The 288,358-nt window shown below is 42.0% G+C and overlaps 1 protein-coding gene and 8 pseudogenes across 9 annotated transcripts; all 9 read left to right on the top strand.

The window, feature by feature from the left end:
- Positions 1 to 63,718: 63,718 nt before the first annotated feature.
- Positions 63,719 to 85,947, top strand: LOC308299964 (methionine-R-sulfoxide reductase B3, mitochondrial-like; annotated as a pseudogene). The gene is made up of 7 exons: positions 63,719 to 63,773; positions 64,005 to 64,147; positions 65,347 to 65,479; positions 67,939 to 68,004; positions 69,428 to 69,526; positions 73,133 to 73,293; positions 85,939 to 85,947. The product of its transcript is annotated as a methionine-R-sulfoxide reductase B3, mitochondrial-like (transcript).
- Positions 85,948 to 86,028: 81 nt separating this feature from the next.
- LOC308299963 (methionine-R-sulfoxide reductase B3, mitochondrial-like) lies at positions 86,029 to 108,411 on the top strand (annotated as a pseudogene). Its single transcript has 7 exons — positions 86,029 to 86,083; positions 86,315 to 86,457; positions 87,657 to 87,789; positions 90,217 to 90,282; positions 91,706 to 91,804; positions 95,411 to 95,571; positions 108,403 to 108,411. The product of its transcript is annotated as a methionine-R-sulfoxide reductase B3, mitochondrial-like (transcript).
- An 81-nt stretch (positions 108,412 to 108,492) lies between these two features.
- On the top strand, positions 108,493 to 148,958 carry LOC308299962 (methionine-R-sulfoxide reductase B1-A-like; annotated as a pseudogene). Its single transcript has 6 exons — positions 108,493 to 108,547; positions 108,779 to 108,921; positions 110,121 to 110,253; positions 112,701 to 112,766; positions 114,190 to 114,288; positions 148,939 to 148,958. The product of its transcript is annotated as a methionine-R-sulfoxide reductase B1-A-like (transcript).
- A 70-nt stretch (positions 148,959 to 149,028) lies between these two features.
- Positions 149,029 to 166,397, top strand: LOC308299961 (methionine-R-sulfoxide reductase B1-A-like; annotated as a pseudogene). The gene is made up of 4 exons: positions 149,029 to 149,083; positions 149,315 to 149,457; positions 150,656 to 150,788; positions 166,378 to 166,397. The product of its transcript is annotated as a methionine-R-sulfoxide reductase B1-A-like (transcript).
- A 70-nt stretch (positions 166,398 to 166,467) lies between these two features.
- LOC308299960 (methionine-R-sulfoxide reductase B1-A-like) lies at positions 166,468 to 189,683 on the top strand (annotated as a pseudogene). Its single transcript has 5 exons — positions 166,468 to 166,522; positions 167,794 to 167,936; positions 169,134 to 169,266; positions 172,902 to 173,062; positions 189,675 to 189,683. The product of its transcript is annotated as a methionine-R-sulfoxide reductase B1-A-like (transcript).
- Positions 189,684 to 189,764: 81 nt separating this feature from the next.
- LOC308299959 (methionine-R-sulfoxide reductase B1-A-like) lies at positions 189,765 to 213,467 on the top strand (annotated as a pseudogene). The gene is made up of 5 exons: positions 189,765 to 189,819; positions 190,051 to 190,127; positions 190,756 to 190,848; positions 192,047 to 192,179; positions 213,448 to 213,467. The product of its transcript is annotated as a methionine-R-sulfoxide reductase B1-A-like (transcript).
- A 70-nt stretch (positions 213,468 to 213,537) lies between these two features.
- On the top strand, positions 213,538 to 233,218 carry LOC308299958 (methionine-R-sulfoxide reductase B1-A-like; annotated as a pseudogene). Its single transcript has 4 exons — positions 213,538 to 213,592; positions 213,824 to 213,966; positions 215,152 to 215,284; positions 233,199 to 233,218. The product of its transcript is annotated as a methionine-R-sulfoxide reductase B1-A-like (transcript).
- A 70-nt stretch (positions 233,219 to 233,288) lies between these two features.
- On the top strand, positions 233,289 to 238,905 carry LOC308299957 (methionine-R-sulfoxide reductase B1-A-like; annotated as a pseudogene). The gene is made up of 4 exons: positions 233,289 to 233,343; positions 233,575 to 233,717; positions 234,915 to 235,045; positions 238,755 to 238,905. The product of its transcript is annotated as a methionine-R-sulfoxide reductase B1-A-like (transcript).
- A 34,384-nt stretch (positions 238,906 to 273,289) lies between these two features.
- LOC308299956 (dynein axonemal heavy chain 12-like) lies at positions 273,290 to 284,872 on the top strand (the record flags this gene model as incomplete). The annotated part of the gene is made up of 1 exon (XM_080743732.1): positions 273,290 to 284,872. One exon carries the CDS (start codon positions 273,290 to 273,292, stop codon positions 284,870 to 284,872), a length of 11,583 nt encoding a protein of 3,860 aa, XP_080599858.1.
- Positions 284,873 to 288,358: the final 3,486 nt, after the last annotated feature.

The following is a 288,358-nucleotide window of genomic DNA, read 5'->3' as shown; positions in this document are numbered from 1 at the left end:
AATATGTATAAATGTATGTATTCATTCCATTTACCAAAAGACCTGGGCCACTAGATGGGGATGCCAGTATTTCAGCTGTTGGTACTGCATACATACATACACACACATAGAGACATGGGGAAATGACTACACACTAAGTCAAATGTGGGAAGCGGTTTGCACCGCTCCGAATATATTTAAAAACAAGAAGGTTAGGAAAACCAAAATCTGTATTCAATTTTAATTTTGATGAGGTTGATAATTAAATGTAATGTTGGTATGGCACACAGACACAGAAGAATATTAAAAAAAAACATGGCACTTGCCAAAAAGGTTGCCGACCCCTGGTGTAGAGCAGTGGTTCTCAAACATTTACATTTCAAGCTCTCCTCTTTACCCTGACAGTAAATGGAACCAATTTGGTTCCATTTGTCAGAGTCACATACTTGTATGGGTCAATTTAGACCCCGAGGGCTCTATTTTGATTGTCTTGAGTACCAGCTCTAATGCCTTAACTTCAAGGCCTGTCCACACTGTCTCCTACCACCAAACCTTCCGTCTGGTTCAACTCCAACATGACGTCACTCTTCGTCAATCTTCTGGAAAGCATTACCCCGAATTAGAGTTCGGAAAGCTGCTCGTCGGAAAGTAAGAACTCTCTGATGAAAAGTTTGGTGGTCGCAGACAGTATGGACAGGCCTTTAAGTTAAGGCATAAGAGCTGGTACTTAAGACAATCAAAATACAGCCCCCATAAAGGAACCAATAGACAGTCCCTGAAATCCACTTTGAGAACCACTGGTGTAGAGTCCATTATTATTAGGGCTGGGCAATATATCGATATATCAATATTGTGATATGAGACTCGATATCATCTTGCATAGTCAAGTCTTTTTCTGGTTTTAATCACTTGAGCCTTATTTTGTAGTTCTACTTAAAGGTATATTCAGTGATTGTATTTCATTCTAATAAAAATATAATTGGTACATTTTCCATTCATTCTCCTCACTAGAATGTGTGCTGACCTTATAAGGACTTCCACCATGGCCCGTGTTACGAGCATTGCTAGATTCGGTTTTCAGAGGTGGCCAGCCAGTCCTCGACCAATCAGGGTAGCGTACGGCCGTAGTTATGTTAGGATGTTTAGTTATGACGGAAAAAATAAAAGTTTTGAGAACCACTGTCGCTCTGAATTAAGAACGTCTGCTAAATGCCTAGATTGTAAACTACTGAACTCATAATGCCACAGTCTCGTAGTAAATCAGTATCATACATATCCTGAAGCTGGAGACGTAGGCCTACCGATATAAAGTGATTGGGTCTAATGATCAAAACGAAAACATTATAATGGTGTAAAAAATCTATAAAAAACTTAACATTTCCACGCTGTAAGGCCAGTAGGGACAAGATGGCCCCCGGCCACTTTCATTATCACTGAATAATACACCCCTAAAACAGTGTGAAATGTTATCAAAACGTGTTGTAGTGTGATGCGTTGTGAGCCCTCAAGATCATCTATTTTCTCTATTTTTGAAAGGATTTTGAAACATTTACAAAGGAAAACCCTAACCCGGAAAACTGGAGAGGAGAGGAGAACGCAGAGTCAGTAATAATCCAAAAAGAATAGTAGTGCACAGCAAAGCTACGAGAAGCAAACTGGCTATCTCTACTATATTGGGAACAGCTGAGCCGAACGGCGTGACACTTTACACTGGCGCAGTGGGCCAAGGAAGAACCTCCACCCCCCTATTTCTCAAATCTGCCTCCTGATGGCCCTATAATAGGCCGCTTCACATTTAGAGGCCTATAGCTCTTGAACCGTAGGTTGTACAATAAATTCATTAATTGGACCATGATGCAACTCCCCATATAGCCCATTTGTGCTACACTACTAACGATTTCATCCAAAACTCATGCAAATCGGTCCAGATCAGTCCAGCGGTGCTGGAGATAAGATGTTCACAAATGAACGGGCACATGGCTGATTTTGTTGACTAAAACTATGACGAGAAATGCGTTGACTGACTACCTTTTTTCACTGATGACAACTTGGATAAAGGTGCTATATAAATGCACCATTTACCAACTACCGTTTACGACAGCATCAAGGCCCGACAAAGTCGACTGAAATCTTATGATATATGGTCGACTAAACCTCGACTAAAATATGACTAACTAAATGATGTTTAATTCAAAGGACTATGACTAAAACTAAATAGAAATTTGCTGTCAAAATCAATACTAACACAGACGGACAGGAGTGAACAGTCTTTGGCCATCCAGTCATGTCCTGAATATGCCCACGGAGGGCAAGCCTCCGTGGGCGTTGTTAGGCAAAGATTAGTGTTAAATGTGTGACGTCAGACCAGACGTCAGGTAAGCAAGTATATAAGATACTGCAGGGTAAGAGAGAGACATAGTATAAGACAATTTGAAGTTGTTAGCATTTATATGATTAGACTTTTAGGATTACTTTTTAGGATTATTAATTACTGAACAAACAGCCATGGCTAATTCACCGTCTACCAACAGTGAAGATCGGCAAGTTAGGGCATTCACGAATAGTGATTTTTGGTATTCGAATTATTCGACCTCAAAGTATTCGAATATTTGACAGGACTGGCCAAACTGTCAAATATTAAGTAAGCAAGAGGCGAACATTGTGAAAATAGCTATTTTCACAATATTTATCTGTGGAACCGAGTCACATTAAATGTAATACCTACAATTCCAAGTGCTTGTCAGCGTGGGGGTCCCCTGTTCAAATATGTTTATTTTGGGGGTCACGGCCTAAAAAGGTTTGAGAACCCCTGGTATAGAGCATTAACAAATTCATCCATCAGGGGCATTGACAACTCATTTTTATGACTTCCTATCTCGCCAAACTTTATAAACTACATATTTTTTAAAGAGAAAACAATAAAAAAATTAAAACTAGAAAATATTGTTCCTTCGAAACAATTGTGGGCTCGCTTCAAGCCAGAAAACAATGTCTATAAAAGTACAAAATGTCAAGATCGCAGGCAGTGCTCTCTTTGACGTTACTGAAATTAGCTGCATGCATGATTTGAGGCATTTTGTTCCAAAAATGTGTTATGCAAAAGTTGACCCGCTGGTGGCGCTATAACAGGCCAATGTGAGAAGGGAGGCATCTGTTCCTTGACCTAGTGGGAATGTGCTTGCAAGATTTCACGCATATCGCAGGCTGTATTCATGAATTAATTAAAAAATAAAGTGTGCGTGCGTGCGTGCGTGCGTGCGTGCGTGCGTGCGCGCGTGAATGAATGAATAAATAATAAAGTGTGCGTGCGTGCACGTGCGTTCGTTCGTTCGCTCGTTCGTTTGCACTTTATTTATTTATTCATTGAATGAATGCGTTCGTGGAACGAATGCTCACTACGGTCGACTGTATTTTTAAGCCCTGGGAAACCTACCTTAACACCCTCATTAGCATGATGTATGCGAGCATAATCTATGCAAACCACGCCCACACGCATTTCCAAACCATGCCCCGCCCCCAATTTGCATATGTCGACTAAGCTCCTCCCCTTCATTTACATACGGTCGTCTGCATTTTTTACGCGCTGGGGAACCTACCTTAACACCCTCATTAGCATAATGTATGCGAGCATAATTTATGCGAACCACACCCACACACATTTCCAAACCATGCACCGCCCCCAATTTTCATACGTCGACTAAGCTCCTCCCCTTCATTTACATACGGTCGTCTGCATTTTTTACGCGCTGGAAAACCCACCTTAACGCCCTCATTAGCATAATGTATGCGAGCATAATGTATGCAAACCACGCCCACACGCATTTCCAAACCATGCCCCGCCCCCAATTTGCATACGTCGACTAAGCTCCTCCCCTTCATTTACATACGGTCGTCTGCATTTTTTACGCGCTGGGAAACGCCACTTAACAGCCTCATTAGCATAATTTATGCGAACCACACCCACACACATTTCCAAACCATGCACCGCCCCCAATTTTCATACGTCGACTAAGCTCCTCCCCTTCATTTACATACGGTCGTCTGCATTTTTTACGCGCTGGAAAACCCACCTTAACGCCCTCATTAGCATAATGTATGCGAGCATAATGTATGCAAACCACGCCCACACGCATTTCCAAACCATGCCCCACCCCCAATTTGCATACGTCGACTAAGCTCCTCCCCTTCATTTACATACGGTCGTCTGCATTTTTTACGCGCTGGGAAACGTCACTTAACAGCCTCATTAGCATAATTTATGCGAACCACACCCACACACATTTCCAAACCATGCACCGCCCCCAATTTTCATACGTCGACTAAGCTCCTCCCCTTCATTTACATACGGTCGTCTGCATTTTTTACGCGCTGGAAAACCCACCTTAACGCCCTCATTAGCATAATGTATGCGAGCATAATGTATGCAAACCACGCCCACACGCATTTCCAAACCATGCCCCGCCCCCAATTTGCATACGTCGACTAAGCTCCTCCCCTTCATTTACATACGGTCGTCTGCATTTTTTACGCGCTGGGAAACGCCACTTAACAGCCTCATTAGCATAATTTATGCGAACCACACCCACACACATTTCCAAACCATGCACCGCCCCCAATTTTCATACGTCGACTAAGCTCCTCCCCTTCATTTACATACGGTCGTCTGCATTTTTTATGCGCTGGAAAACCCACCTTAACGCCCTCATTAGCATAATGTATGCGAGCATAATGTATGCAAACCACGCCCACACGCATTTCCAAACCATGCCCCGCCCCCAATTTGCATACTTCGACTAAGCTCCTCCCCTTCATTTACATACGGCCGTCTGCATTTTTTACGCGCTGGGAAACGCCACTTAACAGCCTCATTTACATAATTAATGCAGCCTCATTTACATAATAATATGTAAATGAGATGCGTGCGTCTCACATAATTAATGCAGACCACGCCCCAACCTCATTTGCATAATTAATGCAGACCACGCCCCCAATTTAAATAATTACGCTAATTAGCTCCGCCCCCTGCATTCACGTGTAATTAGCAACAAGACGCGCGCGTCAAATGCATGTTGTGCAGTCTCATTTACATAATTAATGCAGACCACGCCCCAACTTCATTTGCATAATTAATGCAGACCACGCCCCCCAATTTAAATAATTACGCTAATTAGCTCCGCCCCCTGCATTCGCGTGTAATTAGCAACAAGACGCGCGCGTCAAATGCATGTTGTGCAGTCTCATTTACATAATTAATGCAGACCACGCCCCAACCTCATTTGCATAATTAATGCAGACCACACCCCCCAATTTAAATAATTACGCTAATTAGCTCCCCCTGCATTCGCGTGTAATTAGCAACAAGACGCGCGCGTCAAATGCATGTTGTGCAGTCTCATTTACATAATTAATAAAGACCACGCCCCAACCTCATTTGCATAATTAATGCAGACCACGCCCCCCAATTTAAATAATTACGCTAATTAGCTCCGCCCCCTGCATTCGCGTGTAATTAGCAACAAGACGCGCGCGTCAAATGCATGTTGTGCAGTCTCATTTACATAATTAATGCAGACCACGCCCCAACCTCATTTGCATAATTAATGCAGACCACGCCCCCCAATTTAAATAATTACGCTAATTAGCTCCGACCCCTGCATTCGCGTGTAATTAGCAACAAGACGCGCGCGTCAAATGCATGTTGTGCAGTCTCATTTACATAATTAATAAAGACCACGCCCCAACCTCATTTGCATAATTAATGCAGACCACGCCCCCCAATTTAAATAATTACGCTAATTAGCTCCGCCCCCTGCATTCGCGTGTAATTAGCAACAAGACATAGTCGGGAAGTAAATAAATAAATAGATAAATAAATAATTAAACCAGTAAGACTCCCTAATATATACTGACTGCGTAGCGATTTGCGTGATTTTAGGGCAAAATCTGTAGGAGTAGTGTCCAAAAATGGGTTTTAAAAAATCGGCCTGAAGGTGGCGCTAAATGGGACAGATCCATGTTGATGACATGAGTGTAGAGCAAGTGTGTACCGATTTGTGTGATTTTAGGCCAAGATTTGTAGGAGCAGTGTCCAGAAAGAGTTTCGGCCTCATGGTGGCGCTAGAAGAGGATGTGAGAATCGATGGGTGGAGGGCAAGGACTGTCTGTGCAAAATTTGGATCGGGTCAGCGGTTGCGGAGATATGAGCAGGGCAAAAGTGTGACGGACAGACAGACACCTGGTCGATGTTTCGATAGTAACTGCGACCTGACGGTCGCAATTTATCAGTCAGTGGCGGCGCAGTTGGGCCTGGTGTGGAGACAGGGAAATAATTCATTCAATAAATGAATAAAGCTCCTTTTAGTTGAGCTTGTACCAGTGAACTGTACTGTCATGAAACTTGTCATAAAGTCTTCAATCAATCACTCGATAAAGGGATCAATACTGCATTAGATAAATAACCCACATTTACCCAAAACAGCTGATCCACAAGCCCACATGCAGCCTTGTAGATCGGCTGTTTTTATTGTTTTAGTTTTTAAATTGTTTCCCCCTTTTTTCCCCCTGACTTAGTCTTTTCTAGGATCACCTTTTAGTTGAGCTTGTACCAGTGAACTGTACTGTCAGTCAGTGGCGAAACTAGCCCCCGGTGTGCCCCGATGCGAGATTTTCACCAAGTGCCCCACAACAACAACAACAACAACAACAACCACCTTTTTTCTACAGCGCAAATGCAGACAGCGCAAATGCGGGACACCAGGCTCCAACAGAAGACATCTACACACTCGCCATCTAATTCATGACAATATGTAGCCCAACCAAGTAATGTCTCACTGTCAACATCTCTCTCTGGTGCTAATGAACTCTTCCCTATGGCACTCCAACACAACAACTCTGACATTAGTCTTCACACTACAAACATCACCACGCCGTTTTTCCAAAACAGCATTATAAATATCATCCATTAAGACAACTAGGCCTACATTAATGACAGCACACAGTTTAATTGACAGTGATGCATCACTGCAAACCAGCATTATTTATATTAATTACTTAACTCACCTGCTAAAGTAAGGTGGATGACAACAACAAGACCAGTTGGGCACGTTTTGTTCCATATTCCACAGTGTCTTGGTTTTAGAGAGCATGGCAAATATTAACTGTTCCCCAAAGTCGTGTGTTGAAACTTTATATTCCATAATGCCCGAGAGTGTTGTTTTTACTTCAGAAGTTCAGAACGTCTCTTCAGCCTGTGTTCCGTCAGCAGCACTAAGGGGCCCTGTCATAGCTTCCTGTCATACCAGTGGACATTTCAAAACAAGAGTCATTGTATTGGATATTTGTAAAGTGATCATTCAACACATGTTTTATTTTGAAATGGTAGCAGCCTACTACAGGAAATAGATGCAACAGATCAGGACAGAAGCGGCTCCGTCTGTATACATTGTTATTATTAGATTATTTATTTTTTCTCCTCCACCTGCGTGTGCCCCTGGACGTCACACATAAACATGTACCAAATCATGTTTATTACGTATCTATCTATCTATCTTCCTAAGTCACATGCATTCACATTGCACTGAACGAACGCACGCACGCACGCACGCTGCGCAGGTCAGCTCAGCAGCTGGCTTTTTTTTTTGTTTGTTTTTTTTGTAAAGCTCCAGCCAGAGTCAGGCGCCGAGGTGGGGGGACGGCACCAAGCCGGACTTGCGAGCCCAGGCAGCGGCCGAAGGCCGCTGCCCCCCTCAACCCCCTGGAAGTGCGGTAGACTGCATGCCTCTAGAACCTATCAGTAGGTCCCCATCCATAGACGGCGCTGTAGCCAAGGAATTCTCCCCCAGTCACTCACCTGACACACCAGGAAGTGCAGTGCACCAGTCCACTCAGGTTAATGTGAGTGAGTGAAGAAGGACATACAGTGATGATGAAGGGACTCCTCCTTGATGTAAATAGAAGGATTTCTTGATGTTAATGGATATCCGCCATGTTGTCTTAATGGGCAAGGCCACTTTGGAAGAGGTTTGGGTTGTGTATTTAGCTTGCCATGACGTAAGAAATAATAATAAAAAAAAAGATTGTCTGACTAGAAATTGCTCCTCATTGACTTGCATTGTACAGCAAGACCACTGCAATGTGGGTTCTTATAACCTGTAAACAAAACGCAAACAAAGCTTTTTTTTTCATTAATTAAAAACCAAATTTGCTGAGTCGCTGAATTTCATCAAAGAAAAATCTAAGAAATCCCCATAAATTAGAAAACAAAATGTTTAAGCAGTAGTGAAAATAGCCGATCTACAAGCCCACAAAGCGACGTGTTGTGGGCTTGTAGATCTGCTGTTTTCACTAGTGTGGGTCCCAGGCCAACGTCTAGTTTGTCTTTTGGGTCACGGGCTAAAAAGATTGGTGTTCTGGATCAGCTTTGTTTTGTTTCCAGGCTAAAATGTCCAAGACAAATTTCCTTCGGGACCAAATAAATTAATCTTGAATCTTGAATCTTAAAAGGGCTCATACTGAGCCTCTTCACTGTACAATGTAAGTCAATGAGGAGCATATTTTTTGAATGATTGATTCAGTTTCTAATCAATGGAGAAATTATTTTAGGTTTCTGACCTTAGTTTTTGCATCATGGCAAGTTAACTACAGTGGCGTCAGTAAAGAAAAAGCTAACGTATGGCAACATGACTGGTGTCTTGGCAAGCGCGTGCAAGACACAAGTCATGTTGCCATACCTTAGCAACAGGCACGATACATTTATTTTAAGAAGTACATTTTATTTTTTGTCCCCCCGTTTCTATGGTTTCTTGATATGGCAGCTGACCTGCGGAACCTGGGAATATACCATTTTGTCAAGGTGGGGAGAATACAAGTGTGGAGAATATAATTATAATACCTTGTTAAAGTGACCATTTTGTAAAATGTTGCATTTGTAGTTATTTTACTGTAATTTAACAACATAATAACCAGCACAGATAGACAAGGAGACGTTCATGGATTTATATTTAAAAGTAACTTTTATTTTCCCCCCCTGGACCCAGGGTATGGCAGCTGCATACCCCTGCCATACCCAATTGACGCCCCTGGTTAACTACACAACTCAAACCTCTACCAAAGTGCTCTTGGCCTTAAAGCAACGACCCAGTTGCACCTTATGACATGTTTGGGGGTCATGTCTTGTTATTGTGTTAAACAATATATTTTACTTTGTTATATATATTTTTTTTTGTATCCCTCAAATTTGACTTTGAAGAAGCTTAAAGGCTTTTTTCTTTTCTTTTTTCTGTTTTACAAGGATTTTGTTTCCACCGGAGTGGTTGAGTTCCTTTGTATACAGCAAAGATTTGCCTCTATTTTTTTTTGTGAGGTGTAATTTATGTTACTGAGAAGAGGAAGGGAGGTCTGCACACTGTCAACTTCAATCCACTCTACTGGGAGCTCAGGCACAAAGTTTCAACCCTATAGCGCTGTGATTCTCAACCTGTGGGCCGGGACCCCCAGAGTGGTCCCCAAATGATTTTTTGGGGGTCCCCAGATGATTGGCTTCTCACTCATCGGTAAACAGAACAACATACAGTGTAAGTGTATACAGGGTATCAGCACACTTTTAAGTGACAATTTAAGGACTTTTAAGACTTTTTTCTTTTTTTAAGTATCTCTGGTTAAACATTGGCCAAATTTCAAATATTGGAGAGAGAACATGTGAAAATAGCGTTGCGAGGCGTTGAGAGCATGTAAAATCTGCTATTTTCACAATGGAATAGATTGTCAAACTAAATGTAATGCCAACTCCTACAATTCCAAGTGCCTGGTAGGGTGGGGTGGGGTGGGGGGGGTCCCCCCAGTTGAAATATGTTTTTTTTTTTGGGGGGGGGGGTCGCGGCCTGGAAAGGTTGAGAACCACTGCTATAGCGGGCCTTCATCAGTGTGCAGAGTCCCCTTCCTCCTCTTCACCTGTTGGGATGCTTCACTGTTTTCTAAAAGAACTTACATGCTTACATTGTTTTTAAGCTACATTTAATTGTATTTTCATACTGTACCTTTTTGTTGTTGTTCATAAAAATGGTACACACAGTACCATGTACACCAGAACGGTGTCTGTTTCTGTTGTGCGAGCAAAACATTGAGTTGTGCATAGACGCTGGCATGGAAGAATCAAATGAGAATTAACCCATTTAGAACTGGAACGCATTATTATAATATTACTTTAAGCATTATGTTATGCTTTAGCTGGTGCTGCGCTGAGAGCTTGTATATCTGCTATTTTTGAAAATCTTTGAATACATGCGTTTTTCAAAAACCTAAAACCAAAAAAGAATTTAGAAGAAATTTATAGACTCTGGTCAAAAATATTAAAAGACCCCCATCTCGAAATATTATATCAGGGACAGGGACCGCGCTACGAGGCGCTGTGAGCTTGTAGATCGGCAGGTTTGGTGTAGAAGGGAAACAGCAGACTAAGTACGAGTAAAAGGTCAAGTTTATTAGGTAATGATGGCTCAAGTGGTTAAATATCTGAAAACACAAATTGTCAAGAATCCAAAATACACTGATGATTGTGCTGTCAAACGATGAAACAATATGGAATCTATGAAAAGGTTGTCGGGGTCCCTGCTTCATCTCTCCCTCAACTAAGGGGTCCTTGGCCTGAAAACGTTGAAGACCCCTGCACTAGACCAAAGTGGTATCCTTTATTTTTTAGGTCATCTGGCTGAGGCTATGAGTCACTGCTACATTTGGATGCAGGTTAAACATATGTTGGCATCAAACTAAGAACCTTGTGCTTACAAATCTCAGTTCTAATGATCCCTGATCATCAGTAGACCTGTGTATCTAGTTAGTAGATTCAGCCTTTCTGTCAGGGGGAGCGGCGTTTCCTGTGGATTCTCATCTTTTGACCTGTTGTCACCTCTCTCTGTAACCTCAAACATGACCTAACACATCTCATACGTGTGTAAAGGCCTGGTGGCACAAGAAGAGTGCCACCAGGCCTCGCGTTGCGAGGCGTTATGAGCATGTAGATCAGCTATTTTCCCAATTTCTGCCTCTAATATTTGACAATTTGGCAAATGTTTAATTTGTCATTTTAGAGGTATTAAAACGTCCTTAAATTGTCACAATGTTGCACATTAAGTGAATCATCTGGGGACCCCTCGAAATAATTTGGGGACCCCTCTGGGGGTCCCGACCCAGAGGTAGAGAACCACTGTACTAACACGCTATTATCAAATGTGCTTTTTCCACCCTTTCATAGACTCGTTCAAGAAGTCTCCTAACACCTCACCCACACAGAATGTCCGTATCACGCTCCAAGGACACAACGAGAGGAAAAAAAACATCTGTCGAAACAAAATACAAGAGTGAACACCATGGACTTGTAACTGTACTGTAAATATAGACATCAATGGGGACCATGTTATTTGAATTTAAATATAAAGACACTTTCTTTTTTTCTTCAAATTCTCTTCCCAATTAAGTTATTTGCCAATTCCCCCCATGTGTATAGTCACTGCCAACGGCCACTTGTTTGATCTGGGGACGGTGTAGTAGACAACCGTGTCACCTCGAGGATGTAATGCATGCAGAGGAACACTCCACTCCTCCTCTCTGCCGAACGCGCAGGCACCCCGAACAACCTGCAGGAGTCGCTATTGTGCAGCAACAGAGATCGCACCCACCCGCTGCCAGGTTCCCACCCGCGAACACAGCCAGCCGTGTTCGTTGGTGCGCGCGGCCAAGCCGGAGGCACCACGGATGGAGGAATCGAACCGCAGATTCAGTGCTGTAACTTAGTTACCCCTGTGCTATACCGGGACGCCCTGGGACTGTGGTATTTCTCTGTAGATATAAGGAAATTATGGGGACCAAGGATACGTTACTGTAAATATAGGCTAAAGACAATTTGGAGACTATGGTATTTGAGTGCAAATATAAAATAAATTATGGGGACTGTGGTATTTAACTGTACATATAGAGACAATATGGAGACTATGGCATTTGACTGTAAAAATGCAGCTATTATGTGGACTGTGGAATATCATGAGTGTAATTATGAAGACGTAATGGGAAATGTGGTATTAGACTGTATAAATATGTTAAGTGTTATGGGGACTGCCTGTAAATATGAAGTCATTACGGGACGATGGTATTTTGACTGTAAATATAAAGTCATTATGGGGACTATGGTATTTATATAAGACATTGTGTGTATAGTGTTTGACTGCAATCTGCATTCCTTAAAGTTCTGTCTGCTAAGGACAATGTTATGAAGAATACTGTACTTGTCACGTGGCTTAAGGAATGTGGAAAACCAAAATGTGATTGCTCTTGGGTCACTTTCACGTCTACTCCTACTCCTTGATTCAGTATGTAGATACTTTATGTTCCTTTGATCAGACATGCATTCCACACTAACCCCCATACATTTTGGCCATTGTCAGGCTGACTTTCCCTCTTCCATTCTTTTATATGGATTGATAAGGGATGTAAACAAAGTAGAATAGAAACACATAATGAAGCTTAATCTTTTTTATAAAATATTTTCGAAACATTATTTTTATTTTAGCATCTGTTTTTCAAGAACAAGTTGACTATAGTTCCTTTAAACTCATTCAACCACACATCCCTGCTTGTGACTGATAGTGCCCTTTGAATCAAGGGGGAGACCTTGGCTTTTTCAGTTATTTCACGCAAGATGTCTTAACAATATCAACATAATGAAATAGCTCATCAATAACAATAAATAAGTCTTTCCATTTAGCAGGAATGCATGTTTGATCAAATACATATCAAAGATGTAAATATTGAATCAAGACACTTCTGACTGTCTGGGGTGCATACTAACGCTTAAGTAGATGTGAAAATCACCCCAGAAAAGTTATAAAGGGAAGTTCCCCTTTAAGCTAATTCTTTTAGCTTTTTTGAGATTACCTTAGATGATTGGTTACTAGACGATCATAAAGACGAAGCAGACATCATAAGAAACAAATGAATGCCAGTTCCAATATGATGATCGATTCCAATTGTTTTCTACTGAATGCAGTTATGTTCTTTCAGTTCCTGTTTTATTCCATTGATTACACTTCTATTCCATTGTCAAAGTCAGATTACAGTTTTATGCTTTATCCACACAGGACCAAAGCAACTGAGGGGTTTCAAAAGTTCAATGTGAACTTCTGTAATTTCTCTCTAAAATAAAACATATATATTAAAAGAAATGTAATAATAATGACATGCTATGGGACCAAGAGCACAGTATCACTGAGAAATGCTTTATGAAACTATAAAACAGTACGTTTTTACTAGTAAAAAATGGAAACCTTTCAAGCTCCTCAATGAAATCAAGAGTAAAAGTCATATCGTTGTTTTGGGTTGAGATTGGCACATTTCCTGGGGCAATCTGCCCAGATCATGCATGTCACACGTGTCTTCTTCTTTTTTAGTTTTTTACTTAAAAATGCCTGCAATGTAGTGCATTTGAAACTACAATGCAGTGCACATCATGGGTGATCCTGTGAATTGTTTTATTTTTATTTTTGTTTATTTTATTTTTATTTCGTTGCTGAGTGATGTCAGCAGACAAAGTGACATGAGTGACATGAAAAAACCTGAGTGAAATGTGCCAATGTCAACCAGAAACATCGGTAAACAACTGTATAAGACTGTATTGTCAAAACTGCAGACTTAAAGAAACTTAACGGTGAATAAATAATACTGCAATCAGCCCCTCTACATGAAGGCTAGATGTGTGTCGCTTGTTGAAAATAATAGATTTTCACATCGGAAACAAAAACGGAAGCTTGAAAATCGGTTATTTTCGGCAAGCAAAAGTATAAATTAAACCGCACGCAGGCGCGCGCACGCACACACACACGCACGCACGCACGCACGCACGCACGCACACGCACACACACACACACACACACACACACACACACACACACACACATGCATGCCCACCAAGTCTGGTGAGGACAAACTGTTTGACACTGTTGGTGTTAAGCCATTAAAGGCCGGGAACGCGTCTTCGTCCCTCTAGACTTTAACCACTTTAAATTTGCGCAAGTCTTTTTTGTCTATTTTGCCCTGATTCTATAAATGTCTTCCAAATCCTTCTAAATCAGTGGTTCTCAAACTTGTTCATGTCAATGGTCCCTCAAAATGACATGCATTTGGCCGGGGACCCCCATCTCAAAATATGTTGTTCCAGGGACCCCTCCTGTGAGCTTGTATATCTGCTATTTTTCAATAGCTAAAGTATCAAATAATCCCAGGTCTTCCGTATGGTTAACCTCATGAACCAGCATCCGGCTTTGCTGGGCCTGTCTAATAGTCCAACATTCGGCGTAAGTCAGTGCTTAATTTGTCATTGAATAGGTGCCGGATCCTAGGCTGTGCGTGCAATCGAGCTGCGGGTGTAAACTGTAAACACATATAGGTCTATATATTTACACACCCAGTATAAAATTTGCAGCAACATTTGGCACATGTGGGATGTGGCCCATCGGAACACTGGTAGTCAATCTATCAATTTGGAATGATCAATCTGAATAACTGGCACATAAAATATATTTCTATTTAACAAAATTCTATGACACCAACCATGTAGTATGTGTGACTGTGTACATAGCTTGTCTATAGTCACTTATGAAGACATTGAACAAAAACATGGAAATATAAAGTCAAGAAAAATGCTGCAGACAAAAGGTCTCTATTTGGAAGGATGAAAACATAAATGACCAAACAGCTCTATTTAATTGACAGGGAAGGTCCCGGATCCAATCAAATAGGTGCCAGATCCACCGGATCCAATTAAGTAGTTGCCGGATCCAATCAAAGAGGTGGGGGAACATGTTCCCCCTTGTTCCCCCACAAATTAAGCACTGGCGTAAGTGTATGTGATCCACTAGCTCACAGTAGGCCTATGTCACGCTGCCACGTGAGATTATAGATCTGCTATTTGTGTCGAAGAGATATGGTGTAGATCAGCGGTTCTCAAAGTATGGGTCGCGACCCAAAGTGGGGTCGCGGGATAAGGTGCTGCGAATTGGCAACCAGAAGAGAAGAAATATATTTTTTTTATCAAGAAACGGTAAAAGAAGGGGAAAAAAAGGAAGGCTGTTGCAACCAACGTGAAGAGGACGCTGAATGATGCTATGCGTTTCAAAATATACAAAGGAAGTATCAGATAATATAAATTAGGGAGACAATAAAACATAAGGCATGTGCGCGCACACACGCGTGTGACGTGACCGACCGACTGACAGACAGCCGGTGGAGGTTTTGGTAGTAACATGCGACCTGACGGTCGCAATCATATCATATTATGTTATTACAATGTTGCTTGGAACAGCAATTCAATCTATAGCCTACACACACACACACACACACACACACACACACACACACACACACACACACACACACACACACACACATATAGTTAACTCTCCTACTGCCAGATTATTTATTTATTTATTGGGTCTGGCGCCATCAAAAAGCGGCTTACCTTTGCGACGTTATAGTAGATAGACAGACAGACATTTATTTATTTATTTTTATTTTTTTTGGTTGTGCAATAGTGCACTTTGGTCTGCCAGGCAGCAGAGGGCGGCGTCATGCGAGAATGAATGTGAATTGTCCTGCTATGTGTTGCCGTACATTCAGAGCAGTCACTGGCTACAGAGCCTCCGGGCCAGAGGAAATCAACAAGGAAGTGAATTGTTCTCCGTTGATCTAACGCATAATGGATTTTTTACACCATCACAGCGGAAAATGTGTTTACAGTAAACGGCAGCGCGACCCCTCATCAGCTTACAGTCATCAGACGAACGAACCGAACGAGCGCCGTATTGGCATCGAGGTTCTGTAAAAAATGGGGCGAGCGTTATCGTTCAAAGCGTGGGGAGAGTTAATAAATAAAACAAAATAAATATGTATAAATGTATGTATTCATTCCATTTACCAAAAGACCTGGGCCACTAGATGGGGATGCCAGTATTTCAGCTGTTGGTACTGCATACATACATACACACACATAGAGACATGGGGAAATGACTACACACTAAGTCAAATGTGGGAAGCGGTTTGCACCGCTCCGAATATATTTAAAAACAAGAAGGTTAGGAAAACCAAAATCTGTATTCAATTTTAATTTTGATGAGGTTGATAATTAAATGTAATGTTGGTATGGCACACAGACACAGAAGAATATTAAAAAAAAAACATGGCACTTGCCAAAAAGGTTGCCGACCCCTGGTGTAGAGCAGTGGTTCTCAAACATTTACATTTCAAGCTCTCCTCTTTACCCTGACAGTAAATGGAACCAATTTGGTTCCATTTGTCAGAGTCACATACTTGTATGGGTCAATTTAGACCCTGAGGGCTCTATTTTGATTGTCTTGAGTACCAGCTCTAATGCCTTAACTTCAAGGCCTGTCCACACTGTCTCCTACCACCAAACCTTCCGTCTGGTTCAACTCCAACATGACGTCACTCTTCGTCAATCTTCTGGAAAGCATTACCCCGAATTAGAGTTCGGAAAGCTGCTCGTCGGAAAGTAAGAACTCTCTGATGAAAAGTTTGGTGGTCGCAGACAGTATGGACAGGCCTTTAAGTTAAGGCATAAGAGCTGGTACTTAAGACAATCAAAATACAGCCCCCATAAAGGAACCAATAGACAGTCCCTGAAATCCACTTTGAGAACCACTGGTGTAGAGTCCATTATTATTAGGGCTGGGCAATATATCGATATATCAATATTGTGATATGAGACTCGATATCATCTTGCATAGTCAAGTCTTTTTCTGGTTTTAATCACTTGAGCCTTATTTTGTAGTTCTACTTAAAGGTATATTCAGTGATTGTATTTCATTCTAATAAAAATATAATTGGTACATTTTCCATTCATTCTCCTCACTAGAATGTGTGCTGACCTTATAAGGACTTCCACCATGGCCCGTGTTACGAGCATTGCTAGATTCGGTTTTCAGAGGTGGCCAGCCAGTCCTCGACCAATCAGGGTAGCGTACGGCCGTAGTTATGTTAGGAGGTTTAGTTATGACGGAAAAAAGAAAAGTTTTGAGAACCACTGTCGCTCTGAATTAAGAACGTCTGCTAAATGCCTAGATTGTAAACTACTGAACTCATAATGCCACAGTCTCGTAGTAAATCAGTATCATACATATCCTGAAGCTGGAGACGTAGGCCTACCGATATAAAGTGATTGGGTCTAATGATCAAAACGAGAACATTATAATGGTGTAAAAAATCTATAAAAAACTTAACATTTCCACGCTGTAAGGCCAGTAGGGACAAGATGGCCCCCGGCCACTTTCATTATCACTGAATAATACACCCCTAAAACAGTGTGAAATGTTATCAAAACGTGTTGTAGTGTGATGCGTTGTGAGCCCTCAAGATCATCTATTTTCTCTATTTTTGAAAGGATTTTGAAACATTTACAAAGGAAATTGATGTCACAGCCTGCAATTTTCATCAAATATTGATGTTGAATAACAGTCGGCTAGGATGATAATGCCCAGCCCTAATGTGAATCCTGACGAACTCACAGTCCTTCTGTATGTGACGGCTAATCTGTTATTACATCCGACTGATGTGAGTTGACCCAAACGCACATCAAGGAGGAGGCAGTAGACGGTTAAAGCCCACCCGGGCACGTTTATTTACACTGGAACACAGTGTAAAAAGCACGAGGGGGGCAAGAAGGTAATTGACTCCGCCACTGCTCCAACCCAGCACGGGACCCGGAAAACTGGGGAGGAGAGGAGAAGGCAGAGTCAGTAATAATCCAAAAAGAATAGTAGTGCACAGCAAAACTACGAGAAGCAAACTGGCTATCTCTACTATATTGGGAACAGCTGAGCCGAACGGCGTGACACTTTACACTGGCGCAGTGGGCCAAGGAAGAACCTCCACCCCCCTATTTCTCAAATCTGCCTCCTGATGGCCCTATAATAGGCCGCTTCACATTTAGAGGCCTATAGCTCTTGAACCGTAGGTTGTACAATAAATTCATTAATTGGACCATGATGCAACTCCCCATATAGCCCATTTGTGCTACACTACTAACGATTTCATCCAAAACTCATGCAAATCGGTCCAGATCAGTCAAGATGTTCACAAATGAACGGGCACATGGCTGATTTTGTTGACTAAAACTATGACGAGAAATGCGTTGACTGACTACCTTTTTTCACTGATGACAACTTGGATAAAGGTGCTATATAAATGCACCATTTACCAACTACCGTTTACGACAGCATCAAGGCCCGACAAAGTCGACTGAAATCTTATGATATATGGTCGACTAAACCTCGACTAAAATATGACTAACTAAATGATGTTTAATTCAAAGGACTATGACTAAAACTAAATAGAAATTTGCTGTCAAAATCAATACTAACACAGACGGACAGGAGTGAACAGTCTTTGGCCATCCAGTCATGTCCTGAATATGCCCACGGAGGGCAAGCCTCCGTGGGCGTTGTTAGGCAAAGATTAGTGTTAAATGTGTGACGTCAGACCAGACGTCAGGTAAGCTAGTATATAAGATACTGCAGGGTAAGAGAGAGACATAGTATAAGACAATTTGAAGTTGTTAGCATTTATATGATTAGACTTTTAGGATTACTTTTTAGGATTATTAATTACTGAACAAACAGCCATGGCTAATTCACCGTCTACCAACAGTGAAGATCGGCAAGTTAGGGCATTCACGAATAGTGATTTTTGGTATTCGAATTATTCGACCTCAAAGTATTCGAATATTCGACAGGACTGGCCAAACTGTCAAATATTAAGTAAGCAAGAGGCGAACATTGTGAAAATAGCTATTTTCACAATATTTATCTGTGGAACCGAGTCACATTAAATGTAATACCTACAATTCCAAGTGCTTGTCAGCGTGGGGGTCCCCTGTTCAAATATGTTTATTTTGGGGGTCACGGCCTAAAAAGGTTTGAGAACCCCTGGTATAGAGCATTAACAAATTCATCCATCAGGGGCATTGACAACTCATTTTTATGACTTCCTATCTCGCCAAACTTTATAAACTACATATTTTTTAAAGAGAAAACAATAAAAAAATTAAAACTAGAAAATATTGTTCCTTCGAAACAATTGTGGGCTCGCTTCAAGCCAGAAAACAATGTCTATAAAAGTACAAAATGTCAAGATCGCAGGCAGTGCTCTCTTTGACGTTACTGAAATTAGCTGCATGCATGATTTGAGGCATTTTGTTCCAAAAATGTGTTATGCAAAAGTTGACCCGCTGGTGGCGCTATAACAGGCCAATGTGAGAAGGGAGGCATCTGTTCCTTGACCTAGTGGGAATGTGCTTGCAAGATTTCACGCATATCGCAGGCTGTATTCATGAATTAATTAAAAAATAAAGTGTGCGTGCGTGCGTGCGTGCGTGCGTGAATGAATGAATAAATAATAAAGTGTGCGTGCGTGCACGTGCGTTCGTTCGCTCGTTCGTTTGCACTTTATTTATTTATTCATTCATTCATTGAATGAATGCGTTCGTGGAACGAATGCTCACTACGGTCGACTGTATTTTTAAGCCCTGGGAAACCTACCTTAACACCCTCATTAGCATGATGTATGCGAGCATAATCTATGCAAACCACGCCCACACGCATTTCCAAACCATGCCCCGCCCCCAATTTGCATATGTCGACTAAGCTCCTCCCCTTCATTTACATACGGTCGTCTGCATTTTTTACGCGCTGGGGAACCTACCTTAACACCCTCATTAGCATAATGTATGCGAGCATAATGTATGCGAACCACACCCAAACGCATTTCCAAACCATGCCCCGCCCCCAATTTGCATACTTCGACTAAGCTCCTCCCCTTCATTTACATACGGTCGTCTGAATTTTTTACGCGCTGGGAAACCTACCTTAACACCCTCATTAGCATAATGTATGCGAGCATAATTTATGCGAACCACACCCACACACATTTCCAAACCATGCACCGCCCCCAATTTTCATACGTCGACTAAGCTCCTCCCCTTCATTTACATACGGTCGTCTGCATTTTTTACGCGCTGGAAAACCCACCTTAACGCCCTCATTAGCATAATGTATGCGAGCATAATGTATGCAAACCACGCCCACACGCATTTCCAAACCATGCCCCACCCCCAATTTGCATACGTCGACTAAGCTCCTCCCCTTCATTTACATACGGTCGTCTGCATTTTTTACGCGCTGGGAAACGCCACTTAACAGCCTCATTAGCATAATTTATGCGAACCACACCCACACACATTTCCAAACCATGCACCGCCCCCAATTTTCATACGTCGACTAAGCTCCTCCCTTCATTTACATACGGTCGTCTGCATTTTTTACGCGCTGGAAAACCCACCTTAACGCCCTCATTAGCATAATGTATGCGAGCAAAATGTATGCAAACCACGCCCACACGCATTTCCAAACCATGCCCCGCCCCCAATTTGCATACGTCGACTAAGCTCCTCCCCTTCATTTACATACGGTCGTCTGCATTTTTTACGCGCTGGGAAACGCCACTTAACAGCCTCATTAGCATAATTTATGCGAACCACACCCACACACATTTCCAAACCATGCCCCGCCCCCAATTTTTTTAAGTCGACTAAACTCCTCCCCTTCATTTACATACGGTCGTCTGCTTTTTTTATGCGCTGGGAAACCTACCTTAACGCCCTCATTAGCATAATGTATGCGAGCATAATGTATGCGCACCACGCCCACACGCATTTCCAAACCACGCCCCGCCCCCAATTTGCATATGTCGACTAAGCTCCTCCCCTTCATTTACATACGGCCACCTGCATTTTTTACGCGCTGGGAAACGCCACTTAACAGCCTCATTAGCATAATTTATGTGGACCACACCCACACGCATTTCCAAACCATGCCCCGCCCCCAATTTTTTTAAGTCGACTAAACTCCTCCCCTTCATTTACATACTGTCGTCTGCTTTTTTTACGCGCTGGGAAACCTACCTTAACGCCCTCATTAGCATAATGTATGCGAGCATAATGTATGCGCACCACGCCCACACGCATTTCCAAACCACGCCCGCCCCCAATTTGCATATGTCGACTAAGCTCCTCCCCTTCATTTACATACGGCCGCCTGCATTTTTTACGCGCTGGGAAAGGCCACTTAACGCCCTCATTAGCATAATTTATGCGAGCATAATGTATGCGCACCACGCCCACACGCATTTCCAAACCATGCCCCGCCCCCAATTTGCATATGTCGTCTAAGCTCCTCCCCTTCATTTACATACGGCCATCTGCATTTTTTACGCGCTGGGAAAGGCCACTTAACACCCTCATTAGCATAATTTATGCGAGCATAATGTATGCGCACCACGCCCACACGCATTTCCAAACCATGCCCCGCCCCCAATTTGCATATGTCGTCTAAGCTCCTCCCCTTCATTTACATACGGCCATCTGCATTTTTTACGCGCTGGGAAAGGCCACTTAACGCCCTCATTAGCATAATTTATGCGAGCATAATGTATGCGCACCACGCCCACACGCATTTCCAAACCATGCCCCGCCCCCAATTTGCATATGTCGTCTAAGCTCCTCCCCTTCATTTACATACGGCCATCTGCATTTTTTACGCGCTGGGAAAGGCCACTTAACGCCCTCATTAGCATAATTTATGCGAGCATAATGTATGCGCACCACGCCCACACGCATTTCCAAACCATGCCCCGCCCCCAATTTGCATATGTCGACTAAGCTCCTCCCCTTCATTTACATACGGTCATCTGCATTTTTTACGCGCTGGGAAAGGCCACTTAACAGCCTCATTAGCATAATTTATGTGGACCACACCCACACGCATTTCCAAACCATGCCCCGCCCCCAATTTTTTTAAGTCGACTAAACTCCTCCCCTTCATTTACATACTGTCGTCTGCTTTTTTTACGCGCTGGGAAACCTACCTTAACGCCCTCATTAGCATAATGTATGCGAGCATAATGTATGCGCACCACGCCCACACGCATTTCCAAACCACGCCCCGCCCCCAATTTGCATATGTCGACTAAGCTCCTCCCCTTCATTTACATACGGCCACCTGCATTTTTTACGCGCTGGGAAACGCCACTTAACAGCCTCATTAGCATAATTTATGTGGACCACACCCACACGCATTTCCAAACCATGCCCCGCCCCCAATTTTTTTAAGTCGACTAAACTCCTCCCCTTCATTTACATACTGTCGTCTGCTTTTTTTACGCGCTGGGAAACCTACCTTAACGCCCTCATTACCATAATGTATGCGAGCATAATGTATGCGCACCACGCCCACACGCATTTCCAAACCACGCCCCGCCCCCAATTTGCATATGTCGTCTAAGCTCCTCCCCTTCATTTACATACGGCCATCTGCATTTTTTACGCGCTGGGAAAGGCCACTTAACGCCCTCATTAGCATAATTTATGCGAGCATAATGTATGCGCACCACGCCCACACGCATTTCCAAACCATGCCCCGCCCCCAATTTGCATATGTCGTCTAAGCTCCTCCCCTTCATTTACATACGGTCATCTGCATTTTTTACGCGCTGGGAAAGGCCACTTAACAGCCTCATTAGCATAATTTATGCGAACCACACCCACACGCATTTCCAAATCATGCACCGCCCCCGATTTGCATATGTCGTCTAAGCTCCTCCCCTTCATTTACATACGGCCATCTGCATTTTTTACGCGCTGGGAAAGGCCACTTAACACCCTCATTAGCATAATTTATGCGAGCATAATGTATGCGCACCACGCCCACACGCATTTCCAAACCATGCCCCGCCCCCAATTTGCATATGTCGTCTAAGCTCCTCCCCTTCATTTACATACGGCCATCTGCATTTTTTACGCGCTGGGAAAGGCCACTTAACGCCCTCATTAGCATAATTTATGCGAGCATAATGTATGCGCACCACGCCCACACGCATTTCCAAACCATGCCCCGCCCCCAATTTGCATATGTCGTCTAAGCTCCTCCCCTTCATTTACATACGGCCATCTGCATGTTTTACGCGCTGGGAAAGGCCACTTAACGCCCTCATTAGCATAATTTATGCGAGCATAATGTATGCGCACCACGCCCACACGCATTTCCAAACCATGCCCCGCCCCCAATTTGCATATGTCGACTAAGCTCCTCCCCTTCATTTACATACGGTCATCTGCATTTTTTACGCGCTGGGAAAGGCCACTTAACAGCCTCATTAGCATAATTTATGTGGACCACACCCACACGCATTTCCAAACCATGCCCCGCCCCCAATTTTTTTAAGTCGACTAAACTCCTCCCCTTCATTTACATACTGTCGTCTGCTTTTTTTACGCGCTGGGAAACCTACCTTAACGCCCTCATTAGCATAATGTATGCGAGCATAATGTATGCGCACCACGCCCACACGCATTTCCAAACCACGCCCCGCCCCCAATTTGCATATGTCGACTAAGCTCCTCCCCTTCATTTACATACGGCCACCTGCATTTTTTACGCGCTGGGAAACGCCACTTAACAGCCTCATTAGCATAATTTATGTGGACCACACCCACACGCATTTCCAAACCATGCCCCGCCCCCAATTTTTTTAAGTCGACTAAACTCCTCCCCTTCATTTACATACTGTCGTCTGCTTTTTTTACGCGCTGGGAAACCTACCTTAACGCCCTCATTACCATAATGTATGCGAGCATAATGTATGCGCACCACGCCCACACGCATTTCCAAACCACGCCCCGCCCCCAATTTGCATATGTCGTCTAAGCTCCTCCCCTTCATTTACATACGGCCATCTGCATTTTTTACGCGCTGGGAAAGGCCACTTAACGCCCTCATTAGCATAATTTATGCGAGCATAATGTATGCGCACCACGCCCACACGCATTTCCAAACCATGCCCCGCCCCCAATTTGCATATGTCGTCTAAGCTCCTCCCCTTCATTTACATACGGTCATCTGCATTTTTTACGCGCTGGGAAAGGCCACTTAACAGCCTCATTAGCATAATTTATGCGAACCACACCCACACACATTTCCAAATCATGCACCGCCCCCGATTTGCATTCGTCGACTAAGCTCCTCCCCTTCATTTACATACGGTCGTCTGCATATTTTACGCGCTGGGAAAGGCCACTTAACGCCCTCATTAGCATAATTTATGCGAGCATAATGTATGCGCATCACGCCCACACGCATTTCCAAACCATGCCCCGCCCCCAATTTTTTTAAGTCGACTAAACTCCTCCCCTTCATTTACATACGGTCGTCTGCTTTTTTTACGCGCTGGAAAACCTACCTTAACGCCCTCATTAGCATAATGTATGCGAGCATAATGTATGCGCACCACGCCCACACGCATTTTTTACGCGCTGGGAAACGCCACTTAACAGCCTCATTTGCATAATGTATGCGCACCACACCCACACGCATTTCCAAACCATGCCCCGCCCCCCCTCATTTGCATAAGTCGGCTTAATTTACATAATTAATGCGTGCGACGGCCACAAAACTCATTACGTTAGGCCCACTAATTAAGTCAGACTCCTCCCTCTTGTTGAAACCACGCCCACTCATTAAGTTAGACTCCTCCCACTCATTAAGTTTGACTCCACCCCTTGTATTTGCGTCCACGTCAGCGCGGTGAAGAGAACGCTTGTCATGCGGCCTCATTTACATAATTAATGCAGACCACGCCCCAACCTCATTTACATGATTAATGCAGACCACGCCCCCAATTTGAATAATTAGTCTAATTAGCCCCGCCCCCTGCATTCGCGTATAATTAGCAACAAGACGCGCGCGTCAAATGCATGTTGTGCAGGCTCATTTACGTAATTGATGCAGACCAGACCACGCCCCAACCTCATTTACATAATTAATGCAGACCGCGCCCCCAATTTGAATAATTAGGCTAATTAGCCCCACCCCCTGCATTCGCGTGTAATTAGCAACAAGACGCGCGCGTCAAATGCATGTTGTGCAGTCTCATTTACATAATTAATGCAGACCACGCCACCTAATTTGCATAATTACTGCAGACCACGCCCCCAACACATTTGCATAATTAATTAGGCTAATTAGCAACAAGACGCGCACGTCGAATGCATGTTGTGCAGTCTCATTTACATAATTAATGCAGACCACGCCCCAACCAACCTCATTTGCATAATTAATGCAGCCTCATTTACATAATAATCATTTGCATAATTAATGTAGCCTCATTTACATAACAATATGTAAATGAGATTATTTATTTATTTATTTATTTATTTATTTATTTATTGAAGGAAGGAAGAAAGAAAGAAAGAAAGAAAGAAAGAAAGAAAGAAAGAAAGAAAGAAAGAAAGAAAGAAAGGTTGCACGCTATTTAATTATTTATTTATTTATTTATTGAAGGAAGGAAGGAAGGAAGGAAGGAAGGAAGGAAGAAAGATGTACGCTATTTGTTTATATTTATTTATTTATTTAGCCGATAGGCAGACGCCTGGGGGGGGGGGGCGGAGACCCGATTCCGGATAAGCGGTTGAAGATGGATGGATGGATGGATGGATGGATGGATGGATGGATGGATGGATGGATGGATGGATGGATGGATGGATGGAAGGAAACATAGTCGGGAGGGAAATAAATAAATAAATAAATGAATGAATGAATGAATGAATGAATGAATGAATGAATAAATAAATAAATAAATAAATAAATAAATAAATAAATAAATAAATAAATAAATAAATAAATAAATAAATAGTCAGTCTCGACAGGGGCCTCATATAATAATAATAATTAATGAAATAAATAAAGCTCCTTTTAGTTGACCTTGTACCAGTGAGCCCAGCCAGTGCAGGGGGCGGGGCCATAATTAATTAATTAATTATTTAAAGAATCAGTAGCCTACGCAGTCGGGGGAAAGTTAGTTGCCGGGGCCAATGTGTCCTTTCGGCCTGGTGCAGACAGGGAAATAATTAATTAATTAATTCATTAATTAAATAAATACAGCCAAGGAGTGTGTGTGTGTGTGTGTGTGTGTGTGTGTGTGTGTGTGTGTGTGTGTGTGTGTGTGTGTGTGTGTGTGTGTGTGTGCAACGTTTGGCATGGATAAATAAATAATTAAACCAGTAAGACTCCCTAATATATACTGCGTGGCGATTTGCGTGATTTTAGGGCAAAATCTGTAGGAGTAGTGTCCAGAATGGGTTTCGCCTCATGGTGGCGCTAGAAGAGGAGGAGAGAATCGATGGGTGGAGGGCAAGGACTGTCTGTGCAAAATTTGGCACGGATCGGCCAGCGGTTGCAGAGATAGGTTGCAGAGATATGAGCAGTGCAAAAGTGTGACGGACGGACATACAGACAGCTGGTCGAGGTTTCGATAGTAACTGCGACCTGACGGTCGCAATCATTCATTTGTCAGCCTCGACAGTGGCGGCGCCCAAAACAGCTGATCCACAAGCTCACATATGCAGCCTTGTAGATCGGCTGTTTTTATTGTTTTATTTTTTAAATTGTTTCCCCTGCATAGTGCTTTGTTCTATCCGTCATTCAATGTTATATGAGATACTTCAATGGTTTCCTGTGGAAATAAGCTTAGTCTTTTCTAGGATCTCCTTTTAATTGACCTTGTACCAGTGAACTGTACTGTCAATGACACTGTATACCTATGACAGTCCTATATCAATAATTAGTTCATTCATGAATGACTTCCCTGTGGAAATAAGCCAACAACATTACTGGGATCTCCTTTTAGTTGGGCTTGTACCAAATCATGTTTATTACGTATCTATCTATCTCTCTATCTTCCTATCAATTAGTCACATGCATTCACATTGCACTGAATGCACGCACGCACAGGTCAGCTCAGCTTAGCAGCTGGCTTTTTTTTTTTTTTTTTTCTCTCTCAGAGCTCCAGACTCAGACACCGAGGTCTCGGAGGGCACCCAAGCCGGACTGCGTGCTCTGGCTGCGGCCGCGAAGCGGCCGCGGCCCCCCTCAACCCCCTGGAGCCAGGTAGAGTCTGGTGAAATAAGAAACTATCTCCCTTAATTGACACTAGCTGCCATGGCAGCTACGCTAGAAAACCCAAACCACGTAACCAATCAAGCCAGCCATGGCCCCCCAGCCCATGGGATACATTCTCCTGGCAGCCGGTTGGCTCTCCCCAATCACCTGACCAGGAAGTGTTCTCTCTCCTTCTCTGTTTACCTAGGAGCAGACGCATGAGTTGAGTGTTGCTTCAAACTATGTCAAGGGATGTATATAGATGTCACATTGCTCTGTTCAATTGCTCTTTAAACAACTTGGGACAACATGAGACGACGCTGTGTACATTTGGACACAAGACGTGGGTCAACGTGCCTCGTGAGGAGAGGAGGAGAGGAGAGGATGCACCATGGTGTCATGAACTTCAAACAGAAGCAGCGCGAGGAACAGGCAGAACCAGACGGCACTGAGGGTGAGAGGAATGAAAATAATGCTGTAATGCTTTGTCACAAAGATTGTATTTAGTTAGAATATTCTAAATGAACTAAGCCAGTGGTTCTCAACCCTTTTACACCAAGTACCACCTCAGAGAAGAAAAAAATTGCAGATCTACAAGCTCACAACGCCTCGCACCGCGAGGCGTTGTGTGCTTGTAGATCTGCTGTTTTCACTATCAATGTTATTTTTTAAGTAGTAAGTTGTCAAATATGTCAGTAATTTCTTCATGTATTTAGGTTTTGTGTCATATCTGCCATGTGCAACTTCAAAGCCTAAAAGCCAAACAGAAATGTAATTGTCAATGACAAAAACACAATGAAATCGTTAATCGCAAATTATTTGAGTGACAATTAATCGTCATGTAAAATGTCATATCGTGACAGCCCTACTCCACAAGTGGTCCAGAGTTCATCGGTGGATGTTTAATGTCTCTGTCCTTCTGTCTTTCTCTCTGACTCTCCCAGGCGGGGCTTAATGGACACATGTACAAGATGCCAGAGATTCCAGAGACTTTTCCTGAACTCTCTGAAATAAGGTAGAGTTCATACACTGTAAAATCAACTGTAAAATGGACCCTTATGGGACCAATTTGGTTCCATTTGTTTACGACACTAACACTCAACTAATCTTTACGTTAGATTTTCACCACTTTAACCATTATTTTATGCTTTAACTATAGCAGATATATAAGCTCATTACGATGCCATCAAGGCCTGCCAAAATACATTTCAGTTGACTAAATCAACTGTAGATTTAGTCGCCTGAAGTCTTATGATATTTAGTCGACTAAAAACTAATACGTTTCATGTGACTAAATTATGACTAAAACTAAATTACATTTTATTCAAAAGACTATGACTAAAACTAAATCAAAATTTGCTGTAAAAAAAACACTGTTTCTCTCTTCCCCCTTTTCTCTCTGCTTCTCACTCCAACTCTCTCTTTCCCTTTCTCTTTATTTCTCTGTCTCTCTGTCTCTCTGTCTCTCTGTCTTTCTTTCTTTCTTTCTTTCTTTCTTTCTTTCTTTCTTTCTTTCTTTTGGAAAAAGGATCTCCCTCCCATCATTTCATGTTCGGTTCCCCAAAACTTTCCCTTCTCCTGTCATCCAGATCGATGGACAGATAGACAGCCAGACAGCCAGACAGACAGACAGACAGACAGACAGACAGACAGACAGACAGACAGACAGACAGACAGACAGACAGATAGATGGATATACAGTAGTAGACTATTGGGTAGCCTATAGGCCTACTAGTCTTTCATGTGTCATAATACAGATGATAATGTAGCAACTATAATATAATAGATCATAGTAGAAGATAGCATTGTGAACTAACCGATTTAAAGCAAAAGGCAGACAAACTTTTGTTTGTTTCTGTCAATTGTTTCTTAGTGTAATGATACAATAGTCTATTAATCCATTAATTCAACCGTATTTATTTAATGATGTAGATCACAGCTTTTACTGTCTCTCACATTTCGTAGTATTTGTTAAATATTTACTTCGGTTTTAAGATGTGTACATACATGCATGCTGATTCTATAGAGAAACATGTGTAGAACCTTACCATACAGTATTACAGTACTCCATCTTGTTATGATGGAGTCATGCTGACACCTTGTGGCAGAAATGTGATATTGCAATGATGTTTTTACTTGAACATTTCTCCTCTCTTCTCCTCCTAATCTATTATATTTTGAAACAAGAAGTTTGAAAGGTTTCTTTATTTATTTCTTTATTTATTTTTCCTCAGCTGACCAAAACCAAGGTTCCTCCTCACCGGCACCACAGAAGAAGGATGTTGAAAACATGGAGAAAGGTAACATCAAAAGAAAATTTCTATAGCCCCCTGTCCACTGCAGCTTTGCACCACACTACACTACACCACACCAAACAAATGGACTCTTTTAACTGTGATTGAATACAATATAAATTTGTATTACAACTATCCTAATTATAATAGACTATAATGGATTATAACTGTGCTTATGATACACTATAATTATTATAATATATTACTATGATAATTATAATACACTATACTAGATTATAACTGTGATTATAATACAATCTATTATCATGTGTTACAACTATATCCTGGTCTAAATGAAAAGTCTGTGAGTGATCAGTCATTATGAAGTGTTTGGCCCTGTCTGGCCTAGCTCAGACCTTCTCTAGATTGGATACTTTTTAGTACCACGTTTAGTACCACTTTCACACCACTCTACCCAGGTCCTTGTAGTGGAAAACCTGGCACAAGTGGGCGGTGTGGAGTGGTGTGGTGTTCGGCCATGTCAGTGGAAAAGGGGCTTAAGTAAAAAAAAAAACACATTTCTTGTGCATGCTCCAAGTACCTCCACACTTTTATTTCATCTTTTATATTTGTGTTCAACTTCAACAACAATTATAATAGAAACCAACAGTGCTCAAATCAGAGTGAAACCTCGCCTTTCTAGTTTCTGTTGACTCTCCTACTGTCCAGGCACGTGCACACATAGACTTCAAAAAGGGCTTGAGCCCCCGCCCTTTTAACCCTTAAGTTCTGTTCAGATTCACTACACCTTCGTTCTGTTCGGGTCATTTTGACCCTGGGGATATTTGGTTTAAAAAAAAACCTCTAATATAAATTTTAACTTAATAAATCATCATGATACATTGACTTTGACTCAATACCAAACAATTCATATGATATATATGGTAAATGTTTGCATTTCTGCTTTGCTATATCACATTAAACACTGAAAGAGCTAAATTGCAAATTGGGCATTATTAGAGCATATAATGCCTCATTTGCATATCTAAACATATGATTTCAGAAAACTTGTAATTCAAAAAATCTTAGTTTTGATGTAAGTAATCAACAGGAAAAGTTTCATTGTGGTAGCTATTAGTTATTTTTTTTACCCTATTCACCTGTAGTGTCTCGCCTTAAGGTTCAAAAAGATATGAGGGGGGTGTAGCATGGTTGTAGTGCAAAAATATTTTTTTTAAATGTTCATCTCAGAAGAATCTTTAAGGCCAGTGAGTTTCAGGTGGAAAAAATGTGAACTTCTACCTTTTTTTTCCAAATGAAAATGTAAAACGGGTCAAAATGACCCGAACAGAACCGTCTGTACCCGTCTGACCAAGTCGGCTTCCTGGTGGGAGTCGACTTGGTCAATGCCCCTACCTTCTACGCCACATCTCCAGTATTGACTTGATTATGCTTAGTTCAGTGTGGTATGCAAGCACCGGAAATAACTGGCCTGTGAGCGAGATTTTCGATATTTTCACCAAAAGGCCTATGATAGAAAAATATTAATATCCAGTCAGGGTGAAGTCAACCATTTATTGAAGAAGATTCAGCAACAGAGAAACAGCATACACAGCATCAGAGAATGCGGCAGAAGACCTTCCTGAAGTGTCATATGGGACACCTCTTATACACCAAGGGGCTCTCCCTAGAAGGAGAGAGAATCTAAACAGCTATACTAAGTACCATACAGTATATAATAAGGCTGACTGGTTAAGTTGCAATGACCATGTATAGCCTCACTTAGTACAGATTTTATGCTGACACAGAGTAGGAGTAGAAGTCACAGTCCATGGACGTCAGCTGTTAGATTGACAGCTGCAGGTACATCTAAATGAGTAGCCTTGTGAGATTTTCTTTAGACACATATTTGTTACGCTATAAATATTTCTACCACAGGCCCTTTTAGAAATGTCATCCCCCTGCCTCTCTAACATTCCCTGCACGTCCCTGCTACTGTGGTTCCTACAGAGGAGTTGCAGAAGGTTCTCCTGGAGCAGATTGACTTCAGGAGGAGACTGGAGCAGGAGTTCCACGCACTGAAAGGCACCTCCTCCTTTCCCGTTTTCCGTAAGTGGCAGCGTCTTTCTTTCTGCGCGTCCGTCTTCATGTTCATTCGCATACACCAAGGGTCTTCAACAGGGGGTCCTCAGAGTCACTACAGGGGGTCCTCCAGATCTTTGTATGATAGAAACTTTGTTTCTCCTTTTTACAGTAGCAAAAATAGCAGATCTACAAGCTATGAGCTTGTAGATCGGCTATTTTTGGCAAAGAGATTTGGTGTGGAGGGGAAAAAGAGCAGACTAAGTACAGAGTGAAAGGTCAAGTTTATTAAAGGAGCTATGGTCAACTTTTTCTTGAAAAACATGCTAAAATAAAAAAAAGAAATTATAAAAAAAATATGCTTCATATGTGTTTCTGTTCAAAAAATGTCCACAAAAAGCGTAAAATAATAATAAAATAATCATTTTGGCCATTGTCAGGCTGACACTTTGTTTACATCCTAGTCTTTTCTTTTACATGGATTGATAGGATGTAAACAAAGTGTCGGCCCGACAATGGCCAAAATGATTATTTTATCATTATTTTACGCTTTTTGTGGACATTTTTGAACAGAAACACATATTTGAATTATATATTTTTTATAAAATATTTTCGAATATTATTTTTAATTTAGCATTCGTTTTTCAAGAAAAATTTTACTATAGCTCCTTTTAGTATTGTTCAAGTGGTTAAATATCTGAAGAGACAAACTGACATGAATCCAAAATACACTGATGATTGCGCGGTCAAACAATGAAACTATATGGAATCTATGAAAAGGTTGTGGGGGTCCCTGCTTCATCTCTCTCTCAACTAAGGGGTCCTTGGCCTGAAAACGTTGAAGACCCCTAGCACACACCGTTAGGCTAGCGGACAGATCACTCAAATAGGAACACACAAGTACACAAGCATGTATATGATACATAGAATACAATACAAGAGACTATGTAGAAACGTGCCTTTAAATTAGAAAACCATTCAAACTGTTAGTCAATGTAATGTCTTTTTAACTCTTTTACCGCTTTGGCCGTTCCCGTTCGCCCCATTTTTCACGGCGGCGCGATGCCAATTGTACATTCTTTGGCTCGTTCTTTTGTACCTTGTTTTGATGTAAACTAATGAGGGGTCGCGCGGGTGTGTACCGTTAACACATCTCCCATAAAAGTGCTCTCAAAAACCCACTGGACGTTAGCATCAATGGAGTAACAAAACGCTTCCTTGTTATTTTCTCTGGGTCTATTGCTCTGTAGCGATTTTGTGGCCTGGACGGATAGGAGCCTACCGCGGCCATTTCACATTAATTCTTGCATGAGGCTGCCCTCTACTGCTAGTATGACCAAAGTGCACTATGTAATGAGAAAAAAGAAAAAAGAAAAAAGAAAAAGATCTTTGTCTATAACCTTGCAAAGGCTGCTTTTGCTGGCACAAGACCCAATAAATAAATAATAACATCTGGCAGTAAAACTGTTATATGTCAGAGATGCTGTATTCCAATGGGTGAAACATACTTTTTCTTTATTTTTTGAATGGATTTCAGATAATTTCCAGGACCAAATGAAACGAGAACTGGCTTACAGAGAAGAAATGGTCCAACAGCTGCAAATGGTGAGAATACACTTTATTCAAATAAACTTTCTAAACAGCTACTACAAAGACAAAACTAGAACTTCACTCTGTTGAGTTGCCAACTTGCGTAAGTAGGCAGGGACGTGCTGGCCAAAGCGGGACAACTCCCGAATGGCCAGTTTATTCCCGGCCAGTCCAGGCCGGCCATTAGAAAAAGAAAATAAAAAAAAAAAATAAAAATAAAAATCGTTCCATTTTGGGGGCTGGGCAGCCAACAAAGTAAATCGTCACTGTCGGGCAGAAACCTCGTATCTCCAAGTTTCAAATTTGTACATTTTTTCGCAAAGCAAAGCCCTGCTTCATCATACAAGGCCGTCGCACAAAAGTAGTGAAAACAGCAGATCTACAAGCACACATGATCGGCTGTTTTCACTAGTTTAAATAATTTTTTTAATGATAAATACAAAACAAAACAGTTTTGGACATACAAGGTTTCCACCCGACAACGACAAAATATAACTCATGTAATCGGCCCACTGGCAATTGTCACTTGTCATGATCTGAAATGGCAAATCTTTGAGCAGCAGCAGCGCTATAGAGAGAGATCTCTCTCTATAGCGCACAATGAGGGCCTCTCCAACTCTTTTTCCCGGGCTGAATCAGGGGCCCAGCACGTCCCTGCAAGTAGGCCATGTATGGCCAAATTGTGCGCCAGCACTGGGATCACCACTGGCGATGCCAGTGACATCATATGCTGTAGAATGAATATGTGTTTACTTTCTGTTTCAGATTCCCTACACAAACATAATCAGAAAAGACAAGATCAGCTCCCATCTTAACAAGTAACAGGTGAATATCTGTCAGTTAATGGATCATATTCACTCAGCAGACATGTTGCTCTCACATCTCATCACGCAGGGTTTCCAAAAGATTGTTTCTTCATCTTTATTACTAGTTCTCTTGTGTAAACGGCCCACAAGACGTTGACATGGGTTTCACGTGCGTTTTAATTCCCAGGGGATGGCAATAGACCATATTCACACCGCGGCCATCTTGGATCACATGACCACATGAGGTGGCCACGGTGTGAATATGGTCTATGGCCACCAACCCCCAACATTCACATTTAAAGTGCAATGCCACTTTGTCGGAGGATTGGGTTGTGTAGCTACCTTGACAAACTCCACAGGTCTCTATACTGCCTCCCCCTGGCCAGCCGGGGCGCCTGATGGAGGGGAAAGGAACTGGTTGGAATAACGTGTTCCTTCTATGCGCTACGTCCTACCAGGTAAACTCCCCCCCGTCAGGTGATAAGAAGCAGCCTGCTCACTCCTCATGAACTGAAGGAAGCATGAGCTCAGTTCAGGGCTCTCCCCAGGTTGGCAGAGGGAGAGTATAGCGCCCAGGATTACAGCTTAGGCATTGGCACCGGGTGAAAAATGGGTTGCAAAAATTGTGGGATTAAAAATAATAATAATACATGGTATGGTATGGTATGGTATGGTATGGTATGGGTTTATTGCTTATATACATTTTTTGGATCAAAATATGCTACTCATTTACTTACATTGTATGTCGAAACATCTCTCAAAATCACTCTTTTAGCCATGTAAATGAATGCAAACAACTGTAGAAATAGCCTACAGGCGATTTATAGAAAATGCTAACAAAACATTCTGTACATGAGAGATTAGTAGTGGTCACTGATCACACTGACTAACGTATGTACAACGTGATATTGTTTCATTTACTGTAAGCCACGTTTCTGAATTGAAACATGAATAAACAGAAAGCGGCTTTCTTCAAAATGATATCACAAAATTACAGCAGTAATGTAATTTCACTCAAGAGTTTGTACAACCCTAACATATACTAACACAGTGGTTCTCAACCTTTTCAGGCTGTGACCCCCAAAATAAACCTTTAGCCTACGAGCACTAAGAGTTGACATTTTGTCTAACACGGTTCTATTGTGAAAATAGCAGATCTACATGCTCACAACGCCTCGCGTTGCGAGGCGTTGTGAGCATGTAGATCTGCTATTTTCCCAATTTCTGCCTCCAATATTTGACAATTTGGCAAATGTTTAATTTGTCATTTTAGAGGTATTAAAACGTCCTTAAATTGTCACTTTATAAATGTACAGATACCCTCTATACACTTAGCTTTACTGTTGAGTGAGAAAACAATGTTGCACATTAAGTCAATCATCTGGGGACCCCTCAAAATAATTTGGGGGTCCCGACCCACAGGTTGAGAACCACTGTACTAACACGCTATTATCAAATATGCTTTTTCCACCCTTTCATAGACTCTTTCAAGAAGTCTCCCAACACCCACACAGAATGTCCGTATCACGCTCCAAGGACACAACAAGGGGAAAAAAAACATCTTGACGAAACAAAATTCAAGAATGAACACCATGGACTTGTAACTGTACTGTAAATATAGACATCAATGGGGACCATGTTATTTGAATTTAAATATAAAGACACTTCTTTTTTTTTTCTTCTTCAAATTCTCTTCCCAATGTAGTTATTTGCCAATTCCCTCATGTGTATAGTCACTGCCAACGGCCACTTGTTTGATCTGGGGACGGTGTAGTAGACAACCGCGTGCCTCCTCTGAGGCGTGTGACGTCGCCGGCCACTTTGTTTTCACCCGACAGCGAGGAGTTTCACCTCGAGGATGTAATGCATGCAGAGGAACACTCCACTCCTCCTCTCTGCCGAACGCGCAGGCACCCCGAACAACCTGCAGGAGTCGCTATTGTGCAGCAACAGAGATCGCACCCACCACCCGCTGCCAGCTTCCCACCCGCGAACACAGCCCGCCGTGTTCGTTGGTGCGCGCGGCCAAGCCGGAGGCACCACGGATGGAGGAATCGAACCGCAGATTCTGGGCTGTAACTTAGTTACCCCTGTGCTATACCGGGACGCCCTGGGACTGTGGTATTTCTCTGTAAATATAAGGAAATTATGGGGACCAATGGATACGTTACTGTAAATATAGGCTAAAGACAATTTGGAGACTATGTTATTTGAGTGCAAATATAAAATATATTATGGGGACTGTGGTATTTAACTGTAAATATAGAGACAATATGGAGACTATGGTATTTGACTGTAAAAATGCAGCTATTATGTGGACTGTGGAATATCATGAGTGTAATTATGAAGACGTAATGGGAAATGTGGTATTAGACTGTATAAATATGTTAAGTGTTTATGGGGACTGCCTGTAAATATGAAGTCATTACGGGACGATGGTATTTTGACTGTAAATATAAAGTCATTATGGGGACTATGGTATTTATATAAGACATTGTGTGTATAGTGTTTGACTGCAATCTGCATTCCTTAAAGTTCTGTCTGCTAAGGACAATGTTATGAAGAATACTGTACTTGTCACGTGGCTTAAGGAATGTGGAAAACCAAAATGTGATTGCTCTTGGGTCACTTTCACGTCTACTCCTACTCCTTGATTCAGTATGTAGATACTTTATGTTCCTTTGATCAGACATGCAATACATTGTCAGGCTAGACTTTCCCTCTTCTATTCTTTTATATGGATTGATAAGGGATGTAAACAAAGTAGAATAGAAACACATAATGAAGCTTAATCTTTTTTATAAAATATTTTCGAAACATTATTTTTATTTTAGCATCTGTTTTTCAAGAAAGAGTTGACTATAGTTCCTTTAAACTCATTCAACCACACATCCCTGCTTGTGACTGATATTGCCCTTTGAATCAAGGGGGAGACCTTGGCTTTTTCAGTTATTTCACGCAAGATGTCTTAACAATATCAACATAATGAAATAGCTCATCAATAACAATAAGTCTTTCCATTTAGCAGGAATGCATGTTTGATCAAATAAATATCAAAGATGTAAATATTGAATCAAGACACTTCTGACTGTCTGGGGTGCATACTAACGCTTAAGTAGATGTGAAAATCACCCCAGAAAAGTTATAAAGGGAAGTTCCCCTTTAAGCTAATTCTTTTAGCTTTTTTGAGATTACCTTAGATGATTGGTTACTAGACGATCATAAAGACGAAGCAGACATCATAAGAAACAAATGAATGCCAGTTCCAATATGATGATCGATTCCAATTGTTTTCTACTGAATGCAGTTATGTTCTTTCAGTTCCTGTTTTATTCCATTGATTCCACTTCTATTCCATTGTCAAAGTCAGATTACAGTTTTATGCTTTATCCACACAGGACCAAAGCAACTGAGGGGTTTCAAAAGTTCAATGTGAACTTCTGTAATTTCTCTCTAAAATAAAACATATATATTAAAAGAAATGTAATAATAATGACATGCTATGGGACCAAGAGCACAGTATCACTGAGAAATGCTTTATGAAACTATAAAACAGTACGTTTTTACTAGTAAAAAATGGAAACCTTTCAAGCTCCTCAATGAAATCAAGAGTAAAAGTCATATCGTTGTTTTGGGTTGAGATTGGCACATTTCCTGGGGCAATCTGCCCAGATCATGCATGTCACACGTTTCTTCGTCTTTTTTAGGTTTTTACTCTAAAAAGAATGCCTGCAATGTAATGCATTTGAAACTACAATGCAGTGCACATCATGGGGTGATCACTGCGAGCCTCCTGTGAATTGTTTTATTTTTATTTTTGTTTATTTTATTTATATTTCGTTGCTGAGTGATGTCAGCAGACAAAGTGACATGAGTGACATGAAAAAACCTGAGTGAAATGTGCCAATGTCAACCAGAAACATCGGTAAACAACTGTATAAGACTGTATTGTCAAAACTGCAGACTTAAAGAGACTTAACGATGAATAAATAACACTGCAATCAGCCCCTCTACATGAAGGCTAGATGTGTGTCGCTTGTTGAAAATAATAGATTTTCACATCGGAAACAAAAACGGAAGCTTGAAAATCGGTTATTTTCGGCAAGCAAAAGTATAAATTAAACCGCACGCAGGTGCAGGCGCGCGCGCGCACACACACACACACACACACACACACACACACACACACACACACACACACACACACACACACACACACACACATGCATGCCCACCAAGTCTGGTGAGGACAAACTGTTTGACACTGTTGGTGTTAAGCCATTAAAGGCCGGGAACGCGTCTTCGTCGCTCTAGACTTTAACCACTTTAAATTTGCGCAAGTCTTTTTTGTCTATTTTGCCCTGATTCTATAAATGTCTTCTAAATCCTTCTAAATCAGTGGTTCTCAAACTTGTTCATGTCAATGGTCCCTCAAAATTACATGCATTTGGCCGGGGACCCCCATCTCAAAATATGTTGTTCCAGGGACCCCTCCTGTGAGCTTGTATATCTGCTATTTTTCAATAGCTAAAGTATCAAATAATCCCAGGTCTTCCGTATAGTTAACCTCATGAACCAGCATCCGGCTTTGCTGGGCCTGTCTAATAGTCCAACATTCGGCGTAAGTGTATGTGTTCCACCAGCTCACAGTAGGCCTATGTCACGCTGCCACGTGAGATTATAGATCTGCTATTTGTGTCGAAGAGATATGGTGTAGATCAGCGGTTCTCAAAGTATGGGTCGCGACCCAAAGTGGGGTCGCGGGAAGGCGCTGCGAATTGGCAACCAGAAGAGAAGAAATATATTTTTTTTTATCAAGAAACGGTAAAAGAAGGGGAAAAAAAGGAAGGCCGTTGCAACCAACGTGAAGAGGACGCTGAATGATGCTATGCGTTTCAAAATATACAAAGGAAGTATCAGATAATATAAATTAGGGAGACAATAAAACATAAGGCATGTGCGCGCACACACGCGTGTGACGTGACCGACCGACTGACAGACAGCCGGTGGAGGTTTTGGTAGTAACATGCGACCTGACGGTCGCAATCATATCATATTATGTTATTACAATGTTGCTTGGAACAGCAATTCAATCTATAGCCTACACACACACACACACACACACACACACACACACACACACACACACACACACACACACACACACACACACACATATAGTTAATAAATAAAACAAAATAAATATGTATAAATGTATGTATTCATTCCATTTACCAAAAGACCTGGGCCACTAGATGGGGATGCCAGTATTTCAGCTGTTGGTACTGCATACATACATACACACACATAGAGACATGGGGAAATGACTACACACTAAGTCAAATGTGGGAAGCGGTTTGCACCGCTCCGAATATATTTAAAAACAAGAAGGTTAGGAAAACCAAAATCTGTATTCAATTTTAATTTTGATGAGGTTGATAATTAAATGTAATGTTGGTATGGCACACAGACACAGAAGAATATTAAAAAAAAACATGGCACTTGCCAAAAAGGTTGCCGACCCCTGGTGTAGAGCAGTGGTTCTCAAACATTTACATTTCAAGCTCTCCTCTTTACCCTGACAGTAAATGGAACCAATTTGGTTCCATTTGTCAGAGTCACATACTTGTATGGGTCAATTTAGACCCCGAGGGCTCTATTTTGATTGTCTTGAGTACCAGCTCTAATGCCTTAACTTCAAGGCCTGTCCACACTGTCTCCTACCACCAAACCTTCCGTCTGGTTCAACTCCAACATGACGTCACTCTTCGTCAATCTTCTGGAAAGCATTACCCCGAATTAGAGTTCGGAAAGCTGCTCGTCGGAAAGTAAGAACTCTCTGATGAAAAGTTTGGTGGTCGCAGACAGTATGGACAGGCCTTTAAGTTAAGGCATAAGAGCTGGTACTTAAGACAATCAAAATACAGCCCCCATAAAGGAACCAATAGACAGTCCCTGAAATCCACTTTGAGAACCACTGGTGTAGAGTCCATTATTATTAGGGCTGGGCAATATATCGATATATCAATATTGTGATATGAGACTCGATATCATCTTGCATAGTCAAGTCTTTTTCTGGTTTTAATCACTTGAGCCTTATTTTGTAGTTCTACTTAAAGGTATATTCAGTGATTGTATTTCATTCTAATAAAAATATAATTGGTACATTTTCCATTCATTCTCCTCACTAGAATGTGTGCTGACCTTATAAGGACTTCCACCATGGCCCGTGTTACGAGCATTGCTAGATTCGGTTTTCAGAGGTGGCCAGCCAGTCCTCGACCAATCAGGGTAGCGTACGGCCGTAGTTATGTTAGGATGTTTAGTTATGACGGAAAAAATAAAAGTTTTGAGAACCACTGTCGCTCTGAATTAAGAACGTCTGCTAAATGCCTAGATTGTAAACTACTGAACTCATAATGCCACAGTCTCGTAGTAAATCAGTATCATACATATCCTGAAGCTGGAGACGTAGGCCTACCGATATAAAGTGATTGGGTCTAATGATCAAAACGAGAACATTATAATGGTGTAAAAAATCTATAAAAAACTTAACATTTCCACGCTGTAAGGCCAGTAGGGACAAGATGGCCCCCGGCCACTTTCATTATCACTGAATAATACACCCCTAAAACAGTGTGAAATGTTATCAAAACGTGTTGTAGTGTGATGCGTTGTGAGCCCTCAAGATCATCTATTTTCTCTATTTTTGAAAGGATTTTGAAACATTTACAAAGGAAATTGATGTCACAGCCTGCAATTTTCATCAAATATTGATGTTGAATAACAGTCGGCTAGGATGATAATGCCCAGCCCTAATGTGAATCCTGACGAACTCACAGTCCTTCTGTATGTGACGGCTAATCTGTTATTACATCCGACTGATGTGAGTTGACCCAAACGCACATCAAGGAGGAGGCAGTAGACGGTTAAAGCCCACCCGGGCACGTTTATTTACACTGGAACACAGTGTAAAAAGCACGAGGGGGGCAAGAAGGTAATTGACTCCGCCACTGCTCCAACCCAGCACGGGACCCGGAAAACTGGGGAGGAGAGGAGAAGGCAGAGTCAGTAATAATCCAAAAAGAATAGTAGTGCACAGCAAAACTACGAGAAGCAAACTGGCTATCTCTACTATATTGGGAACAGCTGAGCCGAACGGCGTGACACTTTACACTGGCGCAGTGGGCCAAGGAAGAACCTCCACCCCCCTATTTCTCAAATCTGCCTCCTGATGGCCCTATAATAGGCCGCTTCACATTTAGAGGCCTATAGCTCTTGAACCGTAGGTTGTACAATAAATTCATTAATTGGACCATGATGCAACTCCCCATATAGCCCATTTGTGCTACACTACTAACGATTTCATCCAAAACTCATGCAAATCGGTCCAGATCAGTCCAGCGGTGCTGGAGATAAGATGTTCACAAATGAACGGGCACATGGCTGATTTTGTTGACTAAAACTATGACGAGAAATGCGTTGACTGACTACCTTTTTTCACTGATGACAACTTGGATAAAGGTGCTATATAAATGCACCATTTACCAACTACCGTTTACGACAGCATCAAGGCCCGACAAAGTCGACTGAAATCTTATGATATATGGTCGACTAAACCTCGACTAAAATATGACTAACTAAATGATGTTTAATTCAAAGGACTATGACTAAAACTAAATAGAAATTTGCTGTCAAAATCAATACTAACACAGACGGACAGGAGTGAACAGTCTTTGGCCATCCAGTCATGTCCTGAATATGCCCACGGAGGGCAAGCCTCCGTGGGCGTTGTTAGGCAAAGATTAGTGTTAAATGTGTGACGTCAGACCAGACGTCAGGTAAGCTAGTATATAAGATACTGCAGGGTAAGAGAGAGACATAGTATAAGACAATTTGAAGTTGTTAGCATTTATATGATTAGACTTTTAGGATTACTTTTTAGGATTATTAATTACTGAACAAACAGCCATGGCTAATTCACCGTCTACCAACAGTGAAGATCGGCAAGTTAGGGCATTCACGAATAGTGATTTTTGGTATTCGAATTATTCGACCTCAAAGTATTCGAATATTCGACAGGACTGGCCAAACTGTCAAATATTAAGTAAGCAAGAGGCGAACATTGTGAAAATAGCTATTTTCACAATATTTATCTGTGGAACCGAGTCACATTAAATGTAATACCTACAATTCCAAGTGCTTGTCAGCGTGGGGGTCCCCTGTTCAAATATGTTTATTTTGGGGGTCACGGCCTAAAAAGGTTTGAGAACCCCTGGTATAGAGCATTAACAAATTCATCCATCAGGGGCATTGACAAATCATTTTTATGACTTCCTATCTCGCCAAACTTTATAAACTACATATTTTTTAAAGAGAAAACAATAAAAAAATTAAAACTAGAAAATATTGTTCCTTCGAAACAATTGTGGGCTCGCTTCAAGCCAGAAAACAATGTCTATAAAAGTACAAAATGTCAAGATCGCAGGCAGTGCTCTCTTTGACGTTACTGAAATTAGCTGCATGCATGATTTGAGGCATTTTGTTCCAAAAATGTGTTATGCAAAAGTTGACCCGCTGGTGGCGCTATAACAGGCCAATGTGAGAAGGGAGGCATCTGTTCCTTGACCTAGTGGGAATGTGCTTGCAAGATTTCACGCATATCGCAGGCTGTATTCATGAATTAATTAAAAAATAAAGTGTGCGTGCGTGCGTGCGTGCGTGCGTGCGTGCGTGCGTGCGTGCGTGCGTGCGTGAATGAATGAATAAATAATAAAGTGTGCGTGCGTGCACGTGCGTTCGTTCGCTCGTTCGTTTGCACTTTATTTATTTATTCATTCATTCATTGAATGAATGCGTTCGTGGAACGAATGCTCACTACGGTCGACTGTATTTTTAAGCCCTGGGAAACCTACCTTAACACCCTCATTAGCATGATGTATGCGAGCATAATCTATGCAAACCACGCCCACACGCATTTCCAAACCATGCCCCGCCCCCAATTTGCATATGTCGACTAAGCTCCTCCCCTTCATTTACATACGGTCGTCTGCATTTTTTACGCGCTGGAAAACCCACCTTAACGCCCTCATTAGCATAATGTATGCGAGCATAATGTATGCAAACCACGCCCACACGCATTTCCAAACCATGCCCCGCCCCCAATTTGCATACGTCGACTAAGCTCCTCCCCTTCATTTACATACGGTCGTCTGCATTTTTTACGCGCTGGGAAACGCCACTTAACAGCCTCATTAGCATAATTTATGCGAACCACACCCACACACATTTCCAAACCATGCACCGCCCCCAATTTTCATACGTCGACTAAGCTCCTCCCCTTCATTTCCATACGGTCGTCTGCATTTTTTACGCGCTGGAAAACCCACCTTAACGCCCTCATTAGCATAATGTATGCGAGCATAATGTATGCGCACCACGCCCACACGCATTTCCAAACCATGCCCCGCCCCCAATTTGCATATGTCGACTAAGCTCCTCCCCTTCATTTACATACGGCCGCCTGCATTTTTTACGCGCTGGGAAAGGCCACTTAACAGCCTCATTCGCATAATTAATGCGAACCACACCCACACGCATTTCCAAACCATGCCCCGCCCCCAATTTGCATACGTCCACGAAGCTCCTCCCCTTCATTTACAAACGGTACGGTCGTCTGCTTTTTTACGCGCTGCGAAACCTGCCTTAACGACCTCATTAGCATAATGTATGCGAGCATAATGTATGCGCACCACGCCCACACGTATTTCTAAAACATGCCCCGCCCCCAATTTGCATATGTCGTCTAAGCTCCTCCCCTTCATTTACATACGGTCGTCTGCTTTTTTTACGCGCTGCAAAACCTGCCTTAACGCCCTCATTAGCATAATGTATGCGAGCATAATGTATGCGCACCACGCCCACACGTATTTCCAAAAATGCCCCGCCCCCAATTTGCATACGTCCACTAAGCTCCTCCCCTTCATTTACATACGGTCGTCTGCATTTGTCTGTCATTAAGTTAGATTCCTCCCACTCATTAACTTAGACTCCTCCCTCTTGTTGAAACCATGCCCACTCATTAATAGCAGATCTACAAGCTCACAACGCGTCGCGATGCGACGCGTTGTGAGCTTGTAGATCATTACGTTACGCCCACTCATTAAGTTAGACTCCTCCTCTTGTTGAAACCACGCCCACTCATTAAGTTAGACTCCTCCCACTCATTAAGTTTGACTCCACCCCTTGTATTTGCGTGTAATTACACGTCAGCGCGATGACGAGAACGCTTGTCATGCGGCCTCATTTACATAATTAATGCAGACCACGCCCCCAACCTCATTGACATAATTAATGCAGACCACGCCCCCAATTTGAATAATTAGGCTAATTAGCCCCGCCCCCCTGCATTCGCGTGTAATTAGCAACAAATGCAAGTTGTGCAGTCTCACGCGATGACACCCTCGGGGACCGCTATTTATTTATTTATTTATTTATTTAGGAAGGAAGGAAGAAAGAAAGAAAGAAAGAAAGAAAGAAAGAAAGAAAGAAAGAAAGAAAGAAAGGTTGCACGCTATTTAATTATTTATTTATTTATTGATTGAAGGAAGGAAGGAAGGAAGGAAGGAAGGAAGGAAGGAAGGAAGGAAGGAAGATGTACGCTATTTGTTTATATATATTTATTTATTTATCTATTTATTTAGCCGATAGGCAGACGCCTGGGGGGGGGGGGGGGGGGCGGAGACCCGATTCCGGATAAGCGGTTGAAGATGGATGGATGGATGGATGGATGGATGGATGGATGGATGGATGGATGGATGGATGGATGGATGGATGGAAGGAAACATAGTCGGGAGGGAGGGAAATAAATAAATAAATAAATAAATAAATGAATGAATGAATGAATGAATGAATGAATGAATGAATGAATGAATAAATAAATAAATAAATAAATAAATAAATAAATAAATAAATAAATAAATAAATAAATAAATAAATAAATAGTCAGTCTCGACAGGGGCCTCATATAATAATAATAATTAATGAAATAAATAAAGCTCCTTTTAGTTGACCTTGTACCAGTGAGCCCAGCCAGTGCAGGGGGCGGGGCCATAATTAATTAATTAATTATTTAAAGAATCAGTAGCCTACGCAGTCGGGGGAAAGTTAGTTGCCGGGGCCAATGTGTCCTTTCGGCCTGGTGCAGACAGGGAAATAATTAATTCATTCATTCATTAATTAAATAAATACAGCCAAGGAGTGTGTGTGTGTGTGTGTGTGTGTGTGTGTGTGTGTGTGTGTGTGTGTGTGTGTGCAACGTTTGGCATGGATAAATAAATAATTAAACCAGTAAGACTCCCTAATATATACTGCGTGGCGATTTGCGTGATTTTAGGGCAAAATCTGTAGGAGTAGTGTCCAGAATGGGTTTCGCCTCATGGTGGCGCTAGAAGAGGAGGAGAGAATCGATGGGTGGAGGGCAAGGACTGTCTGTGCAAAATTTGGCACGGATCGGCCAGCGGTTGCAGAGATAGGTTGCAGAGATATGAGCAGTGCAAAAGTGTGACGGACATACAGACAGCTGGTCGAGGTTTCGATAGTAACTGCGACCTAACGGTCGCAATCATTCATTTGTCAGCCTCGACAGTGGCGGCGCCCAAAACAGCTGATCCACAAGCTCACATATGCAGCCTTGTAGATCGGCTGTTTTTATTGTTTTATTTTTTAAATTGTTTCCCCTGCATAGTGCTTTGTTCTATCCGTCATTCAATGTTATATGAGATACTTCAATGGTTTCCTGTGGAAATAAGCTTAGTCTTTTCTAGGATCTCCTTTTAGTTGACCTTGTACCAGTGAACTGTACTGTCAATGACACTGTATACCTATGACAGTCCTATATCAATAATTAGTTCATTCATGAATGACTTCCCTGTGGAAATAAGCCAACAACATTACTGGGATCTCCTTTTAGTTGGGCTTGTACCAAATCATGTTTATTACGTATCTATCTATCTCTCTATCTTCCTATCAATTAGTCACATGCATTCACATTGCACTGAATGCACGCACGCACAGGTCAGCTCAGCTTAGCAGCTGTCTTTTTTTTTTCTTTTTTTTTTCTCTCAGAGCTCCAGACTCAGACACCGAGGTCTCGGAGGGCACCCAAGCCGGACTGCGTGTTCTGGCTGCGGCCGCAAAGCGGCCGCGGCCCCCCTCAACCCCCTGGAGCCAGGTAGAGTCTGGTGAAATAAGAACCTATCTCCCTTAATTGACACTAGCTGCCATGGCAGCTACGCTAGAAAACCCAAACCATTTAACCAATCAAGCCAGCCATGGCCCCCCAGCCCATGGGATACATTCTCCTGGCTCATAGGACGGCAGCCGGTTGGCTCTCCCCAATCACCTGACAAGGAAGTGTTCTCTCTCCTTCTCTGTTTACCTAGGAGCAGACCATAGGGAGCAGACGCATGAGTTGAGTGTTGCTTATGTCAAGGGATGTATATATATAGATGTCACATTGCTCTGTTCAATTGCTCTTTAAACAACTTGGGACAACATGAGACGACGCTGTGTACATTTGGACGCAAGGCGTGGGTCAACGTGCCTCGTGAGGAGAGGAGGAGAGGAGAGGAGAGGAGAGGAGGTGATGCACCATGGTGTCATGAACTTCAAACAGAAGCAGCGCGAGGAACAGGCAGAACCAGACGGCACTGAGGGTGAGAGGAATGAAAAATAATGCTGTAATGCTTTGTCACAAAGATTGTATTTAGTTATAATATTCTAAATGAACTAAGCCAGTGGTTCTCAACCCTTTTACACCAAGTACCACCTCAGAGAAGAAAAAAATAGCAGATCTACAAGCTCACAACGCCTCGCAGTGAGAGGCGTTGTGAGCTTGTAGATCTGCTATTTTTGAAAAATCTTGAAAATGTGTGCAAATCTTTGAATGAATGTATATACTGTATATATTTTTAAAGCAGACATTTGTAACGCAAATCCGTCTTTCTCTTGGTCCCCGGAACTAAATATTTTCAAATGGGGGTCCGTGGTCAAATACCTATAATTCTAGGCGGTCCTTGCCATGAAAAAGTTTGAGAACCACTGACGGAGAAACATACGTTTTTCAGAAAACCGAGTGCCGCGCTGCGAGCTTGTAGATCGGCTATTTTTGGCAAAGAGATTTGGTGTGGAGGGGAAAAAGAGCAGACTAAGTACAGAGTGAAAGGTCAAGTTTATTAAAGGAGCTATAGTCAACTTGTTCTTGAAAAACATGCTAAAATAAAAATAATGTTTTATAAAAAATATGCTTCATATATGTGTTTCTGTTCAAAAATGTCCACAAAAAGCATAAAAATAATAATAAAATAATCATTTTGGCCATTGTCAGGCTGACACTTTGTTTACATCCTAGTCTTTTCTTTTATATGGATTGATAGGATGTAAACAAAGTGTCGGCCCGACAATGGCCAAAATGATTATTTTATCATTATTTTATGCTTTTTGTGGACATTTTTGAACAGAAACACATATTTGAATTATATATTTTTTATAAAATATTTTCGAATATTATTTTTAATTTAGCATTAGCGTTTTTGAAGAACAAGTTTACTATAGCTCCTTTTAGTATTGTTGTTCAAGTGGTTAAATATCTGAAGACACAAACTGACATGAATCCAAAATACACTGATGATTGCGCGGTCAAACAATGAAACTATATGGAACCTATGAAAAGGTTGTGGGGGTCCCTGCTTCATCTCTCTCTCAACTAAGGGGTCCTCGGCCTGAAATCGTTGAAGACCCCTGGTATACACCGTTAGGCTACCGGACAGATCACTCATATAGGAACACACAAGTACACATACATGATACACATATATGATACATAGACTAGAATACAAGAGACTATGTAGAAACGTGCCTTTAAGTTAGACAACCATTCAAACTGTTAGTCAATTTACAGCAGAAAGAGTCTTTTTAATGTCAGAGATGCTGTATTCCAATGGGTGAAACATACTTTTTCTTCATTTTTTGAATGGATTTCAGATAATTTCCAGGACCAAATGAAACGAGAACTGGCTTACAGAGAAGAGATGGTCCAACAGCTGCAAATGGTGAGAATACACTTTATTCAAATTAACTTTCTAAACAGCTACTACAAAGACAAAACTAGAACAGCACTCTGTTGAGTTGCCAACTTGCGTCTTGTGCACAAGTAGGCAGGGACGTGCTGGCCATTGGGAAAAGCGGGACAACTCCCGAATGGCCGGTTTATTCCCGGCCGGTCCAGGCCGGCCATTAGGAAAAGAAATAAAAAATACAAAAAAAATCGTTCCATTTTGGGGGCTGGGCAGCCAACAAAGTAAATCGTCACTGTCGGGCAGAAACCTCGTATCTCCAAGTTTCAAATTTGTACATTTTTTCGCAAAGCAAAGCCCTGCTTCATCATACAAGGCCGTTGCACAAAAGTAGTGAAAACAGCAGATCTACAAGCACACATGATCGGCTGTTTTCACTAGTTTAAATAATTTTTTTAATGATAAATACAAAACAAAACAGTTTTGGACATATAAGGTTTCCACCCGACAACGACAAAATATAACTCATGTAATCGGCCCACTGGCTTGTCACTTGTCATGATCTGAAATGACAAATCTTTGAGCAGCAGCAGCGCTATAGAGAGAGATCTCTCTCTATAGCGCACAATGAGGGCCTCTCCAACTCTTTTTCCCGGGCTGAATCAGGGGCCCAGCAAGTAGGCCATGTATGGCCAAATTGTGCGCCAGCACTGGCATCACCACTGGCGATGCCAGTGACATCATATGCTGTAGAATGAATATGTGTTTACTTTCTGTTTCAGATTCCCTACACAAACATAATCAGAAAAGACAAGATCAGCTCCCATCTTAACAAGTAACAGGTGAATATCTGTCAGTTAATGGATCATATTCACTCAGCAGACATGTTGCTCTCACATCTCATCATGCAGGGTTTCCAAAACATTGTTTCTTCATCTTTATTACTAGTGCTCTTGTGTAAACGGCCCACAAGACGTTGACATGGGTTTCACATGCGTTTAAATTCCCAGGGGATGGCAATAGACCATATTCACACCGCGGCCATCTTGGATCACATGACCACATGAGGTGGCCACGGTGTGAATATGGTCTATGGCCACCAACCCCCAACATTCACATTTAAAGTGCAATGCCACTTTGTCGGAGGATTGGGTTGTGTAGCTACCTTGACAAACTCCACAGGTCTCTATACGGCCTCCCCCTGGCCAGCCGGGGCGCCTGATGGAGGGGAAAGGAACTGGTTGGAATAACGTGTTCCTTCTATGCGCTACGTCCTACCAGGGAAACTCCCCCCCGTCAGGTGATAAGAAGCAGCCTGCTCACTCCTCATGAACTGAAGGAAGCATGAGCTCAGTTCAGGGCTCTCCCCAGGTTGGCAGAGGGAGAGTATAGCGCCCAGGATTACAGTTTAGGCATTGGCACCGGGTGAAAAATGGGTTGCAAAAATTGTGGGATTAAAAATTATAATAATACATATGGTATGGTATGGTATGGTACGGTATGGGTTTATTGCTTATATACATTTTTTGGATCAAAATATGCTACTCATTTACTTACATTGTATGTCGAAACATCTCTCAAAATCACTCTTTTAGCCATGTAAATGAATGCAAACAACTGTAGAAATAGCCTACAGGCGATTTATAGAAAATGCTAACAAAACATTCTGTACATGAGAGATTAGTAGTGGTCACTGATCACACTGACTAACGTATGTACAACGTGATATTGTTTCATTTACTGTAAGCCATGTTTCTGAATTGAAACATGAATAAACAGAAAGCGGCTTTCTTCAAAATGATATCACAAAATTACAGCAGTAATGTAATTTCACTCAAGAGTTTGTACAACCCTAACATATAGTAACACAGTGGTTCTCAACCTTTTCAGGCTGTGACCCCCAAGATAAACCTTAAGGCCCATTCCCACTGGGCCAGATAACAGATATCTGGAGATATTTCTCCAGATATTTTTCCATGCAAAGTGGATGGTAGATACAGAGTAAAAAAATATTTGCCACATATAAACGTATCTGTGGCAAATATCTGTGGTAGATATTTTTTTTTATCTGCATCTACCATCCACTTTGCATGGAAAAATATCTGGAGAAATATCTCCAGATATCTGTTATCTGGCCCAGTGGGAATGGGCCTTTAAGCCTACGAGCACTAAGAGTTGACATTTTGTCTAACACGGTTCTATTGTGAAAATAGCAGATCTACATGCTCACAACGCCTCGCGTTGCGAGGCGTTGTGAGCATGTAGATCTGCTATTTTCCCAATTTCTGCCTCCAATATTTGACAATTTGGCAAATGTTTAATTTGTCATTTTAGAGGTATTAAAACGTCCTTAAATTGTCACTTTATAAATGTACAGATACCCTCTATACAATTATACTTTACTGTTGAGTGAGAAAACAATGTTGCACATTAAGTCAATCATCTGGGGACCCCTCAAAATAATTTGGGGGTCCCGACCCACAGGTTGAGAACCACTGTACTAACACGCTATTATCAAATATGCTTTTTCCACCCTTTCATAGACTCTTTCAAGAAGTCTCCCAACACCCACACAGAATGTCCGTATCACGCTCCAAGGACACAACGAGGGGAAAAAAAACATCTTGACGAAACAAAATTCAAGAGTGAACACCATGGACTTGTAACTGTACTGTAAATATAGACATCAATGGGGACCATGTTATTTGAATTTAAATATAAAGACACTTCTTTTTTTTTTCTTCTTCAAATTCTCTTCCCAATGTAGTTATTTGCCAATTCCCTCATGTGTATAGTCACTGCCAACGGCCACTTGTTTGATCTGGGGACGGTGTAGTAGACAACCGCGTGCCTCCTCTGAGGCTTGTGACGTTGCCGGCCACTTTCTTTTCACCCGACAGCGAGGAGTTTCACCTCGAGGATGTAATGCATGCAGAGGAACACTCCACTCCTCCTCTCTGCCGAACGCGCAGGCACCCCGAACAACCTGCAGGAGTCGCTATTGTGCAGCAACAGAGATCGCACCCACCACCCGCTGCCAGCTTCCCACCCGCGAACACAGCCGGCCGTGTTCGTTGGTGCGCGCGGCCAAGCCGGAGGCACCGCGGATGGAGGAATCGAGCCGCAGATTCTGGGCTGTAACTTAGTTACCCCTGTGCTATACCGGGACGCCCTGGGACTGTGGTATTTCTCTGTAGATATAAGGAAATTATGGGGACCAAGGATACGTTACTGTAAATATAGGCTAAAGACAATTTGGAGACTATGGTATTTGAGTGCAAATATAAAATAAATTATGGGGACTGTGGTATTTAACTGTACATATAGAGACAATATGGAGACTATGGCATTTGACTGTAAAAATGCAGCTATTATGTGGACTGTGGAATATCATGAGTGTAATTATGAAGACGTAATGGGAAATGTGGTATTAGACTGTATAAATATGTTAAGTGTTTATGGGGACTGCCTGTAAATATGAAGTCATTACGGGACGATGGTATTTTGACTGTAAATATAAAGTCATTATGGGGACTATGGTATTTATATAAGACATTGTGTGTGTAGTGTTTGACTGCAATCTGCATTCCTTAAAGTTCTGTCTGCTAAGGACAATGTTATAAAGAATACTGTACTTGCCACGTGGCTTAAGGAATGTGGAAAACCAAAATGTGATTGCTCTTGGGTCACTTTCACGTCTACTCCTACTCCTTGATTCAGTATGTAGATACTTTATGTTCCTTTGATCAGACATGCATTCCACACTAACCCCCATACATTTTGACTTTCCCTCTTCTATTCTTTTATATGGATTGATAAGGGATGTAAACAAAGTAGAATAGAAACACATAATGAAGCTTAATCTTTTTTATAAAATATTTTCGAAACATTATTTTTATCTGTTTTTCAAGAAAAAGTTGACTATAGTTCCTTTAAACTCATTCAACCACACATCCCTGCTTGTGACTGATAGTGCCCTTTGAATCAAAGGGGGAGACCTTGGCTTTTTCAGTTATTTCACGCAAGATGTCTTAACAATATCAACATAATGAAATAGCTCATCAATAACAATAAGTCTTTCCGTTTAGCAGGAATGCATGTTTGATCAAATAAATATCAAAGATGTAAATATTGAATCAAGACACTTCTGACTGTCTGGGGTGCATACTAACGCTTAAGTAGATGTGAAAATCACCCCAGAAAAGTTATAAAGGGAAGTTCCCCTTTAAGCTAATTCTTTTAGCTTTTTTGAGATTACCTTAGATGATTGGTTACTAGACGATCATAAAGACGAAGCAGACATCATAAGAAACAAATGAATGCCAGTTCCAATATGATGATCGATTCCAATTGTTTTCTACTGAATGCAGTTATGTTCTTTCAGTTCCTGTTTTATTCCATTGATTCCACTTCTATTCCATTGTCAAAGTCAGATTACAGTTTTATGCTTTATCCACACAGGACCAAAGCAACTGAGGGGTTTCAAAAGTTCAATGTGAACTTCTGTAATTTCTCTCTAAAATAAAAAATATATATTAAAAGAAATGTAATAATAATGACATGCTATGGGACCAAGAGCACAGTATCACTGAGAAATGCTTCATGAAACTATAAAACAGTACGTTTTTACTAGTAAAAAATGGAAACCTTTCAAGCTCCTCAATGAAATCAAGAGTAAAAGTCATATCGTTGTTTTGGGTTGAGATTGGCACATTTCCTGGGGCAATCTGCCCAGATCATGCATGTCACACGTGTCTTCTTCTTTTTTAGTTTTTTACTTAAAAATGCCTGCAATGTAGTGCATTTGAAACTACAATGCAGTGCACATCATGGGGTGATCCTGTGAATTGTTTTATTTTTATTTTTGTTTATTTTATTTTTATTTCGTTGCTGAGTGATGTCAGCAGACAAAGTGACATGAGTGACATGAAAAAACCTGAGTGAAATGTGCCAATGTCAACCAGAAACATCGGTAAACAACTGTATAAGACTGTATTGTCAAAACTGCAGACTTAAAGAAACTTAACGGTGAATAAATAATACTGCAATCAGCCCCTCTACATGAAGGCTAGATGTGTGTCGCTTGTTGAAAATAATAGATTTTCACATCGGAAACAAAAACGGAAGCTTGAAAATCGGTTATTTTCGGCAAGCAAAAGTATAAATTAAACCGCACGCAGGCGCGCGCGCACGCACGCACACACACACACACACACACACACACACACACACACACACACACACACACACACACACACACACACACACACACATGCATGCCCACCAAGTCTGGTGAGGACAAACTGTTTGACACTATTGGTGTTAAGCCATTAAAGGCAGGGAACGCGTCTTCGTCCCTCTAGACTTTAACCACTTTGAATTTGCGCAAGTCTTTGAATATTTTGCCCTGATTCTATAAATGTCTTCTAAATCCTTCTAAATCAGTGGTTCTCAAACTTGTTCATGTCAACGGTCCCTCAGAATTACATGCATTTGGCCGGGGACCCCCATCTCAAAATATGTTGTTCCAGGGACCCCTCCTGTGAGCTTGTATATCTGCTATTTTTCAATAGCTAAAGTATCAAATACTCCCAGGTCTTACGTATAGTTAACCTCATGAACCAGCATCCGGCTTCGCTGGGCCTGTCTAATAGTCCAACATTCGGCGTAAGTGTATGTGATCCACTATCTCACAGTAGGCCTATGTCACGCTGCCACGTGAGATTATAGATCTGCTATTTGTGTCGAAGAGATATGGTGTAGATCAGCGGTTCTCAAAGTATGGGTCGCGACCCAAAGTGGGGTCGCGGGATAAGGTGCTGCGAATTGGCAACCAGAAGAGAAGAAATATAATTTTTTTTATCAAGAAACGGTAAAAGAAGGGGAAAAAAAGGAAGGCCGTTGCAACCAACGTGAAGAGGACGCTGAATGATGCTATGCGTTTCAAAATATACAAAGGAAGTATCAGATAATATAAATTAGGGAGACAATAAAACATAAGGCATGTGCGCACACACACACGCGTGTGACGTGACCGACCGACTGACAGACAGCCGGTGGAGGTTTTGGTAGTAACATGCGACCTGACGCAATCATATCATATTATGTTATTACAATGTTGCTTGGAACAGCAACTCTATAGCCTACACACACACACACACACACACACACACACACACATATATAGTTAATAAATAAAACAAAATAAATATGTATAAATGTATGTATTCATTCCATTTACCAAAAGACCTGGGCCACTAGATGGGGATGCCAGTATTTCAGCTGTTGGTACTGCATCACACACATAGAGACATGGGGAAATGACTACACACTAAGTCAAATGTGGGAAGCGGTTTGCACCGCTCCAAATATATTTAAAAACAAGAAGGTTAGGAAAACCAAAATCTGTATTCAATTTTAATTTTGATGAGGTTGATAATTAAATGTAATGTTGGTATGGCACACAGACACAGAAGAATATAAAAAAAAAACATGGCACTTGCCAAAAAGGTTGCCGACCCCTGGTGTAGAGCAGTGGTTCTCAAACATTTACATTTCAAGCTCTCCTCTTTACCCTGACAGTAAATGGAACCAATTTGGTTCCATTTGTCAGAGTCACATACTTGTATGGGTCAATTTAGACCCTGAGGGCTCTATTTTGATTGTCTTGAGTACCAGCTCTAATGCCTTAACTTCAAGGCCTGTCCACACTGTCTCCTACCACCAAACCTTCCGTCTGGTTCAACTCCAACATGACGTCACTCTTCGTCAATCTTCTGGAAAGCATTACCCCGAATTAGAGTTCGGAAAGCTGCTCGTCGGAAAGTAAGAACTCTCTGATGAAAAGTTTGGTGGTCGCAGACAGTATGGACAGGCCTTTAAGTTAAGGCATAAGAGCTGGTACTTAAGACAATCAAAATACAGCCCCCATAAAGGAACCAATAGACAGTCCCTGAAATCCACTTTGAGAACCACTGGTGTAGAGTCCATTATTATTAGGGCTGGGCAATATATCCATATATCAATATTGTGATATGAGACTCGATATCATCTTGCATAGTCAAGTCTTTTTCTGGTTTTAATCACTTGAGCCTTATTTTGTAGTTCTACTTAAAGGTATATTCAGTGATTGTATTTCATTCTAATAAAAATATAATTGGTACATTTTCCATTCATTCTCCTCACTAGAATGTGTGCTGACCTTATAAGGACTTCCACCATGGCCCGTGTTACGAGCATTGCTAGATTCGGTTTTCAGAGGTGGCCAGCCAGTCCTCGACCAATCAGGGTAGCGTACGGCCGTAGTTATGTTAGGATGTTTAGTTATGACGGAAAAAAGAAAAGTTTTGAGAACCACTGTCGCTCTGAATTAAGAACGTCTGCTAAATGCCTAGATTGTAAACTACTGAACTCATAATGCCACAGTCTCGTAGTAAATCAGTATCATACATATCCTGAAGCTGGAGACGTAGGCCTACCGATATAAAGTGATTGGGTCTAATGATCAAAACGAGAACATTATAATGGTGTAAAAAATCTATAAAAAACTTAACATTTCCACGCTGTAAGGCCAGTAGGGACAAGATGGCCCCCGGCCACTTTCATTATCACTGAATAATACACCCCTAAAACAGTGTGAAATGTTATCAAAACGTGTTGTAGTGTGATGCGTTGTGAGCCCTCAAGATCATCTATTTTCTCTATTTTTGAAAGGATTTTGAAACATTTACAAAGGAAATTGATGTCACAGCCTGCAATTTTCATCAAATATTGATGTTGAATAACAGTCGGCTAGGATGATAATGCCCAGCCCTAATGTGAATCCTGACGAACTCACAGTCCTTCTGTATGTGACGGCTAATCTGTTATTACATCCGACTGATGTGAGTTGACCCAAACGCACATCAAGGAGGAGGCAGTAGACGGTTAAAGCCCACCCGGGCACGTTTATTTACACTGGAACACAGTGTAAAAAGCACGAGGGGGGCAAGAAGGTAATTGACTCCGCCACTGCTCCAACCCAGCACGGGACCCGGAAAACTGGGGAGGAGAGGAGAAGGCAGAGTCAGTAATAATCCAAAAAGAATAGTAGTGCACAGCAAAACTACGAGAAGCAAACTGGCTATCTCTACTATATTGGGAACAGCTGAGCCGAACGGCGTGACACTTTACACTGGCGCAGTGGGCCAAGGAAGAACCTCCACCCCCCTATTTCTCAAATCTGCCTCCTGATGGCCCTATAATAGGCCGCTTCACATTTAGAGGCCTATAGCTCTTGAACCGTAGGTTGTACAATAAATTCATTAATTGGACCATGATGCAACTCCCCATATAGCCCATTTGTGCTACACTACTAACGATTTCATCCAAAACTCATGCAAATCGGTCCAGATCAGTCCAGCGGTGCTGGAGATAAGATGTTCACAAATGAACGGGCACATGGCTGATTTTGTTGACTAAAACTATGACGAGAAATGCGTTGACTGACTACCTTTTTTCACTGATGACAACTTGGATAAAGGTGCTATATAAATGCACCATTTACCAACTACCGTTTACGACAGCATCAAGGCCCGACAAAGTCGACTGAAATCTTATGATATATGGTCGACTAAACCTCGACTAAAATATGACTAACTAAATGATGTTTAATTCAAAGGACTATGACTAAAACTAAATAGAAATTTGCTGTCAAAATCAATACTAACACAGACGGACAGGAGTGAACAGTCTTTGGCCATCCAGTCATGTCCTGAATATGCCCACGGAGGGCAAGCCTCCGTGGGCGTTGTTAGGCAAAGATTAGTGTTAAATGTGTGACGTCAGACCAGACGTCAGTAGTATATAAGATACTGCAGGGTAAGAGAGAGACATAGTATAAGACAATTTGAAGTTGTTAGCATTTATATGATTAGACTTTTAGGATTACTTTTTAGGATTATTAATTACTGAACAAACAGCCATGGCTAATTCACCGTCTACCAACAGTGAAGATCGGCAAGTTAGGGCATTCACGAATAGTGATTTTTGGTATTCGAATTATTCGACCTCAAAGTATTCGAATATTCGACAGGACTGGCCAAACTGTCAAATATTAAGTAAGCAAGAGGCGAACATTGTGAAAATAGCTATTTTCACAATATTTATCTGTGGAACCGAGTCACATTAAATGTAATACCTACAATTCCAAGTGCTTGTCAGCGTGGGGGTCCCCTGTTCAAATATGTTTATTTTGGGGGTCACGGCCTAAAAAGGTTTGAGAACCCCTGGTATAGAGCATTAACAAATTCATCCATCAGGGGCATTGACAACTCATTTTTATGACTTCCTATCTCGCCAAACTTTATAAACTACATATTTTTTAAAGAGAAAACAATAAAAAAATTAAAACTAGAAAATATTGTTCCTTCGAAACAATTGTGGGCTCGCTTCAAGCCAGAAAACAATGTCTATAAAAGTACAAAATGTCAAGATCGCAGGCAGTGCTCTCTTTGACGTTACTGAAATTAGCTGCATGCATGATTTGAGGCATTTTGTTCCAAAAATGTGTTATGCAAAAGTTGACCCGCTGGTGGCGCTATAACAGGCCAATGTGAGAAGGGAGGCATCTGTTCCTTGACCTAGTGGGAATGTGCTTGCAAGATTTCACGCATATCGCAGGCTGTATTCATGAATTAATTAAAAAATAAAGTGTGCGTGCGTGCGTGCGTGCGTGCGTGCGTGCGTGCGTGCGTGCGTGCTTGCGTGCGTGAATGAATGAATAAATAATAAAGTGTGCGTGCGTGCACGTGCGTTCGTTCGCTCGTTCGTTTGCACTTTATTTATTTATTCATTCATTCATTGAATGAATGCGTTCGTGGAACGAATGCTCACTACGGTCGACTGTATTTTTAAGCCCTGGGAAACCTACCTTAACACCCTCATTAGCATGATGTATGCGAGCATAATCTATGCAAACCACGCCCACACGCATTTCCAAACCATGCCCCGCCCCCAATTTGCATATGTCGACTAAGCTCCTCCCCTTCATTTACATACGGTCATCTGCATTTTTTACGCGCTGGGAAACCTACCTTAACGCCCTCATTAGCATAATGTATGCGAGCATAATGTATGCGCACCACGCCCACACGCATTTCCAAACCCTGCCCCGCCCCCAATTTGCATATGTCGTCTAAGCTCCTCCCCTTCATTTACATACGGCCGTCTGCATATTTTACGCGCTGGGAAAGGCCACTTAACAGCCTCATTAGCATAATTTATGCGAACCACACCCACACGCATTTCCAAATCATGCACCGCCCCCAATTTGCATACGTCGACTAAGCTCCTCCCCTTCATTTACATACGGTCGTCTGCTTTTTTTACGCGCTGCGAAACCTGCCTTAACGCCCTCATTAGCATAATGTATGCGAGCATAATGTATGCGCACCACGCCCACACGCATTTCCAAACCATGCCCCGCCCCCAATTTGCATATGTCGTCTAAGCTCCTCCCCTTCATTTACATACGGCCGTCTGCATATTTTACGCGCTGGGAAAGGCCACTTAACAGCCTCATTAGCATAATTTATGCGAACCACACCCACACGCATTTCCAAATCATGCACCGCCCCCAATTTGCATACGTCGACTAAGCTCCTCCCCTTCATTTACATACGGTCGTCTGCTTTTTTTACGCGCTGCGAAACCTGCCTTAACGCCCTCATTAGCATAATGTATGCGAGCATAATGTATGCGCACCACGCCCACACGCATTTCCAAACCATGCCCCGCCCCCAATTTGCATATGTCGTCTAAGCTCCTCCCCTTCATTTACATACGGCCGTCTGCATATTTTACGCGCTGGGAAAGGCCACTTAACGCCCTCATTAGCATAATTTATGCGAGCATAATTTATGCGAGCATAATGTATGCGCACCACGCCCACACGCATTTCCAAATCATGCACCGCCCCCAATTTGCATACGTCGACTAAGCTCCTCCCCTTCATTTACATACGGTCGTCTGCTTTTTTTACGCGCTGCGAAACCTGCCTTAACGCCCTCATTAGCATAATGTATGCGAGCATAATGTATGCGCACCACGCCCACACGCATTTCCAAACCATGCCCCGCCCCCAATTTGCATATGTCGTCTAAGCTCCTCCCCTTCATTTACATACGGCCGTCTGCATATTTTACGCGCTGGGAAAGGCCACTTAACGCCCTCATTAGCATAATTTATGCGAGCATAATGTATGCGCACCACGCCCACACGCATTTCCAAACCATGCCCCGCCCCCAATTTGCATATGTCGTCTAAGCTCCTCCCCTTCATTTACATACGGTCATCTGCATTTTTTACGCGCTGGGAAAGGCCACTTAACAGCCTCATTAGCATAATTTATGCGAACCACACCCACGCGCATTTCCAAATCATGCACCGCCCCCAATTTGCATACGTCGACTAAGCTCCTCCCCTTCATTTACATACGGTCGTCTGCTTTTTTTACGCGCTGCGAAACCTGCCTTAACGCCCTCATTAGCATAATGTATGCGAGCATAATGCATGCGCACCACGCCCACACGCATTTCCAAACCATGCCCCGCCCCCAATTTGCATATTTCTTCTAAGCTCCTCCCCTTCATTTACATACTGCCGTCTGCATTTTTTACGCGCTGGGAAATGCCACTTAACAGCCTCATTAGCATAATTAATGCGAACCACACCCACACGCATTTCCAAACCATGCCCCGCCCCCAATTTGCACAAGTCGACTAAGCTCCTCCCCTTCATTTACATACGGTCGTCTGCATTTTTTACGTGCTGGGAAACCTACCTTAACGCCCTCATTAGCATAATGTATGCGAGCATAATGTTTGCGAACCACGCCCACACGCATTTCCAGACCATGCCCCGCCCCCAATTTGCATGAGTCGACTAAGCTCCTCCCCTCCTGTTGTGTAATTAGCAACAAATGCATGTTGTGCAGGCTCATTTACATAATTGATGCAGACCGCGCCCCCAATTTGAATAATTAGGCTAATTAGCCCCGCCCCCTGCATTCGCGTGTAATTAGCAACAAGACGCGCGCGTCGAATGCATGTTGTGCAGTCTCATTTACATAATTAATGCAGACCACGCCCCAACCTCATTTACATGCCACGCCCCCAATTTGAATAATTAGGCGAATTAGCTCCGCCCCCTTTATTCGCGTGCAATAAGCAACAAGACGCGCGCGTCAAATGCATGTTGTGCAGGCTCATTTACGTAATTGATGCAGACCACGACCCAACCTCATTTACATAATTAATGCAGACCGCGCCCCCAATTTGAATAATTAGGCTAATTAGCCCCACCCCCTGCATTCGCGTGTAATTAGCAACAAATGCATGTTGTGCAGGCTCATTTACATAATTGATGCAGACCACGCCCCCAACCTCATTTACATGCCACGCCCCCAATTTGAATAATTAGGCTAATTAGCTCCGCCCCTGCATTCGCGTGCAATAAGCAACAAGACGCGCGCGTGGAATGCATGTTGTGCAGTCTCATTTACATAATTAATGCAGACCACGCCCCCAACCTCATTTGCATAATTACGGCAGACCATGCCCCAACCTCATTTGCATAATTACTGCAGACCACGCCCCCAACACATTTGCATAATTAGGCTAATTAGCAACAAGACGCGCACGTCGAATGCATGTTGTGCAGTCTCATTTACATAATTAATGCAGACCACGCCCCAACCTCATTTGCATAATTAATGCAGCCTCATTTACATAATAATCATTTGCATAATTAATGTAGCCTCATTTACATAACAATATGTAAATGAGATTATTTATTTATTTATTTATTTATTTATTTATTTATTTATTTATTTATTGAAGGAAGGAAGGAAGGAAGAAAGAAAGAAAGAAAGAAAGAAAGAAAGAAAGAAAGAAAGAAAGAAAGAAAGAAAGAAAGAAAGAAAGAAAGAAAGAAAGAAAGAAAGAAAGATGTACGCTATTTATATATTTATTTATATATTTATTTATTTATTTATTGAAGGAAGGAAGGAAGAAAGGAAGCAAGGAAGCAAGCACGCTATTTAATGAATTATTTATTTAAGGAAGGAAGGAAGGAAGGAAGGAAGGAAGGAAGGAAGCATGTTATTTATTTATTTATTTAGCCGATAGGCAGACGCCCGGGGGGGGGGCGGAGACCCGATTCCGGATAAGCGGTTGAAGATGGATGGATGGATGGATGGATGGAAGGAAACATAGTCGGGGAGGGAAATAAATAAATAAATAAATAAATAGTCAGTCTCGATAGGGGCCTTATATAATAATAATTAATGAAATAAATAAAGCTCCTTTTAGTTGAGCTTGTACCAGTGAACTGTACTGTACTGTACTGTCTTCAATCAATCACTCGATAAAGGGATCAATACTGCATTAGATAAATAACCCACATTTACCCAAAACAGCTGATCCACAAGCCCACATGCAGCCTTGTAGATCGGCTGTTTTTATTGTTTTATTTTTTAAATTGTTTCCCCCTGACTTAGTCTTTTCTAGGATCACCTTTTAGTTGACCTTGTACCAGTGAACTGTACTGTCAATGACACTGTACCTATGACAGTCCTATATCAATAATGTGTTCATTCATGAATGACTTCCCTGTGGAAATAAGCCAAAAACATTACTGGGATCTCCTTTTAGTTCATGTTTATTACGTATCTATCTATCTTCCTATCAATTGGTCACATGCATTCACATTGCACTGAACGCACGCAAGCACGCACGCACGCCCGCTCAGCAGCTGGCTTTTTTTCTTTTTTCTTTTTTTTCACAGAGCTCCAGACTCAGACACCGAGGTCTCGGAGGGCACCCAAGCCGGACTGCGTGCTCTGGCAGCGGCCGCGAAGCGGCCGCGGCCCCCCCCCAACCCCCTGGAGCCAGCTAGAGTCTGGTGAAATAAAACCAATCAGTAGGTCCCCATCAACAGATGTCGCTCTACCCAAGGAATTCTCCCCCAGTCACTCACCTGACACACCAGGAAGTGCAGTGCACCAGTCTGTGTTGGAGAAGCAGCATGCATGTTGCACTGCTGCTGCAGGTAGGAATCAGTATCTGTGTTCAGTAAGTAACAGGGTTAAACTGCCCCACGTTGTCACAGTAATCATTGCTATAGAGTGCTTGTTCAGTAACAGTGTTAAACGGCTCTCTATTGTGACAGGAATCAATCGTTCCCATAGCGTGTTTGTTCAGTAACAGTGTTACAGTGTGATATGAAAGAATCCACACGAGGGCAGTGTTTCCATTCTCAACTCACTGAGATGAAAAGCGGGCTGAACCCAATGCGACACAACAAGTCCTATTATTTAGAAGTCACATCAATGTCAGCATTTTGTTTTTTCCTCCCTTTTTTTACATTAGGGGAATGCTGCTTGTGCTGTATATTCATTTAGTTTCATTTAGCAAGTTTCAATCAAATAGCTCTCTCTATATTGTGACAGTAATCATTGCTATAGAGTGTTCAGTAACAGTGTTAAATAGCTCTATATTGTGACAGTAATCATTGCTATAGTGTTTGTTTGGCTCCTGTGTTGAACGATTAAAAATCCGGGGTTTTAAGCAGGGACCCCTTAGCAGAGAGAGATGAAGCAGGGACCCCCACAACCTGTTCATAGATTCCATATAGTTTCATTGTCATCAGTGTCTTTTGGATTCATGTCAATTTGTGTTTTCACATATTTAACCACTTGAGCCGTCAATACTTGATAAACTTGACTTTTCACTAGTCTGTACTTAGTCTGCTCTTTTTCCCCTCTACACCAAACCTCTGTGCTGAAAATAGCCCATCTACAAGCTTGTAGATGGGCTATTTTTGGCTAAAGTTCTCAGAATATGGACACTAGGGAAAAAGTGATTAATATAAAAAAGGAAAGAAAAAAACTCTCTATCACTCAAAGATTTGGAGGACCCCCTGTTGTAACTCTGAGGACCCCCTAGGGGGGAATTCAAAAATAACGGAACAGTGACAGTAATCGTTGCTATAGAGTGTTGGCTCAGTAACAGTGTCACATAGCTCTATATTGTGACAGTAATCGTTGCTATAGAGTGTTTGTTCAGTAACAGTGTTAAATAGCTCTATATTGTGACAGTAATCATTGCTATAGAGTGTTGGCTCAGTAACAGTGTCAAACAGCTCTATATTGTGACTGTTGTGTCGTTTAGGTCACTTGCTCTAATATTTAAATAATTGTCACCTGTTAAAATAATTTCATGGGTCTAAAATAATTCATGGGTCAGTTCATGTATAAAAGAAATGGGGACAGTTTAAAATATTTATACTGTATATTTACTATTTCTATATATTATCAACTGTATATAACACTACAGTTGATAATGCGAATATCCTATGATCTTTGATTGAAATATCAACACATTCACGTTCATTGTCTTTGGTTATTGATTTTGTTAATACCTCTGAAACTACAAATTAAACATGGGCCAAATTGTCAAATATTAGAGGCAGACATTGTGAAAATTACCGATCTACATGCTCACAACGCCTCGCAACGCTGTGTTATACAAAATTCCTCAACTCTTAGTGCTCGTCAGGGTGCCGGGGTCCCCAATTAAAATATGATTATTTCGGGGGTCACAGCCTGAAACGTTTGAGAACCACTGGCATAGTGTGTAGTGTGTACAACTGTACATACAATCTCATGGTGGAGGCGGGGCTATGTTGATGACGGAAATCTTAGCAGTGGGCTGGGAAAGGATTATGCTGCTGCTGCTCTGTGCTCTCACGTGTGTGGATTCTCCTCCTCGTCCTCGCAGACCATTTGATAGACATGTGAACCTGATCAAACACAAACAAACACTGACAAGAGAGACTGATCAGCGTTCACGTCACGACAGCTGCACAAAATGTCTTTTTGTCGATTTTTCGGTGGCGAGATCTACAAGGATCATTTTAAACCAGGCGAGTACTCAGATGGTTTGATGATGTAACAGCCATGTACGGGGATAGGATTAATTTATTTCGCTTATCTAATATTTAAATAGGTCAGCTAATAGCTATATGTTTGTGCTTTTAACTGAAAAGAACCTGGAAAAATAACATTTAACGCGATTGATGCCAGTGAAGGGGGAAAGCCTTGCCCACGCTGTTTCTGTGAGTTTTAATCAGGTATTAACGTCGCTGTATGTCCAGGTATCTATGTGTGTTCCCAGTGTGACCACCCGCTGTTCTCCAGTCGGTCCAAGTATGCCCACTCCTCCCCCTGGCCTGCCTTCACCGACACCATCAGAGAGGACAGTGTCACCAAGCTAATGGAGTCACTCACTGCTTACAAGGTGAGACATCAGTCCCCATAATGCACACACAGGGTAGCTAGCTGATTTAAGTTTGGCAAAAATGGATTTACAGTAGGTGATGCTCACATGCTCACACAGTGTGTGAATGATGTGTGCAGTGCCTTGCTCCAGGGGCGTCAATTGGGTATGGCAGGGGTATGCAGCTGCCATACCCATGTTTACCCATTGTGAAAATAGCCGATCTACATGCTCACAAAGCGCGAGGCGTTGTGAGCATGTAGATCTGGTATTTTCACAATAGAACCGTGTTATATAAAATGTAATGCCTCTCTTCCACGAGGACTCCCATCTTTGCCATACCCTAGCCTTTGCTGAACTGGCGCCACTGCCTTGCTCATGGACACTTCTGAAAAGATGACACTAGGTAGGCCTAAGTATCTTCTAGTGTCATATACCTCACTGTTTCCCAAAACATTGGCCGGGACCGATTTTTGGGTCGCACACACATTTTTATGGGTCATTTGTTTCCTACATTTAGTTTTATAATTATAATTTCAAAAAATATTCTAAAAAAAAAAAAAGCTATTTCGTTCATAAATTAAAACTACTGACACATAGGCCTATTTACAAATGAAAGAAAACAACAGCAAACTAAATACAACATTAGAGGCATATGGCAATGGCCAGTGCATATACTTGAATAATTGAACTTACAAGGTACAGTAATTATCATAATACATTGCTCATTGCACTTAACACATGTGATGGGACGTCTGTCACGACTCACACAGTTAACAGTGTACATGTAAATCACTATCCATTAGTACTGATTATTTCAAAAGGTTTCAAAAATAGTGGAAATGGCAGATCTACAAGCTCACAACGCGTTGCATGCGTTGTGAGCTCGTAGATCGGCTATTTCCACTATGTTCTTTTTGGAGTATAAAGTTGTCAAATATGTCTGTCATTTCTTTGTATATTTAGGTTATGTGTCATGTCTGCCATGTGCAACTTCAAAGCCTACAAGCCAAACAGGAATGTAATTGTCAGCGACAAAAACACAACTAAATCGTTAATCGCAATTATTTGAGTGACAATTAATCGTCATGTGAGATGTCATCATGGTGACAGCCCTAAATTCTTCAGCTGTGGGAGGAACCTCCTCTGTTGGGATGTGTGCCTTTGTTGGGATACATGATGTTGTTAATTGAATGTATGATCATGTTTTATATCATCAGGTGCTGTGCGGCAAGTGTGGCAACGGGCTTGGTCATCAGTTTCTAGCTGATGGCCCAGAGGATGGCCTCTCGCGGTTCTGAATATTCAGCCACTCGCTTAAGTTTGTCCCTAATAAAGGTAACCTAATGCAGTGTTTCTCAACCTTTTTTCTGCATGGGCACACTTTTCATGTCCCAAGAATCCATGGGCACACCAACATAATACGGGGGTGTAAATATCGTCACAGTCGGGAAGAAACCTTGTATCTCCAAGTTTCAAATTTGTATGTTTCTTCGCAAAGTAAAGCCCTTCTTCATCATACAAGGCTGTCGCACAACAGTAGTGAAAACAGCAGATCTAGAAGCACACAACGCCTTGTGTGCTTGTAGATCGGGTTGTGTGCTTGTAGATCGGCTGTTTTCACTAGTTTAAATCATTTTTAAAACAATAAATACAATACTGGCTTTCAAGCAGTTTCAAGGGGCACACTTGACCCTTCTCAGGGGCACACCAAAGGTCCCCAGGCACAGTGGTTGAGAAACACTGACCTAATGTATCTACCATTCAGAATGACCATAGTAATATGTTAATGTGGTGTACTGTAACTATCCCTTGCGCTACTTAGGTTGAGCCACAGCATATACATCTTGTATAAATGTTGAAGGAAAAGAGTGTTTGGTGAGATTGAACGTAATGTAATTGGGGTTAGCAAATGGTCAGCCAAATGGTGTGTATGGACAGTGGTGTCAGTTCAGCAAAAGGTGAGGTATGGCAACATGACTGGTGTCTTGGCAAGCGCGTGCAAGACACAAGTCATGTTGCAACTTGCCATACCTTAGCAACAGGCACGATACATTTATTTTAAGAAGTACATTTTATTTTTTGTCCCCCCGTTTCTATGGTTTCTTGATATGGCAGCTGACCTGCGGAACCTGGGAATATACCATTTTGTCAAGGTGGGGAGAATACAAGTGTGGAGAATATAATTATAATACCTTGTTAAAGTGACCATTTTGTAAAATGTTGCATTTGTAGTTATTTTACTGTAATTTAACAACATAATAACCAGCACAGATAGACAAAGAGACATTCATGGATTTATATTTAAAAGTAACTTTTATTCTCCCCCCATGGACCCAGGGTATGGCAGCTGCATACCCCTGCCATACCCAATTGACGCCTCTGCCCCCCCCCCCCCTCTCTCTTCCCCCTTTTCTCTCTCTCCCTCCTTTTCTCCCTCTCTCTTCCCTTTTCTCTGTCTCGCTTCCAGCTTTTCTCTCTCTGCAGTGTTGATTTTGTCGACTAAAACTATGACGAAAAATGTTTGTCGACTGCGTTTTTTTTTTCACTGAAGAAAACTAAATGAAAACTAAGCTGTGATGACTAAAACTATTAAGACTAAATATATTGACAATTTAGACTAAAACGTTAGGGACAAGTGGAGAAGAGAGTAATGTTATGTTTGGTTGGTTGCTCTCAGGTGTTGCATGCTGAAAATAGCAGATCTACAAGCTCACAACGCCAAGTGTAGAATCAGTCATTACGATGCCATCAAGGCCTGCCAAAATACATTTCAGTTGACTAAATCAACTGTTGATTTAGTCGCCTAAAATTAGACTTTTCAGGTGACTAAATTATGACTAAAACTTAATGACATTTTATTCAAAAGATTAGGACTCAAACTAAATCAAAATTTGCCGTCAAAAACAACACTGTCTCTCTCTTCCCCTTTTCTCTCTCTCTGCTTCTCACTCCAACTCTCTTTCCCTTTCTCTTTATTTCTCTCTCTCTCTTCCCTTCTTTCTTTCTTTCTTTCTTTCTTTCTTTCTTTCTTTCTTTCTTTTGGAAAAAGGATCTCCCTCCCATCATTTCATGTTCGGTTCCCCAAAACTTTCCCTTCTCCTGTCATCCAGATCGATAGACAGATAGACAGCCAGACAGCCAGACAGACAGACAGACAGACAGCCAGACAGCCAGACAGACAGACAGACAGACAGACAGACAGACAGACAGACAGACAGACAGACAGACAGACAGACAGACAAAGACAGATGGATATACAGTAGTAGACTATTGGGTAGCCTATAGGCCCACTAGTGTTTCATGTGTCATAATACAGATGATAATGCAGTAACTATAATATATAGATCATAGTAGAAGATAGCATTGTGAACTAACCGATTTAATGCAAAAGGCAGACAAACTTTTGTTTGTTTCTGTCAATTGTTTCTTAGTGTAATGATACAATAGTCTATTAATTCATTAATTCAACTGTATTTATTTAATGATGTAGATCACAGCTTATTGCCATGTTTGCTTTTTACTGTCTCTCACATTTCGTAGTATTTGTTAAATATTTACTTCAGTTTTAAGATGTGTACATACATACATGCATGCTGATTCTATAGGGAAACATGTGTAGAACCTTACCATACAGTATTACAGTATTCCATCTTGTTATGATGGAGTCATGCTGACACCTTGTGGCAGAAATGTGATATTGCAATGATGTTTTTACTTGAACATTTCTCCTCTCTTCTCCTCCTAATCTATTATATTTTGAAACAAGAAGTTTGAAAGGTTTCTTTATTTATTTATGTATTTTTCCTCAGCTGACCAAAACCAAGGTTCCTCCTCACCGGCACCACAGAAGAAGGATGTTGAAAACATGGAGAAAGGTAACATCAAAAGAAAGTCCAGTCCCCTACACTTTTGAAATTGAATTTCTATAGCCCCCTGTCCACTGCAGCTTTAGCACCACACTACACTACACTACACCACACCAAACAAATGGACCCTTTTAACTGTGATTGAATACAATATAAATTTGTATTACAACTATCCTAATTATAATAGACTATAATGGATTATAACTGTGATTATGATACACTATAATTATTATAATATATTACTATGATAATTATAATACACTATACTAGATTATAACTGTGATTATAATACAATCTATTATCATGTGTTACAACTATATCCTGGTCTAAATGAAAAGTCTGTGAGTGATCAGTCATTATGAAGTGTTTGGCCCTGTCTGGCCCTGTCTGGCCTAGCTCAGACCTACTCTAGATTGGATACTTTTTAGTACCACGTTTAGTACCACTTTCACACCACTCTACCCAGGTCCTTGTAGTGGAAAACCTGGCACAAGTGGGCGGTGTGGAGTGGTGTGGTGTTCGGCCATGTCAGTGGAAAAGGGGCTTAAGTAAAAAAAAAAACACATTTCTTGTGCATGCTCCAAGTACCTCCACACTTTTATTTCATCTTTTATATTTGTGTTCAACTTCAACAACAATTATAATAGAAAACCAATGGTGCTCAAATCAGAGTGAAACCTCGCCTTTCTAGTTTCTGTTGACTCTCCTACAGTCCAGGCACGTGCACACATAGACTTCAAAAAGGGCTTGAGCCCCCGCCCCTTTAACCCGTCTGTACCCGTCTGACCAAGTCGGCTTCCTGGTGGGAGTCGACTTGGTCAATGCCCTACCTTATACGTCACATCTCCAGTATTGACATGATTATCCTTAGTTCAGTGTGGTATGCAAGCACCGGAAATAACTGGCCCGTGAGCTTGGAGCTCTGCGATTTTCGATATTTTCACCAAAAGGCCTATGATAGAAAAATATTAATATCCAGTCAGGGTGAAGTCAACCATTTATTGAAGAAGATTCAGCAACAGAGAAACAGCATACACAGTATCAGAGAATGCGGCAGAAGACCTTCCTGAAGTGTCATATGGGACACCTCTTATACACCAAGGTGCACTCCCTAGAAGGAGAGAGAATCTAAACAGCTATACTAAGTACCATACAGTATATAATAAGGCTGACTGAGTTGCAATGACCATGTATAGCATCACTTAGTACAGATTTTATGCTGACACAGAGTAGGAGTAGAAGTCACAGTCCATGGACGTCAGCTGTTAGATTGACAGCTGCAGGTACATCTAAATGAGTAGCCTTGTGAGATTTTCTTTAGACACATATTTGTTACGCTATAAATATTTCTACCACAGGCCCTTTTAGAAATGTCATCCCCCCCTGCCTCTCTAACATTCCCTGCACGTCCCTGCTACTGTGGTTCCTACAGAGGAGTTGCAGAAGGTTCTCCTGGAGCAGATTGACTTCAGGAGGAGACTGGAGCAGGAGTTCCACGCACTGAAAGGCACCTCCTCCTTTCCCGTTTTCCGTAAGTCGCAACGTCTTTCTTTCTGCGCGTCCGTCTTCATGTTCATTCGCATACACCAAGGGTCTTCAACAGGGGGTCCTCAGAGTCACTACAGGGGGTCCTCCAGATCTTTGTATGATAGAAACTTTGTTTCTCCTTTTTACAGTAGCAAAAATAGCAGATCTACAAGCTATGAGCTTGTAGATCGGCTATTTTTGGCAAAGAGATTTGGTGTGGAGGGGAAAAAGAGCAGACTAAGTACAGAGTGAAAGGTCAAGTTTATTAAAGGAGCTATGGTCAACTTTTTCTTGAAAAACATGCTAAAATAAAAAAAAGAAATTATAAAAAAAATATGCTTCATATGTGTTTCTGTTCAAAAAATGTCCACAAAAAGCGTAAAATAATAATAAAATAATCATTTTGGCCATTGTCAGGCTGACACTTTGTTTACATCCTAGTCTTTTCTTTTACATGGATTGATAGGATGTAAACAAAGTGTCGGCCCGACAATGGCCAAAATGATTATTTTATCATTATTTTACGCTTTTTGTGGACATCTTTGAACAGAAACACATATTTGAATTATATATTTTTTATAAAATATTTTCGAATATTATTTTTAATTTAGCATTCGTTTTTCAAGAAAAATTTTACTATAGCTCCTTTTAGTATTGTTCAAGTGGTTAAATATCTGAAGAGACAAACTGACATGAATCCAAAATACACTGATGATTGCGCGGTCAAACAATGAAACTATATGGAATCTATGAAAAGGTTGCGGGGGGTCCCTGCTTCATCTCTCTCTCAACTAAGGGGTCCTTGGCCTGAAAACGTTGAAGACCCCCTGATATACACCGTTAGGCTACCGGACAGATCACTCATATAGGAACACACAAGTACACATACATGATACACATATATGATACATAGACTAGAATACAAGAGACTATGTAGAAATGTGCCTTTAATATAGTCAACTTTTTCATTGTAGGGCCGACACTTTGTTTACATCCTAGTCTATAGACTAGAATGTAAACAAAGTGTCGGCCTGACAATGGCCAAAATAATTATTTTATCATTATTATATGCTTTTTGTGGTCATTTTTTGAATAGAAACACATATTATGAAGCTTATTTTTTTATAAAATATTTTCGAAACATTATTTTTATTTTAGCATCCGTTTTTCAAGAAAAAGTTGACTATAGCTCCTTTAAGTTAGACAACCATTCAAACTGTTAGTCAATTTACAGCAGAAAGAGTCTTTTTAATGTCAGAGATGCTGTATTCCAGCGGGTGAAACATACTTTTTCTTTATTTTTTGAATGGATTTCAGATAATTTCCAGGACCAAATGAAACGAGAACTGGCTTACAGAGAAGAGATGGTCCAACAGCTGCAAATGGTGAGAATACACTTTATTCAAATAAACTTTCTAAACAGCTACTACAAAGACAAAACTAGAACTTCACTCTGTTGAGTTGCCAACTTGCGTAAGTAGGCAGGGACGTGCTGGCCAAAGCGGGACAACTCCCGAATGGCCAGTTTATTCCCGGCCAGTCCAGGCCGGCCATTAGAAAAAGAAAATAAAAAAAATAAAAAAAAATAAAAATCTTTTTGGGGGCTGGGCAGCCAACAAAGTAAATCGTCACTGTCGGGCAGAAACCTCGTATCTCCAAGTTTCAAATTTGTACATTTTTTCGCAAAGCAAAGCCCTGCTTCATCATACAAGGCCGTCGCACAAAAGTAGTGAAAACAGCAGATCTACAAGCACACATGATCGGCTGTTTTCACTAGTTTAAATAATTTTTTTAATGATAAATACAAAACAAAACAGTTTTGGACATACAAGGTTTCCACCCGACAACGACAAAATATAACTCATGTAATCGGCCCACTGGCAATTGTCACTTGTCATGATCTGAAATGGCAAATCTTTGAGCAGCAGCAGCGCTATAGAGAGAGATCTCTCTCTATAGCGCACAATGAGGGCCTCTCCAACTCTTTTTCCCGGGCTGAATCAGGGGCCCAGCAAGTAGGCCATGTATGGCCAAATTGTGCGCCAGCACTGGCATCACCACTGGCGATGCCAGTGACATCATATGCTGTAGAATGAATATGTGTTTACTTTCTGTTTCAGATTCCCTACACAAACATAATCAGAAAAGACAAGATCAGCTCCCATCTTAACAAGTAACAGGTGAATATCTGTCTGTTAATGGATCATATTCACTCAGCAGACATGTTGCTCTCACATCTCATCACGCAGGGTTTCCAAAAGATTGTTTCTTCATCTTTATTACTAGTGCTCTTGTGTAAACGGCCCACAAGACGTTGACATGGGTTTCACATGCGTTTCAATTCCCAGGGGATGGCAATAGACCATATTCACACAGCGGCCATCTTTGATCACATGACCACATGGGGTGGCAACACAGCCAATCAGAAGCTTCTGCGGGTGGGTCTTGCCTTACCCAACAGCTTGATTGGCTGCGTTGCCACCCCATGTGGTCATGTGATCCAAGATGGCCACGGTGTGAATATGGTCTATGGCCACCAACCCCCAACATTCACATTTAAAGGGCAAGGCAACTTTGGTGGAGGATTGGGTTGTGTAGCTACCTTGACAAACTCCACAGGTGGAAATCAAAAACAGTCGCTCCATTGATTAGAATTCGTGTAGGTAAAAAAAATAAAAAATAAAAGAATTCTGGTAATTAAGTAAGTAAGTAATCCTGGTTTCTATACTGCCTCCCCCTGGACAGCCGGGGCACCTGATGGAGGGGAAAGGAACTGGTTGGAATAACGGGTTCCTTCTATGCGCTACGTCCTACCAGGGAAAATCCCCCCCGTCAGGTGATAAGCAGATTGCTCACGCGTTGCGAGGCGTTGTGAGCATGTAGATCAGCTATTTTCCCAATTTCTGCCTCCAATATTTGACAATTTGGCAAATGTTTAATTTGTCATTTTAGAGGTATTAAAACGTCCTTAAATTATCACTTTATAAATGTACAGATACCCTCTATGCACTTAAACGTTACTGTTGAGTGAGAAAACAATGTTGCACATTAAGTCAATCATCTGGGGACCCCTCAAAATAATTTGGGGACCCCTCTGGGGGTCCCGACCCACAGGTTGAGAACCACTGTACTAACACGCTATTATCAAATATGCTTTTTCCACCCTTTCATAGACTCGTTCAAGAAGTCTCCCAACACCCACACAGAATGTCCGTGTCACGCTCCAAGGACACAACGAGGGGGAAAAAAACATCTTGACAAAAACAAAAACAAGATTCAAGAATGAACACCATGGACTTGTAACTGTACTGTAAATATAGACATCAATGGGGACCATGTTATTTGAATTTAAATATAAAGACACTTTTTTTTTTTCTTCTTCTTCAAATTCTCTTCCCAATGTAGTTATTTGCCAATTCCCTCATGTGTATAGTCACTGCCAACGGCCACTTGTTTGATCTGGGGACGGTGTAGTAGACAACCGCGTGCCTCCTCTGAGGCGTGTGACGTCGCCGGCCACTTTCTTTTCACCCGACAGCGAGGAGTTTCACCTCGAGGATGTAATGCATGCAGAGGAACACTCCACTCCTCCTCTCTGCCGAACGCGCAGGCACCCCGAACAACCTGCAGGAGTCGCTATTGTGCAGCAACAGAGATCGCACCCACCCGCAGCCAGGTTCCCACCCGCGAACACAGCCAGCCGTGTTCGTTGGTGCGCCGGCCAAGCCGGAGGCACCACGGATGGAGGATTCGAACCGCAGATTCAGGGCTGTAACTTAGTTACTGTACCCCTGTGCTATACCGGGACGCCCTGGGACTGTGGTATTTCTCTGTAAATATAAGGAAATTATGGGGACCAAGGATACGTTACTGTAAATATAGGCTAAAGACAATTTGGAGACTATGTTATTTGAGTGCATATATAAAATAAATTATGGGGACTGTGGTATTTAACTGTACATATAGAGACAATATGGAGACTATGGCATTTGACTGTAAAAATGCAGCTATTATGTGGACTGTGGAATATCATGAGTGTAATTATGAAGACGTAATGGGAAATGTGGTATTAGACTGTATAAATATGTTAAGTGTTATGGGGACTGCCTGTAAATATGAAGTCATTACGGGACGATGGTATTTTGACTGTAAATATAAAGTCATTATGGGGACTATGATATTTATATAAGACATTGTGTGTATAGTGTTTGACTGCAATCTGCATTCCTTAAAGTTCTGTCTGTTAAGGACAATGTTATGAAGAATACTGTACTTGTCACGTGGCTTAAGGAATGTGGAAAACCAAAATGTGATTGCTCTTGGGTCACTTTCACGTCTACTCCTACTCCTTGATTCAGTATGTAGATACTTTATGTTCCTTTGATCAGACATGCAATACATTGTCAGGCTAGACTTTCCCTCTTCTATTCTTTTATATGGATTGATAAGGGATGTAAACAAAGTAGAATAGAAACACGTATGAAGCTTAATCTTTTTTATAAAATATTTCCGAAACGTTTTTATTTTAGCATCTGTTTTTCAAGAAAAAGTTGACTAAAGTTCCTTTAAACTCATTCAACCACACATCTCTGCTTGTGACTGATATTGCCCTTTGAATCAAGGGGGAGACCTTGGCTTTTTCAGTTATTTCACGCAAGATGTCTTAACAATATCAACATAATGAAATAGCTCATCAATAACAATAAGTCTTTCCGTTTAGCAGGAATGCATGTTTGATCAAATAAATATCAAAGATGTAAATATTGAATCAAGACACTTCTGACTGTCTGGGGTGCATACTAACGCTTAAGTAGATGTGAAAATCACCCCAGAAAAGTTATAAAGGGAAGTTCCCCTTTAAGCTAATTCTTTTAGCTTTTTTGAGATTACCTTAGATGATGGGTTACTAGACGATCATAAAGACGAAGCAGACATCATAAGAAACAAATGAATGCCAGTTCCAATATGATGATCGATTCCAATTGTTTTCTACTGAATGCAGTTATGTTCTTTCAGTTCCTGTTTTATTCCATTGATTCCACTTCTATTCCATTGTCAAAGTCAGATTACAGTTTTATGCTTTATCCACACAGGACCAAAGCAACTGAGGGGTTTCAAAAGTTCAATGTGAACTTCTGTAATTTCTCTCTAAAATAAAAAATATATATTAAAAGAAATGTAATAATAATGACATGCTATGGGACCAAGAGCACAGTATCACTGAGAAATGCTTCATGAAACTATAAAACAGTACGTTTTTACTAGTAAAAAATGGAAACCTTTCAAGCTCCTCAATGAAATCAAGAGTAAAAGTCATATCGTTGTTTTGGGTTGAGATTGGCACATTTCCTGGGGCAATCTGCCCAGATCATGCATGTCACACGTGTCTTCTTCTTTTTTAGTTTTTTACTTAAAAATGCCTGCAATGTAGTGCATTTGAAACTACAATGCAGTGCACATCATGGGGTGATCCTGTGAATTGTTTTATTTTTATTTTTGTTTATTTTATTTTTATTTCGTTGCTGAGTGATGTCAGCAGACAAAGTGACATGAGTGACATGAAAAAACCTGAGTGAAATGTGCCAATGTCAACCAGAAACATCGGTAAACAACTGTATAAGACTGTATTGTCAAAACTGCAGACTTAAAGAAACTTAACGGTGAATAAATAATACTGCAATCAGCCCCTCTACATGAAGGCTAGATGTGTGTCGCTTGTTGAAAATAATAGATTTTCACATCGGAAACAAAAACGGAAGCTTGAAAATCGGTTATTTTCGGCAAGCAAAAGTATAAATTAAACCGCACGCAGGCGCGCGCGCACGCACGCACACACACACACACACACACACACACACACACACACACACACACACACACACACACACACACACACACACACATGCATGCCCACCAAGTCTGGTGAGGACAAACTGTTTGACACTATTGGTGTTAAGCCATTAAAGGCAGGGAACGCGTCTTCGTCCCTCTAGACTTTAACCACTTTGAATTTGCGCAAGTCTTTGAATATTTTGCCCTGATTCTATAAATGTCTTCTAAATCCTTCTAAATCAGTGGTTCTCAAACTTGTTCATGTCAACGGTCCCTCAGAATTACATGCATTTGGCCGGGGACCCCCATCTCAAAATATGTTGTTCCAGGGACCCCTCCTGTGAGCTTGTATATCTGCTATTTTTCAATAGCTAAAGTATCAAATACTCCCAGGTCTTACGTATAGTTAACCTCATGAACCAGCATCCGGCTTCGCTGGGCCTGTCTAATAGTCCAACATTCGGCGTAAGTGTATGTGATCCACTATCTCACAGTAGGCCTATGTCACGCTGCCACGTGAGATTATAGATCTGCTATTTGTGTCGAAGAGATATGGTGTAGATCAGCGGTTCTCAAAGTATGGGTCGCGACCCAAAGTGGGGTCGCGGGATAAGGTGCTGCGAATTGGCAACCAGAAGAGAAGAAATATAATTTTTTTTATCAAGAAACGGTAAAAGAAGGGGAAAAAAAGGAAGGCCGTTGCAACCAACGTGAAGAGGACGCTGAATGATGCTATGCGTTTCAAAATATACAAAGGAAGTATCAGATAATATAAATTAGGGAGACAATAAAACATAAGGCATGTGCGCACACACACACGCGTGTGACGTGACCGACCGACTGACAGACAGCCGGTGGAGGTTTTGGTAGTAACATGCGACCTGACGCAATCATATCATATTATGTTATTACAATGTTGCTTGGAACAGCAACTCTATAGCCTACACACACACACACACACACACACACACACACACATATATAGTTAATAAATAAAACAAAATAAATATGTATAAATGTATGTATTCATTCCATTTACCAAAAGACCTGGGCCACTAGATGGGGATGCCAGTATTTCAGCTGTTGGTACTGCATCACACACATAGAGACATGGGGAAATGACTACACACTAAGTCAAATGTGGGAAGCGGTTTGCACCGCTCCAAATATATTTAAAAACAAGAAGGTTAGGAAAACCAAAATCTGTATTCAATTTTAATTTTGATGAGGTTGATAATTAAATGTAATGTTGGTATGGCACACAGACACAGAAGAATATAAAAAAAAAACATGGCACTTGCCAAAAAGGTTGCCGACCCCTGGTGTAGAGCAGTGGTTCTCAAACATTTACATTTCAAGCTCTCCTCTTTACCCTGACAGTAAATGGAACCAATTTGGTTCCATTTGTCAGAGTCACATACTTGTATGGGTCAATTTAGACCCTGAGGGCTCTATTTTGATTGTCTTGAGTACCAGCTCTAATGCCTTAACTTCAAGGCCTGTCCACACTGTCTCCTACCACCAAACCTTCCGTCTGGTTCAACTCCAACATGACGTCACTCTTCGTCAATCTTCTGGAAAGCATTACCCCGAATTAGAGTTCGGAAAGCTGCTCGTCGGAAAGTAAGAACTCTCTGATGAAAAGTTTGGTGGTCGCAGACAGTATGGACAGGCCTTTAAGTTAAGGCATAAGAGCTGGTACTTAAGACAATCAAAATACAGCCCCCATAAAGGAACCAATAGACAGTCCCTGAAATCCACTTTGAGAACCACTGGTGTAGAGTCCATTATTATTAGGGCTGGGCAATATATCCATATATCAATATTGTGATATGAGACTCGATATCATCTTGCATAGTCAAGTCTTTTTCTGGTTTTAATCACTTGAGCCTTATTTTGTAGTTCTACTTAAAGGTATATTCAGTGATTGTATTTCATTCTAATAAAAATATAATTGGTACATTTTCCATTCATTCTCCTCACTAGAATGTGTGCTGACCTTATAAGGACTTCCACCATGGCCCGTGTTACGAGCATTGCTAGATTCGGTTTTCAGAGGTGGCCAGCCAGTCCTCGACCAATCAGGGTAGCGTACGGCCGTAGTTATGTTAGGATGTTTAGTTATGACGGAAAAAAGAAAAGTTTTGAGAACCACTGTCGCTCTGAATTAAGAACGTCTGCTAAATGCCTAGATTGTAAACTACTGAACTCATAATGCCACAGTCTCGTAGTAAATCAGTATCATACATATCCTGAAGCTGGAGACGTAGGCCTACCGATATAAAGTGATTGGGTCTAATGATCAAAACGAGAACATTATAATGGTGTAAAAAATCTATAAAAAACTTAACATTTCCACGCTGTAAGGCCAGTAGGGACAAGATGGCCCCCGGCCACTTTCATTATCACTGAATAATACACCCCTAAAACAGTGTGAAATGTTATCAAAACGTGTTGTAGTGTGATGCGTTGTGAGCCCTCAAGATCATCTATTTTCTCTATTTTTGAAAGGATTTTGAAACATTTACAAAGGAAATTGATGTCACAGCCTGCAATTTTCATCAAATATTGATGTTGAATAACAGTCGGCTAGGATGATAATGCCCAGCCCTAATGTGAATCCTGACGAACTCACAGTCCTTCTGTATGTGACGGCTAATCTGTTATTACATCCGACTGATGTGAGTTGACCCAAACGCACATCAAGGAGGAGGCAGTAGACGGTTAAAGCCCACCCGGGCACGTTTATTTACACTGGAACACAGTGTAAAAAGCACGAGGGGGGCAAGAAGGTAATTGACTCCGCCACTGCTCCAACCCAGCACGGGACCCGGAAAACTGGGGAGGAGAGGAGAAGGCAGAGTCAGTAATAATCCAAAAAGAATAGTAGTGCACAGCAAAACTACGAGAAGCAAACTGGCTATCTCTACTATATTGGGAACAGCTGAGCCGAACGGCGTGACACTTTACACTGGCGCAGTGGGCCAAGGAAGAACCTCCACCCCCCTATTTCTCAAATCTGCCTCCTGATGGCCCTATAATAGGCCGCTTCACATTTAGAGGCCTATAGCTCTTGAACCGTAGGTTGTACAATAAATTCATTAATTGGACCATGATGCAACTCCCCATATAGCCCATTTGTGCTACACTACTAACGATTTCATCCAAAACTCATGCAAATCGGTCCAGATCAGTCCAGCGGTGCTGGAGATAAGATGTTCACAAATGAACGGGCACATGGCTGATTTTGTTGACTAAAACTATGACGAGAAATGCGTTGACTGACTACCTTTTTTCACTGATGACAACTTGGATAAAGGTGCTATATAAATGCACCATTTACCAACTACCGTTTACGACAGCATCAAGGCCCGACAAAGTCGACTGAAATCTTATGATATATGGTCGACTAAACCTCGACTAAAATATGACTAACTAAATGATGTTTAATTCAAAGGACTATGACTAAAACTAAATAGAAATTTGCTGTCAAAATCAATACTAACACAGACGGACAGGAGTGAACAGTCTTTGGCCATCCAGTCATGTCCTGAATATGCCCACGGAGGGCAAGCCTCCGTGGGCGTTGTTAGGCAAAGATTAGTGTTAAATGTGTGACGTCAGACCAGACGTCAGTAGTATATAAGATACTGCAGGGTAAGAGAGAGACATAGTATAAGACAATTTGAAGTTGTTAGCATTTATATGATTAGACTTTTAGGATTACTTTTTAGGATTATTAATTACTGAACAAACAGCCATGGCTAATTCACCGTCTACCAACAGTGAAGATCGGCAAGTTAGGGCATTCACGAATAGTGATTTTTGGTATTCGAATTATTCGACCTCAAAGTATTCGAATATTCGACAGGACTGGCCAAACTGTCAAATATTAAGTAAGCAAGAGGCGAACATTGTGAAAATAGCTATTTTCACAATATTTATCTGTGGAACCGAGTCACATTAAATGTAATACCTACAATTCCAAGTGCTTGTCAGCGTGGGGGTCCCCTGTTCAAATATGTTTATTTTGGGGGTCACGGCCTAAAAAGGTTTGAGAACCCCTGGTATAGAGCATTAACAAATTCATCTTCCTATCTCGCCAAACTTTATAAACTACATATTTTTTAAAGAGAAAACAATAAAAAAATTAAAACTAGAAAATATTGTTCCTTCGAAACAATTGTGGGCTCGCTTCAAGCCAGAAAACAATGTCTATAAAAGTACAAAATGTCAAGATCGCAGGCAGTGCTCTCTTTGACGTTACTGAAATTAGCTGCATGCATGATTTGAGGCATTTTGTTCCAAAAATGTGTTATGCAAAAGTTGACCCGCTGGTGGCGCTATAACAGGCCAATGTGAGAAGGGAGGCATCTGTTCCTTGACCTAGTGGGAATGTGCTTGCAAGATTTCACGCATATCGCAGGCTGTATTCATGAATTAATTAAAAAATAAAGTGTGCGTGCGTGCGTGCGTGCGTGCGTGCGTGCGTGCGTGCGTGCGTGCTTGCGTGCGTGAATGAATGAATAAATAATAAAGTGTGCGTGCGTGCACGTGCGTTCGTTCGCTCGTTCGTTTGCACTTTATTTATTTATTCATTCATTCATTGAATGAATGCGTTCGTGGAACGAATGCTCACTACGGTCGACTGTATTTTTAAGCCCTGGGAAACCTACCTTAACACCCTCATTAGCATGATGTATGCGAGCATAATCTATGCAAACCACGCCCACACGCATTTCCAAACCATGCCCCGCCCCCAATTTGCATATGTCGACTAAGCTCCTCCCCTTCATTTACATACGGTCATCTGCATTTTTTACGCGCTGGGAAACCTACCTTAACGCCCTCATTAGCATAATGTATGCGAGCATAATGTATGCGCACCACGCCCACACGCATTTCCAAACCCTGCCCCGCCCCCAATTTGCATATGTCGTCTAAGCTCCTCCCCTTCATTTACATACGGCCGTCTGCATATTTTACGCGCTGGGAAAGGCCACTTAACAGCCTCATTAGCATAATTTATGCGAACCACACCCACACGCATTTCCAAATCATGCACCGCCCCCAATTTGCATACGTCGACTAAGCTCCTCCCCTTCATTTACATACGGTCGTCTGCTTTTTTTACGCGCTGCGAAACCTGCCTTAACGCCCTCATTAGCATAATGTATGCGAGCATAATGTATGCGCACCACGCCCACACGCATTTCCAAACCATGCCCCGCCCCCAATTTGCATATGTCGTCTAAGCTCCTCCCCTTCATTTACATACGGCCGTCTGCATATTTTACGCGCTGGGAAAGGCCACTTAACAGCCTCATTAGCATAATTTATGCGAACCACACCCACACGCATTTCCAAATCATGCACCGCCCCCAATTTGCATACGTCGACTAAGCTCCTCCCCTTCATTTACATACGGTCGTCTGCTTTTTTTACGCGCTGCGAAACCTGCCTTAACGCCCTCATTAGCATAATGTATGCGAGCATAATGTATGCGCACCACGCCCACACGCATTTCCAAACCATGCCCCGCCCCCAATTTGCATATGTCGTCTAAGCTCCTCCCCTTCATTTACATACGGCCGTCTGCATATTTTACGCGCTGGGAAAGGCCACTTAACGCCCTCATTAGCATAATTTATGCGAGCATAATTTATGCGAGCATAATGTATGCGCACCACGCCCACACGCATTTCCAAATCATGCACCGCCCCCAATTTGCATACGTCGACTAAGCTCCTCCCCTTCATTTACATACGGTCGTCTGCTTTTTTTACGCGCTGCGAAACCTGCCTTAACGCCCTCATTAGCATAATGTATGCGAGCATAATGTATGCGCACCACGCCCACACGCATTTCCAAACCATGCCCCGCCCCCAATTTGCATATGTCGTCTAAGCTCCTCCCCTTCATTTACATACGGCCGTCTGCATATTTTACGCGCTGGGAAAGGCCACTTAACGCCCTCATTAGCATAATTTATGCGAGCATAATGTATGCGCACCACGCCCACACGCATTTCCAAACCATGCCCCGCCCCCAATTTGCATATGTCGTCTAAGCTCCTCCCCTTCATTTACATACGGTCATCTGCATTTTTTACGCGCTGGGAAAGGCCACTTAACAGCCTCATTAGCATAATTTATGCGAACCACACCCACGCGCATTTCCAAATCATGCACCGCCCCCAATTTGCATACGTCGACTAAGCTCCTCCCCTTCATTTACATACGGTCGTCTGCTTTTTTTACGCGCTGCGAAACCTGCCTTAACGCCCTCATTAGCATAATGTATGCGAGCATAATGCATGCGCACCACGCCCACACGCATTTCCAAACCATGCCCCGCCCCCAATTTGCATATTTCTTCTAAGCTCCTCCCCTTCATTTACATACTGCCGTCTGCATTTTTTACGCGCTGGGAAATGCCACTTAACAGCCTCATTAGCATAATTAATGCGAACCACACCCACACGCATTTCCAAACCATGCCCCGCCCCCAATTTGCACAAGTCGACTAAGCTCCTCCCCTTCATTTACATACGGTCGTCTGCATTTTTTACGTGCTGGGAAACCTACCTTAACGCCCTCATTAGCATAATGTATGCGAGCATAATGTTTGCGAACCACGCCCACACGCATTTCCAGACCATGCCCCGCCCCCAATTTGCATGAGTCGACTAAGCTCCTCCCCTCCTGTTGTGTAATTAGCAACAAATGCATGTTGTGCAGGCTCATTTACATAATTGATGCAGACCGCGCCCCCAATTTGAATAATTAGGCTAATTAGCCCCGCCCCCTGCATTCGCGTGTAATTAGCAACAAGACGCGCGCGTCGAATGCATGTTGTGCAGTCTCATTTACATAATTAATGCAGACCACGCCCCAACCTCATTTACATGCCACGCCCCCAATTTGAATAATTAGGCGAATTAGCTCCGCCCCCTTTATTCGCGTGCAATAAGCAACAAGACGCGCGCGTCAAATGCATGTTGTGCAGGCTCATTTACGTAATTGATGCAGACCACGACCCAACCTCATTTACATAATTAATGCAGACCGCGCCCCCAATTTGAATAATTAGGCTAATTAGCCCCACCCCCTGCATTCGCGTGTAATTAGCAACAAATGCATGTTGTGCAGGCTCATTTACATAATTGATGCAGACCACGCCCCCAACCTCATTTACATGCCACGCCCCCAATTTGAATAATTAGGCTAATTAGCTCCGCCCCTGCATTCGCGTGCAATAAGCAACAAGACGCGCGCGTGGAATGCATGTTGTGCAGTCTCATTTACATAATTAATGCAGACCACGCCCCCAACCTCATTTGCATAATTACGGCAGACCATGCCCCAACCTCATTTGCATAATTACTGCAGACCACGCCCCCAACACATTTGCATAATTAGGCTAATTAGCAACAAGACGCGCACGTCGAATGCATGTTGTGCAGTCTCATTTACATAATTAATGCAGACCACGCCCCAACCTCATTTGCATAATTAATGCAGCCTCATTTACATAATAATCATTTGCATAATTAATGTAGCCTCATTTACATAACAATATGTAAATGAGATTATTTATTTATTTATTTATTTATTTATTTATTTATTTATTTATTTATTGAAGGAAGGAAGGAAGGAAGAAAGAAAGAAAGAAAGAAAGAAAGAAAGAAAGAAAGAAAGAAAGAAAGAAAGAAAGAAAGAAAGAAAGAAAGAAAGAAAGAAAGAAAGAAAGATGTACGCTATTTATATATTTATTTATATATTTATTTATTTATTTATTGAAGGAAGGAAGGAAGAAAGGAAGCAAGGAAGCAAGCACGCTATTTAATGAATTATTTATTTAAGGAAGGAAGGAAGGAAGGAAGGAAGGAAGGAAGGAAGCATGTTATTTATTTATTTATTTAGCCGATAGGCAGACGCCCGGGGGGGGGGCGGAGACCCGATTCCGGATAAGCGGTTGAAGATGGATGGATGGATGGATGGATGGAAGGAAACATAGTCGGGGAGGGAAATAAATAAATAAATAAATAAATAGTCAGTCTCGATAGGGGCCTTATATAATAATAATTAATGAAATAAATAAAGCTCCTTTTAGTTGAGCTTGTACCAGTGAACTGTACTGTACTGTACTGTCTTCAATCAATCACTCGATAAAGGGATCAATACTGCATTAGATAAATAACCCACATTTACCCAAAACAGCTGATCCACAAGCCCACATGCAGCCTTGTAGATCGGCTGTTTTTATTGTTTTATTTTTTAAATTGTTTCCCCCTGACTTAGTCTTTTCTAGGATCACCTTTTAGTTGACCTTGTACCAGTGAACTGTACTGTCAATGACACTGTACCTATGACAGTCCTATATCAATAATGTGTTCATTCATGAATGACTTCCCTGTGGAAATAAGCCAAAAACATTACTGGGATCTCCTTTTAGTTCATGTTTATTACGTATCTATCTATCTTCCTATCAATTGGTCACATGCATTCACATTGCACTGAACGCACGCAAGCACGCACGCACGCCCGCTCAGCAGCTGGCTTTTTTTCTTTTTTCTTTTTTTTCACAGAGCTCCAGACTCAGACACCGAGGTCTCGGAGGGCACCCAAGCCGGACTGCGTGCTCTGGCAGCGGCCGCGAAGCGGCCGCGGCCCCCCCCCAACCCCCTGGAGCCAGCTAGAGTCTGGTGAAATAAAACCAATCAGTAGGTCCCCATCAACAGATGTCGCTCTACCCAAGGAATTCTCCCCCAGTCACTCACCTGACACACCAGGAAGTGCAGTGCACCAGTCTGTGTTGGAGAAGCAGCATGCATGTTGCACTGCTGCTGCAGGTAGGAATCAGTATCTGTGTTCAGTAAGTAACAGGGTTAAACTGCCCCACGTTGTCACAGTAATCATTGCTATAGAGTGCTTGTTCAGTAACAGTGTTAAACGGCTCTCTATTGTGACAGGAATCAATCGTTCCCATAGCGTGTTTGTTCAGTAACAGTGTTACAGTGTGATATGAAAGAATCCACACGAGGGCAGTGTTTCCATTCTCAACTCACTGAGATGAAAAGCGGGCTGAACCCAATGCGACACAACAAGTCCTATTATTTAGAAGTCACATCAATGTCAGCATTTTGTTTTTTCCTCCCTTTTTTTACATTAGGGGAATGCTGCTTGTGCTGTATATTCATTTAGTTTCATTTAGCAAGTTTCAATCAAATAGCTCTCTCTATATTGTGACAGTAATCATTGCTATAGAGTGTTCAGTAACAGTGTTAAATAGCTCTATATTGTGACAGTAATCATTGCTATAGTGTTTGTTTGGCTCCTGTGTTGAACGATTAAAAATCCGGGGTTTTAAGCAGGGACCCCTTAGCAGAGAGAGATGAAGCAGGGACCCCCACAACCTGTTCATAGATTCCATATAGTTTCATTGTCATCAGTGTCTTTTGGATTCATGTCAATTTGTGTTTTCACATATTTAACCACTTGAGCCGTCAATACTTGATAAACTTGACTTTTCACTAGTCTGTACTTAGTCTGCTCTTTTTCCCCTCTACACCAAACCTCTGTGCTGAAAATAGCCCATCTACAAGCTTGTAGATGGGCTATTTTTGGCTAAAGTTCTCAGAATATGGACACTAGGGAAAAAGTGATTAATATAAAAAAGGAAAGAAAAAAACTCTCTATCACTCAAAGATTTGGAGGACCCCCTGTTGTAACTCTGAGGACCCCCTAGGGGGGAATTCAAAAATAACGGAACAGTGACAGTAATCGTTGCTATAGAGTGTTGGCTCAGTAACAGTGTCACATAGCTCTATATTGTGACAGTAATCGTTGCTATAGAGTGTTTGTTCAGTAACAGTGTTAAATAGCTCTATATTGTGACAGTAATCATTGCTATAGAGTGTTGGCTCAGTAACAGTGTCAAACAGCTCTATATTGTGACTGTTGTGTCGTTTAGGTCACTTGCTCTAATATTTAAATAATTGTCACCTGTTAAAATAATTTCATGGGTCTAAAATAATTCATGGGTCAGTTCATGTATAAAAGAAATGGGGACAGTTTAAAATATTTATACTGTATATTTACTATTTCTATATATTATCAACTGTATATAACACTACAGTTGATAATGCGAATATCCTATGATCTTTGATTGAAATATCAACACATTCACGTTCATTGTCTTTGGTTATTGATTTTGTTAATACCTCTGAAACTACAAATTAAACATGGGCCAAATTGTCAAATATTAGAGGCAGACATTGTGAAAATTACCGATCTACATGCTCACAACGCCTCGCAACGCTGTGTTATACAAAATTCCTCAACTCTTAGTGCTCGTCAGGGTGCCGGGGTCCCCAATTAAAATATGATTATTTCGGGGGTCACAGCCTGAAACGTTTGAGAACCACTGGCATAGTGTGTAGTGTGTACAACTGTACATACAATCTCATGGTGGAGGCGGGGCTATGTTGATGACGGAAATCTTAGCAGTGGGCTGGGAAAGGATTATGCTGCTGCTGCTCTGTGCTCTCACGTGTGTGGATTCTCCTCCTCGTCCTCGCAGACCATTTGATAGACATGTGAACCTGATCAAACACAAACAAACACTGACAAGAGAGACTGATCAGCGTTCACGTCACGACAGCTGCACAAAATGTCTTTTTGTCGATTTTTCGGTGGCGAGATCTACAAGGATCATTTTAAACCAGGCGAGTACTCAGATGGTTTGATGATGTAACAGCCATGTACGGGGATAGGATTAATTTATTTCGCTTATCTAATATTTAAATAGGTCAGCTAATAGCTATATGTTTGTGCTTTTAACTGAAAAGAACCTGGAAAAATAACATTTAACGCGATTGATGCCAGTGAAGGGGGAAAGCCTTGCCCACGCTGTTTCTGTGAGTTTTAATCAGGTATTAACGTCGCTGTATGTCCAGGTATCTATGTGTGTTCCCAGTGTGACCACCCGCTGTTCTCCAGTCGGTCCAAGTATGCCCACTCCTCCCCCTGGCCTGCCTTCACCGACACCATCAGAGAGGACAGTGTCACCAAGCTAATGGAGTCACTCACTGCTTACAAGGTGAGACATCAGTCCCCATAATGCACACACAGGGTAGCTAGCTGATTTAAGTTTGGCAAAAATGGATTTACAGTAGGTGATGCTCACATGCTCACACAGTGTGTGAATGATGTGTGCAGTGCCTTGCTCCAGGGGCGTCAATTGGGTATGGCAGGGGTATGCAGCTGCCATACCCATGTTTACCCATTGTGAAAATAGCCGATCTACATGCTCACAAAGCGCGAGGCGTTGTGAGCATGTAGATCTGGTATTTTCACAATAGAACCGTGTTATATAAAATGTAATGCCTCTCTTCCACGAGGACTCCCATCTTTGCCATACCCTAGCCTTTGCTGAACTGGCGCCACTGCCTTGCTCATGGACACTTCTGAAAAGATGACACTAGGTAGGCCTAAGTATCTTCTAGTGTCATATACCTCACTGTTTCCCAAAACATTGGCCGGGACCGATTTTTGGGTCGCACACACATTTTTATGGGTCATTTGTTTCCTACATTTAGTTTTATAATTATAATTTCAAAAAATATTCTAAAAAAAAAAAAAGCTATTTCGTTCATAAATTAAAACTACTGACACATAGGCCTATTTACAAATGAAAGAAAACAACAGCAAACTAAATACAACATTAGAGGCATATGGCAATGGCCAGTGCATATACTTGAATAATTGAACTTACAAGGTACAGTAATTATCATAATACATTGCTCATTGCACTTAACACATGTGATGGGACGTCTGTCACGACTCACACAGTTAACAGTGTACATGTAAATCACTATCCATTAGTACTGATTATTTCAAAAGGTTTCAAAAATAGTGGAAATGGCAGATCTACAAGCTCACAACGCGTTGCATGCGTTGTGAGCTCGTAGATCGGCTATTTCCACTATGTTCTTTTTGGAGTATAAAGTTGTCAAATATGTCTGTCATTTCTTTGTATATTTAGGTTATGTGTCATGTCTGCCATGTGCAACTTCAAAGCCTACAAGCCAAACAGGAATGTAATTGTCAGCGACAAAAACACAACTAAATCGTTAATCGCAATTATTTGAGTGACAATTAATCGTCATGTGAGATGTCATCATGGTGACAGCCCTAAATTCTTCAGCTGTGGGAGGAACCTCCTCTGTTGGGATGTGTGCCTTTGTTGGGATACATGATGTTGTTAATTGAATGTATGATCATGTTTTATATCATCAGGTGCTGTGCGGCAAGTGTGGCAACGGGCTTGGTCATCAGTTTCTAGCTGATGGCCCAGAGGATGGCCTCTCGCGGTTCTGAATATTCAGCCACTCGCTTAAGTTTGTCCCTAATAAAGGTAACCTAATGCAGTGTTTCTCAACCTTTTTTCTGCATGGGCACACTTTTCATGTCCCAAGAATCCATGGGCACACCAACATAATACGGGGGTGTAAATATCGTCACAGTCGGGAAGAAACCTTGTATCTCCAAGTTTCAAATTTGTATGTTTCTTCGCAAAGTAAAGCCCTTCTTCATCATACAAGGCTGTCGCACAACAGTAGTGAAAACAGCAGATCTAGAAGCACACAACGCCTTGTGTGCTTGTAGATCGGGTTGTGTGCTTGTAGATCGGCTGTTTTCACTAGTTTAAATCATTTTTAAAACAATAAATACAATACTGGCTTTCAAGCAGTTTCAAGGGGCACACTTGACCCTTCTCAGGGGCACACCAAAGGTCCCCAGGCACAGTGGTTGAGAAACACTGACCTAATGTATCTACCATTCAGAATGACCATAGTAATATGTTAATGTGGTGTACTGTAACTATCCCTTGCGCTACTTAGGTTGAGCCACAGCATATACATCTTGTATAAATGTTGAAGGAAAAGAGTGTTTGGTGAGATTGAACGTAATGTAATTGGGGTTAGCAAATGGTCAGCCAAATGGTGTGTATGGACAGTGGTGTCAGTTCAGCAAAAGGTGAGGTATGGCAACATGACTGGTGTCTTGGCAAGCGCGTGCAAGACACAAGTCATGTTGCAACTTGCCATACCTTAGCAACAGGCACGATACATTTATTTTAAGAAGTACATTTTATTTTTTGTCCCCCCGTTTCTATGGTTTCTTGATATGGCAGCTGACCTGCGGAACCTGGGAATATACCATTTTGTCAAGGTGGGGAGAATACAAGTGTGGAGAATATAATTATAATACCTTGTTAAAGTGACCATTTTGTAAAATGTTGCATTTGTAGTTATTTTACTGTAATTTAACAACATAATAACCAGCACAGATAGACAAAGAGACATTCATGGATTTATATTTAAAAGTAACTTTTATTCTCCCCCCATGGACCCAGGGTATGGCAGCTGCATACCCCTGCCATACCCAATTGACGCCTCTGCCCCCCCCCCCCCTCTCTCTTCCCCCTTTTCTCTCTCTCCCTCCTTTTCTCCCTCTCTCTTCCCTTTTCTCTGTCTCGCTTCCAGCTTTTCTCTCTCTGCAGTGTTGATTTTGTCGACTAAAACTATGACGAAAAATGTTTGTCGACTGCGTTTTTTTTTTCACTGAAGAAAACTAAATGAAAACTAAGCTGTGATGACTAAAACTATTAAGACTAAATATATTGACAATTTAGACTAAAACGTTAGGGACAAGTGGAGAAGAGAGTAATGTTATGTTTGGTTGGTTGCTCTCAGGTGTTGCATGCTGAAAATAGCAGATCTACAAGCTCACAACGCCAAGTGTAGAATCAGTCATTACGATGCCATCAAGGCCTGCCAAAATACATTTCAGTTGACTAAATCAACTGTTGATTTAGTCGCCTAAAATTAGACTTTTCAGGTGACTAAATTATGACTAAAACTTAATGACATTTTATTCAAAAGATTAGGACTCAAACTAAATCAAAATTTGCCGTCAAAAACAACACTGTCTCTCTCTTCCCCTTTTCTCTCTCTCTGCTTCTCACTCCAACTCTCTTTCCCTTTCTCTTTATTTCTCTCTCTCTCTTCCCTTCTTTCTTTCTTTCTTTCTTTCTTTCTTTCTTTCTTTCTTTCTTTTGGAAAAAGGATCTCCCTCCCATCATTTCATGTTCGGTTCCCCAAAACTTTCCCTTCTCCTGTCATCCAGATCGATAGACAGATAGACAGCCAGACAGCCAGACAGACAGACAGACAGACAGACAGACAGACAGACAGACAGACAGACAGACAGACAGACAGACAGACAAAGACAGATGGATATACAGTAGTAGACTATTGGGTAGCCTATAGGCCCACTAGTGTTTCATGTGTCATAATACAGATGATAATGCAGTAACTATAATATATAGATCATAGTAGAAGATAGCATTGTGAACTAACCGATTTAATGCAAAAGGCAGACAAACTTTTGTTTGTTTCTGTCAATTGTTTCTTAGTGTAATGATACAATAGTCTATTAATTCATTAATTCAACTGTATTTATTTAATGATGTAGATCACAGCTTATTGCCATGTTTGCTTTTTACTGTCTCTCACATTTCGTAGTATTTGTTAAATATTTACTTCAGTTTTAAGATGTGTACATACATACATGCATGCTGATTCTATAGGGAAACATGTGTAGAACCTTACCATACAGTATTACAGTATTCCATCTTGTTATGATGGAGTCATGCTGACACCTTGTGGCAGAAATGTGATATTGCAATGATGTTTTTACTTGAACATTTCTCCTCTCTTCTCCTCCTAATCTATTATATTTTGAAACAAGAAGTTTGAAAGGTTTCTTTATTTATTTATGTATTTTTCCTCAGCTGACCAAAACCAAGGTTCCTCCTCACCGGCACCACAGAAGAAGGATGTTGAAAACATGGAGAAAGGTAACATCAAAAGAAAGTCCAGTCCCCTACACTTTTGAAATTGAATTTCTATAGCCCCCTGTCCACTGCAGCTTTAGCACCACACTACACTACACTACACCACACCAAACAAATGGACCCTTTTAACTGTGATTGAATACAATATAAATTTGTATTACAACTATCCTAATTATAATAGACTATAATGGATTATAACTGTGATTATGATACACTATAATTATTATAATATATTACTATGATAATTATAATACACTATACTAGATTATAACTGTGATTATAATACAATCTATTATCATGTGTTACAACTATATCCTGGTCTAAATGAAAAGTCTGTGAGTGATCAGTCATTATGAAGTGTTTGGCCCTGTCTGGCCCTGTCTGGCCTAGCTCAGACCTACTCTAGATTGGATACTTTTTAGTACCACGTTTAGTACCACTTTCACACCACTCTACCCAGGTCCTTGTAGTGGAAAACCTGGCACAAGTGGGCGGTGTGGAGTGGTGTGGTGTTCGGCCATGTCAGTGGAAAAGGGGCTTAAGTAAAAAAAAAAACACATTTCTTGTGCATGCTCCAAGTACCTCCACACTTTTATTTCATCTTTTATATTTGTGTTCAACTTCAACAACAATTATAATAGAAAACCAATGGTGCTCAAATCAGAGTGAAACCTCGCCTTTCTAGTTTCTGTTGACTCTCCTACAGTCCAGGCACGTGCACACATAGACTTCAAAAAGGGCTTGAGCCCCCGCCCCTTTAACCCGTCTGTACCCGTCTGACCAAGTCGGCTTCCTGGTGGGAGTCGACTTGGTCAATGCCCTACCTTATACGTCACATCTCCAGTATTGACATGATTATCCTTAGTTCAGTGTGGTATGCAAGCACCGGAAATAACTGGCCCGTGAGCTTGGAGCTCTGCGATTTTCGATATTTTCACCAAAAGGCCTATGATAGAAAAATATTAATATCCAGTCAGGGTGAAGTCAACCATTTATTGAAGAAGATTCAGCAACAGAGAAACAGCATACACAGTATCAGAGAATGCGGCAGAAGACCTTCCTGAAGTGTCATATGGGACACCTCTTATACACCAAGGTGCACTCCCTAGAAGGAGAGAGAATCTAAACAGCTATACTAAGTACCATACAGTATATAATAAGGCTGACTGAGTTGCAATGACCATGTATAGCATCACTTAGTACAGATTTTATGCTGACACAGAGTAGGAGTAGAAGTCACAGTCCATGGACGTCAGCTGTTAGATTGACAGCTGCAGGTACATCTAAATGAGTAGCCTTGTGAGATTTTCTTTAGACACATATTTGTTACGCTATAAATATTTCTACCACAGGCCCTTTTAGAAATGTCATCCCCCCCTGCCTCTCTAACATTCCCTGCACGTCCCTGCTACTGTGGTTCCTACAGAGGAGTTGCAGAAGGTTCTCCTGGAGCAGATTGACTTCAGGAGGAGACTGGAGCAGGAGTTCCACGCACTGAAAGGCACCTCCTCCTTTCCCGTTTTCCGTAAGTCGCAACGTCTTTCTTTCTGCGCGTCCGTCTTCATGTTCATTCGCATACACCAAGGGTCTTCAACAGGGGGTCCTCAGAGTCACTACAGGGGGTCCTCCAGATCTTTGTATGATAGAAACTTTGTTTCTCCTTTTTACAGTAGCAAAAATAGCAGATCTACAAGCTATGAGCTTGTAGATCGGCTATTTTTGGCAAAGAGATTTGGTGTGGAGGGGAAAAAGAGCAGACTAAGTACAGAGTGAAAGGTCAAGTTTATTAAAGGAGCTATGGTCAACTTTTTCTTGAAAAACATGCTAAAATAAAAAAAAGAAATTATAAAAAAAATATGCTTCATATGTGTTTCTGTTCAAAAAATGTCCACAAAAAGCGTAAAATAATAATAAAATAATCATTTTGGCCATTGTCAGGCTGACACTTTGTTTACATCCTAGTCTTTTCTTTTACATGGATTGATAGGATGTAAACAAAGTGTCGGCCCGACAATGGCCAAAATGATTATTTTATCATTATTTTACGCTTTTTGTGGACATCTTTGAACAGAAACACATATTTGAATTATATATTTTTTATAAAATATTTTCGAATATTATTTTTAATTTAGCATTCGTTTTTCAAGAAAAATTTTACTATAGCTCCTTTTAGTATTGTTCAAGTGGTTAAATATCTGAAGAGACAAACTGACATGAATCCAAAATACACTGATGATTGCGCGGTCAAACAATGAAACTATATGGAATCTATGAAAAGGTTGCGGGGGGTCCCTGCTTCATCTCTCTCTCAACTAAGGGGTCCTTGGCCTGAAAACGTTGAAGACCCCCTGATATACACCGTTAGGCTACCGGACAGATCACTCATATAGGAACACACAAGTACACATACATGATACACATATATGATACATAGACTAGAATACAAGAGACTATGTAGAAATGTGCCTTTAATATAGTCAACTTTTTCATTGTAGGGCCGACACTTTGTTTACATCCTAGTCTATAGACTAGAATGTAAACAAAGTGTCGGCCTGACAATGGCCAAAATAATTATTTTATCATTATTATATGCTTTTTGTGGTCATTTTTTGAATAGAAACACATATTATGAAGCTTATTTTTTTATAAAATATTTTCGAAACATTATTTTTATTTTAGCATCCGTTTTTCAAGAAAAAGTTGACTATAGCTCCTTTAAGTTAGACAACCATTCAAACTGTTAGTCAATTTACAGCAGAAAGAGTCTTTTTAATGTCAGAGATGCTGTATTCCAGCGGGTGAAACATACTTTTTCTTTATTTTTTGAATGGATTTCAGATAATTTCCAGGACCAAATGAAACGAGAACTGGCTTACAGAGAAGAGATGGTCCAACAGCTGCAAATGGTGAGAATACACTTTATTCAAATAAACTTTCTAAACAGCTACTACAAAGACAAAACTAGAACTTCACTCTGTTGAGTTGCCAACTTGCGTAAGTAGGCAGGGACGTGCTGGCCAAAGCGGGACAACTCCCGAATGGCCAGTTTATTCCCGGCCAGTCCAGGCCGGCCATTAGAAAAAGAAAATAAAAAAAATAAAAAAAAATAAAAATCTTTTTGGGGGCTGGGCAGCCAACAAAGTAAATCGTCACTGTCGGGCAGAAACCTCGTATCTCCAAGTTTCAAATTTGTACATTTTTTCGCAAAGCAAAGCCCTGCTTCATCATACAAGGCCGTCGCACAAAAGTAGTGAAAACAGCAGATCTACAAGCACACATGATCGGCTGTTTTCACTAGTTTAAATAATTTTTTTAATGATAAATACAAAACAAAACAGTTTTGGACATACAAGGTTTCCACCCGACAACGACAAAATATAACTCATGTAATCGGCCCACTGGCAATTGTCACTTGTCATGATCTGAAATGGCAAATCTTTGAGCAGCAGCAGCGCTATAGAGAGAGATCTCTCTCTATAGCGCACAATGAGGGCCTCTCCAACTCTTTTTCCCGGGCTGAATCAGGGGCCCAGCAAGTAGGCCATGTATGGCCAAATTGTGCGCCAGCACTGGCATCACCACTGGCGATGCCAGTGACATCATATGCTGTAGAATGAATATGTGTTTACTTTCTGTTTCAGATTCCCTACACAAACATAATCAGAAAAGACAAGATCAGCTCCCATCTTAACAAGTAACAGGTGAATATCTGTCTGTTAATGGATCATATTCACTCAGCAGACATGTTGCTCTCACATCTCATCACGCAGGGTTTCCAAAAGATTGTTTCTTCATCTTTATTACTAGTGCTCTTGTGTAAACGGCCCACAAGACGTTGACATGGGTTTCACATGCGTTTCAATTCCCAGGGGATGGCAATAGACCATATTCACACAGCGGCCATCTTTGATCACATGACCACATGGGGTGGCAACACAGCCAATCAGAAGCTTCTGCGGGTGGGTCTTGCCTTACCCAACAGCTTGATTGGCTGCGTTGCCACCCCATGTGGTCATGTGATCCAAGATGGCCACGGTGTGAATATGGTCTATGGCCACCAACCCCCAACATTCACATTTAAAGGGCAAGGCAACTTTGGTGGAGGATTGGGTTGTGTAGCTACCTTGACAAACTCCACAGGTGGAAATCAAAAACAGTCGCTCCATTGATTAGAATTCGTGTAGGTAAAAAAAATAAAAAATAAAAGAATTCTGGTAATTAAGTAAGTAAGTAATCCTGGTTTCTATACTGCCTCCCCCTGGACAGCCGGGGCACCTGATGGAGGGGAAAGGAACTGGTTGGAATAACGGGTTCCTTCTATGCGCTACGTCCTACCAGGGAAAATCCCCCCCGTCAGGTGATAAGCAGATTGCTCACGCGTTGCGAGGCGTTGTGAGCATGTAGATCAGCTATTTTCCCAATTTCTGCCTCCAATATTTGACAATTTGGCAAATGTTTAATTTGTCATTTTAGAGGTATTAAAACGTCCTTAAATTATCACTTTATAAATGTACAGATACCCTCTATGCACTTAAACGTTACTGTTGAGTGAGAAAACAATGTTGCACATTAAGTCAATCATCTGGGGACCCCTCAAAATAATTTGGGGACCCCTCTGGGGGTCCCGACCCACAGGTTGAGAACCACTGTACTAACACGCTATTATCAAATATGCTTTTTCCACCCTTTCATAGACTCGTTCAAGAAGTCTCCCAACACCCACACAGAATGTCCGTGTCACGCTCCAAGGACACAACGAGGGGGAAAAAAACATCTTGACAAAAACAAAAACAAGATTCAAGAATGAACACCATGGACTTGTAACTGTACTGTAAATATAGACATCAATGGGGACCATGTTATTTGAATTTAAATATAAAGACACTTTTTTTTTTTCTTCTTCTTCAAATTCTCTTCCCAATGTAGTTATTTGCCAATTCCCTCATGTGTATAGTCACTGCCAACGGCCACTTGTTTGATCTGGGGACGGTGTAGTAGACAACCGCGTGCCTCCTCTGAGGCGTGTGACGTCGCCGGCCACTTTCTTTTCACCCGACAGCGAGGAGTTTCACCTCGAGGATGTAATGCATGCAGAGGAACACTCCACTCCTCCTCTCTGCCGAACGCGCAGGCACCCCGAACAACCTGCAGGAGTCGCTATTGTGCAGCAACAGAGATCGCACCCACCCGCAGCCAGGTTCCCACCCGCGAACACAGCCAGCCGTGTTCGTTGGTGCGCCGGCCAAGCCGGAGGCACCACGGATGGAGGATTCGAACCGCAGATTCAGGGCTGTAACTTAGTTACTGTACCCCTGTGCTATACCGGGACGCCCTGGGACTGTGGTATTTCTCTGTAAATATAAGGAAATTATGGGGACCAAGGATACGTTACTGTAAATATAGGCTAAAGACAATTTGGAGACTATGTTATTTGAGTGCATGTATAAAATAAATTATGGGGACTGTGGTATTTAACTGTACATATAGAGACAATATGGAGACTATGGCATTTGACTGTAAAAATGCAGCTATTATGTGGACTGTGGAATATCATGAGTGTAATTATGAAGACGTAATGGGAAATGTGGTATTAGACTGTATAAATATGTTAAGTGTTATGGGGACTGCCTGTAAATATGAAGTCATTACGGGACGATGGTATTTTGACTGTAAATATAAAGTCATTATGGGGACTATGATATTTATATAAGACATTGTGTGTATAGTGTTTGACTGCAATCTGCATTCCTTAAAGTTCTGTCTGTTAAGGACAATGTTATGAAGAATACTGTACTTGTCACGTGGCTTAAGGAATGTGGAAAACCAAAATGTGATTGCTCTTGGGTCACTTTCACGTCTACTCCTACTCCTTGATTCAGTATGTAGATACTTTATGTTCCTTTGATCAGACATGCAATACATTGTCAGGCTAGACTTTCCCTCTTCTATTCTTTTATATGGATTGATAAGGGATGTAAACAAAGTAGAATAGAAACACGTATGAAGCTTAATCTTTTTTATAAAATATTTCCGAAACGTTTTTATTTTAGCATCTGTTTTTCAAGAAAAAGTTGACTAAAGTTCCTTTAAACTCATTCAACCACACATCTCTGCTTGTGACTGATATTGCCCTTTGAATCAAGGGGGAGACCTTGGCTTTTTCAGTTATTTCACGCAAGATGTCTTAACAATATCAACATAATGAAATAGCTCATCAATAACAATAAGTCTTTCCGTTTAGCAGGAATGCATGTTTGATCAAATAAATATCAAAGATGTAAATATTGAATCAAGACACTTCTGACTGTCTGGGGTGCATACTAACGCTTAAGTAGATGTGAAAATCACCCCAGAAAAGTTATAAAGGGAAGTTCCCCTTTAAGCTAATTCTTTTAGCTTTTTTGAGATTACCTTAGATGATGGGTTACTAGACGATCATAAAGACGAAGCAGACATCATAAGAAACAAATGAATGCCAGTTCCAATATGATGATCGATTCCAATTGTTTTCTACTGAATGCAGTTATGTTCTTTCAGTTCCTGTTTTATTCCATTGATTCCACTTCTATTCCATTGTCAAAGTCAGATTACAGTTTTATGCTTTATCCACACAGGACCAAAGCAACTGAGGGGTTTCAAAAGTTCAATGTGAACTTCTGTAATTTCTCTCTAAAATAAAAAATATATATTAAAAGAAATGTAATAATAATGACATGCTATGGGACCAAGAGCACAGTATCACTGAGAAATGCTTCATGAAACTATAAAACAGTACGTTTTTACTAGTAAAAAATGGAAACCTTTCAAGCTCCTCAATGAAATCAAGAGTAAAAGTCATATCGTTGTTTTGGGTTGAGATTGGCACATTTCCTGGGGCAATCTGCCCAGATCATGCATGTCACACGTGTCTTCTTCTTTTTTAGTTTTTTACTTAAAAATGCCTGCAATGTAGTGCATTTGAAACTACAATGCAGTGCACATCATGGGGTGATCCTGTGAATTGTTTTATTTTTATTTTTGTTTATTTTATTTTTATTTCGTTGCTGAGTGATGTCAGCAGACAAAGTGACATGAGTGACATGAAAAAACCTGAGTGAAATGTGCCAATGTCAACCAGAAACATCGGTAAACAACTGTATAAGACTGTATTGTCAAAACTGCAGACTTAAAGAAACTTAACGGTGAATAAATAATACTGCAATCAGCCCCTCTACATGAAGGCTAGATGTGTGTCGCTTGTTGAAAATAATAGATTTTCACATCGGAAACAAAAACGGAAGCTTGAAAATCGGTTATTTTCGGCAAGCAAAAGTATAAATTAAACCGCACGCAGGCGCGCGCGCACGCACGCACACACACACACACACACACACACACACACACACACACACACACACACACACACACACACACACACACACATGCATGCCCACCAAGTCTGGTGAGGACAAACTGTTTGACACTATTGGTGTTAAGCCATTAAAGGCAGGGAACGCGTCTTCGTCCCTCTAGACTTTAACCACTTTGAATTTGCGCAAGTCTTTGAATATTTTGCCCTGATTCTATAAATGTCTTCTAAATCCTTCTAAATCAGTGGTTCTCAAACTTGTTCATGTCAACGGTCCCTCAGAATTACATGCATTTGGCCGGGGACCCCCATCTCAAAATATGTTGTTCCAGGGACCCCTCCTGTGAGCTTGTATATCTGCTATTTTTCAATAGCTAAAGTATCAAATACTCCCAGGTCTTACGTATAGTTAACCTCATGAACCAGCATCCGGCTTCGCTGGGCCTGTCTAATAGTCCAACATTCGGCGTAAGTGTATGTGATCCACTATCTCACAGTAGGCCTATGTCACGCTGCCACGTGAGATTATAGATCTGCTATTTGTGTCGAAGAGATATGGTGTAGATCAGCGGTTCTCAAAGTATGGGTCGCGACCCAAAGTGGGGTCGCGGGATAAGGTGCTGCGAATTGGCAACCAGAAGAGAAGAAATATAATTTTTTTTATCAAGAAACGGTAAAAGAAGGGGAAAAAAAGGAAGGCCGTTGCAACCAACGTGAAGAGGACGCTGAATGATGCTATGCGTTTCAAAATATACAAAGGAAGTATCAGATAATATAAATTAGGGAGACAATAAAACATAAGGCATGTGCGCACACACACACGCGTGTGACGTGACCGACCGACTGACAGACAGCCGGTGGAGGTTTTGGTAGTAACATGCGACCTGACGCAATCATATCATATTATGTTATTACAATGTTGCTTGGAACAGCAACTCTATAGCCTACACACACACACACACACACACACACACACACACATATATAGTTAATAAATAAAACAAAATAAATATGTATAAATGTATGTATTCATTCCATTTACCAAAAGACCTGGGCCACTAGATGGGGATGCCAGTATTTCAGCTGTTGGTACTGCATCACACACATAGAGACATGGGGAAATGACTACACACTAAGTCAAATGTGGGAAGCGGTTTGCACCGCTCCAAATATATTTAAAAACAAGAAGGTTAGGAAAACCAAAATCTGTATTCAATTTTAATTTTGATGAGGTTGATAATTAAATGTAATGTTGGTATGGCACACAGACACAGAAGAATATAAAAAAAAAACATGGCACTTGCCAAAAAGGTTGCCGACCCCTGGTGTAGAGCAGTGGTTCTCAAACATTTACATTTCAAGCTCTCCTCTTTACCCTGACAGTAAATGGAACCAATTTGGTTCCATTTGTCAGAGTCACATACTTGTATGGGTCAATTTAGACCCTGAGGGCTCTATTTTGATTGTCTTGAGTACCAGCTCTAATGCCTTAACTTCAAGGCCTGTCCACACTGTCTCCTACCACCAAACCTTCCGTCTGGTTCAACTCCAACATGACGTCACTCTTCGTCAATCTTCTGGAAAGCATTACCCCGAATTAGAGTTCGGAAAGCTGCTCGTCGGAAAGTAAGAACTCTCTGATGAAAAGTTTGGTGGTCGCAGACAGTATGGACAGGCCTTTAAGTTAAGGCATAAGAGCTGGTACTTAAGACAATCAAAATACAGCCCCCATAAAGGAACCAATAGACAGTCCCTGAAATCCACTTTGAGAACCACTGGTGTAGAGTCCATTATTATTAGGGCTGGGCAATATATCCATATATCAATATTGTGATATGAGACTCGATATCATCTTGCATAGTCAAGTCTTTTTCTGGTTTTAATCACTTGAGCCTTATTTTGTAGTTCTACTTAAAGGTATATTCAGTGATTGTATTTCATTCTAATAAAAATATAATTGGTACATTTTCCATTCATTCTCCTCACTAGAATGTGTGCTGACCTTATAAGGACTTCCACCATGGCCCGTGTTACGAGCATTGCTAGATTCGGTTTTCAGAGGTGGCCAGCCAGTCCTCGACCAATCAGGGTAGCGTACGGCCGTAGTTATGTTAGGATGTTTAGTTATGACGGAAAAAAGAAAAGTTTTGAGAACCACTGTCGCTCTGAATTAAGAACGTCTGCTAAATGCCTAGATTGTAAACTACTGAACTCATAATGCCACAGTCTCGTAGTAAATCAGTATCATACATATCCTGAAGCTGGAGACGTAGGCCTACCGATATAAAGTGATTGGGTCTAATGATCAAAACGAGAACATTATAATGGTGTAAAAAATCTATAAAAAACTTAACATTTCCACGCTGTAAGGCCAGTAGGGACAAGATGGCCCCCGGCCACTTTCATTATCACTGAATAATACACCCCTAAAACAGTGTGAAATGTTATCAAAACGTGTTGTAGTGTGATGCGTTGTGAGCCCTCAAGATCATCTATTTTCTCTATTTTTGAAAGGATTTTGAAACATTTACAAAGGAAATTGATGTCACAGTCTGCAATTTTCATCAAATATTGATGTTGAATAACAGTCGGCTAGGATGATAATGCCCAGCCCTAATGTGAATCCTGACGAACTCACAGTCCTTCTGTATGTGACGGCTAATCTGTTATTACATCCGACTGATGTGAGTTGACCCAAACGCACATCAAGGAGGAGGCAGTAGACGGTTAAAGCCCACCCGGGCACGTTTATTTACACTGGAACACAGTGTAAAAAGCACGAGGGGGGCAAGAAGGTAATTGACTCCGCCACTGCTCCAACCCAGCACGGGACCCGGAAAACTGGGGAGGAGAGGAGAAGGCAGAGTCAGTAATAATCCAAAAAGAATAGTAGTGCACAGCAAAACTACGAGAAGCAAACTGGCTATCTCTACTATATTGGGAACAGCTGAGCCGAACGGCGTGACACTTTACACTGGCGCAGTGGGCCAAGGAAGAACCTCCACCCCCCTATTTCTCAAATCTGCCTCCTGATGGCCCTATAATAGGCCGCTTCACATTTAGAGGCCTATAGCTCTTGAACCGTAGGTTGTACAATAAATTCATTAATTGGACCATGATGCAACTCCCCATATAGCCCATTTGTGCTACACTACTAACGATTTCATCCAAAACTCATGCAAATCGGTCCAGATCAGTCCAGCGGTGCTGGAGATAAGATGTTCACAAATGAACGGGCACATGGCTGATTTTGTTGACTAAAACTATGACGAGAAATGCGTTGACTGACTACCTTTTTTCACTGATGACAACTTGGATAAAGGTGCTATATAAATGCACCATTTACCAACTACCGTTTACGACAGCATCAAGGCCCGACAAAGTCGACTGAAATCTTATGATATATGGTCGACTAAACCTCGACTAAAATATGACTAACTAAATGATGTTTAATTCAAAGGACTATGACTAAAACTAAATAGAAATTTGCTGTCAAAATCAATACTAACACAGACGGACAGGAGTGAACAGTCTTTGGCCATCCAGTCATGTCCTGAATATGCCCACGGAGGGCAAGCCTCCGTGGGCGTTGTTAGGCAAAGATTAGTGTTAAATGTGTGACGTCAGACCAGACGTCAGTAGTATATAAGATACTGCAGGGTAAGAGAGAGACATAGTATAAGACAATTTGAAGTTGTTAGCATTTATATGATTAGACTTTTAGGATTACTTTTTAGGATTATTAATTACTGAACAAACAGCCATGGCTAATTCACCGTCTACCAACAGTGAAGATCGGCAAGTTAGGGCATTCACGAATAGTGATTTTTGGTATTCGAATTATTCGACCTCAAAGTATTCGAATATTCGACAGGACTGGCCAAACTGTCAAATATTAAGTAAGCAAGAGGCGAACATTGTGAAAATAGCTATTTTCACAATATTTATCTGTGGAACCGAGTCACATTAAATGTAATACCTACAATTCCAAGTGCTTGTCAGCGTGGGGGTCCCCTGTTCAAATATGTTTATTTTGGGGGTCACGGCCTAAAAAGGTTTGAGAACCCCTGGTATAGAGCATTAACAAATTCATCCATCAGGGGCATTGACAACTCATTTTTATGACTTCCTATCTCGCCAAACTTTATAAACTACATATTTTTTAAAGAGAAAACAATAAAAAAATTAAAACTAGAAAATATTGTTCCTTCGAAACAATTGTGGGCTCGCTTCAAGCCAGAAAACAATGTCTATAAAAGTACAAAATGTCAAGATCGCAGGCAGTGCTCTCTTTGACGTTACTGAAATTAGCTGCATGCATGATTTGAGGCATTTTGTTCCAAAAATGTGTTATGCAAAAGTTGACCCGCTGGTGGCGCTATAACAGGCCAATGTGAGAAGGGAGGCATCTGTTCCTTGACCTAGTGGGAATGTGCTTGCAAGATTTCACGCATATCGCAGGCTGTATTCATGAATTAATTAAAAAATAAAGTGTGCGTGCGTGCGTGCGTGCGTGCGTGCGTGCGTGCGTGCGTGCGTGCTTGCGTGCGTGAATGAATGAATAAATAATAAAGTGTGCGTGCGTGCACGTGCGTTCGTTCGCTCGTTCGTTTGCACTTTATTTATTTATTCATTCATTCATTGAATGAATGCGTTCGTGGAACGAATGCTCACTACGGTCGACTGTATTTTTAAGCCCTGGGAAACCTACCTTAACACCCTCATTAGCATGATGTATGCGAGCATAATCTATGCAAACCACGCCCACACGCATTTCCAAACCATGCCCCGCCCCCAATTTGCATATGTCGACTAAGCTCCTCCCCTTCATTTACATACGGTCATCTGCATTTTTTACGCGCTGGGAAACCTACCTTAACGCCCTCATTAGCATAATGTATGCGAGCATAATGTATGCGCACCACGCCCACACGCATTTCCAAACCATGCACCGCCCCCAATTTGCATATGTCGACTAAGCTCCTCCCCTTCATTTACATACGGTCATCTGCATTTTTTACGCGCTGGGAAACCTACCTTAACACCCTCATTAGCATAATGTATGCGAGCATAATTTATGCGAACCACACCCACACACATTTCCAAACCATGCACCGCCCCCAATTTTCATACGTCGACTAAGCTCCTCCCCTTCATTTACATACGGCCGTCTGCATATTTTACGCGCTGGGAAAGGCCACTTAACAGCCTCATTAGCATAATTTATGCGAACCACACCCACACGCATTTCCAAATCATGCACCGCCCCCAATTTGCATACGTCGACTAAGCTCCTCCCCTTCATTTACATACGGTCGTCTGCTTTTTTTACGCGCTGCGAAACCTGCCTTAACGCCCTCATTAGCATAATGTATGCGAGCATAATGTATGCGCACCACGCCCACACGCATTTCCAAACCATGCCCCGCCCCCAATTTGCATATGTCGTCTAAGCTCCTCCCCTTCATTTACATACGGCCGTCTGCATATTTTACGCGCTGGGAAAGGCCACTTAACAGCCTCATTAGCATAATTTATGCGAACCACACCCACACGCATTTCCAAATCATGCACCGCCCCCAATTTGCATACGTCGACTAAGCTCCTCCCCTTCATTTACATACGGTCGTCTGCTTTTTTTACGCGCTGCGAAACCTGCCTTAACGCCCTCATTAGCATAATGTATGCGAGCATAATGTATGCGCACCACGCCCACACGCATTTCCAAACCATGCCCCGCCCCCAATTTGCATATGTCGTCTAAGCTCCTCCCCTTCATTTACATACGGCCGTCTGCATATTTTACGCGCTGGGAAAGGCCACTTAACGCCCTCATTAGCATAATTTATGCGAGCATAATTTATGCGAGCATAATGTATGCGCACCACGCCCACACGCATTTCCAAATCATGCACCGCCCCCAATTTGCATACGTCGACTAAGCTCCTCCCCTTCATTTACATACGGTCGTCTGCTTTTTTTACGCGCTGCGAAACCTGCCTTAACGCCCTCATTAGCATAATGTATGCGAGCATAATGTATGCGCACCACGCCCACACGCATTTCCAAACCATGCCCCGCCCCCAATTTGCATATGTCGTCTAAGCTCCTCCCCTTCATTTACATACGGCCGTCTGCATATTTTACGCGCTGGGAAAGGCCACTTAACGCCCTCATTAGCATAATTTATGCGAGCATAATGTATGCGCACCACGCCCACACGCATTTCCAAACCATGCCCCGCCCCCAATTTGCATATGTCGTCTAAGCTCCTCCCCTTCATTTACATACGGTCATCTGCATTTTTTACGCGCTGGGAAAGGCCACTTAACAGCCTCATTAGCATAATTTATGCGAACCACACCCACGCGCATTTCCAAATCATGCACCGCCCCCAATTTGCATACGTCGACTAAGCTCCTCCCCTTCATTTACATACGGTCGTCTGCTTTTTTTACGCGCTGCGAAACCTGCCTTAACGCCCTCATTAGCATAATGTATGCGAGCATAATGTATGCGCACCACGCCCACACGCATTTCCAAACCATGCCCCGCCCCCAATTTGCATATTTCTTCTAAGCTCCTCCCCTTCATTTACATACTGCCGTCTGCATTTTTTACGCGCTGGGAAATGCCACTTAACAGCCTCATTAGCATAATTAATGCGAACCACACCCACACGCATTTCCAAACCATGCCCCGCCCCCAATTTGCACAAGTCGACTAAGCTCCTCCCCTTCATTTACATACGGTCGTCTGCATTTTTTACGTGCTGGGAAACCTACCTTAACGCCCTCATTAGCATAATGTATGCGAGCATAATGTTTGCGAACCACGCCCACACGCATTTCCAGACCATGCCCCGCCCCCAATTTGCATGAGTCGACTAAGCTCCTCCCCTCCTGTTGTGTAATTAGCAACAAATGCATGTTGTGCAGGCTCATTTACATAATTGATGCAGACCGCGCCCCCAATTTGAATAATTAGGCTAATTAGCCCCGCCCCCTGCATTCGCGTGTAATTAGCAACAAGACGCGCGCGTCGAATGCATGTTGTGCAGTCTCATTTACATAATTAATGCAGACCACGCCCCAACCTCATTTACATGCCACGCCCCCAATTTGAATAATTAGGCGAATTAGCTCCGCCCCCTTTATTCGCGTGCAATAAGCAACAAGACGCGCGCGTCAAATGCATGTTGTGCAGGCTCATTTACGTAATTGATGCAGACCACGACCCAACCTCATTTACATAATTAATGCAGACCGCGCCCCCAATTTGAATAATTAGGCTAATTAGCCCCACCCCCTGCATTCGCGTGTAATTAGCAACAAATGCATGTTGTGCAGGCTCATTTACATAATTGATGCAGACCACGCCCCCAACCTCATTTACATGCCACGCCCCCAATTTGAATAATTAGGCTAATTAGCTCCGCCCCTGCATTCGCGTGCAATAAGCAACAAGACGCGCGCGTGGAATGCATGTTGTGCAGTCTCATTTACATAATTAATGCAGACCACGCCCCCAACCTCATTTGCATAATTACGGCAGACCATGCCCCAACCTCATTTGCATAATTACTGCAGACCACGCCCCCAACACATTTGCATAATTAGGCTAATTAGCAACAAGACGCGCACGTCGAATGCATGTTGTGCAGTCTCATTTACATAATTAATGCAGACCACGCCCCAACCTCATTTGCATAATTAATGCAGCCTCATTTACATAATAATCATTTGCATAATTAATGTAGCCTCATTTACATAACAATATGTAAATGAGATTATTTATTTATTTATTTATTTATTTATTTATTTATTTATTGAAGGAAGGAAGGAAGGAAGAAAGAAAGAAAGAAAGAAAGAAAGAAAGAAAGAAAGAAAGAAAGAAAGAAAGAAAGAAAGAAAGAAAGAAAGAAAGAAAGAAAGAAAGAAAGATGTACGCTATTTATATATTTATTTATATATTTATTTATTTATTTATTGAAGGAAGGAAGGAAGAAAGGAAGCAAGGAAGCAAGCACGCTATTTAATGAATTATTTATTTAAGGAAGGAAGGAAGGAAGGAAGGAAGGAAGGAAGGAAGCATGTTATTTATTTATTTATTTAGCCGATAGGCAGACGCCCGGGGGGGGGGCGGAGACCCGATTCCGGATAAGCGGTTGAAGATGGATGGATGGATGGATGGATGGAAGGAAACATAGTCGGGGAGGGAAATAAATAAATAAATAAATAAATAGTCAGTCTCGATAGGGGCCTTATATAATAATAATTAATGAAATAAATAAAGCTCCTTTTAGTTGAGCTTGTACCAGTGAACTGTACTGTACTGTACTGTCTTCAATCAATCACTCGATAAAGGGATCAATACTGCATTAGATAAATAACCCACATTTACCCAAAACAGCTGATCCACAAGCCCACATGCAGCCTTGTAGATCGGCTGTTTTTATTGTTTTATTTTTTAAATTGTTTCCCCCTGACTTAGTCTTTTCTAGGATCACCTTTTAGTTGACCTTGTACCAGTGAACTGTACTGTCAATGACACTGTACCTATGACAGTCCTATATCAATAATGTGTTCATTCATGAATGACTTCCCTGTGGAAATAAGCCAAAAACATTACTGGGATCTCCTTTTAGTTCATGTTTATTACGTATCTATCTATCTTCCTATCAATTGGTCACATGCATTCACATTGCACTGAACGCACGCAAGCACGCACGCACGCCCGCTCAGCAGCTGGCTTTTTTTCTTTTTTCTTTTTTTTCACAGAGCTCCAGACTCAGACACCGAGGTCTCGGAGGGCACCCAAGCCGGACTGCGTGCTCTGGCAGCGGCCGCGAAGCGGCCGCGGCCCCCCCCCAACCCCCTGGAGCCAGCTAGAGTCTGGTGAAATAAAACCAATCAGTAGGTCCCCATCAACAGATGTCGCTCTACCCAAGGAATTCTCCCCCAGTCACTCACCTGACACACCAGGAAGTGCAGTGCACCAGTCTGTGTTGGAGAAGCAGCATGCATGTTGCACTGCTGCTGCAGGTAGGAATCAGTATCTGTGTTCAGTAAGTAACAGGGTTAAACTGCCCCACGTTGTCACAGTAATCATTGCTATAGAGTGCTTGTTCAGTAACAGTGTTAAACGGCTCTCTATTGTGACAGGAATCAATCGTTCCCATAGCGTGTTTGTTCAGTAACAGTGTTACAGTGTGATATGAAAGAATCCACACGAGGGCAGTGTTTCCATTCTCAACTCACTGAGATGAAAAGCGGGCTGAACCCAATGCGACACAACAAGTCCTATTATTTAGAAGTCACATCAATGTCAGCATTTTGTTTTTTCCTCCCTTTTTTTACATTAGGGGAATGCTGCTTGTGCTGTATATTCATTTAGTTTCATTTAGCAAGTTTCAATCAAATAGCTCTCTCTATATTGTGACAGTAATCATTGCTATAGAGTGTTCAGTAACAGTGTTAAATAGCTCTATATTGTGACAGTAATCATTGCTATAGTGTTTGTTTGGCTCCTGTGTTGAACGATTAAAAATCCGGGGTTTTAAGCAGGGACCCCTTAGCAGAGAGAGATGAAGCAGGGACCCCCACAACCTGTTCATAGATTCCATATAGTTTCATTGTCATCAGTGTCTTTTGGATTCATGTCAATTTGTGTTTTCACATATTTAACCACTTGAGCCGTCAATACTTGATAAACTTGACTTTTCACTAGTCTGTACTTAGTCTGCTCTTTTTCCCCTCTACACCAAACCCTCTGTGCTGAAAATAGCCCATCTACAAGCTTGTAGATGGGCTATTTTTGGCTAAAGTTCTCAGAATATGGACACTAGGGAAAAAGTGATTAATATAAAAAAGGAAAGAAAAAAACTCTCTATCACTCAAAGATTTGGAGGACCCCCTGTTGTAACTCTGAGGACCCCCTAGGGGGGAATTCAAAAATAACGGAACAGTGACAGTAATCGTTGCTATAGAGTGTTGGCTCAGTAACAGTGTCACATAGCTCTATATTGTGACAGTAATCGTTGCTATAGAGTGTTTGTTCAGTAACAGTGTTAAATAGCTCTATATTGTGACAGTAATCATTGCTATAGAGTGTTGGCTCAGTAACAGTGTCAAACAGCTCTATATTGTGACTGTTGTGTCGTTTAGGTCACTTGCTCTAATATTTAAATAATTGTCACCTGTTAAAATAATTTCATGGGTCTAAAATAATTCATGGGTCAGTTCATGTATAAAAGAAATGGGGACAGTTTAAAATATTTATACTGTATATTTACTATTTCTATATATTATCAACTGTATATAACACTACAGTTGATAATGCGAATATCCTATGATCTTTGATTGAAATATCAACACATTCACGTTCATTGTCTTTGGTTATTGATTTTGTTAATACCTCTGAAACTACAAATTAAACATGGGCCAAATTGTCAAATATTAGAGGCAGACATTGTGAAAATTACCGATCTACATGCTCACAACGCCTCGCAACGCTGTGTTATACAAAATTCCTCAACTCTTAGTGCTCGTCAGGGTGCCGGGGTCCCCAATTAAAATATGATTATTTCGGGGGTCACAGCCTGAAACGTTTGAGAACCACTGGCATAGTGTGTAGTGTGTACAACTGTACATACAATCTCATGGTGGAGGCGGGGCTATGTTGATGACGGAAATCTTAGCAGTGGGCTGGGAAAGGATTATGCTGCTGCTGCTCTGTGCTCTCACGTGTGTGGATTCTCCTCCTCGTCCTCGCAGACCATTTGATAGACATGTGAACCTGATCAAACACAAACAAACACTGACAAGAGAGACTGATCAGCGTTCACGTCACGACAGCTGCACAAAATGTCTTTTTGTCGATTTTTCGGTGGCGAGATCTACAAGGATCATTTTAAACCAGGCGAGTACTCAGATGGTTTGATGATGTAACAGCCATGTACGGGGATAGGATTAATTTATTTCGCTTATCTAATATTTAAATAGGTCAGCTAATAGCTATATGTTTGTGCTTTTAACTGAAAAGAACCTGGAAAAATAACATTTAACGCGATTGATGCCAGTGAAGGGGGAAAGCCTTGCCCACGCTGTTTCTGTGAGTTTTAATCAGGTATTAACGTCGCTGTATGTCCAGGTATCTATGTGTGTTCCCAGTGTGACCACCCGCTGTTCTCCAGTCGGTCCAAGTATGCCCACTCCTCCCCCTGGCCTGCCTTCACCGACACCATCAGAGAGGACAGTGTCACCAAGCTAATGGAGTCACTCACTGCTTACAAGGTGAGACATCAGTCCCCATAATGCACACACAGGGTAGCTAGCTGATTTAAGTTTGGCAAAAATGGATTTACAGTAGGTGATGCTCACATGCTCACACAGTGTGTGAATGATGTGTGCAGTGCCTTGCTCCAGGGGCGTCAATTGGGTATGGCAGGGGTATGCAGCTGCCATACCCATGTTTACCCATTGTGAAAATAGCCGATCTACATGCTCACAAAGCGCGAGGCGTTGTGAGCATGTAGATCTGGTATTTTCACAATAGAACCGTGTTATATAAAATGTAATGCCTCTCTTCCACGAGGACTCCCATCTTTGCCATACCCTAGCCTTTGCTGAACTGGCGCCACTGCCTTGCTCATGGACACTTCTGAAAAGATGACACTAGGTAGGCCTAAGTATCTTCTAGTGTCATATACCTCACTGTTTCCCAAAACATTGGCCGGGACCGATTTTTGGGTCGCACACACATTTTTATGGGTCATTTGTTTCCTACATTTAGTTTTATAATTATAATTTCAAAAAATATTCTAAAAAAAAAAAAAGCTATTTCGTTCATAAATTAAAACTACTGACACATAGGCCTATTTACAAATGAAAGAAAACAACAGCAAACTAAATACAACATTAGAGGCATATGGCAATGGCCAGTGCATATACTTGAATAATTGAACTTACAAGGTACAGTAATTATCATAATACATTGCTCATTGCACTTAACACATGTGATGGGACGTCTGTCACGACTCACACAGTTAACAGTGTACATGTAAATCACTATCCATTAGTACTGATTATTTCAAAAGGTTTCAAAAATAGTGGAAATGGCAGATCTACAAGCTCACAACGCGTTGCATGCGTTGTGAGCTCGTAGATCGGCTATTTCCACTATGTTCTTTTTGGAGTATAAAGTTGTCAAATATGTCTGTCATTTCTTTGTATATTTAGGTTATGTGTCATGTCTGCCATGTGCAACTTCAAAGCCTACAAGCCAAACAGGAATGTAATTGTCAGCGACAAAAACACAACTAAATCGTTAATCGCAATTATTTGAGTGACAATTAATCGTCATGTGAGATGTCATCATGGTGACAGCCCTAAATTCTTCAGCTGTGGGAGGAACCTCCTCTGTTGGGATGTGTGCCTTTGTTGGGATACATGATGTTGTTAATTGAATGTATGATCATGTTTTATATCATCAGGTGCTGTGCGGCAAGTGTGGCAACGGGCTTGGTCATCAGTTTCTAGCTGATGGCCCAGAGGATGGCCTCTCGCGGTTCTGAATATTCAGCCACTCGCTTAAGTTTGTCCCTAATAAAGGTAACCTAATGCAGTGTTTCTCAACCTTTTTTCTGCATGGGCACACTTTTCATGTCCCAAGAATCCATGGGCACACCAACATAATACGGGGGTGTAAATATCGTCACAGTCGGGAAGAAACCTTGTATCTCCAAGTTTCAAATTTGTATGTTTCTTCGCAAAGTAAAGCCCTTCTTCATCATACAAGGCTGTCGCACAACAGTAGTGAAAACAGCAGATCTAGAAGCACACAACGCCTTGTGTGCTTGTAGATCGGGTTGTGTGCTTGTAGATCGGCTGTTTTCACTAGTTTAAATCATTTTTAAAACAATAAATACAATACTGGCTTTCAAGCAGTTTCAAGGGGCACACTTGACCCTTCTCAGGGGCACACCAAAGGTCCCCAGGCACAGTGGTTGAGAAACACTGACCTAATGTATCTACCATTCAGAATGACCATAGTAATATGTTAATGTGGTGTACTGTAACTATCCCTTGCGCTACTTAGGTTGAGCCACAGCATATACATCTTGTATAAATGTTGAAGGAAAAGAGTGTTTGGTGAGATTGAACGTAATGTAATTGGGGTTAGCAAATGGTCAGCCAAATGGTGTGTATGGACAGTGGTGTCAGTTCAGCAAAAGGTGAGGTATGGCAACATGACTGGTGTCTTGGCAAGCGCGTGCAAGACACAAGTCATGTTGCAACTTGCCATACCTTAGCAACAGGCACGATACATTTATTTTAAGAAGTACATTTTATTTTTTGTCCCCCCGTTTCTATGGTTTCTTGATATGGCAGCTGACCTGCGGAACCTGGGAATATACCATTTTGTCAAGGTGGGGAGAATACAAGTGTGGAGAATATAATTATAATACCTTGTTAAAGTGACCATTTTGTAAAATGTTGCATTTGTAGTTATTTTACTGTAATTTAACAACATAATAACCAGCACAGATAGACAAAGAGACATTCATGGATTTATATTTAAAAGTAACTTTTATTCTCCCCCCATGGACCCAGGGTATGGCAGCTGCATACCCCTGCCATACCCAATTGACGCCTCTGCCCCCCCCCCCCCTCTCTCTTCCCCCTTTTCTCTCTCTCCCTCCTTTTCTCCCTCTCTCTTCCCTTTTCTCTGTCTCGCTTCCAGCTTTTCTCTCTCTGCAGTGTTGATTTTGTCGACTAAAACTATGACGAAAAATGTTTGTCGACTGCGTTTTTTTTTTCACTGAAGAAAACTAAATGAAAACTAAGCTGTGATGACTAAAACTATTAAGACTAAATATATTGACAATTTAGACTAAAACGTTAGGGACAAGTGGAGAAGAGAGTAATGTTATGTTTGGTTGGTTGCTCTCAGGTGTTGCATGCTGAAAATAGCAGATCTACAAGCTCACAACGCCAAGTGTAGAATCAGTCATTACGATGCCATCAAGGCCTGCCAAAATACATTTCAGTTGACTAAATCAACTGTTGATTTAGTCGCCTAAAATTAGACTTTTCAGGTGACTAAATTATGACTAAAACTTAATGACATTTTATTCAAAAGATTAGGACTCAAACTAAATCAAAATTTGCCGTCAAAAACAACATTGTCTCTCTCTTCCCCTTTTCTCACTCTCTGCTTCTCACTCCAACTCTCTTTCCCTTTCTCTTTATTTCTCTCTCTCTCTTCCCTTCTTTCTTTCTTTCTTTCTTTCTTTCTTTCTTTCTTTCTTTCTTTTGGAAAAAGGATCTCCCTCCCATCATTTCATGTTCGGTTCCCCAAAACTTTCCCTTCTCCTGTCATCCAGATCGATAGACAGATAGACAGCCAGACAGCCAGACAGACAGACAGACAGACAGACAGACAGACAGACAGACAGACAGACAGACAGACAGACAGACAGACAGACAGACAGACAGACAGACAAAGACAGATGGATATACAGTAGTAGACTATTGGGTAGCCTATAGGCCCACTAGTGTTTCATGTGTCATAATACAGATGATAATGCAGTAACTATAATATATAGATCATAGTAGAAGATAGCATTGTGAACTAACCGATTTAATGCAAAAGGCAGACAAACTTTTGTTTGTTTCTGTCAATTGTTTCTTAGTGTAATGATACAATAGTCTATTAATTCATTAATTCAACTGTATTTATTTAATGATGTAGATCACAGCTTATTGCCATGTTTGCTTTTTACTGTCTCTCACATTTCGTAGTATTTGTTAAATATTTACTTCAGTTTTAAGATGTGTACATACATACATGCATGCTGATTCTATAGGGAAACATGTGTAGAACCTTACCATACAGTATTACAGTATTCCATCTTGTTATGATGGAGTCATGCTGACACCTTGTGGCAGAAATGTGATATTGCAATGATGTTTTTACTTGAACATTTCTCCTCTCTTCTCCTCCTAATCTATTATATTTTGAAACAAGAAGTTTGAAAGGTTTCTTTATTTATTTATGTATTTTTCCTCAGCTGACCAAAACCAAGGTTCCTCCTCACCGGCACCACAGAAGAAGGATGTTGAAAACATGGAGAAAGGTAACATCAAAAGAAAGTCCAGTCCCCTACACTTTTGAAATTGAATTTCTATAGCCCCCTGTCCACTGCAGCTTTAGCACCACACTACACTACACTACACCACACCAAACAAATGGACCCTTTTAACTGTGATTGAATACAATATAAATTTGTATTACAACTATCCTAATTATAATAGACTATAATGGATTATAACTGTGATTATGATACACTATAATTATTATAATATATTACTATGATAATTATAATACACTATACTAGATTATAACTGTGATTATAATACAATCTATTATCATGTGTTACAACTATATCCTGGTCTAAATGAAAAGTCTGTGAGTGATCAGTCATTATGAAGTGTTTGGCCCTGTCTGGCCCTGTCTGGCCTAGCTCAGACCTACTCTAGATTGGATACTTTTTAGTACCACGTTTAGTACCACTTTCACACCACTCTACCCAGGTCCTTGTAGTGGAAAACCTGGCACAAGTGGGCGGTGTGGAGTGGTGTGGTGTTCGGCCATGTCAGTGGAAAAGGGGCTTAAGTAAAAAAAAAAACACATTTCTTGTGCATGCTCCAAGTACCTCCACACTTTTATTTCATCTTTTATATTTGTGTTCAACTTCAACAACAATTATAATAGAAAACCAATGGTGCTCAAATCAGAGTGAAACCTCGCCTTTCTAGTTTCTGTTGACTCTCCTACAGTCCAGGCACGTGCACACATAGACTTCAAAAAGGGCTTGAGCCCCCGCCCCTTTAACCCGTCTGTACCCGTCTGACCAAGTCGGCTTCCTGGTGGGAGTCGACTTGGTCAATGCCCTACCTTATACGTCACATCTCCAGTATTGACATGATTATCCTTAGTTCAGTGTGGTATGCAAGCACCGGAAATAACTGGCCCGTGAGCTTGGAGCTCTGCGATTTTCGATATTTTCACCAAAAGGCCTATGATAGAAAAATATTAATATCCAGTCAGGGTGAAGTCAACCATTTATTGAAGAAGATTCAGCAACAGAGAAACAGCATACACAGTATCAGAGAATGCGGCAGAAGACCTTCCTGAAGTGTCATATGGGACACCTCTTATACACCAAGGTGCACTCCCTAGAAGGAGAGAGAATCTAAACAGCTATACTAAGTACCATACAGTATATAATAAGGCTGACTGAGTTGCAATGACCATGTATAGCATCACTTAGTACAGATTTTATGCTGACACAGAGTAGGAGTAGAAGTCACAGTCCATGGACGTCAGCTGTTAGATTGACAGCTGCAGGTACATCTAAATGAGTAGCCTTGTGAGATTTTCTTTAGACACATATTTGTTACGCTATAAATATTTCTACCACAGGCCCTTTTAGAAATGTCATCCCCCCCTGCCTCTCTAACATTCCCTGCACGTCCCTGCTACTGTGGTTCCTACAGAGGAGTTGCAGAAGGTTCTCCTGGAGCAGATTGACTTCAGGAGGAGACTGGAGCAGGAGTTCCACGCACTGAAAGGCACCTCCTCCTTTCCCGTTTTCCGTAAGTCGCAACGTCTTTCTTTCTGCGCGTCCGTCTTCATGTTCATTCGCATACACCAAGGGTCTTCAACAGGGGGTCCTCAGAGTCACTACAGGGGGTCCTCCAGATCTTTGTATGATAGAAACTTTGTTTCTCCTTTTTACAGTAGCAAAAATAGCAGATCTACAAGCTATGAGCTTGTAGATCGGCTATTTTTGGCAAAGAGATTTGGTGTGGAGGGGAAAAAGAGCAGACTAAGTACAGAGTGAAAGGTCAAGTTTATTAAAGGAGCTATGGTCAACTTTTTCTTGAAAAACATGCTAAAATAAAAAAAAGAAATTATAAAAAAAATATGCTTCATATGTGTTTCTGTTCAAAAAATGTCCACAAAAAGCGTAAAATAATAATAAAATAATCATTTTGGCCATTGTCAGGCTGACACTTTGTTTACATCCTAGTCTTTTCTTTTACATGGATTGATAGGATGTAAACAAAGTGTCGGCCCGACAATGGCCAAAATGATTATTTTATCATTATTTTACGCTTTTTGTGGACATCTTTGAACAGAAACACATATTTGAATTATATATTTTTTATAAAATATTTTCGAATATTATTTTTAATTTAGCATTCGTTTTTCAAGAAAAATTTTACTATAGCTCCTTTTAGTATTGTTCAAGTGGTTAAATATCTGAAGAGACAAACTGACATGAATCCAAAATACACTGATGATTGCGCGGTCAAACAATGAAACTATATGGAATCTATGAAAAGGTTGCGGGGGGTCCCTGCTTCATCTCTCTCTCAACTAAGGGGTCCTTGGCCTGAAAACGTTGAAGACCCCCTGATATACACCGTTAGGCTACCGGACAGATCACTCATATAGGAACACACAAGTACACATACATGATACACATATATGATACATAGACTAGAATACAAGAGACTATGTAGAAATGTGCCTTTAATATAGTCAACTTTTTCATTGTAGGGCCGACACTTTGTTTACATCCTAGTCTATAGACTAGAATGTAAACAAAGTGTCGGCCTGACAATGGCCAAAATAATTATTTTATCATTATTATATGCTTTTTGTGGTCATTTTTTGAATAGAAACACATATTATGAAGCTTATTTTTTTATAAAATATTTTCGAAACATTATTTTTATTTTAGCATCCGTTTTTCAAGAAAAAGTTGACTATAGCTCCTTTAAGTTAGACAACCATTCAAACTGTTAGTCAATTTACAGCAGAAAGAGTCTTTTTAATGTCAGAGATGCTGTATTCCAGCGGGTGAAACATACTTTTTCTTTATTTTTTGAATGGATTTCAGATAATTTCCAGGACCAAATGAAACGAGAACTGGCTTACAGAGAAGAGATGGTCCAACAGCTGCAAATGGTGAGAATACACTTTATTCAAATAAACTTTCTAAACAGCTACTACAAAGACAAAACTAGAACTTCACTCTGTTGAGTTGCCAACTTGCGTAAGTAGGCAGGGACGTGCTGGCCAAAGCGGGACAACTCCCGAATGGCCAGTTTATTCCCGGCCAGTCCAGGCCGGCCATTAGAAAAAGAAAAAATAAAAAATAAAAAAAAATAAAAATCTTTTTGGGGGCTGGGCAGCCAACAAAGTAAATCGTCACTGTCGGGCAGAAACCTCGTATCTCCAAGTTTCAAATTTGTACATTTTTTCGCAAAGCAAAGCCCTGCTTCATCATACAAGGCCGTCGCACAAAAGTAGTGAAAACAGCAGATCTACAAGCACACATGATCGGCTGTTTTCACTAGTTTAAATAATTTTTTTAATGATAAATACAAAACAAAACAGTTTTGGACATACAAGGTTTCCACCCGACAACGACAAAATATAACTCATGTAATCGGCCCACTGGCAATTGTCACTTGTCATGATCTGAAATGGCAAATCTTTGAGCAGCAGCAGCGCTATAGAGAGAGATCTCTCTCTATAGCGCACAATGAGGGCCTCTCCAACTCTTTTTCCCGGGCTGAATCAGGGGCCCAGCAAGTAGGCCATGTATGGCCAAATTGTGCGCCAGCACTGGCATCACCACTGGCGATGCCAGTGACATCATATGCTGTAGAATGAATATGTGTTTACTTTCTGTTTCAGATTCCCTACACAAACATAATCAGAAAAGACAAGATCAGCTCCCATCTTAACAAGTAACAGGTGAATATCTGTCTGTTAATGGATCATATTCACTCAGCAGACATGTTGCTCTCACATCTCATCACGCAGGGTTTCCAAAAGATTGTTTCTTCATCTTTATTACTAGTGCTCTTGTGTAAACGGCCCACAAGACGTTGACATGGGTTTCACATGCGTTTCAATTCCCAGGGGATGGCAATAGACCATATTCACACAGCGGCCATCTTTGATCACATGACCACATGGGGTGGCAACACAGCCAATCAGAAGCTTCTGCGGGTGGGTCTTGCCTTACCCAACAGCTTGATTGGCTGCGTTGCCACCCCATGTGGTCATGTGATCCAAGATGGCCACGGTGTGAATATGGTCTATGGCCACCAACCCCCAACATTCACATTTAAAGGGCAAGGCAACTTTGGTGGAGGATTGGGTTGTGTAGCTACCTTGACAAACTCCACAGGTGGAAATCAAAAACAGTCGCTCCATTGATTAGAATTCGTGTAGGTAAAAAAAATAAAAAATAAAAGAATTCTGGTAATTAAGTAAGTAAGTAATCCTGGTTTCTATACTGCCTCCCCCTGGACAGCCGGGGCACCTGATGGAGGGGAAAGGAACTGGTTGGAATAACGGGTTCCTTCTATGCGCTACGTCCTACCAGGGAAAATCCCCCCCGTCAGGTGATAAGCAGATTGCTCACGCGTTGCGAGGCGTTGTGAGCATGTAGATCAGCTATTTTCCCAATTTCTGCCTCCAATATTTGACAATTTGGCAAATGTTTAATTTGTCATTTTAGAGGTATTAAAACGTCCTTAAATTATCACTTTATAAATGTACAGATACCCTCTATGCACTTAAACGTTACTGTTGAGTGAGAAAACAATGTTGCACATTAAGTCAATCATCTGGGGACCCCTCAAAATAATTTGGGGACCCCTCTGGGGGTCCCGACCCACAGGTTGAGAACCACTGTACTAACACGCTATTATCAAATATGCTTTTTCCACCCTTTCATAGACTCGTTCAAGAAGTCTCCCAACACCCACACAGAATGTCCGTGTCACGCTCCAAGGACACAACGAGGGGGAAAAAAACATCTTGACAAAAACAAAAACAAGATTCAAGAATGAACACCATGGACTTGTAACTGTACTGTAAATATAGACATCAATGGGGACCATGTTATTTGAATTTAAATATAAAGACACTTTTTTTTTTTCTTCTTCTTCAAATTCTCTTCCCAATGTAGTTATTTGCCAATTCCCTCATGTGTATAGTCACTGCCAACGGCCACTTGTTTGATCTGGGGACGGTGTAGTAGACAACCGCGTGCCTCCTCTGAGGCGTGTGACGTCGCCGGCCACTTTCTTTTCACCCGACAGCGAGGAGTTTCACCTCGAGGATGTAATGCATGCAGAGGAACACTCCACTCCTCCTCTCTGCCGAACGCGCAGGCACCCCGAACAACCTGCAGGAGTCGCTATTGTGCAGCAACAGAGATCGCACCCACCCGCAGCCAGGTTCCCACCCGCGAACACAGCCAGCCGTGTTCGTTGGTGCGCCGGCCAAGCCGGAGGCACCACGGATGGAGGATTCGAACCGCAGATTCAGGGCTGTAACTTAGTTACTGTACCCCTGTGCTATACCGGGACGCCCTGGGACTGTGGTATTTCTCTGTAAATATAAGGAAATTATGGGGACCAAGGATACGTTACTGTAAATATAGGCTAAAGACAATTTGGAGACTATGTTATTTGAGTGCATATATAAAATAAATTATGGGGACTGTGGTATTTAACTGTACATATAGAGACAATATGGAGACTATGGCATTTGACTGTAAAAATGCAGCTATTATGTGGACTGTGGAATATCATGAGTGTAATTATGAAGACGTAATGGGAAATGTGGTATTAGACTGTATAAATATGTTAAGTGTTATGGGGACTGCCTGTAAATATGAAGTCATTACGGGACGATGGTATTTTGACTGTAAATATAAAGTCATTATGGGGACTATGATATTTATATAAGACATTGTGTGTATAGTGTTTGACTGCAATCTGCATTCCTTAAAGTTCTGTCTGTTAAGGACAATGTTATGAAGAATACTGTACTTGTCACGTGGCTTAAGGAATGTGGAAAACCAAAATGTGATTGCTCTTGGGTCACTTTCACGTCTACTCCTACTCCTTGATTCAGTATGTAGATACTTTATGTTCCTTTGATCAGACATGCAATACATTGTCAGGCTAGACTTTCCCTCTTCTATTCTTTTATATGGATTGATAAGGGATGTAAACAAAGTAGAATAGAAACACGTATGAAGCTTAATCTTTTTTATAAAATATTTCCGAAACGTTTTTATTTTAGCATCTGTTTTTCAAGAAAAAGTTGACTAAAGTTCCTTTAAACTCATTCAACCACACATCTCTGCTTGTGACTGATATTGCCCTTTGAATCAAGGGGGAGACCTTGGCTTTTTCAGTTATTTCACGCAAGATGTCTTAACAATATCAACATAATGAAATAGCTCATCAATAACAATAAGTCTTTCCGTTTAGCAGGAATGCATGTTTGATCAAATAAATATCAAAGATGTAAATATTGAATCAAGACACTTCTGACTGTCTGGGGTGCATACTAACGCTTAAGTAGATGTGAAAATCACCCCAGAAAAGTTATAAAGGGAAGTTCCCCTTTAAGCTAATTCTTTTAGCTTTTTTGAGATTACCTTAGATGATGGGTTACTAGACGATCATAAAGACGAAGCAGACATCATAAGAAACAAATGAATGCCAGTTCCAATATGATGATCGATTCCAATTGTTTTCTACTGAATGCAGTTATGTTCTTTCAGTTCCTGTTTTATTCCATTGATTCCACTTCTATTCCATTGTCAAAGTCAGATTACAGTTTTATGCTTTATCCACACAGGACCAAAGCAACTGAGGGGTTTCAAAAGTTCAATGTGAACTTCTGTAATTTCTCTCTAAAATAAAACATATATATTAAAAGAAATGTAATAATAATGACATGCTATGGGACCAAGAGCACAGTATCACTGAGAAATGCTTTATGAAACTATAAAACAGTACGTTTTTACTAGTAGAAAATGGAAACCTTTCAAGCTCCTCAATGAAATCAAGAGTAAAAGTCATATCGTTGTTTTGGGTTGAGATTGGCACATTTCCTGGGGCAATCTGCCCAGATCATGCATGTCACACGTTTCTTCGTCTTTTTTAGGTTTTTACTCTAAAAAGAATGCCTGCAATGTAATGCATTTGAAACTACAATGCAGTGCACATCATGGGGTGATCACTGCGAGCCTCCTGTGAATTGTTTTATTTTTATTTTTGTTTATTTTATTTTTATTTCGTTGCTGAGTGATGTCAGCAGACAAAGTGACATGAGTGACATGAAAAAACCTGAGTGAAATGTGCCAATGTCAACCAGAAACATCGGTAAACAACTGTATAAGACTGTATTGTCAAAACTGCAGACTTAAAGAAACTTAACGGTGAATAAATAACACTGCAATCAGCCCCTCTACATGAAGGCTAGATGTGTGTCGCTTGTTGAAAATTATAGATTTTCACATCGGAAACAAAAACGGAAGCTTGAAAATCGGTTATTTTCGGCAAGCAAAAGTATAAATTAAACCGCACGCAGGTGCAGGCGCGCGCGCACACACACACACACACACACACACACACACACACACACACACACACACACACACACACACACACACACACACACACACACACACACACACACACATATATACTTTGAATATTTTGCCCTGATTCTATAAATGTCTTCGAAATCCTTCTAAATCAGTGGTTCTCAAACTTGTTCATGTCAACGGTCCCTCAAAATTACATGCATTTGGCCGGGGACCCCCATCTCAAAATATGTTGTTCCAGGGACCCCTCCTGTGAGCTTGTATATCTGCTATTTTTCAATAGCTAAAGTATCAAATAATCCCAGGTCTTCCGTATAGTTAACCTCATGAACCAGCATCCGGCTTTGCTGGGCCTGTCTACAGGGACGTGCTGGGCCCCTGATTCAGCCCGGGAAAAAGAGTTGGAGAGGCCCTTTTTTTTTGTTATATTTCGTCATTGTCGAGTGGAAACCTTATATGTCCAGAACCGTTTGTTTTGTATTTATCATTTTAAAAATGATTTAAACTAGTGAAAACAGCCGATCTACAAGCACACAACGCCTCGCGGTGCGAGGCGTTGTGTGCTTGTAGATCGGCTGTTTTCACTACTTTTGTGCCCGACAGTGACGATTTACTTTGTTGGCCGCCCAGCCCCCAAAATGGAACGAAGGCAGACATTTTATTTTTTATGTTTTTCCTAATGGTCGGCCTGCACCGGCCGGGAATGAACCGGCCGTTCGGGAGTTGTCCCGCTTTTCCCAATGGCCAGCACGTCCCTGCCTGTCTAATAGTCCAACATCCGGCGTAAGTGTATGTGATCCACTATAGCTCACAGTAGGCCTATGTCACGCTGCCACGTGAGATTATAGATCTGCTATTTGTGTCGAAGAGATATGGTGTAGATCAGCGGTTCTCAAAGTATGGGTCGCGACCCAAAGTGGGGTCGCGGGAAGGTGCTGCGAATTGGCAACCAGAAGAGAAGAAATCTTTTTTTTTTATCAAGAAACGGTAAAAGAAGGGGGAAAAAAAGGAAGGCCGTTGCAACCAACGTGAAGAGGACGCTGAATGATGCTATGCGTTTCAAAATATACAAAGGAAGTATCAGATAATATAAATTAGGGAGACAATAAAACATAAGGCATGTGCGCACACACACGCGCGTGTGACGTGACCGACCGACTGACAGACAGCCGGTGGAGGTTTTGGTAGTAACATGCGACCTGACGGTCGCAATCATATCATATTATGTTATTACAATGTTGCTTGGAACAGCAATTCAATCTATAGCCTACACACACACACACACACACACACACACACACACACACACACACACACACACACACACACACACATATAGTTAATAAATAAAACAAAATAAATATGTATAAATGTATGTATTCATTCCATTTACCAAAAGACCTGGGCCACTAGATGGGGATGCCAGTATTTCAGCTGTTGGTACTGCATACATACATACACACACATAGAGACATGGGGAAATGACTACACACTAAGTCAAATGTGGGAAGCGGTTTGCACCGCTCCGAATATATTTAAAAACAAGAAGGTTAGGAAAACCAAAATCTGTATTCAATTTTAATTTTGATGAGGTTGATAATTAAATGTAATGTTGGTATGGCACACAGACACAGAAGAATATTAAAAAAAAACATGGCACTTGCCAAAAAGGTTGCCGACCCCTGGTGTAGAGCAGTGGTTCTCAAACATTTACATTTCAAGCTCTCCTCTTTACCCTGACAGTAAATGGAACCAATTTGGTTCCATTTGTCAGAGTCACATACTTGTATGGGTCAATTTAGACCCTGAGGGCTCTATTTTGATTGTCTTGAGTACCAGCTCTAATGCCTTAACTTCAAGGCCTGTCCACACTGTCTCCTACCACCAAACCTTCCGTCTGGTTCAACTCCAACATGACGTCACTCTTCGTCAATCTTCTGGAAAGCATTACCCCGAATTAGAGTTGGGAAAGCTGCTCGTCGGAAAGTAAGAACTCTCTGATGAAAAGTTTGGTGGTCGCAGACAGTATGGACAGGCCTTTAAGTTAAGGCATAAGAGCTGGTACTTAAGACAATCAAAATACAGCCCCCATAAAGGAACCAATAGACAGTCCCTGAAATCCACTTTGAGAACCACTGGTGTAGAGTCCATTATTATTAGGGCTGGGCAATATATCCATATATCAATATTGTGATATGAGACTCGATATCATCTTGCATAGTCAAGTCTTTTTCTGGTTTTAATCACTTGAGCCTTATTTTGTAGTTCTACTTAAAGGTATATTCAGTGATTGTATTTCATTCTAATAAAAATATAATTGGTACATTTTCCATTCATTCTCCTCACTAGAATGTGTGCTGACCTTATAAGGACTTCCACCATGGCCCGTGTTACGAGCATTGCTAGATTCGGTTTTCAGAGGTGGCCAGCCAGTCCTCGACCAATCAGGGTAGCGTACGGCCGTAGTTATGTTAGGATGTTTAGTTATGACGGAAAAAAGAAAAGTTTTGAGAACCACTGTCGCTCTGAATTAAGAACGTCTGCTAAATGCCTAGATTGTAAACTACTGAACTCATAATGCCACAGTCTCGTAGTAAATCAGTATCATACATATCCTGAAGCTGGAGACGTAGGCCTACCGATATAAAGTGATTGGGTCTAATGATCAAAACGAGAACATTATAATGGTGTAAAAAATCTATAAAAAACTTAACATTTCCACGCTGTAAGGCCAGTAGGGACAAGATGGCCCCCGGCCACTTTCATTATCACTGAATAATACACCCCTAAAACAGTGTGAAATGTTATCAAAACGTGTTGTAGTGTGATGCGTTGTGAGCCCTCAAGATCATCTATTTTCTCTATTTTTGAAAGGATTTTGAAACATTTACAAAGGAAATTGATGTCACAGCCTGCAATTTTCATCAAATATTGATGTTGAATAACAGTCGGCTAGGATGATAATGCCCAGCCCTAATGTGAATCCTGACGAACTCACAGTCCTTCTGTATGTGACGGCTAATCTGTTATTACATCCGACTGATGTGAGTTGACCCAAACGCACATCAAGGAGGAGGCAGTAGACGGTTAAAGCCCACCCGGGCACGTTTATTTACACTGGAACACAGTGTAAAAAGCACGAGGGGGGCAAGAAGGTAATTGACTCCGCCACTGCTCCAACCCAGCACGGGACCCGGAAAACTGGGGAGGAGAGGAGAAGGCAGAGTCAGTAATAATCCAAAAAGAATAGTAGTGCACAGCAAAACTACGAGAAGCAAACTGGCTATCTCTACTATATTGGGAACAGCTGAGCCGAACGGCGTGACACTTTACACTGGCGCAGTGGGCCAAGGAAGAACCTCCACCCCCCTATTTCTCAAATCTGCCTCCTGATGGCCCTATAATAGGCCGCTTCACATTTAGAGGCCTATAGCTCTTGAACCGTAGGTTGTACAATAAATTCATTAATTGGACCATGATGCAACTCCCCATATAGCCCATTTGTGCTACACTACTAACGATTTCATCCAAAACTCATGCAAATCGGTCCAGATCAGTCAAGATGTTCACAAATGAACGGGCACATGGCTGATTTTGTTGACTAAAACTATGACGAGAAATGCGTTGACTGACTACCTTTTTTCACTGATGACAACTTGGATAAAGGTGCTATATAAATGCACCATTTACCAACTACCGTTTACGACAGCATCAAGGCCCGACAAAGTCGACTGAAATCTTATGATATATGGTCGACTAAACCTCGACTAAAATATGACTAACTAAATGATGTTTAATTCAAAGGACTATGACTAAAACTAAATAGAAATTTGCTGTCAAAATCAATACTAACACAGACGGACAGGAGTGAACAGTCTTTGGCCATCCAGTCATGTCCTGAATATGCCCACGGAGGGCAAGCCTCCGTGGGCGTTGTTAGGCAAAGATTAGTGTTAAATGTGTGACGTCAGACCAGACGTCAGGTAAGCTAGTATATAAGATACTGCAGGGTAAGAGAGAGACATAGTATAAGACAATTTGAAGTTGTTAGCATTTATATGATTAGACTTTTAGGATTACTTTTTAGGATTATTAATTACTGAACAAACAGCCATGGCTAATTCACCGTCTACCAACAGTGAAGATCGGCAAGTTAGGGCATTCACGAATAGTGATTTTTGGTATTCGAATTATTCGACCTCAAAGTATTCGAATATTCGACAGGACTGGCCAAACTGTCAAATATTAAGTAAGCAAGAGGCGAACATTGTGAAAATAGCTATTTTCACAATATTTATCTGTGGAACCGAGTCACATTAAATGTAATACCTACAATTCCAAGTGCTTGTCAGCGTGGGGGTCCCCTGTTCAAATATGTTTATTTTGGGGGTCACGGCCTAAAAAGGTTTGAGAACCCCTGGTATAGAGCATTAACAAATTCATCCATCAGGGGCATTGACAACTCATTTTTATGACTTCCTATCTCGCCAAACTTTATAAACTACATATTTTTTAAAGAGAAAACAATAAAAAAATTAAAACTAGAAAATATTGTTCCTTCGAAACAATTGTGGGCTCGCTTCAAGCCAGAAAACAATGTCTATAAAAGTACAAAATGTCAAGATCGCAGGCAGTGCTCTCTTTGACGTTACTGAAATTAGCTGCATGCATGATTTGAGGCATTTTGTTCCAAAAATGTGTTATGCAAAAGTTGACCCGCTGGTGGCGCTATAACAGGCCAATGTGAGAAGGGAGGCATCTGTTCCTTGACCTAGTGGGAATGTGCTTGCAAGATTTCACGCATATCGCAGGCTGTATTCATGAATTAATTAAAAAATAAAGTGTGCGTGCGTGCGTGCGTGCGTGCGTGAATGAATGAATAAATAATAAAGTGTGCGTGCGTGCACGTGCGTTCGTTCGCTCGTTCGTTTGCACTTTATTTATTTATTCATTCATTCATTGAATGAATGCGTTCGTGGAACGAATGCTCACTACGGTCGACTGTATTTTTAAGCCCTGGGAAACCTACCTTAACACCCTCATTAGCATGATGTATGCGAGCATAATCTATGCAAACCACGCCCACACGCATTTCCAAACCATGCCCCGCCCCCAATTTGCATATGTCGACTAAGCTCCTCCCCTTCATTTACATACGGTCGTCTGCATTTTTTACGCGCTGGGGAACCTACCTTAACACCCTCATTAGCATAATGTATGCGAGCATAATTTATGCGAACCACACCCACACACATTTCCAAACCATGCACCGCCCCCAATTTTCATACGTCGACTAAGCTCCTCCCCTTCATTTACATACGGTCGTCTGCATTTTTACGCGCTGGAAAACCCACCTTAACGCCCTCATTAGCATAATGTATGCGAGCATAATGTATGCAAACCACGCCCACACGCATTTCCAAACCATGCCCCGCCCCCAATTTGCATACGTCGACTAAGCTCCTCCCCTTCATTTACATACGGTCGTCTGCATTTTTTACGCGCTGGGAAACGCCACTTAACAGCCTCATTAGCATAATTTATGCGAACCACACCCACACACATTTCCAAACCATGCACCGCCCCCAATTTTCATACGTCGACTAAGCTCCTCCCCTTCATTTACATACGGTCGTCTGCATTTTTTACGCGCTGGAAAACCCACCTTAACGCCCTCATTAGCATAATGTATGCGAGCATAATGTATGCAAACCACGCCCACACGCATTTCCAAACCATGCCCCGCCCCCAATTTGCATACTTCGACTAAACTCCTCCCCTTCATTTACATACGGTCGTCTGAATTTTTTACGCGCTGGGAAACCTACCTTAACACCCTCATTAGCATAATGTATGCGAGCATAATTTATGCGAACCACACCCACACACATTTCCAAACCATGCACCGCCCCCAATTTTCATACGTCGACTAAGCTCCTCCCTTCATTTACATACGGTCGTCTGCATTTTTTACGCGCTGGAAAACCCACCTTAACGCCCTCATTAGCATAATGTATGCGAGCATAATGTATGCACACCACGCCCACACGCATTTCCAAACCATGCCCCGCCCCCAATTTGCATACGTCGACTAAGCTCCTCCCCTTCATTTACATACGGTCGTCTGCATTTTTTACGCGCTGGGAAACGCCACTTAACAGCCTCATTAGCATAATTTATGCGAACCACACCCACACACATTTCCAAACCATGCACCGCCCCCAATTTTCATACGTCGACTAAGCTCCTCCCCTTCATTTACATACGGTCGTCTGCATTTTTTACGCGCTGGAAAACCCACCTTAACGCCCTCATTAGCATAATGTATGCGAGCATAATGTATGCAAACCACGCCCACACGCATTTCCAAACCATGCCCCGCCCCCAATTTGCATACGTCGACTAAGCTCCTCCCCTTCATTTACATACGGTCGTCTGCATTTTTTACGCGCTGGGAAACGCCACTTAACAGCCTCATTAGCATAATTTATGCGAACCACACCCACACACATTTCCAAACCATGCACCGCCCCCAATTTTCATACGTCGACTAAGCTCCTCCCCTTCATTTACATACGGTCGTCTGCATTTTTTACGCGCTGGAAAACCCACCTTAACGCCCTCATTAGCATAATGTATGCGAGCATAATGTATGCAAACCACGCCCACACGCATTTCCAAACCATGCCCCGCCCCCAATTTGCATACGTCGACTAAGCTCCTCCCCTTCATTTACATACGGTCGTCTGCATTTTTTACGCGCTGGGAAACGCCACTTAACAGCCTCATTAGCATAATTTATGCGAACCACACCCACACACATTTCCAAACCATGCACCGCCCCCAATTTTCATACGTCGACTAAGCTCCTCCCCTTCATTTACATACGGTCGTCTGCATTTTTTACGCGCTGGAAAACCCACCTTAACGCCCTCATTAGCATAATGTATGCGAGCGTAATGTATGCAAACCACGCCCACACGCATTTCCAAACCATGCCCCGCCCCCAATTTGCATACGTCGACTAAGCTCCTCCCCTTCATTTACATACGGTCGTCTGCATTTTTTACGCGCTGGGAAACGCCACTTAACAGCCTCATTAGCATAATTTATGCGAACCACACCCACACACATTTCCAAACCATGCACCGCCCCCAATTTTCATACGTCGACTAAGCTCCTCCCCTTCATTTACATACGGTCGTCTGCATTTTTTACGCGCTGGAAAACCCACCTTAACGCCCTCATTAGCATAATGTATGCGAGCATAATGTATGCAAACCACGCCCACACGCATTTCCAAACCATGCCCCGCCCCCAATTTGCATACTTCGACTAAGCTCCTCCCCTTCATTTACATACGGCCGTCTGCATTTTTTACGCGCTGGGAAACGCCACTTAACAGCCTCATTTACATAATTAATGCAGCCTCATTTACATAATAATATGTAAATGAGATGCGTGCGTCTCACATAATTAATAAAGACCACGCCCCAACCTCATTTGCATAATTAATGCAGACCACGCCCCCCAATTTAAATAATTACACTAATTAGCTCCGCCCCCTGCATTCGCGTGTAATTAGCAACAAGACGCGCGCGTCAAATGCATGTTGTGCAGTCTCATTTACATAATTAATGCAGACCACGCCCCAACCTCATTTGCATAATTAATGCAGACCACGCCCCCCAATTTAAATCATTACGCTAATTAGCTCCCCCTGCATTCGCGTGTAATTAGCAACAAGACGCGCGCGTCAAATGCATGTTGTGCAGTCTCATTTACATAATTAATAAAGACCACGCCCCAACCTCATTTGCATAATTAATGCAGACCACGCCCCCCAATTTAAATAATTACGCTAATTAGCTCCCCCTGCATTCGCGTGTAATTAGCAACAAGACGCGCGCGTCAAATGCATGTTGTGCAGTCTCATTTACATAATTAATGCAGACCACGCCCCAACCTCATTTGCATAATTAATGCAGACCACGCCCCCCAATTTAAATAATTACGCTAATTAGCTCCGCCCCCTGCATTCGCGTGTAATTAGCAACAAGACGCGCGCGTCAAATGCATGTTGTGCAGTCTCATTTACATAATTAATGCAGACCAAGCCCCAACCTCATTTGCATAATTAATGCAGACCACGCCCCCCAATTTAAATAATTACGCTAATTAGCTCCGCCCCCTGCATTCGCGTGTAATTAGCAACAAGACATAGTCGGGAAGTAAATAAATAAATAGATAAATAAATAATTAAACCAGTAAGACTCCCTAATATATACTGACTGCGTAGCGATTTGCGTGATTTTAGGGCAAAATCTGTAGGAGTAGTGTCCAAAAATGGGTTTTAAAAAATCGGCCTGAAGGTGGCGCTAAATGGGACAGATCCATGTTGATGACATGAGTGTAGAGCAAGTGTGTACCGATTTGTGTGATTTTAGGCCAAGATTTGTAGGAGCAGTGTCCAGAAAGAGTTTCGGCCTCATGGTGGCGCTAGAAGAGGATGTGAGAATCGATGGGTGGAGGGCAAGGACTGTCTGTGCAAAATTTGGATCGGGTCAGCGGTTGCGGAGATATGAGCAGGGCAAAAGTGTGACGGACAGACAGACACCTGGTCGATGTTTCGATAGTAACTGCGACCTGACGGTCGCAATTTATCAGTCAGTGGCGGCGCAGTTGGGCCTGGTGTGGAGACAGGGAAATAATTCATTCAATAAATGAATAAAGCTCCTTTTAGTTGAGCTTGTACCAGTGAACTGTACTGTCATGAAACTTGTCATAAAGTCTTCAATCAATCACTCGATAAAGGGATCAATACTGCATTAGATAAATAACCCACATTTACCCAAAACAGCTGATCCACAAGCCCACATGCAGCCTTGTAGATCGGCTGTTTTTATTGTTTTAGTTTTTAAATTGTTTCCCCCTTTTTTCCCCCTGACTTAGTCTTTTCTAGGATCACCTTTTAGTTGAGCTTGTACCAGTGAACTGTACTGTCAGTCAGTGGCGAAACTAGCCCCCGGTGTGCCCCGATGCGAGATTTTCACCAAGTGCCCCACAACAACAACAACAACAACAACAACAACAACAACCACCTTTTTTCTACAGCGCAAATGCAGACAGCGCAAATGCGGGACACCAGGCTCCAACAGAAGACATCTACACACTCGCCATCTAATTCATGACAATATGTAGCCCAACCAAGTAATGTCTCACTGTCTCCATCTCTCTCTGGTGCTAATGAACTCTTCCCTATGGCACTCCAACACAACAACTCTGACATTAGTCTTCACACTACAAACATCACCACGCCGTTTTTCCAAAACAGCATTATAAATATCATCCATTAAGACAACTAGGCCTACATTAATGACAGCACACAGTTTAATTGACAGTGATGCATCACTGCAAACCAGCATTATTTATATTAATTACTTAACTCACCTGCTAAAGTAAGGTGGATGACAACAACAAGACCAGTTGGGCACGTTTTGTTCCATATTCCACAGTGTCTTGGTTTTAGAGAGCATGGCAAATATTAACTGTTCCCCAAAGTCGTGTGTTGAAACTTTATATTCCATAATGCCCGAGAGTGTTGTTTTTACTTCAGAAGTTCAGAACGTCTCTTCAGCCTGTGTTCCGTCAGCAGCACTAAGGGGCCCTGTCATAGCTTCCTGTCATACCAGTGGACATTTCAAAACAAGAGTCATTGTATTGGATATTTGTAAAGTGATCATTCAACACATGTTTTATTTTGAAATGGTAGCAGCCTACTACAGGAAATAGATGCAACAGATCAGGACAGAAGCAGCTCCGTCTGTATACATTGTTATTATTAGATTATTTATTTTTTCTCCTCCACCTGCGTGTGCCCCTGGACGTCACACATAAACATGTACCAAATCATGTTTATTACGTATCTATCTATCTATCTTCCTAAGTCACATGCATTCACATTGCACTGAACGAACGCACGCACGCACGCACGCACGCTGCGCAGGTCAGCTCAGCAGCTGGCTTTTTTTTTTTTTTTTTTTTTTTTTTTGTAAAGCTCCAGCCAGAGTCAGGCGCCGAGGTGGGGGGACGGCACCAAGCCGGACTTGCGAGCCCAGGCAGCGGCCGAAGGCCGCTGCCCCCCTCAACCCCCTGGAAGTGCGGTAGACTGCATGCCTCTAGAACCTCAGTAGGTCCCCATCCATAGATGGCGCTGTAGCCAAGGAATTCTCCCCCAGTCACTCACCTGACACACCAGGAAGTGCAGTGCACCAGTCCACTCAGGTTAATGTGAGTGAGTGAAGAAGGACATACAGTGATGATGAAGGGACTCCTCCTTGATGTAAATAGAAGGATTTCTTGATGTTAATGGATATCCGCCATGTTGTCTTAATGGGCAAGGCCACTTTGGAAGAGGTTTGGGTTGTGTATTTAGCTTGCCATGATAATAATAAAAAAAGAGAAAATTGCTCCTCATTGACTTGCATTGTACAGCAAGACCACTGCAATGTGGGTTCTTATAACCTGTAAACAAAACGCAAACAAAGCTTTTTTTTTCATTAATTAAAAACCAAATTTGCTGAGTCGCTGAATTTCATCAAAGAAAAATCTAAGAAATCCCCATAAATTAGAAAACAAAATGTTTAAGCAGTAGTGAAAATAGCCGATCTACAAGCCCACAAAGCGACGTGTTGTGGGCTTGTTGATCTGCTGTTTTCACTAGTGTGGGTCCCAGGCCAACGTCTAGTTTGTCTTTTGGGTCACGGGCTAAAAAGATTGGTGTTCTGGATCAGCTTTGTTTTGTTTCCAGGCTAAAATGTCCAAGACAAATTTCCTTCGGGACCAAATAAATTAATCTTGAATCTTGAATCTTAAAAGGGCTCATACTGAGCCTCTTCACTGTACAATGTAAGTCAATGAGGAGCATATTTTTTGAATGATTGATTCAGTTTCTAATCAATGGAGAAATTATTTTAGGTTTCTGACCTTAGTTTTTGCATCATGGCAAGTTAACTACAGTGGCGTCAGTAAAGAAAAAGCTAACGTATGGCAACATGACTGGTGTCTTGGCAAGCGCGTGCAAGACACAAGTCATGTTGCCATACCTTAGCAACAGGCACGATACATTTATTTTAAGAAGTACATTTTATTTTTTGTCCCCCCGTTTCTATGGTTTCTTGATATGGCAGCTGACCTGCGGAACCTGGGAATATACCATTTTGTCAAGGTGGGGAGAATACAAGTGTGGAGAATATAATTATAATACCTTGTTAAAGTGACCATTTTGTAAAATGTTGCATTTGTAGTTATTTTACTGTAATTTAACAACATAATAACCAGCACAGATAGACAAGGAGACGTTCATGGATTTATATTTAAAAGTAACTTTTATTTTCCCCCCCTGGACCCAGGGTATGGCAGCTGCATACCCCTGCCATACCCAATTGACGCCCCTGGTTAACTACACAACTCAAACCTCTACCAAAGTGCTCTTGGCCTTAAAGCAACGACCCAGTTGCACCTTGTGACATGTTTGGGGGTCATGTCTTGTTATTGTGTTAAACAATATATTTTACTTTGTTATATATATATATTTTTGTATCCCTCAAATTTGACTTTGAAGAAGCTTAAAGGCTTTTTTCTTTTCTTTTTTCTGTTTTACAAGGATTTTGTTTCCACCGGAGTGGTTGAGTTCCTTTGTATACAGCAAAGATTTGCCTCTATTTTTTTTTGTGAGGTGTAATTTATGTTACTGAGAAGAGGAAGGGAGGTCTGCACACTGTCAACTTCAATCCACTCTACTGGGAGCTCAGGCACAAAGTTTCAACCCTATAGCGCTGTGATTCTCAACCTGTGGGCCGGGACCCCCAGAGTGGTCCCCAAATGATTTTTTGGGGGTCCCCAGATGATTGGCTTCTCACTCATCGGTAAACAGAACAACATACAGTGTAAGTGTATACAGGGTATCAGCACACTTTTAAGTGACAATTTAAGGACTTTTAAGACTTTTTTTCTTTTTTTTAAGTATCTCTGGTTAAACATTGGCCAAATTTCAAATATTGGAGAGAGAACATGTGAAAATAGCGTTGCGAGGCGTTGAGAGCATGTAAAATCTGCTATTTTCACAATGGAATAGATTGTCAAACTAAATGTAATGCCAACTCCTACAATTCCAAGTGCCTGGTAGGGTGGGGTGGGGTGGGGGGGGTCCCCCCAGTTGAAATATGTTTTTTTTTGGGGGGGGGGGGGGTCGCGGCCTGGAAAGGTTGAGAACCACTGCTATAGCGGGTCTTCATCAGTGTGCAGAGTCCCCTTCCTCCTCTTCACCTGTTGGGATGCTTCACTGTTTTCTAAAAGAACTTACATGCTTACATTGTTTTTAAGCTACATTTAATTGTATTTTCATACTGTACCTTTTTGTTGTTGTTCATAAAAATGGTACACACAGTACCATGTACACCAGAACGGTGTCTGTTTCTGTTGTGCGAGCAAAACATTGAGTTGTGCATAGACGCTGGCATGGAAGAATCAAATGAGAATTAACCCATTTAGAACTGGAACGCATTATTATAATATTACTTTAAGCATTATGTTATGCTTTAGCTGGTGCTGCGCTGAGAGCTTGTATATCTGCTATTTTTGAAAATCTTTGAATACATGCGTTTTTCAAAAACCTAAAACCAAAAAAGAATTTAGAAGAAATTTATAGACTCTGGTCAAAAATATTAAAAGACCCCCATCTCGAAATATTATATCAGGGACAGGGACCGCGCTGCGAGGCGCTGTGAGCTTGTAGATCGGCAGGTTTGGTGTAGAAGGGAAACAGCAGACTAAGTACGAGTAAAAGGTCAAGTTTATTAGGTAATGATGGCTCAAGTGGTTAAATATCTGAAAACACAAATTGTCAAGAATCCAAAATACACTGATGATTGTGCTGTCAAACGATGAAACAATATGGAATCTATGAAAAGGTTGTCGGGGTCCCTGCTTCATCTCTCCCTCAACTAAGGGGTCCTTGGCCTGAAAACGTTGAAGACCCCTGCACTAGACCAAAGTGGTATCCTTTATTTGTTAGGTCATCTGGCTGAGGCTATGAGTCACTGCTACATTTGGATGCAGGTTAAACATATGTTGGCATCAAACTAAGAACCTTGTGCTTACAAATCTCAGTTCTAATGATCCCTGATCATCAGTAGACCTGTGTATCTAGTTAGTAGATTCAGCCTTTCTGTCAGGGGGAGCGGCGTTTCCTGTGGATTCTCATCTTTTGACCTGTTGTCACCTCTCTCTGTAACCTCAAACATGACCTAACACATCTCATACGTGTGTAAAGGCCTGGTGGCACAAGAAGAGTGCCACCAGGCCTCGCGTTGCGAGGCGTTATGAGCATGTAGATCAGCTATTTTCCCAATTTCTGCCTCTAATATTTGACAATTTGGCAAATGTTTAATTTGTCATTTTAGAGGTATTAAAACGTCCTTAAATTGTCACTTTGTCACAATGTTGCACATTAAGTGAATCATCTGGGGACCCCTCGAAATAATTTGGGGACCCCTCTGGGGGTCCCGACCCAGAGGTTGAGAACCACTGTACTAACACGCTATTATCAAATGTGCTTTTTCCACCCTTTCATAGACTCGTTCAAGAAGTCTCCTAACACCTCACCCACACAGAATGTCCGTATCACGCTCCAAGGACACAACGAGGGGAAAAAAAACATCTGTCGAAACAAAATACAAGAGTGAACACCATGGACTTGTAACTGTACTGTAAATATAGACATCAATGGGGATTGGGGACCATGTTATTTGAATTTAAATATAAAGACACTTCTTTTTTTTCTTCTTCAAATTCTCTACCCAATGTAGTTATTTGCCAATTCCCCCCATGTGTATAGTCACTGCCAACGGCCACTTGTTTGATCTGGGGACGGTGTAGTAGACAACCGCGTGCCTCCTCTGAGGCGTGTGACGTCGCCGGCCACTTTCTTTTCACCCGACAGCGAGGAGTTTCACCTCGAGGATGTAATGCATGCAGAGGAACCACTACACTCCTCCTCTCTGCCGAACGCGCAGGCACCCCGAACAACCTGCAGGAGTCGCTATTGTGCAGCAACAGAGATCGCACCCACCCGCAGCCAGGTTCCCACCCGCGAACACAGCCAGCCGTGTTCGTTGGTGCGCCGGCCAAGCCGGAGGCACCACGGATGGAGGATTCGAACCGCAGATTCAGGGCTGTAACTTAGTTACTGTACCCCTGTGCTATACCGGGACGCCCTGGGACTGTGGTATTTCTCTGTAAATATAAGGAAATTATGGGGACCAAGGATACGTTACTGTAAATATAGGCTAAAGACAATTTGGAGACTATGGTATTTGAGTGCAAATATAAAATAAATTATGGGGACTGTGGTATTTAACTGTACATATAGAGACAATATGGAGACTATGGCATTTGACTGTAAAAATGCAGCTATTATGTGGACTGTGGAATATCATGAGTGTAATTATGAAGACGTAATGGGAAATGTGGTATTAGACTGTATAAATATGTTAAGTGTTATGGGGACTGCCTGTAAATATGAAGTCATTACGGGACGATGGTATTTTGACTGTAAATATAAACTCATTATGGGGACTATGGTATTTATATAAGACATTGTGTGTATAGTGTTTGACTGCAATCTGCATTCCTTAAAGTTCTGTCTGCTAAGGACAATGTTATAAAGAATACGGTACTTGCCACGTGGCTTAAGGAATGTGGAAAACCAAAATGTGATTGCTCTTGGGTCACTTTCACGTCTACTCCTACTCCTTGATTCAGTATGTAGATACTTTATGTTCCTTTGATCAGACATGCATTCCACACTAACCCCCATACATTTTGACTTTCCCTCTTCTATTCTTTTATATGGATTGATAAGGGATGTAAACAAAGTAGAATAGAAACACATAATGAAGCTTAATCTTTTTTATAAAATATTTTAGAAACATTATTTTTATTTTAGCATCTGTTTTTCAAGAAAGAGTTGACTATAGTTCCTTTAAACTCATTCAACCACACAATCCCTGCTTGTGACTGATATTGCCCTTTGAATCAAGGGGGAGACCTTGGCTTTTTCAGTTATTTCACGCAAGATGTCTTAACAATATCAACATAATGAAATAGCTCATCAATAACAATAAGTCTTTCCGTTTAGCAGGAATGCATGTTTGATCAAATAAATATCAAAGATGTAAATATTGAATCAAGACACTTCTGACTGTCTGGGGTGCATACTAACGCTTAAGTAGATGTGAAAATCACCCCAGAAAAGTTATAAAGGGAAGTTCCCCTTTAAGCTAATTCTTTTAGCTTTTTTGAGATTACCTTAGATGATTGGTTACTAGACGATCATAAAGACGAAGCAGACATCATAAGAAACAAATGAATGCCAGTTCCAATATGATGATCGATTCCAATTGTTTTCTACTGAATGCAGTTATGTTCTTTCAGTTCCTGTTTTATTCCATTGATTCCACTTCTATTCCATTGTCAAAGTCAGATTACAGTTTTATGCTTTATCCACACAGGACCAAAGCAACTGAGGGGTTTCAAAAGTTCAATGTGAACTTCTGTAATTTCTCTCTAAAATAAAAATATATATTAAAAGAAATGTAATAATAATGACATGCTATGGGACCAAGAGCACAGTATCACTGAGAAATGCTTTATGAAACTATAAAACAGTACGTTTTTACTAGTAAAAAATGGAAACCTTTCAAGCTCCTCAATGAAATCAAGAGTAAAAGTCATATTGTTGTTTTGGGTTGAGATTGGCACATTTCCTGGGGCAATCTGCCCAGATCATGCATGTCACACGTGTCTTCTTTTTTAGTTTTTTACTCAAAAAAAATGCCTGCAATGTAGTGCATTTGATGCAGTGCACATCATGGGGTGATCACTGCTAGCCTCCTGTGAATTGTTTTATTTTTATTTTTGTTTATTTTATTTTTATTTCGTTGCTGAGTGATGTCAGCAGACAAAGTGACATGAGTGACATGAAAAAACCTGAGTGAAATGTGCCAATGTCAACCAGAAACATCGGTAAACAACTGTATAAGACTGTATTGTCAAAACTGCAGACTTAAAGAGACTTAACGGTGAATAAATAATACTGCAATCAGCCCCTCTACATGAAGGCTAGATGTGTGTCGCTTGTTGAAAATAATAGATTTTCACATCGGAAACAAAAACGGAAGCTTGAAAATCGTTTATTTTCGGCAAGCAAAAGTATAAATTAAACCGCACGCAGGCGCGCGCGCGCGCACGCACACACACACGCACGCACGCACGCACGCACACACACACACACACATGCATGCCCACCAAGTCTGGTGAGGACAAACTGTTTGACACTGTTGGTGTTAAGCCATTAAAGGCCGGGAACGCGTCTTCGTCCCTCTAGACTTTAACCACTTTGAATTTGCGCAAGTCTTTGAATATTTTGCCCTGATTCTATAAATGTCTTCTAAATCCTTCTAAATCAGTGGTTCTCAAACTTGTTCATGTCAATGGGCCCTCAGAATTACATGCATTTGGCTGGGGACCCCCATCTCAAAATATGTTGTTCCAGGGACCCCTCCTGTGAGCTTGTATATCTGCTATTTTTCAATAGGTATCAAATAATCCCAGGTCTTCCGTATAGTTAACCTCATGAACCAGCATCCGGCTTCGCTGGGCCTGTCTAATAGTCCAACATTCGGCGTAAGTGTATGTGATCCACTATCTCACAGTAGGCCTATGTCACGCTGCCACGTGAGATTATAGATCTGCTATTTGTGTCGAAGAGATATGGTGTAGATCAGCGGTTCTCAAAGTATGGGTCGCGACCCAAAGTGGGGTCGCGGGAAGGTGCTGCGAATTGGCAACCAGAAGAGAAGAAATATAATTTTTTTATCAAGAAACGGTAAAAGAAGGGGAAAAAAAAGGAAGGCCGTTGCAACCAACGTGAAGAGGACGCTGAATGATGCTATGCGTTTCAAAATATACAAAGGAAGTATCAGATAATATAAATTAGGGAGACAATAAAACATAAGGCATGTGCGCGCACACACGCGTGTGACGTGACCGACCGACTGACAGACAGCCGGTGGAGGTTTTGGTAGTAACATGCGACCTGACGGTCGCAATCATATCATATTATGTTATTACAATGTTGCTTGGAACAGCAATTCAATCTATAGCCTACACACACACACACACACACACACACACACACACACACACACACACACACACACACATATAGTTAATAAATAAAACAAAATAAATATGTATAAATGTATGTATTCATTCCATTTACCAAAAGACCTGGGCCACTAGATGGGGATGCCAGTATTTCAGCTGTTGGTACTGCATACATACATACACACACATAGAGACATGGGGAAATGACTACACACTAAGTCAAATGTGGGAAGCGGTTTGCACCGCTCCGAATATATTTAAAAACAAGAAGGTTAGGAAAACCAAAATCTGTATTCAATTTTAATTTTGATGAGGTTGATAATTAAATGTAATGTTGGTATGGCACACAGACACAGAAGAATATTAAAAAAAAACATGGCACTTGCCAAAAAGGTTGCCGACCCCTGGTGTAGAGCAGTGGTTCTCAAACATTTACATTTCAAGCTCTCCTCTTTACCCTGACAGTAAATGGAACCAATTTGGTTCCATTTGTCAGAGTCACATACTTGTATGGGTCAATTTAGACCCTGAGGGCTCTATTTTGATTGTCTTGAGTACCAGCTCTAATGCCTTAACTTCAAGGCCTGTCCACACTGTCTCCTACCACCAAACCTTCCGTCTGGTTCAACTCCAACATGACGTCACTCTTCGTCAATCTTCTGGAAAGCATTACCCCGAATTAGAGTTCGGAAAGCTGCTCGTCGGAAAGTAAGAACTCTCTGATGAAAAGTTTGGTGGTCGCAGACAGTATGGACAGGCCTTTAAGTTAAGGCATAAGAGCTGGTACTTAAGACAATCAAAATACAGCCCCCATAAAGGAACCAATAGACAGTCCCTGAAATCCACTTTGAGAACCACTGGTGTAGAGTCCATTATTATTAGGGCTGGGCAATATATCCATATATCAATATTGTGATATGAGACTCGATATCATCTTGCATAGTCAAGTCTTTTTCTGGTTTTAATCACTTGAGCCTTATTTTGTAGTTCTACTTAAAGGTATATTCAGTGATTGTATTTCATTCTAATAAAAATATAATTGGTACATTTTCCATTCATTCTCCTCACTAGAATGTGTGCTGACCTTATAAGGACTTCCACCATGGCCCGTGTTACGAGCATTGCTAGATTCGGTTTTCAGAGGTGGCCAGCCAGTCCTCGACCAATCAGGGTAGCGTACGGCCGTAGTTATGTTAGGATGTTTAGTTATGACGGAAAAAAGAAAAGTTTTGAGAACCACTGTCGCTCTGAATTAAGAACGTCTGCTAAATGCCTAGATTGTAAACTACTGAACTCATAATGCCACAGTCTCGTAGTAATTCAGTATCATACATATCCTGAAGCTGGAGACGTAGGCCTACCGATATAAAGTGATTGGGTCTAATGATCAAAACGAGAACATTATAATGGTGTAAAAAATCTATAAAAAACGTAACATTTCCACGCTGTAAGGCCAGTAGGGACAAGATGGCCCCCGGCCACTTTCATTATCACTGAATAATACACCCCTAAAACAGTGTGAAATGTTATCAAAACGTGTTGTAGTGTGATGCGTTGTGAGCCCTCAAGATCATCTATTTTCTCTATTTTTGAAAGGATTTTGAAACATTTACAAAGGAAATTGATGTCACAGCCTGCAATTTTCATCAAATATTGATGTTGAATAACAGTCGGCTAGGATGATAATGCCCAGCCCTAATGTGAATCCTGACGAACTCACAGTCCTTCTGTATGTGACGGCTAATCTGTTATTACATCCGACTGATGTGAGTTGACCCAAATGCACATCAAGGAGGAGGCAGTAGACGGTTAAAGCCCACCCGGGCACGTTTATTTACACTGGAACACAGTGTAAAAAGCACGAGGGGGGCAAGAAGGTAATTGACTCCACTGCTCCAACCCAGCACGGGACCCGGAAAACTGGGGAGGAGAGGAGAAGGCACAGGGCCGACTGGGAGAAATGCGGGGCCCTGAGCGAGGTCTGTCCGAACCCCCCCCCCCCCGGCGCATTTCTTTTTTTACTTGCACGCGCACGTGTGCGCAAACGATTTTCTGTGGCTGTGCATCTATAAATGCTATGGAATTATGCAGCAACTCTACCTCTAACACGGTTAGACAGAAGCATATGTTTATTCTGCTGCTTTTATTGTACACGGCCACAATGCAGACTCCTGCAGAATGAATGCAATAGCTGGATGGGACCATGTATTTACTTCACTACTACTAGGCTATCAATCAGACACAAGATCGTCATGTTGTCAGATGAGGGGATTTCTCATAACTTAGTAGAACATTACCCTGGCCTTACCTCGCGCAGATATGATGCTCTCTCTCAACCTTTATAAGTAAGTAACGGAAGGGAAGGGAACGCTGAATCAAGTTGTAAGATCCCGTGTCTCAAAACTAGATACAGTAAATCCCATAGCCCGAAGGGACAGTCAGCCGTTTCACTGGTTGTTGCTGGTTGTCAGGGAGATATCACAGCCATCTTTGACAGGCTCTGTCTCCGTCCTGCAGATTGCGGTGTTTGTGTGAAGATTTTATATGAAAACAAAACTAAATCAATTAACCAAGCCTAGCGCGGGGCCCTTGCAGGTGCGGGGCCCTGTGCGACCGCACCGTTCGCTCTACCCTAGAATCGGCCCTGAGAAGGCAGAGTCAGTAATAATCCAAAAAGAATAGTAGTGCACAGCAAAACTACGAGAAGCAAACTGGCTATCTCTACTATATTGGGAACAGCTGAGCCGAACGGCGTGACACTTTACACTGGCGCAGTGGGCCAAGGAAGAACCTCCACCCCCCTATTTCTCAAATCTGCCTCCTGATGGCCCTATAATAGGCCGCTTCACATTTAGAGGCCTATAGCTCTTGAACCGTAGGTTGTACAATAAATTCATTAATTGGACCATGATGCAACTCCCCATATAGCCCATTTGTGCTACACTACTAACGATTTCATCCAAAACTCATGCAAATCGGTCCAGATCAGTCCAGCGGTGCTGGAGATAAGATGTTCACAAATGAACGGGCACATGGCTGATTTTGTTGACTAAAACTATGACGAGAAATGCGTTGACTGACTACCTTTTTTCACTGATGACAACTTGGATAAAGGTGCTATATAAATGCACCATTTACCAACTACCGTTTACGACAGCATCAAGGCCCGACAAAGTCGACTGAAATCTTATGATATATGGTCGACTAAACCTCGACTAAAATATGACTAACTAAATGATGTTTAATTCAAAGGACTATGACTAAAACTAAATAGAAATTTGCTGTCAAAATCAATACTAACACAGACGGACAGGAGTGAACAGTCTTTGGCCATCCAGTCATGTCCTGAATATGCCCACGGAGGGCAAGCCTCCGTGGGCGTTGTTAGGCAAAGATTAGTGTTAAATGTGTGACGTCAGACCAGACGTCAGGTAAGCTAGTATATAAGATACTGCAGGGTAAGAGAGAGACATAGTATAAGACAATTTGAAGTTGTTAGCATTTATATGATTAGACTTTTAGGATTACTTTTTAGGATTATTAATTACTGAACAAACAGCCATGGCTAATTCACCGTCTACCAACAGTGAAGATCGGCAAGTTAGGGCATTCACGAATAGTGATTTTTGGTATTCGAATTATTCGACCTCAAAGTATTCGAATATTCGACAGGACTGGCCAAACTGTCAAATATTAAGTAAGCAAGAGGCGAACATTGTGAAAATAGCTATTTTCACAATATTTATCTGTGGAACCGAGTCACATTAAATGTAATACCTACAATTCCAAGTGCTTGTCAGCGTGGGGGTCCCCTGTTCAAATATGTTTATTTTGGGGGTCACGGCCTAAAAAGGTTTGAGAACCCCTGGTATAGAGCATTAACAAATTCATCCATCAGGGGCATTGACAACTCATTTTTATGACTTCCTATCTCGCCAAACTTTATAAACTACATATTTTTTAAAGAGAAAACAATAAAAAAATTAAAACTAGAAAATATTGTTCCTTCGAAACAATTGTGGGCTCGCTTCAAGCCAGAAAACAATGTCTATAAAAGTACAAAATGTCAAGATCGCAGGCAGTGCTCTCTTTGACGTTACTGAAATTAGCTGCATGCATGATTTGAGGCATTTTGTTCCAAAAATGTGTTATGCAAAAGTTGACCCGCTGGTGGCGCTATAACAGGCCAATGTGAGAAGGGAGGCATCTGTTCCTTGACCTAGTGGGAATGTGCTTGCAAGATTTCACGCATATCGCAGGCTGTATTCATGAATTAATTAAAAAATAAAGTGTGCGTGTGTGCGTGCGTGCGTGCGTGCGTGCGTGCGTGCGTGCGTGCGTGCGTGAATGAATGAATAAATAATAAAGTGTGCGTGCGTGCACGTGCGTTCGTTCGTTCGCTCGTTCGTTTGCACTTTATTTATTTATTCATTCATTCATTGAATGAATGCGTTCGTGGAACGAATGCTCACTACGGTCGACTGTATTTTTAAGCCCTGGGAAACCTACCTTAACACCCTCATTAGCATGATGTATGCGAGCATAATCTATGCAAACCACGCCCACACGCATTTCCAAACCATGCCCCGCCCCCAATTTGCATATGTCGACTAAGCTCCTCCCCTTCATTTACATACGGTCGTCTGCATTTTTTACGCGCTGGGGAACCTACCTTAACACCCTCATTAGCATAATGTATGCGAGCATAATGTATGCGAACCACACCCAAACGCATTTCCAATCCATGCCCCGCCCCCAATTTGCATACTTCGACTAAGCTCCTCCCCTTCATTTACATACGGCCGTCTGAATTTTTTACGCGCTGGGAAACCTACCTTAACACCCTCATTAGCATAATGTATGCGAGCATAATTTATGCGAACCACACCCACACACATTTCCAAACCATGCACCGCCCCCAATTTGCATACGTCGACTAAGCTCCTCCCCTTCATTTACATACGGTCGTCTGCTTTTTTTACGCGCTGCGAAACCTGCCTTAACGCCCTCATTAGCATAATGTATGCGAGCATAATGTATGCGCACCACGCCCACACGCATTTCCAAACCATGCCCCGCCCCCAATTTGCATATGTCGTCTAAGCTCCTACCCTTCATTTACATACGGCCGTCTGCATATTTTACGCGCTGGGAAAGGCCACTTAACAGCCTCATTAGCATAATTTATGCGAACCACACCCACACGCATTTCCAAATCATGCACCGCCCCCAATTTGCATACGTCGACTAAGCTCCTCCCCTTCATTTACATACGGTCGTCTGCTTTTTTTACGCGCTGCGAAACCTGCCTTAACGCCCTCATTAGCATAATGTATGCGAGCATAATGTATGCGCACCACGCCCACACGCATTTCCAAACCCTGCCCCGCCCCCAATTTGCATATGTCGTCTAAGCTCCTCCCCTTCATTTACATACGGCCGTCTGCATATTTTACGCGCTGGGAAAGGCCACTTAACGCCCTCATTAGCATAATTTATGCGAGCATAATGTATGCGCACCACGCCCACACGCATTTCCAAATCATGCACCGCCCCCAATTTGCATACGTCGACTAAGCTCCTCCCCTTCATTTACATACGGTCGTCTGCTTTTTTTACGCGCTGCGAAACCTGCCTTAACGCCCTCATTAGCATAATGTATGCGAGCATAATGTATGCGCACCACGCCCACACGCATTTCCAAACCATGCCCCGCCCCCAATTTGCATATGTCGTCTAAGCTCCTCCCCTTCATTTACATACGGCCGTCTGCATATTTTACGCGCTGGGAAAGGCCACTTAACAGCCTTTTTAGCATAATTTATGCGAACCACACCCACACGCATTTCCAAATCATGCACCGCCCCCAATTTGCATACGTCGACTAAGCTCCTCCCCTTCATTTACATACGGTCGTCTGCTTTTTTTACGCGCTGCGAAACCTGCCTTAACGCCCTCATTAGCATAATGTATGCGAGCATAATGTATGCGCACCACGCCCACACGCATTTCCAAACCATGCCCCGCCCCCAATTTGCACGAGTCGACTAAGCTCCTCCCCTTCATTTACATACGGTCGTCTGCATTTTTTACGCGCTGGGGAACCTACCTTAACACCCTCATTAGCATAATGTATGCGAGCATAATGTATGCGAACCACACCCAAACGCATTTCCAATCCATGCCCCGCCCCCAATTTGCATACTTCGACTAAGCTCCTCCCCTTCATTTACATACGGCCGTCTGAATTTTTTACGCGCTGGGAAACCTACCTTAACACCCTCATTAGCATAATGTATGCGAGCATAATTTATGCGAACCACACCCACACACATTTCCAAACCATGCACCGCCCCCAATTTGCATACGTCGACTAAGCTCCTCCCCTTCATTTACATACGGTCGTCTGCTTTTTTTACGCGCTGCGAAACCTGCCTTAACGCCCTCATTAGCATAATGTATGCGAGCATAATGTATGCGCACCACGCCCACACGCATTTCCAAACCATGCCCCGCCCCCAATTTGCATATGTCGTCTAAGCTCCTACCCTTCATTTACATACGGCCGTCTGCATATTTTACGCGCTGGGAAAGGCCACTTAACAGCCTCATTAGCATAATTTATGCGAACCACACCCACACGCATTTCCAAATCATGCACCGCCCCCAATTTGCATACGTCGACTAAGCTCCTCCCCTTCATTTACATACGGTCGTCTGCTTTTTTTACGCGCTGCGAAACCTGCCTTAACGCCCTCATTAGCATAATGTATGCGAGCATAATGTATGCGCACCACGCCCACACGCATTTCCAAACCCTGCCCCGCCCCCAATTTGCATATGTCGTCTAAGCTCCTCCCCTTCATTTACATACGGCCGTCTGCATATTTTACGCGCTGGGAAAGGCCACTTAACGCCCTCATTAGCATAATTTATGCGAGCATAATGTATGCGCACCACGCCCACACGCATTTCCAAATCATGCACCGCCCCCAATTTGCATACGTCGACTAAGCTCCTCCCCTTCATTTACATACGGTCGTCTGCTTTTTTTACGCGCTGCGAAACCTGCCTTAACGCCCTCATTAGCATAATGTATGCGAGCATAATGTATGCGCACCACGCCCACACGCATTTCCAAACCATGCCCCGCCCCCAATTTGCATATGTCGTCTAAGCTCCTCCCCTTCATTTACATACGGCCGTCTGCATATTTTACGCGCTGGGAAAGGCCACTTAACAGCCTCATTAGCATAATTTATGCGAACCACACCCACACGCATTTCCAAATCATGCACCGCCCCCAATTTGCATACGTCGACTAAGCTCCTCCCCTTCATTTACATACGGTCGTCTGCTTTTTTTACGCGCTGCGAAACCTGCCTTAACGCCCTCATTAGCATAATGTATGCGAGCATAATGTATGCGCACCACGGCCACACGCATTTCCAAACCATGCCCCGCCCCCAATTTGCACGAGTCGACTAAGCTCCTCCCCTTCATTTACATACGGTCGTCTGCATTTTTTACGTGCTGGGAAACCTACCTTAACGCCCTCATTAGCATAATGTATGCGAGCATAATGTTTGCGAACCACGCCCACACGCATTTCCAGACCATGCCCCGCCCCCAATTTGCATGAGTCGACTAAGCTCCTCCCCTCCTGTTGTGTAATTAGCAACAAATGCATGTTGTGCAGGCTCATTTACATAATTGATGCAGACCACGCCCCCAACCTCATTTACATAATTAATGCAGACCGCGCCCCCAATTTGAATAATTAGGCTAATTAGCCCCGCCCCCTGCATTCGCGTGTAATTAGCAACAAGACGCGCGCGTCGAATGCATGTTGTGCAGTCTCATTTACATAATTAATGCAGACCACGCCCCAACCTCATTTACATGCCACGCCCCCAATTTGAATAATTAGGCTAATTAGCTCCGCCCCCTTTATTCGCGTGCAATAAGCAACAAGACGCGCGCGTCAAATGCATGTTGTGCAGGCTCATTTACGTAATTGATGCAGACCACGCCCCAACCTCATTTACATAATTAATGCAGACCGCGCCCCCAATTTGAATAATTAGGCTAATTAGCCCCACCCCCTGCATTCGCGTGTAATTAGCAACAAATGCATGTTGTGCAGGCTCATTTACATAATTGATGCAGACCACGCCCCCAACCTCATTTACATGCCACGCCCCCAATTTGAATAATTAGGCTAATTAGCTCCGCCCCCTGCATTCGCGTGCAATAAGCAACAAGACGCGCGCGTGGAATGCATGTTGTGCAGTCTCATTTACATAATTAATGCAGACCACGCCCCCAACCTCATTTGCATAATTACGGCAGACCATGCCCCAACCTCATTTGCATAATTACTGCAGACCACGCCCCCAACACATTTGCATAATTAGGCTAATTAGCAACAAGACGCGCACGTCGAATGCATGTTGTGCAGTCTCATTTACATAATTAATGCAGACCACGCCCCCAACCTCATTTGCATAATTAATGCAGCCTCATTTACATAATAATCATTTGCATAATTAATGTAGCCTCATTTACATAACAATATGTAAATGAGATTATTTATTTATTTATTTATTTATTTATTGAAGGAAGGAAGGAAGGAAGGAAGGAAGGAAGGAAGGAAGGAAGGAAGGAAGGAAGGAAGGAAGGAAGAAAGAAAGAAAGAAAGAAAGAAAGAAAGAAAGAAAGAAAGAAAGAAAGAAAGAAAGAAAGATGTACGCTATTTATATATTTATTTATATATTTATTTATTTATTGAAGGAAGGAAGGAAGAAAGGAAGCAAGGAAGCAAGCACGCTATTTAATGAATTATTTATTTAAGGAAGGAAGGAAGGAAGGAAGGAAGGAAGGAAGGAAGGAAGGAAGGAAGCACGTTATTTATTTATTTATTTATTTATTTATTTAGCCGATAGGCAGACGCCCGGGGGGGGGGGCGGAGACCCGATTCCGGATAAGCGGTTGAAGATGGATGGATGGATGGATGGATGGAAGGAAACATAGTCGGAGAGGGAAATAAATAAATAAATAAATAAATAGTCAGTCTCGATAGGGGCCTTATATAATAATAATTAATGAAATAAATAAAGCTCCTTTTAGTTGAGCTTGTACCAGTGAACTGTACTGTACTGTACTGTCTTCAATCAATCACTCGATAAAGGGATCAATACTGCATTAGATAAATAACCCACATTTACCCAAAACAGCTGATCCACAAGCCCACATGCAGCCTTGTAGATCGGCTGTTTTTATTGTTTTATTTTTTAAATTGTTTCCCCCTGACTTAGTCTTTTCTAGGATCACCTTTTAGTTGACCTTGTACCAGTGAACTGTACTGTCAATGGCACTGTACCTATGACAGTCCTATATCAATAATGTGTTCATTCATGAATGACTTCCCTGTGGAAATAAGCCAAAAACATTACTGGGATCTCCTTTTAGTTCATGTTTATTACGTATCTATCTATCTTCCTATCAATTGGTCACATGCATTCACATTGCACTGAACGCACGCAAGCACGCACGCACGCCCGCTCAGCAGCTGGCTTTTTTTCTTTTTTCTTTTTTTTCACAGAGCTCCAGACTCAGACACCGAGGTCTCGGAGGGCACCCAAGCCGGACTGCGTGCTCTGGCAGCGGCCGCGAAGCGGCCGCGGCCCCCCCCCAACCCCCTGGAGCCAGCTAGAGTCTGGTGAAATAAAACCAATCAGTAGGTCCCCATCAACAGATGTCGCTCTACCCAAGGAATTCTCCCCCAGTCACTCACCTGACACACCAGGAAGTGCAGTGCACCAGTCTGTGTTGGAGAAGCAGCATGCATGTTGCACTGCTGCTGCAGGTAGGAATCAGTATCTGTGTTCAGTAACAGGGTTAAACTGCCCCACGTTGTCACAGTAATCATTGCTATAGAGTGCTTGTTCAGTAACAGTGTTAAACGGCTCTCTATTGTGACAGGAATCAATCGTTCCCATAGCGTGTTTGTTCAGTAACAGTGTTACAGTGTGATATGAAAGAATCCACACGAGGGCAGTGTTTCCATTCTCAACTCACTGAGATGAAAAGCGGGCTGAACCCAATGCGACACAACAAGTCCTATTATTTAGAAGTCACATCAATGTCAGCATTTTGTTTTTTCCTCCCTTTTTTTACATTAGGGGAATGCTGCTTGTGCTGTATATTCATTTAGTTTCATTTAGCAAGTTTCAATCAAATAGCTCTCTCTATATTGTGACAGTAATCATTGCTATAGAGTGTTCAGTAACAGTGTTAAATAGCTCTATATTGTGACAGTAATCATTGCTATAGTGTTTGTTTGGCTCCTGTGTTGAACGATTAAAAATCCGGGGTTTTAAGCAGGGACCCCTTAGCAGAGAGAGATGAAGCAGGGACCCATAGATTCCATATAGTTTCATTGTCATCAGTGTCTTTTGGATTCATGTCAATTTGTGTTTTCACATATTTAACCACTTGAGCCGTCAATACTTGATAAACTTGACTTTTCACTAGTCTGTACTTAGTCTGCTCTTTTTCCCCTCTACACCAAACCTCTGTGCTGAAAATAGCCCATCTACAAGCTTGTAGATGGGCTATTTTTGGCTAAAGTTCTCAGAATATGGACACTAGGGAAAAAGTGATTAATATAAAAAAGGAAAGAAAAAAACTCTCTATCACTCAAAGATTTGGAGGACCCCCTGTTGTAACTCTGAGGACCCCCTAGGGGGGAATTCAAAAATAACGGAACAGTGACAGTAATCGTTGCTATAGAGTGTTGGCTCAGTAACAGTGTCACATAGCTCTATATTGTGACAGTAATCGTTGCTATAGAGTGTTTGTTCAGTAACAGTGTTAAATAGCTCTATATTGTGACAGTAATCATTGCTATAGAGTGTTGGCTCAGTAACAGTGTCAAACAGCTCTATATTGTGACTGTTGTGTCGTTTAGGTCACTTGCTCTAATATTTAAATAATTGTCACCTGTTAAAATAATTTCATGGGTCTAAAATAATTCATGGGTCAGTTCATGTATAAAAGAAATGGGGACAGTTTAAAATATTTATACTGTATATTTACTATTTCTATATATTATCAACTGTATATAACACTACAGTTGATAATGCGAATATCCTATGATCTTTGATTGAAATATCAACACATTCACGTTCATTGTCTTTGGTTATTGATTTTGTTAATACCTCTGAAACTACAAATTAAACATGGGCCAAATTGTCAAATATTAGAGGCAGACATTGTGAAAATTACCGATCTACATGCTCACAACGCCTCGCAACGCTGTGTTATACAAAATTCCTCAACTCTTAGTGCTCGTCAGGGTGCCGGGGTCCCCAATTAAAATATGATTATTTCGGGGGTCACAGCCTGAAACGTTTGAGAACCACTGGCATAGTGTGTAGTGTGTACAACTGTACATACAATCTCATGGTGGAGGCGGGGCTATGTTGATGACGGAAATCTTAGCAGTGGGCGGGGAAAGGATTATGCTGCTGCTGCTCTGTGCTCTCACGCGTGTGGATTCTCCTCCTCGTCCTCGCAGACCATTTGATAGACATGTGAACCTGATCAAACACAAACAAACACTGACAAGAGAGACTGATCAGCGTTCACGTCACGACAGCTGCACAAAATGTCTTTTTGTCGATTTTTCGGTGGCGAGATCTACAAGGATCATTTTAAACCAGGCGAGTACTCAGATGGTTTGATGATGTAACAGCCATGTACGGGGATAGGATTAATTTATTTCGCTTATCTAATATTTAATTAGGTCAGCTAATAGCTATATGTTTGTGCTTTTAACTGAAAAGAACCTGGAAAAATAACATTTAACGCGATTGATGCCAGTGAAGGGGGAAAGCCTTGCCCACGCTGTTTCTGTGAGTTTTAATCGGGTATTAACGTCGCTGTATGTCCAGGTATCTATGTGTGTTCCCAGTGTGACCACCCGCTGTTCTCCAGTCGGTCCAAGTATGCCCACTCCTCCCCCTGGCCTGCCTTCACCGACACCATCAGAGAGGACAGTGTCACCAAGCTAATGGAGTCACTCACTGCTTACAAGGTGAGACATCAGTCCCCATAATGCACACACAGGGTAGCTAGCTGATTTAAGTTTGGCAAAAATGGATTTACAGTAGGTGATGCTCACATGCTCACACAGTGTGTGAATGATGTGTGCAGTGCCTTGCTCCAGGGGCGTCAATTGGGTATGGCAGGGGTATGCAGCTGCCATACCCATGTTTACCCATTGTGAAAATAGCCGATCTACATGCTCACAAAGCGCGAGGCGTTGTGAGCATGTAGATCTGGTATTTTCACAATAGAACCGTGTTATATAAAATGTAATGCCTCTTTTCCACGAGGACTCCCATCTTTGCCATACCCTAGCCTTTGCTGAACTGGCGCCACTGCCTTGCTCATGGACACTTCTGAAAAGATGACACTAGGTAGGCCTAAGTATCTTCTAGTGTCATATACCTCACTGTTTCCCAAAACATTGGCCGGGACCGATTTTTGGGTCGCACACACATTTTTATGGGTCATTTGTTTCCTACATTTAGTTTTTTAATTATAATTTCAAAAAATATTCAAAAAAAAAAAAAGCTATTTCGTTCATAAATTAAAACTACTGACACATAGGCCTATTTACAAATGAAAGAAAACAACAGCAAACTAAATACAACATTAGAGGCATATGGCAATGGCCAGTGCATATACTTGAATAATTGAACTTACAAGGTACAGTAATTATCATAATACATTGCTCATTGCACTTAACACATGTGATGGGACGTCTGTCACGACTCACACAGTTAACAGTGTACATGTAAATCACTATCCATTAGTACTGATTATTTCAAAAGGTTTCAAAAATAGTGGAAATGGCAGATCTACAAGCTCACAACGCGTTGCATGCGTTGTGAGCTCGTAGATCGGCTATTTCCACTATGTTCTTTTTGGAGTATAAAGTTGTCAAATATGTCTGTCATTTCTTTGTATATTTAGGTTATGTGTCATGTCTGCCATGTGCAACTTCAAAGCCTACAAGCCAAACAGGAATGTAATTGTCAGCGACAAAAACACAACTAAATCGTTAATCGCAATTATTTGAGTGACAATTAATCGTCATGTGAGATGTCATCATGGTGACAGCCCTAAATTCTTCAGCTGTGGGAGGAACCTCCTCTGTTGGGATGTGTGCCTTTGTTGGGATACATGATGTTGTTAATTGAATGTATGATCATGTTTTATATCATCAGGTGCTGTGCGGCAAGTGTGGCAACGGGCTTGGTCATCAGTTTCTAGCTGATGGCCCAGAGGATGGCCTCTCGCGGTTCTGAATATTCAGCCACTCGCTTAAGTTTGTCCCTAATAAAGGTAACCTAATGCAGTGTTTCTCAACCTTTTTTCTGCATGGGCACACTTTTCATGTCCCAAGAATCCATGGGCACACCAACATAATACGGGGGTGTAAATATCGTCACAGTCGGGAAGAAACCTTGTATCTCCAAGTTTCAAATTTGTATGTTTCTTCGCAAAGTAAAGCCCTTCTTCATCATACAAGGCTGTCGCACAACAGTAGTGAAAACAGCACATCTAGAAGCACACAACGCCTCGCGGTGCGAGGCGTTGTGTGCTTGTAGATCGGGTTGTGTGCTTGTAGATCGGCTGTTTTCACTAGTTTAAATCATTTTTAAAACAATAAATACAATACTGGCTTTCAAGCAGTTTCAAGGGGCACACTTGACCCTTCTCAGGGGCACACCAAAGGTCCCCAGGCACAGTGGTTGAGAAACACTGACCTAATGTATCTACCATTCAGAATGACCATAGTAATATGTTAATGTGGTGTACTGTAACTATCCCTTGCGCTACTTAGGTTGAGCCACAGCATATACATCTTGTATAAATGTTGAAGGAAAAGAGTGTTTGGTGAGATTGAACGTAATGTAATTGGGGTTAGCAAATGGTCAGCCAAATGGTGTGTATGGACAGTGGTGTCAGTTCAGCAAAAGGTGGGGTATGGCAACATGACTGGTGTCTTGGCAAGCGCGTGCAAGACACAAGTCATGTTGCCATACCTTAGCAACAGGCACGATACATTTATTTTAAGAAGTACATTTTATTTTTTGTCCCCCCGCTTCTATGGTTTCTTGATATGGCAGCTGACCTGCGGAACCTGGGAATATACCATTTTGTCAAGGTGGGGAGAATACAAGTGTGGAGAATATAATTATAATACCTTGTTAAAGTGACCATTTTGTAAAATGTTGCATTTGTAGTTATTTTACTGTAATTTAACAACATAATAACCAGCACAGATAGACAAGGAGACGTTCATGGATTTATATTTAAAAGTAACTTTTATTTTCCCCCCCTGGACCCAGGGTATGGCAGCTGCATACCCCTGCCATACCCAATTGACGCCCCTGGTTAACTACACAACTCAAACCTCTACCAAAGTGCTCTTGGCCTTAAAGCAACGACCCAGTTGCACCTTATGACATGTTTGGGGGTCATGTCTTGTTATTGTGTTAAACAATATATTTTACTTTGTTATATATATATTTTTTTGTATCCCTCAAATTTGACTTTGAAGAAGCTTAAAGGCTTTTTTCTTTTCTTTTTTCTGTTTTACAAGGATTTTGTTTCCACCGGAGTGGTTGAGTTCCTTTGTATACAGCAAAGATTTGCCTCTATTTTTTTTTGTGAGGTGTAATTTATGTTACTGAGAAGAGGAAGGGAGGTCTGCACACTGTCAACTTCAATCCACTCTACTGGGAGCTCAGGCACAAAGTTTCAACCCTATAGCGCTGTGATTCTCAACCTGTGGGCCGGGACCCCCAGAGTGGTCCCCAAATGATTTTTTGGGGGTCCCCAGATGATTGGCTTCTCACTCATCGGTAAACAGAACAACATACAGTGTAAGTGTATACAGGGTATCAGCACACTTTTAAGTGACAATTTAAGGACTTTTAAGACTTTTTTTCTTTTTTTTAAGTATCTCTGGTTAAACATTGGCCAAATTTCAAATATTGGAGAGAGAACATGTGAAAATAGCGCTGCGAGGCGTTGAGAGCATGTAAAATCTGCTATTTTCACAATGGAATAGATTGTCAAACTAAATGTAATGCCAACTCCTACAATTCCAAGTGCCTGGTAGGGTGGGGTGGGGTGGGGGGGGTCCCCCCAGTTGAAATATGTTTTTTTTTTGGGGGGGGGGTCGCGGCCTGGAAAGGTTGAGAACCACTGCTATAGCGGGCCTTCATCAGTGTGCAGAGTCCCCTTCCTCCTCTTCACCTGTTGGGATGCTTCACTGTTTTCTAAAAGAACTTACATGCTTACATTGTTTTTAAGCTACATTTAATTGTATTTTCATACTGTACCTTTTTGTTGTTGTTCATAAAAATGGTACACACAGTACCATGTACACCAGAACGGTGTCTGTTTCTGTTGTGCGAGCAAAACATTGAGTTGTGCATAGACGCTGGCATGGAAGAATCAAATGAGAATTAACCCATTTAGAACTGGAACGCATTATTATAATATTACTTTAAGCATTATGTTATGCTTTAGCTGGTGCTGCGCTGAGAGCTTGTATATCTGCTATTTTTGAAAATCTTTGAATACATGCGTTTTTCAAAAACCTAAAACCAAAAAAGAATTTAGAAGAAATTTATAGACTCTGGTCAAAAATATTAAAAGACCCCCATCTCGAAATATTATATCAGGGACAGGGACCGCGCTGCGAGGCGCTGTGAGCTTGTAGATCGGCAGGTTTGGTGTAGAAGGGAAACAGCAGACTAAGTACGAGTAAAAGGTCAAGTTTATTAGGTAATGATGGCTCAAGTGGTTAAATATCTGAAAACACAAATTGTCAAGAATCCAAAATACACTGATGATTGTGCTGTCAAACGATGAAACAATATGGAATCTATGAAAAGGTTGTCGGGGTCCCTGCTTCATCTCTCCCTCAACTAAGGGGTCCTTGGCCTGAAAACGTTGAAGACCCCTGCACTAGACCAAAGTGGTATCCTTTATTTTTTAGGTCATCTGGCTGAGGCTATGAGTCACTGCTACATTTGGATGCAGGTTAAACATATGTTGGCATCAAACTAAGAACCTTGTGCTTACAAATCTCAGTTCTAATGATCCCTGATCATCAGTAGACCTGTGTATCTAGTTAGTAGATTCAGCCTTTCTGTCAGGGGGAGCGGCGTTTTCCTCATCGGCGATTCTCATCTTTTGACCTGTTGTCACCTCTCTCTGTAACCTCAAACATGACCTAACACATCTCATACGTGTGTAAAGGCCTGGTGGCACAAGAAGAGTGCCACCAGGCCTCGCGTTGCGAGGCGAGCATGTAGATCAGCTATTTTCCCAATTTCTGCCTCTAATATTTGACAATTTGGCAAATGTTTAATTTGTCATTTTAGAGGTATTAAAACGTCCTTAAATTGTCACTTTGTCACAATGTTGCACATTAAGTGAATCATCTGGGGACCCCTCGAAATAATTTGGGGACCCCTCTGGGGGTCCCGACCCAGAGGTTGAGAACCACTGTACTAACACGCTATTATCAAATGTGCTTTTTCCACCCTTTCATAGACTCGTTCAAGAAGTCTCCTAACACCTCACCCACACAGAATGTCCGTATCACGCTCCAAGGACACAACGAGGGGGAAAAAAACATCTGTCGAAACAAAATACAAGAGTGAACACCATGGACTTGTAACTGTACTGTAAATATAGACATCAATGGGGACCATGTTATTTGAATTTAAATATAAAGACACTTTCTTTTTTTCTTCAAATTCTCTTCCCAATTAAGTTATTTGCCAATTCCCCCCCATGTGTATAGTCACTGCCAACGGCCACTTGTTTGATCTGGGGACGGTGTAGTAGACAACCGTGTGCCTCCTCTGAGGCGTGTGACGTCGCCGGCCACTTTCTTTTCACCCGACAGCGAGGAGTTTCACCTCGAGGATGTAATGCATGCAGAGGAACACTCCACTCCTCCTCTCTGCCGAACGCGCAGGCACCCCGAACAACCTGCAGGAGTCGCTATAGTGCAGCAACAGAGATCGCACCCACCACCCGCTGCCAGGTTCCCACCCGCGAACACAGCCAGCCGTGTTCGTTGGTGCGCGCGGCCAAGCCGGAGGCACCACGGATGGAGGAATCGAACCGCAGATTCAGTGCTGTAACTTAGTTACCCCTGTGCTATACCGGGACGCCCTGGGACTGTGGTATTTCTCTGTAGATATAAGGAAATTATGGGGACCAAGGATACGTTACTGTAAATATAGGCTAAAGACAATTTGGAGACTATGGTATTTGAGTGCAAATATAAAATAAATTATGGGGACTGTGGTATTTAACTGTACATATAGAGACAATATGGAGACTATGGCATTTGACTGTAAAAATGCAGCTATTATGTGGACTGTGGAATATCATGAGTGTAATTATGAAGACGTAATGGGAAATGTGGTATTAGACTGTATAAATATGTTAAGTGTTTATGGGGACTGCCTGTAAATATGAAGTCATTACGGGACGATGGTATTTTGACTGTAAATATAAAGTCATTATGGGGACTATGGTATTTATATAAGACATTGTGTGTATAGTGTTTGACTGCAATCTGCATTCCTTAAAGTTCTGTCTGCTAAGGACAATGTTATGAAGAATACTGTACTTGTCACGTGGCTTAAGGAATGTGGAAAACCAAAATGTGATTGCTCTTGGGTCACTTTCACGTCTACTCCTACTCCTTGATTCAGTATGTAGATACTTTATGTTCCTTTGATCAGACATGCATTCCACACTAACCCCCATACATTTTGGCCATTGTCAGGCTGACTTTCCCTCTTCTATTCTTTTATATGGATGGATAAGGGATGTAAACAAAGTAGAATAGAAACACATAATGAAGCTTAATCTTTTTTATAAAATATTTTCGAAACATTATTTTTATTTTAGCATCTGTTTTTCAAGAAAGAGTTGACTATAGTTCCTTTAAACTCATTCAACCACACAATCCCTGCTTGTGACTGATATTGCCCTTTGAATCAAGGGGGAGACCTTGGCTTTTTCAGTTATTTCACGCAAGATGTCTTAACAATATCAACATAATGAAATAGCTCATCAATAACAATACGTCTTTCCGTTTAGCAGGAATGCATGTTTGATCAAATACATATCAAAGATGTAAATATTGAATCAAGACACTTCTGACTGTCTGGGGTGCATACTAACGCTTAAGTAGATGTGAAAATCACCCCAGAAAAGTTATAAAGGGAAGTTCCCCTTTAAGCTAATTCTTTTAGCTTTTTTGAGATTACCTTAGATGATTGGTTACTAGACGATCATAAAGACGAAGCAGACATCATAAGAAACAAATGAATGCCAGTTCCAATATGATGATCGATTCCAATTGTTTTCTACTGAATGCAGTTATGTTCTTTCAGTTCCTGTTTTATTCCATTGATTCCACTTCTATTCCATTGTCAAAGTCAGATTACAGTTTTATGCTTTATCCACACAGGACCAAAGCAACTGAGGGGTTTCAAAAGTTCAATGTGAACTTCTGTAATTTCTCTCTAAAATAAAACATATATATTAAAAGAAATGTAATAATAATGACATGCTATGGGACCAAGAGCACAGTATCACTGAGAAATGCTTTATGAAACTATAAAACAGTACGTTTTTACTAGTACAAAATGGAAACCTTTCAAGCTCCTCAATGAAATCAAGAGTAAAAGTCATATCGTTGTTTTGGGTTGAGATTGGCCCAGATCATGCATGTCACACGTGTCTTCTTCTTTTTTAGTTTTTTACTTAAAAATGCCTGCAATGTAGTGCATTTGAAACTAGAATGCAGTGCACATCATGGGGTGATCCTGTGAATTGTTTTATTTTTATTTTTGTTTATTTTATTTTTATTTCGTTGCTGAGTGATGTCAGCAGACAAAGTGACATGAGTGACATGAAAAAACCTGAGTGAAATGTGCCAATGTCAACCAGAAACATCGGTAAACAACTGTATAAGACTGTATTGTCAAAACTGCAGACTTAAAGAAACTTAACGGTGAATAAATAATACTGCAATCAGCCCCTCTACATGAAGGCTAGATGTGTGTCGCTTGTTGAAAATAATAGATTTTCACATCGGAAACAAAAACGGAAGCTTGAAAATCGGTTATTTTCGGCAAGCAAAAGTATAAATTAAACCGCACGCAGGTGCAGGCGCGCGCGCACACACACACACACACACACACACACACACACACACACACACACACACACATGCATGCCCACCAAGTCTGGTGAGGACAAACTGTTTGACACTGTTGGTGTTAAGCCATTAAAGGCCGGGAACGCGTCTTCGTCCCTCTAGACTTTAACCACTTTGAATTTGCGCAAGTCTTTGAATATTTTGCCCTGATTCTATAAATGTCTTCGAAATCCTTCTAAATCAGTGGTTCTCAAACTTGTTCATGTCAATGGTCCCTCAAAATTACATGCATTTGGCTGGGGACCCCCATCTCAAAATATGTTGTTCCAGGGACCCCCCCTGTGAGCTTGTATATCTGCTATTTATCAATAGCTAAAGTATCAAATAATCCCAGGTCTTCCGTATAGTTAACCTCATGAACCAGCATCCGGCTTTGCTGGGCCTGTCTAATAGTCCAACATTCGGCGTAAGTGTATGTGATCCACCAGCTCACAGTAGGCCTATGTCACGCTGCCACGTGAGATTATAGATCTGCTATTTGTGTCGAAGAGATATGGTGTAGATCAGCGGTTCTCAAAGTATGGGTCGCGACCCAAAGTGGGGTCGCGGGAAGGCGCTGCGAATTGGCAACCAGAAGAGAAGAAATATTTTTTTTTTTATCAAGAAACGGTAAAAGAAGGGGAAAAAAAGGAAGGCCGTTGCAACCAACGTGAAGAGGACGCTGAATGATGCTATGCGTTTCAAAATATACAAAGGAAGTATCAGATAATATAAATTAGGGAGACAATAAAACATAAGGCACGCGTGTGACGTGACCGACCGACTGACAGACAGCCGGTGGAGGTTTTGGTAGTAACATGCGACCTGACGGTCGCAATCATATCATATTATGTTATTACAATGTTGCTTGGAACAGCAATTCAATCTATAGCCTACACACACACACACACACACACACACACACACACACACACACACACACACACACACACACACACACACACACACACACACACATATAGTTAATAAATAAAACAAAATAAATATGTATAAATGTATGTATTCATTCCATTTACCAAAAGACCTGGGCCACTAGATGGGGATGCCAGTATTTCAGCTGTTGGTACTGCATACATACATACACACACATAGAGACATGGGGAAATGACTACACACTAAGTCAAATGTGGGAAGCGGTTTGCACCGCTCCGAATATATTTAAAAACAAGAAGGTTAGGAAAACCAAAATCTGTATTCAATTTTAATTTTGATGAGGTTGATAATTAAATGTAATGTTGGTATGGCACACAGACACAGAAGAATATTAAAAAAAAACATGGCACTTGCCAAAAAGGTTGCCGACCCCTGGTGTAGAGCAGTGGTTCTCAAACATTTACATTTCAAGCTCTCCTCTTTACCCTGACAGTAAATGGAACCAATTTGGTTCCATTTGTCAGAGTCACATACTTGTATGGGTCAATTTAGACCCTGAGGGCTCTATTTTGATTGTCTTGAGTACCAGCTCTAATGCCTTAACTTCAAGGCCTGTCCACACTGTCTCCTACCACCAAACCTTCCGTCTGGTTCAACTCCAACATGACGTCACTCTTCGTCAATCTTCTGGAAAGCATTACCCCGAATTAGAGTTCGGAAAGCTGCTCGTCGGAAAGTAAGAACTCTCTGATGAAAAGTTTGGTGGTCGCAGACAGTATGGACAGGCCTTTAAGTTAAGGCATAAGAGCTGGTACTTAAGACAATCAAAATACAGCCCCCATAAAGGAACCAATAGACAGTCCCTGAAATCCACTTTGAGAACCACTGGTGTAGAGTCCATTATTATTAGGGCTGGGCAATATATCCATATATCAATATTGTGATATGAGACTCGATATCATCTTGCATAGTCAAGTCTTTTTCTGGTTTTAATCACTTGAGCCTTATTTTGTAGTTCTACTTAAAGGTATATTCAGTGATTGTATTTCATTCTAATAAAAATATAATTGGTACATTTTCCATTCATTCTCCTCACTAGAATGTGTGCTGACCTTATAAGGACTTCCACCATGGCCCGTGTTACGAGCATTGCTAGATTCGGTTTTCAGAGGTGGCCAGCCAGTCCTCGACCAATCAGGGTAGCGTACGGCCGTAGTTATGTTAGGATGTTTAGTTATGACGGAAAAAAGAAAAGTTTTGAGAACCACTGTCGCTCTGAATTAAGAACGTCTGCTAAATGCCTAGATTGTAAACTACTGAACTCATAATGCCACAGTCTCGTAGTAAATCAGTATCATACATATCCTGAAGCTGGAGACGTAGGCCTACCGATATAAAGTGATTGGGTCTAATGATCAAAACGAGAACATTATAATGGTGTAAAAAATCTATAAAAAACTTAACATTTCCACGCTGTAAGGCCAGTAGGGACAAGATGGCCCCCGGCCACTTTCATTATCCCTGAATAATACACCCCTAAAACAGTGTGAAATGTTATCAAAACGTGTTGTAGTGTGATGCGTTGTGAGCCCTCAAGATCATCTATTTTCTCTATTTTTGAAAGGATTTTGAAACATTTACAAAGGAAATTGATGTCACAGCCTGCAATTTTCATCAAATATTGATGTTGAATAACAGTCGGCTAGGATGATAATGCCCAGCCCTAATGTGAATCCTGACGAACTCACAGTCCTTCTGTATGTGACGGCTAATCTGTTATTACATCCGACTGATGTGAGTTGACCCAAACGCACATCAAGGAGGAGGCAGTAGACGGTTAAAGCCCACCCGGGCACGTTTATTTACACTGGAACACAGTGTAAAAAGCACGAGGGGGGCAAGAAGGTAATTGACTCCGCCACTGCTCCAACCCAGCACGGGACCCGGAAAACTGGGGAGGAGAGGAGAAGGCAGAGTCAGTAATAATCCAAAAAGAATAGTAGTGCACAGCAAAACTACGAGAAGCAAACTGGCTATCTCTACTATATTGGGAACAGCTGAGCCGAACGGCGTGACACTTTACACTGGCCCAGTGGGCCAAGGAAGAACCTCCACCCCCCTATTTCTCAAATCTGCCTCCTGATGGCCCTATAATAGGCCGCTTCACATTTAGAGGCCTATAGCTCTTGAACCGTAGGTTGTACAATAAATTCATTAATTGGACCATGATGCAACTCCCCATATAGCCCATTTGTGCTACACTACTAACGATTTCATCCAAAACTCATGCAAATCGGTCCAGATCAGTCCAGCGGTGCTGGAGATAAGATGTTCACAAATGAACGGGCACATGGCTGATTTTGTTGACTAAAACTATGACGAGAAATGCGTTGACTGACTACCTTTTTTCACTGATGACAACTTGGATAAAGGTGCTATATAAATGCACCATTTACCAACTACCGTTTACGACAGCATCAAGGCCCGACAAAGTCGACTGAAATCTTATGATATATGGTCGACTAAACCTCGACTAAAATATGACTAGCTAAATGATGTTTAATTCAAAGGACTATGACTAAAACTAAATAGAAATTTGCTGTCAAAATCAATACTAACACAGACGGACAGGAGTGAACAGTCTTTGGCCATCCAGTCATGTCCTGAATATGCCCACGGAGGGCAAGCCTCCGTGGGCGTTGTTAGGCAAAGATTAGTGTTAAATGTGTGACGTCAGACCAGACGTCAGGTAAGCTAGTATATAAGATACTGCAGGGTAAGAGAGAGACATAGTATAAGACAATTTGAAGTTGTTAGCATTTATATGATTAGACTTTTAGGATTACTTTTTAGGATTATTAATTACTGAACAAACAGCCATGGCTAATTCACCGTCTACCAACAGTGAAGATCGGCAAGTTAGGGCATTCACGAATAGTGATTTTTGGTATTCGAATTATTCGACCTCAAAGTATTCGAATATTCGACAGGACTGGCCAAACTGTCAAATATTAAGTAAGCAAGAGGCGAACATTGTGAAAATAGCTATTTTCACAATATTTATCTGTGGAACCGAGTCACATTAAATGTAATACCTACAATTCCAAGTGCTTGTCAGCGTGGGGGTCCCCTGTTCAAATATGTTTATTTTGGGGGTCACGGCCTAAAAAGGTTTGAGAACCCCTGGTATAGAGCATTAACAAATTCATCCATCAGGGGCATTGACAACTCATTTTTATGACTTCCTATCTCGCCAAACTTTATAAACTACATATTTTTTAAAGAGAAAACAATAAAAAAATTAAAACTAGAAAATATTGTTCCTTCGAAACAATTGTGGGCTCGCTTCAAGCCAGAAAACAATGTCTATAAAAGTACAAAATGTCAAGATCGCAGGCAGTGCTCTCTTTGACGTTACTGAAATTAGCTGCATGCATGATTTGAGGCATTTTGTTCCAAAAATGTGTTATGCTAAAGTTGACCCGCTGGTGGCGCTATAACAGGCCAATGTGAGAAGGGAGGCATCTGTTCCTTGACCTAGTGGGAATGTGCTTGCAAGATTTCACGCATATCGCAGGCTGTATTCATGAATTAATTAAAAAATAAAGTGTGCGTGCGTGCGTGCGTGCGTGCGTGCGTGCGTGCGTGCGTGCGTGAATGAATGAATAAATAATAAAGTGTGCGTGCGTGCACGTGCGTTCGTTCGTTCGCTCGTTCGTTTGCACTTTATTTATTTATTCATTCATTCATTGAATGAATGCGTTCGTGGAACGAATGCTCACTACGGTCGACTGTATTTTTAAGCCCTGGGAAACCTACCTTAACACCCTCATTAGCATGATGTATGCGAGCATAATCTATGCAAACCACGCCCACACGCATTTCCAAACCATGCCCCGCCCCCAATTTGCATATGTCGACTAAGCTCCTCCCCTTCATTTACATACGGTCGTCTGCATTTTTTACGCGCTGGGGAACCTACCTTAACACCCTCATTAGCATAATGTATGCGAGCATAATGTATGCGAACCACACCCAAACGCATTTCCAAACCATGCCCCGCCCCCAATTTGCATACTTCGACTAAGCTCCTCCCCTTCATTTACATACGGTCGTCTGCATTTTTTACGCGCTGCGAAACCTGCCTTAACGCCCTCATTAGCATAATGTATGCGAGCATAATGTATGCGCACCACGCCCACACGCATTTCCAAACCCTGCCACGCCCCCAATTTGCATATGTCGTCTAAGCTCCTCCCCTTCATTTACATACGGCCGTCTGCATATTTTACGCGCTGCGAAACCTGCCTTAACGCCCTCATTAGCATAATGTATGCGAGCATAATGTATGCGCACCACGCCCACACGCATTTCCAGACCATGCCCCGCCCCCAATTTGCATGAGTCGACTAAGCTCCTCCCCTCCTGTTGTGTAATTAGCAACAAATGCATGTTGTGCAGGCTCATTTACATAATTGATGCAGACCACGCCCCCAACCTCATTTACATAATTAATGCAGACCGCGCCCCCAATTTGAATAATTAGGCTAATTAGCCCCGCCCCCTGCATTCGCGTGTAATTAGCAACAAGACGCGCGCGTCGAATGCATGTTGTGCAGTCTCATTTACATAATTAATGCAGACCACGCCCCAACCTCATTTACATGCCACGCCCCCAATTTGAATAATTAGGCTAATTAGCTCCGCCCCCTTTATTCGCGTGCAATAAGCAACAAGACGCGCGCGTCAAATGCATGTTGTGCAGGCTCATTTACGTAATTGATGCAGACCACGCCCCAACCTCATTTACATAATTAATGCAGACCGCGCCCCCAATTTGAATAATTAGGCTAATTAGCCCCACCCCCTGCATTCGCGTGTAATTAGCAACAAATGCATGTTGTGCAGGCTCATTTACATAATTGATGCAGACCACGCCCCCAACCTCATTTACATGCCACGCCCCCAATTTGAATAATTAGGCTAATTAGCTCCGCCCCCTGCATTCGCGTGCAATAAGCAACAAGACGCGCGCGTGGAATGCATGTTGTGCAGTCTCATTTACATAATTAATGCAGACCACGCCCCCAACCTCATTTGCATAATTACGGCAGACCATGCCCCAACCTCATTTGCATAATTACTGCAGACCACGCCCCCAACACATTTGCATAATTAGGCTAATTAGCAACAAGACGCGCACGTCGAATGCATGTTGTGCAGTCTCATTTACATAATTAATGCAGACCACGCCCCCAACCTCATTTGCATAATGAATGCAGCCTCATTTACATAATAATCATTTGCATAATTAATGTAGCCTCATTTACATAACAATATGTAAATGAGATTATTTATTTATTTATTTATTTATTTATTTATTGAAGGAAGGTAGGAAGGAAGGAAGAAAGAAAGAAAGAAAGAAAGAAAGAAAGAAAGAAAGAAAGAAAGAAAGATGTACGCTATTTATATATTTATTTATATATTTATTTATTTATTTATTGAAGGAAGGAAGGAAGAAAGGAAGCAAGGAAGCAAGCACGCTATTTAATGAATTATTTATTTAAGGAAGGAAGGAAGGAAGGAAGGAAGGAAGGAAGGAAGCACGTTATTTATTTATTTATTTATTTATTTAGCCGATAGGCAGACGCCCGGGGGGGGGGCGGAGACCCGATTCCGGATAAGCGGTTGAAGATGGATGGATGGATGGATGGATGGAAGGAAACATAGTCGGGGAGGGAAATAAATAAATAAATAAATAAATAGTCAGTCTCGATAGGGGCCTTATATAATAATAATTAATGAAATAAATAAAGCTCCTTTTAGTTGAGCTTGTACCAGTGAACTGTACTGTACTGTACTGTCTTCAATCAATCACTCGATAAAGGGATCAATACTGCATTAGATAAATAACCCACATTTACCCAAAACAGCTGATCCACAAGCCCACATGCAGCCTTGTAGATCGGCTGTTTTTATTGTTTTATTTTTTAAATTGTTTCCCCCTGACTTAGTCTTTTCTAGGATCACCTTTTAGTTGACCTTGTACCAGTGAACTGTACTGTCAATGACACTGTACCTATGACAGTCCTATATCAATAATGTGTTCATTCATGAATGACTTCCCTGTGGAAATAAGCCAAAAACATTACTGGGATCTCCTTTTAGTTCATGTTTATTACGTATCTATCTATCTTCCTATCAATTGGTCACATGCATTCACATTGCACTGAACGCACGCAAGCACGCACGCACGCCCGCTCAGCAGCTGGCTTTTTTTCTTTTTTCTTTTTTTTCACAGAGCTCCAGACTCAGACACCGAGGTCTCGGAGGGCACCCAAGCCGGACTGCGTGCTCTGGCAGCGGCCGCGAAGCGGCCGCGGCCCCCCCCCAACCCCCTGGAGCCAGCTAGAGTCTGGTGAAATAAAACCAATCAGTAGGTCCCCATCAACAGATGTCGCTCTACCCAAGGAATTCTCCCCCAGTCACTCACCTGACACACCAGGAAGTGCAGTGCACCAGTCTGTGTTGGAGAAGCAGCATGCATGTTGCACTGCTGCTGCAGGTAGGAATCAGTATCTGTGTTCAGTAACAGGGTTAAACTGCCCCACGTTGTCACAGTAATCATTGCTATAGAGTGCTTGTTCAGTAACAGTGTTAAACTAGCCTGATTTCAGACTCTGCGCTGGAGCTTAAGAGTCTGAGCCTGAGCCATTGTGTTGAGATTTCAAAGGGGAGGGGATTTAAAATTTGAAATTCCCAATCACAAGCGATCTGGTGGGAGGGTTGTGTTTGACTTTTGCACACAAAACAATCCCTCCTCCCCCTCCCCTCAATGACATGCACCCAACAGGTCAGTGTCTTTGATGTTTCACTGATTAGAGAGAATCACTAACGAGCTACTCGACACTTGTATGGCTCAATCAATGCCTGCAGTTCGGAGTCCTTTTGAAGTTCAAAGGGAGCAATTAAGAACTCTGGTGAGCCACGCAGCCACCCCTCCCTCCACTGTTTCTGTAGATTTTTTTCCGTCTTGCTTTGAATTCATTGGTCGGTTCGCCAAGATACGGCTTTGAACCGAATCAAGAGACTCGTCATATGACATATCCAGACCAAGAGATGCAGTTCACTCAGAGAGTGGGCGGGTCTATTGGCTGGAGCCAGGCTAGTGTTAAACGGCTCTCTATTGTGACAGGAATCAATCGTTCCCATAGCGTGTTTGTTCAGTAACAGTGTTACAGTGTGATATGAAAGAATCCACACGAGGGCAGTGTTTCCATTCTCAACTCACTGAGATGAAAAGCGGGCTGAACCCAATGCGACACAACAAGTCCTATTATTTAGAAGTCACATCAATGTCAGCATTTTGTTTTTTCCTCCCTTTTTTTACATTAGGGGAATGCTGCTTGTGCTGTATATTCATTTAGTTTCATTTAGCAAGTTTCAATCAAATAGCTCTCTCTATATTGTGACAGTAATCATTGCTATAGAGTGTTCAGTAACAGTGTTAAATAGCTCTATATTGTGACAGTAATCATTGCTATAGTGTTTGTTTGGCTCCTGTGTTGAACGATTAAAAATCCGGGGTTTTAAGCAGGGACCCCTTAGCAGAGAGAGATGAAGCAGGGACCCCCACAACCTGTTCATAGATTCCATATAGTTTCATTGTCATCAGTGTCTTTTGGATTCATGTCAATTTGTGTTTTCACATATTTAACCACTTGAGCCGTCAATACTTGATAAACTTGACTTTTCACTAGTCTGTACTTAGTCTGCTCTTTTTCCCCTCTACACCAAACCTCTTTGCTGAAAATAGCCCATCTACAAGCTTGTAGATGGGCTATTTTTGGCTAAAGTTCTCAGAATATGGACACTAGGGAAAAAGTGATTAATATAAAAAAGGAAAGAAAGAAACTCTCTATCACTCAAAGATTTGGAGGACCCCCTGTTGTAACTCTGAGGACCCCCTAGGGGGGAATTCAAAAATAACGGAACAGTGACAGTAATCGTTGCTATAGAGTGTTGGCTCAGTAACAGTGTCACATAGCTCTATATTGTGACAGTAATCGTTGCTATAGAGTGTTTGTTCAGTAACAGTGTTAAATAGCTCTATATTGTGACAGTAATCATTGCTATAGAGTGTTGGCTCAGTAACAGTGTCAAACAGCTCTATATTGTGACTGTTGTGTCGTTTAGGTCACTTGCTCTAATATTTAAATAATTGTCACCTGTTAAAATAATTTCATGGGTCTAAAATAATTCATGGGTCAGTTCATGTATAAAAGAAATGGGGACAGTTTAAAATATTTATACTGTATATTTACTATTTCTATATATTATCAACTGTATATAACACTACAGTTGATAATGCGAATATCCTATGATCTTTGATTGAAATATCAACACATTCACGTTCATTGTCTTTGGTTATTGATTTTGTTAATACCTCTGAAACTACAAATTAAACATGGGCCAAATTGTCAAATATTAGAGGCAGACATTGTGAAAATTACCGATCTACATGCTCACAACGCCTCGCAACGCTGTGTTATACAAAATTCCTCAACTCTTAGTGCTCGTCAGGGTGCCGGGGTCCCCAATTAAAATATGATTATTTCGGGGGTCACAGCCTGAAACGTTTGAGAACCACTGGCATAGTGTGTAGTGTGTACAACTGTACATACAATCTCATGGTGGAGGCGGGGCTATGTTGATGACGGAAATCTTAGCAGTGGGCGGGGAAAGGATTATGCTGCTGCTGCTCTGTGCTCTCACGTGTGTGGATTCTCCTCCTCGTCCTCGCAGACCATTTGATAGACATGTGAACCTGATCAAACACAAACAAACACTGACAAGAGAGACTGATCAGCGTTCACGTCACGACAGCTGCACAAAATGTCTTTTTGTCGATTTTTCGGTGGCGAGATCTACAAGGATCATTTTAAACCAGGCGAGTACTCAGATGGTTTGATGATGTAACTAGGGTTACCAACCGTCCCGTAAAATACGGGATCGTCCCTTTTTTGGAAACTAAAAGACGTGTCCCGTAGTGAACTGAAACGGGACGCTCTTTGTCCCGTATTTTAAGGTTGGGGGATAAATATGAATGACGGGATGATTTAATTGAGAAATGACAGCGATTCTGCCTGTCAGAGAGCTTCCACTTCCACTCTGCTCTCCTCTGAGACGATAAGTGCTGCATCCCATTGCTGTGAGAGGCGCTGCGCTGTTTGTAAGCAGCTGATTGGCTTATTAACATACGGCTCTGAGTGTTGCTAAGACACAGTCGCTCCGCCCCCTACACACTCCCTTCCCAAGCATGGGCTGTAGGTTCACTCCACAAGTTGCCTGCGAGAGACGAAACGAGTGCGTGCGAGCGACCATACGACAGTGCTCGGCTCAGAACATTGTTTAATGTCTTAAAAAAACGTGTGACAGAAGATTGTGTACAAACATATTAGACATGAATCCATGATAGGTGATAGGCTAAACAAAAAGGTGAAAAAGCAGGCAAGCAACAGAAAATAAGCCATGGATATTGGTATTCCTGGGAGCACTACAGTAATCTTGTCTGCCAACTAAAGCGACCCCAGACAGGCTGGTATGTGAAATAACATAAGCATGCGTTGATTTTGTTTTTAAAACCTAATGGTTATTGCTGTATGCCAATATGATTAAACTAGTGTTGGGTACCAGAGAGTGGGCACATAAGGACCAGGTAGACCTAGGCGATATGTTTTGGAAAATTGAGAGACACCCGAATTAATATTGTGAAAGGAAACATATGATTTAATATAGGAAAATGCCCGTTTTAGCCAACTTTATAACCGAAAATATGCGATTTTTCGGCCCAAAGACACCCGAATTAATATTGTGAAAGGAAAAATATGATTTAATATAGGAAAATGCCCATTTATAACCGAAAATATGCGATTTTTCGGCGCCGCCTTTGGCGGCGCATGTTTCCTTATAAAGTGTCCCGTATTTGAAACTCTGGGAGTTGGCAACCCTAGATGTAACAGCCATGTACGGGGATAGGATTAATTTATTTCGCTTATCTAATATTTAATTAGGTCAGCTAATAGCTATATGTTTGTGCTTTTAACTGAAAAGAACCTGGAAAAATAACATTTAACGCGATTGATGCCAGTGAAGGGGGAAAGCCTTGCCCACGCTGTTTCTGTGAGTTTTAATCACGTATTAACGTCGCTGTATGTCCAGGTATCTATGTGTGTTCCCAGTGTGACCACCCGCTGTTCTCCAGTCGGTCCAAGTATGCCCACTCCTCCCCCTGGCCTGCCTTCACCGACACCATCAGAGAGGACAGTGTCACCAAGCTAATGGAGTCACTCACTGCTTACAAGGTGAGACATCAGTCCCCATAATGCACACACAGGGTAGCTAGCTGATTTAAGTTTGGCAAAAATGGATTTACAGTAGGTGATGCTCACATGCTCACACAGTGTGTGAATGATGTGTGCAGTGCCTTGCTCCAGGGGCGTCAATTGGGTATGGCAGGGGTATGCAGCTGCCATACCCATGTTTACCCATTGTGAAAATAGCCGATCTACATGCTCACAAAGCGCGAGGCGTTGTGAGCATGTAGATCTGGTATTTTCACAATAGAACCGTGTTATATAAAATGTAATGCCTCTTTTCCACGAGGACTCCCATCTTTGCCATACCCTAGCCTTTGCTGAACTGGCGCCACTGCCTTGCTCATGGACACTTCTGAAAAGATGACACTAGGTAGGCCTAAGTATCTTCTAGTGTCATATACCTCACTGTTTCCCAAAACATTGGCCGGGACCGATTTTTGGGTCGCACACACATTTTTATGGGTCATTTGTTTCCTACATTTAGTTTTTTAATTATAATTTCAAAAAATATTCTAAAAAAAAAAAGCTATTTCGTTCATAAATTAAAACTACTGACACATAGGCCTATTTACAAATGAAAGAAAACAACAGCAAGCTAAATACAACATTAGAGGCATATGGCAATGGCCAGTGCATATACTTGAATAATTGAACTTACAAGGTACAGTAATTATCATAATACATTGCTCATTGCACTTAACACATGTGATGGGACGTCTGTCACGACTCACACAGTTAACAGTGTACATGTAAATCACTATCCATTAGTACTGATTATTTCAAAAGGTTTCAAAAATAGTGGAAATGGCAGATCTACAAGCTCACAACGCGTTGCATGCGTTGTGAGCTCGTAGATCGGCTATTTCCACTATGTTCTTTTTGGAGTATAAAGTTGTCAAATATGTCTGTCATTTCTTTGTATATTTAGGTTATGTGTCATGTCTGCCATGTGCAACTTCAAAGCCTACAAGCCAAACAGGAATGTAATTGTCAGCGACAAAAACACAACTAAATCGTTAATCGCAATTATTTGAGTGACAATTAATCGTCATGTGAGATGTCATCATGGTGACAGCCCTAAATTCTTCAGCTGTGGGAGGAACCTCCTCTGTTGGGATGTGTGCCTTTGTTGGGATACATGATGTTGTTAATTGAATGTATGATCATGTTTTATATCATCAGGTGCTGTGCGGCAAGTGTGGCAACGGGCTTGGTCATCAGTTTCTAGCTGATGGCCCAGAGGATGGCCTCTCGCGGTTCTGAATATTCAGCCACTCGCTTAAGTTTGTCCCTAATAAAGGTAACCTAATGCAGTGTTTCTCAACCTTTTTTCTGCATGGGCACACTTTTCATGTCCCAAGAATCCATGGGCACACCAACATAATACGGGGGTGTAAATATCGTCACAGTCGGGAAGAAACCTTGTATCTCCAAGTTTCAAATTTGTATGTTTCTTCGCAAAGTAAAGCCCTTCTTCATCATACAAGGCTGTCGCACAACAGTAGTGAAAACAGCAGATCTAGAAGCACACAACGCCTTGTGTGCTTGTAGATCGGGTTGTGTGCTTGTAGATCGGCTGTTTTCACTAGTTTAAATCATTTTTAAAACAATAAATACAATACTGGCTTTCAAGCAGTTTCAAGGGGCACACTTGACCCTTCTCAGGGGCACACCAAAGGTCCCCAGGCACAGTGGTTGAGAAACACTGACCTAATGTATCTACCATTCAGAATGACCATAGTAATATGTTAATGTGGTGTACTGTAACTATCCCTTGCGCTACTTAGGTTGAGCCACAGCATATACATCTTGTATAAATGTTGAAGGAAAAGAGTGTTTGGTGAGATTGAACGTAATGTAATTGGGGTTAGCAAATGGTCAGCCAAATGGTGTGTATGGACAGTGGTGTCAGTTCAGCAAAAGGTGAGGTATGGCAACATGACTGGTGTCTTGGCAAGCGCGTGCAAGACACAAGTCATGTTGCCATACCTTAGCAACAGGCACGATACATTTATTTTAAGAAGTACATTTTATTTTTTGTCCCCCCGTTTCTATGGTTTCTTGATATGGCAGCTGACCTGCGGAACCTGGGAATATACCATTTTGTCAAGGTGGGGAGAATACACGTGTGGAGAATATAATTATAATACCTTGTTAAAGTGACCATTTTGTAAAATGTTGCATTTGTAGTTATTTTACTGTAATTTAACAACATAATAACCAGCACAGATAGACAAGGAGACGTTCATGGATTTATATTTAAAAGTAACTTTTATTTTCCCCCCCTGGACCCAGGGTATGGCAGCTGCATACCCCTGCCATACCCAATTGACGCCCCTGGTTAACTACACAACTCAAACCTCTACCAAAGTGCTCTTGGCCTTAAAGCAACGACCCAGTTGCACCTTATGACATGTTTGGGGGTCATGTCTTGTTATTGTGTTAAACAATATATTTTACTTTGTTATATATATATTTTTTTGTATCCCTCAAATTTGACTTTGAAGAAGCTTAAAGGCTTTTTTCTTTTCTTTTTTCTGTTTTACAAGGATTTTGTTTCCACCGGAGTGGTTGAGTTCCTTTGTATACAGCAAAGATTTGCCTCTATTTTTTTTTGTGAGGTGTAATTTATGTTACTGAGAAGAGGAAGGGAGGTCTGCACACTGTCAACTTCAATCCACTCTACTGGGAGCTCAGGCACAAAGTTTCAACCCTATAGCGCTGTGATTCTCAACCTGTGGGCCGGGACCCCCAGAGTGGTCCCCAAATGATTTTTTGGGGGTCCCCAGATGATTGGCTTCTCACTCATCGGTAAACAGAACAACATACAGTGTAAGTGTATACAGGGTATCAGCACACTTTTAAGTGACAATTTAAGGACTTTTAAGACTTTTTTTCTTTTTTTTAAGTATCTCTGGTTAAACATTGGCCAAATTTCAAATATTGGAGAGAGAACATGTGAAAATAGCGTTGCGAGGCGTTGAGAGCATGTAAAATCTGCTATTTTCACAATGGAATAGATTGTCAAACTAAATGTAATGCCAACTCCTACAATTCCAAGTGCCTGGTAGGGTGGGGTGGGGTGGGGGGGGGTCCCCCCAGTTGAAATATGTTTTTTTTTTGGGGGGGGGGGGGTCGCGGCCTGGAAAGGTTGAGAACCACTGCTATAGCGGGCCTTCATCAGTGTGCAGAGTCCCCTTCCTCCTCTTCACCTGTTGGGATGCTTCACTGTTTTCTAAAAGAACTTACATGCTTACATTGTTTTTAAGCTACATTTAATTGTATTTTCATACTGTACCTTTTTGTTGTTGTTCATAAAAATGGTACACACAGTACCATGTACACCAGAACGGTGTCTGTTTCTGTTGTGCGAGCAAAACATTGAGTTGTGCATAGACGCTGGCATGGAAGAATCAAATGAGAATTAACCCATTTAGAACTGGAACGCATTATTATAATATTACTTTAAGCATTATGTTATGCTTTAGCTGGTGCTGCGCTGAGAGCTTGTATATCTGCTATTTTTGAAAATCTTTGAATACATGCGTTTTTCAAAAACCTAAAACCAAAAAAGAATTTAGAAGAAATTTATAGACTCTGGTCAAAAATATTAAAAGACCCCCATCTCGAAATATTATATCAGGGACAGGGACCGCGCTGCGAGGCGCTGTGAGCTTGTAGATCGGCAGGTTTGGTGTAGAAGGGAAACAGCAGACTAAGTACGAGTAAAAGGTCAAGTTTATTAGGTAATGATGGCTCAAGTGGTTAAATATCTGAAAACACAAATTGTCAAGAATCCAAAATACACTGATGATTGTGCTGTCAAACGATGAAACAATATGGAATCTATGAAAAGGTTGTCGGGGTCCCTGCTTCATCTCTCCCTCAACTAAGGGGTCCTTGGCCTGAAAACGTTGAAGACCCCTGCACTAGACCAAAGTGGTATCCTTTATTTTTTAGGTCATCTGGCTGAGGCTATGAGTCACTGCTACATTTGGATGCAGGTTAAACATATGTTGGCATCAAACTAAGAACCTTGTGCTTACAAATCTCAGTTCTAATGATCCCTGATCATCAGTAGACCTGTGTATCTAGTTAGTAGATTCAGCCTTTCTGTCAGGGGGAGCGGCGTTTCCTGTGGATTCTCATCTTTTGACCTGTTGTCACCTCTCTCTGTAACCTCAAACATGACCTAACACATCTCATACGTGTGTAAAGGCCTGGTGGCACAAGAAGAGTGCCACCAGGCCTCGCGTTGCGAGGCGTTATGAGCATGTAGATCAGCTATTTTCCCAATTTCTGCCTCTAATATTTGACAATTTGGCAAATGTTTAATTTGTCATTTTAGAGGTATTAAAATGTCCTTAAATTGTCACTTTGTCACAATGTTGCACATTAAGTGAATCATCTGGGGACCCCTCGAAATAATTTGGGGACCCCTCTGGGGGTCCCGACCCAGAGGTTGAGAACCACTGTACTAACACGCTATTATCAAATGTGCTTTTTCCACCCTTTCATAGACTCGTTCAAGAAGTCTCCTAACACCTCACCCACACAGGATGTCCGTATCACGCTCCAAGGACACACTGAGGGGGGAAAAAACATCTGTCGAAACAAAATACAAGAGTGAACACCATGGACTTGTAACTGTACTGTAAATATAGACATCAATGGGGACCATGTTATTTGAATTTAAATATAAAGACACTTTCTTTTTTTCTTCAAATTCTCTTCCCAATTAAGTTATTTGCCAATTCTCCCCCATGTGTATAGTCACTGCCAACGGCCACTTGTTTGATCTGGGGACGGTGTAGTAGACAACCGCGTGCCTCCTCTGAGGCGTGTGACGTCGCCGGCCACTTTCTTTTCACCCGACAGCGAGGAGTTTCACCTCGAGGATGTAATGCATGCAGAGGAACACTCCACTCCTCCTCTCTGCCGAACGCGCAGGCACCCCGAACAACCTGCAGGAGTCGCTATTGTGCAGCAACAGAGATCGCACCCACCCGCTGCCAGGTTCCCACCCGCGAACACAGCCAGCCGTGTTCGTTGGTGCGCCGGCCAAGCCGGAGGCACCACGGATGGAGGATTCGAACCGCAGATTCAGGGCTGTAACTTAGTTACTGTACCCCTGTGCTATACCGGGACGCCCTGGGACTGTGGTATTTCTCTGTAAATATAAGGAAATTATGGGGACCAAGGATACGTTACTGTAAATATAGGCTAAAGACAATTTGGAGACTATGGTATTTGAGTGCAAATATAAAATAAATTATGGGGACTGTGGTATTTAACTGTACATATAGAGACAATATGGAGACTATGGCATTTGACTGTAAAAATGCAGTTATTGGGACTGTGGAATATCCTATGAGTGTAATTATGAAGACCTAATGGGAAATGTGGTATTAGACTGTATAAATATGTTAAGTGTTTATGGGGACTGCCTGTAAATATGAAGTCATTACGGGACGATGGTATTTTGACTGTAAATATAAAGTCATTATGGGGACTATGGTATTTATATAAGACATTGTGTGTATAGTGTTTGACTGCAATCTGCATTCCTTAAAGTTCTGTCTGCTAAGGACAATGTTATGAAGAATACTGTACTTGTCACGTGGCTTAAGGAATGTGGAAAACCAAAATGTGATTGCTCTTGGGTCACTTTCACGTCTACTCCTACTCCTTGATTCAGTATGTAGATACTTTATGTTCCTTTGATCAGACATGCATTCCACACTAACCCCCATACATTTTGGCCATTGTCAGGCTGACTTTCCCTCTTCTATTCTTTTATATGGATTGATAAGGGATGTAAACAAAGTAGAATAGAAACACATAATGAAGCTTAATCTTTTTTATAAAATATTTTCGAAACATTATTTTTATTTTAGCATCTGTTTTTCAAGAAAAAGTTGACTATAGTTCCTTTAAACTCATTCAACCACACATCCCTGCTTGTGACTGATAGTGCCCTTTGAATCAAGGGGGAGACCTTGGCTTTTTCAGTTATTTCACGCAAGATGTCTTAACAATATCAACATAATGAAATAGCTCATCAATAACAATAAGTCTTTCCATTTAGCAGGAATGCATGTTTGATCAAATACATATCAAAGATGTAAATATTGAATCAAGACACTTCTGACTGTCTGGGGTGCATACTAACGCTTAAGTAGATGTGAAAATCACCCCAGAAAAGTTATAAAGGGAAGTTCCCCTTTAAGCTAATTCTTTTAGCTTTTTTGAGATTACCTTAGATGATTGGTTACTAGACGATCATAAAGACGAAGCAGACATCATAAGAAGCAAATGAATGCCAGTTCCAATATGATGATCGATTCCAATTGTTTTCTACTGAATGCAGTTATGTTCTTTCAGTTCCTGTTTTATTCCATTGATTCCACTTCTATTCCATTGTCAAAGTCAGATTACAGTTTTATGCTTTATCCACACAGGACCAAAGCAACTGAGGGGTTTCAAAAGTTCAATGTGAACTTCTGTAATTTCTCTCTAAAATAAAACATATATATTAAAAGAAATGTAATAATAATGACATGCTATGGGACCAAGAGCACAGTATCACTGAGAAATGCTTTATGAAACTATAAAACAGTGCGTTTTTACTAGTAAAACATGGAAACCTTTCAAGCTCCTCAATGAAATCAAGAGTAAAAGTCATATCGTTGTTTTGGGTTGAGATTGGCACATTTCCTGGGGCAATCTGCCCAGATCATGCATGTCACACGTGTCTTCTTCTTTTTTAGTTTTTTACTTAAAAATGCCTGCAATGTAGTGCATTTGAAACTACAATGCAGTGCACATCATGGGGTGATCCTGTGAATTGTTTTATTTTTATTTTTGTTTATTTTATTTTTATTTCGTTGCTGAGTGATGTCAGCAGACAAAGTGACATGAGTGACATGAAAAAACCTGAGTGAAATGTGCCAATGTCAACCAGAAACATCGGTAAACAACTGTATAAGACTGTATTGTCAAAACTGCAGACTTAAAGAAACTTAACGGTGAATAAATAACACTGCAATCAGCCCCTCTACACGAAGGCTAGATGTGTGTCGCTTGTTGAAAATAATAGATTTTCACATCGGAAACAAAAACGGAAGCTTGAAAATCGGTTATTTTCGGCAAGCAAAAGTATAAATTAAACCGCACGCAGGCGCGCGCGCACGCGCACACACACACACACACACACACACACATGCATGCCCACCAAGTCTGGTGAGGACAAACTGTTTGACACTGTTGGTGTTAAGCCATTAAAGGCCGGGAACGCGTCTTCGTCCCTCTAGACTTTAACCACTTTGAATTTGCGCAAGTCTTTGAATATTTTGCCCTGATTCTATAAATGTCTTCTAAATCCTTCTAAATCAGTGGTTCTCAAACTTGTTCATGTCAATGGTCCCTCAAAATTACATGCATTTGGCCGGGGACCCCCATCTCAAAATATGTTGTTCCAGGGACCCCTCCTGTGAGCTTGTATATCTGCTATTTTTCAATAGCTAAAGTATCAAATAATCCCAGGTCTTCCGTATAGTTAACCTCATGAACCAGCATCCGGCTTTGCTGGGCCTGTCTAATAGTCCAACATTCAGCGTAAGTGGATGTGATCCACTAGCTCAGTGTTTCTCAATCTTTTTTAGCTTGAGTACCCCCTTTCCCTGATTTTTGAATCCAAGTACCCCCTTTACCCAACAACATTTTCCATACAAAACTGCAATTAAAACCATAACTAGTGGTATATGATGCTATGATAACCCCCCCATTTCAAGAGTATAACATCCCAAAAAATGGGGAGTGAGAGTTTCAAACAGTGCCTCCTGAAGAGACATATTTTCAACACTGTGGCCATGACATTTCAGTCCAGCTTTTATGTCAATAACTTACATTCAAACAACATTCAAACACATCCCAGTTGCCTGATACCATGTATTTGGGGTTAATAACTGTCAGGCTCACAATAAGTTTCTCCAAGGGTCGTACATGTTTTTTTCTCCTTCTAATTCAATTGTTCTTAGTTACTTAACTATGTAAAATATTATCGTGATTTATACTTCTATTTATCTTTTTTTGGGGGCATTTTCTGAGTATCCCCTGCAGTACCTCCACGTACCCCTAGGGGTACACGTACCCCCATTTGAGAAACACTGCGACTAGCTCACAGTAGGCCTATGTCAGGCTGCCACGTGAGATTATAGATCTGCTATTTGTGTCGAAGAGATATGGTGTAGATCAGCGGTTCTCAAAGTATGGGTCGCGACCCAAAGTGGGGTCGCGGGAAGGTGCTGCGAATTGGCAACCAGAAGAGAAGAAATATTTTTTTTTTCATCAAGAAACGGTAAAAGAAGGGGGAAAAAAGGAAGGCCGTTGCAACCAACGTGAAGAGGACGCTGAATGATGCTATGCGTTTCAAAATATACAAAGGAAGTATCAGATAATATAAATTAGGGAGACAATAAAACATAAGGCATGTGCGCACACACACGCGTGTGTGACGTGACCGACCGACTGACAGACAGCCGGTGGAGGTTTTGGTAGTAACATGCGACCTGACGGTCGCAATCATATCATATTATGTTATTACAATGTTGCTTGGAACAGCAATTCAATCTATAGCCTACACACACACACACACACACACACACACACACACACACACACACACACATATAGTTAATAAATAAAACAAAATAAATATGTATAAATGTATGTATTCATTCCATTTACCAAAAGACCTGGGCCACTAGATGGGGATGCCAGTATTTCAGCTGTTGGTACTGCATACATACATACACACACATAGAGACATGGGGAAATGACTACACACTAAGTCAAATGTGGGAAGCGGTTTGCACCGCTCCAAATATATTTAAAAACAAGAAGGTTAGGAAAACCAAAATCTGTATTCAATTTTAATTTTGATGAGGTTGATAATTAAATGTAATGTTGGTATGGCACACAGACACAGAAGAATATAAAAAAAAAACATGGCACTTGCCAAAAAGGTTGCCGACCCCTGGTGTAGAGCAGTGGTTCTCAAACATTTACATTTCAAGCTCTCCTCTTTACCCTGACAGTAAATGGAACCAATTTGGTTCCATTTGTCAGAGTCACATACTTGTATGGGTCAATTTAGACCCTGAGGGCTCTATTTTGATTGTCTTGAGTACCAGCTCTAATGCCTTAACTTCAAGGCCTGTCCACACTGTCTCCTACCACCAAACCTTCCGTCTGGTTCAACTCCAACATGACGTCACTCTTCGTCAATCTTCTGGAAAGCATTACCCCGAATTAGAGTTCGGAAAGGTGCTCGTCGGAAAGTAAGAACTCTCTGATGAAAAGTTTGGTGGTCGCAGACAGTATGGACAGGCCTTTAAGTTAAGGCATAAGAGCTGGTACTTAAGACAATCAAAATACAGCCCCCATAAAGGAACCAATAGACAGTCCCTGAAATCCACTTTGAGAACCACTGGTGTAGAGTCCATTATTATTAGGGCTGGGCAATATATCGATATATCAATATTGTGATATGAGACTCGATATCATCTTGCATAGTCAAGTCTTTTTCTGGTTTTAATCACTTGAGCCTTATTTTGTAGTTCTACTTAAAGGTATATTCAGTGATTGTATTTCATTCTAATAAAAATATAATTGGTACATTTTCCATTCATTCTCCTCACTAGAATGTGTGCTGACCTTATAAGGACTTCCACCATGGCCCGTGTTACGAGCATTGCTAGATTCGGTTTTCAGAGGTGGCCAGCCAGTCCTCGACCAATCAGGGTAGCGTACGGCCGTAGTTATGTTAGGATGTTTAGTTATGACGGAAAAAATAAAAGTTTTGAGAACCACTGTCGCTCTGAATTAAGAACGTCTGCTAAATGCCTAGATTGTAAACTACTGAACTCATAATGCCACAGTCTCGTAGTAAATCAGTATCATACATATCCTGAAGCTGGAGACGTAGGCCTACCGATATAAAGTGATTGGGTCTAATGATCAAAACGAGAACATTATAATGGTGTAAAAAATCTATAAAAAACTTAACATTTCCACGCTGTAAGGCCAGTAGGGACAAGATGGCCCCCGGCCACTTTCATTATCACTGAATAATACACCCCTAAAACAGTGTGAAATGTTATCAAAACGTGTTGTAGTGTGATGCGTTGTGAGCCCTCAAGATCATCTATTTTCTCTATTTTTGAAAGGATTTTGAAACATTTACAAAGGAAATTGATGTCACAGCCTGCAATTTTCATCAAATATTGATGTTGAATAACAGTCGGCTAGGATGATAATGCCCAGCCCTAATGTGAATCCTGACGAACTCACAGTCCTTCTGTATGTGACGGCTAATCTGTTATTACATCCGACTGATGTGAGTTGACCCAAACGCACATCAAGGAGGAGGCAGTAGACGGTTAACCCTCTAAGGCCCACGGTTGTAATATTACAACGTTTGTATTTTATCCAAAAAAAGGTTTAAATCATTTTATTTTAGCTCCCCCTACCACCTAAACACCACCATTGGATTATATTGTTTAGTATTACAATGCCATTGGCCACAATATTTGCATATAAATACCCCCCACAGGGGCTGACATTCACACCCGCCACACCCGCTGAAATTCCAGAGTTTTGACGAACAACATCTCACTTTTTCATGGAAGCTATACCTCACAAAAACATAAGTAAAATGCCTGTACTATTTTTTTTGGTGATCATTAGAATGTCTAGAACATGTACATATGTTATTATTGTGAAAAATATCCCCCATATGTAAATTAGAGCATGATTTATGATTTTTGATTTATGGCTATAAAATCTTACAAAAACATTTTTTTGAAAAAAACATTACATTTTCCTCTTAATAGGACTCCTACAACACCATCTGATTTTTTTCAATTTTTTATTTCAAGTATTTCTTAATGCGGGCCTTAGAGGGTTAAAGCCCACCCGGGCACGTTTATTTACACTGGAACACAGTGTAAAAAGCACGAGGGGGGCAAGAAGGTAATTGACTCCGCCACTGCTCCAACCCAGCACGGGACCCGGAAAACTGGGGAGGAGAGGAGAAGGCAGAGTCAGTAATAATCCAAAAAGAATAGTAGTGCACAGCAAAACTACGAGAAGCAAACTGGCTATCTCTACTATATTGGGAACAGCTGAGCCGAACGGCGTGACACTTTACACTGGCGCAGTGGGCCAAGGAAGAACCTCCACCCCCCTATTTCTCAAATCTGCCTCCTGATGGCCCTATAATAGGCCGCTTCACATTTAGAGGCCTATAGCTCTTGAACCGTAGGTTGTACAATAAATTCATTAATTGGACCATGATGCAACTCCCCATATAGCCCATTTGTGCTACACTACTAACGATTTCATCCAAAACTCATGCAAATCGGTCCAGATCAGTCCAGCGGTGCTGGAGATAAGATGTTCACAAATGAACGGGCACATGGCTGATTTTGTTGACTAAAACTATGACGAGAAATGCGTTGACTGACTACCTTTTTTCACTGATGACAACTTGGATAAAGGTGCTATATAAATGCACCATTTACCAACTACCGTTTACGACAGCATCAAGGCCCGACAAAGTCGACTGAAATCTTATGATATATGGTCGACTAAACCTCGACTAAAATATGACTAACTAAATGATGTTTAATTCAAAGGACTATGACTAAAACTAAATAGAAATTTGCTGTCAAAATCAATACTAACACAGACGGACAGGAGTGAACAGTCTTTGGCCATCCAGTCATGTCCTGAATATGCCCACGGAGGGCAAGCCTCCGTGGGCGTTGTTAGGCAAAGATTAGTGTTAAATGTGTGACGTCAGACCAGACGTCAGGTAAGCTAGTATATAAGATACTGCAGGGTAAGAGAGAGACATAGTATAAGACAATTTGAAGTTGTTAGCATTTATATGATTAGACTTTTAGGATTACTTTTTAGGATTATTAATTACTGAACAAACAGCCATGGCTAATTCACCGTCTACCAACAGTGAAGATCGGCAAGTTAGGGCATTCACGAATAGTGATTTTTGGTATTCGAATTATTCGACCTCAAAGTATTCGAATATTCGACAGGACTGGCCAAACTGTCAAATATTAAGTAAGCAAGAGGCGAACATTGTGAAAATAGCTATTTTCACAATATTTATCTGTGGAACCGAGTCACATTAAATGTAATACCTACAATTCCAAGTGCTTGTCAGCGTGGGGGTCCCCTGTTCAAATATGTTTATTTTGGGGGTCACGGCCTAAAAAGGTTTGAGAACCCCTGGTATAGAGCATTAACAAATTCATCCATCAGGGGCATTGACAACTCATTTTTATGACTTCCTATCTCGCCAAACTTTATAAACTACATATTTTTTAAAGAGAAAACAATAAAAAAATTAAAACTAGAAAATATTGTTCCTTCGAAACAATTGTGGGCTCGCTTCAATGTCTATAAAAGTACAAAATGTCAAGATCGCAGGCAGTGCTCTCTTTGACGTTACTGAAATTAGCTGCATGCATGATTTGAGGCATTTTGTTCCAAAAATGTGTTATGCAAAAGTTGACCCGCTGGTGGCGCTATAACAGGCCAATGTGAGAAGGGAGGCATCTGTTCCTTGACCTAGTGGGAATGTGCTTGCAAGATTTCACGCATATCGCAGGCTGTATTCATGAATTAATTAAAAAATAAAGTGTGCGTGCGTGCGTGCGTGCGTGCGTGCGTGCGTGCGTGCGTGCGTGCGTGCATGAATGAATAAATAATAAAGTGTGCGTGCGTGCACGTGCGTTCGTTCGCTCGTTCGTTCGTTTGCACTTTATTTATTTATTCATTCATTCATTGAATGAATGCGTTCGTGGAACGAATGCTCACTACGGTCGACTGTATTTTTAAGCCCTGGGAAACCTACCTTAACACCCTCATTAGCATGATGTATGCGAGCATAATGTATGCAAACCACGCCCACACGCATTTCCAAACCATGCCCCGCCCCCAATTTGCATATGTCGTCTAAGCTCCTCCCCTTCATTTACATACGGCCGTCTGCATATTTTACGCGCTGGGAAAGGCCACTTAACAGCCTCATTAGCATAATTTATGCGAACCACACCCACACGCATTTCCAAATCATGCACCGCCCCCAATTTGCATACGTCGACTAAGCTCCTCCCCTTCATTTACATACGGTCGTCTGCTTTTTTTACGCGCTGCGAAACCTGCCTTAACGCCCTCATTAGCATAATGTATGCGAGCATAATGTATGCGCACCATGCCCACACGCATTTCCAAACCCTGCCCCGCCCCCAATTTGCATATGTCGTCTAAGCTCCTCCCCTTCATTTACATACGGCCGTCTGCATATTTTACGCGCTGGGAAAGGCCACTTAACGCCCTCATTAGCATAATTTATGCGAGCATAATGTATGCGCACCACGCCCACACGCATTTCCAAATCATGCACCGCCCCCAATTTGCATACGTCGACTAAGCTCCTCCCCTTCATTTACATACGGTCGTCTGCATTTTTTACGCGCTGGGAAACGCCACTTAACAGCCTCATTAGCATAATTTATGCGAACCACACCCACACACATTTCCAAACCATGCACCGCCCCCAATTTTCATACGTCGACTAAGCTCCTCCCCTTCATTTACATACGGTCGTCTGCATTTTTTACGCGCTGGAAAACCCACCTTAACGCCCTCATTAGCATAATGTATGCGAGCATAATGTATGCAAACCACGCCCACACGCATTTCCAAACCATGCCCCGCCCCCAATTTGCATATGTCTTCTAAGCTCCTCCCCTTCATTTACATACGGCCGTCTGCATATTTTACGCGCTGGGAAAGGCCACTTAACGCCCTCATTAGCATAATTTATGCGAGCATAATGTATGCGCACCACGCCCACACGCATTTCCAAACCATGCCCCGCCCCCAATTTGCATATGTCGTCTAAGCTCCTCCCCTTCATTTACATACGGTCATCTGCATTTTTTACGCGCTGGGAAAGGCCACTTAACAGCCTCATTAGCATAATTTATGCGAACCACACCCACACGCATTTCCAAATCATGCACCGCCCCCAATTTGCATACGTCGACTAAGCTCCTCCCCTTCATTTACATACGGTCGTCTGCTTTTTTTACGCGCTGCGAAACCTGCCTTAACGCCCTCATTAGCATAATGTATGCGAGCATAATGTATGCGCACCACGCCCACACGCATTTCCAAACCATGCCCCGCCCCCAATTTGCATATGTCGTCTAAGCTCCTCCCCTTCATTTACATACGGCCGTCTGCATATTTTACGCGCTGGGAAAGGCCACTTAACAGCCTCATTAGCATAATTTATGCGAACCACACCCATACGCATTTCCAAATCATGCACCGCCCCCAATTTGCATACGTCGACTAAGCTCCTCCCCTTCATTTACATACGGTCGTCTGCTTTTTTTACGCGCTGCGAAACCTGCCTTAACGCCCTCATTAGCATAATGTATGCGAGCATAATGTATGCGCACCACGCCCACACGCATTTCCAAACCCTGCCCCGCCCCCAATTTGCATATGTCGTCTAAGCTCCTCCCCTTCATTTACATACGGCCGTCTGCATATTTTACGCGCTGGGAAAGGCCACTTAACGCCCTCATTAGCATAATTTATGCGAGCATAATGTATGCGCACCACGCCCACACGCATTTCCAAATCATGCACCGCCCCCAATTTGCATACGTCGACTAAGCTCCTCCCCTTCATTTACATACGGTCGTCTGCTTTTTTTACGCGCTGCGAAACCTGCCTTAACGCCCTTATTAGCATAATGTATGCGAGCATAATGTATGCGCACCACGCCCACACGCATTTCCAAACCATGCCCCGCCCCCAATTTGCATATGTCGTCTAAGCTCCTCCCCTTCATTTACATACGGCCGTCTGCATATTTTACGCGCTGGGAAAGGCCACTTAACTCATTCCCCGCCTCCCCCGATAGTCCCGAGAAAATCCCAATGTCGTTCCCCGCCAGGCCCGATAGTCCCGAGAATTTGCTTTTATATAATGTAATGTTTAATTACACTCTCCCCCAGCTCGTGACAAATTTTTATCCTTTTATCTTACAGAGAACCTAAAATATCACACATCAAAGTAAGTGTGTTTGAAAAAAAGACTGTAATAATGTATAAATTGCAATACAAATGCATATAAATCTCCCCATAACCCACAGTGAACTGGCACAGTGACGCATTTTGCGCACACAAGGCTGGCGGAAAAAAAAGAGAAGAAAAAAAAAGTGTGAGAACAGCTGTGTGTGTGTGTGTGTGTGTGTGTGTGTGTGTGTGTGTGTGTGTGTGTGTGTGTGTGTGTGTGTGTGTGTACGTGTGTGAACATCTCTTTGCTGGCTGGTGGTCCACGGACCACTGTCTGTTTCAGTGGTCCCCCTGTCCTGATCAGCACAGTGCTATCAGAGTCTCTGATTCAGAGATCTGTCTCTCTCTCTCTCTCTCTCTCTCTCTCTAGATACAAAATAATTATCGCCAATTCGCCATATAAATGCTTCTAAAACATACCTGAGAATGATGATGGTTGATTAGAATCCACAGGTTATAATCCATATATCCAGGCTATAATATATTGTTTTGTAATGGTCCACAAGCAGCCAAGCAGGCCATTGGCGCCAGGCGGTCCTTTGCAAAGGGGGGTCCCTGGTCGGCTTTCTAACAGGGGGTCCGCGGGCCCAACGCTTCGCTCCGCAGAGCAGTGGGAACACGATAATCAACTCTTACAAAATCAATCAATAAAACTGCCCGATTACATAAAGTTCACGACGCGATCCAGTTGAGTCAGAGACAAGTGAAGTGGTCCCTGGAAGGGGGTCCGTCCTCTCATTACCCTGCCTGGTCTCCAGCCAACACTTCTCACGGACCACCACCAAAACTCCCACGCTCCCCCACCACGCTCCTCCCAAAAAGCAAGAGATCAACTAGTGTCGTTACTAACGAGCAAAGACGCAGAGGAGCTGTTTAGCAGGGCAGTGCAGAGGATTTTTTTAGGGGCAGGGGGAGACATTTTTCCAACATGTCCTAGAATGTGAAAATAGCAGATCTACAAGCTCGACTTTGATTGATTGATTGAAGACTTTATTAGAAGTTTGCATAGGAAAAGGTACAGTTTCATGACGGTACAGTTCACTGGTACAAGGTCTACTAAAAGGAGATCCATGAAAAGACTAAGCTTATTTCCACTGGAAACCATTGAAGTATCTCATATAAAATTGAATGACAAGCTCTCAATGTGTCACAGTCTCAGAGCGATGTGTTGAGCTTGTAGAGCTTGTAGATCTGCTATTTTCACATTCTAGGACATGTTAGAAAAAAGACTCATGCCCCCTTTTATGTCTATTTGTGTGTGTGCACCTGTACAGAGCAAAAGACAACCAGCAGACACACAGAGACAGAGAGAAAGCGCCCCCAAGTGGGGGCTCACAGAAATACTCACAGAAATACTGCAATATAGTATGTGAGTTTTTTGGTCAGATATAGCCAATAAAAATATTTTTCTCTGCATTTTTCTAAACAGAAAATTCTAAAAATAAATCCTATTACATAATTACATTAGTACACTTATCTGATAATGCCTGAAGCCATAAAGACACATCTCAAGTGAGTTATCCACTTGAAAACAGATCATTCACAAAAAGGTCAATAACTCCAATTATTTTGAATTTCCACCTGGATTTTGAAAAAACAAGGGGTTTGAAATGGCCAAAACTCTAGATTGCTACATCATACATACAAAAAAATATTTTTTGGAGAGACTAGAGGATGTCCTCTTTTAATCCATGCACTGTATGCCATTTTCGTGCAAACAGGGAATTTAGGAAAAATGTCTAAATATGAAGAAAATGCTTAAACAAAATGGCAGGGGAGCCTACAGTGAATGTTAAAATGGCGGTCAATGTGTTAACAGCCTCATTAGCATAATTTATGCGAACCACACCCACACGCATTTCCAAATCATGCACCGCCCCCAATTTGCATACGTCGACTAAGCTCCTCCCCTTCATTTACATACGGTCGTCTGCTTTTTTTACGCGCTGCGAAACCTGCCTTAACGCCCTCATTAGCATAATGTATGCGAGCATAATGTATGCGCACCACGCCCACACGCATTTCCAAACCATGCCCCGCCCCCAATTTGCATATGTCGTCTAAGCTCCTCCCCTTCATTTACATACGGTCATCTGCATTTTTTACGCGCTGGGAAACCTACCTTAACGCCCTCATTAGCATAATGTATGCGAGCATAATGTATGCGCACCACGCCCACACGCATTTCCAAACCATGCCCCGCCCCCAATTTGCATATGTCGTCTAAGCTCCTCCCCTTCATTTACATACTGCCGTCTGCATATTTTACGCGCTGGGAAAGGCCACTTAACAGCCTCATTAGCATAATTTATGCGAACCACACCCACACGCATTTCCAAATCATGCACCGCCCCCAATTTGCATACGTCGACTAAGCTCCTCCCCTTCATTTACATACGGTCGTCTGCTTTTTTTACGCGCTGCGAAACCTGCCTTAACGCCGTCATTAGCATAATGTATGCGAGCATAATGTATGCGCACCACGCCCACACGCATTTCCAAACCCTGCCCCGCCCCCAATTTGCATATGTCGCCTAAGCTCCTCCCCTTCATTTACATACGGCCGTCTGCATATTTTACACGCTGGGAAAGGCCACTTAACGCCCTCATTAGCATAATGTATGCGAGCATAATGTATGCGCACCACGCCCACACGCATTTCCAAACCATGCCCCGCCCCCAATTTGCATATGTCGACTAAGCTCCTCCCCTTCATTTACATACGGTCGTCTGCATTTTTTACGCGCTAGGAAACCTACCTTAACGCCCTCATTAGCATAATTTATGCGCACCACGCCCACACGCATTTCCAAACCATGCCCCGCCCCCAATTTGCACGAGTCGACTAAGCTCCTCCCCTTCATTTACATACGGTCGTCTGCATTTTTTACGTGCTGGGAAACCTACCTTAACGCCCTCATTAGCATAATGTATGCGAGCATAATGTTTGCGAACCACGCCCACACGCATTTCCAGACCATGCCCCGCCCCCAATTTGCATGAGTCGACTAAGCTCCTCCCCTCCTGTTGTGTAATTAGCAACAAATGCATGTTGTGCAGGCTCATTTACATAATTGATGCAGACCACGCCCCCAACCTCATTTACATAATTAATGCAGACCGCGCCCCCAATTTGAATAATTAGGCTAATTAGCCCCGCCCCCTGCATTCGCGTGTAATTAGCAACAAGACGCGCGCGTCGAATGCATGTTGTGCAGTCTCATTTACATAATTAATGCAGACCACGCCCCAACCTCATTTACATGCCACGCCCCCAATTTGAATAATTAGGCTAATTAGCTCCGCCCCCTTTATTCGCGTGCAATAAGCAACAAGACGCGCGCGTCAAATGCATGTTGTGCAGGCTCATTTACGTAATTGATGCAGACCACGCCCCAACCTCATTTACATAATTAATGCAGACCGCGCCCCCAATTTGAATAATTAGGCTAATTAGCCCCACCCCCTGCATTTGCGTGTAATTAGCAACAAATGCATGTTGTGCAGGCTCATTTACATAATTGATGCAGACCACGCCCCCAACCTCATTTACATGCCACGCCCCCAATTTGAATAATTAGGCTAATTAGCTCCGCCCCCTGCATTCGCGTGCAATAAGCAACAAGACGCGCGCGTGGAATGCATGTTGTGCAGTCTCATTTACATAATTAATGCAGACCACGCCCCCAACCTCATTTGCATAATTACGGCAGACCATGCCCCAACCTCATTTGCATAATTACTGCAGACCACGCCCCCAACACATTTGCATAATTAGGCTAATTAGCAACAAGACGCGCACGTCGAATGCATGTTGTGCAGTCTCATTTACATAATTAATGCAGACCACGCCCCCAACCTCATTTGCATAATTAATGCAGCCTCATTTACATAATAATCATTTGCATAATTAATGTAGCCTCATTTACATAACAATATGTAAATGAGATTATTTATTTATTTATTTATTTATTTATTTATTGAAGGAAGGAAGGAAGGAAGGAAGGAAGGAAGAAAGAAAGAAAGAAAGAAAGAAAGAAAGAAAGAAAGAAAGAAAGAAAGAAAGAAAGAAAGAAAGAAAGAAAGAAAGAAAGATGTACGCTATTTATATATTTATTTATATATTTATTTATTTATTTATTGAAGGAAGGAAGGAAGAAAGGAAGCAAGGAAGCAAGCACGCTATTTAATGAATTATTTATTTAAGGAAGGAAGGAAGGAAGGAAGGAAGGAAGGAAGGAAGGAAGCACGTTATTTATTTATTTATTTATTTATTTAGCCGATAGGCAGACGCCCGGGGGGGGGCGGAGACCCGATTCCGGATAAGCGGTTGAAGATGGATGGATGGATGGATGGATGGAAGGAAACATAGTCGGGGAGGGAAATAAATAAATAAATAAATAAATAGTCAGTCTCGATAGGGGCCTTATATAATAATAATTAATGAAATAAATAAAGCTCCTTTTAGTTGAGCTTGTACCAGTGAACTGTACTGTACTGTACTGTCTTCAATCAATCACTCGATAAAGGGATCAATACTGCATTAGATAAATAACCCACATTTACCCAAAACAGCTGATCCACAAGCCCACATGCAGCCTTGTAGATCGGCTGTTTTTATTGTTTTATTTTTTAAATTGTTTCCCCCTGACTTAGTCTTTTCTAGGATCACCTTTTAGTTGACCTTGTACCAGTGAACTGTACTGTCAATGACACTGTACCTATGACAGTCCTATATCAATAATGTGTTCATTCATGAATGACTTCCCTGTGGAAATAAGCCAAAAACATTACTGGGATCTCCTTTTAGTTCATGTTTATTACGTATCTATCTATCTTCCTATCAATTGGTCACATGCATTCACATTGCACTGAACGCACGCAAGCACGCACGCACGCCCGCTCAGCAGCTGGCTTTTTTTCTTTTTTCTTTTTTTTCACAGAGCTCCAGACTCAGACACCGAGGTCTCGGAGGGCACCCAAGCCGGACTGCGTGCTCTGGCAGCGGCCGCGAAGCGGCCGCGGCCCCCCCCCAACCCCCTGGAGCCAGCTAGAGTCTGGTGAAATAAAACCAATCAGTAGGTCCCCATCAACAGATGGCGCTCTACCCAAGGAATTCTCCCCCAGTCACTCACCTGACACACCAGGAAGTGCAGTGCACCAGTCTGTGTTGGAGAAGCAGCATGCATGTTGCACTGCTGCTGCAGGTAGGAATCAGTATCTGTGTTCAGTAACAGGGTTAAACTGCCCCACGTTGTCACAGTAATCATTGCTATAGTGTTTGTTTGGCTCCTGTGTTGAACGATTAAAAATCCGGGGTTTTAAGCAGGGACCCACCCCTTAGCAGAGAGAGATGAAGCAGGGACCCCCACAACCTGTTCATAGATTCCATATAGTTTCATTGTCATCAGTGTCTTTTGGATTCATGTCAATTTGTGTTTTCACATATTTAACCACTTGAGCCGTCAATACTTGATAAACTTGACTTTTCACTAGTCTGTACTTAGTCTGCTCTTTTTCCCCTCTACACCAAACCTCTGTGCTGAAAATAGCCCATCTACAAGCTTGTAGATGGGCTATTTTTGGCTAAAGTTCTCAGAATATGGACACTAGGGAAAAAGTGATTAATATAAAAAAGGAAAGAAAAAAACTCTCTATCACTCAAAGATTTGGAGGACCCCCTGTTGTAACTCTGAGGACCCCCTAGGGGGGAATTCAAAAATAACGGAACAGTGACAGTAATCGTTGCTATAGAGTGTTGGCTCAGTAACAGTGTCACATAGCTCTATATTGTGACAGTAATCGTTGCTATAGAGTGTTTGTTCAGTAACAGTGTTAAATAGCTCTATATTGTGACAGTAATCATTGCTATAGAGTGTTGGCTCAGTAACAGTGTCAAACAGCTCTATATTGTGACTGTTGTGTCGTTTAGGTCACTTGCTCTAATATTTAAATAATTGTCACCTGTTAAAATAATTTCATGGGTCTAAAATAATTCATGGGTCAGTTCATGTATAAAAGAAATGGGGACAGTTTAAAATATTTATACTGTATATTTACTATTTCTATATATTATCAACTGTATATAACACTACAGTTGATAATGCGAATATCCTATGATCTTTGATTGAAATATCAACACATTCACGTTCATTGTCTTTGGTTATTGATTTTGTTAATACCTCTGAAACTACAAATTAAACATGGGCCAAATTGTCAAATATTAGAGGCAGACATTGTGAAAATTACCGATCTACATGCTCACAACGCCTCGCAACGCTGTGTTATACAAAATTCCTCAACTCTTAGTGCTCGTCAGGGTGCCGGGGTCCCCAATTAAAATATGATTATTTCGGGGGTCACAGCCTGAAACGTTTGAGAACCACTGGCATAGTGTGTAGTGTGTACAACTGTACATACAATCTCATGGTGGAGGCGGGGCTATGTTGATGACGGAAATCTTAGCAGTGGGCGGGGAAAGGATTATGCTGCTGCTGCTCTGTGCTCTCACGTGTGTGGATTCTCCTCCTCGTCCTCGCAGACCATTTGATAGACATGTGAACCTGATCAAACACAAACAAACACTGACAAGAGAGACTGATCAGCGTTCACGTCACGACAGCTGCACAAAATGTCTTTTTGTCGATTTTTCGGTGGCGAGATCTACAAGGATCATTTTAAACCAGGCGAGTACTCAGATGGTTTGATGATGTAACAGCCATGTACGGGGATAGGATTAATTTATTTCGCTTATCTAATATTTAATTAGGTCAGCTAATAGCTATATGTTTGTGCTTTTAACTGAAAAGAACCTGGAAAAATAACATTTAACGCGATTGATGCCAGTGAAGGGGGAAAGCCTTGCCCACGCTGTTTCTGTGAGTTTTAATCAGGTATTAACGTCGCTGTATGTCCAGGTATCTATGTGTGTTCCCAGTGTGACCACCCGCTGTTCTCCAGTCGGTCCAAGTATGCCCACTCCTCCCCCTGGCTAGCCCCATATAGAACCTCACCCGTCGCTGCGTCCTGTTGTGCTCCGAGATGAGGTCCTAGAAACATGGCCACCGGAATCTTGCGACAGCCTCCACATCACAGTTGGAAAACACACAAAACGAAATTTTGTCCAAAAAGTAACGGCAGTTCCGAGCTCCCAGGTTGTGAAAACCTAACAGCGGTACATAAAACTTGAACCGCGGCATGAAACAACCCCTTAAAATCGCTAGTTTTGTCAGCCGGTAATGTTTACAAGCCTGGAAGTTGCAGCCGGAATGGCAGCATTAGCGCCCTCTCTGGTCGAATGTCTGTTCGAATGCAGCGACGGTTGGGGCTACGTTCGACCAGAGAGGGCGCTAATGCTGCCATTCCGGCTGCAACTTCCAGGCTTGTAAACATTACCGGCTGACAAAACTAGCGATTTTAAGGGGTTGTTTCATGCCGCGGTTCAAGTTTTATGTACCGCTGTTAGGTTTTCACAACCTGGGAGCTCGGAACTGCCGTTACTTTTTGGACAAAATTTCGTTTTGTGTGTTTTCCAACTGTGATGTGGAGGCTGTCGCAAGATTCCGGTGGCCATGTTTCTAGGACCTCATCTCGGAGCACAACAGGACGCAGCGACGGGTGAGGTTCTATATGGGGCTACCCCCTGGCCTGCCTTCACCGACACCATCAGAGAGGACAGTGTCACCAAGCTAATGGAGTCACTCACTGCTTACAAGGTGAGACATCAGTCCCCATAATGCACACACAGGGTAGCTAGCTGATTTAAGTTTGGCAAAAATGGATTTACAGTAGGTGATGCTCACATGCTCACACAGTGTGTGAATGATGTGTGCAGTGCCTTGCTCCAGGGGCGTCAATTGGGTATGGCAGGGGTATGCAGCTGCCATACCCATGTTTACCCATTGTGAAAATAGCCGATCTACATGCTCACAAAGCGCGAGGCGTTGTGAGCATGTAGATCTGGTATTTTCACAATAGAACCGTGTTATATAAAATGTAATGCCTCTTTTCCACGAGGACTCCCATCTTTGCCATACCCTAGCCTTTGCTGAACTGGCGCCACTGCCTTGCTCATGGACACTTCTGAAAAGATGACACTAGGTAGGCCTAAGTATCTTCTAGTGTCATATACCTCACTGTTTCCCAAAACATTGGCCGGGACCGATTTTTGGGTCGCACACACATTTTTATGGGTCATTTGTTTCCTACATTTAGTTTTTTAATTATAATTTCAAAAAATATTCAAAAAAAAAAAAAGCTATTTCGTTCATAAATTAAAACTACTGACACATAGGCCTATTTACAAATGAAAGAAAACAACAGCAAACTAAATACAACATTAGAGGCATATGGCAATGGCCAGTGCATATACTTGAATAATTGAACTTACAAGGTACAGTAATTATCATAATACATTGCTCATTGCACTTAACACATGTGATGGGACGTCTGTCACGACTCACACAGTTAACAGTGTACATGTAAATCACTATCCATTAGTACTGATTATTTCAAAAGGTTTCAAAAATAGTGGAAATGGCAGATCTACAAGCTCACAACGCGTTGCATGCGTTGTGAGCTCGTAGATCGGCTATTTCCACTATGTTCTTTTTGGAGTATAAAGTTGTCAAATATGTCTGTCATTTCTTTGTATATTTAGGTTATGTGTCATGTCTGCCATGTGCAACTTCAAAGCCTACAAGCCAAACAGGAATGTAATTGTCAGCGACAAAAACACAACTAAATCGTTAATCGCAATTATTTGAGTGACAATTAATCGTCATGTGAGATGTCATCATGGTGACAGCCCTAAATTCTTCAGCTGTGGGAGGAACCTCCTCTGTTGGGATGTGTGCCTTTGTTGGGATACATGATGTTGTTAATTGAATGTATGATCATGTTTTATATCATCAGGTGCTGTGCGGCAAGTGTGGCAACGGGCTTGGTCATCAGTTTCTAGCTGATGGCCCAGAGGATGGCCTCTCGCGGTTCTGAATATTCAGCCACTCGCTTAAGTTTGTCCCTAATAAAGGTAACCTAATGCAGTGTTTCTCAACCTTTTTTCTGCATGGGCACACTTTTCATGTCCCAAGAATCCATGGGCACACCAACATAATACGGGGGTGTAAATATCGTCACAGTCGGGAAGAAACCTTGTATCTCCAAGTTTCAAATTTGTATGTTTCTTCGCAAAGTAAAGCCCTTCTTCATCATACAAGGCTGTCGCACAACAGTAGTGAAAACAGCAGATCTAGAAGCACACAACGCCTCGCGGTGCGAGGCGTTGTGTGCTTGTAGATCGGGTTGTGTGCTTGTAGATCGGCTGTTTTCACTAGTTTAAATCATTTTTAAAACAATAAATACAATACTGGCTTTCAAGCAGTTTCAAGGGGCACACTTGACCCTTCTCAGGGGCACACCAAAGGTCCCCAGGCACAGTGGTTGAGAAACACTGACCTAATGTATCTACCATTCAGAATGACCATAGTAATATGTTAATGTGGTGTACTGTAACTATCCCTTGCGCTACTTAGGTTGAGCCACAGCATATACATCTTGTATAAATGTTGAAGGAAAAGAGTGTTTGGTGAGATTGAACGTAATGTAATTGGGGTTAGCAAATGGTCAGCCAAATGGTGTGTATGGACAGTGGTGTCAGTTCAGCAAAAGGTGAGGTATGGCAACATGACTGGTGTCTTGGCAAGCGCGTGCAAGACACAAGTCATGTTGCCATACCTTAGCAACAGGCACGATACATTTATTTTAAGAAGTACATTTTATTTTTTGTCCCCCCGTTTCTATGGTTTCTTGATATGGCAGCTGACCTGCGGAACCTGGGAATATACCATTTTGTCAAGGTGGGGAGAATACAAGTGTGGAGAATATAATTATAATACCTTGTTAAAGTGACCATTTTGTAAAATGTTGCATTTGTAGTTATTTTACTGTAATTTAACAACATAATAACCAGCACAGATAGACAAGGAGACGTTCATGGATTTATATTTAAAAGTAACTTTTATTTTCCCCCCCTGGACCCAGGGTATGGCAGCTGCATACCCCTGCCATACCCAATTGACGCCCCTGGTTAACTACACAACTCAAACCTCTACCAAAGTGCTCTTGGCCTTAAAGCAACGACCCAGTTGCACCTTATGACATGTTTGGGGGTCATGTCTTGTTATTGTGTTAAACAATATATTTTACTTTGTTATATATATATATTTTTGTATCCCTCAAATTTGACTTTGAAGAAGCTTAAAGGCTTTTTTCTTTTCTTTTTTCTGTTTTACAAGGATTTTGTTTCCACCGGAGTGGTTGAGTTCCTTTGTATACAGCAAAGATTTGCCTCTATTTTTTTTTGTGAGGTGTAATTTATGTTACTGAGAAGAGGAAGGGAGGTCTGCACACTGTCAACTTCAATCCACTCTACTGGGAGCTCAGGCACAAAGTTTCAACCCTATAGCGCTGTGATTCTCAACCTGTGGGCCGGGACCCCCAGAGTGGTCCCCAAATGATTTTTTGGGGGTCCCCAGATGATTGGCTTCTCACTCATCGGTAAACAGAACAACATACAGTGTAAGTGTATACAGGGTATCAGCACACTTTTAAGTGACAATTTAAGGACTTTTAAGACTTTTTTTCTTTTTTTTAAGTATCTCTGGTTAAACATTGGCCAAATTTCAAATATTGGAGAGAGAACATGTGAAAATAGCGTTGCGAGGCGTTGAGAGCATGTAAAATCTGCTATTTTCACAATGGAATAGATTGTCAAACTAAATGTAATGCCAACTCCTACAATTCCAAGTGCCTGGTAGGGTGGGGTGGGGTGACTGTAAAAATGCAGCTATTATGTGGACTGTGGAATATCATGAGTGTAATTATGAAGACGTAATGGGAAATGTGGTATTAGACTGTATAAATATGTTAAGTGTTATGGGGACTGCCTGTAAATATGAAGTCATTACGGGACGATGGTATTTTGACTGTAAATATATAGTCATTATGGGGACTATGGTATTTATATAAGACATTGTGTGTATAGTGTTTGACTGCAATCTGCATTCCTTAAAGTTCTGTCTGTTAAGGACAATGTTATAAAGAATACTGTACTTGTCACGTGGCTTAAGGAATGTGGAAAACCAAAATGTGATTGCTCTTGGGTCACTTTCACGTCTACTCCTACTCCTTGATTCAGTATGTAGATACTTTATGTTCCTTTGATCAGACATGCATTCCACACTAACCCCCATACATTTTGGCCATTGTCAGGCTGACTTTCCCTCTTCCATTCTTTTATATGGATTGATAAGGGATGTAAACAAAGTAGAATAGAAACACATAATGAAGCTTAATCTTTTTTATAAAATATTTTCGAAACATTATTTTTATTTTAGCATCTGTTTTTCAAGAAAAAGTTGACTATAGTTCCTTTAAACTCATTCAACCACACATCCCTGCTTGTGACTGATATTGCCCTTTGAATCAAGGGGGAGACCTTGGCTTTTTCAGTTATTTCACGCAAGATGTCTTAACAATATCAACATAATGAAATAGCTCATCAATAACAATAAGTCTTTCCATTTAGCAGGAATGCATGTTTGATCAAATAAATATCAAAGATGTAAATATTGAATCAAGACACTTCTGACTGTCTGGGGTGCATACTAACGCTTAAGTAGATGTGAAAATCACCCCAGAAAAGTTATAAAGGGAAGTTCCCCTTTAAGCTAATTCTTTTAGCTTTTTTGAGATTACCTTAGATGATTGGTTACTAGACGATCATAAAGACGAAGCAGACATCATAAGAAACAAATGAATGCCAGTTCCAATATGATGATCGATTCCAATTGTTTTCTACTGAATGCAGTTATGTTCTTTCAGTTCCTGTTTTATTCCATTGATTCCACTTCTATTCCATTGTCAAAGTCAGATTACAGTTTTATGCTTTATCCACACAGGACCAAAGCAACTGAGGGGTTTCAAAAGTTCAATGTGAACTTCTGTAATTTCTCTCTAAAATAAAAAATATATATTAAAAGAAATGTAATAATAATGACATGCTATGGGACCAAGAGCACAGTATCACTGAGAAATGCTTTATGAAACTATAAAACAGTACGTTTTTGCTAGTAAAAAATGGAAACCTTTCAAGCTCCTCAATGAAATCAAGAGTAAAAGTCATATCGTTGTTTTGGGTTGAGATTGGCACATTTCCTGGGGCAATGTGCCCAGATCATGCATGTCACACGTGTCTTCTTCTTTTTTAGTTTTTTACTTAAAAATGCCTGCAATGTAGTGCATTTGAAACTACAATGCAGTGCACATCATGGGTGATCCTGTGAATTGTTTTATTTTTATTTTTGTTTATTTTATTTTTATTTCGTTGCTGAGTGATGTCAGCAGACAAAGTGACATGAGTGACATGAAAAAACCTGAGTGAAATGTGCCAATGTCAACCAGAAACATCGGTAAACAACTGTATAAGACTGTATTGTCAAAACTGCAGACTTAAAGAAACTTAACGGTGAATAAATAATACTGCAATCAGCCCCTCTACATGAAGGCTAGATGTGTGTCGCTTGTTGAAAATTATAGATTTTCACATCGGAAACAAAAACGGAAGCTTGAAAATCGTTTATTTTCGGCAAGCAAAAGTATAAATTAAACCGCACGCACGCGCGCACGCACGCACGCACGCACGCACGCACGCACGCACGCGCACACACACACACACACACACACACACGCATGCCCACCAAGTCTGGTGAGGACAAACTGTTTGACACTGTTGGTGTTAAGCCATTAAAGGCCGGGAACGCGTCTTCGTCCCTCTAGACTTTAACCACTTTAAATTTGCGCAAGTCTTTTTTGTCTATTTTGCCCTGATTCTATAAATGTCTTCTAAATCCTTCTAAATCAGTGGTTCTCAAACTTGTTCATGTCAATGGTCCCTCAAAATTACATGCATTTGGCCGGGGACCCCCATCTCAAAATATGTTGTTCCAGGGACCCCTCCTGTGAGCTTGTATATCTGCTATTTTTCAATAGCTAAAGTATCAAATAATCCCAGGTCTTCCGTATAGTTAACCTCATGAACCAGCATCCGGCTTTGCTGGGCCTGTCTAATAGTCCAACATTCAGCGTAAGTGGATGTGATCCACTAGCTCAGTGTTTCTCAATCTTTTTTAGCTTGAGTACCCCCTTTCCCTGATTTTTGAATCCAAGTACCCCCTTTACCCAACAACATTTTCCATACAAAACTGCAATTAAAACCATAACTAGTGGTATATGATGCTATGATAACCCCCCCATTTCAAGAGTATAACATCCCAAAAAATGGGGAGTGAGAGTTTCAAACAGTGCCTCCTGAAGAGACATATTTTCAACACTGTGGCCATGACATTTCAGTCCAGCTTTTATGTCAATAACTTACATTCAAACAACATTCAAACACATCCCAGTTGCCTGATACCATGTATTTGGGGTTAATAACTGTCAGGCTCACAATAAGTTTCTCCAAGGGTCGTACATGTTTTTTTCTCCTTCTAATTCAATTGTTCTTAGTTACTTAACTATGTAAAATATTATCGTGATTTATACTTCTATTTATCTTTTTTTGGGGGCATTTTCTGAGTACCCCCTGCAGTACCTCCACGTACCCCTAGGGGTACACGTACCCCCATTTGAGAAACACTGCGACTAGCTCACAGTAGGCCTATGTCAGGCTGCCACGTGAGATTATAGATCTGCTATTTGTGTCGAAGAGATATGGTGTAGATCAGCGGTTCTCAAAGTATGGGTCGCGACCCAAAGTGGGGTCGCGGGAAGGTGCTGCGAATTGGCAACCAGAAGAGAAGAAATATTTTTTTTTTCATCAAGAAACGGTAAAAGAAGGGGGAAAAAAGGAAGGCCGTTGCAACCAACGTGAAGAGGACGCTGAATGATGCTATGCGTTTCAAAATATACAAAGGAAGTATCAGATAATATAAATTAGGGAGACAATAAAACATAAGGCATGTGCGCACACACACGCGTGTGTGACGTGACCGACCGACTGACAGACAGCCGGTGGAGGTTTTGGTAGTAACATGCGACCTGACGGTCGCAATCATATCATATTATGTTATTACAATGTTGCTTGGAACAGCAATTCAATCTATAGCCTACACACACACACACACACACACACACACACACACACACACACACACACACACATATAGTTAATAAATAAAACAAAATAAATATGTATAAATGTATGTATTCATTCCATTTACCAAAAGACCTGGGCCACTAGATGGGGATGCCAGTATTTCAGCTGTTGGTACTGCATACATACATACACACACATAGAGACATGGGGAAATGACTACACACTAAGTCAAATGTGGGAAGCGGTTTGCACCGCTCCAAATATATTTAAAAACAAGAAGGTTAGGAAAACCAAAATCTGTATTCAATTTTAATTTTGATGAGGTTGATAATTAAATGTAATGTTGGTATGGCACACAGACACAGAAGAATATAAAAAAAAAACATGGCACTTGCCAAAAAGGTTGCCGACCCCTGGTGTAGAGCAGTGGTTCTCAAACATTTACATTTCAAGCTCTCCTCTTTACCCTGACAGTAAATGGAACCAATTTGGTTCCATTTGTCAGAGTCACATACTTGTATGGGTCAATTTAGACCCTGAGGGCTCTATTTTGATTGTCTTGAGTACCAGCTCTAATGCCTTAACTTCAAGGCCTGTCCACACTGTCTCCTACCACCAAACCTTCCGTCTGGTTCAACTCCAACATGACGTCACTCTTCGTCAATCTTCTGGAAAGCATTACCCCGAATTAGAGTTCGGAAAGCTGCTCGTCGGAAAGTAAGAACTCTCTGATGAAAAGTTTGGTGGTCGCAGACAGTATGGACAGGCCTTTAAGTTAAGGCATAAGAGCTGGTACTTAAGACAATCAAAATACAGCCCCCATAAAGGAACCAATAGACAGTCCCTGAAATCCACTTTGAGAACCACTGGTGTAGAGTCCATTATTATTAGGGCTGGGCAATATATCGATATATCAATATTGTGATATGAGACTCGATATCATCTTGCATAGTCAAGTCTTTTTCTGGTTTTAATCACTTGAGCCTTATTTTGTAGTTCTACTTAAAGGTATATTCAGTGATTGTATTTCATTCTAATAAAAATATAATTGGTACATTTTCCATTCATTCTCCTCACTAGAATGTGTGCTGACCTTATAAGGACTTCCACCATGGCCCGTGTTACGAGCATTGCTAGATTCGGTTTTCAGAGGTGGCCAGCCAGTCCTCGACCAATCAGGGTAGCGTACGGCCGTAGTTATGTTAGGATGTTTAGTTATGACGGAAAAAATAAAAGTTTTGAGAACCACTGTCGCTCTGAATTAAGAACGTCTGCTAAATGCCTAGATTGTAAACTACTGAACTCATAATGCCACAGTCTCGTAGTAAATCAGTATCATACATATCCTGAAGCTGGAGACGTAGGCCTACCGATATAAAGTGATTGGGTCTAATGATCAAAACGAGAACATTATAATGGTGTAAAAAATCTATAAAAAACTTAACATTTCCACGCTGTAAGGCCAGTAGGGACAAGATGGCCCCCGGCCACTTTCATTATCACTGAATAATACACCCCTAAAACAGTGTGAAATGTTATCAAAACGTGTTGTAGTGTGATGCGTTGTGAGCCCTCAAGATCATCTATTTTCTCTATTTTTGAAAGGATTTTGAAACATTTACAAAGGAAATTGATGTCACAGCCTGCAATTTTCATCAAATATTGATGTTGAATAACAGTCGGCTAGGATGATAATGCCCAGCCCTAATGTGAATCCTGACGAACTCACAGTCCTTCTGTATGTGACGGCTAATCTGTTATTACATCCGACTGATGTGAGTTGACCCAAACGCACATCAAGGAGGAGGCAGTAGACGGTTAACCCTCTAAGGCCCACGGTTGTAATATTACAACGTTTGTATTTTATCCAAAAAAAGGTTTAAATCATTTTATTTTAGCTCCCCCTACCACCTAAACACCACCATTGGATTCTATTGTTTAGTATTACAATGCCATTGGCCACAATATTTGCATATAAATACCCCCCACAGGGGCTGACATTCACACCCGCCACACCCGCTGAAATTCCAGAGTTTTGACGAACAACATCTCACTTTTTCATGGAAGCTATACCTCACAAAAACATAAGTAAAATGCCTGTACTATTTTTTTTGGTGATCATTAGAATGTCTAGAACATGTACATATGTTATTATTGTGAAAAATATCCCCCATATGTAAATTAGAGCATGATTTATGATTTTTGATTTATGGCTATAAAATCTTACAAAAACATTTTTTTGAAAAAAACATTACATTTTCCTCTTAATAGGACTCCTACAACACCATCTGATTTTTTTCAATTTTTTATTTCAAGTATTTCTTAATGCGGGCCTTAGAGGGTTAAAGCCCACCCGGGCACGTTTATTTACACTGGAACACAGTGTAAAAAGCACGAGGGGGGCAAGAAGGTAATTGACTCCGCCACTGCTCCAACCCAGCACGGGACCCGGAAAACTGGGGAGGAGAGGAGAAGGCAGAGTCAGTAATAATCCAAAAAGAATAGTAGTGCACAGCAAAACTACGAGAAGCAAACTGGCTATCTCTACTATATTGGGAACAGCTGAGCCGAACGGCGTGACACTTTACACTGGCGCAGTGGGCCAAGGAAGAACCTCCACCCCCCTATTTCTCAAATCTGCCTCCTGATGGCCCTATAATAGGCCGCTTCACATTTAGAGGCCTATAGCTCTTGAACCGTAGGTTGTACAATAAATTCATTAATTGGACCATGATGCAACTCCCCATATAGCCCATTTGTGCTACACTACTAACGATTTCATCCAAAACTCATGCAAATCGGTCCAGATCAGTCCAGCGGTGCTGGAGATAAGATGTTCACAAATGAACGGGCACATGGCTGATTTTGTTGACTAAAACTATGACGAGAAATGCGTTGACTGACTACCTTTTTTCACTGATGACAACTTGGATAAAGGTGCTATATAAATGCACCATTTACCAACTACCGTTTACGACAGCATCAAGGCCCGACAAAGTCGACTGAAATCTTATGATATATGGTCGACTAAACCTCGACTAAAATATGACTAACTAAATGATGTTTAATTCAAAGGACTATGACTAAAACTAAATAGAAATTTGCTGTCAAAATCAATACTAACACAGACGGACAGGAGTGAACAGTCTTTGGCCATCCAGTCATGTCCTGAATATGCCCACGGAGGGCAAGCCTCCGTGGGCGTTGTTAGGCAAAGATTAGTGTTAAATGTGTGACGTCAGACCAGACGTCAGGTAAGCTAGTATATAAGATACTGCAGGGTAAGAGAGAGACATAGTATAAGACAATTTGAAGTTGTTAGCATTTATATGATTAGACTTTTAGGATTACTTTTTAGGATTATTAATTACTGAACAAACAGCCATGGCTAATTCACCGTCTACCAACAGTGAAGATCGGCAAGTTAGGGCATTCACGAATAGTGATTTTTGGTATTCGAATTATTCGACCTCAAAGTATTCGAATATTCGACAGGACTGGCCAAACTGTCAAATATTAAGTAAGCAAGAGGCGAACATTGTGAAAATAGCTATTTTCACAATATTTATCTGTGGAACCGAGTCACATTAAATGTAATACCTACAATTCCAAGTGCTTGTCAGCGTGGGGGTCCCCTGTTCAAATATGTTTATTTTGGGGGTCACGGCCTAAAAAGGTTTGAGAACCCCTGGTATAGAGCATTAACAAATTCATCCATCAGGGGCATTGACAACTCATTTTTATGACTTCCTATCTCGCCAAACTTTATAAACTACATATTTTTTAAAGAGAAAACAATAAAAAAATTAAAACTAGAAAATATTGTTCCTTCGAAACAATTGTGGGCTCGCTTCAAGCCAGAAAACAATGTCTATAAAAGTACAAAATGTCAAGATCGCAGGCAGTGCTCTCTTTGACGTTACTGAAATTAGCTGCATGCATGATTTGAGGCATTTTGTTCCAAAAATGTGTTATGCAAAAGTTGACCCGCTGGTGGCGCTATAACAGGCCAATGTGAGAAGGGAGGCATCTGTTCCTTGACCTAGTGGGAATGTGCTTGCAAGATTTCACGCATATCGCAGGCTGTATTCATGAATTAATTAAAAAATAAAGTGTGCGTGCGTGCGTGCTAGGGTGGATCTTAAATGACCTTTTTTAGATTTTCTTGAGTCTCACCCCCCAATTATGTTCCAATGTACAAAAAACTGCTTTGGTTAAAATTTGGTTGAATTTGAAGCATATTTAGAGGTAGCTCAATCAAGTCAAAGATTGTACATTTTATTGGTCAAAATCGAATTGCACTGCAGGCACATTTAAGTTATACATTACACATTATTCTTATACTAATCACAGAAATTATATTTTTTTAAGCTTACAAATCTAAACACAAATCTGATTACATGTTTGTCATATGTCGAACCAGAATTAATGTATTGTAGGAAATAGCAAAGCAAAGAATGACAAATTGCTATTTTTCATTTAACGTGCACAATGACATGTCTTTATTGCTTCAATCATACTCACAACACACAACAAGCACACAGCCTCACTTCCTTGTTTACCCCCAAAACCCCTGAAAGTCACTGCAGTATTTAATAGTAATTCAGTAGTTACTAGGGGTGTGTATCCATCCCCTACAAGGCGATTCGATACGTATCCGATACATGGGCTAACGATTCGATTCGGAAACGATACGGCTTACATACAGAACGATTCGATACGATTCGATACGGTGCAATTTCGATACGATTTCGATACGATTTCGATTTTGTGGATTTTATGCGATTCGATTGGATTCGATACGATTCGATACGATTCGATGCGATACGGTGTGATCTGATACATACGTTTAATGAAACATTAATTTTCCATTCAATTAAGAAGCTATAATCTATAAAGTAGCATTGCTGACCTTCAAATAATGGATATCTCATAAAAGACCATGGAATAACAGAAAATTGTAAAGAAAGATGGATGACAAATCATAAAATAAACACAGACATGTAGATACAAAAAATAATTAATGTAAACTACAAAGCCTACTGACATGGTTTGAAAATCTGTCTCACACACCCATTTCTAAGAACTTCACTTTAGCAGTTACAGTTGGTCAGGTGGAGAAATATAAAACAAACACACAAAAGGCCTGGCCCTTCAGGCTTCAGTACAGTGCAATAATTGTACTTTGCAAAACTGCTATAATAACACTGAAAAACTAAAATACATCCTCACCAATGCCACAGATCAGATCAATCCTCAGCAATGCCACAGATCAGATCACCAAATAAAACTAGTAAAAGAGCCTGCTGTTATTCAGTCAATACGATCATTTCAAAGAGATCCACTTTACAACAGTAACAACAGCAGTATAAAGTAGGCTATAAGTGCAACATTTGAAGTCTGGCACACATCATGTCTACTTGTTATCTTATGGCTCTACTGCAGTAGTTCTAAAAAAATCAATGTCAAGGACCTCCAGTTTGACATGGATCAGGCTGTCTTAAGTTTACCCAAGGGTTCATTAGGGTCCATTTGGTTCCATTTGTACACTCCCCTGAGTTACACATACCCAAGGGTTCATTAGGGTCCATTTGGTTCCATTTGTACACTCCCCTGAGTTACACATACCCAAGGGTTCATTAGGGTCCATTTGGTTCCATTTGTACACTCCCCTGAGTTACACATACCCAAGGGTCCATTTGGTTCCTATCATTTCGCCGAGGACCCCCTAGAACTCCCTCAAGGACCCTTGGGGGTCCCCGGACCCCACTTTGAAAACCAATACTCTATAGTAGCCCTTTGCCATAAAAGCTGATGCTGTGATTATTACCTTTGCTGTCGACAAGCGCGGGGACTTCTGATGGTTCTAGTAGAACCGGGTTCTACTGGGAAAAGTGTTATAATCCAATCCATTACTGTCGCATTCTTATAAAATCCAAACTTGCGTTTCTCCACTGGAATAATGAATCCATAGTGATGGAACTCAACTAACACGTTGTTGGTTTGTTTACAAGTCGCTGTGTGTCGCACATGCGAGCGTCATACACGCTGCATCGGAAGTAGCAGATCTATAAGTTTACAACCCATCCACATGCAACACCCTGTGGGCTTGTAGATCTGCGGCTTTCCGCAGGACAGTGACTGCAGTACGTAGAAACACAGCTCTATTTGGAGGACAGAGCAGCAGGCAGCTTTTTCTTTTTTTTTCCGTTGCACTCACTGCAGCACTGACTGTGCTAGCAGAGCGCTCACTTTTGAAGTAATGATTTGTAACAGTAAACGATGAGTAAGTAAGTTCAGAATTTCACAGCAGGTTAATTATTTAATGCTAAAATCCGATTAATCCGATTAATTACTTTAGGACCGATACATCGACCGATACGGCCGCGATTTGGACCGATCCGGGTAAACGCGCATCGATGCGGCCGTATCGCTAGTGTTGAAACCGATAATCGATTCATATCGATTTTTTCCGACACCCTTAGTAGTTACTGATCAATTAAAGTTTGTTTACGGCTATCGGGATACTTGTGCCGATGGTTCTGCACAATTTGCAGCAAGTATTGGAGTTGGGACTCATCTTTAGTAATGAGACCACAATATTCTTGTATTAGGGCAACCCCACGCTCTGCATGATCATTGACAACATTCATCGCCTTCACTACAGCCAGAGCTTCTTGGTAGTCCACCCTGGGCTCCCACTCATCGGGATCAACGTCAAGGAAGTCATCTGGGAGATCCATCATTTTGAAAAGCACCTTGGATTTGGGAGACACAAAATCTTCAATGTTCTTCCTTGCAATTGTTCCAAGGTCAACAGTAATTCTCTTCATATGCCCCTGTTCACCATAAGTGATTGGAAAACCTTTGAGAAGCAGCTTTAGACACCTCAGCATTTATTGCTGAACCGGATACCTCGAGCAGCGATGTATCTGGTTCAGAGCTCCAGTAGCTACCCATCATGCCCGTTGGATGGCAAAGGTTATTTATTGTTTGAAGATCTGGATGTTTCATGGCCAATTCAAACTGACCCTCAGGGAAGAAAAAGCATGCATGGATTTGTGCATGTTTACAGTTTGCATTTATGTGAAGGCATGGATGATGGCACCTGTTGCTGTCAGCGCTCCACTAAATGACTTGGCAGCTGTTAAAATCGTTGCTGGAATATTCATCAATAAATGCTGAGGTGTCTAAAGCTGCTTCTCAAAAGTTTTCCAATCACTTATGGTATTTGGCTCCAGAGATCGTCAGACTTGCAATGTTTGACAGTCAATTGAGCACGCAAACAAAGAGGCTGATGGTGAGAGCCATGAAAGATGGAAATGAAGATGATGAACAGGGGCATATGAAGAGAATTACTGTTGACCTTGGAACAATTGCAAGGAAGAACATTGATGATTTTGTGTTTCCCAAATCCAAGGTGCTTTTCAAAATGATGGATCTCCCAGATGACTTCCTTGACGTTGATCCCGATGAGTGGGAGCCCAGGGTGGACTACCAAGAAGCTCTGGCTGTAGTGAAGGCGATGAATGTTGTCAATGGTCATGCAGAGTGTGGGGTTGCCCTAATACAAGAATATTGTGGTCTCATTACTAAAGATGAGTCCCAACTCCAATACTTGCTGCAAATTGTGCAGAACCATCGGCACAAGTATCCCGATAGCCGTAAACAAACTTTAATTGATCAGTAACTACTGAATTACTATTAAATACTGAAGTGACTTTCAGGGGTTTTGGGGGTAAACAAGGAAGTGGGACTGTGTGCTTGTTGTGTGTTGTGAGTGTGATTGAAGAGTGTGCAATAAAGACATGTCATTGTGCACGTTAAATGAAAAATAGCAAATTGTCATTCTTTGCTTTGCTATTTCCTACAATACATTAATTCTGGATTGACATATGACAAACATGTAATCAGATTTGTGTTTAGATTTGTAAGCTTAAAAAAATATAATTTCTGTGCTTAGTATAAGAATAATGTGTAATGTATAACTTATATGTGCCTGCAGTGCAATTCGATTTTGACCAATAAAATGTACAATCTTTGACTTGATTGAGCTACCTCTAAATATGCTTCAAATTCAACCAAATTTTAACCAAATCAGTTTTTTGTACATTGGAACATAATTGGGGGGTGAGACTCAAGAAAATCTAAAAAAGGTCATTTAAGATCCACCCTAGTGCGTGCGTGCGTGCGTGCGTGCGTGCGTGCGTGAATGAATGAATAAATAATAAAGTGTGCGTGCGTGCACGTGCGTTCGTTCGCTCGTTCGTTTGCACTTTATTTATTTATTCATTCATTCATTGAATGAATGCGTTCGTGGAACGAATGCTCACTACGGTCGACTGTATTTTTAAGCCCTGGGAAACCTACCTTAACACCCTCATTAGCATGATGTATGCGAGCATAATCTATGCAAACCACGCCCACACGCATTTCCAAACCATGCCCCGCCCCCAATTTGCATATGTCGACTAAGCTCCTCCCCTTCATTTACATACGGTCGTCTGCATTTTTTACGCGCTGGGGAACCTACCTTAACACCCTCATTAGCATAATGTATGCGAGCATAATGTATGCGAACCACACCCAAACGCATTTCCAATCCATGCCCCGCCCCCAATTTGCATACTTCGACTAAGCTCCTCCCCTTCATTTACATACGGTCGTCTGAATTTTTTACGCGCTGGGAAACCTACCTTAACACCCTCATTAGCATAATGTATGCGAGCATAATTTATGCGAACCACACCCACACACATTTCCAAACCATGCACCGCCCCCAATTTTCATACGTCGACTAAGCTCCTCCCCTTCATTTACATACGGTCGTCTGCATTTTTTACGCGCTGGAAAACCCACCTTAACGCCCTCATTAGCATAATGTATGCGAGCATAATGTATGCAAACCACGCCCACACGCATTTCCAAACCATGCCCCGCCCCCAATTTGCATACGTCGACTAAGCTCCTCCCCTTCATTTACATACGGTCGTCTGCATTTTTTACGCGCTGGGAAACGCCACTTAACAGCCTCATTAGCATAATTTATGCGAACCACACCCACACACATTTCCAAACCATGCACCGCCCCCAATTTTCATACGTCGACTAAGCTCCTCCCCTTCATTTACATACGGTCGTCTGCATTTTTTACGCGCTGGAAAACCCACCTTAACGCCCTCATTAGCATAATGTATGCGAGCATAATGTATGCAAACCACGCCCACACGCATTTCCAAACCATGCCCCGCCCCCAATTTGCATACTTCGACTAAGCTCCTCCCCTTCATTTACATACGGTCGTCTGAATTTTTTACGCGCTGGGAAACCTACCTTAACACCCTCATTAGCATAATGTATGCGAGCATAATTTATGCGAACCACACCCACACACATTTACAAACCATGCACCGCCCCCAATTTTCATACGTCGACTAAGCTCCTCCCCTTCATTTACATACGGTCGTCTGCATTTTTTACGCGCTGGAAAACCCACCTTAACGCCCTCATTAGCATAATGTATGCGAGCATAATGTATGCAAACCACGCCCACACGCATTTCCAAATCATGCCCCGCCCCCAATTTGCATACGTCGACTAAGCTCCTCCCCTTCATTTACATACGGTCGTCTGCATTTTTTACGCGCTGGGAAACGCCACTTAACAGCCTCATTAGCATAATTTATGCGAACCACACCCACACACATTTCCAAACCATGCCCCGCCCCCAATTTGCATATGTCGTCTAAGCTCCTCCCCTTCATTTACATACGGTCATCTGCATTTTTTACGCGCTGGGAAAGGCCACTTAACAGCCTCATTAGCATAATTTATGCGAACCACACCCACACGCATTTCCAAATCATGCACCGCCCCCAATTTGCATACGTCGACTAAGCTCCTCCCCTTCATTTACATACAGTCGTCTGCTTTTTTTACGCGCTGCGAAACCTGCCTTAACGCCCTCATTAGCATAATGTATGCGAGCATAATGTATGCGCACCACGCCCACACGCATTTCCAAACCATGCCCCGCCCCCAATTTGCATATGTCGTCTAAGCTCCTCCCCTTCATTTACATACGGTCATCTGCATTTTTTACGCGCTGGGAAAGGCCACTTAACGCCCTCATTAGCATAATGTATGCGAGCATAATGTATGCGCACCACGCCCACACGCATTTCCAAACCCTGCCCCGCCCCCAATTTGCATATGTCGTCTAAGCTCCTCCCCTTCATTTACATACGGCCGTCTGCATATTTTACGCGCTGGGAAAGGCCACTTAACGCCCTCATTAGCATAATTTATGCGAGCATAATGTATGCGCACCACGCCCACACGCATTTCCAAACCATGCCCCGCCCCCAATTTGCATATGTCGTCTAAGCTCCTCCCCTTCATTTACATACGGTCATCTGCATTTTTTACGCGCTGGGAAAGGCCACTTAACAGCCTCATTAGCATAATTTATGCGAACCACACCCACACGCATTTCCAAATCATGCACCGCCCCCAATTTGCATACGTCGACTAAGCTCCTCCCCTTCATTTACATACGGTCGTCTGCTTTTTTTACGCGCTGCGAAACCTGCCTTAACGCCCTCATTAGCATAATGTATGCGAGCATAATGTATGCGCACCACGCCCACACGCATTTCCAAACCATGCCCCGCCCCCAATTTGCATATGTCGTCTAAGCTCCTCCCCTTCATTTACATACGGCCGTCTGCATATTTTACGCGCTGGGAAAGGCCACTTAACAGCCTCATTAGCATAATTTATGCGAACCACACCCACACGCATTTCCAAATCATGCACCGCCCCCAATTTGCATACGTCGACTAAGCTCCTCCCCTTCATTTACATACGGTCGTCTGCTTTTTTTACGCGCTGCGAAACCTGCCTTAACGCCCTCATTAGCATAATGTATGCGAGCATAATGTATGCGCACCACGCCCACACGCATTTCCAAACCCTGCCCCGCCCCCAATTTGCATATGTCGTCTAAGCTCCTCCCCTTCATTTACATACGGCCGTCTGCATATTTTACGCGCTGGGAAAGGCCACTTAACGCCCTCATTAGCATAATTTATGCGAGCATAATGTATGCGCACCACGCCCACACGCATTTCCAAATCATGCACCGCCCCCAATTTGCATACGTCGACTAAGCTCCTCCCCTTCATTTACATACGGTCGTCTGCTTTTTTTACGCGCTGCGAAACCTGCCTTAACGCCCTCATTAGCATAATGTATGCAAGCATAATGTATGCGCACCACGCCCACACGCATTTCCAAACCATGCCCCGCCCCCAATTTGCATATGTCGTCTAAGCTCCTCCCCTTCATTTACATACGGCCGTCTGCATATTTTACGCGCTGGGAAAGGCCACTTAACAGCCTCATTAGCATAATTTATGCGAACCACACCCACACGCATTTCCAAATCATGCACCCCCCCCAATTTGCATACGTCGACTAAGCTCCTCCCCTTCATTTACATACGGTCGTCTGCTTTTTTTACGCGCTGCGAAACCTGCCTTAACGCCCTCATTAGCATAATGTATGCGAGCATAATGTATGCGCACCACGCCCACACGCATTTCCAAACCCTGCCCCGCCCCCAATTTGCATATGTCGTCTAAGCTCCTCCCCTTCATTTACATACGGCCGTCTGCATATTTTACGCGCTGGGAAAGGCCACTTAACGCCCTCATTAGCATAATTTATGCGAGCATAATGTATGCGCACCACGCCCACACGCATTTCCAAACCATGCCCCGCCCCCAATTTGCATATTTCTTCTAAGCTCCTCCCCTTCATTTACATACGGTCGTCTGCATTTTTTACGCGCTAGGAAACCTACCTTAACGCCCTCATTAGCATAATTTATGCGAACCACACCCACACGCATTTCCAAACCATGCCCCGCCCCCAATTTGCATATGTCGACTAAGCTCCTCCCCTTCATTTACATACGGTCGTCTGCATTTTTTACGCGCTAGGAAACCTACCTTAACGCCCTCATTAGCATAATTTATGCGCACCACGCCCACACGCATTTCCAAACCATGCCCCGCCCCCAATTTGCACGAGTCGACTAAGCTCCTCCCCTTCATTTACATACGGTCGTCTGCATTTTTTACGTGCTGGGAAACCTACCTTAACGCCCTCATTAGCATAATGTATGCGAGCATAATGTTTGCGAACCACGCCCACACGCATTTCCAGACCATGCCCCGCCCCCAATTTGCATGAGTCGACTAAGCTCCTCCCCTCCTGTTGTGTAATTAGCAACAAATGCATGTTGTGCAGGCTCATTTACATAATTGATGCAGACCACGCCCCCAACCTCATTTACATAATTAATGCAGACCGCGCCCCCAATTTGAATAATTAGGCTAATTAGCCCCGCCCCCTGCATTCGCGTGTAATTAGCAACAAGACGCGCGCGTCGAATGCATGTTGTGCAGTCTGATTTACATAATTAATGCAGACCACGCCCCAACCTCATTTACATGCCACGCCCCCAATTTGAATAATTAGGCTAATTAGCTCCGCCCCCTTTATTCGCGTGCAATAAGCAACAAGACGCGCGCGTCAAATGCATGTTGTGCAGGCTCATTTACGTAATTGATGCAGACCACGCCCCAACCTCATTTACATAATTAATGCAGACCGCGCCCCCAATTTGAATAATTAGGCTAATTAGCCCCACCCCCTGCATTCGCGTGTAATTAGCAACAAATGCATGTTGTGCAGGCTCATTTACATAATTGATGCAGACCACGCCCCCAACCTCATTTACATGCCACGCCCCCAATTTGAATAATTAGGCTAATTAGCTCCGCCCCCTGCATTCGCGTGCAATAAGCAACAAGACGCGCGCGTGGAATGCATGTTGTGCAGTCTCATTTACATAATTAATGCAGACCACGCCCCCAACCTCATTTGCATAATTACGGCAGACCATGCCCCAACCTCATTTGCATAATTACTGCAGACCACGCCCCCAACACATTTGCATAATTAGGCTAATTAGCAACAAGACGCGCACGTCAAATGTATGTTGTGCAGTCTCATTTACATAATTAATGCAGACCACGCCCCCAACCTCATTTGCATAATTAATGCAGCCTCATTTACATAATAATCATTTGCATAATTAATGTAGCCTCATTTACATAACAATATGTAAATGAGATTATTTATTTATTTATTTATTTATTTATTTATTTATTTATTTATTGAAGGAAGAAAGAAAGAAAGAAAGAAAGAAAGAAAGAAAGAAAGAAAGAAAGAAAGAAAGAAAGAAAGAAAGAAAGATGTACGCTATTTATATATTTATTTATATATTTATTTATTTATTTATTGAAGGAAGGAAGGAAGAAAGGAAGCAAGGAAGCAAGCACGCTATTTAATGAATTATTTATTTAAGGAAGGAAGGAAGGAAGGAAGGAAGGAAGGAAGGAAGCACGTTATTTATTTATTTATTTATTTATTTAGCCAATAGGCAGACGCCCGGGGGGGGGGCGGAGACCCGATTCCGGATAAGCGGTTGAAGATGGATGGATGGATGGATGGATGGAAGGAAACATAGTCGGGGAGGGAAATAAATAAATAAATAAATAAATAGTCAGTCTCGATAGGGGCCTTATATAATAATAATTAATGAAATAAATAAAGCTCCTTTTAGTTGAGCTTGTACCAGTGAACTGTACTGTACTGTACTGTCTTCAATCAATCACTCGATAAAGGGATCAATACTGCATTAGATAAATAACCCACATTTACCCAAAACAGCTGATCCACAAGCCCACATGCAGCCTTGTAGATCGGCTGTTTTTATTGTTTTATTTTTTAAATTGTTTCCCCCTGACTTAGTCTTTTCTAGGATCACCTTTTAGTTGACCTTGTACCAGTGAACTGTACTGTCAATGACACTGTACCTATGACAGTCCTATATCAATAATGTGTTCATTCATGAATGACTTCCCTGTGGAAATAAGCCAAAAACATTACTGGGATCTCCTTTTAGTTCATGTTTATTACGTATCTATCTATCTTCCTATCAATTGGTCACATGCATTCACATTGCACTGAACGCACGCAAGCACGCACGCACGCCCGCACGCCCGCTCAGCAGCTGGCTTTTTTTCTTTTTTCTTTTTTTTCACAGAGCTCCAGACTCAGACACCGAGGTCTCGGAGGGCACCCAAGCCGGACTGCGTGCTCTGGCAGCGGCCGCGGCCCCCCCCCCAACCCCCTGGAGCCAGCTAGAGTCTGGTGAAATAAAACCAATCAGTAGGTCCCCATCAACAGATGTCGCTCTACCCAAGGAATTCTCCCCCAGTCACTCACCTGACACACCAGGAAGTGCAGTGCACCAGTCTGTGTTGGAGAAGCAGCATGCATGTTGCACTGCTGCTGCAGGTAGGAATCAGTATCTGTGTTCAGTAACAGGGTTAAACTGCCCCACGTTGTCACAGTAATCATTGCTATAGAGTGCTTGTTCAGTAACAGTGTTAAACGGCTCTCTATTGTGACAGGAATCAATCGTTCCCATAGCGTGTTTGTTCAGTAACAGTGTTACAGTGTGATATGAAAGAATCCACACGAGGGCAGTGTTTCCATTCTCAACTCACTGAGATGAAAAGCGGGCTGAACCCAATGCGACACAACAAGTCCTATTATTTAGAAGTCACATCAATGTCAGCATTTTGTTTTTTCCTCCCTTTTTTTACATTAGGGGAATGCTGCTTGTGCTGTATATTCATTTAGTTTCATTTAGCAAGTTTCAATCAAATAGCTCTCTCTATATTGTGACAGTAATCATTGCTATAGAGTGTTCAGTAACAGTGTTAAATAGCTCTATATTGTGACAGTAATCATTGCTATAGTGTTTGTTTGGCTCCTGTGTTGAACGATTAAAAATCCGGGGTTTTAAGCAGGGACCCCTTAGCAGAGAGAGATGAAGCAGGGACCCCCACAACCTGTTCATAGATTCCATATAGTTTCATTGTCATCAGTGTCTTTTGGATTCATGTCAATTTGTGTTTTCACATATTTAACCACTTGAGCCGTCAATACTTGATAAACTTGACTTTTCACTAGTCTGTACTTAGTCTGCTCTTTTTCCCCTCTACACCAAACCTCTGTGCTGAAAATAGCCCATCTACAAGCTTGTAGATGGGCTATTTTTGGCTAAAGTTCTCAGAATATGGACACTAGGGAAAAAGTGATTAATATAAAAAAGGAAAGAAAAAAACTCTCTATCACTCAAAGATTTGGAGGACCCCCTGTTGTAACTCTGAGGACCCCCTAGGGGGGAATTCAAAAATAACGGAACAGTGACAGTAATCGTTGCTATAGAGTGTTGGCTCAGTAACAGTGTCACATAGCTCTATATTGTGACAGTAATCGTTGCTATAGAGTGTTTGTTCAGTAACAGTGTTAAATAGCTCTATATTGTGACAGTAATCATTGCTATAGAGTGTTGGCTCAGTAACAGTGTCAAACAGCTCTATATTGTGACTGTTGTGTCGTTTAGGTCACTTGCTCTAATATTTAAATAATTGTCACCTGTTAAAATAATTTCATGGGTCTAAAATAATTCATGGGTCAGTTCATGTATAAAAGAAATGGGGACAGTTTAAAATATTTATACTGTATATTTACTATTTCTATATATTATCAACTGTATATAACACTACAGTTGATAATGCGAATATCCTATGATCTTTGATTGAAATATCAACACATTCACGTTCATTGTCTTTGGTTATTGATTTTGTTAATACCTCTGAAACTACAAATTAAACATGGGCCAAATTGTCAAATATTAGAGGCAGACATTGTGAAAATTACCGATCTACATGCTCACAACGCCTCGCAACGCTGTGTTATACAAAATTCCTCAACTCTTAGTGCTCGTCAGGGTGCCGGGGTCCCCAATTAAAATATGATTATTTCGGGGGTCACAGCCTGAAACGTTTGAGAACCACTGGCATAGTGTGTAGTGTGTACAACTGTACATACAATCTCATGGTGGAGGCGGGGCTATGTTGATGACGGAAATCTTAGCAGTGGGCGGGGAAAGGATTATGCTGCTGCTGCTCTGTGCTCTCACGTGTGTGGATTCTCCTCCTCGTCCTCGCAGACCATTTGATAGACATGTGAACCTGATCAAACACAAACAAACACTGACAAGAGAGACTGATCAGCGTTCACGTCACGACAGCTGCACAAAATGTCTTTTTGTCGATTTTTCGGTGGCGAGATCTACAAGGATCATTTTAAACCAGGCGAGTACTCAGATGGTTTGATGATGTAACAGCCATGTACGGGGATAGGATTAATTTATTTCGCTTATCTAATATTTAATTAGGTCAGCTAATAGCTATATGTTTGTGCTTTTAACTGAAAAGAACCTGGAAAAATAACATTTAACGCGATTGATGCCAGTGAAGGGGGAAAGCCTTGCCCACGCTGTTTCTGTGAGTTTTAATCAGGTATTAACGTCGCTGTATGTCCAGGTATCTATGTGTGTTCCCAGTGTGACCACCCGCTGTTCTCCAGTCGGTCCAAGTATGCCCACTCCTCCCCCTGGCCTGCCTTCACCGACACCATCAGAGAGGACAGTGTCACCAAGCTAATGGAGTCACTCACTGCTTACAAGGTGAGACATCAGTCCCCATAATGCACACACAGGGTAGCTAGCTGATTTAAGTTTGGCAAAAATGGATTTACAGTAGGTGATGCTCACATGCTCACACAGTGTGTGAATGATGTGTGCAGTGCCTTGCTCCAGGGGCGTCAAATTGGGTATGGCAGGGGTATGCAGCTGCCATACCCATGTTTACCCATTGTGAAAATAGCCGATCTACATGCTCACAAAGCGCGAGGCGTTGTGAGCATGTAGATCTGGTATTTTCACAATAGAACCGTGTTATATAAAATGTAATGCCTCTTTTCCACGAGGACTCCCATCTTTGCCATACCCTAGCCTTTGCTGAACTGGCGCCACTGCCTTGCTCATGGACACTTCTGAAAAGATGACACTAGGTAGGCCTAAGTATCTTCTAGTGTCATATACCTCACTGTTTCCCAAAACATTGGCCGGGACCGATTTTTGGGTCGCACACACATTTTTATGGGTCATTTAGTTTTTTAATTATAATTTCAAAAAATATTCTAAAAAAAAAAAGCTATTTCGTTCATAAATTAAAACTACTGACACATAGGCCTATTTACAAATGAAAGAAAACAACAGCAAACTAAATACAACATTAGAGGCATATGGCAATGGCCAGTGCATATACTTGAATAATTGAACTTACAAGGTACAGTAATTATCATAATACATTGCTCATTGCACTTAACACATGTGATGGGACGTCTGTCACGACTCACACAGTTAACAGTGTACATGTAAATCACTATCCATTAGTACTGATTATTTCAAAAGGTTTCAAAAATAGTGGAAATGGCAGATCTACAAGCTCACAACGCGTTGCATGCGTTGTGAGCTCGTAGATCGGCTATTTCCACTATGTTCTTTTTGGAGTATAAAGTTGTCAAATATGTCTGTCATTTCTTTGTATATTTAGGTTATGTGTCATGTCTGCCATGTGCAACTTCAAAGCCTACAAGCCAAACAGGAATGTAATTGTCAGCGACAAAAACACAACTAAATCGTTAATCGCAATTATTTGAGTGACAATTAATCGTCATGTGAGATGTCATCATGGTGACAGCCCTAAATTCTTCAGCTGTGGGAGGAACCTCCTCTGTTGGGATGTGTGCCTTTGTTGGGATACATGATGTTGTTAATTGAATGTATGATCATGTTTTATATCATCAGGTGCTGTGCGGCAAGTGTGGCAACGGGCTTGGTCATCAGTTTCTAGCTGATGGCCCAGAGGATGGCCTCTCGCGGTTCTGAATATTCAGCCACTCGCTTAAGTTTGTCCCTAATAAAGGTAACCTAATGCAGTGTTTCTCAACCTTTTTTCTGCATGGGCACACTTTTCATGTCCCAAGAATCCATGGGCACACCAACATAATACGGGGGTGTAAATATCGTCACAGTCGGGAAGAAACCTTGTATCTCCAAGTTTCAAATTTGTATGTTTCTTCGCAAAGTAAAGCCCTTCTTCATCATACAAGGCTGTCGCACAACAGTAGTGAAAACAGCAGATCTAGAAGCACACAACGCCTCGCGGTGCGAGGCGTTGTGTGCTTGTAGATCGGGTTGTGTGCTTGTAGATCGGCTGTTTTCACTAGTTTAAATCATTTTTAAAACAATAAATACAATACTGGCTTTCAAGCAGTTTCAAGGGGCACACTTGACCCTTCTCAGGGGCACACCAAAGGTCCCCAGGCACAGTGGTTGAGAAACACTGACCTAATGTATCTACCATTCAGAATGACCATAGTAATATGTTAATGTGGTGTACTGTAACTATCCCTTGCGCTACTTAGGTTGAGCCACAGCATATACATCTTGTATAAATGTTGAAGGAAAAGAGTGTTTGGTGAGATTGAACGTAATGTAATTGGGGTTAGCAAATGGTCAGCCAAATGGTGTGTATGGACAGTGGTGTCAGTTCAGCAAAAGGTGAGGTATGGCAACATGACTGGTGTCTTGGCAAGCGCGTGCAAGACACAAGTCATGTTGCCATACCTTAGCAACAGGCACGATACATTTATTTTAAGAAGTACATTTTATTTTTTGTCCCCCCGTTTCTATGGTTTCTTGATATGGCAGCTGACCTGCGGAACCTGGGAATATACCATTTTGTCAAGGTGGGGAGAATACAAGTGTGGAGAATATAATTATAATACCTTGTTAAAGTGACCATTTTGTAAAATGTTGCATTTGTAGTTATTTTACTGTAATTTAACAACATAATAACCAGCACAGATAGACAAGGAGACGTTCATGGATTTATATTTAAAAGTAACTTTTATTTCCCCCCCCCTGGACCCAGGGTATGGCAGCTGCATACCCCTGCCATACCCAATTGACGCCCCTGGTTAACTACACAACTCAAACCTCTACCAAAGTGCTCTTGGCCTTAAAGCAACGACCCAGTTGCACCTTATGACATGTTTGGGGGTCATGTCTTGTTATTGTGTTAAACAATATATTTTACTTTGTTATATATATATATTTTTGTATCCCTCAAATTTGACTTTGAAGAAGCTTAAAGGCTTTTTTCTTTTCTTTTTTCTGTTTTACAAGGATTTTGTTTCCACCGGAGTGGTTGAGTTCCTTTGTATACAGCAAAGATTTGCCTCTATTTTTTTTTGTGAGGTGTAATTTATGTTACTGAGAAGAGGAAGGGAGGTCTGCACACTGTCAACTTCAATCCACTCTACTGGGAGCTCAGGCACAAAGTTTCAACCCTATAGCGCTGTGATTCTCAACCTGTGGGCCGGGACCCCCAGAGTGGTCCCCAAATGATTTTTTGGGGGTCCCCAGATGATTGGCTTCTCACTCATCGGTAAACAGAACAACATACAGTGTAAGTGTATACAGGGTATCAGCACACTTTTAAGTGACAATTTAAGGACTTTTAAGACTTTTTTTCTTTTTTTTAAGTATCTCTGGTTAAACATTGGCCAAATTTCAAATATTGGAGAGAGAACATGTGAAAATAGCGTTGCGAGGCGTTGAGAGCATGTAAAATCTGCTATTTTCACAATGGAATAGATTGTCAAACTAAATGTAATGCCAACTCCTACAATTCCAAGTGCCTGGTAGGGTGGGGTGGGGTGGGGGGGGTCCCCCCAGTTGAAATATGTTTTTTTTGGGGGGGGGGGGGGGGGGGGGTCGCGGCCTGGAAAGGTTGAGAACCACTGCTATAGCGGGTCTTCATCAGTGTGCAGAGTCCCCTTCCTCCTCTTCACCTGTTGGGATGCTTCACTGTTTTCTAAAAGAACTTACATGCTTACATTGTTTTTAAGCTACATTTAATTGTATTTTCATACTGTACCTTTTTGTTGTTGTTCATAAAAATGGTACACACAGTACCATGTACACCAGAACGGTGTCTGTTTCTGTTGTGCGAGCAAAACATTGAGTTGTGCATAGACGCTGGCATGGAAGAATCAAATGAGAATTAACCCATTTAGAACTGGAACGCATTATTATAATATTACTTTAAGCATTATGTTATGCTTTAGCTGGTGCTGCGCTGAGAGCTTGTATATCTGCTATTTTTGAAAATCTTTGAATACATGCGTTTTTCAAAAACCTAAAACCAAAAAAGAATTTAGAAGAAATGTATAGACTCTGGTCAAAAATATTAAAAGACCCCCATCTCGAAATATTATATCAGGGACAGGGACCGCGCTGCGAGGCGCTGTGAGCTTGTAGATCGGCAGGTTTGGTGTAGAAGGGAAACAGCAGACTAAGTACGAGTAAAAGGTCAAGTTTATTAGGTAATGATGGCTCAAGTGGTTAAATATCTGAAAACACAAATTGTCAAGAATCCAAAATACACTGATGATTGTGCTGTCAAACGATGAAACAATATGGAATCTATGAAAAGGTTGTCGGGGTCCCTGCTTCATCTCTCCCTCAACTAAGGGGTCCTTGGCCTGAAAACGTTGAAGACCCCTGCACTAGACCAAAGTGGTATCCTTTATTTTTTAGGTCATCTGGCTGAGGCTATGAGTCACTGCTACATTTGGATGCAGGTTAAACATATGTTGGCATCAAACTAAGAACCTTGTGCTTACAAATCTCAGTTCTAATGATCCCTGATCATCAGTAGACCTGTGTATCTAGTTAGTAGATTCAGCCTTTCTGTCAGGGGGAGCGGCGTTTCCTGTGGATTCTCATCTTTTGACCTGTTGTCACCTCTCTCTGTAACCTCAAACATGACCTAACACATCTCATACGTGTGTAAAGGCCTGGTGGCACAAGAAGAGTGCCACCAGGCCTCGCGTTGCGAGGCGAGCATGTAGATCAGCTATTTTCCCAATTTCTGCCTCTAATATTTGACAATTTGGCAAATGTTTAATTTGTCATTTTAGAGGTATTAAAACGTCCTTAAATTGTCACTTTGTCACAATGTTGCACATTAAGTGAATCATCTGGGGACCCCTCGAAATAATTTGGGGACCCCTCTGGGGGTCCCGACCCAGAGGTTGAGAACCACTGTACTAACACGCTATTATCAAATGTGCTTTTTCCACCCTTTCATAGACTCGTTCAAGAAGTCTCCTAACACCTCACCCACACAGAATGTCCGTATCACGCTCCAAGGACACAACGAGGGGGAAAAAAACATCTGTCGAAACAAAATACAAGAGTGAACACCATGGACTTGTAACTGTACTGTAAATATAGACATCAATGGGGACCATGTTATTTGAATTTAAATATAAAGACACTTTCTTTTTTTCTTCAAATTCTCTTCCCAATTAAGTTATTTGCCAATTCCCCCCCATGTGTATAATCACTGCCAACGGCCACTTGTTTGATCTGGGGACGGTGTAGTAGACAACCGTGTGCCTCCTCTGAGGCGTGTGACGTCGCCGGCCACTTTCTTTTCACCCGACAGCGAGGAGTTTCACCTCGAGGATGTAATGCATGCAGAGGAACACTCCACTCCTCCTCTCTGCCGAACGCGCAGGCACCCCGAACAACCTGCAGGAGTCGCTATAGTGCAGCAACAGAGATCGCACCCACCACCCGCTGCCAGGTTCCCACCCGCGAACACAGCCAGCCGTGTTCGTTGGTGCGCGCGGCCAAGCCGGAGGCACCACGGATGGAGGAATCGAACCGCAGATTCAGTGCTGTAACTTAGTTACCCCTGTGCTATACCGGGACGCCCTGGGACTGTGGTATTTCTCTGTAGATATAAGGAAATTATGGGGACCAAGGATACGTTACTGTAAATATAGGCTAAAGACAATTTGGAGACTATGGTATTTGAGTGCAAATATAAAATAAATTATGGGGACTGTGGTATTTAACTGTACATATAGAGACAATATGGAGACTATGGCATTTGACTGTAAAAATGCAGCTATTATGTGGACTGTGGAATATCATGAGTGTAATTATGAAGACGTAATGGGAAATGTGGTATTAGACTGTATAAATATGTTAAGTGTTTATGGGGACTGCCTGTAAATATGAAGTCATTACGGGACGATGGTATTTTGACTGTAAATATATAGTCATTATGGGGACTATGGTATTTATATAAGACATTGTGTGTATAGTGTTTGACTGCAATCTGCATTCCTTAAAGTTCTGTCTGTTAAGGACAATGTTATGAAGAATACTGTACTTGTCACGTGGCTTAAGGAATGTGGAAAACCAAAATGTGATTGCTCTTGGGTCACTTTCACGTCTACTCCTACTCCTTGATTCAGTATGTAGATACTTTATGTTCCTTTGATCAGACATGCATTCCACACTAACCCCCATACATTTTGACTTTCCCTCTTCCATTCTTTTATATGGATTGATAAGGGATGTAAACAAAGTAGAATAGAAACACATAATGAAGCTTAATCTTTTTTATAAAATATTTTCGAAACATTATTTTTATTTTAGCATCTGTTTTTCAAGAAAAAGTTGACTATAGTTCCTTTAAACTCATTCAACCACACATCCCTGCTTGTGACTGATATTGCCCTTTGAATCAAGGGGGAGACCTTGGCTTTTTCAGTTATTTCACGCAAGATGTCTTAACAATATCAACATAATGAAATAGCTCATCAATAACAATAAGTCTTTCCATTTAGCAGGAATGCATGTTTGATCAAATACATATCAACGATGTAAATATTGAATCAAGACACTTCTGACTGTCTGGGGTGCATACTAACGCTTACGTAGATGTGAAAATCACCCCAGAAAAGTTATAAAGGGAAGTTCCCCTTTAAGCTAATTCTTTTAGCTTTTTTGAGATTACCTTAGATGATTGGTTACTAGACGATCATAAAGACGAAGCAGACATCATAAGAAACAAATGAATGCCAGTTCCAATATGATGATCGATTCCAATTGTTTTCTACTGAATGCAGTTATGTTCTTTCAGTTCCTGTTTTATTCCATTGATTCCACTTCTATTCCATTGTCAAAGTCAGATTACAGTTTTATGCTTTATCCACACAGGACCAAAGCAACTGAGGGGTTTCAAAAGTTCAATGTGAACTTCTGTAATTTCTCTCTAAAATAAAAAATATATATTAAAAGAAATGTAATAATAATGACATGCTATGGGACCAAGAGCACAGTATCACTGAGAAATGCTTTATGAAACTATAAAACAGTGCGTTTTTACTAGTAAAAAATGGAAACCTTTCAAGCTCCTCAATGAAATCAAGAGTAAAAGTCATATCGTTGTTTTGGGTTGAGATTGGCACATTTCCTGGGGCAATCTGCCCAGATCATGCATGTCACACGTGTCTTCTTCTTTTTTTAGTTTTTTACTTAAAAATGCCTGCATTGTAGTGCATTTGAAACTACAATGCAGTGCACATCATGGGTGATCCTGTGAATTTTTTTATTTTTATTTTTGTTTATTTTATTTTTATTTCGTTGCTGAGTGATGTCAGCAGACAAAGTGACATGAGTGACATGAAAAAACCTGAGTGAAATGTGCCAATGTCAACCAGAAACATCGGTAAACAACTGTATAAGACTGTATTGTCAAAACTGCAGACTTAAAGAAACTTAACGGTGAATAAATAACACTGCAATCAGCCCCTCTACATGAAGGCTAGATGTGTGTCGCTTGTTGAAAATTATAGATTTTCACATCGGAAACAAAAACGGAAGCTTGAAAATCGGTTATTTTCGGCAAGCAAAAGTATAAATTAAACCGCACGCAGGCGCGCGCGCGCGCACGCACACACGCACGCACGCACGCACGCACGCACGCACGCACGCACGCACGCACGCACGCACGCACACACACACACACACACACACACACACACACACACACACATGCATGCCCACAAAGTCTGGTGAGGACAAACTGTTTGACACTGTTGGTGTTAAGCCATTAAAGGCCGGGAACGCGTCTTCGTCCCTCCAGACTTTAACCACTTTAAATTTGCGCAAGTCTTTTTTGTCTATTTTGCCCTGATTCTATAAATGTCTTCCAAATCCTTCTAAATCAGTGGTTCTCAAACTTGTTCATGTCAATGGTCCCTCAAAATTACATGCATTTGGCCGGGGACCCCCATCTCAAAATATGTTGTTCCAGGGACCCCTCCTGTGAGCTTGTATATCTGCTATTTATCAATAGCTAAAGTATCAAATAATCCCAGGTCTTCCGTATGGTTAACCTCATGAACCAGCATCCGGCTTTGCTGGGCCTGTCTAATAGTCCAACATTCGGCGTAAGTGTATGTGATCCACTATCTCACAGTAGGCCTATGTCACGCTGCCACGTGAGATTATAGATCTGCTATTTGTGTCGAAGAGATATGGTGTAGATCAGCGGTTCTCAAAGTATGGGTCGCGACCCAAAGTGGGGTCGCGGGAAGGTGCTGCGAATTGGCAACCGGAAGAGAAGAAATATAATTTTTTTATCAAGAAACGGTAAAAGAAGGGGAAAAAAAGGAAGGCCGTTGCAACCAACGTGAAGAGGACGCTGAATGATGCTATGCGTTTCAAAATATACAAAGGAAGTATCAGATAATATAAATTAGGGAGACAATAAAACATAAGGCATGTGCGCACACACACGCGCGTGTGACGTGACCGACCGACTGACAGACAGCCGGTGGAGGTTTTGGTAGTAACATGCGACCTGACGGTCGCAATCATATCATATTATGTTATTACAATGTTGCTCGGAACAGCAATTCAATCTATAGCCTACACACACACACACACACACACACACACACACGCACACACACACACACACACACACACACACACACACACACATATAGTTAATAAATAAAACAAAATAAATATGTATAAATGTATGTATTCATTCCATTTACCAAAAGACCTGGGCCACTAGATGGGGATGCCAGTATTTCAGCTGTTGGTACTGCATACATACATACACACACATAGAGACATGGGGAAATGACTACACACTAAGTCAAATGTGGGAAGCGGTTTGCACCGCTCCGAATATATTTAAAAACAAGAAGGTTAGGAAAACCAAAATCTGTATTCAATTTTAATTTTGATGAGGTTGATAATTAAATGTAATGTTGGTATGGCACACAGACACAGAAGAATATAAAAAAAAAACATGGCACTTGCCAAAAAGGTTGCCGACCCCTGGTGTAGAGCAGTGGTTCTCAAACATTTACATTTCAAGCTCTCCTCTTTACCCTGACAGTAAATGGAACCAATTTGGTTCCATTTGTCAGAGTCACATACTTGTATGGGTCAATTTAGACCCTGAGGGCTCTATTTTGATTGTCTTGAGTACCAGCTCTAATGCCTTAACTTCAAGGCCTGTCCACACTGTCTCCTACCACCAAACCTTCCGTCTGGTTCAACTCCAACATGACGTCACTCTTCGTCAATCTTCTGGAAAGCATTACCCCGAATTAGAGTTCGGAAAGCTGCTCGTCGGAAAGTAAGAACTCTCTGATGAAAAGTTTGGTGGTCGCAGACAGTATGGACAGGCCTTTAAGTTAAGGCATAAGAACTGGTACTTAAGACAATCAAAATACAGCCCCCATAAAGGAACCAATAGACAGTCCCTGAAATCCACTTTGAGAACCACTGGTGTAGAGTCCATTATTATTAGGGCTGGGCAATATATCCATATATCAATATTGTGATATGAGACTCGATATCATCTTGCATAGTCAAGTCTTTTTCTGGTTTTAATCACTTGAGCCTTATTTTGTAGTTCTACTTAAAGGTATATTCAGTGATTGTATTTCATTCTAATAAAAATATAATTGGTACATTTTCCATTCATTCTCCTCACTAGAATGTGTGCTGACCTTATAAGGACTTCCACCATGGCCCGTGTTACGAGCATTGCTAGATTCGGTTTTCAGAGGTGGCCAGCCAGTCCTCGACCAATCAGGGTAGCGTACGGCCGTAGTTATGTTAGGATGTTTAGTTATGACGGAAAAAAGAAAAGTTTTGAGAACCACTGTCGCTCTGAATTAAGAACGTCTGCTAAATGCCTAGATTGTAAACTACTGAACTCATAATGCCACAGTCTCGTAGTAAATCAGTATCATACATATCCTGAAGCTGGAGACGTAGGCCTACCGATATAAAGTGATTGGGTCTAATGATCAAAACGAGAACATTATAATGGTGTAAAAAATCTATAAAAAACTTAACATTTCCACGCTGTAAGGCCAGTAGGGACAAGATGGCCCCCGGCCACTTTCATTATCACTGAATAATACACCCCTAAAACAGTGTGAAATGTTATCAAAACGTGTTGTAGTGTGATGCGTTGTGAGCCCTCAAGATCATCTATTTTCTCTATTTTTGAAAGGATTTTGAAACATTTACAAAGGAAATTGATGTCACAGCCTGCAATTTTCATCAAATATTGATGTTGAATAACAGTCGGCTAGGATGATAATGCCCAGCCCTAATGTGAATCCTGACGAACTCACAGTCCTTCTGTATGTGACGGCTAATCTGTTATTACATCCGACTGATGTGAGTTGACCCAAACGCACATCAAGGAGGAGGCAGTAGACGGTTAAAGCCCACCCGGGCACGTTTATTTACACTGGAACACAGTGTAAAAAGCACGAGGGGGGCAAGAAGGTAATTGACTCCGCCACTGCTCCAACCCAGCACGGGACCCGGAAAACTGGGGAGGAGAGGAGAAGGCAGAGTCAGTAATAATCCAAAAAGAATAGTAGTGCACAGCAAAACTACGAGAAGCAAACTGGCTATCTCTACTATATTGGGAACAGCTGAGCCGAACGGCGTGACACTTTACACTGGCGCAGTGGGCCAAGGAAGAACCTCCACCCCCCTATTTCTCAAATCTGCCTCCTGATGGCCCTATAATAGGCCGCTTCACATTTAGAGGCCTATAGCTCTTGAACCGTAGGTTGTACAATAAATTCATTAATTGGACCATGATGCAACTCCCCATATAGCCCATTTGTGCTACACTACTAACGATTTCATCCAAAACTCATGCAAATGGGTCCAGATCAGTCCAGCGGTGCTGGAGATAAGATGTTCACAAATGAACGGGCACATGGCTGATTTTGTTGACTAAAACTATGACGAGAAATGCGTTGACTGACTACCTTTTTTCACTGATGACAACTTGGATAAAGGTGCTATATAAATGCACCATTTACCAACTACCGTTTACGACAGCATCAAGGCCCGACAAAGTCGACTGAAATCTTATGATATATGGTCGACTAAACCTCGACTAAAATATGACTAACTAAATGATGTTTAATTCAAAGGACTATGACTAAAACTAAATAGAAATTTGCTGTCAAAATCAATACTAACACAGACGGACAGGAGTGAACAGTCTTTGGCCATCCAGTCATGTCCTGAATATGCCCACGGAGGGCAAGCCTCCGTGGGCGTTGTTAGGCAAAGATTAGTGTTAAATGTGTGACGTCAGACCAGACGTCAGGTAAGCTAGTATATAAGATACTGCAGGGTAAGAGAGAGACATAGTATAAGACAATTTGAAGTTGTTAGCATTTATATGATTAGACTTTTAGGATTACTTTTTAGGATTATTAATTACTGAACAAACAGCCATGGCTAATTCACCGTCTACCAACAGTGAAGATCGGCAAGTTAGGGCATTCACGAATAGTGATTTTTGGTATTCGAATTATTCGACCTCAAAGTATTCGAATATTCGACAGGACTGGCCAAACTGTCAAATATTAAGTAAGCAAGAGGCGAACATTGTGAAAATAGCTATTTTCACAATATTTATCTGTGGAACCGAGTCACATTAAATGTAATACCTACAATTCCAAGTGCTTGTCAGCGTGGGGGTCCCCTGTTCAAATATGTTTATTTTGGGGGTCACGGCCTAAAAAGGTTTGAGAACCCCTGGTATAGAGCATTAACAAATTCATCCATCAGGGGCATTGACAACTCATTTTTATGACTTCCTATCTCGCCAAACTTTATAAACTACATATTTTTTAAAGAGAAAACAATAAAAAAATTAAAACTAGAAAATATTGTTCCTTCGAAACAATTGTGGGCTCGCTTCAAGCCAGAAAACAATGTCTATAAAAGTACAAAATGTCAAGATCGCAGGCAGTGCTCTCTTTGACGTTACTGAAATTAGCTGCATGCATGATTTGAGGCATTTTGTTCCAAAAATGTGTTATGCAAAAGTTGACCCGCTGGTGGCGCTATAACAGGCCAATGTGAGAAGGGAGGCATCTGTTCCTTGACCTAGTGGGAATGTGCTTGCAAGATTTCACGCATATCGCAGGCTGTATTCATGAATTAATTAAAAAATAAAGTGTGCGTGCGTGCGTGCGTGCGTGCGTGCGTGCGTGCGTGCGTGAATGAATGAATAAATAATAAAGTGTGCGTGCGTGCACGTGCGTTCGTTCGCTCGTTCGTTTGCACTTTATTTATTTATTCATTCATTCATTGAATGAATGCGTTCGTGGAACGAATGCTCACTACGGTCGACTGTATTTTTAAGCCCTGGGAAACCTACCTTAACACCCTCATTAGCATGATGTATGCGAGCATAATCTATGCAAACCACGCCCACACGCATTTCCAAACCATGCCCCGCCCCCAATTTGCATATGTCGACTAAGCTCCTCCCCTTCATTTACATACGGTCGTCTGCATTTTTTACGCGCTGGGGAACCTACCTTAACACCCTCATTAGCATAATGTATGCGAGCATAATGTATGCGAACCACACCCAAACGCATTTCCAATCCATGCCCCGCCCCCAATTTGCATACTTCGACTAAGCTCCTCCCCTTCATTTACATACGGTCGTCTGAATTTTTTACGCGCTGGGAAACCTACCTTAACACCCTCATTAGCATAATGTATGCGAGCATAATTTATGCGAACCACACCCACACACATTTCCAAACCATGCACCGCCCCCAATTTTCATACGTCGACTAAGCTCCTCCCCTTCATTTACATACGGTCGTCTGCATTTTTTACGCGCTGGAAAACCCACCTTAACGCCCTCATTAGCATAATGTATGCGAGCATAATGTATGCAAACCACGCCCACACGCATTTCCAAACCATGCCCCGCCCCCAATTTGCATACGTCGACTAAGCTCCTCCCCTTCATTTACATACGGTCGTCTGCATTTTTTACGCGCTGGGAAACGCCACTTAACAGCCTCATTAGCATAATTTATGCGAACCACACCCACACACATTTCCAAACCATGCACCGCCCCCAATTTTCATACGTCGACTAAGCTCCTCCCCTTCATTTACATACGGTCGTCTGCATTTTTTACGCGCTGGAAAACCCACCTTAACGCCCTCATTAGCATAATGTATGCGAGCATAATGTATGCAAACCACGCCCACACGCATTTCCAAACCATGCCCCGCCCCCAATTTGCATACTTCGACTAAGCTCCTCCCCTTCATTTACATACGGTCGTCTGAATTTTTTACGCGCTGGGAAACCTACCTTAACACCCTCATTAGCATAATGTATGCGAGCATAATTTATGCGAACCACACCCACACACATTTACAAACCATGCACCGCCCCCAATTTTCATACGTCGACTAAGCTCCTCCCCTTCATTTACATACGGTCGTCTGCATTTTTTACGCGCTGGAAAACCCACCTTAACGCCCTCATTAGCATAATGTATGCGAGCATAATGTATGCAAACCACGCCCACACGCATTTCCAAATCATGCCCCGCCCCCAATTTGCATACGTCGACTAAGCTCCTCCCCTTCATTTACATACGGTCGTCTGCATTTTTTACGCGCTGGGAAACGCCACTTAACAGCCTCATTAGCATAATTTATGCGAACCACACCCACACACATTTCCAAACCATGCCCCGCCCCCAATTTGCATATGTCGTCTAAGCTCCTCCCCTTCATTTACATACGGTCATCTGCATTTTTTACGCGCTGGGAAAGGCCACTTAACAGCCTCATTAGCATAATTTATGCGAACCACACCCACACGCATTTCCAAATCATGCACCGCCCCCAATTTGCATACGTCGACTAAGCTCCTCCCCTTCATTTACATACAGTCGTCTGCTTTTTTTACGCGCTGCGAAACCTGCCTTAACGCCCTCATTAGCATAATGTATGCGAGCATAATGTATGCGCACCACGCCCACACGCATTTCCAAACCATGCCCCGCCCCCAATTTGCATATGTCGTCTAAGCTCCTCCCCTTCATTTACATACGGTCATCTGCATTTTTTACGCGCTGGGAAAGGCCACTTAACGCCCTCATTAGCATAATGTATGCGAGCATAATGTATGCGCACCACGCCCACACGCATTTCCAAACCCTGCCCCGCCCCCAATTTGCATATGTCGTCTAAGCTCCTCCCCTTCATTTACATACGGCCGTCTGCATATTTTACGCGCTGGGAAAGGCCACTTAACGCCCTCATTAGCATAATTTATGCGAGCATAATGTATGCGCACCACGCCCACACGCATTTCCAAACCATGCCCCGCCCCCAATTTGCATATGTCGTCTAAGCTCCTCCCCTTCATTTACATACGGTCATCTGCATTTTTTACGCGCTGGGAAAGGCCACTTAACAGCCTCATTAGCATAATTTATGCGAACCACACCCACACGCATTTCCAAATCATGCACCGCCCCCAATTTGCATACGTCGACTAAGCTCCTCCCCTTCATTTACATACGGTCGTCTGCTTTTTTTACGCGCTGCGAAACCTGCCTTAACGCCCTCATTAGCATAATGTATGCGAGCATAATGTATGCGCACCACGCCCACACGCATTTCCAAACCATGCCCCGCCCCCAATTTGCATATGTCGTCTAAGCTCCTCCCCTTCATTTACATACGGCCGTCTGCATATTTTACGCGCTGGGAAAGGCCACTTAACAGCCTCATTAGCATAATTTATGCGAACCACACCCACACGCATTTCCAAATCATGCACCGCCCCCAATTTGCATACGTCGACTAAGCTCCTCCCCTTCATTTACATACGGTCGTCTGCTTTTTTTACGCGCTGCGAAACCTGCCTTAACGCCCTCATTAGCATAATGTATGCGAGCATAATGTATGCGCACCACGCCCACACGCATTTCCAAACCCTGCCCCGCCCCCAATTTGCATATGTCGTCTAAGCTCCTCCCCTTCATTTACATACGGCCGTCTGCATATTTTACGCGCTGGGAAAGGCCACTTAACGCCCTCATTAGCATAATTTATGCGAGCATAATGTATGCGCACCACGCCCACACGCATTTCCAAATCATGCACCGCCCCCAATTTGCATACGTCGACTAAGCTCCTCCCCTTCATTTACATACGGTCGTCTGCTTTTTTTACGCGCTGCGAAACCTGCCTTAACGCCCTCATTAGCATAATGTATGCAAGCATAATGTATGCGCACCACGCCCACACGCATTTCCAAACCATGCCCCGCCCCCAATTTGCATATGTCGTCTAAGCTCCTCCCCTTCATTTACATACGGCCGTCTGCATATTTTACGCGCTGGGAAAGGCCACTTAACAGCCTCATTAGCATAATTTATGCGAACCACACCCACACGCATTTCCAAATCATGCACCGCCCCCAATTTGCATACGTCGACTAAGCTCCTCCCCTTCATTTACATACGGTCGTCTGCTTTTTTTACGCGCTGCGAAACCTGCCTTAACGCCCTCATTAGCATAATGTATGCGAGCATAATGTATGCGCACCACGCCCACACGCATTTCCAAACCCTGCCCCGCCCCCAATTTGCATATGTCGTCTAAGCTCCTCCCCTTCATTTACATACGGCCGTCTGCATATTTTACGCGCTGGGAAAGGCCACTTAACGCCCTCATTAGCATAATTTATGCGAGCATAATGTATGCGCACCACGCCCACACGCATTTCCAAACCATGCCCCGCCCCCAATTTGCATATTTCTTCTAAGCTCCTCCCCTTCATTTACATACGGTCGTCTGCATTTTTTACGCGCTAGGAAACCTACCTTAACGCCCTCATTAGCATAATTTATGCGAACCACACCCACACGCATTTCCAAACCATGCCCCGCCCCCAATTTGCATATGTCGACTAAGCTCCTCCCCTTCATTTACATACGGTCGTCTGCATTTTTTACGCGCTAGGAAACCTACCTTAACGCCCTCATTAGCATAATTTATGCGCACCACGCCCACACGCATTTCCAAACCATGCCCCGCCCCCAATTTGCACGAGTCGACTAAGCTCCTCCCCTTCATTTACATACGGTCGTCTGCATTTTTTACGTGCTGGGAAACCTACCTTAACGCCCTCATTAGCATAATGTATGCGAGCATAATGTTTGCGAACCACGCCCACACGCATTTCCAGACCATGCCCCGCCCCCAATTTGCATGAGTCGACTAAGCTCCTCCCCTCCTGTTGTGTAATTAGCAACAAATGCATGTTGTGCAGGCTCATTTACATAATTGATGCAGACCACGCCCCCAACCTCATTTACATAATTCATGCAGACCGCGCCCCCAATTTGAATAATTAGGCTAATTAGCCCCGCCCCCTGCATTCGCGTGTAATTAGCAACAAGACGCGCGCGTCGAATGCATGTTGTGCAGTCTGATTTACATAATTAATGCAGACCACGCCCCAACCTCATTTACATGCCACGCCCCCAATTTGAATAATTAGGCTAATTAGCTCCGCCCCCTTTATTCGCGTGCAATAAGCAACAAGACGCGCGCGTCAAATGCATGTTGTGCAGGCTCATTTACGTAATTGATGCAGACCACGCCCCAACCTCATTTACATAATTAATGCAGACCGCGCCCCCAATTTGAATAATTAGGCTAATTAGCCCCACCCCCTGCATTCGCGTGTAATTAGCAACAAATGCATGTTGTGCAGGCTCATTTACATAATTGATGCAGACCACGCCCCAACCTCATTTACATGCCACGCCCCCAATTTGAATAATTAGGCTAATTAGCTCCGCCCCCTGCATTCGCGTGCAATAAGCAACAAGACGCGCGCGTGGAATGCATGTTGTGCAGTCTCATTTACATAATTAATGCAGACCACGCCCCCAACCTCATTTGCATAATTACGGCAGACCATGCCCCAACCTCATTTGCATAATTACTGCAGACCACGCCCCCAACACATTTGCATAATTAGGCTAATTAGCAACAAGACGCGCACGTCGAATGTATGTTGTGCAGTCTCATTTACATAATTAATGCAGACCACGCCCCCAACCTCATTTGCATAATTAATGCAGCCTCATTTACATAATAATCATTTGCATAATTAATGTAGCCTCATTTACATAACAATATGTAAATGAGATTATTTATTTATTTATTTATTTATTTATTTATTTATTTATTTATTGAAGGAAGGAAGAAAGAAAGAAAGAAAGAAAGAAAGAAAGAAAGAAAGAAAGAAAGAAAGAAAGAAAGATGTACGCTATTTATATATTTATTTATATATTTATTTATTTATTTATTGAAGGAAGGAAGGAAGAAAGGAAGCAAGGAAGCAAGCACGCTATTTAATGAATTATTTATTTAAGGAAGGAAGGAAGGAAGGAAGGAAGGAAGGAAGGAAGCACGTTATTTATTTATTTATTTATTTATTTAGCCAATAGGCAGACGCCCGGGGGGGGGCGGAGACCCGATTCCGGATAAGCGGTTGAAGATGGATGGATGGATGGATGGATGGAAGGAAACATAGTCGGGGAGGGAAATAAATAAATAAATAAATAAATAGTCAGTCTCGATAGGGGCCTTATATAATAATAATTAATGAAATAAATAAAGCTCCTTTTAGTTGAGCTTGTACCAGTGAACTGTACTGTACTGTACTGTCTTCAATCAATCACTCGATAAAGGGATCAATACTGCATTAGATAAATAACCCACATTTACCCAAAACAGCTGATCCACAAGCCCACATGCAGCCTTGTAGATCGGCTGTTTTTATTGTTTTATTTTTTAAATTGTTTCCCCCTGACTTAGTCTTTTCTAGGATCACCTTTTAGTTGACCTTGTACCAGTGAACTGTACTGTCAATGACACTGTACCTATGACCGTCCTATATCAATAATGTGTTCATTCATGAATGACTTCCCTGTGGAAATAAGCCAAAAACATTACTGGGATCTCCTTTTAGTTCATGTTTATTACGTATCTATCTATCTTCCTATCAATTGGTCACATGCATTCACATTGCACTGAACGCACGCAAGCACGCACGCACGCCCGCTCAGCAGCTGGCTTTTTTTCTTTTTTCTTTTTTTTCACAGAGCTCCAGACTCAGACACCGAGGTCTCGGAGGGCACCCAAGCCGGACTGCGTGCTCTGGCAGCGGCCGCGAAGCGGCCGCTGCCATTTAGCAAGTTTCAATCAAATAGCTCTCTCTATATTGTGACAGTAATCATTGCTATAGAGTGTTCAGTAACAGTGTTAAATAGCTCTATATTGTGACAGTAATCATTGCTATAGTGTTTGTTTGGCTCCTGTGTTGAACGATTAAAAATCCGGGGTTTTAAGCAGGGACCCCTTAGCAGAGAGAGATGAAGCAGGGACCCCCACAACCTGTTCATAGATTCCATATAGTTTCATTGTCATCAGTGTCTTTTGGATTCATGTCAATTTGTGTTTTCACATATTTAACCACTTGAGCCGTCAATACTTGATAAACTTGACTTTTCACTAGTCTGTACTTAGTCTGCTCTTTTTCCCCTCTACACCAAACCTCTGTGCTGAAAATAGCCCATCTACAAGCTTGTAGATGGGCTATTTTTGGCTAAAGTTCTCAGAATATGGACACTAGGGAAAAAGTGATTAATATAAAAAAGGAAAGAAAAAAACTCTCTATCACTCAAAGATTTGGAGGACCCCCTGTTGTAACTCTGAGGACCCCCTAGGGGGGAATTCAAAAATAACGGAACAGTGACAGTAATCGTTGCTATAGAGTGTTGGCTCAGTAACAGTGTCACATAGCTCTATATTGTGACAGTAATCGTTGCTATAGAGTGTTTGTTCAGTAACAGTGTTAAATAGCTCTATATTGTGACAGTAATCATTGCTATAGAGTGTTGGCTCAGTAACAGTGTCAAACAGCTCTATATTGTGACTGTTGTGTCGTTTAGGTCACTTGCTCTAATATTTAAATAATTGTCACCTGTTAAAATAATTTCATGGGTCTAAAATAATTCATGGGTCAGTTCATGTATAAAAGAAATGGGGACAGTTTAAAATATTTATACTGTATATTTACTATTTCTATATATTATCAACTGTATATAACACTACAGTTGATAATGCGAATATCCTATGATCTTTGATTGAAATATCAACACATTCACGTTCATTGTCTTTGGTTATTGATTTTGTTAATACCTCTGAAACTACAAATTAAACATGGGCCAAATTGTCAAATATTAGAGGCAGACATTGTGAAAATTACCGATCTACATGCTCACAACGCCTCGCAACGCTGTGTTATACAAAATTCCTCAACTCTTAGTGCTCGTCAGGGTGCCGGGGTCCCCAATTAAAATATGATTATTTCGGGGGTCACAGCCTGAAACGTTTGAGAACCACTGGCATAGTGTGTAGTGTGTACAACTGTACATACAATCTCATGGTGGAGGCGGGGCTATGTTGATGACGGAAATCTTAGCAGTGGGCGGGGAAAGGATTATGCTGCTGCTGCTCTGTGCTCTCACGTGTGTGGATTCTCCTCCTCGTCCTCGCAGACCATTTGATAGACATGTGAACCTGATCAAACACAAACAAACACTGACAAGAGAGACTGATCAGCGTTCACGTCACGACAGCTGCACAAAATGTCTTTTTGTCGATTTTTCGGTGGCGAGATCTACAAGGATCATTTTAAACCAGGCGAGTACTCAGATGGTTTGATGATGTAACAGCCATGTACGGGGATAGGATTAATTTATTTCGCTTATCTAATATTTAATTAGGTCAGCTAATAGCTATATGTTTGTGCTTTTAACTGAAAAGAACCTGGAAAAATAACATTTAACGCGATTGATGCCAGTGAAGGGGGAAAGCCTTGCCCACGCTGTTTCTGTGAGTTTTAATCAGGTATTAACGTCGCTGTATGTCCAGGTATCTATGTGTGTTCCCAGTGTGACCACCCGCTGTTCTCCAGTCGGTCCAAGTATGCCCACTCCTCCCCCTGGCCTGCCTTCACCGACACCATCAGAGAGGACAGTGTCACCAAGCTAATGGAGTCACTCACTGCTTACAAGGTGAGACATCAGTCCCCATAATGCACACACAGGGTAGCTAGCTGATTTAAGTTTGGCAAAAATGGATTTACAGTAGGTGATGCTCACATGCTCACACAGTGTGTGAATGATGTGTGCAGTGCCTTGCTCCAGGGGCGTCAATTGGGTATGGCAGGGGTATGCAGCTGCCATACCCATGTTTACCCATTGTGAAAATAGCCGATCTACATGCTCACAAAGCGCGAGGCGTTGTGAGCATGTAGATCTGGTATTTTCACAATAGAACCGTGTTATATAAAATGTAATGCCTCTTTTCCACGAGGACTCCCATCTTTGCCATACCCTAGCCTTTGCTGAACTGGCGCCACTGCCTTGCTCATGGACACTTCTGAAAAGATGACACTAGGTAGGCCTAAGTATCTTCTAGTGTCATATACCTCACTGTTTCCCAAAACATTGGCCGGGACCGATTTTTGGGTCGCACACACATTTTTATGGGTCATTTGTTTCCTACATTTAGTTGTTTAATTATAATTTCAAAAAATATTCAAAAAAAAAAAAGCTATTTCGTTCATAAATTAAAACTACTGACACATAGGCCTATTTACAAATGAAAGAAAACAACAGCAAACTAAATACAACATTAGAGGCATATGGCAATGGCCAGTGCATATACTTGAATAATTGAACTTACAAGGTACAGTAATTATCATAATACATTGCTCATTGCACTTAACACATGTGATGGGACGTCTGTCACGACTCACACAGTTAACAGTGTACATGTAAATCACTATCCATTAGTACTGATTATTTCAAAAGGTTTCAAAAATAGTGGAAATGGCAGATCTACAAGCTCACAACGCGTTGCATGCGTTGTGAGCTCGTAGATCGGCTATTTCCACTATGTTCTTTTTGGAGTATAAAGTTGTCAAATATGTCTGTCATTTCTTTGTATATTTAGGTTATGTGTCATGTCTGCCATGTGCAACTTCAAAGCCTACAAGCCAAACAGGAATGTAATTGTCAGCGACAAAAACACAACTAAATCGTTAATCGCAATTATTTGAGTGACAATTAATCGTCATGTGAGATGTCATCATGGTGACAGCCCTAAATTCTTCAGCTGTGGGAGGAACCTCCTCTGTTGGGATGTGTGCCTTTGTTGGGATACATGATGTTGTTAATTGAATGTATGATCATGTTTTATATCATCAGGTGCTGTGCGGCAAGTGTGGCAACGGGCTTGGTCATCAGTTTCTAGCTGATGGCCCAGAGGATGGCCTCTCGCGGTTCTGAATATTCAGCCACTCGCTTAAGTTTGTCCCTAATAAAGGTAACCTAATGCAGTGTTTCTCAACCTTTTTTCTGCATGGGCACACTTTTCATGTCCCAAGAATCCATGGGCACACCAACATAATACGGGGGTGTAAATATCGTCACAGTCGGGAAGAAACCTTGTATCTCCAAGTTTCAAATTTGTATGTTTCTTCGCAAAGTAAAGCCCTTCTTCATCATACAAGGCTGTCGCACAACAGTAGTGAAAACAGCAGATCTAGAAGCACACAACGCCTCGCACGCGAGGCGTTGTGTGCTTGTAGATCGGGTTGTGTGCTTGTAGATCGGCTGTTTTCACTAGTTTAAATCATTTTTAAAACAATAAATACAATACTGGCTTTCAAGCAGTTTCAAGGGGCACACTTGACCCTTCTCAGGGGCACACCAAAGGTCCCCAGGCACAGTGGTTGAGAAACACTGACCTAATGTATCTACCATTCAGAATGACCATAGTAATATGTTAATGTGGTGTACTGTAACTATCCCTTGCGCTACTTAGGTTGAGCCACAGCATATACATCTTGTATAAATGTTGAAGGAAAAGAGTGTTTGGTGAGATTGAACGTAATGTAATTGGGGTTAGCAAATGGTCAGCCAAATGGTGTGTATGGACAGTGGTGTCAGTTCAGCAAAAGGTGAGGTATGGCAACATGACTGGTGTCTTGGCAAGCGCGTGCAAGACACAAGTCATGTTGCCATACCTTAGCAACAGGCACGATACATTTATTTTAAGAAGTACATTTTATTTTTTGTCCCCCCGTTTCTATGGTTTCTTGATATGGCAGCTGACCTGCGGAACCTGGGAATATACCATTTTGTCAAGGTGGGGAGAATACAAGTGTGGAGAATATAATTATAATACCTTGTTAAAGTGACCATTTTGTAAAATGTTGCATTTGTAGTTATTTTACTGTAATTTAACAACATAATAACCAGCACAGATAGACAAGGAGACGTTCATGGATTTATATTTAAAAGTAACTTTTATTTTCCCCCCCTGGACCCAGGGTATGGCAGCTGCATACCCCTGCCATACCCAATTGACGCCCCTGGTTAACTACACAACTCAAACCTCTACCAAAGTGCTCTTGGCCTTAAAGCAACGACCCAGTTGCACCTTATGACATGTTTGGGGGTCATGTCTTGTTATTGTGTTAAACAATATATTTTACTTTGTTATATATATATATTTTTGTATCCCTCAAATTTGACTTTGAAGAAGCTTAAAGGCTTTTTTCTTTTCTTTTTTCTGTTTTACAAGGATTTTGTTTCCACCGGAGTGGTTGAGTTCCTTTGTATACAGCAAAGATTTGCCTCTATTTTTTTTTGTGAGGTGTAATTTATGTTACTGAGAAGAGGAAGGGAGGTCTGCACACTGTCAACTTCAATCCACTCTACTGGGAGCTCAGGCACAAAGTTTCAACCCTATAGCGCTGTGATTCTCAACCTGTGGGCCGGGACCCCCAGAGTGGTCCCCAAATGATTTTTTGGGGGTCCCCAGATGATTGGCTTCTCACTCATCGGTAAACAGAACAACATACAGTGTAAGTGTATACAGGGTATCAGCACACTTTTAAGTGACAATTTAAGGACTTTTAAGACTTTTTTTCTTTTTTTTAAGTATCTCTGGTTAAACATTGGCCAAATTTCAAATATTGGAGAGAGAACATGTGAAAATAGCGTTGCGAGGCGTTGAGAGCATGTAAAATCTGCTATTTTCACAATGGAATAGATTGTCAAACTAAATGTAATGCCAACTCCTACAATTCCAAGTGCCTGGTAGGGTGGGGTGGGGTGGGGGGGGTCCCCCCAGTTGAAATATGTTTTTTTTTTTTTGGGGGGGGGGGGGTCGCGGCCTGGAAAGGTTGAGAACCACTGCTATAGCGGGTCTTCATCAGTGTGCAGAGTCCCCTTCCTCCTCTTCACCTGTTGGGATGCTTCACTGTTTTCTAAAAGAACTTACATGCTTACATTGTTTTTAAGCTACATTTAATTGTATTTTCATACTGTACCTTTTTGTTGTTGTTCATAAAAATGGTACACACAGTACCATGTACACCAGAACGGTGTCTGTTTCTGTTGTGCGAGCAAAACATTGAGTTGTGCATAGACGCTGGCATGGAAGAATCAAATGAGAATTAACCCCTTTTAGAACTGGAACGCATTATTATAATATTACTTTAAGCATTATGTTATGCTTTAGCTGGTGCTGCGCTGAGAGCTTGTATATCTGCTATTTTTGAAAATCTTTGAATACATGCGTTTTTCAAAAACCTAAAACCAAAAAAGAATTTAGAAGAAATTTATAGACTCTGGTCAAAAATATTAAAAGACCCCCATCTCGAAATATTATATCAGGGACAGGGACCGCGCTGCGAGGCGCTGTGAGCTTGTAGATCGGCAGGTTTGGTGTAGAAGGGAAACAGCAGACTAAGTACGAGTAAAAGGTCAAGTTTATTAGGTAATGATGTGAGCCATCATTACCTAATAAACTTGACCTTTTACTCGTACTTAGTGGTTAAATATCTGAAAACACAAATTGTCAAGAATCCAAAATACACTGATGATTGTGCTGTCAAACGATGAAACAATATGGAATCTATGAAAAGGTTGTCGGGGTCCCTGCTTCATCTCTCCCTCAACTAAGGGGTCCTTGGCCTGAAAACGTTGAAGACCCCTGCACTAGACCAAAGTGGTATCCTTTATTTTTTAGGTCATCTGGCTGAGGCTATGAGTCACTGCTACATTTGGATGCAGGTTAAACATATGTTGGCATCAAACTAAGAACCTTGTGCTTACAAATCTCAGTTCTAATGATCCCTGATCATCAGTAGACCTGTGTATCTAGTTAGTAGATTCAGCCTTTCTGTCAGGGGGAGCGGCGTTTCCTGTGGATTCTCATCTTTTGACCTGTTGTCACCTCTCTCTGTAACCTCAAACATGACCTAACACATCTCATACGTGTGTAAAGGCCTGGTGGCACAAGAAGAGTGCCACCAGGCCTCGCGTTGCGAGGCGTTATGAGCATGTAGATCAGCTATTTTCCCAATTTCTGCCTCTAATATTTGACAATTTGGCAAATGTTTAATTTGTCATTTTAGAGGTATTAAAACGTCCTTAAATTGTCACTTTGTCACAATGTTGCACATTAAGTGAATCATCTGGGGACCCCTCGAAATAATTTGGGGACCCCTCTGGGGGTCCCGACCCAGAGGTTGAGAACCACTGTACTAACACGCTATTATCAAATGTGCTTTTTCCACCCTTTCATAGACTCGTTCAAGAAGTCTCCTAACACCTCACCCACACAGAATGTCCGTATCACGCTCCAAGGACACAACGAGGGGAAAAAAAACATCTGTCGAAACAAAATACAAGAGTGAACACCATGGACTTGTAACTGTACTGTAAATATAGACATCAATGGGGACCATGTTATTTGAATTTAAATATAAAGACACTTTCTTTTTTTCTTCAAATTCTCTTCCCAATTAAGTTATTTGCCAATTCCCCCCCATGTGTATAGTCACTGCCAACGGCCACTTGTTTGATCTGGGGACGGTGTAGTAGACAACCGTGTGCCTCCTCTGAGGCGTGTGACGTCGCCGGCCACTTTCTTTTCACCCGACAGCGAGGAGTTTCACCTCGAGGATGTAATGCATGCAGAGGAACACTCCACTCCTCTCTGCCGAACGCGCAGGCACCCCGAACAACCTGCAGGAGTCGCTATTGTGCAGCAACAGAGATCGCACCCACCCGCTGCCAGGTTCCCACCCGCGAACACAGCCAGCCGTGTTCGTTGGTGCGCGCGGCCAAGCCGGAGGCACCACGGATGGAGGAATCGAACCGCAGATTCAGTGCTGTAACTTAGTTACCCCTGTGCTATACCGGGACGCCCTGGGACTGTGGTATTTCTCTGTAGATATAAGGAAATTATGGGGACCAAGGATACGTTACTGTAAATATAGGCTAAAGACAATTTGGAGACTATGGTATTTGAGTGCAAATATAAAATAAATTATGGGGACTGTGGTATTTAACTGTACATATAGAGACAATATGGAGACTATGGCATTTGACTGTAAAAATGCAGCTATTATGTGGACTGTGGAATATCATGAGTGTAATTATGAAGACGTAATGGGAAATGTGGTATTAGACTGTATAAATATGTTAAGTGTTTATGGGGACTGCCTGTAAATATGAAGTCATTACGGGACGATGGTATTTTGACTGTAAATATAAAGTCATTATGGGGACTATGGTATTTATATAAGACATTGTGTGTATAGTGTTTGACTGCAATCTGCATTCCTTAAAGTTCTGTCTGCTAAGGACAATGTTATGAAGAATACTGTACTTGTCACGTGGCTTAAGGAATGTGGAAAACCAAAATGTGATTGCTCTTGGGTCACTTTCACGTCTACTCCTACTCCTTGATTCAGTATGTAGATACTTTATGTTCCTTTGATCAGACATGCATTCCACACTAACCCCCATACATTTTGACTTTCCCTCTTCTATTCTTTTATATGGATTGATAAGGGATGTAAACAAAGTAGAATAGAAACACATAATGAAGCTTAATCTTTTTTATAAAATATTTTCGAAACATTATTTTTATTTTAGCATCTGTTTTTCAAGAAAACGTTGACTATAGTTCCTTTAAACTCATTCAACCACACATCCCTGCTTGTGACTGATATTGCCCTTTGAATCAAGGGGGAGACCTTGGCTTTTTCAGTTATTTCACGCAAGATGTCTTAACAATATCAACATAATGAAATAGCTCATCAATAACAATAAGTCTTTCCGTTTAGCAGGAATGCATGTTTGATCAAATAAATATCAAAGATGTAAATATTGAATCAAGACACTTCTGACTGTCTGGGGTGCATACTAACGCTTAAGTAGATGTGAAAATCACCCCAGAAAAGTTATAAAGGGAAGTTCCCCTTTAAGCTAATTCTTTTAGCTTTTTTGAGATTACCTTAGATGATTGGTTACTAGACGATCATAAAGACGAAGCAGACATCATAAGAAACAAATGAATGCCAGTTCCAATATGATGATCGATTCCAATTGTTTTCTACTGAATGCAGTTATGTTCTTTCAGTTCCTGTTTTATTCCATTGATTCCACTTCTATTCCATTGTCAAAGTCAGATTACAGTTTTATGCTTCTTTATCCACACAGGACCAAAGCAACTGAGGGGTTTCAAAAGTTCAATGTGAACTTCTGTAATTTCTCTCTAAAATAAAAAATATATATTAAAAGAAATGTAATAATAATGACATGCTATGGGACCAAGAGCACAGTATCACTGAGAAATGCTTTATGAAACTATAAAACAGTACGTTTTTACTAGTAAAAAATGGAAACCTTTCAAGCTCCTCAATGAAATCAAGAGTAAAAGTCATATCGTTGTTTTGGGTTGAGATTGGCACATTTCCTGGGGCAATCTGCCCAGATCATGCATGTCACACGTGTCTTCTTCTTTTTTAGTTTTTTACTTAAAAATGCCTGCAATGTAGTGCATTTGAAACTACAATGCAGTGCACATCATGGGGTGATCCTGTGAATTGTTTTATTTTTATTTTTGTTTATTTTATTTTTATTTCGTTGCTGAGTGATGTCAGCAGACAAAGTGACATGAGTGACATGAAAAAACCTGAGTGAAATGTGCCAATGTCAACCAGAAACATCGGTAAACAACTGTATAAGACTGTATTGTCAAAACTGCAGACTTAAAGAAACTTAACGGTGAATAAATAATACTGTAATCAGCCCCTCTACATGAAGGCTAGATGTGTGTCGCTTGTTGAAAATAATAGATTTTCACATCGGAAACAAAAACGGAAGCTTGAAAATCGGTTATTTTCGGCAAGCAAAAGTATAAATTAAACCGCACGCAGGCGCGCGCACACACACGCACACACACACACACACACACACACACACACACACACACACACACACACACACACACACACACATGCATGCCCACCAAGTCTGGTGAGGACAAACTGTTTGACACTGTTGGTGTTAAGCCATTAAAGGCCGGGAACGCGTCTTCGTCGCTCTAGACTTTAACCACTTTAAATTTGCGCAAGTCTTTTTTGTCTATTTTGCCCTGATTCTATAAATGTCTTCTAAATCCTTCTAAATCAGTGGTTCTCAAACTTGCTCATGTCAATGGTCCCTCAAAATTACATGCATTTGGCCGGGGACCCCCATCTCAAAATATGTTGTTCCAGGGACCCCTCCTGTGAGCTTGTATATCTGCTATTTTTCAATAGCTAAAGTATCAAATAATCCCAGGTCTTCCGTATAGTTAACCTCATGAACCAGCATCCGGCTTTGCTGGGCCTGTCTACAGGGACGTGCTGGGCCCCTGATTCAGCCCGGGAAAAAGAGTTGGAGAGGCCCTTTTTTTTTGTTATATTTCGTCGTTGTCGAGTGGAAACCTTATATGTCCAGAACCGTTTGTTTTGTATTTATCATTTTAAAAATGATTTAAACTAGTGAAAACAGCCGATCTACAAGCACACAACGCCTCGCACCGCGAGGCGTTGTGTGCTTGTAGATCTGCTGTTTTCACTACTTTTGTGCCCGACAGTGACGATTTACTTTGTTGGCCGCCCAGCCCCCAAAATGGAACGAAGGCAGACATTTTATTTTTTATGTTTTTCCTAATGGTCGGCCTGCACCGGCCGGGAATGAACCGGCCGTTCGGGAGTTGTCCCGCTTTTCCCAATGGCCAGCACGTCCCTGCCTGTCTAATAGTCCAACATTCGGCGTAAGTGTATGTGATCCACTATAGCTCACAGTAGGCCTATGTCACGCTGCCACGTGAGATTATAGATCTGCTATTTGTGTCGAAGAGATATGGTGTAGATCAGCGGTTCTCAAAGTATGGGTCGCGACCCAAAGTGGGGTCGCGGGAAGGTGCTGCGAATTGGCAACCAGAAGAGAAGACATTTTTTTTTTTTATCAAGAAACGGTAAAAGAAGGGGGAAAAAAAGGAAGGCCGTTGCAACCAACGTGAAGAGGACGCTGAATGATGCTATGCGTTTCAAAATATACAAAGGAAGTATCAGATAATATAAATTAGGGAGACAATAAAACATAAGGCATATGCTTTATTGTCTCCTTTGTCTCTTTATTGACGTGACCGACCGACTGACAGACAGCCGGTGGAGGTTTTGGTAGTAACATGCGACCTGACGGTCGCAATCATATCATATTATGTTATTACAATGTTGCTTGGAACAGCAATTCAATCTATAGCCTACAAACACACACACACACACACACACACACACACACACACACACACACACACACACACACACACACACACACACACATATAGTTAATAAATAAAACAAAATAAATATGTATAAATGTATGTATTCATTCCATTTACCAAAAGACCTGGGCCACTAGATGGGGATGCCAGTATTTCAGCTGTTGGTACTGCATACATACATACACACACATAGAGACATGGGGAAATGACTACACACTAAGTCAAATGTGGGAAGCGGTTTGCACCGCTCCGAATATATTTAAAAACAAGAAGGTTAGGAAAACCAAAATCTGTATTCAATTTTAATTTTGATGAGGTTGATAATTAAATGTAAAATGTTGGTATGGCACACAGACACAGAAGAATATTAAAAAAAAAACATGGCACTTGCCAAAAAGGTTGCCGACCCCTGGTGTAGAGCAGTGGTTCTCAAACATTTACATTTCAAGCTCTCCTCTTTACCCTGACAGTAAATGGAACCAATTTGGTTCCATTTGTCAGAGTCACATACTTGTATGGGTCAATTTAGACCCTGAGGGCTCTATTTTGATTGTCTTGAGTACCAGCTCTAATGCCTTAACTTCAAGGCCTGTCCACACTGTCTCCTACCACCAAACCTTCCGTCTGGTTCAACTCCAACATGACGTCACTCTTCGTCAATCTTCTGGAAAGCATTACCCCGAATTAGAGTTCGGAAAGCTGCTCGTCGGAAAGTAAGAACTCTCTGATGAAAAGTTTGGTGGTCGCAGACAGTATGGACAGGCCTTTAAGTTAAGGCATAAGAGCTGGTACTTAAGACAATCAAAATACAGCCCCCATAAAGGAACCAATAGACAGTCCCTGAAATCCACTTTGAGAACCACTGGTGTAGAGTCCATTATTATTAGGGCTGGGCAATATATCGATATATCAATATTGTGATATGAGACTCGATATCATCTTGCATAGTCAAGTCTTTTTCTGGTTTTAATCACTTGAGCCTTATTTTGTAGTTCTACTTAAAGGTATATTCAGTGATTGTATTTCATTCTAATAAAAATATAATTGGTACATTTTCCATTCATTCTCCTCACTAGAATGTGTGCTGACCTTATAAGGACTTCCACCATGGCCCGTGTTACGAGCATTGCTAGATTCGGTTTTCAGAGGTGGCCAGCCAGTCCTCGACCAATCAGGGTAGCGTACGGCCGTAGTTATGTTAGGATGTTTAGTTATGACGGAAAAAAGAAAAGTTTTGAGAACCACTGTCGCTCTGAATTAAGAACGTCTGCTAAATGCCTAGATTGTAAACTACTGAACTCATAATGCCACAGTCTCGTAGTAAATCAGTATCATACATATCCTGAAGCTGGAGACGTAGGCCTACCGATATAAAGTGATTGGGTCTAATGATCAAAACGAGAACATTATAATGGTGTAAAAAATCTATAAAAAACTTAACATTTCCACGCTGTAAGGCCAGTAGGGACAAGATGGCCCCCGGCCACTTTCATTATCACTGAATAATACACCCCTAAAACAGTGTGAAATGTTATCAAAACGTGTTGTAGTGTGATGCGTTGTGAGCCCTCAAGATCATCTATTTTCTCTATTTTTGAAAGGATTTTGAAACATTTACAAAGGAAATTGATGTCACAGCCTGCAATTTTCATCAAATATTGATGTTGAATAACAGTCGGCTAGGATGATAATGCCCAGCCCTAATGTGAATCCTGACGAACTCACAGTCCTTCTGTATGTGACGGCTAATCTGTTATTACATCCGACTGATGTGAGTTGACCCAAACGCACATCAAGGAGGAGGCAGTAGACGGTTAAAGCCCACCCGGGCACGTTTATTTACACTGGAACACAGTGTAAAAAGCACGAGGGGGGCAAGAAGGTAATTGACTCCGCCACTGCTCCAACCCAGCACGGGACCCGGAAAACTGGGGAGGAGAGGAGAAGGCAGAGTCAGTAATAATCCAAAAAGAATAGTAGTGCACAGCAAAACTACGAGAAGCAAACTGGCTATCTCTACTATATTGGGAACAGCTGAGCCGAACGGCGTGACACTTTACACTGGCGCAGTGGGCCAAGGAAGAACCTCCACCCCCCTATTTCTCAAATCTGCCTCCTGATGGCCCTATAATAGGCCGCTTCACATTTAGAGGCCTATAGCTCTTGAACCGTAGGTTGTACAATAAATTCATTAATTGGACCATGATGCAACTCCCCATATAGCCCATTTGTGCTACACTACTAACGATTTCATCCAAAACTCATGCAAATCGGTCCAGATCAGTCCAGCGGTGCTGGAGATAAGATGTTCACAAATGAACGGGCACATGGCTGATTTTGTTGACTAAAACTATGACGAGAAATGCGTTGACTGACTACCTTTTTTCACTGATGACAACTTGGATAAAGGTGCTATATAAATGCACCATTTACCAACTACCGTTTACGACAGCATCAAGGCCCGACAAAGTCGACTGAAATCTTATGATATATGGTCGACTAAACCTCGACTAAAATATGACTAACTAAATGATGTTTAATTCAAAGGACTATGACTAAAACTAAATAGAAATTTGCTGTCAAAATCAATACTAACACAGACGGACAGGAGTGAACAGTCTTTGGCCATCCAGTCATGTCCTGAATATGCCCACGGAGGGCAAGCCTCCGTGGGCGTTGTTAGGCAAAGATTAGTGTTAAATGTGTGACGTCAGACCAGACGTCAGGTAAGCTAGTATATAAGATACTGCAGGGTAAGAGAGAGACATAGTATAAGACAATTTGAAGTTGTTAGCATTTATATGATTAGACTTTTAGGATTACTTTTTAGGATTATTAATTACTGAACAAACAGCCATGGCTAATTCACCGTCTACCAACAGTGAAGATCGGCAAGTTAGGGCATTCACGAATAGTGATTTTTGGTATTCGAATTATTCGACCTCAAAGTATTCGAATATTCGACAGGACTGGCCAAACTGTCAAATATTAAGTAAGCAAGAGGCGAACATTGTGAAAATAGCTATTTTCACAATATTTATCTGTGGAACCGAGTCACATTAAATGTAATACCTACAATTCCAAGTGCTTGTCAGCGTGGGGGTCCCCTGTTCAAATATGTTTATTTTGGGGGTCACGGCCTAAAAAGGTTTGAGAACCCCTGGTATAGAGCATTAACAAATTCATCCATCAGGGGCATTGACAACTCATTTTTATGACTTCCTATCTCGCCAAACTTTATAAACTACATATTTTTTAAAGAGAAAACAATAAAAAAATTAAAACTAGAAAATATTGTTCCTTCGAAACAATTGTGGGCTCGCTTCAAGCCAGAAAACAATGTCTATAAAAGTACAAAATGTCAAGATCGCAGGCAGTGCTCTCTTTGACGTTACTGAAATTAGCTGCATGCATGATTTGAGGCATTTTGTTCCAAAAATGTGTTATGCAAAAGTTGACCCGCTGGTGGCGCTATAACAGGCCAATGTGAGAAGGGAGGCATCTGTTCCTTGACCTAGTGGGAATGTGCTTGCAAGATTTCACGCATATCGCAGGCTGTATTCATGAATTAATTAAAAAATAAAGTGTGCGTGCGTGCGTGCGTGCGTGCGTGAATGAATGAATAAATAATAAAGTGTGCGTGCGTGCACGTGCGTTCGTTCGCTCGTTCGTTTGCACTTTATTTATTTATTCATTCATTCATTGAATGAATGCGTTCGTGGAACGAATGCTCACTACGGTCGACTGTATTTTTAAGCCCTGGGAAACCTACCTTAACACCCTCATTAGCATGATGTATGCGAGCATAATCTATGCAAACCACGCCCACACGCATTTCCAAACCATGCCCCGCCCCCAATTTGCATATGTCGACTAAGCTCCTCCCCTTCATTTACATACGGTCGTCTGCATTTTTTACGCGCTGGGGAACCTACCTTAACACCCTCATTAGCATAATGTATGCGAGCATAATTTATGCGAACCACACCCACACACATTTCCAAACCATGCACCGCCCCCAATTTTCATACGTCGACTAAGCTCCTCCCCTTCATTTACATACGGTCGTCTGCATTTTTTACGCGCTGGAAAACCCACCTTAACGCCCTCATTAGCATAATGTATGCGAGCATAATGTATGCAAACCACGCCCACACGCATTTCCAAACCATGCCCCGCCCCCAATTTGCATACGTCGACTAAGCTCCTCCCCTTCATTTACATACGGTCGTCTGCATTTTTTACGCGCTGGGAAACGCCACTTAACAGCCTCATTAGCATAATTTATGCGAACCACACCCACACACATTTCCAAACCATGCACCGCCCCCAATTTTCATACGTCGACTAAGCTCCTCCCCTTCATTTACATACGGTCGTCTGCATTTTTTACGCGCTGGAAAACCCACCTTAACGCCCTCATTAGCATAATGTATGCGAGCATAATGTATGCAAACCACGCCCACACGCATTTCCAAACCATGCCCCGCCCCCAATTTGCATACTTCGACTAAGCTCCTCCCCTTCATTTACATACGGTCGTCTGAATTTTTTACGCGCTGGGAAACCTACCTTAACACCCTCATTAGCATAATGTATGCAAGCATAATTTATGCGAACCACACCCACACACATTTCCAAACCATGCACCGCCCCCAATTTTCATACGTCGACTAAGCTCCTCCCTTCATTTACATACGGTCGTCTGCATTTTTTACGCGCTGGAAAACCCACCTTAACGCCCTCATTAGCATAATGTATGCGAGCATAATGTATGCAAACCACGCCCACACGCATTTCCAAACCATGCCCCGCCCCCAATTTGCATACGTCGACTAAGCTCCTCCCCTTCATTTACATACGGTCGTCTGCATTTTTTACGCGCTGGGAAACGCCACTTAACAGCCTCATTAGCATAATTTATGCGAACCACACCCACACACATTTCCAAACCATGCACCGCCCCCAATTTTCATACGTCGACTAAGCTCCTCCCCTTCATTTACATACGGTCGTCTGCATTTTTTACGCGCTGGAAAACCCACCTTAACGCCCTCATTAGCATAATGTATGCGAGCATAATGTATGCAAACCACGCCCACACGCATTTCCAAACCATGCCCCGCCCCCAATTTGCATACGTCGACTAAGCTCCTCCCCTTCATTTACATACGGTCGTCTGCATTTTTTACGCGCTGGGAAACGCCACTTAACAGCCTCATTAGCATAATTTATGCGAACCACACCCACACACATTTCCAAACCATGCACCGCCCCCAATTTTCATACGTCGACTAAGCTCCTCCCCTTCATTTACATACGGTCGTCTGCATTTTTTACGCGCTGGAAAACCCACCTTAACGCCCTCATTAGCATAATGTATGCGAGCATAATGTATGCAAACCACGCCCACACGCATTTCCAAACCATGCCCCGCCCCCAATTTGCATACGTCGACTAAGCTCCTCCCCTTCATTTACATACGGTCGTCTGCATTTTTTACGCGCTGGGAAACGCCACTTAACAGCCTCATTAGCATAATTTATGCGAACCACACCCACACACATTTCCAAACCATGCACCGCCCCCAATTTTCATACGTCGACTAAGCTCCTCCCCTTCATTTACATACGGTCGTCTGCATTTTTTACGCGCTGGAAAACCCACCTTAACGCCCTCATTAGCATAATGTATGCGAGCATAATGTATGCAAACCACGCCCACACGCATTTCCAAACCATGCCCCGCCCCCAATTTGCATACTTCGACTAAGCTCCTCCCCTTCATTTACATACGGTCGTCTGAATTTTTTACGCGCTGGGAAACCTACCTTAACACCCTCATTAGCATAATGTATGCAAGCATAATTTATGCGAACCACACCCACACACATTTCCAAACCATGCACCGCCCCCAATTTTCATACGTCGACTAAGCTCCTCCCTTCATTTACATACGGTCGTCTGCATTTTTTACGCGCTGGAAAACCCACCTTAACGCCCTCATTAGCATAATGTATGCGAGCATAATGTATGCAAACCACGCCCACACGCATTTCCAAACCATGCCCCGCCCCCAATTTGCATACGTCGACTAAGCTCCTCCCCTTCATTTACATACGGTCGTCTGCATTTTTTACGCGCTGGGAAACGCCACTTAACAGCCTCATTAGCATAATTTATGCGAACCACACCCACACACATTTCCAAACCATGCACCGCCCCCAATTTTCATACGTCGACTAAGCTCCTCCCCTTCATTTACATACGGTCGTCTGCATTTTTTACGCGCTGGAAAACCCACCTTAACGCCCTCATTAGCATAATTTATGCGAGCATAATGTATGCAAACCACGCCCACACGCATTTCCAAACCATGCCCCGCCCCCAATTTGCATACGTCGACTAAGCTCCTCCCCTTCATTTACATACGGTCGTCTGCATTTTTTACGCGCTGGGAAACGCCACTTAACAGCCTCATTAGCATAATTTATGCGAACCACACCCACACACATTTCCAAACCATGCACCGCCCCCAATTTTCATACGTCGACTAAGCTCCTCCCCTTCATTTACATACGGTCGTCTGCATTTTTTACGCGCTGGAAAACCCACCTTAACGCCCTCATTAGCATAATGTATGCGAGCGTAATGTATGCAAACCACGCCCACACGCATTTCCAAACCATGCCCCGCCCCCAATTTGCATACGTCGACTAAGCTCCTCCCCTTCATTTACATACGGTCGTCTGCATTTTTTACGCGCTGGGAAACGCCACTTAACAGCCTCATTAGCATAATTTATGCGAACCACACCCACACACATTTCCAAACCATGCACCGCCCCCAATTTTCATACGTCGACTAAGCTCCTCCCCTTCATTTACATACGGTCGTCTGCATTTTTTACGCGCTGGAAAACCCACCTTAACGCCCTCATTAGCATAATGTATGCGAGCGTAATGTATGCAAACCACGCCCACACGCATTTCCAAACCATGCCCCGCCCCCAATTTGCATACGTCGACTAAGCTCCTCCCCTTCATTTACATACGGCCGTCTGCATTTTTTACGCGCTGGGAAACGCCACTTAACAGCCTCATTTACATAATTAATGCAGCCTCATTTACATAATAATATGTAAATGAGATGCGTGCGTCTCACATAATTAATGCAGACCACGCCCCAACCTCATTTGCATAATTAATGCAGACCACGCCCCCAATTTAAATAATTACGCTAATTAGCTCCGCCCCCTGCATTCGCGTGTAATTAGCAACAAGACGCGCGCGTCAAATGCATGTTGTGCAGTCTCATTTACATAATTAATGCAGACCACGCCCCAACCTCATTTGCATAATTAATGCAGACCACGCCCCCCAATTTAAATAATTACGCTAATTAGCTCCCCCTGCATTCGCGTGTAATTAGCAACAAGACGCGCGCGTCAAATGCATGTTGTGCAGTCTCATTTACATAATTAATAAAGACCACGCCCCAACCTCATTTGCATAATTAATGCAGACCACGCCCCCCAATTTAAATAATTACGCTAATTAGCTCCGCCCCCTGCATTCGCGTGTAATTAGCAACAAGACGCGCGCGTCAAATGCATGTTGTGCAGTCTCATTTACATAATTAATGCAGACCACGCCCCAACCTCATTTACATAATTAATGCAGACCACGCCCCCCAATTTAAATAATTACGCTAATTAGCTCCGCCCCCTGCATTCGCGTGTAATTAGCAACAAGACGCGCGCGTCAAATGCATGTTGTGCAGTCTCATTTACATAATTAATAAAGACCACGCCCCAACCTCATTTGCATAATTAATGCAGACCACGCCCCCCAATTTAAATAATTACGCTAATTAGCTCCGCCCCCTGCATTCGCGTGTAATTAGCAACAAGACATAGTCGGGAAGTAAATAAATAAATAGATAAATAAATAATTAAACCAGTAAGACTCCCTAATATATACTGACTGCGTAGCGATTTGCGTGATTTTAGGGCAAAATCTGTAGGAGTAGTGTCCAAAAATGGGTTTTAAAAAATCGGCCTGAAGGTGGCGCTAAATGGGACAGATCCATGTTGATGACATGAGTGTAGAGCAAGTGTTTACCGATTTGTGTGATTTTAGGCCAAGATTTGTAGGAGCAGTGTCCAGAAAGAGTTTCGGCCTCATGGTGGCGCTAGAAGAGGATGTGAGAATCGATGGGTGGAGGGCAAGGACTGTCTGTGCAAAATTTGGATCGGGTCAGCGGTTGCGGAGATATGAGCAGGGCAAAAGTGTGACGGACAGACAGACACCTGGTCGATGTTTCGATAGTAACTGCGACCTGACGGTCGCAATTTATCAGTCAGTGGCGGCGCAGTTGGGCCTGGTGTGGAGACAGGGAAATAATTCATTCAATAAATGAATAAAGCTCCTTTTAGTTGAGCTTGTACCAGTGAACTGTACTGTCATGAAACTTGTCATAAAGTCTTCAATCAATCACTCGATAAAGGGATCAATACTGCATTAGATAAATAACCCACATTTACCCAAAACAGCTGATCCACAAGCCCACATGCAGCCTTGTAGATCGGCTGTTTTTATTGTTTTAGTTTTTAAATTGTTTCCCCCTTTTTTCCCCCTGACTTAGTCTTTTCTAGGATCACCTTTTAGTTGAGCTTGTACCAGTGAACTGTACTGTCAGTCAGTGGCGAAACTAGCCCCCGGTGTGCCCCGATGCGAGATTTTCACCAAGTGCCCCACAACAACAACAACAACAACAACAACAACAACCACCTTTTTTCTACAGCGCAAATGCAGACAGCGCAAATGCGGGACACCAGGCTCCAACAGAAGACATCTACACACTCGCCATCTAATTCATGACAATATGTAGCCCAACCAAGTAATGTCTCACTGTCTCCATCTCTCTCTGGTGCTAATGAACTCTTCCCTATGGCACTCCAACACAACAACTCTGACATTAGTCTTCACACTACAAACATCACCACGCCGTTTTTCCAAAACAGCATTATAAATATCATCCATTAAGACAACTAGGCCTACATTAATGACAGCACACAGTTTAATTGACAGCGATGCATCACTGCAAACCAGCATTATTTATATTAATTACTTAACTCACCTGCTAAAGTAAGGTGGATGACAACAACAAGACCAGTTGGGCACGTTTTGTTCCATATTCCACAGTGTCTTGGTTTTAGAGAGCATGGCAAATATTAACTGTTCCCCAAAGTCGTGTGTTGAAACTTTATATTCCATAATGCCCGAGAGTGTTGTTTTTACTTCAGAAGTTCAGAACGTCTCTTCAGCCTGTGTTCCGTCAGCAGCACTAAGGGGCCCTGTCATAGCTTCCTGTCATACCAGTGGACATTTCAAAACAAGAGTCATTGTATTGGATATTTGTAAAGTGATCATTCAACACATGTTTTATTTTGAAATGGTAGCAGCCTACTACAGGAAATAGATGCAACAGATCAGGACAGAAGCGGCTCCGTCTGTATACATTGTTATTATTAGATTATTTATTTTTTCTCCTCCACCTGCGTGTGCCCCTGGACGTCACACATAAACATGTACCAAATCATGTTTATTACGTATCTATCTATCTATCTTCCTAAGTCACATGCATTCACATTGCACTGAACGAACGCACGCACGCACGCACGCACGCTGCGCAGGTCAGCTCAGCAGCTGGCTTTTTTTTTTGTTTGTTTTTTTTGTAAAGCTCCAGCCAGAGTCAGGCGCCGAGGTGGGGGGACGGCACCAAGCCGGACTTGCGAGCCCAGGCAGCGGCCGAAGGCCGCTGCCCCCCTCAACCCCCTGGAAGTGCGGTAGACTGCATGCCTCTAGAACCTATCAGTAGGTCCCCATCCATAGACGGCGCTGTAGCCAAGGAATTCTCCCCCAGTCACTCACCTGACACACCAGGAAGTGCAGTGCACCAGTCCACTCAGGTTAATGTGAGTGAGTGAAGAAGGACATACAGTGATGATGAAGGGACTCCTCCTTGATGTAAATAGAAGGATTTCTTGATGTTAATGGATATCCGCCATGTTGTCTTAATGGGCAAGGCCACTTTGGAAGAGGTTTGGGTTGTGTATTTAGCTTGCCATGACGTAAGAAATAATAATTAAAAAAAAAGATTGTCTGACTAGAAATTGCTCCTCATTGACTTGCATTGTACAGCAAGACCACTGCAATGTGGGTTCTTATAACCTGTAAACAAAACGCAAACAAAGCTTTTTTTTTCATTAATTAAAAACCAAATTTGCTGAGTCGCTGAATTTCATCAAAGAAAAATCTAAGAAATCCCCATAAATTAGAAAACAAAATGTTTAAGCAGTAGTGAAAATAGCCGATCTACAAGCCCACAAAGCGACGTGTTGTGGGCTTGTAGATCTGCTGTTTTCACTAGTGTGGGTCCCAGGCCAACGTCTAGTTTGTCTTTTGGGTCACGGGCTAAAAAGATTGGTGTTCTGGATCAGCTTTGTTTTGTTTCCAGGCTAAAATGTCCAAGACAAATTTCCTTCGGGACCAAATAAATTAATCTTGAATCTTGAATCTTAAAAGGGCTCATACTGAGCCTCTTCACTGTACAATGTAAGTCAATGAGGAGCATATTTTTTGAATGATTGATTCAGTTTCTAATCAATGGAGAAATTATTTTAGGTTTCTGACCTTAGTTTTTGCATCATGGCAAGTTAACTACAGTGGCGTCAGTAAAGAAAAAGCTAACGTATGGCAACATGACTGGTGTCTTGGCAAGCGCGTGCAAGACACAAGTCATGTTGCCATACCTTAGCAACAGGCACGATACATTTATTTTAAGAAGTACATTTTATTTTTTGTCCCCCCGTTTCTATGGTTTCTTGATATGGCAGCTGACCTGCGGAACCTGGGAATATACCATTTTGTCAAGGTGGGGAGAATACAAGTGTGGAGAATATAATTATAATACCTTGTTAAAGTGACCATTTTGTAAAATGTTGCATTTGTAGTTATTTTACTGTAATTTAACAACATAATAACCAGCACAGATAGACAAGGAGACGTTCATGGATTTATATTTAAAAGTAACTTTTATTTTCCCCCCCTGGACCCAGGGTATGGCAGCTGCATACCCCTGCCATACCCAATTGACGCCCCTGGTTAACTACACAACTCAAACCTCTACCAAAGTGCTCTTGGCCTTAAAGCAACGACCCAGTTGCACCTTATGACATGTTTGGGGGTCATGTCTTGTTATTGTGTTAAACAATATATTTTACTTTGTTATATATATTTTTTTTTGTATCCCTCAAATTTGACTTTGAAGAAGCTTAAAGGCTTTTTTCTTTTCTTTTTTCTGTTTTACAAGGATTTTGTTTCCACCGGAGTGGTTGAGTTCCTTTGTATACAGCAAAGATTTGCCTCTATTTTTTTTTGTGAGGTGTAATTTATGTTACTGAGAAGAGGAAGGGAGGTCTGCACACTGTCAACTTCAATCCACTCTACTGGGAGCTCAGGCACAAAGTTTCAACCCTATAGCGCTGTGATTCTCAACCTGTGGGCCGGGACCCCCAGAGTGGTCCCCAAATGATTTTTTGGGGGTCCCCAGATGATTGGCTTCTCACTCATCGGTAAACAGAACAACATACAGTGTAAGTGTATACAGGGTATCAGCACACTTTTAAGTGACAATTTAAGGACTTTTAAGACTTTTTTTCTTTTTTTTTAAGTATCTCTGGTTAAACATTGGCCAAATTTCAAATATTGGAGAGAGAACATGTGAAAATAGCGTTGCGAGGCGTTGAGAGCATGTAAAATCTGCTATTTTCACAATGGAATAGATTGTCAAACTAAATGTAATGCCAACTCCTACAATTCCAAGTGCCTGGTAGGGTGGGGTGGGGTGACTGTAAAAATGCAGCTATTATGTGGACTGTGGAATATCATGAGTGTAATTATGAAGACGTAATGGGAAATGTGGTATTAGACTGTATAAATATGTTAAGTGTTATGGGGACTGCCTGTAAATATGAAGTCATTACGGGACGATGGTATTTTGACTGTAAATATATAGTCATTATGGGGACTATGGTATTTATATAAGACATTGTGTGTATAGTGTTTGACTGCAATCTGCATTCCTTAAAGTTCTGTCTGTTAAGGACAATGTTATGAAGAATACTGTACTTGTCACGTGGCTTAAGGAATGTGGAAAACCAAAATGTGATTGCTCTTGGGTCACTTTCACGTCTACTCCTACTCCTTGATTCAGTATGTAGATACTTTATGTTCCTTTGATCAGACATGCAATACATTGTCAGGCTGACTTTCCCTCTTCCATTCTTTTATATGGATTGATAAGGGATGTAAACAAAGTAGAATAGAAACACATAATGAAGCTTAATCTTTTTTATAAAATATTTTCGAAACATTATTTTTATTTTAGCATCTGTTTTTCAAGAAAAAGTTGACTATAGTTCCTTTAAACTCATTCAACCACACATCCCTGCTTGTGACTGATATTGCCCTTTGAATCAAGGGGGAGACCTTGGCTTTTTCAGTTATTTCACGCAAGATGTCTTAACAATATCAACATAATGAAATAGCTCATCAATAACAATAAGTCTTTCCATTTAGCAGGAATGCATGTTTGATCAAATAAATATCAAAGATGTAAATATTGAATCAAGACACTTCTGACTGTCTGGGGTGCATACTAACGCTTAAGTAGATGTGAAAATCACCCCAGAAAAGTTATAAAGGGAAGTTCCCCTTTAAGCTAATTCTTTTAGCTTTTTTGAGATTACCTTAGATGATTGGTTACTAGACGATCATAAAGACGAAGCAGACATCATAAGAAACAAATGAATGCCAGTTCCAATATGATGATCGATTCCAATTGTTTTCTACTGAATGCAGTTATGTTCTTTCAGTTCCTGTTTTATTCCATTGATTCCACTTCTATTCCATTGTCAAAGTCAGATTACAGTTTTATGCTTTATCCACACAGGACCAAAGCAACTGAGGGGTTTCAAAAGTTCAATGTGAACTTCTGTAATTTCTCTCTAAAATAAAAATATATATTAAAAGAAATGTAATAATAATGACATGCTATGGGACCAAGAGCACAGTATCACTGAGAAATGCTTCATGAAACTATAAAACAGTCCGTTTTTACTAGTAAAAAATGGAAACCTTTCAAGCTCCTCAATGAAATCAAGAGTAAAAGTCATATCGTTGTTTTGGGTTGAGATTGGCACATTTCCTGGGGCAATCTGCCCAGATCATGCATGTCACACGTGTCTTCTTCTTTTTTCGTTTTTTACTCTAAAAAAATGCCTGCAATGTAGTGCATTTGAAACTACAATGCAGTGCACATCATGGGGTGATCCTGTGAATTGTTTTATTTTTATTTTTGTCTATTTTATTTTTATTTCGTTGCTGAGTGATGTCAGCAGACAAAGTGACATGAGTGACATGAAAAAACCTGAGTGAAATGTGCCAATGTCAACCAGAAACATCGGTAAACAACTGTATAAGACTGTATTGTCAAAACTGCAGACTTAAAGAAACTTAACGGTGAATAAATAATACTGCAATCAGCCCCTCTACATGAAGGCTAGATGTGTGTCGCTTGTTGAAAATAATAGATTTTCACACCGGAAACAAAAACGGAAGCTTGAAAATCGGTTATTTTCGGCAAGCAAAAGTATAAATGAAACCGCACGAAGGCGCGCGCGCACGCACACACACACACACACACACACACACACACACACACACACACACACACACACACACACACACACACACACACACACACACACACACACACACACACACACACACATGCATGCCCACCAAGTCTGGTGAGGACAAACTGTTTGACACTGTTGGTGTTAAGCCATTAAAGGCCGGGAACGCGTCTTCGTCGCTCTAGACTTTAACCACTTTAAATTTGCGCAAGTCTTTTTTGTCTATTTTGCCCTGATTCTATAAATGTCTTCTAAATCCTTCTAAATCAGTGGTTCTCAAACTTGTTCATGTCAATGGTCCCTCAAAATTACATGCATTTGGCCGGGGACCCCCATCTCAAAATATGTTGTTCCAGGGACCCCTCCTGTGAGCTTGTATATCTGCTATTTTTCAATAGCTAAAGTATCAAATAATCCCAGGTCTTCCGTATAGTTAACCTCATGAACCAGCATCCGGCTTTGCTGGGCCTGTCTACAGGGACGTGCTGGGCCCCTGATTCAGCCCGGGAAAAAGAGTTGGAGAGGCCCTTTTTTTTTGTTATATTTCGTCGTTGTCGAGTGGAAACCTTATATGTCCAGAACCGTTTGTTTTGTATTTATCATTTTAAAAATGATTTAAACTAGTGAAAACAGCCGATCTACAAGCACACAACGCCTCGCACCGCGAGGCGTTGTGTGCTTGTAGATCTGCTGTTTTCACTACTTTTGTGCCCGACAGTGACGATTTACTTTGTTGGCCGCCCAGCCCCCAAAATGGAACGAAGGCAGACATTTTATTTTTTATGTTTTTCCTAATGGTCGGCCTGCACCGGCCGGGAATGAACCGGCCGTTCGGGAGTTGTCCCGCTTTTCCCAATGGCCAGCACGTCCCTGCCTGTCTAATAGTCCAACATTCGGCGTAAGTGTATGTGATCCACTATAGCTCACAGTAGGCCTATGTCACGCTGCCACGTGAGATTATAGATCTGCTATTTGTGTCGAAGAGATATGGTGTAGATCAGCGGTTCTCAAAGATGGGTCGCGACCCAAAGTGGGGTCGCGGGAAGGTGCTGCGAATTGGCAACCAGAAGAGAAGACATTTTTTTTTTTTATCAAGAAACGGTAAAAGAAGGGGGAAAAAAAGGAAGGCCGTTGCAACCAACGTGAAGAGGACACTGAATGATGCTATGCGTTTCAAAATATACAAAGGAAGTATCAGATAATATAAATTAGGGAGACAATAAAACATAAGGCATGTGCGCACACACACGCGCGTGTGACGTGACCGACCGACTGACAGACAGCCGGTGGAGGTTTTGGTAGTAACATGCGACCTGACGGTCGCAATCATATCATATTATGTTATTACAATGTTGCTTGGAACAGCAATTCAATCTATAGCCTACACACACACACACACACACACACACACACACACACACACACACACACACACACACACACACACATATAGTTAATAAATAAAACAAAATAAATACGTATAAATGTATGTATTCATTCCATTTACCAAAAGACCTGGGCCACTAGATGGGGATGCCAGTATTTCAGCTGTTGGTACTGCATACATACATACACACACATAGAGACATGGGGAAATGACTACACACTAAGTCAAATGTGGGAAGCGGTTTGCACCGCTCCGAATATATTTAAAAACAAGAAGGTTAGGAAAACCAAAATCTGTATTCAATTTTAATTTTGATGAGGTTGATAATTAAATGTAATGTTGGTATGGCACACAGACACAGAAGAATATTAAAAAAAAAAACATGGCACTTGCCAAAAAGGTTGCCGACCCCTGGTGTAGAGCAGTGGTTCTCAAACATTTACATTTCAAGCTCTCCTCTTTACCCTGACAGTAAATGGAACCAATTTGGTTCCATTTGTCAGAGTCACATACTTGTATGGGTCAATTTAGACCCCGAGGGCTCTATTTTGATTGTCTTGAGTACCAGCTCTAATGCCTTAACTTCAAGGCCTGTCCACACTGTCTCCTACCACCAAACCTTCCGTCTGGTTCAACTCCAACATGACGTCACTCTTCGTCAATCTTCTGGAAAGCATTACCCCGAATTAGAGTTCGGAAAGCTGCTCGTCGGAAAGTAAGAACTCTCTGATGAAAAGTTTGGTGGTCGCAGACAGTATGGACAGGCCTTTAAGTTAAGGCATAAGAGCTGGTACTTAAGACAATCAAAATACAGCCCCCATAAAGGAACCAATAGACAGTCCCTGAAATCCACTTTGAGAACCACTGGTGTAGAGTCCATTATTATTAGGGCTGGGCAATATATCGATATATCAATATTGTGATATGAGACTCGATATCATCTTGCATAGTCAAGTCTTTTTCTGGTTTTAATCACTTGAGCCTTATTTTGTAGTTCTACTTAAAGGTATATTCAGTGATTGTATTTCATTCTAATACAAATATAATTGGTACATTTTCCATTCATTCTCCTCACTAGAATGTGTGCTGACCTTATAAGGACTTCCACCATGGCCCGTGTTACGAGCATTGCTAGATTCGGTTTTCAGAGGTGGCCAGCCAGTCCTCGACCAATCAGGGTAGCGTACGGCCGTAGTTATGTTAGGATGTTTAGTTATGACGGAAAAAATAAAAGTTTTGAGAACCACTGTCGCTCTGAATTAAGAACGTCTGCTAAATGCCTAGATTGTAAACTACTGAACTCATAATGCCACAGTCTCGTAGTAAATCAGTATCATACATATCCTGAAGCTGGAGACGTAGGCCTACCGATATAAAGTGATTGGGTCTAATGATCAAAACGAGAACATTATAATGGTGTAAAAAATCTATAAAAAACTTAACATTTCCACGCTGTAAGGCCAGTAGGGACAAGATGGCCCCCGGCCACTTTCATTATCACTGAATAATACACCCCTAAAACAGTGTGAAATGTTATCAAAACGTGTTGTAGTGTGATGCGTTGTGAGCCCTCAAGATCATCTATTTTCTCTATTTTTGAAAGGATTTTGAAACATTTACAAAGGAAATTGATGTCACAGCCTGCAATTTTCATCAAATATTGATGTTGAATAACAGTCGGCTAGGATGATAATGCCCAGCCCTAATGTGAATCCTTACGAACTCACAGTCCTTCTGTATGTGACGGCTAATCTGTTATTACATCCGACTGATGTGAGTTGACCCAAACGCACATCAAGGAGGAGGCAGTAGACGGTTAAAGCCCACCCGGGCACGTTTATTTACACTGGAACACAGTGTAAAAAGCACGAGGGGGGCAAGAAGGTAATTGACTCCGCCACTGCTCCAACCCAGCACGGGACCCGGAAAACTGGGGAGGAGAGGAGAAGGCAGAGTCAGTAATAATCCAAAAAGAATAGTAGTGCACAGCAAAACTACGAGAAGCAAACTGGCTATCTCTACTATATTGGGAACAGCTGAGCCGAACGGCGTGACACTTTACACTGGCGCAGTGGGCCAAGGAAGAACCTCCACCCCCCTATTTCTCAAATCTGCCTCCTGATGGCCCTATAATAGGCCGCTTCACATTTAGAGGCCTATAGCTCTTGAACCGTAGGTTGTACAATAAATTCATTAATTGGACCATGATGCAACTCCCCATATAGCCCATTTGTGCTACACTACTAACGATTTCATCCAAAACTCATGCAAATCGGTCCAGATCAGTCCAGCGGTGCTGGAGATAAGATGTTCACAAATGAACGGGCACATGGCTGATTTTGTTGACTAAAACTATGACGAGAAATGCGTTGACTGACTACCTTTTTTCACTGATGACAACTTGGATAAAGGTGCTATATAAATGCACCATTTACCAACTACCGTTTACGACAGCATCAAGGCCCGACAAAGTCGACTGAAATCTTATGATATATGGTCGACTAAACCTCGACTAAAATATGACTAACTAAATGATGTTTAATTCAAAGGACTATGACTAAAACTAAATAGAAATTTGCTGTCAAAATCAATACTAACACAGACGGACAGGAGTGAACAGTCTTTGGCCATCCAGTCATGTCCTGAATATGCCCACGGAGGGCAAGCCTCCGTGGGCGTTGTTAGGCAAAGATTAGTGTTAAATGTGTGACGTCAGACCAGACGTCAGGTAAGCTAGTATATAAGATACTGCAGGGTAAGAGAGAGACATAGTATAAGACAATTTGAAGTTGTTAGCATTTATATGATTAGACTTTTAGGATTACTTTTTAGGATTATTAATTACTGAACAAACAGCCATGGCTAATTCACCGTCTACCAACAGTGAAGATCGGCAAGTTAGGGCATTCACGAATAGTGATTTTTGGTATTCGAATTATTCGACCTCAAAGTATTCGAATATTCGACAGGACTGGCCAAACTGTCAAATATTAAGTAAGCAAGAGGCGAACATTGTGAAAATAGCTATTTTCACAATATTTATCTGTGGAACCGAGTCACATTAAATGTAATACCTACAATTCCAAGTGCTTGTCAGCGTGGGGGTCCCCTGTTCAAATATGTTTATTTTGGGGGTCACGGCCTAAAAAGGTTTGAGAACCCCTGGTATAGAGCATTAACAAATTCATCCATCAGGGGCATTGACAACTCATTTTTATGACTTCCTATCTCGCCAAACTTTATAAACTACATATTTTTTAAAGAGAAAACAATAAAAAAATTAAAACTAGAAAATATTGTTCCTTCGAAACAATTGTGGGCTCGCTTCAAGCCAGAAAACAATGTCTATAAAAGTACAAAATGTCAAGATCGCAGGCAGTGCTCTCTTTGACGTTACTGAAATTAGCTGCATGCATGATTTGAGGCATTTTGTTCCAAAAATGTGTTATGCAAAAGTTGACCCGCTGGTGGCGCTATAACAGGCCAATGTGAGAAGGGAGGCATCTGTTCCTTGACCTAGTGGGAATGTGCTTGCAAGATTTCACGCATATCGCAGGCTGTATTCATGAATTAATTAAAAAATAAAGTGTGCGTGCGTGCGTGCGTGCGTGCGTGCGTGCGTGCGTGAATGAATGAATAAATAATAAAGTGTGCGTGCGTGCACGTGCGTTCGTTCGCTCGTTCGTTTGCACTTTATTTATTTATTCATTCATTCATTGAATGAATGCGTTCGTGGAACGAATGCTCACTACGGTCGACTGTATTTTTAAGCCCTGGGAAACCTACCTTAACACCCTCATTAGCATGATGTATGCGAGCATAATCTATGCAAACCACGCCCACACGCATTTCCAAACCATGCCCCGCCCCCAATTTGCATATGTCGACTAAGCTCCTCCCCTTCATTTACATACGGTCGTCTGCATTTTTTACGCGCTGGGGAACCTACCTTAACACCCTCATTAGCATAATGTATGCGAGCATAATTTATGCGAACCACACCCACACACATTTCCAAACCATGCACCGCCCCCAATTTTCATACGTCGACTAAGCTCCTCCCCTTCATTTACATACGGTCGTCTGCATTTTTTACGCGCTGGAAAACCCACCTTAATGCCCTCATTAGCATAATGTATGCGAGCGTAATGTATGCAAACCACGCCCACACGCATTTCCAAACCATGCCCCGCCCCCAATTTGCATACGTCGACTAAGCTCCTCCCCTTCATTTACATACGGTCGTCTGCATTTTTTACGCGCTGGGAAACGCCACTTAACAGCCTCATTAGCATAATTTATGCGAACCACACCCACACACATTTCCAAACCATGCACCGCCCCCAATTTTCATACGTCGACTAAGCTCCTCCCCTTCATTTACATACGGTCGTCTGCATTTTTTACGCGCTGGAAAACCCACCTTAACGCCCTCATTAGCATAATGTATGCGAGCATAATGTATGCAAACCACGCCCACACGCATTTCCAAACCATGCCCCGCCCCCAATTTGCATACTTCGACTAAGCTCCTCCCCTTCATTTACATACGGCCGTCTGCATTTTTTACGCGCTGGGAAACGCCACTTAACAGCCTCATTTACATAATTAATGCAGCCTCATTTACATAATAATATGTAAATGAGATGCATGCGTCTCACATAATTAATGCAGACCACGCCCCAACCTCATTTGCATAATTAATGCAGACCACGCCCCCAATTTAAATAATTACGCTAATTAGCTCCGCCCCCTGCATTCACGTGTAATTAGCAACAAGACGCGCGCGTCAAATGCATGTTGTGCAGTCTCATTTACATAATTAATGCAGACCACGCCCCAACCTCATTTGCATAATTAATGCAGACCACGCCCCCCAATTTAAATAATTACGCTAATTAGCTCCGCCCCCTGCATTCGCGTGTAATTAGCAACAAGACGCGCGCGTCAAATGCATGTTGTGCAGTCTCATTTACATAATTAATGCAGACCACGCCCCAACCTCATTTGCATAATTAATGCAGACCACGCCCCCCAATTTAAATAATTACGCTAATTAGCTCCCCCTGCATTCGCGTGTAATTAGCAACAAGACGCGCGCGTCAAATGCATGTTGTGCAGTCTCATTTACATAATTAATAAAGACCACGCCCCAACCTCATTTGCATAATTAATGCAGACCACGCCCCCCAATTTAAATAATTACGCTAATTAGCTCCGCCCCCTGCATTCGCGTGTAATTAGCAACAAGACGCGCGCGTCAAATGCATGTTGTGCAGTCTCATTTACATAATTAATGCAGACCACGCCCCAACCTCATTTGCATAATTAATGCAGACCACGCCCCCCAATTTAAATAATTACGCTAATTAGCTCCGCCCCCTGCATTCGCGTGTAATTAGCAACAAGACGCGCGCGTCAAATGCATGTTGTGCAGTCTCATTTACATAATTAATAAAGACCACGCCCCAACCTCATTTGCATAATTAATGCAGACCACGCCCCCCAATTTAAATAATTACGCTAATTAGCTCCGCCCCCTGCATTCGCGTGTAATTAGCAACAAGACATAGTCGGGAAGTAAATAAATAAATAGATAAATAAATAATTAAACCAGTAAGACTCCCTAATATATACTGACTGCGTAGCGATTTGCGTGATTTTAGGGCAAAATCTGTAGGAGTAGTGTCCAAAAATGGGTTTTAAAAAATCGGCCTGAAGGTGGCGCTAAATGGGACAGATCCATGTTGATGACATGAGTGTAGAGCAAGTGTGTACCGATTTGTGTGATTTTAGGCCAAGATTTGTAGGAGCAGTGTCCAGAAAGAGTTTCGGCCTCATGGTGGCGCTAGAAGAGGATGTGAGAATCGATGGGTGGAGGGCAAGGACTGTCTGTGCAAAATTTGGATCGGGTCAGCGGTTGCGGAGATATGAGCAGGGCAAAAGTGTGACGGACAGACAGACACCTGGTCGATGTTTCGATAGTAACTGCGACCTGACGGTCGCAATTTATCAGTCAGTGGCGGCGCAGTTGGGCCTGGTGTGGAGACAGGGAAATAATTCATTCAATAAATGAATAAAGCTCCTTTTAGTTGAGCTTGTACCAGTGAACTGTACTGTCATGAAACTTGTCATAAAGTCTTCAATCAATCACTCGATAAAGGGATCAATACTGCATTAGATAAATAACCCACATTTACCCAAAACAGCTGATCCACAAGCCCACATGCAGCCTTGTAGATCGGCTGTTTTTATTGTTTTAGTTTTTAAATTGTTTCCCCCTTTTTTCCCCCTGACTTAGTCTTTTCTAGGATCACCTTTTAGTTGAGCTTGTACCAGTGAACTGTACTGTCAGTCAGTGGCGAAACTAGCCCCCGGTGTGCCCCGATGCGAGATTTTCACCAAGTGCCCCACAACAACAACAACAACAACAACAACAACAACCACCTTTTTTCTACAGCGCAAATGCAGACAGCGCAAATGCGGGACACCAGGCTCCAACAGAAGACATCTACACACTCGCCATCTAATTCATGACAATATGTAGCCCAACCAAGTAATGTCTCACTGTCTCCATCTCTCTCTGGTGCTAATGAACTCTTCCCTATGGCACTCCAACACAACAACTCTGACATTAGTCTTCACACTACAAACATCACCACGCCGTTTTTCCAAAACAGCATTATAAATATCATCCATTAAGACAACTAGGCCTACATTAATGACAGCACACAGTTTAATTGACAGTGATGCATCACTGCAAACCAGCATTATTTATATTAATTACTTAACTCACCTGCTAAAGTAAGGTGGATGACAACAACAAGACCAGTTGGGCACGTTTTGTTCCATATTCCACAGTGTCTTGGTTTTAGAGAGCATGGCAAATATTAACTGTTCCCCAAAGTCGTGTGTTGAAACTTTATATTCCATAATGCCCGAGAGTGTTGTTTTTACTTCAGAAGTTCAGAACGTCTCTTCAGCCTGTGTTCCGTCAGCAGCACTAAGGGGCCCTGTCATAGCTCCCTGTCATACCAGTGGACATTTCAAAACAAGAGTCATTGTATTGGATATTTGTAAAGTGATCATTCAACACATGTTTTATTTTGAAATGGTAGCAGCCTACTACAGGAAATAGATGCAACAGATCAGGACAGAAGCGGCTCCGTCTGTATACATTGTTATTATTAGATTATTTATTTTTTCTCCTCCACCTGCGTGTGCCCCTGGACGTCACACATAAACATGTACCAAATCATGTTTATTACATATCTATCTATCTATCTTCCTAAGTCACATGCATTCACATTGCACTGAACGAACGCACGCACGCACGCACGCACGCTGCGCAGGTCAGCTCAGCAGCTGGCTTTTTTTTTTTTTTTTTTTTTTGTAAAGCTCCAGCCAGAGTCAGGCGCCGAGGTGGGGGGACGGCACCAAGCCGGACTTGCGAGCCCAGGCCGCTGCCCCCCTCAACCCCCTGGAAGTGCGGTAGACTGCATGCCTCTAGAACCTATCAGTAGGTCCCCATCCATAGACGGCGCTGTAGCCAAAGAATTCTCCCCCAGTCACTCACCTGACACACCAGGAAGTGCAGTGCACCAGTCCACTCAGGTTAATGTGAGTGAGTGAAGAAGGACATACAGTGATGATGAAGGGACTCCTCCTTGATGTAAATAGAAGGATTTCTTGATGTTAATGGATATCCGCCATGTTGTCTTAATGGGCAAGGCCACTTTGGAAGAGGTTTGGGTTGTGTATTTAGCTTGCCATGATAATAATAAAAAAAGAGAAAATTGCTCCTCATTGACTTGCATTGTACAGCAAGACCACTGCAATGTGGGTTCTTATAACCTGTAAACAAAACGCAAACAAAGCTTTTTTTTTCATTAATTAAAAACCAAATTTGCTGAGTCGCTGAATTTCATCAAAGAAAAATCTAAGAAATCCCCATAAATTAGAAAACAAAATGTTTAAGCAGTAGTGAAAATAGCCGATCTACAAGCCCACAAAGCGACGTGTTGTGGGCTTGTAGATCTGCTGTTTTCACTAGTGTGGGTCCCAGGCCAACGTCTAGTTTGTCTTTTGGGTCACGGGCTAAAAAGATTGGTGTTCTGGATCAGCTTTGTTTTGTTTCCAGGCTAAAATGTCCAAGACAAATTTCCTTCGGGACCAAATAAATTAATCTTGAATCTTGAATCTTAAAAGGGCTCATACTGAGCCTCTTCACTGTACAATGTAAGTCAATGAGGAGCATATTTTTTGAATGATTGATTCAGTTTCTAATCAATGGAGAAATTATTTTAGGTTTCTGACCTTAGTTTTTGCATCATGGCAAGTTAACTACAGTGGCGTCAGTAAAGAAAAAGCTAACGTATGGCAACATGACTGGTGTCTTGGCAAGCGCGTGCAAGACACAAGTCATGTTGCCATACCTTAGCAACAGGCACGATACATTTATTTTAAGAAGTACATTTTATTTTTTGTCCCCCCGTTTCTATGGTTTCTTGATATGGCAGCTGACCTGCGGAACCTGGGAATATACCATTTTGTCAAGGTGGGGAGAATACAAGTGTGGAGAATATAATTATAATACCTTGTTAAAGTGACCATTTTGTAAAATGTTGCATTTGTAGTTATTTTACTGTAATTTAACAACATAATAACCAGCACAGATAGACAAGGAGACGTTCATGGATTTATATTTAAAAGTAACTTTTATTTTCCCCCCCTGGACCCAGGGTATGGCAGCTGCATACCCCTGCCATACCCAATTGACGCCCCTGGTTAACTACACAACTCAAACCTCTACCAAAGTGCTCTTGGCCTTAAAGCAACGACCCAGTTGCACCTTATGACATGTTTGGGGGTCATGTCTTGTTATTGTGTTAAACAATATATTTTACTTTGTTATATATATATATTTTTGTATCCCTCAAATTTGACTTTGAAGAAGCTTAAAGGCTTTTTTCTTTTCTTTTTTCTGTTTTACAAGGATTTTGTTTCCACCGGAGTGGTTGAGTTCCTTTGTATACAGCAAAGATTTGCCTCTATTTTTTTTGTGAGGTGTAATTTATGTTACTGAGAAGAGGAAGGGAGGTCTGCACACTGTCAACTTCAATCCACTCTACTGGGAGCTCAGGCACAAAGTTTCAACCCTATAGCGCTGTGATTCTCAACCTGTGGGCCGGGACCCCCAGAGTGGTCCCCAAATGATTTTTTGGGGGTCCCCAGATGATTGGCTTCTCACTCATCGGTAAACAGAACAACATACAGTGTAAGTGTATACAGGGTATCAGCACACTTTTAAGTGACAATTTAAGGACTTTTAAGACTTTTTTTCTTTTTTTTTAAGTATCTCTGGTTAAACATTGGCCAAATTTCAAATATTGGAGAGAGAACATGTGAAAATAGCGTTGCGAGGCGCTGAGAGCATGTAAAATCTGCTATTTTCACAATGGAATAGATTGTCAAACTAAATGTAATGCCAACTCCTACAATTCCAAGTGCCTGGTAGGGTGGGGTGGGGTGACTGTAAAAATGCAGCTATTATGTGGACTGTGGAATATCATGAGTGTAATTATGAAGACGTAATGGGAAATGTGGTATTAGACTGTATAAATATGTTAAGTGTTATGGGGACTGCCTGTAAATATGAAGTCATTACGGGACGATGGTATTTTGACTGTAAATATATAGTCATTATGGGGACTATGGTATTTATATAAGACATTGTGTGTATAGTGTTTGACTGCAATCTGCATTCCTTAAAGTTCTGTCTGCTAAGGACAATGTTATGAAGAATATTGTACTTGTCACGTGGCTTAAGGAATGTGGAAAACCAAAATGTGATTGCTCTTGGGTCACTTTCACGTCTACTCCTACTCCTTGATTCAGTATGTAGATACTTCATGTTCCTTTGATCAGACATGCATTCCACACTAACCCCCATACATTTTGGCCATTGTCAGGCTGACTTTCCCTCTTCCATTCTTTTATATGGATGGATAAGGGATGTAAACAAAGTAGAATAGAAACACATAATGAAGCTTAATCTTTTTTATAAAATATTTTCGAAACATTATTTTTATTTTAGCATCTGTTTTTCAAGAAAAAGTTGACTATAGTTCCTTTAAACTCATTCAACCACACATCCCTGCTTGTGACTGATATTGCCCTTTGAATCAAGGGGGAGACCTTGGCTTTTTCAGTTATTTCACGCAAGATGTCTTAACAATATCAACATAATGAAATAGCTCATCAATAACAATAAGTCTTTCCATTTAGCAGGAATGCATGTTTGATCAAATAAATATCAAAGATGTAAATATTGAATCAAGACACTTCTGACTGTCTGGGGTGCATACTAACGCTTAAGTAGATGTGAAAATCACCCCAGAAAAGTTATAAAGGGAAGTTCCCCTTTAAGCTAATTCTTTTAGCTTTTTTGAGATTACCTTAGATGATTGGTTACTAGACGATCATAAAGACGAAGCAGACATCATAAGAAACAAATGAATGCCAGTTCCAATATGATGATCGATTCCAATTGTTTTCTACTGAATGCAGTTATGTTCTTTCAGTTCCTGTTTTATTCCATTGATTCCACTTCTATTCCATTGTCAAAGTCAGATTACAGTTTTATGCTTTATCCACACAGGACCAAAGCAACTGAGGGGTTTCAAAAGTTCAATGTGAACTTCTGTAATTTCTCTCTAAAATAAAAATATATATTAAAAGAAATGTAATAATAATGACATGCTATGGGACCAAGAGCACAGTATCACTGAGAAATGCTTCATGAAACTATAAAACAGTCCGTTTTTACTAGTAAAAAATGGAAACCTTTCAAGCTCCTCAATGAAATCAAGAGTAAAAGTCATATCGTTGTTTTGGGTTGAGATTGGCACATTTCCTGGGGCAATCTGCCCAGATCATGCATGTCACACGTGTCTTCTTCTTTTTTAGTTTTTTACTTAAAAATGCCTGCAATGTAGTGCATTTGAAACTACAATGCAGTGCACATCATGGGGTGATCCTGTGAATTGTTTTATTTTTATTTTTGTTTATTTTATTTTTATTTCGTTGCTGAGTGATGTCAGCAGACAAAGTGACATGAGTGACATGAAAAAACCTGAGTGAAATGTGCCAATGTCAACCAGAAACATCGGTAAACAACTGTATAAGACTGTATTGTCAAAACTGCAGACTTAAAGAAACTTAACGGTGAATAAATAATACTGCAATCAGCCCCTCTACACGAAGGCTAGATGTGTGTCGCTTGTTGAAAATTATAGATTTTCACATCGGAAACAAAAACGGAAGCTTGAAAATCGGTTATTTTCGGCAAGCAAAAGTATAAATGAAACCGCACGAAGGCGCGCGCGCGCGCACACACACACACACACACACACACACACACACACACACACACACACACACACACACACACACACACACACACACACACACACACACACACACATGCATGCCCACCAAGTCTGGTGAGGACAAACTGTTTGACACTGTTGGTGTTAAGCCATTAAAGGCCGGGAACGCGTCTTCGTCCCTCTAGACTTTAACCACTTTGAATTTGCGCAAGTCTTTGAATATTTTGCCCTGATTCTATAAATGTCTTCTAAATCCTTCTAAATCAGTGGTTCTCAAACTTGTTCATGTCAATGGTCCCTCAAAATTACATGCATTTGGCCGGGGACCCCCATCTCAAAATATGTTGTTCCAGGGACCCCTCCTGTGAGCTTGTATATCTGCTATTTTTCAATAGCTAAAGTATCAAATAATCCCAGGTCTTACGTATAGTTAACCTCATGAACCAGCATCCGGCTTTGCTGGGCCTGTCTAATAGTCCAACATTCGGCGTAAGTCAGTGCTTAATTTGTCATTGAATAGGTGCCGGATCCTAGGCTGTGCGTGCAATCGAGCTGCGGGTGTAAACTGTAAACACATATAGGTCTATATATTTACACACCCAGTATAAAATTTGCAGCAACATTTGGCACATGTGGGATGTGGCCCATCGGAACACTGGTAGTCAATCTATCAATTTGGAATGATCAATCTGAATAACTGGCACATAAAATATATTTCTATTTAACAAAATTCTATGACACCAACCATGTAGTATGTGTGACTGTGTACATAGCTTGTCTATAGTCACTTATGAAGACATTGATCAAAAACATGGAAATATAAAGTCAAGAAAAATGCTGCAGACAAAAGGTCTCTATTTGGAAGGATGAAAACATAAATGACCAAACAGCTCTATTTAATTGACAGGGAAGGTCCCGGATCCAATCAAATAGGTGCCAGATCCACCGGATCCAATTAAGTAGTTGCCGGATCCAATCAAAGAGGTGGGGGAACATGTTCCCCCTTGTTCCCCCACAAATTAAGCACTGGCGTAAGTGTATGTGATCCACTAGCTCACAGTAGGCCTATGTCACGCTGCCACGTGAGATTATAGATCTGCTATTTGTGTCGAAGAGATATGGTGTAGATCAGCGGTTCTCAAAGTATGGGTCGCGACCCAAAGTGGGGTCGCGGGATAAGGTGCTGCGAATTGGCAACCAGAAGAGAAGAAATATATTTTTTTTTATCAAGAAACGGTAAAAGAAGGGGAAAAAAAGGAAGGCCGTTGCAACCAACGTGAAGAGGACGCTGAATGATGCTATGCGTTTCAAAATATACAAAGGAAGTATCAGATAATATAAATTAGGGAGACAATAAAACATAAGGCATGTGCGCGCACACACGCGTGTGACGTGACCGACCGACTGACAGACAGCCGGTGGAGGTTTTGGTAGTAACATGCGACCTGACGGTCGCAATCATATCATATTATGTTATTACAATGTTGCTTGGAACAGCAATTCAATCTATAGCCTACACACACACACACACACACACACACACACACACACACACACACACACACACACACACACACACACACACACACACACACACACACACATATAGTTAATAAATAAAACAAAATAAATATGTATAAATGTATGTATTCATTCCATTTACCAAAAGACCTGGGCCACTAGATGGGGATGCCAGTATTTCAGCTGTTGGTACTGCATACATACATACACACACACACATAGAGACATGGGGAAATGACTACACACTAAGTCAAATGTGGGAAGCGGTTTGCACCGCTCCAAATATATTTAAAAACAAGAAGGTTAGGAAAACCAAAATCTGTATTCAATTTTAATTTTGATGAGGTTGATAATTAAATGTAAAATGTTGGTATGGCACACAGACACAGAAGAATATAAAAAAAAAACATGGCACTTGCCAAAAAGGTTGCCGACCCCTGGTGTAGAGCAGTGGTTCTCAAACATTTACATTTCAAGCTCTCCTCTTTACCCTGACAGTAAATGGAACCAATTTGGTTCCATTTGTCAGAGTCACATACTTGTATGGGTCAATTTAGACCCTGAGGGCTCTATTTTGATTGTCTTGAGTACCAGCTCTAATGCCTTAACTTCAAGGCCTGTCCACACTGTCTCCTACCACCAAACCTTCCGTCTGGTTCAACTCCAACATGACGTCACTCTTCGTCAATCTTCTGGAAAGCATTACCCCGAATTAGAGTTCGGAAAGCTGCTCGTCGGAAAGTAAGAACTCTCTGATGAAAAGTTTGGTGGTCGCAGACAGTATGGACAGGCCTTTAAGTTAAGGCATAAGAGCTGGTACTTAAGACAATCAAAATACAGCCCCCATAAAGGAACCAATAGACAGTCCCTGAAATCCACTTTGAGAACCACTGGTGTAGAGTCCATTATTATTAGGGCTGGGCAATATATCCATATATCAATATTGTGATATGAGACTCGATATCATCTTGCATAGTCAAGTCTTTTTCTGGTTTTAATCACTTGAGCCTTATTTTGTAGTTCTACTTAAAGGTATATTCAGTGATTGTATTTCATTCTAATAAAAATATAATTGGTACATTTTCCATTCATTCTCCTCACTAGAATGTGTGCTGACCTTATAAGGACTTCCACCATGGCCCGTGTTACGAGCATTGCTAGATTCGGTTTTCAGAGGTGGCCAGCCAGTCCTCGACCAATCAGGGTAGCGTACGGCCGTAGTTATGTTAGGATGTTTAGTTATGACGGAAAAAAGAAAAGTTTTGAGAACCACTGTCGCTCTGAATTAAGAACGTCTGCTAAATGCCTAGATTGTAAACTACTGAACTCATAATGCCACAGTCTCGTAGTAAATCAGTATCATACATATCCTGAAGCTGGAGACGTAGGCCTACCGATATAAAGTGATTGGGTCTAATGATCAAAACGAGAACATTATAATGGTGTAAAAAATCTATAAAAAACTTAACATTTCCACGCTGTAAGGCCAGTAGGGACAAGATGGCCCCCGGCCACTTTCATTATCACTGAATAATACACCCCTAAAACAGTGTGAAATGTTATCAAAACGTGTTGTAGTGTGATGCGTTGTGAGCCCTCAAGATCATCTATTTTCTCTATTTTTGAAAGGATTTTGAAACATTTACAAAGGAAATTGATGTCACAGCCTGCAATTTTCATCAAATATTGATGTTGAATAACAGTCGGCTAGGATGATAATGCCCAGCCCTAATGTGAATCCTGACGAACTCACAGTCCTTCTGTATGTGACGGCTAATCTGTTATTACATCCGACTGATGTGAGTTGACCCAAACGCACATCAAGGAGGAGGCAGTAGACGGTTAAAGCCCACCCGGGCACGTTTATTTACACTGGAACACAGTGTAAAAAGCACGAGGGGGGCAAGAAGGTAATTGACTCCGCCACTGCTCCAACCCAGCACGGGACCCGGAAAACTGGGGAGGAGAGGAGAAGGCAGAGTCAGTAATAATCCAAAAAGAATAGTAGTGCACAGCAAAACTACGAGAAGCAAACTGGCTATCTCTACTATATTGGGAACAGCTGAGCCGAACGGCGTGACACTTTACACTGGCGCAGTGGGCCAAGGAAGAACCTCCACCCCCCTATTTCTCAAATCTGCCTCCTGATGGCCCTATAATAGGCCGCTTCACATTTAGAGGCCTATAGCTCTTGAACCGTAGGTTGTACAATAAATTCATTAATTGGACCATGATGCAACTCCCCATATAGCCCATTTGTGCTACACTACTAACGATTTCATCCAAAACTCATGCAAATCGGTCCAGATCAGTCCAGCGGTGCTGGAGATAAGATGTTCACAAATGAACGGGCACATGGCTGATTTTGTTGACTAAAACTATGACGAGAAATGCGTTGACTGACTACCTTTTTTCACTGATGACAACTTGGATAAAGGTGCTATATAAATGCACCATTTACCAACTACCGTTTACGACAGCATCAAGGCCCGACAAAGTCGACTGAAATCTTATGATATATGGTCGACTAAACCTCGACTAAAATATGACTAACTAAATGATGTTTAATTCAAAGGACTATGACTAAAACTAAATAGAAATTTGCTGTCAAAATCAATACTAACACAGACGGACAGGAGTGAACAGTCTTTGGCCATCCAGTCATGTCCTGAATATGCCCACGGAGGGCAAGCCTCCGTGGGCGTTGTTAGGCAAAGATTAGTGTTAAATGTGTGACGTCAGACCAGACGTCAGGTAAGCTAGTATATAAGATACTGCAGGGTAAGAGAGAGACATAGTATAAGACAATTTGAAGTTGTTAGCATTTATATGATTAGACTTTTAGGATTACTTTTTAGGATTATTAATTACTGAACAAACAGCCATGGCTAATTCACCGTCTACCAACAGTGAAGATCGGAAGCGGATGAACCTCGGCCTCCGGAAACAATGCGTGAAGATAGCGCCCATTCCACAGCAGTGGCTGGACAATATGCTCACGCGCGTGCCACCTAAGATGAGAGAAGGTGAAGGGTTGGATGAAATACTACAGGATCTCTGCACGGAGGTCCGCAGTGACTTCCACAAACAGCTGGTTGAGCACACAGAAAACATCGTACTACAGAAGCCAGACATTAAAGGTTCTGTTCAGAAGAAACCGAAGGATGCAACACCAAAAGCTGTTGATTCCTCCAGACCCTGGCATGATAGCTTTGTTAGGAACCACAAACAAATAAATGACACGTTATACATCCTTCATCCAGTGATGCGTGCTGTCTTGGATATCGGCTATAGGACATTTTCCCCACTGCTCCTGCCTGACCCTGAAGTCTGGTTAGAAGGACCAGTGTACTGTGAAATACTTAAGGACAAAGTAACTGCGAAATGCAATGACATTGAAACGAAGATAATTAACCGTGAGGACCATGATTCCTGGTTTTGCAAAATCAGAGGCCTGTTGAAGAATAAGGAGATGATGAAGGATGTGAGACCTGACAGGCTAAACGCCTTCTACAACTGTGTATCCACCCTCATTTCCAACCAGTTGAAATCCCTGCTTGAGAGAAGTATGAATGAGTTTGCCGACCTATATGATCCAAGGAATACGCACCGCTTGCCACTATTCCGTATGAACCTGATCTTGGTTGATGAAAAGATGGCACTTCAACCCAGCTTTCAAGCCCTTGAAGAGACTATTTTGGAAATTCTGAATGTCATCACATGTACTCTGCAGAAAGTCCCGACAGTCCAGTCATGGATGACAGAAACCACCACCACTTCGTGCATTAATGCCATGTTGGCTGATCATGCCCTTGCCTGGGCTCAGACGACTGTAAAAACTGCTGTTAACAAGAACCTACTCGGACCTGGAAAATATTTCCAGAACTATGTTGACAACTATGGCCGGCTGGTTAATGGAACAGAACAGGCTGATGTGGATACATTCATGGAAGAAGAACATACCTTTGATGAGTGTACTCAGCGTGTAGAGAAGTATCGTGAGCTAGCCAAGGAGATTATCAACCTCCCAGTTATAGCCCACTTTAAGATGGTCCATCTGTACTGTGAGGACCTGAATCAAGGGCTGTCCAACAAAGCTACGCAATTCGCCCAAATCCTTTTGGAGAAACTGGTCTCCGACCACCGAAAGCAAAATTCTCAGATCTGCCGGGACTTTGAAAACATCAAGGAGAAAGCTAGCATTATCCCGCAGAACACAGAGGAGATGACTGAGATGATTGCTTACATCAGTCACACGAGGACAGCGGGTATTGTAGAGCTAAACAACAAGATAATGGAGGCCAATCAGAAACTAAACTACCTTCTGGACGTGCACATCTTTGACACAGAGGATTTGAATCTGAATTCCACCGTCCTTCTATGGCCACAAAACATTCTCCCTGTCTTTAAGCTCAATGATGAGGTGATGGAGGACTATAGGCAGAAAGGAGAACGGGAGCTTGCAGAAAGAATTGAAAAGTTGAAAGATGACTTGGGTGGGCTGGGTAACACCACGGAAGTGTTTGCAAAATGCTCTGAGCTGGAAAATATACGGCAGTATACGGCAGACATGAGGGTAGTGCAAAGTGACCTGGACGATTTGAAATCAGACATTACCTTCATAAACAAGGAAGAGACCCTCTTCAAGATGCCACTGTCAGCTTACCCTAAGTTGGAGGCCATCAAGGAAAGCATCAAACCTTACCAGGAGTTCTTTGAAAAGATGCTGCAGTGGCAGGACACTGAGATGGAATGGATGGCAACGGCCATCCAGGACCTAGATGGAAATACTATGGTTACAGATATGGAAAAGTTGTCAACAATTGTCTACGCAAAGCTGAAGACCTTTATGCAGAAGAATAAGAAATCCGAGTTAGGTGAAAAGGTTAAAGCCAAGATCACAAAGTTCAAGAAGGACTTTGATAAGGTGAAAATGCTGTGTAACCCTGGTATCAAACCTCGCCACTTGACAAATATCTCAAAGCAAATCTCAAAGGAAGTACCTTATGAGCTCACTCTAGAGTCTTCTCTGAGCAATGTTATGGAAGGTCTTCTAAAAGTTCTGAAAAAGAAACCGGACATCAGAGACGCCATTGAAACCATCTGTGCCAATGCTACTAAAGAGTTTGGTTTCGAGAAAGCTTTGAGTGAAATGCAAGCGGAATGGAGTGAAATTGTTTTCGGCTACAAAGAATACAAAGAAACTAAGGTGAATGCTCTCAACGCTGTGGATGACATTATGACTATGCTGGATGATCACATCGTTAAGACGCAGACCATGAGGGCATCACCCTACATCAAGCCCATTGAGAAAGATGTTGAGGGTTGGGAGAAAAAGCTTGACAATGCCCAGAAAACCATAGACGAGTGGACAAAGGTGCAGGCCCAGTGGCAATACCTGCAACCCATCTTCTCGTCTGAGGACATCATGCAGCAAATGCCTGAAGAGGGACGCAAATTCCAAATTGTGGATAAAGACTGGAAATTCATTATGGGTAACGTTGTCAAGGATCCTAAAGTTCTTAACGCCACCTCAGTGCCTGACTTGCTTAAAAAACTCACAGATTCCAACACGCTCCTGGAAGAGATCATGAAAGGACTTAACATCTACCTTGAAAAGAAGCGACTCTACTTCCCTCGTTTCTTTTTCCTTTCTAATGACGAGATGCTGGAGATTCTGTCTGAGACCACGGATCCACTGAAAGTGCAGCCCCATCTGAAAAAGTGCTTCGAGGGCATCGCCAAACTTGAGTTTACGGAAAGTCTGGATATCGTGTCCATGTTCAGCGGTGAAGGGGAGAAAGTTGGTCTCATCAAAACAATCTCCACCGTGGCAGCGAAGGGAGCTGTGGAGAAGTGGCTGTTGCAGGTGGAGGAAGTAATGGTTATAAGTGTCAAAGATCAGGTAGCTAAGTCCAGATTGGCTTACGATCGCAACAACCGTTGTGCATGGGTGAGGAATTGGCCTGGACAGGTGGTGCTCTGCACATCTCAGATCTTCTGGACAGAGGAAGTAAATGATGCAATCTCAACAAATACTTTAAAGGACTGTTACGAAGCTTTGCAGCTTCAGCTATCAGACATTGTGGACATGGTGAGAGAGGAAAAGGTCAAACAAACCCGGATCACACTGGAGGCATTGGTGACCATCGATGTCCATGCCAGAGACGTGGTCCTTGAACTACAGGAAAGAGGTATAAACGACATAAAAGACTTCCAGTGGCTAGCTCAGCTTCGTTACTATTGGCAAGAAAATGATGAGAAAGATTGGAACGTGCGTGTTCACATCATCAACTGTGATGTTAAATATGCCTATGAGTATCTGGGCAACTCATGCCGGCTGGTTATCACACCGCTTACTGACCGATGCTACCGAACCCTGATCGGCGCTTTCTTCCTGAGTTTGGGGGGAGCGCCTGAGGGTCCAGCTGGGACAGGGAAGACTGAGACCACCAAGGACTTGGCCAAAGCTCTAGCTGTGCAGTGTGTAGTCTTCAATTGTTCTGATGGACTGGATTATATCGCGATGGGAAAGTTTTTCAAAGGTCTGGCATCATCAGGTGCATGGGCATGTTTTGATGAGTTCAACCGCATTGAGCTTGAAGTACTGTCTGTGGTGGGCCAGCAGGTTCTCTGCATTCAGAGAGCCATTGAAGAGTTGAAGGAACAATTTGACTTTGAGGGGACCTTGCTGAACCTCAACCCCAACTGCTTTGTGTCAATCACAATGAACCCTGGCTATGCAGGACGCTCAGAACTCCCAGACAACCTTAAGGTGCTGTTCAGAACAGTGGCTATGATGGTCCCTAACTATACCCTGATTGCAGAGATCTCTCTGTATTCCTATGGCTTCCAAGATGCCAAACCCCTATCAGTAAAAATTGCAATGACCTACAGGCTATGTTCAGAGCAGCTGTCCTCTCAATTCCACTATGATTATGGGATGAGGGCCGTAAAGGCTGTACTTGTTGCGGCAGGAAACCTGAAGCAAAAGTTCCCCAACCACAATGAAGATATACTGCTACTGAGGTCCATCAAGGATGTGAATAAGCCTAAGTTCCTCTCGCACGACATTCCACTGTTTGAAGGAATCACCAGCGATCTGTTTCGTGACATTATCCTCCCAGAGGCTGACTATCAGCTGTTTTTGGAAGCCGTCAACATTTGCTGTAACAAGAGGAATGTACAAAACACAGCATTTTTCCAAGAGAAGTTGATCCAGACATATGAGATGATGATAGTCAGGCATGGTTTCATGTTGGTGGGAGAGCCCTTTGCAGGGAAGACTGAAGTGCTACATGTACTTGCCGACACGCTGACTCATATGAACAAGGAAGGTAGTGGCAGTGAAGAGAAGGTCCAATACAAAACAGTGAACCCTAAATCTATCACCATGGGACAGCTGTTTGGACAATTTGACCCAATATCTTACGAGTGGACAGATGGGAATGTGGCCAACATATTTCGTGCCTTTTCATCGGCGGAAACTCCACACCGTAAATGGTTGGTCTTTGATGGACCTATTGACACATTATGGATTGAGAGCATGAACACTGTGCTGGATGACAACAAAAAACTGTGCCTGATGAGTGGTGAGATCATCCAGATGTCCAATACGATGAGTATGATTTTTGAAGCAATGGACCTGGCACAGGCTTCACCTGCGACGGTGAGTCGATGTGGTATGATCTACATGGAGCCATCTGAGCTGGGTTGGGAGCCCTTGGTAACCTCCTGGATGAAGACCTTACCAGAGCCCCTTCTGAAAGACAAGAACGCACATCTGGTACTGGGGCTCTTCAACTGGCTTGTGCCACCTGCGCTGGACACTTTGCGTAACCACTGCAGGGAAGTCGCTGGCACCAGTAACAGCAACGTTGTGATATCTCTGTGCCAGCTCTTTGAGATGCAGCTTGATGGACCTCTGAAGGACCAAAGTGATCCTCCTTCAGACAAAGATCTACGCGCTTGGATAATGGCAGCCTTTGCCTTCGGCCTGATATGGTCTGTGGGAGGGAGCTTGGATTCAGCCAGCAGGACTAAGTTTGATAAGTTCCTCAGGGGAGCTGTTACAGGGAAGGCAGACGCTGTGGGGAAATGGGAATGTGCCTTGAATGACAAGGACCTGGTGTATGACTACTCTTACGAGTTTAAAGGGAAAGGTCGTTGGGTCCACTGGAATGATCACATCAAGAAGGTCAGCCTGGGAGACAAGAACACCAAAGTGCAAGACATTATTGTTCCTACCATAGACACTATCCGCTACACCTTCATCATGGACCTCTGTATCACCTTTGGGGTTCCTCTACTGTTTGTGGGTCCTACTGGCACTGGAAAGTCAGTGTATGTCAAGGAAAAGCTGTTGAACCACACAGACAAGGAAAAGTTTTTGCCATTTCTCATCACTTTCTCAGCCCGAACGACTGCCAACCAGAGCCAAAATATTATCGTGGCATCACTGAATAGGAGAAGGAAGGGGGTGCTTGGCCCTCCTCCAGGGAAAAAGTGTGTTATATTTGTGGATGACATGAACATGCCTGCTCTCGATCAGTTTGGTTCACAGCCCCCTATTGAGCTGCTTCGCCAGTACATGGACCATGGACATTGGTACGACATAAAGGACACTTCCAAGATCACCCTCCAGGACCTGCAGCTCCTAGCGGCTATGGGACCCCCTGGTGGTGGGAGGAACTCTGTGTCGCCTCGCTTCCAGCGCCACTTCATCGTCTGCAGCATCAATGCCTTCAGCGACGAAACCATGGTGCGCATCTTCTCCAAACTGGTGGACTTCCACTTCCGAAATAACGACTTCCCTGATCAGTATCACGATGTCGGCAGTTGTATTGTAAAAGCTACTATGGAAGTGTATAAGGCAGCCATGGCTCAACTACTTCCTACACCAGCAAAGTCTCACTACACTTTCAACCTTCGAGACTTTTCACGTGTCATCCAAGGTTGCCTGTTGATAAAGCAACAGTCTCTGGAAAACAAAACCACTATGATCCGCCTGTTTGTCCATGAAGTCTTTCGCGTCTTCTATGACCGCCTGGTGGATGACCATGACCGAGATTGGTTGTACATGCTGATGAAGGATATTCTTAAAAAGAACTTCAAGGAGAACTTTGATAATGTGTTTGATCACCTGAAACAAGGCTCCTCATTGGAAGAGGAGGACATGCGTAATCTTCTGTTTGGGGACTACATGAAACCTGACCTGGATCCTGAAGACCGCCTCTATGCCGAGGTACCATCCACAGACGAATTTTGTCAGGTAGCAGAATTCTGTCTGAACCAATACAATGAAACCAACACAAATCGCATGAACCTCGTCATCTTCCGTTATGTCCTGGAACATCTGTCTCGCATCTGCCGTGTGTTGAAACAGGTGGGAGGGAATGCCCTGCTGGTAGGGGTGGGAGGCAGCGGGCGCCAGTCTATCACCCGCCTGGCCACATACATGGCCAGCATGACCATCATCCAACCAGAGATCTCCAAGAGTTACGGCATAGTTGAATGGAGGGACGACCTCAAGGCTCTGTTGCAGAAGGCTGGAGGAGAGGGTCAAAAGACGGTGTTCCTTTTAACTGATGCTCAAATCAAAGACGAAGCTTTTCTAGAAGATGTAGACAGTTTGCTGAATACAGGAGAGGTCCCCAACCTGTTTGCTGCAGACGAGAAGCAAACGCTTATAGATCAAGTTGGTGAAGTTGCTCTTAAGAAGGGAATGGAACTTGCTGACCCTCTTGCAGTATTTGCCTACTTTGTAACACGCTGTAGGGAAAACCTGCACATTGTGGTGGCCTTCAGTCCTATTGGAGATGCCTTCCGAAATCGCTTGCGGCAGTTCCCTTCTCTCATCAACTGCTGCACCATCGACTGGTTCCAGCCATGGCCAGAGGAAGCTTTGGAGCGGGTGGCCAACACCTTTCTGGGGTCATTGGAGATGAGTGACCATGAGCGGGCGGAGGTGGTGCCCATCTGCAAAACATTCCACACCTCTGTCCAAGAAATGTCAGACAGATTTCTGTCAGATCTGGGTCGTCATAACTATGTGACGCCCACCTCCTACCTGGAGCTGATCGCTGCATTCCAGGGGCTCCTCACAGAGAAACGTGACATGGTCTTGAAGGCCAAGTTGAAGTATACTAATGGTCTGGATAAGCTGAGGGAGACTGAGACAGAGGTGAGTGTGATGAAGATAGACCTGGAAGCCAAGGGGCCCATACTGGCAGCATCAAAGATAGAAAATGAAGCAATGATGATACATGTTACAGAGGAGAGCGGGAAGGCTGAAATCAAGAGCAAGAGTGTCCGCGAGGATGAGGAGGCGGCGAATATAAAAGCCAGTGCGTCTCGTAAGCTGAAGCAAGAGTGTGAGGGTGACCTGGCTCTAGCCCTTCCTGCGCTGGAAGAGGCTGAAGCAGCCTTGGGTACTCTGAAGCCTGCTGATGTGACAATTGTGAAGTCAATGGCAAATCCTCCAAAAGGTGTGAAACTGGTAATGGAAGCTGTGTGTGTGATGTTACAGAAGACACCAGATAAGATTGTTGACCCAGCTGGGGGTCCAAAGAAGGTTGAGGACTATTGGGGACCAAGCAAGAAGCTGCTGGGAGACATGAATTTCCTTGCAAATCTGAAATCATACGACAAGGATAACATTCCAGAAGTCGTGATGAAGAAGATCCGTAAAACGTTCATGACGAATCCTGAGTTTGACCCAATTCAAGTTGCTAAAGCTTCCTCCGCAGCCGAGGGCCTGTGCAAGTGGATCAAAGCCCTGGAAATTTATGACAGGGTGACAAAGGAGGTGGCTCCCAAAAAGCTTAAGTTAGAAGAGGCTGACAAATCTCTGTCTGATACCATGATATTGCTGAACATAAAGAGGACAGAGCTACAGGAAGTAACAGACCAATTGGCGGAACTTGAGAGGAATCTTAAAAAGGTGACAAAAGATGCAGCAGACCTGGAGGCAGAGGTGGCCCAGTGCAAGATCCGGTTGGAGAGGGCTGAAAAGCTCATCCAGAGTCTTGGGGGAGAGAAGGCCAGATGGTCTGATGAGGCAAAAAACCTCCAGAACACCTATGACAACCTGACTGGTGATGTCCTCATCTCTGCTGGTGTCATCGCCTATCTTGGAGCCTTCACTTCTGGCTTCAGACAGGATTGCACAAAAGGGTGGACCAAACTCTGCCAGGGTAAGGACATCCCATGTTCTGATGACTTTTCCCTCAGTAAGACCCTGGGGGATCCCATTAAGATTAGGGATTGGAACATTGCAGGACTCCCCAATGACTCTTTCTCCATAGACAATGGTGTCATTGTCACAAACTCACGGCGATGGCCTTTGATGATTGACCCTCAAGGCCAGGCCAACAAGTGGGTGAAGGAGAAAGAGAAAGAAAATGATCTGAAGCTCATCAAGCTGACAGATAAGGACTACATGAGAACTCTGGAGACCAGCATCCAATTTGGAAATCCCCTGCTGCTGGAGAATGTAGGGGAGGAGCTGGACCCTTCACTGGAACCAGTGCTGCTCAAGCAAACATTCAAACAAGGTGGTGTGCTAAGAATCAAACTAGGGGACAAAGAAATGGATTACCATAATGAATTTTGTTTCTTCATCACCACTAAGCTGCGCAACCCCCACTACCTCCCAGAGCTGGCCACCAAGGTATCCCTGCTCAATTTCATGATCACACCAGAGGGCTTGGAGGACCAGCTGTTGGGGATTGTAGTTGCAGAGGAGCTGCCAGAGTTGGAAGCAAAGAGGCAGGAAAATATTCTGAATACAGCAAAAAACCAGAAGGAGCTGAAGGATATTGAGGAAAACATCTTGTCCTTGCTGCAGTCTGAGGGGAACCTCTTGGATGATGGAAACGCTATCGAGGTTCTTGACAAAGCAAATGCTAAGTCAAAAAGCATCAATGAAGAACAATTGAGTGCTGCGAAAACAGATGAGAAGATAGCTGAATCTAGAAAAGGCTACAAGCCAATTGCTGAGCGCTCGTCTATACTCTTCTTCAGCATTGCTGACCTGGCTAACATAGACCCAATGTACCAGTACTCCCTCACCTGGTTTGTCAACCTCTACACCAAATCCATCCAAGTCAGTGAAAAGTTTGATGAACTGGATAAGAGGCTTGAAGAACTGATCAATCACTTCACTTATAGCCTGTACTGTAACATCTGTCGCTCATTGTTTGAGAAGGACAAACTCCTTTTCTCCTTCCTGCTCTGCACCAACATCCTACTGGCAGATAAGAAGATTGAGGTGGATGAACTCATGTTTCTGTTGACTGGAGGAGTGGGTCTTGAGAATGCCAACCCCAATCCTGATGACTCCTGGCTAAAAGAAAATAGCTGGGATGAAGTCTGCAGAGCCAGTGACCTAGCTGGCCTAATTGGATTAAAAGAGGCTTTCATCAGTAACTCAGATGGCTTCAGGCCCATCTATGACAGCAGGGAGCCTCACAACAAACCTCTGCCGAAGCCGTGGTGTGATACACTCAATGGTCTGCAGAAGATGATTGTTGTCCGCTGCCTCAGACCAGATAAGATAGTACTAGCGGTCAGTAATTATGTGACTGCCAATCTGGGGAAGAAATTTGTGCAACCCCCACCCTTTGAACTGAAAAAGATCTACTTGGACTCCAACTGCACCACCCCGCTCGTATTTGTGCTGTCACCAGGAGCGGACCCCATGGCTAGCTTGCTGAAATTTGCCAGTGGTATGAGCATGGATGGTTCCAAGTTCCAATCCATCTCACTGGGCCAGGGCCAGGGTCCCATTGCTGAGAAGATGATAAATGAAGCTATGAAAGAGGGCAGCTGGGTGTGTTTGCAGAACTGTCACCTGGCTGTATCCTGGATGCCCACACTGGAGAAGATTTGTGAGGACATCAGTGCGGACACTGAAGCAGAGTTCCGCCTTTGGCTCACCAGCTACCCATCGCCCAAGTTTCCCGTCGCCATCCTGCAAAACTGTGTAAAAATGACAAATGAGCCGCCAACAGGACTTAAACTCAATCTGCTACAGTCTTACCTGTCAGACCCCGTTTCTGATCCGGCGTTCTTCAATAAATTCACAGACAACCCTGGAAAGGAGTTGGTTTGGGAAAAGCTCTTGTATGGAGTCTGCTTCTTCCATGCACTTGTTCAGGAGAGGAAGAAATATGGTCCCCTGGGCTGGAATGTTGCCTATGGCTTCAATGAGTCTGACCTTCACATCAGTATCAGACAGCTGCAGCTGTTTGTGGATGAATATGTAGAGGTGCCGCTTGAGGCCATAACATACCTGACGGGGGAGTGTAACTATGGTGGTCGTGTGACGGATGACTGGGATAGACGACTCCTGATGTGCATCCTGGCAGACTTCTACAACAAGGAAATCATCGACAATAGCAAACAGTACAAGTTAGGTGGCGAGTTCTATTCCCCAAATAAAGCCACCTATGATGACTACGTCATGTATATTGAGGAACTTCCCGACCAGGACCCAGAGGTGTTTGGAATGCATGAAAACGTGGACATATCTAAAGATCTGCAGCAGACCAAGCTTCTGTTTGATTCTATTCTGCTTACCAAAGGAGGGGGCAGCGGCGGCGGTGGTGGTTCTGGAGGAGACGATGCCCTCTTTGCAATAGCAGATGGAATTCTTACAAATCTTCCAGACGATTTCGACCTTCAGGCTGCCCTGAAGAAGTACCCGGTTAAATACAATGAGAGTATGAACACTGTGCTGGTCCAAGAGATGGAGCGCTACAACACGTTGTGTATTACTATCCGTTCGAGTCTACAGAGCCTGTTGAAAGCGATTAAGGGTCTGGTTGTGATGGATGCCGAACTGGAGAGTATTGCAGGCAGCTGCATGGTGAACAAAGTCCCAGAGAAATGGGCCAAGCGCTCATATCCCAGCCTCAAGCCTCTGGGCAGCTACGTCACAGACCTGCGCGTCAGGCTCAATTTCTTGGGCGATTGGTACAAATTTGACAAACCTGATGTGTTCTGGCTGCCAGGCTTCTTCTTCACCCAGGCCTTCTTAACAGGAGCTATGCAGAACTACGCCAGGAAACATCAAATTGCCATCGATCGCCTGGGCTTTGACTTTGAGGTTCTTGACTATGAGCCAGACAAATGCCCTGAAGATGGTGTTTATATCAAGGGGCTGTTTGTGGACGGAGCTGCCTGGGATAAGGAAAAGGGAGTCCTGACAGAACAGCAACCCAAGAAACTATTTTCCGACATGCCTAGCATCTGGGTCAAACTCATAGATAAGGACGAGCCAACGGGTAATAGTGATGCGATTGTATACATCTGCCCCATCTACAAAACCAGCGAGAGAAAGGGCACCCTCTCCACCACTGGCCACTCCACCAACTTTGTAATGCCCATGACGTTACCCTCAGAGATGCCCCCGGAGCACTGGATCAAACGTGGCGTGGCTATGCTCTGTCAACTTGATGACTAGGAATCAGAGAAAAGTCTGATCTCATCCGCGTTAAGCCTGATTTTTGTGCACCGGTGTCTGAAACTAGACGAAGAAAAAGGCTTCTTAGAGCAAGAACAGGTCAAAGCCAGAGAGCCAGATGAGGAGAAAAAGATCAGATTGACCATGGAGGCAGCCACAACTGCTGTTAATGATAACAGAAATCTAAATTATTTTTTATGACAAATGATCTACAACCCAATGTCAATGATTTTTTGTAATTGAATATCCACAATAGAACATCATGTCTTTCTTTTCTGCACCTCTTTTATTTAATCTATGTATGCATGTATTTGTATGTATTTATTTATGTAATAATTATATCATTCATTCATTCATTCATTCATTCATTCATTCCAGGGCTTCATTACAGAAGGGGAAATCACTTTCAAACCAGCATAAACAGACACTGGGAACATTCACTGTGTCAAGTACTACATGATTCTCCGCCACCTGCATGAAAAGAATGTCAATGTTTCTTCTTTTTTTATTACTGAATATCCACAAAGTGAAATTCTATGCACTTTTTTTTAACAGAAACATTTATTTTATTTTATTTTTATATAATAGAATACCCACACATAGCATATACCTGCACTTTTATTGAATGCTGCTTTATTGAGTTATATTTGTATATATTTATTTTATTTTATTCACAACAGGACATCATGCAGTAGGCAAAACACGGAGATTCACTGTGTAAAGAACCCCAATAGTTAATGGCTACACACTTTTTTTTACATGCCACTACCAACGCTAATCCAGCACAAGATATTATCACTGGTGCTTTGATTGTGCTTTCTCGTACAAGCCATTTCCAGAACATCAGGTTCAACAGACAACAGTCGAGATGGACAAGACTCCGCAGACCTATCCAGACCTTCCCAGTCTATCGCCACAAACCATAGACGGACTTTGGACATGTACTCTTACTTTTTTGTGTCCTGTATGCCAGTGTTTCCTCAACCACTGTACCTGGGGACCTTTGGTGTGCCCCTGAGAAGGGTCAAGTGTGCCCCTTGAAACTGCTTGAAAGCCAGTATTGTATTTATCATTTTAAAAATGATTTAAAACAGCCGATCTACAAGCACACAACGCCTCGCACCGCGAGGCGTTGTGTGCTTGTAGGATCTGCTGTTTTCACTACTGTTGTGCGACAGCCTTGTATGATGAAGCAGGGCTTTGCTTTGCGAAGAAACGTACAAATTTGAAATTTGTAGATACAAGGTTTCTTCCCGACAGTGACGATATTTACACCTCTGTATTATGTTGGTGTGCCCATGGATTCTTGGGACATGAAAAGTGTGTCCATGCAGAAAAAAGGTTGAGAAACACTGCTGTATGTCTTAGGGGTGGCAGCTCACAGGTAGAGTTGCCCTCTTAGAAGACGTAGGGATCCCGAAGGGTTCCCAGTTCGATCCCGGGCTCCCCCAGAGTTAGTGTCAAAGAGTCCTTGAGCAAGACTCTGAACCCCTAGTTGCTCCCGGTGAGCAGGTAGGTTCCTTGCATGGTTTCCACCGCCATTGGTGTATGAATGGGTGAGTGCACGCATGTACTTTTTTACTCTTGAGTAACATTTTGACTGAGCTACTTTTACTTGTAGTGGAGTAAATTCTGACTAGGATCTGCACTCTTACTCAAGTACTGGGGTACTAACCGCTCAAAAATGAACCATTTACCATTGTGGGCCAGCAATGTTCAGAATCCAGAGGTGAGTGGAGTCTAGAAGTTGAGGGATTAATGTTGATGAGGTTATTACTTGCGCAAGCAGAGCACGCAAGTACTGCGATCAGCTGGGCATGTATACCAATCAGGGAACAGCATCACTGGCAACATCATCATTAACAGGCAGTGAGGGATCAATATTCCTGGTGATGCCAGTGGTGATGTCATTGGGGCTTGCGCACAAGTAGGCTGATTGGACAATATACGCCCTGTAACATCATGCGGGTCTATACATCGTCATCATCATACTGTACTGAGCACCACTCACTTCACAATTACGGTGAAGTGAGGGGCGGCATAGCTCAGGGGTAGAGAACGAAGGGTTCCCAGTTCGAATCCGGGCTCCCCCTGAGTTAATGTCGAAAAGTCCTTGAGCAAGACTCTGAACCCCTAATTGCTCCCGGTGAGTAGGTTGGTGCCTTGCATGGTTTCCTCCGCCACCGGTGTATGAATGTGTGTGTGAATGGGTGAATGTATTGCACAATCTATGTAAAGCGCCTTGGATAAAAGCGCTATATAAATGCACCATTTACGGTGTGATTTATTTATTTTTGTCTTATTTTGCTGCTTTTCTTATGTAACTGAATTACACACAATTTGTGTATGTTAAAATGATATGAAATAAAATCATTCGTAATCATGTTTAGTGTGCATTTTATGTGCCCTGACCAATATCTGTCCTGACCAAAATTGGATCAGGACGGTGCACACCAATGAACACTTTAAACTAAGGTCCTGTTAACAAACATTTATTAACAGTTAATAAAATGTTTATAAGACGTTAATGTATGATGTAATTGTTGTGGTGTCATGGTTTGCTTTGCGATACATACGGACGGCAATTGATGGAAATCAGATGCAATTGGAAATTGCAAGTGTGGTTGACGTGACTATATTCTGCACACGTTAACTGTCACGTGAAGCTCAACCAATACTCCAGCTAGAACCACTCCTCAAATGTTTTTCCTTCAATTTCCAATTGCATCTGAATCCCATCAATTTCCAATGGATCTGTTTCACAAAAAAGTGTATCTATAGTGGTGAAAATAAAGTTCCCCCAGGACAACAGTGTGTTGCCCTACTAATGTATGATGTTGTGGTGTCATAGTTTGCTATGACATGCGGACGGACATACATACACACAAAGCCAGATGTAGGAGCGGTTAGCACCACTCACACCTCACAGTGGTGGACATTAACTGAGTAAATGTACTTAAAGGAGTGGCGACACCGGCCGAAAATTAACATTATGATACAGTAGGTCACGTGGTGTTTCTTCAAACAGTCTGAGAAGGAGGCGGGGCCGTATCAGTTAGTAGTGAATGTATACTTCGTCCGTCGTGCGGTGCCGCGCAATGCATACTTCGTCCGTCGTGCGGTGCCGCGCACAACCTTGTTGTTAGCGTGTAGCGTGGCTAGCGCTGCACCGCACGGCTATTTGCGAGAGCTATTGTGTGTGTACACACACACACAGGCTACACACACAGAGTGTATGAGCCACGGACCTCAGTCCTCTGAAACAGCAGGACATATGTCTGCTAAAAGGGCTCAAAGCTGCCGAGGAGGAGGAGATAGCTGGACGCTCGTTCTAAGCTTGCTCCGGTGTTTCCCCCAGTGCGCCTAGAGTTTAGAAACTTGCCTCCCTACCTCCAGTTCAGCCAATCACAAGCTTCAAAAATGAGTGCGGGCGCGGTTTTCCCCCAGTGCGCCTAGAATTTAGAAACTCGCGTCCCGGCCAGGTCC

The sequence above is a fragment of the Nannobrachium achirus genome, assembly GCF_963921795.1.
Source record: "Nannobrachium achirus genome assembly, chromosome: 15".
NCBI lineage: Eukaryota > Metazoa > Chordata > Actinopteri > Myctophiformes > Myctophidae > Nannobrachium > Nannobrachium achirus.
Note: the sequence above shows the minus strand (reverse complement) of the source record. Positions and strands in the feature narration are given on the sequence as shown.